Source organism: Bacillus rossius, chromosome 2, assembly GCF_032445375.1.
Source record: "Bacillus rossius redtenbacheri isolate Brsri chromosome 2, Brsri_v3, whole genome shotgun sequence".
Classification (NCBI taxonomy): Eukaryota; Metazoa; Arthropoda; class Insecta; order Phasmatodea; family Bacillidae; genus Bacillus; species Bacillus rossius.
In genome coordinates, this window is record NC_086331.1 from 124,038,642 (window position 1) to 124,326,999 (window position 288,358).

The 288,358-nt window shown below is 37.3% G+C and overlaps 4 protein-coding genes and 1 long non-coding RNA gene across 14 annotated transcripts; 3 read left to right on the forward strand and 2 right to left on the reverse strand.

The window, feature by feature from the left end:
* The first annotated feature begins 17,663 nt into the window (after positions 1 to 17,663).
* Positions 17,664 to 59,609, forward strand: LOC134529762 (Na(+)/H(+) exchange regulatory cofactor NHE-RF1). The gene is made up of 3 exons (XM_063364176.1): positions 17,664 to 18,272; positions 27,344 to 27,430; positions 45,199 to 59,609. The coding sequence occupies exons 1-3, from the start codon at positions 17,796 to 17,798 to the stop codon at positions 45,376 to 45,378; spliced, it is 744 nt and encodes a 247-aa protein (XP_063220246.1). The 5' UTR covers positions 17,664 to 17,795; the 3' UTR covers positions 45,379 to 59,609.
* A 1,993-nt stretch (positions 59,610 to 61,602) lies between these two features.
* On the reverse strand, positions 61,603 to 116,976 carry LOC134529761 (leucine-zipper-like transcriptional regulator 1). Of its 5 annotated transcripts, none has more exons than XM_063364172.1 (15): positions 116,625 to 116,976; positions 106,725 to 106,912; positions 104,091 to 104,246; positions 99,163 to 99,334; positions 97,962 to 98,098; positions 94,693 to 94,807; positions 90,693 to 90,856; positions 88,791 to 89,103; positions 87,673 to 87,864; positions 85,477 to 85,612; positions 85,307 to 85,371; positions 79,976 to 80,252; positions 75,620 to 75,798; positions 66,826 to 67,110; positions 61,603 to 61,896 (listed from the first exon to the last, which is right to left on the reverse strand). In XM_063364172.1, exons 3-15 carry the CDS (start codon positions 104,225 to 104,227, stop codon positions 61,762 to 61,764), a joined length of 2,307 nt encoding a protein of 768 aa, XP_063220242.1. In that variant the 5' UTR covers positions 104,228 to 104,246; positions 106,725 to 106,912; positions 116,625 to 116,976; the 3' UTR covers positions 61,603 to 61,761. The 5 variants fall into 5 exon arrangements, with proteins under 5 accessions (XP_063220242.1, XP_063220244.1, XP_063220240.1 ...); XM_063364174.1 differs by having other exon boundaries at positions 85,477 to 85,609; positions 116,684 to 116,969; XM_063364170.1 differs by having other exon boundaries at positions 116,684 to 116,969.
* Positions 116,977 to 124,970: 7,994 nt separating this feature from the next.
* Positions 124,971 to 214,874, forward strand: LOC134529754 (arfGAP with SH3 domain, ANK repeat and PH domain-containing protein). 6 transcript variants are annotated; one of them, XM_063364152.1, is made up of 16 exons: positions 124,971 to 125,380; positions 136,981 to 137,053; positions 143,371 to 143,519; positions 145,392 to 145,646; positions 154,246 to 154,331; positions 157,099 to 157,258; positions 161,918 to 162,197; positions 162,335 to 162,562; positions 163,311 to 163,533; positions 179,412 to 179,592; positions 181,171 to 181,470; positions 186,649 to 186,768; positions 191,028 to 191,211; positions 204,563 to 204,787; positions 213,109 to 213,350; positions 214,201 to 214,874. In XM_063364152.1, the coding sequence occupies exons 1-16, from the start codon at positions 125,255 to 125,257 to the stop codon at positions 214,432 to 214,434; spliced, it is 3,066 nt and encodes a 1,021-aa protein (XP_063220222.1). In that variant the 5' UTR covers positions 124,971 to 125,254; the 3' UTR covers positions 214,435 to 214,874. The 6 variants fall into 6 exon arrangements, 5 of the variants coding, with proteins under 5 accessions (XP_063220222.1, XP_063220226.1, XP_063220223.1 ...); XM_063364153.1 differs by lacking the exon at positions 204,563 to 204,787 and having other exon boundaries at positions 125,001 to 125,380; XR_010074695.1 differs by lacking the exons at positions 181,171 to 181,470; positions 186,649 to 186,768; positions 191,028 to 191,211; ... (1 more) ...; positions 213,109 to 213,350; positions 214,201 to 214,874 and adding an exon at positions 176,020 to 176,179 and having other exon boundaries at positions 125,001 to 125,380; positions 179,412 to 179,494.
* A 29,879-nt stretch (positions 214,875 to 244,753) lies between these two features.
* LOC134529755 (malate dehydrogenase, mitochondrial) lies at positions 244,754 to 283,545 on the forward strand. Its single transcript, XM_063364157.1, has 7 exons — positions 244,754 to 244,910; positions 253,972 to 254,166; positions 269,372 to 269,539; positions 273,438 to 273,563; positions 279,841 to 279,978; positions 281,401 to 281,592; positions 282,692 to 283,545. The coding sequence occupies exons 1-7, from the start codon at positions 244,833 to 244,835 to the stop codon at positions 282,818 to 282,820; spliced, it is 1,026 nt and encodes a 341-aa protein (XP_063220227.1). The 5' UTR covers positions 244,754 to 244,832; the 3' UTR covers positions 282,821 to 283,545.
* Positions 257,094 to 264,175, reverse strand: LOC134529756 (uncharacterized). Its single transcript, XR_010074696.1, has 2 exons — positions 262,290 to 264,175; positions 257,094 to 260,050 (listed from the first exon to the last, which is right to left on the reverse strand). It is a non-coding gene; the product is annotated as an uncharacterized LOC134529756 (long non-coding RNA).
* Positions 283,546 to 288,358: the final 4,813 nt, after the last annotated feature.

The window sequence follows — 288,358 nt, forward strand, 5'->3', positions numbered from 1 at the left end:
GTTTTGGCCTGCCTTCATTAGTCCGAGGCGTGTTATGTCTAAGACTAAAGGTTGATAGGATTGCCAGTCATGCCCACCAGGTTTGGTGCTACTGACTGTAAAAAGTGTTGGGGAAATCCTTTATTAATTCATTGGGGCCATTTTTCATTGATTCCAGTGTTCAGCCTTTTTTAGAAGGCATGGTTGTACACTAACATTCCTGTGTATCAGGTGTCTTGATGATTGGGAAAAACCGGAGGTCCCGGAGTAAAAAACCCACTGATGTCATGCCGAGTTCTGGAAGGCGTGTTGAGCGCCAATCTTCTAGTCGTGGAGTTGAACCTGGTAATCTTCTTGGAGGTGGTCTGCTGTAAACGAATCAATAATACTTCCGGGTATAGGTACGGCTAAAGCCCGGATGAGGGCATTGTGGTGGGCAGGAAGTCGGAGGGCGAAGCGGCCAATTTGACGAAGGTAGTAGGGGAGGCACTGGACGTTCGCCTCTTCTAACAAACTGCGCCGAGGAGTGCGCCGGGGCAGTCCAAGGAGAAGCCGAAGTGCCAGGTAGAAAGCAACGTAGAGAGGGCGAAAGGCAGTTCGCCTGGCGGTAGTCCAAATTGGGGCAGCATAAGTGAGAAGCAGCACAAAGTACAGCAGAAGAAGGTTCACATGTAGTGGCAACGGTAGTGGTGTGCCAGGCTTGAGTACCGGGGCGAGGGCATGGAGGGCGCCCTTCGCCTTACCACTTGCGATCCTGATGTGGGTGTGGTAGAGTAGGTGGGAGTCCAGCGTGACTCCTAAGCATGTTCCATAAGATGTCACTGACTGTCCTGATCATATGTTAATTTAAAAATCTCGGGATGCTCCCAACACGAGTGGAAGCTTGCTCCTTCCCTGAGTAATGACACAATGAATCCCACTTATTTGCATTCTGCAGCAGGCGCCATCTATCGGCGCCAGGTGCATCACCATCTTACAGGATACGAGCGTAGTCATAGAGATTTAGGTAAAAAATATTCTACTGTGTCCGGGCAGCCATGTTTGTTTCAGGGATGAACATGTAGCACTCGCACAAGGTGGCCGAGGCCAAATGCAGGACACGACATGTTTTAACGAATTATAATGTTACCAGAATGCCGAATCAGAAACACAAAATGTTGAAGTCACCCCGCGGGATCGCACATCCGCCCTGGCCCGTTAGTAAAACTCTACTGCTGCTTTGTGCTGGTTTGGGATGGGACGAAGTGTCATGACGCTCCAAATTTTCTAATGTACCGTTACTCCAATTTTATAATCATGATTAGTCATTATTAATTATAGAAAACTTATCTCTTAATGACATCTGTCTGAATTAGTTGGCGGAAAGCCTATAAAAATAATACATAACCAAATTTAGATTAATTATATTTGAAATAAAAAGTCAAGCTGGAGACTGTCTGTCACTTGTTGACTACTCCAGTGGCTATTTGCAAGTAAAAACATGGAGGTAAATTAGGTTGGTTATCACTGTGGTTAATTATTGGCGGAAGGCCGCAAGGGACGTTCCGGACGTTTATTAATTATGGTTTCCCACGGGGGAAACCGCTGCACCCCTATGACGCACTTTAACTATAAAGTGTTGTTATGCTAATTAAAAATCACTTAATTAATCACAGCAATTTATGATGTGTGAGAACTGTTTAGTGGTGTTGACATAAGATGTATCTGCGAAGCCACTCACCGGTGTCGGCGGCTCGCTTGACTCACGTGAAATGTGATAGGGGTGAGTTACGTGATCGGGGTTTAATACTGGCAAGTTTTGAGGATCTCTCCTCCATTTTTGATAACCCAGCCTTCATATCCTATAAGGACGTCCAGGCTGGGGCCCCCATGGGCATGGATGCGGATACGCCGCATACGCAACCAGGAAGAGCGTTAGAGCTTTTAGCTATACACAGAGGCTGAGGCTACCCATCCCAGCTTATGCACCACCTGCGGCCCCCAACTCAACTCAGCTCACCAGCAAGTTGGATGCTCCCTTAGCCCTCTGGAGTTGTCATCACTTCTGGCGCCTACCCCAGTCTCCCACCTCACACTGGGACTCCTCAATCACCCAGCGAACCCACGGTCTGTTGGAGGCCTACCGAACCTCTTCCAGCTGTCTAGGCTGGTAACCGGAACTGTCCTCGTCATTCACAACGTCAGCACGTCAAAGGGCTAGGGAACACTGATACCTGCCCCTAAAGCACTCGGGGCACCACTCCCAAGTACGAGTCCTTCCCAACAAGAATCCTATGCCTTAGAGGAAACCTAAGCGGGGCACCATTCAAACATGGTGGATTCTCCCCGTACTACTACCAACTTTTGGTCTACTCGGCAGACTGTTCGCCAGAAGCTAGACCAGACCGTAACACTTAAGAGTGCAGCCACTGGCAGGTGGAGGCCAGGCTTTATGGCCTTCGGAGGGTCGACGACAACCCCCCCCCCCCCTCTGAACCCGTCTGAAAAGGCTGGCCTAGCCCGCGATAGACCCCGTCGCAGTTTGACACCCCTAGCTTCGGCAGCTGGTGTGTGCAGGCATCCCTTCGTTACAGCGGTGGCAGTATGACCGATGGGCGGCATCGTGGTGTCTCCTCGGCTGCTGCTGTGGCAGGCTGGCCGAGTGGCAGCATCGTGGCGACTGTGGAGGCTAGAGTGCGCTCCTCCTATCTCTGGCAACAGGGCAACTCGGGTGGTGCTCGTGGTTGGTAGGCCTGGCCCCTTGTTCTTGGGTCGTCCTACGTCGAGCACCCGGGGGTCGGGTTGTCTACCTGCCCCCGCAGGAAGTTTCCCAGGTTGTAATCGGCCAGGTACTTCGGGAGTTGAAGGGCTTGTCGGGGGTGCATGTTGGGGGCATATTCCAGGTTGTAGGTCCCGCATAGCTTGGATCTGTGAGGGCCTCTCCTTCTGTAGTTGGTTGGCGGGTTATTGATTGGTAGGGCCTCCTTTCCCGTTCCGGAATGCCGGGTGGGTCGTGCATCTCCGCCCCCTTGCTGTCCAGTGAGCTCTCAATGTATGGATCCTCTCCCCCTGTTGTTGATTTGTGTGACGTGGACTGGTACGACCTCCTATCTCGCTCTGGGATGCTGGGTGGGTTGTGCGTCTCTGCCCCTCCATCTTCCGTAGGCTCCCTATGTATGGGTCCTCGGATCGGTGAGACCGGTTTGGTCGTTGCCATAAACTTTTCCGTGACTTCTCCCCGGGCAGATCGATGCACACACGGAAGGTGGTATCGGCGAGCGAGGTGATGTGCCACATGCGCCATGTGTTGGGGCCTCGGGTGTCGTCAAATCCTCCTCTTCCGGTTCCGAGATAATTGGGGTTGGGCTTGAGCCATCCTCCACCTCGGGCCTCTTCAAGATGTGTGAGACTTCTGTTATTGTCAGTGTCCCTGACCATCTTCGGCGAAGACGCCGTCGGGTTGGTGTGGGTTCCAGGGCATATTCCCCTAAGTGCTGTGGTTTGCATCAGGAACAGGCGGGCGTGGACTGGGCCCCTCCTCAGGATTCTCTCTATGGTTCTGGTTGGTGGTGCTGGCCGGCGGGTTGTGGTGGCTCTCATTTTCGTCCACCGGGTACCTGGTAGCCTCCGCACTCACCTCTCGGGGCTCTACTTCCATTGTTGTGGTTCTTGTGGTCCTATCGGTACCAGGCTCCACCACAGTGGGCGTGGCCGTCCCTGTCCGCGGCGGGGTGTCTGGTATTAATCTGCCTTCTCTTCCTCGCACGATGTGTCATGCTTCGGTTGTGGGTGGTGTCCCTTCATCCGAGAGCCCTTCTCTTGGCCGACCGGCGAGTCGAAGGTAGTACCGGTGTACCTTCTTCACATTCGGCTGTGCCGGAAATTAGGTATTTCGGCCCGTTTTTTATAAATTCTTATAATTTTAAATTATTTTTGGAAATTTTATTTTCTATTTAATTTGTTTACAATTAAGTGATTTACACTTTGTTAGGCTGGTGTACTCTACTTAGTTAAACTTTACTACAGTGGCCTCAGGCACCTTTTTTCAGGGGCCAATCTGATCTTTTGCAAATCTAAGACGACAATAGCACCCCGGTTGACATTTCTCCCGGTTGCAGTCACGCCCGCAGACCAGTAACATTATTTCCCTGCATGACTAAATTTGCATACAAAAGCTCTGGACGAATTGTTACCACTTTTCAGAGACGAGGTCACAATTGCTCTTACCGTCACGCATACGCCTTAGGTTCACTCATAGAAAGTCATGTTAGGACGCTCTTTCCAAGCCTTGTTGCGTTTTTTGTCCACCCTCACCTCCTAGTCCCCTCCCTTTGGTTCTCAGAATTTAGCTCAGGATCATTGCACTGACGATAATCCGGCAGGCAGTGGCCGACTTCAAGGACGATTTGCCACAGAAAAAATATGTGCAAATATGGACCACACACGACATGTAGCAGCAGAAATAGTAAATTATTCTCTTGTTGCCAGCTAGTGGAGCAAATGTCCGCGACATCTGGTGGTGACATTGCTAACCTTCCTCTTTCTTTCCGCTGTAGGCCGTCAGAGAGCAGCACCGACTGTGCCTTTAGCCCCAGGCTGTAGCAAACGTCTCGGGCGAGTCGATACCTATTTGTTTCAGACACCCTCAACAGGTAGCGCTAAATTCGGCCAGTGCTACTAACTTAGAGAAATCGAAGTCAGAGTTTTTTGTGATTTCCACTCGGAGAACTTCGGAACCTTTCGGTCCGGATGCCCTAGTCCCCCCCCCCCCTTTTGTTTGAGCATTACCTTTTAATTACGAGACGCGGCCCTTCCGCGGACACTTCGTGTCGAAATTCCAAACAGACAGTTTTATATTATCGGCGGATCGGCGAGACGTATCACTAGACTTCTGTCCGGCCGAAACCGACGATGTAGTCTATTAGACAAGGGATGCTATCCCTATTAATTCTTTAAGTAGTTTAGTCTATCTGTACAGTACTCAGCATAGTTGTTATATTTTTAAAATAATTTTTTTTGAGATGATGGAAAAGTTCGTGCCTCCCGCGTTTCCGCGATCTTCAGATCCGGACGTGCTACGCTTCAGACCCTAGAAGCCAACGAGTCTGGGAAAGAGGGTCCATGAGATACTTGTTCGTTCCGAGACTCGCTGGGCTCAGCGAGGCCTCTAATAAATAGAGTTTGCAAGCCAGAAGCTGCTCAATGCAAATTTATTTATGTAGAGAGTTAATATTATAGACCACGAACGTGACTGCAAGCGGTAGAATTGTCATCCGGGCTGCTAACGATGTCTTTAGACTTGCAAAAGATCAGATTGTACTCTGACAAAAGTTGCCTCGGGCCACTGCAGCAAAGTTTAACTAAGTAGAGTACACCATCATAAAAAAGTGAAAATCACCCTTTAGTTACCAAATTATATGAAAAATAAAATTTCCAAAAATTATTTAAAATTATAATAAAAAATCAAAAAAGAACGTGCCGAAATACCTAATTTCCGGCACAATATGCATTACATAATATAAAAAGGTCAATAATTTACTGTTTTTAAATGTAGGTACCTAATATAACTTAGAAATTCATATTATTTTACAAAATTTAAATGTAGCTATCATAACTTAACCCCATCCACACTATTTTTAATTATTTCAGAACCAAAATGGAATCTCCATTTTCAACATATATAAGTTCTGAAGAACAAAAAAACTCTCACAACACTTGCGGGATTGCGATTCTGCCATCAAAGGAAGTGGCGGAATAATTCCGACAGTTTGTGACGTCAGTCCGATACATAATTACTCTAGCGATTAATCAAGAATAGGGTTTAGCAAATCTATACCTGACTTCAGTCATTCTGCTAGTTTAACTATTCCTACAGCGTCAAAAATAAGGTCCCTGTGGCACTATTTTTGTTACTGTCGGAATAATTCCGCTATAGGAATGATACAATAGTTTCAATACGGCAGAGAGCTAAAAGCCTATTCTTGAAACTTCTATAGCAGGCATCGGTATCTAAACTCTCGGGTTAACGAAAAGTCTCTATAAAAGTGTGGCAACGTTGCTATTAGTGTTGACATCATTGGTAGAAAGTCTATCACAATGAGATAAGCAGTGTTTCTCATGTAATTTTGCTAATGTTTTCTTTATGTTCATCTGTTGAAAATAATTAAATCAACGAGAATATGTGAACTCAGAAGTTGGTAGTATTTTTTTTTATATATGGTATTTTTTTTGGTAGTGTTTACTGTTGTCGAGGCTGTATCTGTGAGTAATCTAAAATGTATTTACATATTGTCCTTTGTGGTAAATCTGGTTGAGAATAAAAAGGAAGTGGGCCAAAAGTGTTTATTTACAACATCATCTCTTTTCTCTAGTTGATGGGCATGGAAGGTATGTGTATAAATATATAAGTAATAAATTTAAACTAGTGGTAAATTTATGTCCAAGAAACGGAAAATTCTTTGATTTATGGGAAAAAATTTTTTGCAGGAAAATATATTGCATAATGCAAATAAAAGCTGTATTTCAAAACATAATTTGGTCATCTCGTTTTACTAAGCATATTTTCAAAGGCAAGCCAAGTAGCACAAGTTCCATAAATCTCTCAAAATTTGCAGAAACATTAAATAACCCAAATTGTAACAAAGTTAAGTGGAACGGCCGCCTTCCTGTTAGGAAAGCAATCTTCTCTTTATCCTTGTGGTTCAGCTCCACTTGCCAGTAACCAATCTTAGGTCCTGTGTAGAGAACCATCTGGTTCCAGAGTGTGTATCAAGGCTGTCATCAATATGTGGGAGGGGGTAGATGTCCTTTTTGGTGATGTCATTCAGCTTTCGGTAGTCCACACAGAACCTCAGTTGGCCATCCTTTCTTGCTAATAAATGCATGGGGAAACCCAACAGTTTGCTGATGGGTCTATTACACTGGCTTCCATCATACCCATAATTAACTTCTCTACTTCTTCCTGTTTTACTAAAGGCAGCCACTGTTGTGCTTGTTGGATTGGTTCTGCATCACCTGTATTGATGTGTTGGTAGACCAGGCCTTTTCTCCTAAGGATATTGTCTCCCAAGGAAAATATATCCTGGTTGCTTACCATAAAATAAGACAATTTTTCTATTTCTTAATCTGTGAGGTTATTTGGACATCGCCTTAATAACTGTTCTAGATTTGGGTTCAGTGTCTGCTCTGTATGTCTAATAGGTGAATAAGACTCTCACTGACCTAACCAAAATACTAGTTCAAAGTCCTTGCTTCAGAACCCTTCTTCGCGAATCGAGGTTGGTCACCCTGACTGATACAACCTCGCCAACCTTTGCAATACTTTGAATGACCGGAGCTTCTTCATTCCTAATGTCATGTCTGGTTCAATCAGGTAGCTTTTGTTTCTATTAGGTTTTCCCATTAGCCTATCCCCTCTTATATGCAGTAGGCACCTGTCCTTTCATATCAATAATGATTCCATATTTATTTATTATGTCCACTCTTAGGATTATATAATCAGTGATATCGGTAAAAAGAAAGGTCTGTAACAGAGTCCCAAGTTATAATCTTTACCAATTGTCCATGCACAGGTAAAGTGTCTCCAGTGGCTGTTTTGAGTCAGTATAGTATGGATGTTCTCATGGGCTCTTTCCTACTTACCATGTCTGTGCGAACTATAAATGTCGATGCTCCCGTGTCAACAGTTATGAAACACTGTCGACCATTGATCTATCATCATTTAGTCCACAATTTATTATGATCTCTAGGGAAATCCCTAGGGGTTATCATTTCCCATAGAGTTAGCATGCACCCCCTCGAACCAGCTACTGTTTTTTTTTTCCTTTTGATCTTCCTGCTATTTTTCTTGCTGCAATGTCTTCTTGAATATCTTGCAGTCCTACTGATTGTGTCCTAGTTTTGGGCAGACGAAGCACAGCGAGCATCCTTATCCTCTTTTTATCTGGGTTCCTGGAATATAATTCAGTAGCTTCTTCAATTCCCTGATAATGTCCCCTTCTATATTTCTCACATTTACTCCATGGTAGGACTCTAGTCCAAGTCTTATTGTCCTAATGCTTTGTTTTTTGAAGCACTGTGTGCTGCTTAGATTTCCAAGGCATGGACTAAGGCATCGCAGCTCTTCTTGTTCTAGGCCAAAAGGACAGTCTGCTGAATTTTCACATCTTTGAATCAATATAGAAATGCACTATTAGCTAGCTGCTGTCGTAACTCTGCAGGAGCTTCTGCGTAGCCGAGGGGCACAATATGCTCAATGTCAACTTTGAATTCCTGAAGTGTTTCTGAAGACCACTGTTGACATGCCTTCAGGGATGTTCTACACACGCGACCTTGTTTCGGTTGCCATACCTCAGCTCAAGGGTTTCTACTAGTACTCGATAGACTTTCTGATCTGAAATTGTATGGTTTGCAGAAGCTCGAGTGGGATCCTTGCAGTCCCAGGACTTGTGCTATAGAATACTCTTCCTCGTCCCAGGCATTCACTTCAGTAGCTGCTTCAAACTGTCGCTGTAGACAGCCCACGAAGATTAGCCATCAAAAGTGGGTTGCTTGAGTTTTGGGTGGCCATTTGTAGTACCTTATACCTTCATTTCCTCATACTAATGTCTTAATTTCGTAGCAGCTGTAGCTTCCTTGATCATCTGTAGGCAGTCTTACAGTGTATGTTATAAGGCCGTACGCACCGTAACTTCGAAATGAATCGTCGAGGTTAGGCAAGTATGATGTTTTTGTACTGAGAAAAGAAGGCCATGTCATGCATGAGCATTGAAACTTTGGTAGCTCGAAAAAAAAAATTACAATTTGATGACTAAAAAGTGCATATCGTGCCAACAGCGTGGGACCCACTCTGTCATCATTCCGTTTCATTTTCTGGTATAGAAGATCGACTAGAACGCCTGACCCTTCAAACTACGCATTACTTCCAATGGCGGAGATGATGACCAAACCGTTTCTTCCTTTTGCTTCTTTTCATAATTCTGTAGCCGTGATTACTGCACACGCTGCATAGGTTCTAATCAATCGTGATGGATGGACAATGCAACTCTGTACGATGTACGAGCAGCTGTTTGCTGACACCGTGTGACTATAACGCACAAGACAACCTCTTGTGACATGCTTGAAAAGCAAACCAGGCGTCAAGTGCGGCCAGCAACGTCTAGCTCATACGTAGATGCATGGGTCACAATGCACTGCCTGTGAGCGCAGCTTGAGTTGCCTCCGCGAACGTGCTTTGATCGTGCTTTGACCAACACCACAAGTATATTCTACTCATACGAGTCGACGAGGTTCGATGTTCGTCTATGATCCGTAGACCTGTATAGCTCCGTGGTTATGTCCACCGTGATAGGGTCTGTCACGAATGAAAGCCACGATCTAGACGCTAAAGTGAGAAATATGAGTTTTACTTATGCTAGAGCATTCTTATCACACCTCGTGCCATGATGTGAAGACATGCTGGATGTTGGCATCGAATGGTCATGAGGGCGCCGACAGTGCGACTGTGACACGTAGTTGCACATTACTACGAATTAATGAAGTTGCATGGATGCATTGCAATGTTGCAGTAGCGTTGTGCAGTTGTTTATTCTGATTATAAGCCTTGAAATATGATTCAGGTATTCGGGTGATGACGCAAATTTCAAGCAACATGTCCTCGACTATTTTATGACAGTCGTTCAATGGGACGAATTGTTGCCCAATATTTTAATTAAGCCCTAAGTAGATATGTCATAGGCTATTTGTAATGTTTTTATTGCTATTTAATTATATATTCCCATGACCATGCGTCATTGTAGCCTATATAATGTCTAACCAGACATTCGTGACTTCGGGCCGTAAAATATCGCCTCTGTAGGGGGTTAACACTGTTTAAACAGTGGAGATGTATTCATTGTCTGATCGTGCTAAGCCGCACCCACAGGTGGTTTTTTTGGCATTGTTCAGGTGTTTGTGCCAGTGACCACACGTTAATTGTGTTAGCATAATTAGGTAAGTTGATTTGTTTATTCTGTCAAGTTCTTTCGGTTCGTGCTCCGTGGTTTTCCTACCACGTCTTCGTCTGTTCTGTTGCTTATATCTTTAGTGTTTATCAGCTTCCAAATGAATGTTTTTTAATTATGTTCCAGTGCTGCTCTGGCGAGCTCATAGCTGATCAGCAGTTACGTTCAGCAGTGATTACATCTCCATAAACATATATGGCAGAATACAATTCCATGGTGAGTGTCCCATGAAAGAAACAAAGCTTTATGTAAAGTCAAGTTCGATCGTTGCCATGTTTATGAGCAAGCTCACAAGTTCCAGAAGTTTGTTCCGGTCAAGGAGCATCTATGACAATTAATAAGGCCAGTTTTCTCCGTATTTCAGTCCGCCAGCTCGCGGGAGTCATTTGATTCTCGCGACAGACCGTGGTGGTTGATACTCTTCATATCAGCTGCTGATAAAGTGCGAGAAGAGCGACGGTGGATACGACTCGCGACCTATCGACTCTGGCGCGATGACGACATCTCGAGAAAATACGATGAGACGTTCCCCGACGACGCACCGGGTGACATCTTGGGGCTAAGGAAGCTCTTCGACATGCCTTCGTTCCCGGGCCCTGTCGAGGAAACAAATTGTGATTTCATCTGGGAATGCTTTGCTTTGTCGCCCATATCGGTGTTGTACATGTTGGCGTATAACGCATGGACCCACGAGTCTCGAACACCTCTCGTGAGATCAAATTCTCTGCCATAAAACTCTTTATTCTTAACGATATTGAATTGCACAAATTTTTGCACACGATGCTTGCTATATTAGAAAAACCCAGCGATTATTGATTTACGATTTAGTTATGTACTTTCTGCAAGATTATTTTTTTAGTAAATGGCATTATTGACATTATAAATGTAACATTTTTAAGTGCTCTACAATGTTTATGTGTATAGGAACTCGCTATTGTTTTTCTTGTACGATTTCAATTATTTCAGACAACTGATCGATCAATCAATTGTTTACAATTTATTTCTTCCTCCCGAACAGTTCCCGGTTGACAGTCAGTTCATCAGCTTTCTTCCTCGACAACGGACGTGAATCCGTCAGGCCATCTCATGATTTAACCAAAGCATTCGGCAAATTCTAGCAGTGACGATGGCAGTCCCAGTACCTCCGGAGGTTGGATTAACTTGCAACGACATCCAACGCATCGGCAAATATCTGGACTTCAAGCTATACTCTAAATTGATCAACGCCATATGGGTGAACGGTGGACAATACCCTGAAATTCGTGAGGAGCTGCAAAAACTATCTACTGGCAAATTGTTTCTCCGATTCTGGGATCAGAGGTATATTGAAGTTTTGTATCATTTTAACCCGGCAAGACCGAAAAAAGATCTTCTGTGGATCAAAGTTGAGAGTCTGGTGCCCATCATCGGCACAATCGTTCCTCGCAAGTTGCAAAACTACAGCACTCCGACAAATATAGCAAAATATGTAAGACGTCACGTGAAATACAACGAATGCAGTCAACAGCCCCGTTGCACTCATGAACGCTTTACCCATGTGTCCACGCAAGATATCGTTGCATGGATACGCGATGTGGTCACCCCGGGTATAGTGTTTCACGAATTGAAAAAAACTTTATGGTAATGTCGTTACCTATCAATTGTCCTCCATCCCAGGGGAATCTGTTCTTTATGATTCATCATTATCCCACATCAACAATTTCATGCGGGATTATTATCCACATTTAAATGTATATTTGAACTGATAATTCTACTTTGTGTCGATATTGTGTGCATTCGCAGTGTGTGCATCGCTGTCGGGTTCGAATCATGTTTTGCGATAGATGGTTCGGTTGCATCGTTAAGCAACCAAAACTCAGCAGAGTTAGAACCGCAACAGCATAGCATAGCAGAACGTGCGGTTGCAGTGATTTCGTGTTAACGACGAAAATAAATCCGCCAGCGTGCACACACGACCGAAAATAAAAATAATGAGCTTCACTTTAACAGCAATCACAGAATTACAGTTTTCTCTAACAGTCGTCTAAACACTAATATAGTACTAAATAATATGTAATAATAAAATACTCATGTTTGAATGTCATTTTATGCAAACTTATTGTACCTAAAAAGTTTTACTTACGTTTACTTGTTGTAAACGTATTAGTTTATGTAAACTTATTGTGACTCCAATGTTTTACTTGCTTACGTTTACTTATTGTAAACGTATTAGTTTATGTAAACTTATTGTAACGAAAATGTTTTACTTACATACGTTTACCTACTGTAAACTCATTAGTTTATGTAAACATTTTTGAAATTTTCTTCTTTGATTGCCCGCTTATTTGTATGTTCATATTATATGTTGTTGTATGATTGTATATTTTTCTTACTGATTAAATTTGTCGTTATTCCTATTAGAATTAATAAATTATGTGATTCACTTTATTCTGTAACCCTATCCTTATGCCCGTGGGGCAAACAGGCTAGACTTATATCTCTACTGAATGAATTTAGTTCTAATGTCTCCTCATTGCACTTTTATAACACGAGGCCAGCCTCGTGGCGCATACATGCGCATATGAACAATTCAACTCAATTAATGCGATGTCATGTCTATTGGTGTCCAAACAGGCTAGACTTATATCTCTACTGAATGAATTTAGTTCTAATGTCTTCTCATTGCACTTTTATGACGCGAAGCAAGCCTCATGGCGTATACATGCGCTTATGGGCATGTGCCAGAGGGAAACATGTAGGCAATTCCTAAGGAAAATGGTCCGGCGTCTTTACAGTCAATGCCAGATTAACGTACGGTCTGGAACTTGCAAGTTGTGCATCCAGGCGTGGAGAGAGTTAGGTTTTTGAATTCAGGGATAAAGATTACCCGGTGCATCAACGTTGCACTGTTTTCCAAAATTTTCAAATTGTATTGTGTATGAACGTAGGATAGCTTAGCTTTACGAGGTCGTAAATAGGACTCTGAGCAAAGGTAAACACCGACTGCACTCGGCGTTGCACGTCCAACTATGTTACGAAGCCCGTCAGGTGCAAATGTCACTTTACAGGAACATAGTTCGTAAAAGTCTATAACAAACTTTTGCAACGATCGTGTATCTTAATAAGCATGTCATACTAGCTACGGCTGAGTTGTTGGAACTCTAGATCTCATGCTCTCACAGAGCAAGAGTAAGCAAGCCTGTAGCAAACATACTACTCGTGGCATTATCACGTTCGGTCAAACGCAGCGGTCCGCGCGCGTTTCGCACGCCTTATCACTCTTGCAATATGCGAGCATGACGTTCGACTGCAGCACAGCATATACAGCGAGCAGCCATAAGAGCCACGGCTGCGGGAATTAACTTCAACAACCTTTCGAGCAACTCTCGACGTTACAATTGTTGAGCTACGCTTTTATCGGGCACACAAGCCGTATGTGCTTGATAATTATTATTTATCCGTAATTGTAATAAGGAATGAACTGGTTTTACCCACGAGTGCCCAGCGGCACGATAGTGCGCTTACAATAAATCGTTATTACAAGGCCAAGTAGTGAAGGATGGTGGTCCGCTTTCATACAAGGACTTAACGACTTAATTCCGAAAAGGGATACGATATCCATCATCGCATTGTTAACCTACATTTCATACAGTATACATCACAAGATCAAAGTGAATAAACACATATTCAATTGGTTATTATTAGAGCAATAAAAGATTACTGATGAGGTCAAACGATACTTTATCATATAGGTATCCATTATACGGCTCGCTTGTTGATTCAAGAGGAACCCGATAACCTGTGACAGTGGGGAAACCCAAATCGTTGCCATATGTTCGTATCTTCATGTAATTTGATGGGATCACAGGAACACTATAAATACTTTTGTGGGTGGATAGCTGAGCTCATTTGCTTTTTGACCGCCACGTGGTGAAGATCAACATTTTAAAACCGCAACAGTCGTGTGACATCAAAGGCTCATCAACATGTCTACGGAAGAAAGATTACTAACGTTCCCGGTGGATACCTTTACCCTGCGCGGACCTGCTATCCCGAACGGGGCCCCTTTCACCGTGAGTGAGTTTGCGCAATTTTCAACTGCATATAAAAAGTTTCTCAATGGGATACATAAAATCGAGGTAACTTTTCTCAACGGAGAAACATATCCAGTGGAGTACAACTTTGATGCCACGAGGATGGAAAACGACCGCCTGCTTATCAACTGGGACTGGCTAGCTCACCTATTCGGAAAGAGGCCACCTGGTGAAAGGAATTTCGTGAGGGTTCCCAAGATACTGAACTTCATCAAGAAGCGGGTTCACCTGAACAAGTGCTGGGCCGCCGGTGATGACACCTGCTCGTGTGGCAGGAAGGAGGATGCAGCAGAACTTCCTAAACGCGAGTGTTAGCACAATCATGTACATCATAACTGTGCCCTGCACGTAAGTTGGTGGGTGTCCGATTACCTGGTACCAGCGATTCTGATGAAGCAATCGAGAGAACTCTTCAAGGAGATCATCGCCAAAGTACACCGAAACAATCCAGACGTCTTGGATTATTATGCCACGGATGATCACACGGGTACGGAAGTTTTGTTAGAGAGTGTTCGCAAAATTAGTGTTCCCGGACCTCAAGAACCAGGTAAAGCGTTATCGAACAATAAGGCATTGTTAAATTTTCCGCAACCGTTAAAATATATTAATAAACCCAAGCAATAGGAAAAATGATCGATTATAGTCATGCTCTTGATATAGTCATTAAAACAGACTAAAATTAAACTTTTTCCTTGTTAATCATTTTGACAATTATAACGTTATCGCTGTGACTATTACGCTTTATCATGTTTATATTTGTACCTAAAACATTTGTACTGGTCCAAGATCGTACTTGTACCTTAGCTGTAAACATTCTTCGTCTTGATGACCTAGGTTCGAATCTTGTCTTCATATATAGGCTAAAAACAAGAACACTTCCAACTGAACACTTTTAATAACTTGTCTATCATTGCATCATGTACGGCCCTCATCTACACACTCCAACATCACGCTACCAGTCCACTGATGCTTAACTTTTCGATTATAGCCCGTATGTTCTTGTGGTTCTAACTGTAAGGTGCAGCTGCCCCTCATGGTTGGGTGGCCTGCTTAACTTGAACTAGCTGTTGTGCCATCAGTTCTTCATGTTCTAGTAGATATTGCTCCTGTTGGGCAGGATTCTGTTCCAAACACTGAATTTTCCTATCTAACTGAATACTGTTTTCTTCGATGTTCTTTTTTAATTCCTCTTGAGCAGCTACCAATTTGCTTTGCATTTCTTCCTGACCCCTCTTTATTTCTTCTTGAGCTGCCACAAGTTCATTATTCATATCTTCCTGATCCCTGTTCATGTCATTGATTTTAGCCATCAGGGCATTCTGTATTTCTTTTTGGCAGTTCTTTATTTCACTTTTCATTTCATTCTATAGCTTTTACTGGCCAAATTTCAGTTCTGCCAAGAATGCCATTATGTTCTTAAGTTCGTCGGCAGCCATATTCATTGTCCAAATATACTATTAAACTTTTACTAGCAGTACTGTTTTGTTACTACACTATAGTTTCACCTACAGACTAACATAAACTTCAACTCAAAACTAAACTAACATTTCTAAATTTTCAGTAAAAACTACCTTTAGTTCCTTACAGTAATTTCAATCTCAAAAAAAAATTCTAATGTTTTGATGCCGACCGCCAATGCTCCTCCATGTCGCATAGACCGCTATGCCTCATCAACGTCTCACAAAGGCATGTGCACCGAACGTGCTCGTGCGCGCACTAAAGTGTAGAGCATGCAATGAGGCGAACGCCAGGCAACAAGTGCTACGTCGGTGGAAGGATCCGGCTGGGTGTGGCATATCCCTCCGCCGAACTACAACAAATGTAATGTATGTATTTTTTCCACAGGATTTTATTAGACATTATTTTAATCATTTAATATTTTATTTCTTTCAAAATTATGTTTCACTGTTTGCCTTGTCCCGAACCTTGCCGGTTCAGTTTCCCGCGAAAATCACACGTTTCTGTGGGTGGGATGGCGGGGAAGGGGGGTCGCGCACGGTGAGAGCGGCAGTATCATTCCGGAGCTCAGAGGGGCCGGCACCCTCTGCGCAACACGGGACCAGCAATTTGTTTTTCACCGATATGTAGTTTCGATAGTTATAATCTTCGCAATCCTTTTCGTACAGTTCCATGGTCGGCCTCGACTTACCATGTGGTATTTCACTTAAATAATTCAGTGCTCCAAGACGAGCGTTCATCGTAATACGTAAGTACTGTGGGTGATCTACGAGAAGTTACGTCGGCGCTTCACGCAATAACCTAGCCAACCGGCTAACTAGTTTCAGCCCGCACGGGGCAGCCAGTAGGTGACACGTGCAACCAAACTTACTAACGAGTCAATATCTGGGACAAGTCTAAGAGTCAGGTAGAGTCGCCGGAGTTACGGGCCTTCGTGCTATTAGCCCAGTGTAATACGTAACGTGTAATTGTGAAGTGTTTTATTAGTCAGGGTATAGTATGTCATGTTAGGGTTTATTCTGTAACAGTCGCATCATGAGCAAGTGTACGATATTCCCGCGTAATAAAATCGTGAGCCGCCACTGACAAAGTGGCCGCGCGTGTGACGATTCAATTCGGGACAACCGTTACGGCCAGGATGGGCAGCACTATGTATAGGGCTGTGCCGTAATAAATTCATCAGACATCAATCATAAATTTTGTGTTCTCTTTCAGGTGTCCCGAGTGGCCATAACAGCTCGGAGGGCCCTACTGCGTTGAACCGCAACCTCTAGCCATAAGGCCGAACCTACCCTAAGATCCCGAACAATACTAAAATCTCGTAAAATTCAATGGAGGCAGTGGGGACGGTAATTAAATCACCACAATTAATTTCTGTTCATAAATCACTCGTATTAAAAAATGTATTTTCACAATTATTCCCTAAATATCTGTCAAATGCAAATTTCACACTCTTCACTGGAGCTAGGCGTAGTTCGCCACTTACCCCACACTGGTCCTCACACAGAGTTTTGCACCACTTGGTCACATAAGCACATTCCCAGATGCGGTTTAGCCAACTGGAAGTAACCAACGAAAAGGTGAGTTCTATGCATGTGTGGAATTTTTGGCAACTGATCTGTAAAGTTTAAGACACAAAATTCGTGCCCAAAAAAAAAATGGGAAAGAGATTTACCATGTTCTATTGTGCGCATATAATACTATTAGGGAACTGGTGTAGCATATTAAAAACCTATACCCTTATTTTTGTAGCTTGGAATATTTTTAATATAGTCTTATGTTAAGTGCCTCAGTAATTCATAATTTTTAATTTTAAATTGTAATATTATCTTAACTTTATAGCAGACCGTAGATAACAAAGTATTAATATATCTTTATTACACATTTTATTTAATATTTGTATATATTTCTTTGGGTTTCTGGAGGCTCCTTTGGTTGTGAATATTTTGGAATAAAATGTAATGATAATCAACATCCCCTGTTTTTAATTAATTGAATGCAGTATTATTTACAATCCTCGAAAAAAAAACATTCATTTAATTGTAAAAATAGAACTTGTTATGCCTTTAAAGTTTGTTTAGTTAATTTTAAAAACTTAAAAACTATTCTGGTAGAGTTTATGCATGGAGTACATAATGTATGAGTTAATTTTCTGGAAAGTGCTTTTTGATTTCTACTTTCTCTACGCACCTGTTGTCCTCGTTCTAGGCCTATCATGTGAGTTACGTTTACGCCATGTTAAAAATTTTGGCTTGGTAGAGTAGGAACGTCTTGGTTTTGTGGTAGTTTTAAATATTTTTAGTTAATGATGTCAAATGGAGCATTGTCTGGTAGCCTTCCTGTGGCAAGGTTTTGCCATATAATTCAAGTGAAAACATTTGATGGGTACGGTTTTAATTTACATGCTGAAAAAAACAAACCCGGTCAGTTTATTGGAAAAGTTGATGAAGGTTCACCTGCAGAAGCAGCGGGATTGAAAGAGGGTGATAGAATAATTGAAGTTAATGGTGTGAGTATTGTTAATGAAAATCATAAGCAAGTTGTACAGAGAATCAAATCTATTCCCAATGAGACAAAATTATTGGTCGTTGATGCTGAGGCTGATTCATATTATAAGACGAACGATATTCCCATCAACGGCAACCTCTCCAATATTCTATACTTGAAGACGCCAGTACCAAATGATAGTGATCCGGAAAATGCAGATGAAGATAGAGACAAGAATTTAGAGGACGTGCAGTCTCAGAAATCTGGCGAATTGGGGATTTCAGGAGATCAAGACGTAAGTAAACATTTCAGGGCGTGGAGTTCTTAAAAGTCTTGGTAAAAAAATTAAGGTTTTATTTCACTTACAAGTTGAATTATAGTAGCAACAGTTATGTAATTGTATAAGTAGTTTTACTAGTTAAAAATACTAGCTTTGATGTATTATTTTTTGGTGATATAACGGTAGTGGGCGTACACCATATTAATAGGGCTTGTGCTAAAAAAAAAATTCTAATCATTTGCCGATAAATATTCCTAAAATGGGAATTGTAATAAAGCAAGTATTTTTCTGTTTGTGCATATATATTGTTTTTAAATATTACAATAAATACAGGAGTTGATTGTGTTTGTGATGCAGAGTTTTGTTAACAAAATATATTCTTTAATTTTGATAATACACATGTATAAAACTTTGAGGAACATTGCTCTAGGAGCACTTATTCTGTGTAACATATTCAATTTTATTTTAACGCAAAAAATTAAAACTAAGCAGGCAGTTGAATGTTTTTGTGAAGTGATACTGTACCACGAAAAGGTATATTTTATTGTGAAAATATGAAAGATAAAACCTTGATATAAACCAAATATGCAATAAAGAGTGGTTAGGTGTGTCAAAAGCAGGGTAGAATCATGAGTGGTTGGTTAGGTTAGGTTAACTAAATAAAAAAAAACCTAATTTTCAAGTTTAGTTTTTCCAATAAAAAAAATTTGAACAAAAATTTTTTTAAGCATTCTATCTTGAAAACAACATTTTGCATTTTGTAATTCCTGCTGCATTCTGAGTAACTCGCTAGAGGGCAGGGTAATATATTAACATTGTGGTTTTTACATAAATAAAATTATAAAATCCAGTAGGCTACATTGTGTTTTTCAGTACTACAGATGTACCTGTATTTAACCTGAAAACAGTTTATAAAACCCTACTAATTTCTGAGGAATTACCGATTATAGGTTACATTATGTAGCCTGTGCATTGACGTTACCGCTGACATTTCGTGCTTTAATTGCCTAGGGATTCTGTGGTTCCCCATACATAAGATAATGTTTATTTTGTATTCTGAATTTGTGACACAGTGGAAGGCCACTAAGGTATATGAGTGACAACTGTGCATTCAGACCCAAGCGTCAAACTTGACAGGGATGCTTTTAGTAGTATGGAGCTGCGGAGCGCCTACTTGTGAAGTTTGATAGCACCTAATACTATTTTCTTTATTAATGTAATTCCTCTTCGTAATTTTGAAGGAAAGCCACATTTCTGAAAATTAAAAAAAATTAAAAATTGCCAAATGTTAGTAGTTTACCATTTAATGGTTTGGTGCAAATATTACAAATTTGTGATATTGTGAGAATGATCAGTTAGGTTATGCTAGCCAAATTAATTATACTTTAAAACATTGTGGATGGTTGGTTAAGTGGTAATTATCTTACGTCGTGGCTTTTCCGCAAAGTAAAAATAAAATTGAGAAAATGGGTACCATTTTGCAACACTAGAGACATTCCAGTGCTAGTAAATTTCTGAGAAATTACAGTTTTTAGCTTACATTTAAATATCTGTGCATTGCCACTGTTGCTGCTGCCATAAATTGTTTACCCTTGTTGGGTTTTTTTGTTTCGATGAACTTTATTCAAATATTGTGAATGTTCGATTTGGTAAGGTTAGCTACATTAAAAATACTTTCAAACATTGTGGATGGTTGATTGGATTAGTAAAGCTGGAATAAAAATGCAATAAAATATTTCTTATGGTTGCTTAGGAATTTCCAATTTAAGTTTTAGCTATCCTGACCTAACCATCCGTTTACATGATTTCACAAGATTTTTAATGTAGCTATACTAACTCAACCAACCGTCCACAACATTTTAAAGTATTTTTTTTACATCGGTAACATAATTTTAACCTATGAATCGTTGGTTACTACGTGATTCAAAACACCACTTTAATTGAAATGTAAAAAAAAAAAAAAAAAAACTTCGAAAACATTTGGACAAACAACCAACAGAAAATATACACAATATTTTCATGCAACTGCAATGCGCTGCCATATTAACTACTTTTATTATAAATAATACATATTTTGATTAAAGATCTAGAAAATACCAGACCTGCCAACTCTCACTATTTTGGTGTGAGGCTCACAATTTTAAGGTCCATCTCACGCCCTCACGCCAAAATAGTGTTTCCTCACGATTTTTCGGGGCCCCAAGATTTTGTTAGTAAAAGTTACAAAACAAGTTTTATGAAAGCTTACAGTAACGAGTTTCCATCAATACTCGAGTCACGTAAAGGAAGCAATTTTGCATTTTGTAGTGTGTGCCGTGCTGATTTTTCTATCTCGCATAGTGGAAGAGGAGACATTGTGAAACATTTTGCTACAAAAAAACACAGCGAACACGTGAAGTGTATCGCTTCCAATAAAAAAATTAATTTTGCTGTGAACAGTGATAATAGTGTTACACGAGCAGAATGTTATTTTACATCTTTTTTAGTTGCGGCCCTGCATGATCACTACACGACAGCGCTAAATTATGTTCAACTAAATTAAATCTGCAACCTATAATTTCTTGAAATAAATTTTGAAACAGAGACCATGTAACATATGTACAGGTATGTCACTTAAATTTAAAGATTGTTTTTATATCTAACCTGTATTTATGGGCCTGAAAATTTTTATCAAGGACCTCATGATTTTTTTAATTTGAATGTTGGCAGGTCTGAAATACACAGAAACCCGTATGGTTAAACAATAAATGGCGGCAGCACCGTCAATGCATAGGTATTGTGTAATTTCTCAAACTATTAGTATTTATTAATTGTGGTTGAGTAAATGCAGGAACATCTCTAGTGTTGGAAGATGGTAGTGTCTTAATTTTATTTTTACTTTGAGGAAAAGCTGCGACGTAAGTTTTTACAAAAAAGTTGAAATTAGTGAATGGTTTCCACAAAACAGCATTTCAAATTCCTACTGAATTCTGAAAAACCTACAAGTTGACAGGGCCCTAAAGTTGAAGAAAATTGTGGGGTAAAGGCCACTGTAAACAAGAAAATTATTGAGTATAAAATTTAGCTCACTGGACTAAATATTAGTCACCCTAGTGCACACGCAAAGATGTATTGTTAAGCTTGTACAGGTGGTGCAGTTAATGAGTCCCATGCTCAACTGCATGTGCATTGCCTCTACGTGAGCATAAGGCAGTAGTGATCAGCGAGACATTGATGTTTCAAGTGGACAGTGTAAGTCAACATGAGTAGATGTAAGGATGTGACAGAGTGGGAAAAGGTGCAATCATGTTTGGCTCTGCTCATAGCCATACAGCATGTGAAGTTGCTGGAACTGTTGGTGTTTCGCAGCGGACTATTCATTGTATCTACACGCAGTGGTGTACTACACGTGGCCACGAAACAAGATGCCAGAATTGTGGTCGTAAAAATATCCTGACTGAGGGACTGGAGACGTGTTTCACGGCTTGTCAATCAAAATTGCTTTAAAACCCACAGGAATTGCAGTCAGTGAATGAAGGTCTATCCCAACCTGTTAGCGAGAGAACATTTGCGACGGGAACTGCATGCTTTGAACGTGGACATTAGCCGACATGGTGTGGTCTGAATAATCAAGTTTTTGCCTGTATTCCAATGACCCACGTCGTTAGTGCACCAAAGGACAACTGAAGCATTTCATTCTGGATGTGTGCAAGGTCAGGTTCAAGCCGGAGGTGGGTCTGTGATGTTTTGGGGGTGTTTTTTTGTCTTATGGATTGTGCCAGCTCACTGTGGTGACCACTAACATGAATCAGCATGTTCATTTAAACATTCTGGATGAACAGTTGGTTGCTTTCTGTCAACATCTGCATGATGAGTATACCCCGATTTTCCAAGATGACAACAGCAAAGTTCATCGGGCTGGAAGCAAATGTGACATGTTTTATGAACACTCCCCCACCCTATACATCTCTATTTGTCTTCAAAATCTCCTGACTTGAACCCCACTGAAAATCTGTGGAACATGTTGTAACAGCGGGTAAAACGCCAACATCAACATCCCGGCAATTTGATGGAATTGCACGATCTAATCCGCAGCAAGTGGCTTAATCTGGATGCAACGTACCTGCACCTGTATCTATTACTTGTAATGATTTTTCCAGGGGTGACCATTTTTTGTCTGGTGAGCTTATTAAAATTGCTGTAACAAAAATATTACAGTGAATGTATTAATTTTACATCAATATTTACCAATTTTCAAATTGCTGAAACACACAATTTTTCCAGACTTAAGGCAGTTTTTTACTACCATGTTTTTAAAGATATCATGCAATCTGATAAAGTACACAGGATTTTCAATGTATAAAATTAAAACAGCAAGCATCATTTACATCAGGAACACTGTATATAAGATCATGCCATCAGAATTAAATGCACAGGAAATGGTTATTATCTATAACTATTAAAGTACAACAATTGTTGAACACTCATATGTGTCAGATGGGTAGGTACATGCTATTCATTGTCGAGAAGTTTGCGATTGTCTAGAACGTCCTACTAAACACGAATTCCGTACAGGGGCGTAACCAGGGGGGGTTTTAGGGGTTCTAACCCCCCCCCTCCCCCTTTAGCTACCATTTTTTTTCTTATCTGAAAGCAGGTTAGCTAAAAGCCTGGGTGTCTTACTGCTATCACCGGCCACTGCACTGGAGGGGAAGAGTAAGCGAGCCCTACCGATTCTCCTTCCCTTCCCCTACCCTTGTCGTGAGCAGAAGCTATAAGGTTGTGACGCAGTGGTGGATCTCAAGCTTTCAAATATCTTACACCTATTGTATTTAACCAGCGCGGTAATTATAAGCAGGTGGTGACTGGGTAATTCTTCAAGCTAAAGCTAATCGTTTCCAGGAATAGACCAGTTCTGCCGAAACCCAACCATTTTTATTCCTTTTTTTTTTTGTATTGTCGTGCTTCGAGCATGATTTATGATTTTGAGTGGACGTGGACAAGGCACTTGGATTGATTAAAATATCTTTAATTAATTTCTTTCTTCATCACTCAAACATTTTTTTATTAAAAATTAATATTTTTACCATTACAATATTTAAACTTAACTACCGAAAACTGCTAAAATAGCACTATTTTACACTTTAAAACTAAATTTTTCCGGGGGAGGACCCTCGGACCCCCCACTTTAATAGGGGGGGGGGGAACCATGCTTCTTAACCCCCTCCATACACAAATCCTGGCTACGCTACTGATTCCTTAAGGTACCCAACTTAAAGAGAAAATTGCAGACCATACCAAACTTAAATTCTACCTTTTATCAGAAAATAGACTGGTAAATAACTGACATATCCTCTTAAGAAAAACCATAAATTTCTACTCCTAACTATTTGTACATTATATATATATATATATATATATGCAGTAAGTCCTCTATTTACGTCGTACCGATTTACGTCGTTTCGGATTAACGTCGCTAATGTTTGAGTACTCATGTTTCAATTTAAGTTGTCGCCGATTCACAATAACGTCGTTTACAATGACCGTAAATCTTTATTTTAACCAAAACACCGTATATAATTCGTTTATAATTCTTTGTTTCCTTCGGTAGTTAATTTATGCTATGTAGCGTAAGCTACACGTTCACCGCCTTATCTTATCATACATCATGAGGGACGCTTCCTGCTCTCCGCTGCTCTCCGCGCGGTGATGCAATACTACCAGCCCGCCCGCTCGGCCACCCACGTATCTCGCACGTAGAAGTGTTATCTACTTCTCGCAACGACACAGCATTTTCTCCTACCCCTTTTCATCCAACTCCTTGGCACTTCAGTAGAGGTGTAAAAGTAACTAAAAAAAAGTGTACCCGTATGTATTCGTTACTATAACAATTAGTACTCGTTACTATCGTATCGTTACTCGTTACTTCTGATACCGCATAACATGCTATGTTATGTAACAGCAACGAATCGAGTCGTATTTCGTACGCGTACAGTATGACGTCGCGTTAATAAATTGAATATAAACAATTAAAAGTATTTGATAATTAACAGCTTTTGTTAACCAAGAAACAATAAAATCTCATTAGAGCAGCTTTATTATAATATCTCTTTTAAGATAAGAACAAAAAACGTGAAAATACGCGATAATAAAAAACAAAAACATACATATTTATAATTTGTAAAATATACTTTCTTACGTTGTTTCTGTTCCAATCTCAAACTTTGTCTACACACACAATACCTTTAATAAACAGTAAAAAACTTGGACGACGAATTTCCAAATTATACTTTTCTTAATAAACAAACATCGTTCTTTGTAACGAATAAGTGCGCGCATGCGTAAAACATACGAAAAATGCGAGTAACGAAATGCATTCGTGTGTAACGTTTCGTTACTCGTTACTAGATGCCGCACCCGTTACTCAGTAACGAATACATACGGTTTGCTACAGCTCTACACTTGAGTCGCTATATCATTGAGTTGACCGGAGTTTTAAACGTGCCGTTGTTAACTTTATCGTGATTAAATGCGTTTGTAGTAGGCCGACAGTATCAGCTCACTGCAATTTATGATTTTTTCTTCATAAGATGTCTTCCAAACGACTATATATCTGTTTTTTATATTTCAATCAATAAAGGTAATAAAGCAGCTGGTTAAATAACCATTCTATAAAGCTGAGAAGTACTAGTTGGACTTGTTTCCCACGCTGTCGGTTGTAATTTGCTGATAAAATTGCCCGTTGTCACGTCTGTATGCCAGCGCTTCCGGCCGACCTTGGGCCGTGGTCGGCCGGTGGCATGAAACATGGCTCATTTTGCGTCGTCTCTATTTACGTCGCGGTTTTCAGGAATGTAACCCCGACGTAAACCGAGGACTTACTGTAGTATATTTTTTTGTAGTTAAACTAACATAACAAAACAAACCGTAAAAAACTAAATTACTTGAAGTATCATAGGCCTAATGCCTTACACAGGTTAGTTACTGGTAACTATACAAAGTGAGTAATAAATAACCTTTTCAAATTTTGGTAATTATTTTTAGCATGAAACCGAATTTCTGTGTCAAAAAAATGTTAAAAGTGTAATGTCAAGCAAATAGTGACTATTGTGGAAATCAAAATCTATATTGACATTGTTTTGTCACTTTGTATTTATAGTCCTACCCCTAAACTTAGGTATTGGTTTAATTTAAAGAGCACTCACTCTTAATTATGCTCTAGCATTATTTTGCAAGAAAACTTTTTTAACATGCGAAAGACTGGAGGATCACAATTGCAGGATAAAATGTAAATAAAAATGTTGAACATGAAAGAAACTAGACTTGCAAATGGTGCCATCATTTTATTTGGTAATAGTTCAATATCACATATCCAAAATTCATTTATTGATTCTGAAGGCAAGATAGTGTAGGTAAATATTTATCCTTTGGTAAATGATGCTTGCTGTTTTAATTTAGTCGTCTAAATATCCTGCATGTAACAACTTTTGATATAACAATGAATAAATATCTTATTTTAATAACAAATATATTTTGTGTTCAACTTACGGTCATAATTCATTGCTATATCACAAGTTTCTGTTATGCCCAGGATCTTTCGATGTACTAAATTAAAACAGCAAGTTTCATGTACCACAGGATCATGCTGTCAGGATAGTAAAAAGGATTGGATACGTGATAACATAACTTCAACCTTTCATTTCTCTCTTTTTTTTTGCAGCACATAGCTATATCAATACAGCACAGCCAATTAAGAACATATGTATATCCGTTTATAAATATTTACAATTAGGTTATAAATATATTTGTGTTACAGCAAGTATTAAGTAATTTTGTGATGGTAAATAGTAAAAAAAAAGTATAAGTAGGGAGGTACTTCTACAACTCGACAATTTATAGTGTGTATATTGCTGTGATTGAATGTATGGAAAATTTAAAGCTAGGAACATGTTTTATCAACCACAGCCAACAAATATTCTGGTGAGAATTTTAATTGTTTGTTAATATTATTATTATTATGTGTAAACTGTTTTCATAGTTGGCAGCTGTTGAAGTAATTTTAGTTGTGCTCTTATGCTTTGCTGTTGATTGCCCCAATTATAGAACAACATGCAAGATCTAAGTACTAAATTATTTAAAGAAAAACTCTTTCATCACACAAGTAATATGGTCCTACAGGAATACTTAATTTTATTATTAAATGGTCTCTATTTAATAATAAATGATGTTTTGGTGTTATTAGCTCTGATTTGACCAAAAGGTTAGCTATGTTTTTATTGCCACAGCAAAATTTCATTAATATTCCTAGAAAATCTTAAAAATCCCGGGGGAAAAACCTGGAATTAGGTTTTTCAAAAGTGGCCACCCTTCTGAACATTTTCCAATTCCTACTGTGTTCTGAAATACTTAACATTTGGGAGGGCAATAGGCCAAGGAATTATGGGGTATACGGTAGCAGATGTGCAAGCCAGCCACTCCGAACTCTGCTGCTAGTGGTGTTGTTGACATCTCAGCTACAGCAGGATGGTACTACACGTCATGTCTTGTTTGATTTCTCGCTAAGTAATTTTTGTAAATATTATAAAATACAACAGTGTGTTGATTTTTATTAATTAAGAATTTACACAACCTTACATTATTACATATTACTAGTTCAAAAAGTCCACCTAAGCCTTTGATAGCATTTAATAGTTTCATACTGCTATGGCATTTATGGTTTTAATGTTACTTCCCCATCTTTCCAGTCCATCTTTTAGTCATGATTTCACATAATGTTTAGACCCTAAACATGTTGCTAACTCTTAGGCCATCTTGCACAGTTGTGACTTGAGGCAAAGTAAAGTATTGCTCTCTTTGATTGACTTGCAAAGATTTACTTTGATTTTACTTACCTGACTCTGCAAGCTGCCAGTAAACTGTCACATTATTTACAGTACTGATCCACTTCTGCCTAGGTCACAATTTGCTATTTCTAGAATGTCTGCAATAAAATACTTATGGTAGGAAAATAAGATCATATTTTTGTTGGTTTTGCTATGATCATTATTTTTCACAACATTTAATTCAAGTTACCCAATTTCAATGTAAAAATTGTGTAATTTTTATAGGTATCTGGATTTGATGATAGTGCAGCTACTACGCCATTTAGTGAACGTAAAATAAGTCAAGACTTCCATGGAGATTCAGCAAATATGGCAAGTATTATATTAATCTAGTATATTATATAGAATTAAGGTAAATCTGTATTGTACGGATTAGCGCCAAAAAAAATTGTACAAATATGAAATAACTTTCATTATATGCTATCTTGCGTCCTCTTTTCAAAACCGCCTGCGGAGATAAAAAAATTCCAATTACTTTTGGAGATATCGAATTTTTTAATATTCATTTTTTGGCGATTTTTTTAAAAAAAAATTTTAAAAATCCGAAAATACCTTTATTCTGTGCTCTTTAACTTCCTCTTTTCATTAAACCAGGCGGAGATCAGAAATTCCAAATACTTTAGGAGATATGGAATTTTTTAATTTTCATGATGTGCACTGATGCGGCGTTGAGCGGGAAGCCTACGATTCACACATCCTTCTGGACATACCCGAATACTCACGTTGGCAAGCCTTCTTTTCTTAAAATTAGCAAGAAGTAATTAAAAATACTTTAAAACACTGTGGATGGTTGGTTATATTAGGTAAGTATAGCTACATTAAAAAAACTGTAAAATCATTTTATGGTTGCTTAGCAAATAACTTTTTAATATGTAGCTATCCAGCGCTAGGAAACCGTTTACATGATTTCACAGTATTTTTAATGTAGCTATCCTAACCAAATCAACCATCCACATTGTTTTGAAGTATTTATAATGTAGCTAACATAACCTAATTGACCATTAGTTTTCATGAGTTGCATATTTATTTACAATAAACAAAAAAAAAAAAACCGAAGATGCACGATCGGGCGTTTGCCTCTCGTCTGTTGAAAGAAGGCTTGCCAACGTGAGTATTCGGGTATGTCCAGAAAGATGAGTGAATCGTAGGCTTCCCGCGTTCACCATTGTTGCTTGTTTACAAGTATGATTTTTTTTTTTTTCGCGACGTAGTTAGCGACTACATCACGTAAAATGAAAATTACGTGAGTTCCTACTGTTCATCCTTTTTCCCGGTTTGTTAGGTCAGGTCAGCTACATTATAAATACTTTAAAACTAAACAACCATTAAAATTAATTTTTATTATTTTTAATGTCCGTTCAGTTTCAAAGTATTTATACTGTAGCTGACCTGACCTAATCTACCTTTGTCCCGTTTTGTTAGGTCAGGTCAGTTATATTATAAATACTTAAAACTATACAAGTAAAATTAATTGATATTATTTTTAATTTCCGTTTATTTTGAAGTATTTATCATGTAACTAACCTTACTTAATGGAAAATTTCTGTTATTTAGGCATTCACGGACACACGGCAAAATATAAAATGGCGTCTGTTGAATGATTACATAGGGCTTTTATTGCAAAATAAGAACGGCAATATCTCCAAAAGTAATTGGAATTTTTAATCTCCGCAGGCGGTTTTGAAAAGAGGACGTAAAAGAGCATATAATGAAAGTTATTTCATATTTGTACGATTTTTTTTGGCGCTAATCCGTACAATACAGATTTACCAGAATTAATTTACTTAGTGTATTTTGTACTGGGAAATTATCTTTGTCTTAATACAAAAGCAGGTTATCCATGGCCAAACATTAAGTGTACATTATATTTATATATATATATATATATATATATATATATATATATATATACATACATACATACATACAGTAAGTCCTCTATTTACGTCGTACCGATTTACGTCGTTTCGGATTAACGTCGCTAATGTTTGAGTACTCATGTTTCAATTTAAGTTGTCGCCGATTCACAATAACGTCGTTTACAATGACCGTAAATCTTTATTTTAACCAAAACACTGTATATAATTTGTTTATAATTCTTTGTTTCCTTCGGTAGTTAATTTATGCTATGTAGCGTAAGCTACACGTTCACCGCCTTATCTTATCATACATCATGAGGGACGCTTCCTGCTCTCCGCTGCTCTCCGCGCGGTGATGCAAAACTACCAGCCCGCCCGCTCGGCCACCCACGTATCTCGCACGTAGAAGTGTTATCTACTTCTCGCAACGACACAGCATTTTCTCCTACCCCTTTTCGTCCAACTCCTTGGCACTTCAGTAGAGGTGTAAAAGTAACTAAAAAAAGTGTACCCGTATGTATTCGTTACTATAACAATTAGTACTCGTTACTATCGTATCGTTACTCGTTACTTCTGATACCGCATAACATGCTATGTTATGTAACAGCAACGAATCGAGTCGTATTTCGTACGCGTACAGTATGACGTCGCGTAAATAAATCGAATATAAACAATTAAAAGTATTTGATAGTTAACAGCTTTTGTTAACCAAGAAACAATAAAATCTGATTAGAGCAGCTTTATTATAATATCTCTTTTAAGATAAGAACAAAAAACGTGAAAATACGCGATAATAAAAAACAAAAACATACATATTTATAATTTGTAAAAAATACTTTCTTACGTTGTTTCTGTTCCAATCTCAAACTTTGTCTACACACACAATACCTTTAATAAACAGTAAAAAACTTGGACGACGAATTTCCAAATTATACTTTTCTTAATAAACAAACATCGTTCTTTGTAACGAATAAGTGCGCGCATGCGTAAAACTTACGAAAAATGCGAGTAACGAAATGCATTCGTGTGTAACGTTTCGTTACTCGTTACTAGATGCCGCACCCGTTACTCAGTAACGAATACATACGGTTTGCTACAGCTCTACACTTAAGTCGCTATATCATTGAGTTGACCGGAGTTTTAAACGTGCCGTTGTTAACTTTATCGTGATTAAATGCGTTTGTAGTAGGCCGACAGTATCAGCTCACTGCAATTTATGATTTTTTCTTCATAAGATGTCTTCCAAACGACTATATATCTGTTTTTTATATTTCAATCAATAAAGGTAATAAAGCAGCTGGTTAAATAACCATTCTATAAAGCTGAGAAGTACTAGTTGGACTTGTTTCCCACGCTGTCGGTTGTAATTTGCTGATAAAATTGCCCGTTGTCACGTCTGTATGCCAGCGCTTCCGGCCGACCTTGGGCCGTGGTCGGCCGGTGGCATGAAACATGGCTCATTTTGCGTCGTTTCTATTTACGTCGCGGTTTTCAGGAACGTAACCCCGACGTAAACCGAGGTCTTACTGTATATATATGTGTATATATATATGTATGTATATGTATGTATGTGTATATATATATATATATATATATATATATATATATATATATATATATATATATATATATATATATGGGTGGTCCTAATTTATAGGGGTGGGAAAAAAACTTTGTAATTCCGGGTTGACCACCCCTCATTTTTTTTCCTTTCCTTTTAAAATGACACTATAAATAAGATCTTTGTGCTGCATCGCCATTGAATATGGCGATGTAGGGTTAAAAATTAAAAATTGCTAAATAAAATTCTGTTATATTTTTTTTATTATTTTTCAATTAATATTTTTAGTATAATAAATACAGATGTGAAAGGTTTTTAAAAAACGTCTTAATTCAAACTTAAATTTACGTCTTAATGATTTTTTTTCTTGCATTCCAGGAATTTCTTCCTATAATCTTCGACACAGCCTTTGGGGGGAAATAAATAACTTCGTAATTCTAGGTTCCCCACCCCTTATTTTTTTCCCCTTTTCCATTAAATGACAATATTTAAAATTCCTTTAGTAATTTTAAATTTAGCCCGTGCAACATCGACCTTGAATATGGGAAAAAAAAGGGTAACAAATTAAAACATGCAAATAAATTAAAGATGCTAATAGATACCCATTTTATTTTCAAAATACATTTTTTTTAAATGAACATTTAGGTGCTTAATAAAATAATAATTCCAACTTAAACAAATTTTTGTTTTAATTTTTTTTTTTGCAATCCGGGAATTGTTTCCTGTGGTCTTCAACACTGTGAAAAAGTAATTGTCTGGTTCTTCATTAGCTGTGAATAGTCCATTAAAATCTTACATTAATTTCACGCCCCTCTCTGCCGTTTCATTTAACCTTTTAAATTACTAATTATTTTTTGATTCTCTAAATAGTCATCGTCTGCGTCCCAAAAGTCTGGGCTATTATTCAAAAAGTAAGTGTTGATTTCTAATTTTTTCAGGAAATTAAAAATTTTTTGAGAATTGAAGTCTTCAGTATTTTTATCTAAAACAAAAAGGAAAAAAAATCCCTAACTATTTTTATTATACTCTAAAATAAAAATATATTATATATATGCCATATAAAAGTTGTTTTTGAGCCAAGCATGGTTAATAATGACAGATGTACAATATTTTCATAAATTTCATAAGCAAAAATAAATACAGAAATGTTATTACCTGTAAGGTGAAAAGTATCGCTTGGAGAAACTGAATACTTTCTTTCTGTGTTGAGATTTTCCCATTTTAAGTTTTCAACCATTTTTATTTTTGATACAGCAACATTTTTATCAAAAAGTGCTAAAATAGCCAAATCTTCTGATAAATACCATAAGTGACTGCAAAATTTCTTCAGTGCAGCAGACAAATTACCTTTATTTATGGTTTCATATTTTTTCAATTGTTTTATAATTAGTAAGTCATTCAATGGTCCCTGTACAGCTAACGAACACTCCAGCCAGGCTTTTACATAAAGTTTCACTAAGAAAACACACATACAGTAAACTCCCGGTATACCGCGCCCCGATAGATCGCGGAATCGGGTATATCGCGGGTCAAACCATGTCCCCCAATCATAAATGAATAATAATAATAATAATAATAATAATAATAATAATAATAATAACACAGTAGAACCTCGTTAATTCGTGATGGTCGGGACCGAGATAATCACGGATTACCGAATTTCACGGACTAACGATTAAAAGCCCGGAAGGTCTTGTCAAGCTTCTCAGACACCGGCGTGCAGCTGGGTTAAGGCCAAGGTCATGTGACGTATCATCTACCGAGGCTTACTGCGCCTTGGCAGCAGATGGATAAAAAATAGTAAACTCTCCATTATTCGTGTTAATTGGGACCCGCCGATGCCCGGATAATTAAAATCCTGTAAAAAAAAAAGTAATAAACCCGGATAATCCGTTCACGGTAAGGGCCGCCTTCGAATTAGTCTCGGCTTAAAATAATACGGCACTGCGTAGCCATTAGTTCAGGGTCATTTACAACAGCCAAAGAGAGAAAGATAAGATTGTGCTGAACTTGCACACATAAATTTTGGGTAAACCCCCCCCCCCCCCCCCTTCCCAACCTATCCCCCTTCGTCCAGCCGAATGCCAGCCAGACACGTCACTCACCAGGCGCCTGCCGTGAGTTGGCGGGTGGAAACAACCAAAGGGAGACGGGAAGCAGAAGTCAGGACATCCCCCTCAAGTTTAAAGAGTGACAAATGTGACAGCTGAAAGGTGGACGACACAAAGGGTCGGTACAAACAGCGTTGCAGAGTTTGGCGGCCCATGCGAAGGCTTGCAGTGTTTGCCGGCGGCCGGCCCGCGTGACGTTAATTTTAAGCGCTGACAATTTTTACTTCTCTTTTTTTTCTGCACTTTTAAATCGTCCCGGATTATCCGATTCCCGAATTAGCGCGTCACGGATTAACGAGGTTCTACTGTAATAATAATGGAATAAATGGTTGACAGCCGATTAGGATAATTTTGCGTTGTAACTCACAAACTAAGCATCGGGCAGAAAAAAGCCTAGTCGTAGAAAATGTCCGCAGTGAAATTCTAAACAAGATATCTCCGTACATTATTCCTCTATCTTGTAGTGTTTTCAAATTATGGTCCAATCCAGCCCAGTGTTATTTTCTGAAACACTAGTTCTTAACATTTTTTTTAACCCACAAATAAAGCATCGGACAGGGGACCCGATAAAGCCCACCGTCCAGCGACATTATCCAGCATGACTCGGCTGGGGATTGATTTTGGATAGGTTTGGTTGACAGCAAGCGCTGGGAGGGGAGAGGCGAGCCGAGAATATGCGACCAAGACACCCGGGTAGACGGGAGGAGTGGAATATACGCGCCAGTGATGAGAGGGGCGATTAAGCCGAAAGGGGGGAAGTCTGGTGACCTTGAGTAGTTCACTCATTTCCGTCTGCACACTTCTCGTGGTCACGTGTTTTGACAAGCGGAGACATATAAATGTTTTGTTACAACTTGAACCTACAGACGTAATATTATTCGTTGTATTATACACGTTCATCTTTTTACTTTGGTATAATGTTTTTTAACATTAAATAGTAAAGTAAATCAGCTAGCGTATTTTTAATCTTTAATCTTTGCCGAGGAATTCCCAGTGGTCCAATACTTACGTGAACCATACTGTACCACTTTTGCCGTGAGGTAGTAAACAAGCCCCGGAAATGTTTATGTGTAGCGGCCTCCCGACCTTTAACCAGAGGCTGGGGAATATAACACTTGCCTATCCGAGCCACACACACTCGGCAAATCGACACAGCGTTTGATGGAATAAGTAAAGACAACGTTTAACAGACTTTTTAATACGGCGCCACTGATTGTGCTAAAATTATTTTGGCGCAATTTTTGTATCCCACATGTGACCATTTATAATTTACTGTAAGCATGGATAACAAAGTTTAACCACTTTACACGATAGACGATTCTTTATTTTATATTGTACGAATGCTAGAATCGTTTTTCACGTATCTGCTGCATACTTCTGCAAAAGACACGCTATCTGTAAGTACGTAAATCTAGAATTTTTATTTTGTCAATCAAACTCGGTACTTTGCGATTCATATTCGGTTTGAAGTATTACTATGGCCTTTCTATTTAGAAGACTTTGACCACAGAATCGTGTGTAACCGCACACACTGCACTTACTTTGTTACGGACACTGACGAAGCAGATACTGTGGCTAACACCACGAGACTGGCAGCAGCAGCTTGTGTGCCGTACGTGTGTATGGCGGCGTGTGGCGCGCTCGTAGGCCGTGCGACAAACTGTGCGCGGCATGCGGAAAAAAAAAAAATTCAACATTTAATATTTATCTTTAAAATTTATTATTTTTATTTTTTCACCCGCGTTTAGTGAAAACTGCGGATGCAAAGTCCGCACAAAGACGGGCCGTCTATACTGTGCGTGCTTGCCGACCTATTAGAACACAGGCGGTGTTTTATGCCTTTTGACCTTGGTCACATCAAAACATCGCGGTTATGCAACAACGCGGGTAAAAGTTATGTCCCCCGACAACCGCGTTAAATAGGGAGTGTACTGTATTTCTTAAACTGTTAACTTCAGACACATTCAAGGCTAACTGACAACTAAAAAAATTTTTTTTAAAGGAAATCAAAGCTTTCGCCATCCATCGGGCATGATGGAGAGCTCCTGGAGGTTTAATTTTGTAGTTCTGTTCCGGATCCTTTCCAATAAAAACTATGCACAATTCAGTCCACGGTAATCATGTTTTAAATTTTGGTTTTGCAGTGCATCATACAAATAATTTGTGATGTTCGCATGTTCTTGTTCATCCAATATTTATTTTAGGTAAGTTTGCCCTGTGATATAATTTTCGTGATCCAATGTATTCCATTGTTCTCTACTTTTTTTGAAATAAACTATATCTGGACTAAACAAAGCTTTGAAAACTCTGTTCGAAGACACTCCGCAAAACTAGCTCGTACTTGTGATGTCTACAGGGGAAGTATATTAGCTCTCTTTCGGCATATTACTCTAAATACGTTACAGAACCACTGAAACGTCCTGTATTAGACGCAGTAGTGTTGGAGCACAAAATTTGAACTTTTTCTTGCAGTCCCCAGTCTCCCAGAACAGTCCAAACAGCTGAGGCTTGCTCTCTTCCTGAACTATTTTCTAATTTTGGTACCCCCAACAATTTTTCTTTGTTACCATCATATGAAACTATAACTGACAGTAGCCTTTCTTGCTTTGGATCTCGCACATTCAATGCTGGAAGTGGCTTACCGTCCCAATGCACAGTTACAAACTTAGGCACATCCTCTTGAAATAGTTGTTTAATTTTCAGATAGTTATTTTTCCTAAACATTTCTCTATATCTTTGTAGAGAAGTTTAAGATTGAGAGCCATATCTGTTATGTTAAGGCTGCTTCTAAAATGAATACTGCATTCCATTGACTTATTTGACTACGATCCAAGGCTGCCATTAACTTCGGTGTGAAAATGCATTCCCGCTCACGCATTACTTCATCCGATTCATCAGAATTTTCTTAAGCGGCTATTATTATTTGGTTGGGACAAACTAGATGAAGGTATGTCGGATGAATCACTCTTCATAACTACTTTCTGCGTCAAAGTGAAATTTAATATTACCCTTGCGGTGTGCCTGTTCTTTGGCCCTACTTTCATCAAATTTAATGGCTCTCTTGATTGACCGTTATTCCCGTTTTGTCGTCTTATTGTCAATCCTGGCAAGACACCCTTTCCATCCAGGTTCTCTTTGGGTCATTCCATGCCATTTCACACACCTGTTGACATAACCATCACTGAATTCAATGAAACTTAGGGCTTTAACAGTACAGCTGCAGGAAAGAGAATTCTCAAAGTTACAGCCCTCTGTGAATAATACTTTTTATACAGCAGGGTTGCCAACTTATGGAAAAAGTGGAAATTTTGCTGCGCAAGGTCCAATAAAAATATTTGTAACTTCCTTTGTAGTTGAGTGAGAACCTTGATGTAGGGCTCAATAGAAAGCTAGAAAAGTGTACTTTGAGATAAAAATAAGTTTTATGAATTTTAAGAGCAATTTGTTTCAAGGTCATGTTCATGTAAACTGTGGCCTTGAAAATTTTGAAAAGTGTATTTTTGAAAAATGTGAAAAAATATATGTTATGAAGTGCATTATTGGCTATAAGTGACATAAGTTTCATTTTGAGATGGATCTGGGATCAAACACTAGAACATTGTGAATTAGGCCATGTTCACTAAAACTACTCTAGTAAGGCATAACTACTCTAGTACACACACAATTAAAAAAAATGGTGTAGCTTTAAGTCATTCGTGGATTTAACACTGAATTAATTCCTATATATGATTCATTTATTCATTACCAATACTGCAGGTTACTGTTGCTTCCTTTCCCATAGTTGGCTTTCCGAGGTCTTTGTGTCAAAAGCTGTTAAAACGTATGTCCTTCCAGTTGCTGTTCTTAGATCTACAGTTGTGAGCACATCTTCAATTGAAATCTTCATAACATCTGGATGCTGGGGATATACATAAGATGGGGAGGGACCTTGTGGATGCAGGAAACTAATAAGAACTTCACGAGAACTTTCTTCTACTTTCAGAACACATCCCAACCACCACCCACTTCTGTACATGCATGTCACAAAACCTTTAACTTCATTCACAGACAATGTACATTTAATTTTATTCATGTAGTGAGTTTCACCTTCAGTTTCACCTTCAGTTTCACTAGAAAATCTCTTCACAATTATTTCCTCAGATGAAACAGGCAGGAAGGCATGATGCTTCTGAGTTCCAGGTATTGGTTTAGCATTTGCACATCTTTCAGACAACACCTTTCTTTCATTCATTACCTCTTCCTGAGTGACATAAGCAAAATTCATGTTATGCAAACTACTTACAGCCCATTCAAACAGTTGCAGTGGGGTCATAATTTGGTCTGTGTAAGGACGTTGCAGACTTGCCCTGGCTGCCAGTCGCTTCAGTGTTCCCCCTAGACCAGTGGTTCCCAAACTTTTTGGTTCCACGACCCCCTTTTGGATACTAATTTTTGCTGCGACCCCCTTAAACATTTTTGGTACAGTGATAAAATTAAAACATATAAATATTGTGCTACATTTTTTTATAAATTAAAAAAAAAATAAAAAAATGTGTATAACAAATATTTTTTTAGTCACCGAGCCATCGGAGCTGAAATATGTGAAGAAGTAGTTCAAACTGTCCCCAAAAGATGGCACACAAAGCCGTGATGGAAAACGGAGATAAACAAAGCACTGGAGGGTGCAGTGGCTTGAGCGAACTGTCGTTTGGTGCGTTAAGTGTTTTGTTCGGTCACATATTGTTTGCGTTTATTCTGTCATGGATAAATTTGTTAAACATGCGGGGCCTTCAGTTTCTCACGATAAGAACGAAACAAAAAAGGCTAAGATGAGAAAGTACAATGACTGTTATATTAAGTACGGATTTACAGTGCTCGGGAATCGGCCACAATGTGTTGTGTGCAGTGAGTTGTTATCCGCCGAGAGTATGAAACCATCCAAGATGATTCGTCACTTGGAAACTAAACATTCAAGTTTGAAAGACAAGCCAGTGGACTTTTTTGAGCGAAAATTAACTGTTCTAGTCGGTCAGAAAAACTCGGTGTCTCAGTTGAGTAGCAATAATGTGAGTAAAAATGCTTTGCTAGCATCGTATCAAGTAGCTTTAGGAATAGCGAAGAAAGGCAAGCCACACACGATTGCTGAAGATCTCATTCTACCGGCCGCTCAAGACATGCTTTCAACAATGGTTGGTCCGGAGGCAGCTAGCAAACTGTCCAATGTTCCATTGTCAAATAATTCAGTGGGGAGGCGTATTACTGAAATGGCTGAAGACTGCAAGAACCAGTTGAAAGAAAAATTGCAGAAAAGTGAATTTCTTTCTATTCAAGTAGACGAGTCTACGGATGTATCTAATTTGACAGAGTTTATGTGTTTTGTTTGCTACGAAAATGATGACGGTGTGGAGGAGGACATATTATTTTGCAAACCTTTGCCTGACCACGCAACAGGTGAGGAAATGTCTAAACTGTTTATTTCTGCCACCGCTTCCCTTAACATTGACTGGAAAAAGTGTGTTTCGATCTGTAGTGATAGTGCCAAAGCACTGACAGGTAAAAAAAGTGGTTTCGTGAAACTTCTAATGGCTATTATGCCTAAGGCTGTCTGGGTACATTGCTTTCTACATCGTCAGGCATTAGCTTCAAAGAACATGCCCATCGAACTGAAAGAAGTTTTGAACGATGTCGTTAAATCGGTAAATTTTATAAAAAGCAGGCCATTACAGTGTCGATTGTTCTCACAGTTGTGCGAAGAAATGGGGGCGGAATACAAATGCCTCTTACTGCACACAGAAGTTAGGTGGTTGTCACGTGGGAAGGTGTTCTCTCGAGTGTTAGCTCTGCGCACTGAGCTTAAAGCATTTTTTCAAGTTATAAACAAAGACTTTGTTGGTTTGTTTGACAAGAAGGAGTGGCTATTAAAGCTTGCGGACATATTTCAACATCTTAACGATCTGAATATTACCTTGCAAGGTAGAGACAAAACTATCATTTTTGCCCAAGACAGAGTGAATGCGTTTGTAAAAAAATTGGCAGTGTGGGCATCCAGGGTTGAGAAAAAAAATTTAGAAAACTTCGAATTGGCACATGAATTTCTTACGTCCCTTGATGAACGCGATGAAGATTTTCCTGACGTCAGCGAGCTGTCCAAACTGATTGTTACACATTTGACGGGTCTACGAGAGCAGATCATCGACTACATTCCCGAAGATGAACATACCGATTTGAGGTGGGTGCTGAACCCTTTTAACGAGCATTCTGTTAACCAAGCGGACCTAAGCCCACATATCCACGACAAACTTATTGAGTTGTCTTGTGACAAGACTTTGCAGCTGTCTTTCAGCACCAAAGATGTGGACAAGTTCTGGCTGGATAGAAGAACCGAATATCCGAGTTTGACTACGGCAGCCCTCAGAATTATTATGCCCTTTGCAACGTCTTACCTCTGCGAGGTGGGGTTTTCAACACTGATTAATATAAAAACCAAGGCGAGAAATCGGCTGGATGTGGAAGATGATCTTTTTTTGTGTATCTCAAAAATTAAGCCAAACCTAGAAAAACTTGTTAACGAGAAGCAGGCACATGTGTCGCACTGAAGCCACATCAGTTCCTTTTTTTTACATATTTGCTATTTTTTTTATTTAAAAACTTTATATCTGTAGCCGATTTAACATACATCGCAGGCCCAGAAGCCAAGAATTATGTAGCTGATTTATTTTGTATTAATCTATAATTAATAAATAGATATATTGAAAGTTTGAGAAGATATTTCATTTTTAATTCACCACAATCGTCTTTAGTGTTTAGTAATTAGTTTAATGGTAAATTAGTATTTATTTACTTTTAAAGTAAATTAATTTGTTTTAGGCAGAACTTCATTTTTTCTTTCGTTACTCTATTCGAGAGTATTTTTCGACTTTTTAAAATTATTTTGGAAACCTTTCGCGACCCCTCTCGAAACGATCCGCGACCCCCAGTTTGGGAACCACTGCCTTAGACCATCACTTGTATTCTTGCCGTGAGAGGTGGCAATAAAGTGCCACTCAGCTCCAACTCCAAAATCATTTACATGATACATCAAATTTGAGAAGTTACTTTTATTCTTGTATTGAGCAGCACAACCATAAAAAAAGTAATATATTTTACATAAAGTGACTTTTTCTTTCAAAAATGGAATAAGATGTGTAAGAAAAGTATGTACTGCAATGACATGTTGGAGACAATCAGAAATGATTGTTAGGTTGGTAGAAATTATTTCCTCTGTTGACTCATCACGGTAGTATATTGCAAATGGATGAACTGTAGCCTGTGCATTGTTCCAACGGAATCCCTGAACTTCATCTTGCATAATGAAAGAATAATTTTCTCTTTCCATGAGTTTGGCCAAATTACAGCCATCTATTAACAACTTCATATTTTGGTGTGTTACACAGACACATACAGTGTGTGTTCCACTATATCCTGCCAAACCACATATTTAGTCCGTAGAGATGCAAATTTGGAGAAACAAATTTTGACACTTGGATGCTCCTGTTTGAACAAGGCATATACTTCTCTCAGATTGTTTAGTAGGAGCCTCTTTTGTTTGTGTTATTTGGTATCGCCAATTTGAATAGTTACAAAGTCTTTTTTACTAGGCATCATTCTGCTTACATTGTCGTTTGAATAAAACATCTGAACAATATTGACGACACTGCAGTCTAGATTTCTCCCTGGTTTTGGATTAGGTGATGTCATTATTCCACTTTCCTACACTAACATCTTTGATGTTCATATCATGTAGTTCATTTAAAGTTGGGAATTCCTTCTGTATTCTGCTAATACTCCAATCTATACTAATATTATAAAGCTGAAGAGTTTGATTGTTTGTTTGTTTGAACACGCTAATCTCAGGAACCACTGGTCCGATTTGAAAAATTCTTTCAGTGTTGGATAGTACATTTATCGAGGAAGGCTATAGGCTATATTATATTATCAATGACATTAGGGATCCTTACTAAAAGTCCAATTTAGAATCAAATGCATTGGAGGGGGTTAGATACAACATGCAGTACACGTACAAAGTGTGTGTTGACAATGCCGCAGGTGCTAGAAGTTTATTTCCTATTGCCTATTAACATTTTTGCCACGCACTAGATGCATTATCATTCTTAATTTTCCCATACAAGTAAAAAACACCTGTGTGATATTAACAACGAAGCAATCAGTACCCTCATAAGAGTTCAATTAGTATTTAAATACTTTTTATCACTTTAAATCGCAAACCTAAACTATTGTTTTTTTCCCTCTCTCTGTGTTTAATATGTTTTTTTATTGCCCTTTTGTTTAAGTATATATATTTTACAGACTTGAAACTTCACAGTAATGTTCCTTATATTACGCAGGATGACATTTTCCAAAAATTAGATCCCATGGGTGGTTAAAACCAGGCAACAGTGGGTACTTTGTCTGCATGAGAACAGGATTTTGCATTGTTCATGCCTTCTGCGTCTCCATGGCAACGGGCATCGCGCGGCAGTGGCGTACCCACGAGGAGGGGCATGTATAATGAGCGGTGCAAGAGTGATCTGCCTGTAGACTGCCGTAGCGAAGTACGGGTACATCAGTTGTACGTTGTGTGCACGAGTCGGGAAACCATCGGTGCTATTCATTTTCTCTCTGGTACATTATACAGCATTGTAATAAATTTTAACTGAATTTTTTTTATTTACCATTACTGTAAATGGGAGATGTGGCTTAATTTTTTTCCATTAGTATAGCCGTGCGAAGCCGGGTTGGGCAGCTAGTCTTTAGGTAAAATAGTTAAACTTTGCACCTTCCTACTTCTTTCTGTACACACTTCAAACTTTTCCTTCAATTGTTCTAATATATTTTCATCACAACTTTTTTCCTGTGATACTCCTACTTCTGGTACAGGGATTTGAAATATACACGGCTAAACTTAAGAAATTCACACCATATGTATAGCACTGTTGTCAATGACAAAGCTGCACTAAGACTGACCTTGCTTTGTGAGACTGACGTGATTATATAGCTACACTTGTCTGAACTTGCTCCAAGAAAATTGGGTGCAAAAGTGGCTCAATTCCACTGCATCCCTAGTCAGTATTTGAGATGTAGCTTATGTTCTCAGATCCATCCCAAAATGAAACTTATGTCACTTATAGCCAATAATGCACTTCATAACATATAATTTTTTCACATTTTTCAAAAATACACTTTTCAAAATTTTCAAGGTCACAGGTTACATGAACATGACCTTGAAACAAATTTCTTTTAAAATTCGTAATACTTATTTTTATCTCAAATTACACTTTTCTAGCTTTCTATTGAGCCCTACATCAAGGTTCTCACTCAATTACAAAGGAAGTTACAAATATTTTTATTGGACCTTGCGCAGCAAAAATTCCACGTTTTCCACAAGTTGGCAACCCTGCTGTGTAAAAAGTAGCATTCACAGGGGGCTGTAACTTTGCTAATGCACTTTTCTGCACACCTACTGATAATTTGCCAAGTTTTTTTTAATTCGGAGATGGTGATTCAAAAAATTATTATTTTCTGTTTGATTTGGCATGGAATGACCCCTTTGGTGCTGCAAAAATATTTTATCTTCTATTTTAACTAACTCTAAAGCATTTTCATGCGCAATATCAAATAAATTATCTGAATCTAATATGATTTCATTCTCACTCTGAGTTTCCCATGACCGATGAGAACTCCTTTGTAGGTTACGCCAATGAGAATGTAATTTAATGAGTTTTTCCTTACAATGTTGCAGTGATCTCATAGGGATCCTTGCCTTCTCCCAAAAAATGAAACACTCCCTTATCACTAAATTAGCAGTTTCGGCAAGAGACATCTTCACTTCCCGTAAATTATAAATTAAAACTGAAAGTACTTGCTTGTTTGAGGGTAGCTTGCAATCACAAATTTGGTGAGACACTGAACCCACTGAATAAACGTTTTTAGGGCACTTCTCTTATTGGAACAGCTACTTGCTTCATAGCGGGGACTTGTAACACGCACAACAGCTCGAGACAAACTGAGAAATAGATCTGAGAAGTGCAGGAGGACCTAGGCTCGGACATGTCGAGGCTCGCGCCGGGAAGCGCTTCGTCCTCCCAACTTCAGGCTCGACCTCTGATCTTAATGAGTGAGGGCTCGTTTTTTATCTTTTATCAAGGAAAAAAATTGGGGGGGTGGGCGATTTGAAATTAAGAATTTGTAAAATAAGGACCACCCTAATATATATATATATATATATATATATATATATATATATATATATATATATATATATATATATAATGGTTAAAATATTATGGCTTTTTTTTCTGAAATCTGTCCAGATTAAATTATGGTTGTATTTATATATAACTTGTCAATAGCATATCCTTTAGGATAGTCAAAATTAAAAACATAGTATTATTCTGTTACTCATTTTATTGGTACCAACCAAACTATAATTATTTAATTTATGTGAACAAAATCAAAGTGGATTAATGATTGTTGCAAATAATGGTTTTCTTGTAGTTTTGTCACACACACCTTGTTTTTTATATTGTAAATAATTGGAAGTGTTAATGGTTTCCAAAAAGTTTGCTCAAAATTTAATTTTAATGAAGTAAGATCAGCCAAATAATATTATGCATTGTGATTAATAATAATAGAATGAGCTTGTGTTTACAGAGTGGCAGTTATAAGTAACTGCCCCGGTTATAAATTTGTTGTAAAAAATGTGTTATTTTACATTTATTAGTGCTTACTGTTTAATTTAACTGGGTTAACATTAATATTGTTGCGAGATAAATTCGGAGCACTAATTGTAGCAGCTCAAAACGTATCTCGGACAGAGTACTGGGAATGAAGTACGTGGATGATATGGAATAGTTGAATGAAAATGGTATCATGGTATGAAAAGCAATGTGTGTCCTGTTAAACATCACACTAAAATCTGACTGGCAAGGAAATAAAAAATAATGGGGGCAATCCATCACCCCCAGTATTAGTTTAGTACATAAACCAAACAGGATCTTGAGGTAACAGAAAGCCCAATTAAAAATAAACATAAGATAATATCCAAAATATTAAAACTATTGCAGACAATAGAGACAGTGCTATTATAGAGAAGTACCTACTAGGATCATTTTCAGATACTAAGTGTAGAACTAAAAATCAAGAGCCTTAGGAAAAAATAGCTATTTTTTGGAGCATACTTTTAATATTATTTTTAAGATATTGGAGTTAGATATGGGTAACCACCAGGTTAATATTAATAGTTAGCTTTTGTAAAAGTTTGAGACTACATTTTATCATCATTGTAGTTAATGTTGTGATATTTTAATGTCATACATTTTTTGTTTATAAAGCTTTTTTTATAGTAATCCTCCATTTAAATTCTAGTTAATATAATTCTTGAGTTTTTTATCTTTGGTTATCTTAGTCATGTGGAAATGATTATATAGGTAAAGCCATTTATACCTTTTGGTATCAATAAATCAGCTTTTTTCATTTTAGTACTTTTAAGTTAGTACATAGTATTTATTGGTAGCAGTATTTCTTATACCCAATTCTGTTTCTCCTCATGTATAGATGGCTGTTCTTGCCCTCATTTGAAACCACCTATGTCATGTTTTCTTGTGTATCATCACTGTCAGGAGTTAACCTTTTTTGATATTTTGAATATTTTTGTATCTGTTTAAAAAGATTTGCTTTTGACTATGTGGAACTCCAACCAGGTTGTTGTGTGTCACCTGCTAGTGCTGAAACACTAACAGGGGTGGCCACAACATTTAATTTTCAAATATGTTCACGCAATCAATGGTCAACTTCAGAATACTTCAAGAAATTTCGTAATTCTAATTAGAAACAACCCTGATTGTATACTTTGTTTTGAACAAGACTTCAAGATCACAACTCATATTACATATCACTTAATTCTAGAGCAAAATGGCTACCATGTGCAGAGTGAGTTCAGTTATGTGTAGAGATGGTTTCGTAGACACACATCAGTTTTCTATTCTGTGGTAACCATAAACAATGGCAAAAGATAAACAAGCTGTGACTAAGTGCTTGGTGGTCTTTTATTTCATGAAATTAATATTTCACTGTTTTAATATATTTTGGTTGCAAAAATGGAAAATTTATGTTACTACAAACATTTTACATGTACTAAATAATAGAAAAGACTAATTTTCATATAGTTAATATATAGTTCCTTAACTTTTTATATCGAAAATAACCTATTCACTAATTGAAATTTTAAGAAATCTAATATATTTTATTTTGTTTGTGTTCTACTTTACATTGGTATTGTCCAGATCCTTATAGCCCACAAAAAATTTGTGGATTAAATTATGTTAAAAAAAAGGTTGAAATTGCTGGTGCATGTTACTGCTGTTGATACTCTACCAGCAAACCTTTTTAAAGGCTACTGCTAGTAGTTAATGTATTATAAACTGTTAGTGTCAAATGGTTTTCACAGAAAATATTTAACCTATTAAGAATCTTACTTGTTGGGTGTAGTAGATTTAATGGTTGTAATAACTTTGTATTTTTTTTTTATCATAGGGTGATTCTTCTTTAGAATCAAATGCAAGTGAAGACAAAACTTTGGAACACAACAATAGCCTGAACCTAAGCATGACTGCTAAGGAGTTGAGAGCACAGTTGGCCTCTCGCAAAAAGTATGACCCAAAAAAGGAATCAATGGACTTCAAGAAAAAGTTTGATATTGTACAAAAGTTATAAATCTGGGTAATGGAAATTCATGGGCTTTATTACACTATGGTATTAAGAAATAGTATTGATTGCTGTATGTTTAAACATGTGTATGCATATTATGCTGAAAATTAAAGGTATGCATGTGTGTTTGTGAAATATAGTTATGTATTTGTAAATTGTGTAAGTATGTTTTCATGCATGTAAAATATGTCCTTCGTGACTGGGACGTGGTGTTGGCTTTTGGGACATCATGGCTCTTCATATAAAGAAGTACCAGTTTTTAATGATGCATCTGTCTACGTTTTGATGCAGCATATTTGTATAAAATGGTTACATATTTTAGTTATAAATAGGTTCTAGCATTGCAATGGTAAGAATTTATTTGTAGGGTTGTTAATATTTTCATTGCAGTATTAGTTAGGTAGCTCTGGTTAGTTTTGAAAATGATAATTATGTATTGATGGTTAGAGGACCAAAACAAAATAATTGTAAAAATGTTATGTTCCAAAAAAATTACTATATTCAAATTCAGGCTGTGTGAAGCATTGATCTAATGGCCTAATGTGAGTTTGATTGTTGGGTATGGAATACAACTTTCGATGTGTACGAAAAATGAGATGTGCCACATTTGGTATGTATACATTTGTAACATTTCATTCTGCTAAATAATTAATTTAAGGGTTTTCATTTTAATGCAATACATTTTTTTCCTCATTACTTTGAAAACTTTTGATAACAAGCACAAATATTTGTCATAGTCCTGGGTAACTCATTTCATCTTACTAAAGTCACTCAATTTCCCTATATTAAAAAAATTACTTTTATTTCAAAATGCAGCAAACTACTGAATATTATGGGCAGCTGTGTAAATATAAATGAACATAAATTGTTATACAAATTGCGGTGTTTATGTAGCAAGTTCATATGGTGACAAATGATATCTAATATTCATTAACAGTTACAAACTATATAACTGTCTACTAAATAAAGTGTAAAATATGAAGACTAGCTTGCCCATAGCAATTATACTGGTATATAGTATGAGACACTTGTAATACACTCACATTAGTTTAAGTATAATCAAATTTAATTGATGCGACTGAGAAATAAATTTTCAATTAAAAAAAAAAATGTTAACTATGGTATATTTTCAGAACCATACATATTTTCTGTCTACCTACTAAAAGTGTTGTAAATCCTTATTAAGCTTACTGACACTGCAGCATTCATTCTTGAAAGTAATTCAGATTTTTGTCGAGAGTAAATTTAAAAATCGGTACCATTGTGTTGTAACTATAAAAAGCCAAATAATGGAAATGAGTGTGATGTCACAGAAACCCAGAAACACAAAACTAGGATGACATTCACACCGCTGCACAATTGATGGCTGGGCAAGGGAAGAAACTAGGGAACAGACATGAAAAATCCATTACGCCTTGTGTTCAGTCAGGTCAATCACATGGTACGTTAGGTTTGCATTTGTGCAAAATGGCAGTGCTAAACTCGTAATTCAGACAGCATTTTTAGTTTTGTGGTCTGACTGCTGGGCAGTGACATCAACTTGCGTGATGAGGTAGCGTGGAGGTTCTCTCGTCTGCTGTCAGCACTCATTTGGACTCTTTTGGCCTTAGCTTGGGCTGATGCGACTTGTTTGTGTTGACTCTAGGTGCTCACCCCTGCCACCTGTGGCAACTCAGGGCGACACACTGGGTTTTGGTGTACAATAGGTTAGCTGTTTAAATTGTTTCCTTAAATTTCACTTAGTATTATTATCTTGAATGTGTGAACAGTCTCTTTTCCTCCTCTGTTGAAAAGAGAGTTGCTCCCGCAGATTTCTACTCCGTTTTGCTAGACGTCATGAACATTTTACTTTGTACCAACCAAATAAAATGCTAAATAAACACAATTTTTTAATTTTGACAAAATAGGAAGTTCAAGGGACCAGCAAAAATTTTTGAACTATCTACTACTTTGCAATACAGAAGTCTGAATTTGGTTCAACTGTATGGCAAGAAATAGCATACATAAAGAATAAAAATGCAGCAAGAAGCTATTCCAATTTCTGACATGTGTTTACAGGCAAAATTTTAGTATGTTCCAGCATACAATTACTATTAGTAAAAATGTAACCTTTACCTTGCAAATACCAGAGCAGTTCCCAGTAAATAAATAACTTCAAATTGTGTTCATGTTATTCTTAACTTATTTTTTGTTAGCCTAATTTTGACATATGTAATTCAGATAAACCTCTTTTACTATTCACTCTACTGATTCACATAACAGATTTTGTTGCTGCTGCTGCTATTAAAAAATAGGATTGTATATTTTGTTTCAGAGCTTGGTGATGAATACATAGCTTTTCAAAATGTTGATGTAGTATGTGCAAAATTTGTGATTGTAATTAGCTGCATGTCGCAGGAATTTTAAACTATCATGTAGAATGAGTATGCATCAGTTTATTAAAGTCCCTCAACTTGGTTAGCTTTTAAGTTCAATGGACAACACTTTTGTCAATAGAATCTTTGAAACAAGGGAGAAACTGCGAGCAAATAAGAGACCTTTTTAATGTAAGAGAGAAAAGGCTGGAGGACCCAGTGCATCATATTTCACAACCTACTTAGGCTTGAAAACAAAAAAATTGTCAGTTTTGGATTTTGCTTCTGTCACTAGGTAGATTCATGTATAGATGGCTGTTCTTGCCCTCATTTGAAACCACCTATGTGCACTCAGTGCAATCTAATCTTCCCTTAATTATTTCAATAACATTATTTGAAAATGGAGACCGAATGCTGTGCATGGAGAGAAATTATTTCCTTGGAAGAGAATATTCTTTTATCAATGCCAGCTATGTAAAAAAAAATTTTTTATTGACATATTTGAACCTATTTTTGGTCTAAACTAAATGATACTACTGAATCACCTCCTAAATTGTGGTTCATTAAACAAATAGTGCTAGGCTATACAAATACAATCTAACCTAGGGTCACGTGTGTATATCTGTCGGTTGGAGGGTGACATGTAGAAAAAAAGATTTGGCTGGTGAATGGCACAAATATGAGATTGTCGCAAATTAAAATGTTCTTATATGGCTTTAAATTAGATAAAATAAGAATCATAATTCTTTTTTAGATCATGAAACTCATGGTACATACTTTTTTTTTATGTATATAGGTAAGCACACAAAATCAGATAAGGGTAGAATTTTGTGGTAAACATTAATTTATATTTTCTGTAATTGATGTGCCAGTGGCGTAGATTCCTCTTGTGAGCCACATGCAGCTGTGGGCCGCCTATTGGACAGCTCTGATACATGATTGGCACTTTAGACAAGTATTTTGTTCACGTGAACAACTTTCCTACAGTAATTTTTAAACTTAAATAGGTACTCTGCAATATTTTCTACAGTTTAGTGGAAAATCATCCCAACAATATTGTTAGTATATCTCTGTATTGCTAGTCTGGACTACACAGATCTGTCAGTATAAATTATATACACCCTTATTAAGTGAACCGTGATAATCATCTTCACTAGTTCATATCATTGATTTATTCTAATTTTGTAGATATTTACAAACTTAAACTTTTATATGTGCTTATATTGGATACAATGTTTTATCTATTGTACCTTTGTAGTTTGACTTACATTAAGTGCTGGAATTTCTCTACACATTTTAACCAAATATAAATTTGTTAGACAAATACCATAAAATACTTACCTGTTCAGTTTCATTTATGGTTCAGCAGTTACTTTACTTATAAAGAATTGCATGTGTTCTTATCTTCCCAAAGAAGGCATTAACATTGTGTAAATAATTTGATTCAGTTATGGTTTAAATTATTAACAAAATATGCTGGTTTTGTGTTCCTTTTTATGCATTGTAGTACTAGGTATGTAATGATATTTTTTCCACAAATTTCAGGGTGCCAGTGTTATGATAAGTTAATTTTTGCCATAGTAGGTGTAACTGATAATCGCAAACCTTCTATATAACAAATTTTGAGAACAAAATGACCTGTTAGCTTTCCTCACTGTTTACATGCAATGTGTTCTCATTAATTCTAGCATACATTAATTATGAAGAAATCTTGACTATTTAAAAAAAAAAGTGATACACCCATAGACTAAGTTTAATGCACTTGATATCCATCTCACAAGTAAATTATATTTAAAAAAAAAAATATTTTGGTTTGCATGCAGTGCTATTTAGGAAGATTTGGTACCATCATCACATTTACAGTTTTATATGTGTGTGTTGATAGTTTGTGTGTGTGTGTGTCCTGCTAATACAGTAAACTCTCGCCAGTCCGTGGCCCGAGAATCCGAAGTTCTCAGAAATCCGGGGTATTTCCGAAGTGACATGATCGTTACTGTTTAGATGTATGTATCACTATTCTCAGTGGATGATAAGAGCGACGCTCACTGATATTTATAGCGCGGTAAAAGGCTGGCGCGCAGTCATCTCGTTCCCGTCAGATAACTGTGAAATTTGAGCGGTGACCGTAACATTATATGGCGGGAAAATAAAGATAAAGGTGTAATGCCTTTTCCTCTGGTGCTTTCAAGAAATTTTTTAACGGTTTTTTACACCTAAAACTTCAAAACCATGCCTTTTAGCCATTTTAACTCCTCTTAATCCGATATAAAAAAAACAGTTGGGCATTAGCAAATTCTTAAATGCTTTTCGTAAACAGACTCCAGTCGGATATTTAGAGTAGGTTGGAAATCGCGTAGGTTTTCCTGAAGCTCTGGGCACCGTGTGTCAGTGTGTGAAACATGTTGCCAGTGACAAGTTTCCTAGCTGTGCGCGGCACACGACTGTAGTTGTCATGCGTCACACGCCGGGAATGCTGGCCGGAGGGAAGGTGAGTATAGTTCATTTGCGGTAAAAATAAATACTCTAACCGCCCTGCTAAATTTTTCCATTAAAGAAATTTTGAAGTTTCAGAGATTTTCCAGCAGAAATAATGTTCTGTAACTAACAAACAAATTGTATAAAAAAATTAACGGTAAATGGCTGCCGTGGGGGGCCTTAAAAAAATGTTCATTTTACCGGGAATGGACTATACAACCTGGCTTTCGTCGCATGCAGTGTGGAGTAGGGGAGGAAGGATGTTGACAGTTTCACACGCAGAAAATGGCTAGAGGGCTGGAGAGAGGGAGAGAGATGGTTTGTTGTCTGGGAGGGAGAGGTAAGCCGTATGACGTCATGCATCCGCTGCCTTTGCAGCCGCCAGCCTGTCTAGACGAGATTCTCGCACTCCCACTTACGTCGCACAAGCTACTGCTGCCGTGTTTTTAAACGGACTGTCCAATTTTTTTTCTCTTCTTATACGAACATTAGTAAGTGCACTATAAACCAACACAAAATATATGCTGCATGTTAAATAATAGCTTTGTATAAGCTTTTATTGTGAGTTTTACCATTTTTTCCCCGATTATTTTTGTTTTGTGCCAAAATTTCAGATTTTTTGATGGTTCTAGTGTACAATTAACTAATGATTTTTTTTTTTATTTCTCCCGTTTCTCTTTAGTTTAACTGGACTGGCCGTGTGTCTGTGAGGGAGTGGCCTTGAGTCTCTTGCCAGCTACGTATCGCTTCTCTCAACCGCCCCTCCTAAATTCACTTCCCCTTATCAAGGGGCTTCCCGTTTCAGCGCACGCCACATTGCTACGCCTAGCTCTTTCACATCAAAGTGCGACTTCGGGTGCCATTAATTTAATTTAAGATGACTTTAAATTACTTTTTACACAATTTACTACCAACTTGAACAAATGGGTGTGTTAAATTTAATCAGGCCAGGCTGTAAATTTTCAGGAAAAAAAATTTCTCGGGTGCTTCATTTACTATGAATGGACTATACTGGTATTGCTTACGTACCATTCTGTTAACTTCTCAAGTGTCTTGTTTATTATGACGTCCTGTGGTAGTATTACATGTTCATTGACTACCATCTTATCTTTTAGAATTTTTTTTTGTATTTTAATGAAAATTTTTCAAAAATCCGAAGTTTTCAAAAATCCGAAGGTCATAAATCCCCGACACCCACGGATTTGCGAGAGTTTACTGTATTATAAATTTGACAGATTGGATGTTTGAATGTTACTCAATCATGGTCAAACCGCTGAATGGATTTGGATGAAATTTGGCACACAGCTGGCTCATATCCTGGATTAACACATAGGTTATATATAGTTATGAAATTCCATCCCTCAGGGAGTGAAAACTGTGTAAATTCAGTTTTAAAATAGAAAATCATAGGACTACAGTGAGTGTAATTTCTCCGTTTGTCACATGGTCATATTGTCAGATCTGGTAACTTCCTATCCTTGTGGAGAGACATGTCCGCTTAGTGAAGCTTTTGGTGACTAGCAAACTAACGGCACTAATAACAGTTTAGTTTTAAACTTTGTCAATAGATGGCAGTGCCTTTAATTTGTTTGGCTTCATTCGTAAATAAAATAAACAGAATTTAGACGTGGTAGTCTGCAAATTTAAGATATACACATTGATCGACGCTGTAATGAAATCAGATACTTAATCTGTACTAAAAATTAAAAAAAGGTGCAGGTGTAATGACTTTTGTAAATATTATTCTTAAATGGTTTTGTAATGAATTGAATCTTTAATCACATAATTTATTATTTCTGTAGTAAAAATGTTTGGAATAAATCACATAATTTTCTACAATGGTAAAGTATCAGCGATACCCTGAAATAGTGCGAGCTAAGCCATGTGTTCTTAAATAATATAGACGCATGCACATACGAGTGAGCACACACACTCTCTCTCACTCACTCATTCATACTTGCCATCCCTTCTACCTGCTCTTCACGTGTACACACACGCAATTATTTGCTTTTTATACTGCATACAATATTTTTTGGCTTTGTTCTGGTATGTAACTATTATTCTTGCATTATTTTTGTTCCTAATAACTAGACTACCAGATTCTTACAAAATAGCTTCTCGGATTAGACGTCTGTTATCGAGGTTCTACAGTACATGAATAATATTGACAAATGGTAAAATATTTTTTAAAAACTAGGTACTGGACCTATTAAAAACAAAAACTGAAAAAAAAAAAAAAATAATAATTTCTTGTATGTATTGTTAAATAAAATCTTAACAAAAATACAATTAAGGTTGTGATTGAAAACATTTCTGATAAAGCATTTACACTTAAAACAAACTCTAAATTTGTGTTTAAACCCACTTTTAGTTGACACCATACTACTGGTAAATAAATATTATGAAACAAAAATATATTTTTCGAAAAAACTGACCCAAACACGAGAAGAAACTAATTTAGCATCCTGATAATTTTAGTCGTTACAGTACACACTATCCACGAAAGTGAGTTATCAAATGTAGTTTAGTTGGCACAAGATGGAGTGTGTGTGTTTTATGCAATTTGTGAGCAATCAATATTTGTCTACGTACGTTAACTCTATTCAGACACCAACGTAACAAAACATGATGCCAACCAGTGCTGGCTACAATTTTATATGCACTACCCAGGGACAGTGGAACAGATAGGTTGAAAAGTTTGAAGACATGTCAAAAGAGAATTTACACATCACACAACTTCATATTGCTGTTTATTAAATAAGTTAACTGTAATTTCCTAATGAATAATGGATTACAACTTTAAAAAAAATTGTTTTAAACTGGAAGCAAAGTTTTTGGCCTACTTCTTGAATGGATGATGATAATAATAATGGTCCTCATGTGGAGGAAATGATGAGACCGCACTGCCAGAGTGCAACTTGATAACTGATTGCTGTTGCGGTGTTTCGTCCTGTGATCTTTGGCAAGGTCACGTTTTTACCTACACAAAGCACGACCAAAAACATCACGCAAATTTTATGCAAGAAATTTATTTTCCCTAATTTTTGACGCCTAAAATAACAGTGCGACAATTATAAAATAAAACACTGTTTATGTTAGCATAATTATCTGAGGCAGTACACATTATTTAGTTGTTATATACCTCATTTATTATTTTAAATACTTCAGACACTTGCAAAACCGAACTACCTTTGAATGTGATTCAAATAAACTTTGATATCAACCTGACGGTGTTAGATTTCCTGATTTGCATCTTTTTTTAAAAAACATTCGTTAAATGGTTTCCACGACTCTAAAATGTTGTACAAGTCAAGTTAATCAGTTTTAGAAAGTAACATTATAGTTTGCTTACAAATCATATTAAAAAAAAATAATACAGCAGCTTTTAATGTGAATAAAATAACACTCTGATGTTGGTATAAAGGGAATCATTAGTTTACAAGAGCATTGCAGGCCCTATGTAGTGACAGCCCTCTGCTACCACCTTTCTACTGGTATTTATTCATATAGTTAGTTTTTATCTTCACATTACATTGCTCTGCTATGTAACTGAATACACCCTGAAAAACAGGACGCTCAAAATTGAGAGCTAATTATTTTGTCCACAAGATAAACAAATACTTGCGTAGCAATATACATAATGTGTTGGATCTCTATTGTTTCTCATGAAGATGTTAAAATTTTGGTTAGTAGTACTTGCAGATCACACAATATGCACCAGCCATTTTATTTTAAAATCAAACAGTCAGCTACATAACATATTTTAAAAAAGTAACAACAGTTTATTATCATCAATATATTATGTTTGAGGTTGTAGAATTATTTTAAAGTGCTTGATTCATTCTGTAAATACAAGCTGTAAACTCAAATGGCAACATGTATTAGGTGTACAGATATCACAGTCTTGCTGTTCTGGGGTTTGTGAAGTGGCAGATATTTTAATTTCATCATCACATATTCAGTATTAGCTAGTGTCTGAAATAAACTAAACTTGAAAACAAATATACTCACCCATTCTCCCAGGGTATTCTTATATTGTATAGCATTAAAGGAATGTAGGAAAATAGATATGCAAATTTGATCTTGAATATTACAAAATAATGCAGGAACTATTTTATGATGTGATGAAATGAACTTACTAGCCTGCCAGTGGCTTTGGATTTGTCAGTAGCAAGTTCTGCTTCCTTGGAATGGACAATGTATTTAGCACCTCTTTTACCAATATCAAGAGCTGCTTGCAAAGTCAGGTAAGCAAAATCTAAGCAACATCTTTGCAAGTTAATCAATGTAGTACTTCCCTTTGCCTCGAGTCACAATTGTGCAAGCTGGCCCAAATCTCTTGCATGTCTGTAAATAGATTTTTTCCCCCTAGGTTAAGTGGTTCTTATGTGTATATTTTCAATTCCTGCTTATCAGTTTTTGGCATGTAGGAAAATATATTGAATAAAGTTGAAAATAATGAAAAGTCAAGTTAATGAAGGATATATATTATTTGTATTTCAATGTGACATATTTGTGTCTAAGTGTAGTATTAAATGATCTGAGTTAACCAAACTGCAAACTTTTGTAATTATTTTACATGTTATATATAGCTAGTTCTGATAGGTGAAGGTTTTAGTTTTTGAACTTTCAGAAGATGGTAGTCTTTTTTTCCTTACATTTTGATATCTTAGAATTCTTTAAATAAGATTCCAAATATTTCTCAGGACAAAGTTTTACTATGAATATTAATTTTTTTGTAGTTAGCAAGTTATGATTTTCATGTATTTTGTAAGTAGTGCCATTTTTTCAGTAGCATAAACTATGGATGTAACAATGCCTCTCTATCTATGATCTCTGATGAACACTTATATAAAAAAATATACTAGTAATGCTTGATACTCAAATTGCCCTCAACATTATTACTACTGGATCAGTGATGGACCCAAGAAGTTTTGAGGGGCTGATTTCTTGATTTTGAGCATAAACTCTGCACCCTTGTACTTAATTACCTGTAGTTTAAGATGATCCTTGTAATGAAAATTTTTGAAGTAGGTATTAAGATAAATTTTTATAATAACTTTTTAAATCTTGATATGAAACAATACTGTATTTTTTTATAAGTAGTCTATCACTGCCCTGTGCTTTTTCCAATATAAATTGCAGTGAAATAAATTTTAGCAAAATGCAGGAGGGAAAATAATTGTAAATCCATTAGCAGACATCCCAAATTTATAATTTTTCTAGTAAAATTTTTACTATGTATCAGGCTTGAGGATATAATAGAAATTTGTGGGTGACATTGGAGGAAGACTAAAAAATTTCATTTATTAACTATTAAAATTATTTGAAAGGAAAACGAGCAGTTCTGAATTAAGGTAAATATGGTATTGTATAGTAATAAAAATTTTGAGATCAGCTTGTACATAAAAAAATATTTAATAAAAAGTTAATTTTAGGATTGGTAATGGATATATTACTGGTACAAACATTGACTATTGAGGTATATTGCCTGTATAGACATGCTATTTTAGTTTTAAAAATTTTATTTTACTGGTACCTATGTTTTTTTTTTTCCATTTTCCTACATTGTTTTTTTTTTACAAAAAAAGTTATTGCCGAGTCATAATTATCTGTTAAATTTATTATTTTTTAATTGTTTTGTTACAAATTATTGCTAGTTTTACTACAGTAAAGTTACATGTGTGTTTTAAGTTCCACAAATGAGTTCACCAAACTTGACAGTTCAGAAAATGTTTGAGTTAGTTTTCTGTGTAAACACAAGCACATTAGTTTTCGAAACGTGTTACTTTCACGTGAAATACAACACCATCTCAAAATTGAAATAGTAGTGCCCCTGGCAGTTTTTTTGTCAAATTATATAAAGATGCATATAAATAATATAAATACATATATAAACACTTGCAGGGGTGGACCTAGGGTTGACTTCTGGGTGGGCTCCGGTGGTGTAGACCTAGTATAATACAAGTTTATTACTTCATAAGTTGTATTATCCAGCTCATATTTACCCTTCTGGGGGAGAGGGCATGTGCCCCTGAACACATGGAACATTTAATAGTTCTGTAATAAATTTTCACAGAAGTTGCAGATGAATTGAATTTTACTAAATTTTCAATAACTAATTTTGGTACCAATATAGAATTATTATTACCTGTTAGTAAAAGCTAAAGCTAGCGTCATGTAGCTTGGTGGCCATGAATGCCCCTGGAATATTTGGGTTCATTCTTATGATTTGGGACTCATTTATTATAGTTCAGCTAATGCTTCCCTCAGCTGATTCTGCAGCTCTTCTAATCAGCCAATGCATTTTTGAAGTATTTATGCATGACGTGCATTGTTGCCTGCTCAATTTAGAGGAATACATTGTATTATATTGTCTGCAATAGTCTTGTGTTACCGAACTGCATTCAAAGAAGTGCGTTAGCAGCAAATAAGACATAACACAGTCTTAAGACTATTTAAACCCTAGAAAAAGTTTTTGGAAATACTTTTATTTGCTGTTTGGTATGAATATCCTACAATGTTAGAATATTAATTAGAAATTATTGAAATGTGATGATTTATGGAATTGCATTAATTTGTATAACAGGAATTTGTGCAATACAATTGCAATGAATGTTATTTATATTTTCTGAGGGCCAATTGTTTGGACAGCCAAATATATTATCATTGTCATGGTGAAAACTGGTCAAACTCAAGTACTTCATAAGATTAACTTTTTCGTGAGAAAATCAAGTTTAAGTGTGTGGTGGAACACTGAGATACAACTACTTAAACTAGGATGGAGAAGCCAAGCTGGTTACACAGTAAAAGTTGCTTCAGTAGCTCGTAAGTTCACATTTATTTATGTTAGCTAAAGTATGGCTTTTTTGCCTGCTGTGTACATTCTCCACGATCCATTGTACATTTCCAACGGTTGGTTATAAACTGGCATGGCTGGGGCAGCAGCAGATACAGATACAGTATTGTAATTGAAACTTGCTTGATGTTACTACTCACTGGCTGTCAGAAAAGTGCTCTGTCATTTATGGTACACAGTATATTAAACTTTGGCTGCATAAACAAACGTGAAAAAACGTATTTTTAGAAACATTTTTGGTATATCAAAGTGGATCAAGCAACAAAAAAAGTGATATAAAAATGTGATGTTGCAGGTTAAGTTTGGTTAACACATTGGGACATTTTACATCTGTTAAATACATAGTCTGTGAAAAATGTTCAGGTATATATTAAACATATTAGTATTTGTAATGACTGGTGCTGGATACATTTTCTTATTGTATATATGGGCCTTTACAATGTGATGCAGCTATACAGAAGTTCATGTAGTTTTTTGTATATAAATTGTTCACATTTTTAAGAATTTATAATGTAAAGAGGGAAATATCTTGCCTGTTGGGTTGCCAAATTCCAAAAGAATAATAATCATTAATGTATTTTTTATTTTTTGTGATTAATAATTTAGGTAGGTATGTAAAAAATGAGAGCATGGTTCTTAAACAATAGGATTATGCCATGAAAATGTTAACTAACACTGAACATAAAATGCATGATTTTTTTTTTTTATGAAAATTTGTCATTAATTTTTCAAAACATGTGTATGTATATAATTGTTAAATTCCTTTATTACCTTAAATTAGTGTTTAAAATTATTAGCATGCCTTTAATTTTTTTCTCCTGAATCAAAACAATCTCTAGAAACATAGGACATAATGAAAAAAATAAGCATTGGTAGTTCACCAATTTGTATCGTTTAGTCAGTTTTGACCCTCTTTCAAAAATTACACTTGTATTGCTTTGCATTTAAAGAGAAGACAATAACTGTGAAGAAAACCAGCAAACAGGTTAATTACACAGTACTTTGTGATACATATGCATTACTAAATCAAAACATTCCTTGGTGTTGGTAAAATTTTTGGTATTAAGGAATTTTATCCAAGATTTAATATATCATTTAAGATGATGATGATATCAGACTTTCAACTATTATTTATTTCTGTACCTTGCTGCATTTTCAACTATGGCCAATGATAATTAATTGAGTATTTGATTGAATTTTATTCTGTCGAAAAAGGTAAAAACTGGATCATTGATTAATTTTATGTCTCATGGTTTGTTCTAATCATTGTTTCCCTAGATATTCAGTTATGAAAGATACATATTCTGGTGATTCACATTTGTTGCTTTAGGGTGAATAAGAATGGACATGGAGGACTTTCACTAAAATTATTTACTACACTTTAAACCAGGGCTAACCTTTTAACAGTTAGAATGTTTGGACTATGCTTCCTGTTCATTCTTTCAAGATGATGCGTGGTTGTTACTCGTGCATCCCCAATAAATAATGTATATTCTTATTTTTCTAAACATGCACTTGATTCACAACTACATATTTATATCATACTTGCCCTGTTAGCAAAATAAATTTTCTAACTAGATACTATAATGTTAGCTTTCTGCTGTAATTTGTTTTGCATATCAAATACTTTTTGTAGATCAATACTGGCCTTTTGGCAACCCTGTACAAGAGTGGGTTTATGCTTAGTTTAAGTTAAGTTCATCAGCGATTTGTGTTATTTTTCTATTAAACATTTGACTTGTGTCTCCACACTTGCCTTACAGTACCATTTTGATTGGTAAATACATTCATATTTTTGTTCTGGATTATTTTTAGATGCTTCATACATACTAAACTGTACCTAGCTGTTGTGATAGTATGTGCCTAACTGGTGCATTCAAAAAATTTATTTTTGTAAGAACATTTTTGTCTTCCAGCATTTGTACAGATGTGATAGACGCACATGATGATGGTGAAATATGTGTTGTGATAAAACAATAGTATATGTAGCACAGTTTCAATCATTTGTATTACAGACTGACACCAGTGTGTCAATGTTATGAACAGTTATGTAGCAGAAATATGTTAAGTAGTTATAACTATGTTTGCATTGCAAGTGTATTGTGTACAAGAACTGTAGAACTAAAAATAGCTCATTAAAACAAGCAAATCCTGTAATTGGTTTGGATATTGGCGTACATCTATATTTTTGTAATTAAGTATACAGTCTTTCTGATTGCAATTATAATTGTTATGCTTGATAAGTTTGTATGGTTCTGTTGGTTGCCCCAAGTGGCAGACTAGTCAAAGGGAATCATAAACAACATTAAAATATTAGTCGTGGGAAGTTAATATATTTTTTAATATGTGTAAAAATATATTCTCTTGAAATTTGTGAATAGTGAAACAGTTAACATTATTAAAAACCTTGCAATAGGGTTCAAATATGTGTACAGTGTTTAAAAAATTTACTTTTTAAGTTCGCAGTATCTAAAAAGTTTTGCATTGTAGTTCAAACAATCTGTACAGTGTTAAAATGTACTTTTGAATAAAGTATATCTAAGTTAAAATACTTACTGGTAATCTTTTGATTTCTCTTAACTCATGAAAAAGATAAAGGTTGGCTTCAACTGCAGCATGGGTGCTGCAAAACAATTTTTATATTGGGGTCGGGAAAAGGGTGGAACAAACACAAACATTTTTCTCAGTATTTGAGTACATAATTTTTGTTATCTTGCAATGGCGTATGTCCAAAAACTTACATCAAGTTACATAATTTTTCTCAGTATTTGAGTAAATAACTATTTTTAGACTTTTCAAATATTTGTCACTTTTACAAAAAAAGAGTTACTTGTAACTGTCTTCAAATCATAGGTTTTTCTTTTATATATTTAAATAAGACATAAAATGATTCACTGTAAACTAAAAAATGACCTGAGTTAAAGCCTAAAGTAAAAACAGATGAACAGCCACCATGGACAACACAGCAACAAACATACAAATCCAATGGTGATAGAAAATGTTAGTCTATTAGTATCATTGGATTCATCTGTTTGCTATTGTGTTGTCAAGGTGGTGGTTTGGTTTTACTGTTTTTGTTGAAACACACTCATCAGCTTACTGTGTTCATTTGTGCTGTAATATTTTTCTGACTAAATTCCTTCCACGAAACTCTGTTCTGTTTTGGCATTTAAAATTTCACATCAGCTGAATTCATCTTGTTCTCAATGTGTTTATGAATTATCTTTGTTCATTTTTAAAGTTTTTCTATGACATATTGTGTAATACAGCAGAGGCATAAGTCCATAAAATTGTTTTAAATCACTTCTCCATTGCAAGAATCATCCAAAGAAGTTTTTTTTTATTTGTGCTATGCATAGACGTACTATTTTGTGATACTTTTCCCAGTGTTAGCACTCATATTTGTTGAAACAATGTGAGAAATATCCAAACCCATGCAAATGATTCAATTGTGGCTTATCTTAAATTAAAAAGTTTTTGCCCGCATTACATGTAATGAAGTTACTACCAACAGCATTACTAGAAAATGGAAATGCATACAAATAAATTAAGTAATGACATTTAAGTCATTTGACCACATCCCTGTGGACCCTGTTCAAATGAAGTCCAAGACCTCGGCAACTAAAATAATGCTACAGATCAAGCAAACTGTATAAGCTCACACAGGCTTCCAAACTCACTGGGCCAAATGCGATAATGGCGTTAAAGAGGTGAAGCAAAGGGAGTCAACAAGGGTCTTAACGCCTAATCGTTCCAAGCAGCCACTTGGGCAGCCCACATAACAAAACTTGCTTGTTGCCCGGGAGTCTTGGCAATCAGAAACAGAGCAGGCAGAGTTAACATAAGTGCGAGCCAAAATACAAAACTCGTCTACAAAGTCATGCTTGTAACAGGAGCAAATGAATCAAGGCTAAGTGAAAATGGTAAGACTAAATCAAAAATACAACTATATCGAACATAAATTTCCAAGACAGCAGGGCTGAAAGAAAATTGAGTAAATCACAGCTCAAACTAAAGGAATCATTTCACACGCTGCCCTCGTGCTACAACAGCCTACGTAAACTCAAATATGCTGCATATTGCCAGGTCGAAGTCTCTTGAAGAAGGTAGCTTATACAACAAAACTCTTAATTCCAGCTTAAAATAAACAGTGTGTGCAGTTGCAAAGGGAAAGCAGGTTACCCTGCCAAACTAAAAGGAAGGAATAAGGAGAGGATGTGTTGACCAGGCCAAGTTTGCCGAGGCCCACTGGCTCAGTTGCATTTTAAAGGGGTTAAACAGATGAAGACCTAATTATAAGATATTTTTTAGGGGTAGTTTCTGTTAATTGCTACAAAATATAAAAATATTGTGTGTTTTAATGCATAGGCTATAAAAGATTAATTAAAAAATAAAGGCCAAAAGAAAATTTGGTACCAACTTCTTTTAGAAAAACATAACTCAATACACTGCTTTTTACACACAAACACACACCTCTCATACTTACATATTATCCTGTATGAATTGATTAATGTAAAAAAAAAAGTCATACCTTTACCAAAATTTCTATGAACAAGAGTGATTTATTTTTCAGATTCTCAGTTTTAACATAATATACATTATAATAAATTATAAATGTATCTATAGATAAACTGCCACACTAGACATTACTGTATTTCGGCTCTTAATACTTGTGCGTTCACAACTAGGAAATGTTTAATTTTAGCAGTCACTGCTTAAACTAATGCATGATATATCTTGACACATTTTTGAATCACTTCGGTCATCTGCTAGAGCATCCATTATGTCAAGAAGAAGGGCACGACTTAAGCTTCGAAATTTTGGTAATCTAGCAACCTGCAACCAATAACACAAAATCAGATTTATAAAATGTTAAATAATACAACATTGTTTTTTAGTTTACCAACTCTGACTTCTTACTATAATGTCCTTTTATTAATAATGCAAAATAAAATCATATAACAGTATAAACTTCCCACCCTCCTACCAAAAAAAATACAGATCACTTAAAAGAAAAAGTCCATTAAACAGCTAAAGTTATTGGGATGTCACTTGACTTGTAAAGGTAATAAAGTGGTGTGGGTGGACCATGGCTCCCCACACCCCTTTGTTGGCGAGACCCTGGAAGAATAATGCTGATACACTATGTCACGGAACTGGTAGTGGTGTGAATAAAATAAAGTACACCAGGATACTACACTTACCACAGCATGTTCCACCTAGCAACTAAGTCAAAGTCTGAACCCACTTCTTGTTAGTATTTATTTAGTTAGTTTTGTGGCACTACATATACCTTTGAATTGATGACGGCTTAGTGTTGTTCTAGCAATATGATCCCACATTCATGTTTTGAAATTTTGATTTGGTTTTAGTATTCTTTGGGGTTTTCTACCTACTCTAGTGGTCTGTGGGCCCCAAAAACGGTCTTAGTTCCCCACAGCCCCACCGGGCTTAACCCCACTTCATTTTCTATCACATGCATGTTCAGCCTTTCCTTCCACGCTAGCCCACGCCAGTTATCATCTGCTGCACACAGCCGTAGAGCCCGGTTGCATGTCCGTATCGTCACGCCTTAAACTACAGTGTACCGTGTCTTTTGCACGTGGCATGCTCGGGTTCCTCCCTGTGGAAATGCCACGGCAACCTTGCTCCCACGCCGGGTACCTTTCCTAACTACCCCCTTACTAACCAGTACTCGGCAGCACCGCAGGATGGCCCACTTGTATACCTCTGCGAACTACCTAATGAAACCTGGCTTCCCCTCCCTGCTGGCCCTTATACCACTAGAATGTATGATCCGCCCTCCGGTACTACTTTCACCTTTCGCCGTCCAGCAGACAGATAAAATTAAGCTCCCTAGATCTTTGGCTCTTAATGAGACGTCGTAGCACGAGAAATATATGGACCAGCATAGTGTCTAGACGTGAGCTCCTTGTTTTCGTCCGGTTTGTTTTTTGGTTAGAGTTTTAAGTGCCGACCTCTTCACCAGAATGTAGTTGCCTACACTTAGGAGAGTTTCCCAAAGGTTTTTCCCACATTATGTAGCATTTGCTGTGATTTTTCACCTCTTTCTTTTCCATCTCAAGTGTGTGCCATGCATCTGGATTATGGATTCTCCGGCGCTCCAGCTCCTCGTCGGATGTCCTATGGACATTGTTTATACCCACATAATTGGTAAGTGGAACTTGATGTCCTATGACCTCCCCCCTGTTTGCATTTGATGTTAATTATACTGCATTATTTTGTGCAGTGGGTCCCAGTTTCCCCGTGGTTCTACGCCCTCTCCTGTATTTGCTTCCGATGATTAACTGCACCTTCCCATCGTCAGTGGAGAGGATGTCTGCCACACTGTTTCCAGAACATCTATCCAGCTACTGGTTTGAAGGAACGCAAATAATATTAACTGCACTGAAAAATTCTGATATGATACCTATTTCAAAGTTGACAATCTAGTCACTAATTTCTTACAGTAAACAAATGATGAACAAGGTACCTTTTTTATGTTTCACTACTTTTTTGGATAATGTTGTCTGATCTATGTCTTTCTACACACACAAACACATACGCATGCGCAGAACAAAAGAAAGAGGAATTTATGTGAAAGAATAGTTCATAAATCTTAAAGTCAATTTAGTTTAAATTTCTATCTTTTATTCCTGGTCATTATAAAGACTTTGATCCACTTAACTAAATTACATTTGTAACTGGTCCCTCAACCTCTTTCTTAGAACTCAACATGCCTCCAAGATACTATTAAACCATTATCAATAACAGAGGGACGTTACATTCAGACATGGATTTTTCACAAGTGGGAAACATAGAGATGTTGCCAGGAGCCAATGGATTTTTTCAGGGAACTCCTGTTTTTCTACCCACCCAATCATTCTGTTGACACCCCTCATAATTGCTAATGACCTTGATGTCATCCATCCATCCATCCATCCATCCATCTACCCTTGGTGGTGTGCACATTATGCAGCTGTAGTTGGAGCAGACAACAGAACTAGTGCAGCTGTCCAGTTGCAAAGTCAGGTGGAACCACTACCTACTTGCGACTGGCTGAATGCCCCCAGAATAGTTCCCACTCCAGTCTAGCGCCAACAGCCATGAAGCAGTGTTTGCCAAGCAGCATCAGCTCAACAAACAGTGAAGTTTCACATGGAAATACAGTAAAACCTTTTTGTTGCGACCCCATTTATTGTGACCACCTCTCTATTACAACCCGATTTCGAGGAACCGTGAAAAATTTGCCCAAAATCTGAAGAAAATCGGACAGAAAATAAGTTTCTTGTGGTGAGTAACGTGTAACTGCGTTTCTCTTGCCGAGTGCTTCCTGTCGACCGCTGTCAGCGCTTAACAACCCCCATTCCACGTCCCTTTGACGGCAGGGTGCAGATAAAGGTTTTTGTGCCAACGTGTTTACGTTTAGCTTTTTGCGAGTTTCTAGTGTGGTACGCAGTTAAGGCAAAGCTACCTGCTGGATTTCTCTTGATTTTTATTACTATCGGTTGACAATACACAGCGACCGACTGGATGCACACCCGCCTCGACTTGTTTTAACTGCCGCAGCGATGTTTATTTTGACAGCTCAAGCAATTATCTTTTCCCGTGGGTTGATAGAAAAAGGTCGCTTCACCCAGCATAAAAAAAAAGGCTACGCCACTTATTCCCCGCGCAGGAAACACACTGGCTGCCGTCTGTCTACCCCGCATTTATCTTTCTTCTAACATTCCACATCTCGCCTCTCGCGCGAGCAATAACTAGGGCCACGATTATACGGTGAATCGCGAAATCGTGAAATTTTCCGCGAATTTATATGGAAAATGTGGAAAAAAGCGATTTTTATGAAACACCGCTAAATAACACCGAAATTACACAATACAAGTCTCTTATATTTTAATGTGAAAAGCTTGATAGTCAAGATTTGCCCGGGTCCTGGTTGATAAGCTGGAAAAATTTCCTGCCTTGCATTTCTACATGCTTCCTATAATCAGCTTTAGGGCGCCGTCTGGTCAGCGTGTGTGTTAGTGAAGCGGCATGATAAGAGCGACGCTCAATGGTAGTTCTAGCGCTGTAAAACCTCTAAGGGCAAGGCTCTGAACTGGCGCGCAGTCATCTCGTTCCCGTCAGATAACTGTGAAATTTGAGCGGTGACCGTAACATATGGCGGAAAAATAAAGATAAAGGTGTAATGCATTTCCCTATGATACTTTCAAGAAATTTGTAACTGGTTTTTTACAACTAAAACTTCGAAAACAAGAGACACGATGGTTTGTATGCCTGGGAGGGATGAACCTTGAAGTCTGGGCAAGGGGAGGTGAGGTAAGCTGTATGACGTCATGCATCCGCCGCCTGTGCTGCTGCCAGCCTGTCTAGACGATATTCCCGCGCTCCCACTTACGTTGCACAAGCTACTGCTGCCGTATTTTTAAAGGAAATGTCCCATTATTTTTTTGTTATTCTTACATGAACATTATAGGAAGTATTAAAGCCGACACAAAAATATGCTGTGTGTTAAAATGAACAGATTTTAATGATCTTTCATTTCATTTTTTTTTTAAATTTTTTTTCTTCTGATTTTCACATTTTGGTCAAAATGTCCAATTTTTTGATGGTTCCCGAGAATGTATTCGTAAAATCCGGGGTTTGTGACATCGGGGTTCTAGTGTATTTAACTACGGCAAGCAGAAAATGTACATGTATACTAACCAGTAAAAATAAACTGTCTATTGACATATTTTCTTTAGAGGTGGCCTGTAGGGTGACGGACTTGTCATGAAGGTTGAAGTGGGTTTAAAACAAAGCCGTCTAGCATTGTGAGTGACAGCATCCTGCCATTGTACGGCTGGTTTCTTAGCGAGTAGTGGTTTGGGAAAAGGAGGGGGGGGGGGGGGGGGTTGAAATCAACTGAAAATTTCAGAAAACATCTATTACGACCCCCCCTCTATTACAACCCTATTCCTGGGAACCGTGAGGGGTCGTTTTAGATAGGTTTGACTGTATACATATATTTGCTTGATACAACCCATATTTTAATAATAAGAGCTGTTAAAATGTAAAATCAAATATATTACTGTTGATTAAATTATATATTTTTAAATAAATTATTGAAACCGATCCAAAAGCCTACATAAGAAACAATTTCAGTAATTCCATGTATTTGCTTATACATATTGCTAACCACATGAACAACAAAAAAAATTAAATATAACACTTAAATTAAAAATTTTTCAAAGTCATTTAAATACAAACCTTACCATCTTAAAATCTGGTTTATAGCTATTACAAATTAAATGTTAGAAAATTTAAAGTAAACCACTCTGGGATGTAAGGCATGATTTTGGATGAAACGGCACAGTCAGGCAATGTGATTATCTTATGAAGCTCATGGCAGTGGCAGTTAAGAGTCAAACAAAAATACTGAAAAGGTGGTTCATTGCTACTCTGATGGTAATTGGCAGTTGCACTGAAAGTGTGACATGATACCTTAATGTAGCTCTAATCCTAATTCCTGGCTGGTCCAGACTACAAGCAAATATAATATGCATAATTTAGTGAAACATTTAATTAAGCAGATTTACCTATTCATCCTTCCTTACTGAAATACCAACACCACTACATTATAGGTGTTATCTCTGTTCCTATTATTTTTTCACATTTCCTCAAAATTTGAAATAAACAACTCTATAACTAAATAATAAAGAAATTCTTAAAGTTAAATTTTTAAAACAGGGAAGTGATACTCTACCATCACCTGTTTCTTACCTTGCAAAAATGGTGCACAATAAGGTTAAGGGCATACTTCTTCATATCAGAAGCCTGCATCCGATCAGCTGCTTCAAGTATTTGAATCACATTCTCAAAAGTAACATTCATTTCAAGGTTTTGCTTACAGAAAGCTTGCAGCCTGTTATTGGTAAAACCATAAAAGTATGGAGCACTGAAGAGGTAGAGAGAATCTTCAGGGGGCATGTTAACTTCCGCATAGTAAATATAATTCAACAGAGATTGAAATGACTGATGGGATGGAATTGTCTCTCCAATTTGAATCTGAAATTAGAATGATCTTATTACAACTCATATTTGCCCGGCTAAAAGACAATCTGACTTGCAACATTCATGAAACACTTTAAAAATAATACATAAAAAGAATGTTCTCCGAAAAATATTTGTTGATGTTTTTAATGTAGAGGTTAAGTCCGAATTTGGTTATGCTGCAGTTTTTACTGAAGGAAAAAGTTAGCAGAACTTTTACGCATATTAATTTTTTACACCTGCATAAAAACAAAACACAGTCTGCCATTAAATTATGTTTACAACAGGTCCTCACAGTTTTTGTTAACACACAAACAAAATTTCCCCACTTGAAGGAAACATGAATTTGTATTAATTTTGATGTTTTCCAATAATTTCTTAATACTCACTTCAACCTTTTACATCTCGCAAATAAGTTCCGAAGTCACTTTGCATCTATGGTACAGGCCAAGGGCAAAGGTGTCAAGATGGTGGCTAAAATCACTAAATCCCCATCGTGGGCTGATTGCAGACGACTGTGGTCACTGAAATCCAAATTAAATGTCCGAAAAGAGTTTGAATAAAGAGTTTGAATAACGGCACAGCCGTTATTCAAACTCATTTCGGACATTTAATTTGAATTTCAGTGACCACAGACCCCGGACCACAGCCGTAAAGTTTGTTCCTTAGTACATTTGAGCCCCTGCGAAACGTGACTTATTCCGACGACATTGAGCAGAGAACTGGCGGGATCGCACAACTGCCTCCTGTCACACTGGACAGAAGTAGTCACGTGACCACCACCCAATCTCAACACATATTTCATAAAGCAACTAATCACAACATATTTCACAACAGAAAAACTTACAGAAGCCTGTACATGTTTTACTATCTCTCTTTCTCTAGTCACATGATAAGTGCCATGGGAAATGCAGAAGTTCCACTTTCCCACCATAAGAATACATACAGAAATTGCCAGAAAGCCTCGGCAGCTGGGATACCTGAAAAAACCATGGTGCCACCGAGTCGTGCACTTGTCTCTCATCCTGTCTTTCACTCGAACAATAGCAAATGTTTAAGAATCATTATGAAAGCTTCTGAATAGCTCCAAATGTAAAATATAGTCATTAAAACAAAATTTAAATTAAATAACATACTGAACAAATGCATTTCCACACACAATAACATGAGCACCAGTAAAAATATATTTAAATGGATTTTCTAAATAAAGAATCTAATTATTAACAAGATTATTAAGAACGATAAAATAAAAGTATCAAAACTAGTCCATTGAAACCCTGAAACCATATAATTCTTCTGAATCACAAAGAATAATATTTATTTCTCAAAAATTCTTTTAAAAGTTGGGAAGGGCAGGGTTCACAAGGGAGTGCGCACGGCCCGAGAATTTTGCACGCGGGGTTAACTGACACAAGTCATCTTTGGACAGGATGCTTGTATGTTGTATACTGCCCATATTTTGGCCTGCATGCATGCAATAAGCAGAAAACTGTTTTAAGATGTGACTCAACAAAATCAATGTGATGACTATCCATGATTGTGGCTACTGTGGAATATTGGAAGAAAAAAATTGTTGAATGTGTTTGTCAGGATAGCAAATTTAGGAGGCAATGCTGAATAATTGCTCTTCATGTAATCTTTAGTAGTGCTAAGCTAAATGTGGATATATTGAACACTACTAGACATAATGTACTTCTTTCTATTGAAAAAACATACAATATTAAACATTTATAATGCTATGTGGCACCATGTAGCTTATAAATAATTTTTTCCTGGCCAAATTCTCCACTTACACCACTGTGAAAATAGATATGTTGCTGTAAAGTGATTGTTATTAGGCTTCCACTCATTTTTGACATACCCTGTTATGTTAAATTTATTTTGGTTACCTCTTCCAGACCATCCTGGGTAATCTGAAAAGTTTCTGCTACTTCCCAGCTACTTCAGCTAGGTGATAAACATCCAGGCCTGTCTCGACAATACTTTGTATAAAGTTCAGCAGGTTGTGGCCACTCTATACCTCTAACAAACTGATCCCACAGAGCTTTAGTTCAATATATGCCAAAATTATGTGATGATTCCAAGTTCTTAGCAGCAAAAGAGAACTTAGCTTTTGACTGTCCTTTTCTGCATCCAAACATGCAATATCAACACCTTTCTGTAACTACCAAAAGTCTTAGAGCTTTGATGGCTTTTAAGAATGTCTTAAAGCTTTACAAAGGATTTGGAACCTTATTCATCTCAAACCCCAAAAATGCCCATAACACCAAATGCACGCTTTTCAATCATGGACAAAACTAGAAAGTTTGCTTTTATTCAGTTGTCAAAGTGGCCTCAAATTATGCTGTAACCACGTCAGATAAAAAAAACATTTCATTAGTACTTTCATCCAACTTGACTATTCAACTAAACAATGCCATTGTGGCACTGATCGCGGCAAGGTTGGTAAGTTGTTACGTTTCAGGTTGGCCTGGCAAAGCAATCCAAAATAGTACAAATTACTTGAAAACTTGATGTTTTGAGGCCACTTGCTGGGCCTCAGTCTTCATGCACCCTTTTTATATCATTTCTTTAATATTTTATTTTTTGTTTTTTAACACTTAGAAGGCTTGCTCTTAATCAATGGTTCTGACCCAATGGACGTAGCATAATTGAACATTTTTGTTACTTTTAATAATGTTATTTAAATTTTATTGTTTTAGTTATATTTTATGTGCATATATCATTTTTTAGATCTAATATTCCTCTATACAGTGAAATAAAAAGAAATAAAATTACATAGTTTATAAAATCTGTGTATATTTTATTATAAATGTTGAATTTTTAATCAAGTAAAATCCAAAATTTCCTTTAAAACCTCATTTGAAGGCAACAAATTACAAGAAAATGATGTAAAATAATATATATTTGCAAAATTTAGTTATAATCATAATAGCACAACTTCTACTAAGTATGATATGTACATAATTGTTTACAAGTCATGTAGAACTTGGGTTCTGTACATTTTTCACAAGATCCAATTCACAAATCAACATCATACTCTGACCATTGGTAGGTACTTTATGTCCTTTCCTCTTGATATTATACTGTAATAACAATTTCTAGAGCTAAACTTCCTCTTCATACTAAAATAAAAATATAATCAATATTTTTTATATATAATTTTTATATAAAATCGAAAAATATTTGTCAAAAAAACATTTTGAATGCAATAAATCACAAAAACACTGATGTAGAGTTATCCATGAAAATGCATAATTCAATTCTAAGTCTGAAGACAATGAATTCTCTTACTAATTATGTGTGTAAAACGTTATTTACAGGTCATATCAAACTTTAGTGTGGTAAATTTTGAAGCAAGGTGTGATGCACAAGCCAACATCACAGTCTGAACATTGGTACTGTGTGTTTTTCCTTTGCTTGAACACACATGACACCTCCGTTGTGCTTTCTTCTGACCTTCCTTGCGGTGTACCAGTTCTGGAAAATGCCTCTGTCTTAGTCTTGCAAGTTTGCCTCCTCCAACTGCTGAAGTGCATACTTCTTCACTTTGTACAAGATGGTTGCAAACTTTCGATATGAAGTCAGTGGTTGTGATATTTTTTCCTTTTATTTTCCGGAACAGGACACAACTGTTTACCACAACCATCATAATAAAATGTATTGTCAACTTTCGCCACCACTTGACTGATCGATGGTCAAATGAACCATATGACATACGTTGATCTACTAAATCAACTCCAGCTTTATGGTGATTGTAGTCTATCACTACTGAGGGTTTTTGTACACACTGTCCTCGTTTGTTTGTCAGTGGCACCATGGTAGGCTTGTGTCTCGTGCTTATCATCCAAACATCTCGCTTATCATGCCATCTTTGAACAAGTGTATTTCCTCTGCGACTGTGAATAGTCTCCCCCTTCCGCAACCGCTTCTCTTTCATCACAGCAGGAATTTGTTTTCTTGACTTCATGATTGTTCCTACTAAACCAGTCTTAGCTTCAGCTAAGTCGTCGGCAAGCTGTATACTTGCAAAGAACCGATCCAGGTAAACTGTATGCCCAACACCAGTAAGCTCTTTGAGTAGGCGTTTGACAATCCCTGAAGCACTGTTGTCTTTCCCTTCAATTCTACCAGTGTACACTTCAAAATTGCAAATGTAACCTGATTTACTATCAGCCACCATGAAAATTTTGATGCCATACTTGTTCGGTTTTTGAGGCATGTACACCCTAAATCCTACTCTGCCTCTGAAAGGGCATATCCCTTCATCAACTGTGATTGCTTCTCCAGGAGTGAAACTGCTTTGAAATTTTTCAAGGAGTGCATCTAACAATGGCCTAACTTTGTGAAGGGGGTCAAACTCAGGATCATCCTTTCCTTTTGCTGTAGCATTATCGTTTATGTGAAACATTGACAAGATGAGCAGAAATCGATCTCTCTGCATTACGTTGGGGCAAAATGAGCATTGCATTACCAAATTTGTGGTCCAATGATTTCTCAAGCTTGGCCTTGAACTCACCGACATGTGCAAAAGTATGGCAAGAAAAATTTTTATTTCCAAGAGTGTGACAGTTGTCCAGTTTTGAAAACGTGATTTTGGAGACAGTTTGTTTTCCGCTCTAAGTTTGGCCAATCTTCTACGTGCAAATAAATTAGTTTGTTCCTTCATATTTTTTATTACACTGTCGTCAAAAAAGTACTTGAAATCTATTTCTTCGCAAGTATCATCTAAAAGAATACCTGGATTAGGTCTTCCTATGCCTCCAAAAACTTCAATATCTGGGACGTCAACGAGATCAGTTGTCCATTGTTGAACAGTATCTGCTCTGTTTGTCCGGACTCTCTTCCGGGCTGGACTTGGTTCATTATGATGACTGGGTCCTGGCAATACCTCTTCAGAAATGTCTTCTTCTGATTCTTCTGAATCAGATTCATCTATAAATGAAAAAAAAAAAATCAAGTATGGTACACAGATATAAATATAAAAAAATATATAACAGCAAGTTTCATTTTATTTATGAATTCAGTAGGTCTATGCTAAATATTGTACAGAATAGTATGTAAATAAGGTACTAAAATTATGTGTAAATAAATATAACAATGGATAGTAAATAAATAATCCAAATAATTTGTAATTTTATCAAAATTTATTTATTATTTTGTAGAAAAGACATACCTACCACATTGAGAATTGGATTGAATATGAATGGTGTGTGAATGAGGGACCCCAGTAGTATAAATATAATTTTTTCTATTGTTGGAATAAATAATTCCATGATTTTATAGTCAATTATTTTTTCTTTATCGTAAAATATAAACATTACCACATTGAAAACATGATAAAGCAGTATGTGAACCACTCAAGGAGTGTAAAAATAAATATAACTTCGCATAAATAATTACTATATTTTGTAGTTTTACCAAAAAAATATTTCCTTTGTTGTAAAAATCAAATACGTCTGCCACATTGAAAATTGTGCTAGCATGTTTTTTAATGCTACCTGGAAGCTGTCATAACAAATAATCATAGAAGGGAAATACTGTAATAATAAATATATGGAAATGAGAGGTTTTTTTCTTACCATTTTGTAGCAGAAAATTACGTTATTCATAAATAAATCGCGGCTAAATAAAAGCATGAAATATTTACCTTCATTTGTAGATAATACAAAGTCAGGATCACAATCGGAATTATCTCCGAGTCCATCAGATGACGAATAATTGTCTTCACTGTCTTGGGTATTCATTTTACGAAACATTGATGTATTCCATTAGCATATACTATATTTCTAAGGCGCCAAAAAATACTCCGCAAATGTAATTCCGTGTGGTGTCCAGCACAGTAAGGAATGGTGCAAGCTGCGCTATCGGGCGCCGCACTTCCGAACTAAACTCGAAGCCGCGATAAAATAGTAAGCAAATGCTGCTACCTGACGTATATAAAGTGAACTACATGGACAGATGATGCCGCTAGAACAACCAGACGCCATAAATATACGTTACGCACGGTAAAAATACACGGCACATGTTGCGCAGTAATATTGCGTCATTCACATTTTTACCAAAACACACAATTACGTAATATTACGTCGGTAGCCTTCAAAGTGTTAAATATTGTTCAGATATTTTGCCGTATTTATTTAAGCCAGTCATTATTTATTTAAATATTTTAATGTGTGTAGTTCATTTATTTAGTATTTTTGTTTTGGGTTTGATTCAGTTTTCTTTAATACTTAATATCGATACTGTTTCCATGGACGGCTACTGGGCGCGGTGTCGTCTGCTGCTAACTTGACGTCACGATCGCCGGACGGAGGGAGCAGGGGTTGTCGACTGCTGGCGGTGGGGGAGAAAACGTGGCGGGACTGCTCCGCGCGCACGCGGGGGGTCTCGCCGGGCAGACGAGCCATATGCCTCGGGACATGGAGAGGCACTTTGTGCATTGTGCACGGACTGGGTACTAATTTTGTTGGGCACAAATGGGAGTGCCTTTGCTACGGATCGCTGACACCTGCAAGGTAAAGAGGCGACATGTAGATTTGGATTTGGCCCCCGCCAACAGTGTTGCACATTTTGGAGTTTGACTGCAATTCATAAAAATTTGGTGACTTAAACATTCGTGCACGAATTCCATCTTGAAGACGTCTGTTTTACGTGCCTTTAAAGTAAAATGAATAGGCCTACGCTTCGCCCGTTTTATGACTGTTTATAAAGAAAACTGGAGAAAGTTTATTGGGCTTTTTGAGAATATTTTAAGGAAGTGAAATTTATAGCTAAGCCCTTATGATAACGGATTTTTCTTTTATGAGACCTGGCATGTAGCAACTTCTACTGTAATGCAGTGGTTCGTCTCGCATACTGTGTTTTGTGCAGACGCTTTTGACCTCGCTGTGCTGTTGCGTAGGTCAGGAAACAGCTGATTACTTACGACTCTTAAGAAAAACGTATAAGTTTAAGACTTTGAACTTTATTAATTTCTTATTTAATATTTTACGTAATTATATAGTTGTATTTATTTTATATACGCTTTTATTGTAACTTGGCCTTGTTTGTATAGGATTTTTGCTACTGGCTTATATTACTAGCTACATGGTAGCTGAAATAATTAAATCTATAATTTATGGAGGTTTTAAAGGTATAATTATATATTGTATATTTAACTATCTATAGGTTCGGTATGAGACGTACTGGTAATTGCCATATATGCAAAATTGTAAATTCATTGCCATACTTTGTATTATGATGAAGGCTTTTCAAGTAAATCGCTCTATTTGCGTTTATTCTTTTTTTTGTATTTAGTTACCAAAGGCTAGCCCTTAGTTTGTTGGCTACTTCTTCATGTTTACACCCGGCTACTTGGGTAAATAGTGATTTTGACATTTATTATAATTTAAAGTGTTTGTGGGACAGTATAAAATTTACCCAGAGTATGTCGGGGACGCAACCCCCCTTTCTTCGGGGAAGGAAGGCGGGTTACAGTTTGTACGCAAAAACTTCAAGATTATTTTTAAGTTACGTCTTTTAACCAAATTTGGTTATTTGGAAAAGTTTTTATTTTGAAAAATTAGAGTTTTTTTAATTCCTTAATTCATTACTTTCTTTAAAAAAATTTAAAAAAAAAACACAACTTACACAAGGTACAAATTACAGTTTAGTCTTATGATCAAAATTTGTTAATCGGAAAAGTTTTTATTTTTTAAAGTAAGAAAGTTCTTAAACTTGTCTGGATACTTTCCTACAAAACAATTTTACAATACATACCAATCACAGTTCTAGCTGAACTTCATGTCACTCGATATATAAAAATTTAAATCCCTCAGTTAAGATTACTTAACTAGGTACTTTCACCCGCGGAATTATCCTGGGGAGTGGCGATGGTTACCCTGGGTTGATGCTGATGCCTAGGGTCAAATTTCTAAATAAATTATATTAAATTAATTTCTAAATTCAACAAAAAAAAAGGTGTAAATTTAGCCTGGCCCAGATCAGCAGCTGTTATATTGTCACTTGAATTCTTATCATAATTTCACAAGTTGCCTACGCGCTGGGTTTTCCCATCAACGCACTAACTTGAGGTGTGAAAAATAACTTCTTGGCAACAGAGTGTCACGCCCGTGTCTGCCTTTCTTTTTAAACCTTCTGGAACTTGAGTTTGCCCAAATGCAAGTGACACGTGTGTAACAGACCAGAACAAAGACACAGAATAAAATAATTTAAAAAAATACCCCAAAATGAATGTGAAACCTAACCAAAATGAAAATTGATTAATTAATACTTATTTTAGCACAATCAAAATGTAAAATGTAAAATGGAAGACATATGATTACAAATTAATCAGAAACTACAAAAAAAACTACACAAAATGAATTATTATTAGCAGCTGACAGAAGTCATGCTATGTTACAAAGTATTATGTTGAGTTTGGTAAATTTATGATACCAACTTCATGTGAAATACTTATCAACCTTAGCACTAAAATTTTAATGAATATTATAAAAATAAAAAAAAAACTGTTAAAGCATACCTGTACAATATTATCTTCTGGCATAAAAGAACGAAACATGCCTTCAAAGTAGCTACATCTTGCTGCCAAAATAGCCTTATGTGCAGGGACAGGCGTACCATCCAGCATCAAAATGATGTCAGTAAAATCTTTACCAACACTCTTAAGAAAATTTTCCATATCTTCTTCCAAGGTTGAACCTTTAAAATTTAACAAGAAACTCATAATAATAATAATAATAACAAAGAACTGAGGTCAATATAAAAGTCATTCACTTATAAAAATAAACATACACACATTCATCAAAACACTACATAATTTCAACAACACGAATTGATGACAAGTAATTCATTAGTCAAAATATGGGAGAAAATTTACATTCAGCTCCAAAACACTTTTATATTGACAAGGTATTATATTGGAAGTTGCTTAAGAACCATCATCAGTTTACTCTCCTAACAACATAAGTAACACCTAGGCCACCACAACCATATGATGACTTTAATTGGGTTTTGGTGTCTGGCAACTTGCTATAAATTTATTAAAAAGTAACAAAAAATAAATTATTACATGGAATACATCACAATACCTGAAATGGCATTATAAATTACTAAATAACATAAAACATGATCAAAATAAAAAAAATTGAATGAAATTTTAACTTAATTGATATAAAAAATACAAATGCAGGACTCAAACAGTAACATACCAAAAACTTAAAAAACTTTCTTAGAAATTTGATGAACAGACAAAATGATGTGATGAAGGGATGTCGACCTGTGAGCCCGATGTGACCCTCCAACACAACTCACCTTCCCTGCCTTCAGCAGCAGTGCTTGGAACCTCTCTGCATGAGCACAGTACCAGGCCAAGACAAGGAGGTGAAGCACAGTAAATGCAGTGCCATGCTACCTTATATGATCACAAATCAGTAATTGTGATTTTTGTTTATTATTCCCCAGAGTCCCTTGTTCCCCTTTACGCAGACAATCAATCACTTATTTTTTTATTAACATAAAAACTTCAAGATGCACGTAAGTGCACCTGACGGGAAGTGAAGGACAGCCAAAGCTTGGCGTTTTTAAATAATGATATTTGTTTGATCAATAATTTCTTAAGAAATTAAATTGTACAAGAGTCATGTAAAATTTTTCTGAGAGTGTTTTTATGTTAATTCTTTTTTGATGATGGTACAATTTCGCTTAAGAGTTAACAGCATTCAACTTTTGCATGGCTACTGATCGTTGTCATTCTGGTCTTATTTCGTGCCGCAACGATTTCCTCTGTTTTAATAGTATTTTACTTAATTATGTATCGCCTCATGTAAAAAAATGTTCTGCTCAACCAAGTGTACATAATTCTGATCATGTGGTAGTTATCCTTGGAGAGTCAGGCATGAAGGATGCCTGAGGAACCCATGAGTTATACAATCTGCATTTGTAGCCCGCCCAATGCTCGGAACAGACCGTATCTCTTGTGGAATGTTAAGATATAGGGGTTTTGAGTCTAGTCCCCGCATGGGCAACATCCCTCCTCAAGAGAGAGCGAGTCTCTGTTGGGTCCATGTGTCTTTCCACGTGGTGGCACACTTAACATTATGACCAACATCTTTATACACATACTGTACACCTGTTAACGACAACAAAATAAATAAGGCATACAGTAAAACTTCTATTTTACAATTTTTAGGACAGAGAAAAAAGTTGTATAAATTAGGGGTGAGTGTACAAAAAAAGAAACACAAAATTTAATGTCATTTACTATCTCACAGTATCTTATACCTATGTCCATATGTTTCATTTTATAAAAACAATAGTCACTGTCATTCATAAATAAATGAATATAAACAAACACATTAATATAAATATATAAAAGTACTCAATAATAAACATGCCTGCAGTAAACAACTAATTGCAGTAAATTAAGAAACTTTTGACCAAAGCAAAACTATCGCTTTAGTGCGTTGAAGATACAAAAACATACATTAAGTTTGAGCCGTAACATTAAACATGCAATAAACTGTTTTTCAATGTGAAAAAATGAAATGTTTCCCCCTCAATACAGGCAAAGGATGATTTTCTTAGCATCAGAAACATATACCAAAAGCAGGCAAAAGAAAAGTATAAATCTGGAGAAGTCACATTGTTATGCCCTTAGGGCGCCATTCAGAAAGTCTGTGGAGTAGGCAACCCGTGATGCGGCTGAGAAAACATTGTCCCTTTGAGGAAAAAAAAGACTCCAGTGTCAACACCGGCTGTGATGTCATCAGAAAGCAGCCATTGTAGTGAGGCTGTAGAAGATTTTGATAGAACCTTCTAGGTTGCCTTAATGGCCATCCAATGAGTATATAAACCCTCTATTTAGGCTTCTGGAGTTAGTCGCCCACTGAAGAAGAACGTGATTATGCCGCCCCAACGCTTCGACTTACCGCACCTTGTTATGCTGCCCGATCGCCGTTGGAACACCCAGTATTGGTATAATGCAGAGTTTCTACATTGTGTTTGGTAATAGAATTATTTTGAATGTGATGCAGCTGATAAAAAAGTATAGAGGTGAATCACTGTAGCAGGTATTGGAGGTATTCTAAGTCTGAGTGGGACTTTGCGATTCTGTCACAGCAGAGTATACGACATGACGACTTAACGCATACTGTTGGATATAAGGACGTACAGGGCATAACTGAGGTTTGGTAGCGCCTTATGTCATTTGAGATTGTCCGTGTTTAGCAGTAGGTGGTGGCTGCATTGTTATACATGATTTTAAGCAAGCAAGTACTATAGCCCAAAGTGACTTACGCAGAGTTACGTAAGTTACGTAAGTTCAGTTATACTTATGTATTGTGATAATGACTATGCTGATTTGGAATTAAAACATAAGGGGGTTTATGAAAATAACAGCCATTTTGTGATTTGCGAGTTTATGCAACTCGTGTTGATGTTTGGTTATGTTGCTAAGTGAAGTAGTTGTCTGACGAGACAGAATGGATGCAAGTGGCAAACCCTGGCACTGTTGTACCTTATTAAGGGTACAGGCATATTAAATTTTGCAGCAGAAGCAGTTCGTTGAAGTGATTGTTCTTGTGTACCCGTCTGTGTAGACTAATTGTTGCGGACTTGTGTTCACGGACTTAGTCGCAGTATGTGACGCAGAATGTGGAAGCCTGGGACCTCTGAATGCTGCCGTCAACATGTCAAGTTAATATTTACTGACAGATGTATTCATTAACTTAAACAGCTTTAATTCTCCTGGGAGCAAAGACTAGTAAATATCCAGCTATAGTACTATCAACTGTATGAGAAAGATGTTATGTTGGGATTTTATATACACTCTAACTCCACATTAAGAAATGTTGTACTTTCTCAACAAATATGCTAGTACATCAAATTATTTAAGACCTTTCAGAAAATTCTAAAGGCCTGGTCTCATATGCAGTGTTGGTTAACTAATTACTTGCTATTATTTTATAAAAGGTAGTTTCCTGTAAATTTGACATTATAGCTCTTTTGCAGTCTATGTTTCGTTGAAATTCCCTGAAAAGACATTTACTAATTGTTATCTCATAGCGGTAAAAAGTCATGCAAGAGTCTATAATTATGTTTACTCATGTGACCTTTCACAGCTCAAAAATAACATTTAGTAAATATCTGTTGAGAAAATTTGTGACCCAAAAATAAACACAAGAGAGATATCGGAATAATTTAGAGGAAAGTCCCATAATTTCTAGTAATGACAATAAAATAAAATAAGCAACTTTGCATGTAAGGCAGAGCCTTAACAAATTTTAACTGTCAGGCCATTTAGTCCAATGGCAAAGATGCCTGCATGATGGACCTAAGGTCCCATGTTAGATTGTCTATCATGTCTATACTCTTTTAGAAATTAAAAATGTTCTTTCCGGGGTTTAGATAGGGTGCTGTGGCAGGAAATGAAAACCAAATCCTGTTGAAAGTGGCCTGGTCATGCTAGAATCATCTCCAAGCGACAGTTAAACTCTTTATCAGCCAATGTGCTGATCACCCAATGACTATCGTACTTACAGACAGTAATTTATTGCAAAATATTTTAGTACAAGATTATTGTCACAACATTTTATCTTCTGACTTATATGATAGGATAAAATATATTTGACTTGGATTAGGTGTACCATAAAGTAATTCAATTATCACTGGCCTATTCATAAGAGTAATGTTTTTTAACAAAATAAAAACCTGATATGTTCAAATAATACAATGAAACTTAACAAGCATTTAGTTAGCAAAGAAAAAAATCAAATGTACAAATACTGCAAAAAATACTCTTTATATAACATTGCAAAGTTCTTAAATATCATAACTTACATAAGAAAGTAATATGTGAAACAAAATGTAAAATACTCACCCCATCCATCAAACTTTGGTTCAGTATGGGCACGACTTTGTGGCATTTGCCTACGGCGAATTATTTCCACCATTAGGGGCTGTTCTAGTGTCTCAAACTCCTTGCTCATAACAATGTCATTATAATTTGTCTCTTTTACAATGAACTTCATGCAGTACTCCTTAATCTGGAGCAGTTGCAGCCGCACAGCATTGCGAAGAGCTTCCAGAACATTGGAATGGCTGATGGTTGCAGCAAGGTATTGCATACATAGCTGCTCAAGGCGCTGCATGTGAAACTAAACAGAACACATTTGGGGGAAAAAAATTAACTAAAAATAAATTAGTTCAAAAACTTACATTTCAAAAAATTAATATATTTAGCAATTAGAATGATTTATAGGGCAGGACTCACTGCTAAAATATTAAGCCAGCATGTATTGAAAAAATTAAAAATATTTTGTTTTGCAGATATCTACGACTATATATCATTGAATTTGATCACTTTTTTCTTTGAAATATTCCTATCTAAAAAACCAAAGGGACAAAGAAAATAAATAATGCTTATGGAAAAACTTAACATTAATGACTTCAATGTTGCAAATTAAAGATTTATTTCAAAACTAACTCAAAACCCGCGGCTTCGCTTGCATATTTCAGAGTACAGTGAACTCTCGATATCTCGGACTAAAAGGGGTGAGAGGTGGTCCGAGTTACCGTTTGTCCGAGATACCGAAGGGAAATAAAGGGAGAGAAGACAGCCATATGTTTTAACTAACGGGACAGACTGTACTGTTAGTACACATGGCACGAGGGAAGTGGCAACACAGCAAGTTATATCAGGGCTACGGTTGGCTGTGGTATTACATTGCGCATCTTAAATACAAAAAACGTAAGGGACGTGGTGATAAGATAAGCCTGTGCTATATGCTGAATAATGAATCCATTGTTTGCCTGCTGCGGAGACTCGTGTTGTTAACGGAATGGTCTAGGGGAGGAGATGAAAGAGAGAGACAGAGAGAGGCGAGGTCAGCTGTCTGTTTCTCAACGTCTCTTACGGAATGGAGGGGGCGGACGGTAAACGTGGGAGATAATGATACAAAATATATACCGATAAAAAATATGTACCGATAAAGGTTTTTATGATCGTATGTAATGTAAATTTATAACTGAAACAGTTTGTTTAGCAATCACAAATTCTACGCACAAACTAGCCTCAGACACGCCAGACTCTAGCCTTTCAATCAATTTTAACTTTTGCGTGATACTTAAAGATACACATTTTTGTTTAGGCGCCATTATAATGGGCAAAGAATTAACTGATCATAAACAAAAAAGATACTGCTACGTGTCCATTTATTTTTTCCAACTACCCATTAGTTCACAAGTGCATCAATAACTGCAGTTGTTACCGCCGGCGTGACGGGCTGGTGACTAATAACAATAGCCACCTCGGCGCGCCACGCACCGTTGCCACGTCTCCCAATCCGCCCACCACGCACTGTTGCCAAGTCTCTCGCACCTTGCGCCAGCAAATACCCACGTATGACGCGCACCCCACTTTTGCAAATGTCCGAGTTATCCGATGTCCGGGATATCGAAGTCCGAGATATCGAGAGTTCACTGTATTGCTAAAATCTTACCATTTAAAGAAAAGTATGTGATTGTTCCAAACATTTTTTTCTAAATAAATAGATACGTAGTACTCTAGGATTAATTATTTACATTTTTTATGCTAAGGTTTTTACATCCAGCTTTGTATGCTATGGAGATATTTTGTTATGATAAAACATAAATTACACCCTTGTCACACCATTAAAAAATAGAAATCTGGAAAACTTAAAAAAATACTATTTGTAAATACATAAACATAATGCTCATTCTTAATTTCTAACCTTAGATCTAGTAGATTCGGAAATATCAATTTTTTTTTTTTTTACTTCAATCCGCTTTACACTCCTTAGGTGTGGAATCTTGCAATTAAGTTAAATTATTTAAGAGTTTATTATTTGTATCATTAATTGACATATTACTTATTTTCCGAAATATGATTATTTAATAAGAGAAGACTTACCCCGTTTTCAATCCCACTAAAAGAAAAAAAAACTAATAAGCAAAAAATTAAGCAATATGTAATTCTAGATGCAAGTATTTTTTAGTTTATAACTTTTTATTCTAACTGAATTTGAAGTGTAAGTTTTTTGTTTTAAAAACACACCTAACCCTTTTACAAACCTTTGGGTTTGAATTTAGCAAACTGGTAAATTTACTATTGGTACCCAAAATAATATATCATGCTAAATTTATTTCAAAGATATAATTATTAATACTAAAAACCATCATTATATATTTTTAACCCCTAATGGTTGCATTTTGCAAAATGGTAAAATTGTGGTTCGTAGATTTTGTATGTTTATTAATGGTCCCTTGTATCTTTTGTTATACTTGGTTAGCTTAAGGAGATATAATTTCAATTCATATTTATCTGTTTTTCACACCTAAGAGGTTGTTTTTCACAAAATGGTAAAATTGTGGTTAGTAGTTTTTTTATGTTTATTACTGGTCCCAAAATTATTTACAATGCTTAATTTTATTTGAAGATATAACTATTAATTTTAAAACCATATTTATCTTTTTAACACTATGGGTTTGCATTTCGCAAAATATAAATATTGTGGTTAGTAATTTTCATATGTTTATTATCGGTATCCTATATAGTTTATCACCTTTATTAAATTCAAAGATATAATTATTTATCTTAACATCATACCTACCCCTTTTTTACACCTTAGGATTATAATTCAGAAAAATATAAAAAATTGTGGTTGGTAGTTTTCATATGTTTATTATTGTTACCCAAAATCATTTATTATACTTAATTAAATTAAGAGATAATTATTATTCTTAAAAACCAACTTCCCCTTTTTTCACCAATTAGGGTTAGAATTTTGCAGAATATAAAAATTTTGGTTGCTTGTATTCCTATGTTTATTATTGGTACCCAATATCATTTATTATGCTTAATTAAATTTGCTGTATTATTATTAATCTTAAAAACATGCCTACCCCTTAGAGATTGAATTTTGCAAAATATAAAAATTGTTATTGGTAGTTTTCGTATGTTTATTATTCATACCCAATATAATTTATAACCTTAATTAAATTTGGAGAAATATAACTATTAATCTTAAAAACAGACTTACTCCTTTTTCACCCCTTAGAGGTTGACTTTCGCAAAATATAAAAATTGTGGTTGTTAGTATTGTTTTGTTTATTATCGGTACTCAGTATAATTTATTACGCTTGATTAAATTCAGAGATATTATTATTTTACCACTTTTTCACCCCTTAGGGGTGGTTTATTGCAAAATTTAAATTTTTTGGTAAGATGTTCTTGTATGTTTATTATTGGTATTGAATACATTCTCTTTAGCTTGATTAGTTTCAGAGATACGATTAATTATCTTAAAAACATATTTCCCCCTTTTCCATCCCCTTAGGGGTGGAATTCTGTAATTATATATAGCCTAGTTTTTAAGTTAGTCAAAAAATTTTGTCACAAAAAAGTTCATCATAATCCCTTAAGTAGTTTTCAATTGATGCTTGAACAAACAGACAAAAATTAAAAAAAAAAACTATATTTTGAATTCTCAATAAAGTAAATAGCCATTTACAATAGTTTTAACTTGATTTTATCCAAAGTATAGACGTTTTGCCTCAAACAATGTTATTATTAGTATAGATACCATTACACACACTTGGAAAAGGGTGTTAGGTAACTGTTGATCAAACCATTTTAATATCTTAAGGGGATTGGTGCAAGGTAAATAACAGTCATACATCAGTATAAGCTGAAAATTGGCTGAACTGTTTAATACATGCTTGCTTATTAATAATACATAGTCAGCCGGATTGCATAAGCCAGCGGTCAGTTATAAAAAGGTTAGTGGCAAGACAGCTCCCGCGAGGGCAGGTTGTCGAAGGTGGCAGCTCTCAGGCCTGCCATCTAGCGGGCATCGCTGGAAGGTCTTACGAAACTCTCTCAGTCTCTCTCTCCACAGTTTCCCCTGGGAGCGGACAGAGGGAAGCAAGCCCCACCCCCTGTTCGTAATCCTCGCAGCCTGCAGCCTAGATACGATAACCGGTCCAAGCCAGGCTTTCTTGCGCTCGGCCCACAAAGGAAACGGAAGACCTAAAATTGTAAAACTTGTGAAAAACTGTTTTCAGCTGAATTTTTTCACTGTGGTAGAAATGACATGTTTGACATGACGTGTTTGAACTTCAAATTTTTTTTCCTGGAAATATCTTTGTTATCACACATGGCCATGAAGAGAAACTAAAGTTTGGGGACAAATAATTTTGTCAGTCCCTCCCCCTTTGACTCAGTGTACAGCTTTTTAAACCCAAAATACAAAAAAAATAAAATAAAGACAGTAAACATTACCGTGGCTATAAATGTAAACGTGATCTGCACGTATCACATAACTTAAAAGGTTTCTTAAGAATTAAATTAGAATGGACTTGTAATTTTCATCCTATCAAAGTAAACCCAAGCATTAAAATTATCTCAACACTCAACTGGTTCCCTACTGGTGTCCGGCACTTGGGGATCCTTCCCCTCTCCCCCTTCCAAGGCCACTCGATGGGCCTTTTCTCTCTTCTTCCCTTATAGTCAACAAAGTGCTGGCAGTGAGCGAAGGTGGAGAGAGAGAGAACATGCGTTGAAAAAGTTCAGAAAACAGTCGAAAGGTGTTGCTAATGTCCAGCGCGCTTGGTAATTCTTTGTATTTGAGACTGCACACTACTAAAACTTTAGTGGTTACTTTTGAACCTTAGCTCAAATTGTAATAAACTTAAGAATAAAATAAAGTTAATCCTTCAGACGACAGATTGTAACACGTTTGAATTATAAATTAAATGTGAATGCCATTAAACTCACAAATGAATATCATGTTATTTCGTAAAAGTTCATATATTAACTTTAAAATTGTAACTACATTAAATTAATAGTTATTAAAGATAAAATTATGGTGTTAATCATATCTCTCGTGTCTGAAGAGTTATCTACGAAAGTTTACCACAAAATTCTTTATAGTTTTTGACTAAAGCTTGAATATTAAAAATTCCATAAAAATAATAATAACTTTGGTTAAAAATTTTAAAAATAAATAAATTATTTTTTATACCAAAATGCTTCAAATTTTCTCTAGCAGTGAAATACTAACAAATATATTGTTTTGTTGACTAGGTTGCTGGTGAACCATATCCTTAACATTCTTGGCTAAACTTTTTTGTTAACATGACTTACAATACGAAACATCAAGTCAAGTTTAGGTATACTAATTTAAGTTACCTGTTCTGCTAGGCGGTACACGTCCATCATGAGCAGAACAATACGAATACAAACAGGATGATCTACTAAAAAAATAGAACAAATTATTAGATTACAATAATGCAGACTGGTATGCTAACAATTCAAAATTCAACTACCATGACAAAAAATATCCAAATTTTCAAACTTACATTTTTCTGTTGGATCTATGTGGTCTGTGTATATATAATTTAAAACCATTTCAAATGCTTCTGGAACAGCATCAGGTAACTCAACATTCAGCACAGGCAAATTTCTGGATTGTAGTTGATTTGAACCAAACACCTGCTACACACAAAAAATCAAGTTAAATATAAGATATTAGTTAATTGCTAATAAAGCATTGGTACCATGGTAATTCAAAATGTATCATTAATTTTATCAGTATTATGTAAATATATATTCTTCAGTAGATCATTAGTCATACAAATGTTTTTGAAGAAAAAAAATTGTAGTAGTAATAGTTGACAAAAAAAGTTAAACAGAATGCCAACTGTAAAGTTTCTTGCACAAAAGAAAGCAAGTAGTGTTCCTTTTATGGTTGTCAGCAGACAGCCCATACAGCCAGCTGGTTTTGACTGACATAGTCCTACCGACAAAAAGGATTTTCAACGTGTTATCCACTAACCCTGGGATCTTTTCCTTCCGGTGAGTTACATCCAGTCAAACATGGCTTGCATGTATTTTTGTTAACACATTTTGTTCCTTTACGTTGTAGGGACCATCAATGTAATTCCTCTCTAGTGGATAACTTAACATGTGCTTAAAAATGCATAAATTAGATCTATTTTATTTTGTGATGGCTAAATGATTCAGTGAAAAATTAAAATTCTTCTTATCTTCAGTGTTTTTCATTTTAATGTTTTACATGATGCTCACATATCAGACAGGCAAAGAGTTAAGTAGAGTTTTCGCACAAATTAAATGAAACCTCTTCTTGCATAGAGTACTGCACAGAACCACTAAAAATATAATTAAATAGAAACCTTGAGGTAATAATACATAATGAACTGGTGCAGACACAAACTCATGGCAGTTCATACACCTATTTTCAGTATTTGAATTGTCTGAAATGATTTACTGCTATCACTCGGCTTTTTTTTTTTTTCATCCTTGCCCTTTAAGAAATGGGGTTACCAGCATCACAATTGTTTACTACACAATTTTCTCCATGGCATTATTTAAACACTTTTATAATGTACAGTATGTCCATTACGAATGTCCCAGCTAAAAATTTAAATTGCATCAACTGTAAGTGTTGTAAAGTTATGGTTAAAGGTCACATTAAAGAGTAACTCAAACAGTTTTAGATAAGTGCATGCAAGAGTACTGCTTTGTACCTTACTTTCTTGCAGCGCCACCTATGCAAAATGGTGACTCCTGAGCATAAAATGTTTCGTGCTCTGCAATTTGCTAAGAGTGAATCTGTAATTTGAGCCCTTCCCATTGGAATATCTTTGTACAAGAGTGGTTAAATGTCGAAGTCCCTGTCCGTTGGATTGGTCGTAATGGTCGAGACAACAGAGCTCTTCACCTGACATAATGCCATGCAATTTTTTTCTTCTTTATAAATGATCGTGTCTATGTTCCACCGCTACCTAATGATTTTCCAGAGTTGAGACCCAGAATTGAAGAGGCTATTGCTTCCATTACTCTGGACGTGTTAACCAAAGTGTGGGAAGAATTGGACTTTAGGTTGGATGTATGCCATATAATTAAAGGTGTACATGTTGAACATTTGTAAGAAAAACTAGGTTAGTTTATCTTCAATTTGATGTATGATTTATTGTAAATACTCTAAATTAAGTTGTTATAATATACCATTGAAGTTGGGACATTATTTAATGGACACCCTGTATAATACTTCAGCAAGACAGTGTTATTTCTACAGCCTGTATAATACTTCAGCAAGACAGTGTTATTTCTACAGCCTGTATAATACTTCAGCAAGACAGTGTTATTCCTACAAAGAAGGCTGAAAGAATGTAATATAAAATAAATATCTTACCATTGGCTGTTTGGAAGCACAAAGTTTTAGAAACACATTATAGCTGAAGAGAGCAAGTTCTAGAAATATATCCAAATCGATAGAAATTAAGAAATTTTAATGATTATTTTTCTTTTCATTAGTTTTCTATGTAAAAACTAACCAAATGCTGCAACTGATTTTTTAAAATGGAGTTAGCAGGTTCTGGGATGAAGGCTCATACAATAATGAACCTTTATTAACACATTATATTTATTCTTCCATAAGACTAAATTTACATACTTTTATTTATAACTAAAACAGCAAAGCCATAAAAATGTCATTGCAAGATAAAACAACTAGGCGTGTATATAATAATTACCTTTTCAAGAAGCTTGTCTCGTGCTTGTTGAATTTTCGTACGCAACCACTGAGAGCGTGCAGAAACCATTGCTGTATGTGCTGAAATCGTAACCTCATCAGGTCCAATGACAAATGCAACATCACAAAACTGTCTGCTTTCCAAAAGCTTGCCAAAATCTTCATGAAGAGTGCATTTAGGATAGCATGAAAACTACAAAAAAAAAACATGATTATTAAAAATATGTACTTTGATAATATAACATTATTAACTGCAATAACTTGAGTAGTACCAAAAGAAATATCAGCTTTGATGAATAATCACTAGCTACTTCGAACAAAGAAATGATACCCTAGGAAGAATTTTTATCACACAGATCACAATTCATTTAGTTTTTAGTTACAACAAGTAAATGTTTAAATGTGTGTTGTTTAAATTATGCATCAATATCATTAACCTGCATATTTATGATTATAAATATAAGAATCATAAAATAAATAAATACAAATAACCATCAATGTAATTTTTAAAGTGAATTAATAAAAGTCAACTAATCTGCACCGATTATCGATCAAATGAACCATGTTGGTCTATAAATTAGTTTCAATCTCATTTAATCAGTTTATATTACAATTAATGTATCTACTCAGCACAATATGAAAAAAAATTTAGCATACAGAAAATTTGGCTAGTTAATTATAGCAATGTAACTTTTTTATACATCTTAAAATATGAATATGAGACAAGGATTAAACATAGAGATTACCATACATAAGCTAAATTAATCTTAGTTTAACCCTTTCATTCCCAAATTATTGTAAATAGAAAAAATATTCTTAGGTAAAATACGGATAAATATATATCTAGAATTACAATTATATTAAAAAAATAATTTTAATAAAATATATATACATTTTGAGGATATGGCCATATGGCAACCATTGGAAAACAGAATTTAATTTATATTTATATTTATATTTGCATTCACAAGAGAGGTTAAAAATTTATGTTGCCATATGGTATCAATGGGAATGAAAGGGTTAACAAATTTTTTTTTCAATTTTAAATTGTAAAAATTCAGTGAAGTTTAAATAGGTTTTTTTTTTTGCCACTAGATCTGTAAGATACCAAAAATTTACCTGAAACCTATACATTTCTCCACTTCGAACATTGTTATCTACAGTGCCACCAAAAAAATACATGGCATCCCCTATGACAGCAGCTGCGTGAAACAATCGCCCAGATGGCATCTGTGAATCAGGGGCTGGCACTATAATCGACCATGTTTGTGTATCAAGGTCATAGCAATGCAAATCATTCGGGAGAGTGCTGTCTGCGGCGCCTCCGAACACGTACAAGTGGCGATCGAAAGCCACCATGGAATGGCCATAGCGACGCGCTGGAGGCGGTGGGGCTCCTCGAAGAATGTGTTCCGTAGAGATCCGCGTCCACCTAAAACAAACAGAAACTTCATCATTTGAATAAAGTTATTTATATTACAGTAGAGCACCCCTCAACCGTAATTCCCACAAACGGAACTCCCGATATCCGGAACTAATTTTCCAAAAAAAAAATTAAAACATTACAAAACATCTCCAAAACATTTCCACACTGGAACGAGGCATTTTTGCTTTTGCCTGACTGTACATGTCTTGTAGGCGCGCGCGCGCGCACGTCTGTCAGAGAGCTAATTATAGCCAGTCTTTCCCCCGCATTGCGTAAATACACAGCTGTTTTTCGCGTCGGATGTGAATTACTATAAAGATGTTTATCCAATGAGTAGTTTTATTGTTTCACTATGTCAAGTAAACGGAAAATTCCGGCCGGCCCGAGAGTACACACGCTGACACACGTGATAGCTAGTAACATTTACTTCCAACGTGTGATGCTTTCAGTTTGTAGACAATAATTTAGTGTACAAATATGTATTATGTACATATTTATACGTTAATATATGGTTAAACAGTCTACATTTACCTGTATTTCTCTATCTCTGTGTTTTTAAACGAGATGCTTGAAGTGTTATTTTTGTGTATGTGAAATGTAAACTTTGCAACTGTGCGTGGCAGTGACTATACACTCTCCAGGAAGTGTGAATCACTAGCACGTCAACACAGAAGTAACACAACACTGCAGCTGTAGTCCTACTAGCTACCCTGAACCCTCTTCTTCATCCTATTCGCTCACGCACGCACCCACCCACAGAGATAAGAAACACGTGCCTGCCAGCTTGCTTGAATGAAGGTCATTCAACCGGCCCGGAGGCCGGCCCTACCGCAACTCCCCTTACCCGGAATTTTCCCATAACCGGAATAGACCTCCCCCCAATGATTCCGGTTGAGGGGTGCTCTACTGTACAACTGCAAGTTGAAGAAATACATTACAGTGATGGTGACAACAATTTACCAAACGGCCTAATGACCAAACCAAAAACCTATGTGGTTCAAGAACTTTTTTATATAACAGGGGAGGAGTGTTGTGTATGAGATATGATTTTTTTTGTATATTTTTAAGTAAGAGGATTGGCAAGCATACTAAATACAGTAAACACACAGTGTACATGGTGTGTGATGATAGGGTACAAACAGTCCTGACCTCAAGCTTACAGTCAGAAATTGGCTTAAACAAAAACATATATTAAAAATTTTAATGACTATAACTTACTCTAATTTTGATAATAATTTTTCCTCTATTAAGGATTTTATCTAAACCAGTACTGCATTTTAAAAAGCTAGGTAAAGTATTTCAACCAAATAATAATCCTATATTTTTATTCATAATACTGGTAAATTACTATTGAATAGTTATTTAATATGTATGTTTTTTTTTTGCTTTTGTGTAGTATCTATTGTTATAGTTATGTTTGTTGTGTTTTTAATTTCTTATTATCATATACTGTTAAACTGTATTTATTCCATTTGTGTTTTCAGTATTTCATGCAATCATTCATATGTGTTTATGTACAGCACTAGCCAGTTCAAGTCTGATTGTTTAACAGGCACTTAAAATTCATAATAAACAAAATATATAAATATACTCACCGTTTGTCACTAAAATGAAACTGAAAAAGACTATTTGTGATCTTGGCCCCACTCTGCCCACTAAACACGAACATAGACTCTCGAGCAACAGCAACAGGAAAATTGCAACAGGTAGGTGGTCGATCATCAATTTGTGTTATTTCTTCCCAAGTTCGATTATCTCCCTGAAATAAATAACAAATAAAACTTATAACAAATATTACTGTACAACATAAAGTAAAATTTTTAAAAACCACGCCTCCTTTTATAATAAAATCAAGGTTGAAGTTATAAGCTTTGAATACACTTAATGACAAAATAAATACTAACATTTCCTATTAATCAAATAAAAGTGCTAGCTGTGGCTAGTTAGGGCACAAGTTACAACAGTAACAAAATAGGACAACACAAAATAAAAACCACCAGACAATATACACAGACCTACGAAGAAATGGTGTGTATGTATATGTGTATGTATATGTGTGTGTATATGTGTGTGTATGTGTGTGTGTATGTGTGTGTGTATGTGTGTGTGTATGTATGTGTGTGTGTGTGTATGTATGCACCATTTATACAATTTAATACCAGGATAACACAGCGCAGGTTTTTTGGCTTTCATTTTTTTTTAAGTTTTTGTATTTATTAGAAAGTTAATTAAAATAGAAATAAATAAATAAACATGAATTATAAAATTATTACTCTCTTTAAACTAACAGCTCAGGATATAAATAATTATTGATCAATCAATATTAATTGACAATAAGTATTGCTCCCTGTTGAAATACACCATAAAAAAAATTTTGTTTAGTAAACATCAAAGCTAGGATTGAGTATAATCAACTAGTTATTAATTTAATTTTATATTATGTATATGTTAGACGCGTATTCTAAGACTGGTTTTGTAGCTCCACAGATATCATCTTACCATTGAGTTATAGTGCAACAGAATCTGCCAATAGGCTACATAGACATACTGCAATGTATTAATAGGCATTGATAATGTTCTGCCGTGGAATGAATAAACAATGAATAACATGTCTGCAGCTGCACGACCGGAAAACTAAATGGCACGGACCTACCTCACTGTAATTCTTTACATTAGAACCATATTGCCACAAAGTGAAAATAAAAACAATTAATATTCCACACACTGGATTTGTCCGAAATTTTTTTAGTTGGACTTAACATATTTACACGCTCGTGGGCTCATTTGTGATTTAGTTAATCAAATAATAATTTGTGACAAATAATTTCCCTGTCAAACAAAAGCATGAAGGGCATTATACCAGTGAAAAATATTTAGTCACACAGCTGAAACAATACTGATTTACACCAGTAATTAAATAATACGTACTTGAAAAAACACAATTCTCTTGCAAATATGGCCCATGGCACAGTGCAAAACAATAAGTTCAAACCCCGTTGTGTTGCCCTCCACTCAAACACTCCCTTACTAGATGCCAGCAAGTCGGGTGGCGTCAGGCGCAGGCGGGTCCCTACCGCTGCGACCCGCCTATCCCTGCAGCATGGCGGGGTTCAACCTGAGTCACACGCTACCACGTGGAGCTGGCTCAAGGCATCGGGGTCCGACACGTTCTCTGCACCGTCTGCAACCTTTTAGCGTCAGAAATAGTTTCAGAAAAATGTTTCATGAAAACGTTGCATTTAAATTTGTCCTTGGAATTTTACTCCCATCATGTCCAAAAAAGTTTCAATTCAAAAATACAACATAAAATTACGTATGAATAAAAAAAAAACACCTGAAAGCACATAAAAACGTAAGTACACAAATAAAAAAATAGGTAAAAAAAAAAGTAGGTGGCTTATGCACCATAAAGAAAGCTAATCATCAGAAAAGCATGAAACAGTGTAAATTATGATCATAAAAGATGTTGTAAACGCACGAATACTTCTTTAACCAAATAAAAAGCTGGTAATTAAATTATATCAGAAAACCTAACCGCAGTACTGAATATGATTAGACAACACAATAAATCGTTAACAAAACTTATGACGTCAAACGGGGCTACGCTCTCCCTAAGCCCGATGTGCCTCACATCTCGCCTCCCATCACCCGCCGTAGTGTATGTATGTGTGTGTGTATGTGTGTGTGTGTCGGCCCACGCCCACCGGTGTGACGTCAGTGCTTCGCTGCCGAACGATGCCGAGCGAGGACGAACATTCCCGAGGCAGGCTTTGTTTTAATATTAAATTAGTTATATAATTTTATTGTTTTCAGCCAGTAGGCTAATTTAATTAAGGGTTTATGTATGTTCATTCCTTCTCCGGTGGCACGCTTTATTTAAATACCGTATTCACTCGCGTAATGTCCGCCCTCGCATAATGTCCGCACCCTTTATTTATATATCCTTAAAAGAAAAAATTAAAAATTCGCATAATGTCCGCACCAGTCGTCTACGGCGGGCAACACAACTTTGGCCACCCCTAAAGGACGCAGTACGAATGGAAAGTTGACGGCTCTGTAAACAAAGCCGTGACCTTGAGCTGTCCTTTCTCTCCTGTTCTGAAAGGGTGGGGAAATTCGTTGAACTGAACAAAGCACGGTCAAAGGCCCCGCCCGCGTATAAGCCCCCCTCGTTTTGTAAACATTTTTGAGAAAAATTTAAAAACGTGTTTTTCTGGGTTTATCTGAGGGTAGGGCAGCTTGGCATGCATCAAACAACAAGCCATGTATTGTGAGCGGTGGGAGGTGATTTTGTAAGTGTCCGTTCTCAGTAGGACCGTCGTGAGGCATGCCAGACGTAAGCAGTTAGTCCTATCTCAAACGACATAAAGATAAAGAAAGCTGGTCTAGCGCGCTGCCGCTGTGTTGATGTGGAGTGTTGTCGGAGAAGAAGAGGGGAAGTGAAGGAGGAAGGGAAGTGGGTCAAGGATTCTAACACTCCTTTGTCTGGTTGGCTGGCTAGCTGGCAGGAGGGAGGTTAAGCCACGCCTCTGCCTCTCTCCCCTCCTGCCACAGCGCTGCCTCTGCCTCTCTCCCCCCCCATCATAGCACTGCCTCTCCCCCCTGCAGAGTCGTTGCCTCTCTCTTCCTCTTGCCGCGTCGCTGCCTCCCCTGCCTTCCTCATTAGAACAAAGACGCACGACTTGAATAGAACACAAAATTTTGTATTTTTGTATTTTTCCTCGCATAATGTCCGCACCCCATTTTTTGGGCCAAAAATGTGGTCAAATTACTGCGGACATTACGCGAGCGATTACGGTACTTGTTAACAGCCGTTGGCCGGATGTGAGTGGTGGACCCGCCTCGAGGGCACCGGATGGCAGCCGGTCGCAGTCGCTGCCTGAGGCAAGGAGTTCCACGCGCCCGTCGTCTGCAACACTCCACTATTACTGATCCGCGTCCATCCAGCCATTTCATTTATATAAATCATTTTCTTTAACTTCAGGACTTACCTCGGGCAGTAGACTGTTTTATTTAAATTTTATTTAATTAACACATCAGTGTCTATTGTGCGCGTGGCCACGCGGGGAAAAGACTCAGGCCTGTGGGCCGCCTTCGAGAGCCCACCTTATTGTGTGTTTTAATAAATAGCGTGACCCCCCGCTGAGAGGGGATGTAATTACGTGGAAACGGATCACGCTGCACACGGGCGACGTCACGGCCTTGAGAATAGAGTCGTCGGGTCCACATGCCCGTAACACATGTGGTGGCGCCCTAGGCATAAAGCCAAGTACATATATCCGAAAATCTGAACCCCCTTTGCGACAGCACTTATTTGGACGTTGGGGAGGGCAGTAGTCTGGGTTGCTACAGGGTAGTTAGGGTGGTCCAGAAGCTCTGTCAACAAACCTAAGCATTTCCCTCCTCTCGACCTGTCCTATTACTGAGTTGTAGTAGTACTTACTGAGCCCTAGTCGACATTTGGTAGTTCATTAAAAACTTGGTGGAGGTTAAATTGTTTTCCCTAGTTTGGATAATAGATTTAAGTAGCTGATTTGAAGTTTTGGAGATGTTACAGTGAGTCCACAGAGATATATAGTTACTACGAATACTCACGCGTAAAGATATTGTCCACATATCATTTAACCTTGCATTGCCATCATATCCTGCAAATATCCATAATTTTCCATCGTAAACTGCAGCTCCATGTGCTGATCGAGGAACAGGTGTCCTGAAACATTGTACTATTACATTTAAAACAATACACACAGTTTATTTCATTTTGATAGATAAAGTCAAACCTCAATAATACAAACCTGAAGGGAGCAAAATTTTGTCACTTTGCAATAATGAGGTTTGTATGAACAAAACTACATTACTAACTGTAAGTATACAAATCAAAACATCAATACATTACTAAAAATGAATAACTTTTTTCTTAAAACAAAGGAACCAAATATAAATGTTTTGTCAAGATATGGCTGGTGAACCATTGGCTGAAATGCACATTCTTTTTTGCCTGCCCCACACTAATGTGAGAAACAATAGCACCACCTATACAGATTATTCCGACCTTACGGCCGGCGTACTCGTGTTCCCCTCCCACATATGCGCCCTATTAGAGTAGGGTGGGAGTTGCTTCCAGTTCTCTTGATTAGACATTCCAGAGCTTTTAGTAAACAGAACTGTGAGGGATCACTCCCTGTTGTTGATCGGGAGGGTATTGGAGCTTCGGCACCGACCAGCGGCTAGGGTCACCAACCCAGCATAGACGCCGCCTCAACCCCTTTACCGCACTCAGCTAACCAGACAGTTGGCTGTGTCCTGTGCCCTCAGACTTTATCAGCACTGCTGGCGCCTTCCACGACCTCCCACATCACACTTGGACTCCTCAAAACAGCCAGTGAACCCGTGGTCCGGTGGAGGCCTATCCAACCTCTGTAGCTGTCCAGGCTAGTACCGGAGCTGTGTCATCGCTCACCACGTCGACTCTGCATCGGGTTAGGGAACCCTTGGAGCCTGCTTCAAGCGATCGGAGCATCACTACTAAGTACGAGTCCTACCCAATCAGAATCCAGGGCTTTGTAGGAAACCTCAGCGGGACACCGTTCAATCTTTCATGGATTCCTACCATACTACTACCAACTTGGCGTCGATTCGGCAGACTGTTTGCCAGCAGCTAACCAACTGCCACTCTTCAGAGTTACTCAGCTGGATGTCCTCGTCTCCTCGGATTACCCTCCGACCTGCCGTACCTCGGCCCGGCAGATTTACAGCGGATTAAGGCCCGGAAGTGCCTGAACTCATCCGGCGGCGATCGCAGGAAGCTCTGACTATAAATGACAGACCAACAGTGATTATGCTGGCGGGCCTCGGGGTTGCCTCTGTACCTCCCCCGACCACTGGACTAGGGGAACGTATCACATCTAGTCGAGCGGTATACAGCTCTTTTTTAAGCCCGGGTGCACCTGAACACAGCAGCGCCTTTCATGGTAAATCCATTACCAGGCCTGATCCATTCACTATGGGGCCCTTTGGGGCATAAACGCCGGGGCTCGGCAGTCGAACCCCCCAGAAAGGTTTCAAACGCATCTGCTGTTTCCCGCAGATTCAGCCAATCCACCATTTCTGGTCCCATACATGCAATTGAGGATGCACTGCGGCAGGGTTACGCCCGGCATTGTCCTCTTCAGTTAAGGCGAAGCTATGACCAGAGGTTGAGGCTACCCATCCCAACATGGTTACCACGATTCGCCCCCAGTAGCGGTGCCCACGTGGAGGCAGAGGATTGCCACTTGCACCCATTCCGTGAACCTGTTGGATCATGTCTCAGATACTAGAGCCGGCAACAGCTCCGACACCTCAAGGGACAATCACCTTCCCCGCAGGGTCAGGTCCACTCCCGCCTGCACCAGCTATACAGTATGATTTGAACTGAACGTGAAAATTAGAAGCAGTCACAAGGTTGTAGCACTCACTGTGGGGACAGGTAAAAGAAAATCCAGCCATTTCAAAATACTTACACAGTCTCATCCAAAACTCTAAGTTGTGCATTTCTATTCTAAGTCATGTGTTTCTAAGTTTTGATAGTTCTAAGTTATGGTTTTATAAGTTACGATGATTCTAAGTTAGGATTTTTTTTGTGAATTCTAACATATGATTGTTCAAAAGTTATGTGTGGATCCCAGAAGTCAGCAGCATCTCTGGTGAAAAAGGCCAGACCCAGGGCATGTTTACCTACTATCTACCATGCTGCACTAACAGCAAGACTTTGGTTAGTGGTTCAAGTGTTTTAGTTGGCAGACATGCACTTAGTGAACAGCAGTGACATACAATTTTGGTGTCTAAAATGAAACAAAGGTTCTGTATTAAAAATATATTTACTTAGTACCTATCTCAGAAATGTTGTTAGCAGTATGAAATAAAGAAATATTAAGCACAATCCAGCCTGTAAAATTTTTACACTTTTTTTTTAAGGATTGAATTCTGAAACTGTAATTTAAATTTTTATATAACTGTATTCGAAACATATTTAGACATATTATAAATACTCAAAATGTGTTTTAATGGGAGCAGAATCTTGATTGAAAGATAGTCAAGACACATATTTCAATGGTTGAACAGAGTAATTTTGATTAACAGACATTCTAAAAGTAAAAACGTATTTGATTAATGCTGTTTTCCTGGAATGAATTAGGGCTTTACTTTGACCAGTGTGTGTACTAAATGTTTTACATGTATTAATATTTTACCCTTTAATTTGGGAAATTAACACTGTAATTGTATTTACATTTTATACTGATAACTACTAGACTGATTCTATACCAACTTCTAATAGCAGAGGATGGGGCCATAGTGGTCAAGTGGTCATATCAATTGCATCCCAAAAAAGGAAGAATCGCCTGTTTTGATATCCAACAGGGTCACACCCAACCCAAATTTCTTGCACAAGTGTGAAACGTAGTGAGCTTTTCCCTGAGCCAGTGTACCCCGTTCCCCCCCATCAATTCAATCTGCCAAAAAAGCATTCTCATCTCATCATAACCAGTGCAATGTTTGTACGACCTCTAAGATGGTGCACCCTGGTCCAGGACTGCAACAGCAGGTCACCAGAAAATCTATAAAATGAACGGCCGGATTAGAGCTCAGATCTCTCCCAGCCATCTCTGCCATAGGATAAAAAAAAAGCAGAAGATATCATCAATAGAGAAAAAATTTCAACAAATTGAACTAAAAAAAAACATATTTTATACAACAATATGTGAAAAAACTATTTTTTTTTGAGAACTACTCAATGTATGATGTCAATATTAGATGAAAAATTTTGTCACTAACATTATGGGTAAAAAAAATTTTTTAATGGAAATATTAACTTTGTACTTCACCTGCCAACAAACTTCCATTCAATCCACTGGCCAGTTTGAAATTTATATTCAAATAAATCATTCTTGTTGGAAAGGTTTGAGTTAGAATGAATATCTCCTGTGTAACCACCAAACACAAACATTGATGTCTCGTGCACCTGTTGACAACAAATTGTTAATTATGAGAAATCAATACTACAGTACTGCTTACCAATAAAGCTCCTTTACCAATACGCACAATATTGTATAACATCATGGTTGGGTGACAAGGTGCAGTAGTGTAGTGAAGTACGTGCCAAGACGAATTATAATTAACACAATTTGAAAACAAAAATAAAACTTTATTTCACATAAAACACAGGTTTAATACTTAGGGATGTGTGGATGTGTCATACCTCTACCAGTAATCAAAGATGACTGGGGCAAGGCTAGTTAGTGTACTTGGGCATCACATTAATAAGCAAGCACAAGTGTACAGATAGTCACATGAAAGATAAATAACAAATACAGTTTACATAAGAGTTGAGTAAAAAACAACAGGACTAAAATGGTGAAAATGGTGTGTATGTGTGTATTAAAACACTTCCTGATATAAAGAGTTTCAACCCATTGTTGTGGCTTTAACAGGGCAATGTTAGCAAACTACTAATTTGATACTAATCACTCATGATCTCTCATGGATATTTATGGTATTGTTAAAGGTGTGGTGCTAAACAGCAAAGGTGCCAACTTGGTTTTCACAATGGAGAATATGGTGCAGTTTCAAATCGTGCCACTGAAAAAATTTTTATTTTTGCACACCACCCGAATGGAGTAAGTGGATACAATGATTTGAAATATCCCTACAAGAATAATCAAAAGAGGCACAAGTGAAAATGTTGCTTTATTGCGTGAAATTTGAGGTGGGTGTCACGCTGAAGTCATTCACTTTAAAATATGAGTGAATAAAAAATTAAGCAAATGTAAAAGATAGGTTTCACTCATTCTTTTCTGTAAATAAAAACCTTATTTATGAATGAGCACAATGAATGAGCACAATATAAGAAAGAATTAATTTTTTAAGCATTCAAACTTTTTAGTCTTACTTGAATTCATTTCACTATGATAAATACCAATGCTGTGCTAGGCAGAAACCTTCATCCTCTTACATACAAGACTATAAATGTGCACTAACTTGACGTGAAACAACACTGGGACCTAAAGTACAGAAAAGGCAACTTACTACTGCAGAGTGATGGTATCTCGGAGCTGGTGGAGTGCCAGTAGCAAAAGCTCTTCCCCATGATTTTTCTTTCACATCAAAGCGCAACAAATCATTTAACATACTTTTCCCATTGTCTCCACCAAAAACATAGATGGCATCATTATATGCAACAACTGTATGTTTACTGCGTCTGTAACACATCATCACACAAACAATTTTACTTGCTTTATAGCTACAATTTTGCTTTATAGCAAACTTGAAATCAAACAACCTATAAATGTGTACCTTATGGGGAAAAACATACTAGGTCCTTAATGGATAGCCTGTGTGTGATATGTTTGTTTCAGCAATTATTTCATGCCCAGCACTATAAAAAGACACAAGGCAATAAAACCTGCATAGACCCCAATTTTACCAGCTGGTCACATGATGAGCATGTCAAAAAGGGAAGGGGGTTAGTCTGGCAGCTGCCTCCTAGCTGATAACATTGTTCGTGCACTGATGTCTGGCAATTCAAGTTGAATGATCTGATTTACGTAATGGCTTATACGTCAGGATTTAAATCACGTATTAAATTGGGTGCACCAGTGCGCAGACAAGCACAGGATATAATGTACAATGGTGCTACATATTTCAATGAAAAAAAATTGTATAAATTGACATATAATGTTGTTGAAACCGCAAGTGATGCAACAGGTGTCTCAGTATCAACAGTTAAAAAATTCTAGCAAAAGGTAAGGCAAAGATCAAAACCAGTTGAACTTTTTCAACATCTACACGTAAGAAAACAGACCATAGACAAATAATAAAAGTGGACCATTTTACACATGGTGCTATGCGGATAAACATTCACGAGTTTTAAACTGCACCAGGGAATACTTCAGAAATTTAGTGAAGAAGCTAGGGTTCAAATGGAAAAAGTGCCAATCAAAAAAAAAATTAGACAGGGCACTATCTTGAACAAATACGTGAATTTCAAAAGGCTGGCAAAAACATTGTGCTGTGCAACTTTAAGAAGACATTGTGGATCTTCGATCATTGCCTCTCCTTCCACTCCTTTCCCCCTACCCCCTACCTACCCCTCCAGCCACACTTAGACTTACCTTGTTTCCCCTCTATTCCTCCATGAGATTTGTGCATGCCCGCTTGTGTAATTTTCTGCTGTAAAAGTTTACGGCGTAACTGCCTCAACCTGACCTGCATTTGGCCATCTTCAACCAGGTCTCGATACGTCGGCGAGTGTCCCAACAAGGCTTCGGGTGAGTCATGGCAAAGTAACTTTGTAGTGTTTGTTTTTGGTGAGAAGTGGCCGCACCTTAACTATGTAAGTTGAACTTAGTATTTTTTCTCCAAAAAATAGTTTTCGGCTGCCACTATCAAAATTTAGTTCCGGTTAACTTGCGGGTTCGGCTGCGTGCTGTTGTTTGAGTTGCCATGATGTTCCCCGAAGCTGCTCCTGGATGCATTCAAGAAACTTTGTATATTTCATAGGAATGCTATGCCTTGTCATGCTCCTGATCCATTTTAAAATTTGTGTCTAGTTTTTGTGGTTGATGCAAATCTTTAGTGATACTTGAAACTCTCCATCCTGTTTGTGACATTTCACCTTGAGTGCTCAGGCATACTGTATAATTTTTTTTTAATATTCACACCATTAAATTGTTAACATTTAAGATTTGCGTACTACTTAATCATGTTTAATTGATTTCCTTGTGATAAATAACACCTCATTTACACTTTCTCATAAAAAGCACCTAAAAATGAACAACAAAGTGCCTGCTTACTGCAAAACATTTACTTTCTGAAGCAAAGTTTTGTTCAGAAAACACTTAAGTATAGAAAAATTTTATATTTTGAAAGTAAAACTTATTTTGTAACAAGACGCCACTAACATTATAGTTGAAAAATGGACTAGTTTGTCACATTATTCCAAATTAGCCTGACTAGGCAACTCAGAATACCAACAACTTGTTACACACTTGAAGATTTGATACCTCTGATATGCAATAAATATATTTTACTGAAATTCTGAAGATACTTTTTAGTAATGGTTTTCGTTGAGTCATTAAATAAAAGAAATTTGTTGCATGTTCTTTTGAAATTTATTCTTGTAACCAACACTTGAAGACTTGAACAAATACATATACTTATACAATCCAAAACAATTGCAGTTCATTTGATTACATTTAGTTCAATTTATGAGAATTTACTGCCTGACAAATTTTCTGATGATGATAAAACATTGAACATCCTATAAAACATCCAACTACATTTGTGGTGGGGACAATCCAGGGCACAAGGCCACTGGGAGGATTACTCATGAAAATTTGCGGTCGCCATGGGTCAATGCTGATGCTTGCGGTCGATAAATTTCTAAATATATTTGTTACCAAAAAAGGTTTATTTGCGGCCGGCCCAGACCAGCGAGCGATAAATTCTCTCTCCCTTAATTTTCCATTGTTTTTGGCCAAGTCGCAGTGACTTGGACAACGTAGCTACCTTCCTTTTCTAAAGTGGAACATGGGGACGCAGCCCAGTGGGTGAACTAGCCAATCACAACAAACACAACCTTAAAAGGAAATACAAAAGACTCTTCAGCTTCAAGGCCAGCTCCGCAAGGTTAACAAATACAATCATTGTTGCCTGAAGTTCTGGAGCAACTCATCACGCCAAGGCATGGTGTGTGTAATTGGCTGTTGAAAATAGAGTGCTGCTCATCACAATTTTCTAGCTGCGCAGCCATGCACATACATGCAGAATTTTTTCCATTAACAATAACAAGAAAATAACTACGTCTCTCGAGCAGGCGCCATATTGTCATGCTCCCTGTCTTTCTGATTGGAAAACTGTCAAAATGCACTAGAATAAATACTAACTGATGTTAACGTGTAACTTATAAAATTAATAGCATATCCATATACCATAATCAAACACTGAACATTTTTAAGCACTACCTAAATTTGGTTACTAAATTCAAAACATGTAAAATGTTACCTAAATTGCTTTCTCTAAAATTAAATGTTCAAACATCCCCAAGAAATAAACCAAAACCTTTGCAAATTAAATATTTACTATTAAACTAGGGTATTGCAACTTTGAATGATAGAATCAGCTGCTTTACTGTAATTGTAGAAACACATTCTATCTCCAAAATACTAAGGAAAGTGTAGAAGAATGTTACAAATTGTTGCTAAAGCATTTTTATTCATTCTTGAAGCAAAACAAGCCAACATTTTTGCACATATATTATAAAATTTTATTAAATAGATGTCTATCTACTGAAATAAATTCATTTCTCAATAAAAAGGGTATATTTTTTCGTAAGTAGTTACTGAAAATGAACTATGCATACGAATTTCACCAACTGTATACATCATTCAGTGTTTCATTTTTTAAAGCAACAACACTTTAAATTAGTTCTTCTGTGGTATCAGTCATTTTTAAGGCCATGTGACAAATTTAAAAAGATAATAATTAAACATTAAAATTACTAATTTTCTTACAAAAAAAAATTTAAATGGACTTTGTGCTGGCAGCTCGTCTACAGTTAGCAAAAATAAGTGGTTTAGCTTTCTTTGGTGTTAATTTTATTTGAATGACATCAAGTTATAAAATAAAATTCTCAATTACAAATTGTGCATTTATGTAAGAAACCTATAAAAGACTAATAAAAGTTGATTATCAGCAACTTTGAATCATCAACAACTTCAAACAATCAGTAGTATTTAATTAGTGTCTGCCATTTTTATTATCAATGGCATCACGCCCTTTGATTAGCACAGATAGTAGTGAGAATTGAAGTCTTGTAGATATAGAAGTTATTAGAAATGATGAGTGGTGCAGTTATGTGAATGGAGCAGTAACGGAATGCATTGGTGAAAAAAAAAAGCACCGGCTCATTGTAAATCGGCCACATTTTGCACTTGCAGAAAATTCTGAGTCAATCCCTACTATGTACATCTTAATAATATGTAAAGCTTACTCAAGTCTCTACCACTGACCAGATTTGGTTAAAATTTTAAACAGAGATAGCAGATACATTGGATAAATATATCCAATACTACTTATATTAAAACAAAAAGATTTTTAAATCTGGATGTTTGTTATTCAATAACTTCTTTACTATTGAAATAACTTTGATTAATTTTAATATGGAGGTTCAGTAGTTGATATATTATATTAAAACATACAGTACTTTTTATCCCATAAAGATAATGTGCAGCGAAACCGTCTGCAGAAGCAATAGCAATATTAGTTTACTGCCTATTTTTAAATTAGCAATAAACATTATGTTTGAATTTTTATTTGAGTTTTATAATATAACAGATAAATCCAAAATATTTTATTTTCCTACCACTATACTGTGACAATTCTGCAGATAACAGTTATTTTCATAGCCATATAGATATAGATAGGTTAAATGTATCATAAAGCTTTTTGATGAAACAGAGATCAACTTCATACAGCACAGGTACCATAGCTAGAATTTAAGGTTTAAAAACAGGAAATTATGTAAAATGTGTCATCTGTAGAGCCTAACACCCCTTAAGAGTGTGTTTAAAGATAACTAAGTTATTAGATTGCTTTGTCACCTGGTTCCATATATTTAAATATAAAATAAACTTGATTATGTTGATAGTGCCCTTACTGCGAAACACCATAATAAATAAGTAATATGTAACTATTGACTACGACAACTTTATTAACATTTTCAGTATTTGAGATTCAGGCCATGTCTGTATATAATTACTAACACTAGACATTAAATGACATGTTGTAGCCAATGTTTAGGGGTAAGTACATAATCCTATACAGACATGTCCTTAGTCCAGAAGACAATACATGAATGCTGACTTTTGCACCAAAATAACTGTGCAAAATCAATAAGAATTATAAAAAGTTATCAAAACACAACACTAAATGAATTGGTCAAAAACATAAATCACCTTGCACCAACAAATTCATCACATTCTGGCATTCTTTTCCAACGATGAACAGTTTCAAATGGTCCAAAATCAAGTGTCAGACATTCCATTGTTTCGTTCCATGAGTGGTCAACATTTGGAATGTGAGTAGCTGTCATTATCCAGACGTATCACAAACTGAAAAAAAATACATATATTTTTTTATATTTAAAGCAAAATCCAGAAAAAGAAGTTCTAAGAAATTCTGAAATAAAATGCACTGATGAAATACCACAATAGTTCACACCACACTGTATGTGTGGCGGGGGTCTGGTTAGTGAAAGGTTCTAAGCAACTGCGTGGCCGCGACAGTGTCTAGGCGGCACGGAGCCGGTGCAGACTTATTCTCAAGGTGAGACGTCGCCCGTGTGAGGACATGACTCGTTTCCCCCTTCACCTTCATGGGACTACCAGAACCTGGCCCGCTCTAAGCATCGGGCTCCTTGTGCTAGATGCTCACGTGGGCTCTCGCGGCATCCCAGACACTGCTAATTGCTCTCATACACACGTGGTCAGATGCACAACAACAACACAAGGGTTGCAAAACGGTTATTTACTATACGGTTCTCTGTAAACATTTCCCGTACACTAGGTATAAATATAAAAAGTAAAACTGCAAAACGTCATGCCATTCGACTGGCCGGACTAGAGATTCGTGTTACTGACAGAGTCTGCCGAGCGGATATAAACAGCAGTGCGGCAGAGGTAGGCTCTGAGGGAAGTAGCAAACAATTGGGATTACTAATTAAGAAAAAGAATTGTACGGAGAGCGTCCTGCCTCTGGTGGCGATGCGAAGCGACTGGGGAGAGACATGGCCGCCGAGGTAGTTCGTCAGCGCAATGGCACTAAACTGAGAGTACCATTAGGCGAACCAGAGACGTGTCGCTGATATGCGTCAGTTAAACATGCAAAAATTCTCCAAAAATTACAATTAAATCAAACCAAACTTCAAACTCTTTAAAAATCTATGTGAAAAATTATGGTTTGGATTTATAAAATTTAAGATGGCCATCAGCAGTTCGGGTCCATTGCAGTTAAATGTTATTTAAATATAAAAAGTCTGACTTTTTATAAGAGCTGAAAAGACATGAACACTATTGACTTAAAAGAAAAAGTTTACAATACTAGTTATTACATATCACTGGCTTGACTAAGCCTCCTTGCGGACGTTTGCAGACGTTTGCGGCGCACACACACATGCATGTCACTGGCAGGGCATTCAAATGCCAGGAGGATAGTGGTGAGGAGGGGTGGTGACATATCGGGCTCTGTGGGGCGCAGCCCCGGATGACTTCAACATAAGAGAAACTCTTCTCAAAGCTTCCTAAACTTATTCTTGTTTGTCCATTGCACAACTCAGACTAAAGCCCTTTTCCTTAAGCCTTGGTTTCACCTACATAGTTGTTAATTTCATTTTTTTTCTTGGGTAAATTGATCATGATAATTATCTTGCATTTGTGTTTGAGTTACAAATTTTCTCACCCAATATTTACTAAACGTTATTTTTGAACTGTATAAGGTCATGAAAATTATCATAATTATAAACACTTGTGTGACTTTTTACCACTATTAGATAATACTGAGTAAATATCTAATGAGAAAATTTGAGATAAAACACAAAATTCAAGAGAGCTATTATGAAAAAATATACAGGAAAAGCACTCAAATAGTAGTAATTCAAAGAAAAGAAAATTGCCAACTAACTTGGTGAGTGATACTGAGCCTTAAGGCGATGCCTACCGGCTTAAACACTGTCACAAGTATTTTATGTGGTAATTCCCTCAAGAAAATTGTAGGGAGTACTGATATTCATCAAGAAAAATAGTAATTATTTAACACCATATTATACATCTTCCTAAAATTTATGAAGTAATATTAATAAAATTTTTGCATAAAAGTTAATAATTTTCAATAAATTATTTGTATATTTGTACTGATTACATTTTATTTATTGCTCTTTTACAGTTAAAAAGTTAAAAATATAAACACAATAAAGCAAGAACCCTTCGTGAATAATTTTACTTCTCCCAAATTACTTACGTAGTCTTGCCTACTATCAATCATTTGTTGTTGTTGGTGCATGATCTCGTTCATTAAAAATATTATGCTGCTTACGTGTAGAACTACAAACAATTTTTATTTTTTGCTAACTGAAATGTTGCTTATTTTACTCGCAAGTTTTGTTATTGGTTCCTGATATGACTTGACAGCAGCTGAAGTTATCACCATACTTCTACACTAAGCCAAAATTACATTTTGCTGTTTTGTGAAACAACTTAAAAGCATTAAAAATAAAGATAAAATATGGGCAAAACACAACTGAACACCCAACATTTCTCTTTTCAAAGCATATTTTGGCTTTGTATATCATTATATAAACTCTCCTCCAACAGCTTAAAATTTATAACTTTTTAAGTCTTTAATTCCAGACAAATGAAATACTAACAAAATAATGTTTCTTAAATATTAAAGCACTTATGAAAAGGCTTAATTCATTTCACATTGTAAATTGAGCACTGCATAATATTAAGTCATAAATTATGTTTGCCTTTTAGGTACCCACTATGATTTTGGAACAAAAACTAAGACAAAATTAATAAATAAATGGTACTTACTTTTAATCAACATTTTATTGAAATGATGAGTTTCATTGGTACAATCCTCCAGACCATTTCAAAACATCATGGTATGAATTAATGTGGTTAACACAAACCAAGTGAAATTCTTTAACTGTGTCATGATCATCCCAAAATATTTATTAGACAAATTTGCTATTTATGATTGTATAATTGCAGCATGAAACCTGTAAAATAATATTAAAATTACAAAAAGACAAGAAAGTAAAAAGCATCAAATAAAAAAGCAAGACCAACTAAAAATGCATGCCAATAGCACAGGGTTTCCCAATCTTTTTCAGTCCGCGGCGCACATACATGTTTACTATTTTGTCTCGGCGCCCTAACCTATTTGGCTCGTCGAAATAGAGAGGTACAATGATACTAGTTAGGTAGATAAGCGCAAAAATTAAAATATCCACGATATGAATCTGAACTGTATATTTATATTTATAAGAATATAAAATTAACACAAAAACATTCAAGAGAGACTTAAAGAACAAAAATAAAATACAATAGCTACCTAGCTAGTCAATGTAATGGGCGAGCTTGGTGATCTTCACACATTTTTTCAAAACATGGAATAAGGTTTCACACTGCTACTCGCATTTCTTGCCCCACATTGATCTTTGAGCGATATTTGCTTTTGAGTACAGCTACAGCTGAAAATCCAGCTTCGCATAAATAATATGTTGCAAAAGGAATGAAAATTCTTATAGCTTTTGAAGCTAAAGTGGGATATTCATTTTGAACCGATATCCAAAACTCCACCAAATCGGAACATGTGAGAATCTAGTACTAAGGCTGCTGTCGCAAGAGAGTTCAATGAGACTTTCTTCTTCTTCCGATGTATATTCTGGCGGAGCTTTTGCATGTCATGGGTCTTGGATCCACGCATATTTATCGACATCGTCTTCGGCAAAGTATTTTGAAAACCATTCAATGAGCTTCGAAAGGTGTTCTTTGAAAAGGGTCAACAGGTCTTGTGAGACAACAAGCTCATCTTAAGGTGAGGTTTCGGAGAATGGTAAAGAGAATCGCTGCACGGCGTCCTTCTAAACTTTCTACGGCGCACCAGGACGCCGCGGCGCACACTTTGGGAACCCCTGCAATAGCACATCTATCTACATGTGCAACTTAAAAAAAATACACACACACATGCATTAATACTCAAAACACTTTGTTTTGAACTACACAACTTAGAAAATTTCTTAACAAATATTCCCTACTTTACAATTTAACTTTATTCTACTTTTAATGGTTTAACACTTTTATTTTTCTAAAATAAAATTATGTAAAATAAAATAAAATTGGATTTAAAATTACTTCCTTTCTGCATGTCCACCTCTTTAAGTCTGTTATTAACGATCTGAGGTCCCCACCAAGGGCCACACTTGTTATCACTTTAATATTTTTAGTTTGCTTTTTCACATCTTTTCCCAGCATAAAGTTGTAGTCTATGACGGATTGATTTTCACCGTCCCAACTGTACCTCGTTATCTTGTGCGTGTGTCTCATTTTCCTGTGCACGCTGTTCCCAACCTTCATTCCATTTCTTGCACATAGTCTGGGCTTCATCTTGTACAACCATTCTGTAGTTTTCTGAAAAGTCGAGTGTGATGGCAAATTCAGATTCTTTTAAATTTTACTTTAAGTGATTCATGAAAGAGGTCTGTTGTTTTGCAATAAAGTCATGGCGGACTAAGAGCGACAGCTTGTCACAGAGTAAATCTATGAAATCTGCTGATGATTTCTGCAGTGTCTCTAAATTGCATCGGTCAACTGAAATCCACTGCCGAAATGTGATCTTTCGTAACAGGTGCTCTTCAAATGACTTCTCAAGGACGGTCCATATTGCTGCAGTACCAGGACAATATGTACAATGTCCAATATTGCAATCTATTGTTGGTGGATTGCATACCATTTTTGGTAGGCAATGTTTGTAGGTTTTGAATTCTCCATTTGTTAAATCACATAATCTTGCATTTTCAATCATCAATTTGACATTTTGATGGATTGTACATACACACACTGCATGTGTCCCACTAGAACCCGCTAAAATACAATGCTTTGGACGAAGCTCCACAAATTTTGAAAAACCTATTTTAATATTTGGAAATTTCTCCTTGAATAAAGTGTATCCCTCTTTCAGATTGCACAAAATAAGTCTTTTTGATATTTTTGATTTATTTTTATTAGGTTCTGTGACTGTTATGCAGTCTTTAACACCAGGCATTGTTCTACTGACTTCATATTCATAAAATAAATGGCCAGCTTCAACTACATCTTCTGAGAGGTGTTTGCCTGGTTTGGGGTTAGGACTTTCTAACATTCCTTTTTCAGCCAAGAGTTTTTTTGATTGTCGTACCATGTAGTTTGGCGCATCAAACTCTCGCATTATTTTTCTAACTCCCCAATTTGGTGGTAAACAGGTTAATAACATTAACTTCTTGCTCCTACTAGTAGAACTCAAGAAATTGGCTTTGAGGTTTTGCAAAACTGATTCCTCTAAATCTTCACCATCATCCTCAGAGAAATTATCTGGCAACTCAAAAAGATTCCTTTTGATTGTGGAGTCAATTGTTTTAATTTTTCTGGTTGCATAACTTTTTGATTTGAATTTTTTCCTATTAATAGGAGATTCTCCTAACCCTTGTAATGAAATATTTAATGAACCAATCACCTCTGAGGATGCAGAAATCTCAGATATCAGAATCTGAACTTGATTTGTTATCCTGGTGAGTAGAAGAAGAAGAAGCAGCCGCAGTTTGTAATGTTGTAATTTCTATTCTACAACTATGACAAATTTTTGCTCCCTTTGGCAATCCAGAAAACAAACTGCACATCCAACTAGTAACATTCCTTAATTTTCTTTTTTCCCTAATGTTGTGATTGCTTTTTTTTAATGGATTAAAACACTGTTACTTCAAAAATGATTCACTGAGGGCCATTTCTTAATGTAAACTGCCCACCTTTTCATAGGGTTTCAGTCACTATCATGATGATCACATTACCTTTTTAAAAATAAATATCAACATTCTCAATTCAGAATGCATAAACTCCACTAATAATATAAATCAAATGGCATAGGCGTGCGCAGGACTCCAGTAGTGGTGGTGCCAGATTACACAACAGCCCTATCATTCACTGACCCCGAACCTAAAGTGGGGGGTCCGGGGGTCCTCCCCCGGAAAAATTTGGATTTGAAAGCGCAAAATGGTGCTATTTAAGGTGTTTCCGAACAAAAACATTAAATACACAAAATTAAAAATTTTAACATTGTTTATGACAAATTATGGTTTTGTACGTTATAATCTCCAGGAAAACTAGTAAAATATTTACAGTTTTAAGCTTTCTTGAGCCATTAAGTAAATTGCACAAATTGTTTGCACGGAATTCATGCTGGTGGCTTTGAAAAACCGTACTTACATGTTTTCTGAAGACACCAAATAAATGCTAGAAAAAACATTCTCAAATGTTAAGTTTTAAAATCAACAAATCAATGGAGTTTTCGTAACATAACTCAAATATGTAAAATATTAAAATAATAAAAATACACAAATAAGAGTGGGCGAAAGTTTTAACTTTTGGAATACAAAAAAAATGTTTTGTCGGCGACTGCATATAAGTCATCGAGTAAGCCTATCCGATTAGTATAATGTATGTTAAGTAGTAGTATATGTTTGGTACAATATTGTTCAAAATTTCTTTTGAAAACAAGTTTACAAGTCCAGAACTAAAAATAAAAAACCTTAGGGAAATCTGCTGAACATAATACTCTGTATTACTAAAGGGCCATTCGTCGATGAAACGGAACAATGTTTTTAAATAAGTCAATGATAGCGTTTGTGTTTGCACAAGCAACCAGTTTTTGCTCCACAAATGGAATCATCAGTTTTTTCCAGCTTTTGGTTTCTGCGTAAAAGGCAGTAGAAAAGCACGAACTGACAATGCCTTCTAAGATAACTGAGACTTTTCTTTTACGAACTGTAGAGATATGAACATCCAGTAAGTTACACATTTCGGCCCGCGTGTACAACACAAGTAATTGCACCTGGCTTGTTTCCGTGTGTATAGTTGGTTCGATTGATAATAGATTTACTGATAGTGTTATGAGCACATATCTGTAACTTGACACGATTGGAAAACATATTTTTTTGGAAATAATACGGTTTTTTGTAAGGATGTATTATTTCTGCTTGTAAAAAGCAAAATAACGTTAACCCTAATGGTGGTGCCAAGGCACCTGTGGCACCTACCGTGCGCACGCCTATGTCAAATGGTCACTTTTTATATAGGCGCAGCACTGATACTTGTACTAACAACTTTGATACTACATCAGAACAATACAGACTCCTAGCATAAACTAGCTTAAACCACTACTGTACAGTACTCTGAAAGAGCTAGGGGGGAATCCCAGGGCAAAGCAAGGGTATCACAGAGCTAAGGGAATCCCAAGGCAATGCAAGGAGAATACCAAAGTAAGGGGAATCCCAAAGCTAGGGAAATCCCAAGGCTAGGGAAATCCCAAAGCAAATTGAGGGGAATCCCCAGTAGCTGGATGCTTGTCTGAACTAATCTTTGAAATCCTGTATCAGAGACAAGCAAAGTGTAGCACTAGAATTAATTACAATTGTGTTATTAGTGATTTTTAATCAATTTTATGTGTTTATACTTTCAACATAACTTATTATAATTATAAAAATGGTTAAATATCATAATTGGGTAAAGTAAAGTATAAATATGGTTACAATTAGGTACCAATTAATTTTACTATGAACCCATTAACTCTCCACTTTGAAACTTTGTAGACAATTTAATATTTGTACAAAAAATTTTATAGAATTTTTTGAAAAAAAATTTATAGAATTTTTTGAAAAAAATTTTAAAATGCACTTTTTCCAAAATTTTAAATTTAAATTTAAAAAATTATTTTAAAAATTATTTTTTTTTCTAGACATTATTGTGTTACATATCACATGAAAGGCCATACCAAATGCTGCAAAATGACACCTGTCTCACCTTTCTAACTTAATTTGCAGAAGAGTTATGGTAATTTTAAATTATGCCTGTCATGCGTTTTTGAGTGTTTTTTCGAAAATTTACAAAGCAATATTTTCAAAACGAATGGATATATCATTCTAAAATTTTATATTTTTGTTAGTCTGTATGGAGATAACATCTGTGCAAAGTTTCATCAAAATCTGAGATGTTGAGGTAAAAATTTAATTAAAAGTGTGTTGATTTGACATGGAATGACCCAACATCTTCCTTGTGTCCTTCCACTCCCGAACCCGATATCAACACACTCGACCGAACGACTTCACAACACCAACTAGCCGACCCTCGGAGGGCCACAAACCTCTCCACTACACACGTCCTATACCATCTTGCCGACCCCCGCAGGGCCACCAACCTCTCCACTACACGTCCTATACCATCTTGCCGACCCCCGCAGGGCCACCAACCTCTCCACTACACACGTCCTATACCATCTTGCCGACCCCCGCAGGGCCACCAACCTCTCCACTACACACGTCCTATACCATCTTGCCGACCCCCGCAGGACCACCAACCTCTCCACTACACACGTCCTATACCATCTTGCCGACCCCCGCAGGACCACCAACCTCTCCGCTACACACGTCCTATACCATCTTGCCGACCCCCGCAGGGCCACCAACCTCTCCGCTACACACGTCCTATACCATCTTGCCGACCCCCGCAGGGCCACCAACCTCTCCGCTACACACGTCCTATACCATCTTGCCGACCCCCGCAGGGCCACCAACCTCTCCACTACACACGTCCTATACCATCTTGCCGACCCCCGCAGGGCCACCAACCTCTCCACTACACACGTCCTATACCATCTTGCCGACCCCCGCAGGGCCACCAACCTCTCCACTACACACGTCCTATACCATCTTGCCGACCCCCGCAGGGCCACCAACCTCTCCACTACACACGTCCTATACCATCTTGCCGACCCCCGCAGGGCCACCAACCTCTCCACTACACACGTCCTATACCATCTTGCCGACCCCCGCAGGACCACCAACCTCTCCACTACACACGTCCTATACCATCTTGCCGACCCCCGCAGGGCCACCAACCTCTCCACTACACGTCCTATACCATCTTGCCGACCCCCGCAGGGCCACCAACCTCTCCACTACACACGTCCTATACCATCTTGCCGACCCTCGCAGGGCCACCAACCTCTCCACTACACAGGTCCTATACCATCTTGCCGACCCCCGCAGGACCACCAACCTCTCCACTACACACGTCCTATACCATCTTGCCGAACCCCGCAGGGCCACCAACCTCTCCACTACACACGTCCTATACCATCTTGCCGACCCCCGCAGGACCACCAACCTCTCCACTACACACGTCCTATACCATCTTGCCGACCCCCGCAGGACCACCAACCTCTCCACTACACACGTCCTATACCATCTTGCCGACCCCCGCAGGACCACCAACCTCTCCACTACACACGTCCTATACCATCTTGCCGACCCCCGCAGGGCCACCAACCTCTCCACTACACACGTCCTATACCATCTTGCCGAACCCCGCAGGGCCACCAACCTCTCCACTACACAGGTCCTATACCATCATGCCGACACCCGCAGGACCACCAACCTCTCCACTACACACGTCCTATACCATCTTGCCGACCCCCGCAGGGCCACCAACCTCTCCACTACACAGGTCCTATACCATCTTGCCGACCCCCGCAGGACCACCAACCTCTCCACTACACACGTCCTATACCATCTTGCCGAACCCCCGCATGACCACCAACCTCTCCACTACACACGTCCTATACCATCTTGCCGACCCCCGCAGGACCACCAACCTCTCCACTACACACGTCCTATACCATCTTGCCGACCCCCGCAGGGCCACCAACCTCTCCACTACACACGTCCTATACCATCTTGCCGACCCCCGCAGGGCCACCAACCTCTCCACTACACAGGTCCTATACCATCTTGCCGACCCCCGCAGGACCACCAACCTCTCCACTACACACGTCCTATACCATCTTGCCGACCCCCGCAGGGCCACCAACCTCTCCACTACACAGGTCCTATACCATCTTGCCGACCCCCGCAGGGCCACCAACCTCTCCACTACACACGTCCTATACCATCTTGCCGACCCCCGCAGGGCCACCAACCTCTCCACTACACAGGTCCTATACCATCTTGCCGACCCCCGCAGGACCACCAACCTCTCCACTACACACGTCCTATACCATCTTGCCGACCCCCGCAGGGCCACCAACCTCTCCGCTACACACGTCCTATACCATCTTGCCGACCCCCGCAGGGCCACCAACCTCTCCACTACACACGTCCTATACCATCTTGCCGACCCCCGCAGGACCACCAACCTCTCCACTACACACGTCCTATACCATCTTGCCGACCCCCGCAGGACCACCAACCTCTCCACTACACACGTCCTATACCATCTTGCCGACCCCCGCAGGGCCACCAACCTCTCCACTACAGACGTCCTATACCATCTTGCCGACCCCCGCAGGGCCACCAACCTCTCCACTACACACGTCCTATACCATCTTGCCGACCCCCGCACGGCCACCAACCTCTCCACTACACACGTCCTATACCATCTTGCCGACCCCCGCACGGCCACCAACCTCTCCACTACACACGTCCTATACCATCTTGCCGACCCCCGCAGGACCACCAACCTCTCCACTACACACGTCCTATACCATCTTGCCGACCCCCGCAGGGCCACCAACCTCTCCACTACACACGTCCTATACCATCTTGCCGACCCCCGCAGGGCCACCAACCTCTCCACTACACAAGTCCTACACGACATTCAGTACGTCAAAGATTTTGGACATAACAAAAGCTTGTGATATACATAACCATAAATTATGATAGTAAGTTGAATACAACAGAAAGATTCTACAAGACTTACATATTTGTTTGTATTATATTTTTTTCTTTTGGCCGGAATTATTCAACATACTAAATTAAAAAAGCAATCATCTTGTACAACACGATCATGCCATAACAATCAATTCAGAAACTTGTATTCATGGCATGAAAAAATTACCAGAATCAGGTTAAGTACATAAGAAAAGGCATTTTAAAATTTTTGTTTGCCTGTGTTTCGATGCACCCTTGTGCCCAATATTTAGAAAAGTATTGAAATGGAAAACTACTGAAAGAATCACAACACCCTCTTAGAGAATGATTCACAACCATTTCAGGAAGAAAATAAAAATTATTCTGGATTTTTTTGTAAAGAGGCTTTCCTTTATAATTATAGAAATTACATTAAACTTGTTGGTAATAGTTCCGTATCAAGAATCCAAGTTTATCCCTTGATACTGATGGCATGAACGGGTAAGATTGATCCAGTAATACAACATGCTTGCTGTTTTAATTTAGTACGTCAAAGATCTTGGACATGTGGTTGTGGTGACGGAGGTGACAGAGTTGGAGAAGTTGCAGCACGGGCAGCGAGATGGGTCATGGTTCATGGGTATGTGGAGAAGAAAACAAAGAGAGGGGGAGATGCCTAGGTCACCGAAGACACACTGCAGGGGAGGTGGATAGGCTGGTGAGGTTGTTTAAGGTGATCAGAGCGGAGGGGACGGGGGAAGGCTGGGAGATAGATCGTACAGAGGTGGGTTCATATGGAGAGACCATGCGTGGAACACTGAGGGTGTGGAGGCGAACAGAAAGAGGGAGACATTAATTCCTGGTGAGGACAGGGCAGGAATGGAATGGCATGAAGGAAAAGGGGTTGGTGGTGAGAGGTGTGAAGGGTCTATGGAGAATGATTTAAAAAAGAGTTGGGGGGGGGGGGAGGTTGAAGTAGTGGGAGGACTCCTTGCCATTGGGTGGAAGCCCAATTGCAGGTGAAATTTCGACTCAACACACACATAAACAAAACTATTACAATACAATGTTAGGAAGTAAAAAAATTCATTTTCGATTTTTAATGGATCTAATAATACGATCATTATTCATTGTTACATCACAATTTTTGTTGTATCCAGGCCCTTTCGATAAACTAAATTGAAACAGCAAGCACCATGTACCACAGAATTGATGTAATCACGATCATTCCATTAGGATCAGGGCTGCCACTCTGATATTCATGAAAAACCTAGATAACCTACAAAAAAACCCCAGACACATGGGTAAAAAACCCAGATGCGTCTAAAATGCTATCGTTGAAAATGTTTGCGTACTAATTCAAAAATATAAACATAACTGGTTTTAATATAAAACAATTAATTACCTTACAAGACTGAAAACGGTTAAATACAACCAATACAAGAAAATTACACTGCAGCAAAATGGCTGTATAAATAATTCTTGGACCAGCACATATCATAAAAAAACCTACAAATATATACATGACAAAACAAACACCATCACTGCATTCTTTAAACCGTTAATTGTTTTTATAAAACTGCATCATGTACGTTAGTCTTTATTCAGAGTCTGATTCTACAAGATCGGTTTGAAGGTTAATTGTTGCATTGGTTTTGTGTTCTGCAAGCCTCTTTGAAGAATGTGTCTAATTTAATATTCGACTTAGCTTCTTGAAAGCTAGTTTTGTGTTTATATGTATTTTTGTGTGTGAAACACATAGACTTGTTTGCATTTATCAAACAGATATTGCAACAGATACAGTAGCTACTACCTTTATTATTGTTTTAGGTATTAAACTAATTAAAATTATAAAAAACCTAGAATTGTTGGAATTCATTATTTAAAAACCCAGAAAACCAAACACCATCGGAAAAACCCAGATCTGGGTGGAAAAACCCATGAGTGGCAGCCCTGATTAGGATCAAGGAAAAGACATGGATAAGCAATACGAAACTTTTAGCAACTTGTTTTCTTGAAGAACACGGTCCCTAATGTTGATCTTGGAGTACACACTTTTCAGAAATACATAGATGATTTCCAGGGTAATATACATTTCTTCAAGCACAGTCTAATGAAACCAAGCATCCAGCGTTAAATAAAGAAAAAAATATCCGAAAAATAAGCCTAAAATATATTAAGCATGTAAACTAAGAAACTCGTTAGCATGTTTGTCATAATTTTATAAAACATTGAATAACACAATATGTGTATTGTTTTTGTTTTTGTTTTTTTCCTCAAAATCAATCAACAGTTTATTGAATTTTTTTAACCTATTTCGCTTTTCAAATGTCTTTCAATTCTAAAGCAATAGAGCTATGGATAGTCAGAAGATGGTATGCTATTACGTAATGAAATCACTTGCTAAGTAATCATCGCCAAATTGTTACGCCCAACAGATTGCTTGATTACTGCTAAACATGGTTATGTATGCTACGATTGGATAAAAAAAAAATTGACCAGGTAAAAAAAAGATGTGACTTATCATAGTTAAGTACAATTTGACGACAGTCGTCGTGCCCTCCTAGGCTTAGAGGCTGTTTCTGCCCATGACCGAGTACCTGAGAGGGGCACGCCCTGTTCCCCCCCTCCCCGCAAACCAAAGGAGTGCAGTGCAGTGCTGTGCGACGTATTAGGGACGCACCCGCGTGCTACATAACGGCTATGATAAGGACCGCTCAAAGACGGACAATTTTGTATATATTATAAATTTTAATTAATAATAATAATTTGACGACAGTCGTCGTACCCTCCTAGATGCAGAGGCTGTACCTGTCCTCCGACGTGGGCCTAGGGGAGATATGTTTCCCCCCAGTGCACCGACTGTGAAGTGCTACGAGCAGGGACGCACCCGCGTGCGCCCTGATACGTCAGCGGACGTCAGGAGTGTTGTGAATAGTTATGTTTGTATACACATTTTAAATAACCACGAGCCTCCACAATTATAAATAACTCTCACGTCTGAAATAGTGTATGTAAATGTTGTGTAAATACTTAGTCTCTAAACTGTAACTTATTAATTGATTCCTTTGTGTTTGCATTTCATTAACTAATTACTTTTTTATATCGTTGTAATAATACTTTAATTCATTCTAGTGTTATGTTAGTCGTGTAATCGCAGCCTGGCGCACCGCGAGGTGGGCCTCTCCCATGCCGGCCGATTTCCCCTCCCCTCCTCTGCGGCCCACGGGCCACGGCTTGCTAGTGGGCGGAGGAGGGCAGTTGCGAACCAGACGCGGAGATGAGCAGACGTGCGCTCCGCTCCGCTCGGGAGACACGTTTTTTAGCTCTGAGTTCGCAGTCAGTGAAAACATAAAGGGGCTGCCTCAGCAGTCGAGCTGCTCTATATCAGTATTTGTTGTACCGTTTGACTTTTCTCAGACATTACGTATCGTTTCGGGACTTTAGTTGCATACGCCATAGGCCGTGGATGTGGCTCTTCGAACCACCGAACTCTCTCGGTCAGTGCGTGTATTTACTGGACCTTTCCCCGCTTCCGCAACGGGTCACGTACGTGCTTTGTAGCACTGCTGAACTTCGTAACCGGTACGATTCACTACGGAGTTACCCTCTCTGTCGTTTCGGGTCGCATCTTGAGGCCAAGACTTATTTCCGGGAGTCCGGGTCGCGGCGGGGAGGACGCCCATTCCGCGACGTGCCTGTCAGGCTGTAGCAGGATTTCTTTACGGAATAAAAGGGGCTCGTGAAAACGGACATCATCGCATTAGCCTTGGTACTACCTACCGTTCCTCCTACCCACGTAATGTTCCCTCCATGTCCCGTATTTTTCCGGTCCCGGCCACGTTGGCCTGAACTCACTTTCTCACCTACGAGAGCTACATGGGAAAATCAGGACATTTCGCAGACAGGAATATAGGGACCATAGGCCGAGGGACGTCAAATTATATGTTCAATTGGGTTTCACCCCACCTCAAGCCACTTCAGCACCGGACATTGTTGCCGGGACATGTCAGAGTATGCCAAAGAATTCCTTCCTACTTGACTAGAACTGATAAGGCCCACACTATAACCATTCTTAAGTCACCTGCCTCCACAAGACAGATCAGAGCTGCACCTCCAAGCTACAGTGGTTCAACATGTTTACCAGGAGACCCGAGGCACCAATAACAACAGAACAAGTGCCCCCCGACTCGAGAGAAGAAGAAATCAAACACTCACAAGGATATCCCGAAGTGCTTGCACTGACCCAAGAAACACTTTAATGAAGACTGCCCAGTCCGATGCCAAGAGTAGTAACTCCAGGACAAGAAAGCCCAGAATGAAAACTCATATGGGGAAAAGAATCCCGCCTTTGTACCCTTTCCCAATAAAATGGAAGAATCTCGGGTCACAATGATAACCCCGGGAGGAACAGAAGAACCTGTACAACTGACTAACATCTGACATGATTAATTACGAGTTATTCCATGCCTTTCAGTACAGCTGGCCAACGACCAAATCTAAACCTTGTTAGAATCTGCTGCCACCACCAGCTACATAAAAGCCAGCTGGGTCAAAAAGATCAGGGCAATCATGACACCCCAAGTTCAATACACACAACTAGTACAACAAGGTACTTGCCACATGCTCCAAGGCAAGACCTCATTAAGATGTAAAAAAAACAACAGAGAAATGACAATATTCTGCCTAGTAGCAGATGATCTCCAAGAAAACTTGATACTGGGATAGAATTGGCTCATAGAACAACTGGCCAGCTCAGATGTTAGGTATGCTTTGAGTGAGCACCCCACCAAACCTTCTACTGGGTTACCAGATTGACGTCGTACCGACCATGGCCGTTAAGCCCGTGCTCCGCACCGCCAGTACCGTATCCCGTTTTCGGAGCTCGCCCCTCGCCCAGCCGGATGGAGTCAGGCGAGCGCCTCGGGCGTGACCCCAATAGACGTAATGAAACTTAAAGGTACGGAACCCCGGAGGCTCGAACCCATAATTCAATTAAAGGAAAAGACATTAGTACGAAATTACTAATCACCCGACATGTAATAAGTGCGTCGTAGCCACTCCGGGCGAGTACACCACGCACGGAGCAGACAACAAACCTCATTAACAGTCACCGCGGCCACTGGCCTTAATTAAAATGCCAGTGACTATGATCAAGTCAGACTAGGAGAAATCCCTCTAAAACAATTCGCAGTGGGACAATATGTTAGTAAATTTACAGTCGCCAACTTGATGTCACAATTTGAATAATTAAATACTGACGTCGACCCAAGTGTCTCCTCGGCTCCTTCAGGCCGTTATGCCTCGTCAAAGTCCTGCCTTGTTTCCCCAGTGCATCATCAGTGTAGTGCATCGGCCAGGGACGCACCCGCGTGCGCCCTAGCATGCCAGTGAGCCATTATTAGTGTAAATGATTCTGTGTTGTATATATTTTTTCCAAGTGACCGTGACTTTTTAATAATTGTGTAAATAATGTACCGTAATGTATTTATTAGTGTGTAAATAATCTTGTAATTCTCGCAAATGTGTCGCAGTGTTAATATGTAATCGCGGCCTGGTGCTCGTCCGCGTCGCGAGGGGTGGCGCTCTCCCACGCCGGCCGATTTCTCCTCCCCTCCCCCGCAGCCCGCGCGCGACGGCCCGCGGGCGGGCGGGGAAGGGCAGTAGTACTCAGGACTCGTTCAGCGGCGGACGTGCGCGCCGCTCCGCGCTGATCGCGAGACGTGTCTACCAAGCTCGCGGTCCGGCGACAAAGCCACTGTACGGGCTTTTGCAGCAGCTGAGCTGCCTTCGCTGTGCTGCTCACGCGATTGGGCGTACGAGTTACGAGTTACGAGTTATGTCACGAGTCGGTCATTATAGGACGCGTAAGCATAGTTACGCACCGCCGAACTATCGCCGTCGTTACGAGTCTGTACGTAAAGAACAGCGCATGCATCACGCGCCTTTGTGGGGCAATTAGCAATCAGGAACTTTGTTACGTGGGAGGATTTCTAGTTCGTGTCGAGACGAGTGGGTTGCACGAGATGGTCTTCGGGAGTCCGGGTCTTCGTGGGAAGGGCGCACACCCCGCGACGGATCTGCCAGGCCGCGGCAAGCTCTCAGGATACAATAAAGGGGCTTGTGGAACGGTTAACATCGAGTGGTCCTTTAAATCTACCTATCATTCTTCTTCACCCCCTCGCCATCACTCCAGGTCCCGTATTTCCCGGTCCCGGCCACGTCGGCCTGGACCCACACCTCTCCGACACGAGCAGTACGGGCACAACAGGAATTTCTAGTCAACGGGGAAATAGGGACCAGAAGCCAATACATTAAAACCATTGTTAAGCCTTAAGCACCCAATTACCAGGTGCTACATTTTAATTGGGCACCTGGAACATGTTTTAACTGGTAACAGAGTAAATTTAATTAATATAAGTTTTTTGACGCCGACTCACAAAGAAGAGAAAGTTTCTCTTCCTTGCGAGGCGGCCATGTTCGGCAGTCTCCAACCACTCCGCGCCAGGATCAGACGTGTGTCCGTGGGCAGCATTTAAGTTTTCTTTCTTTGATTTTTTTATTCTGTACTAAATATTTAAATTTAAACCTCTTATTAATTCATAGCTGCCCACGTCGACTCGGCGCGTATTTTACGGAACCGGGCCTATCCCGACCGTCTTCATCGTGATACCGCGCTGCGTATCGTATCACTCACGTAAGTGTTTCGCCGAACTTAGGAGCCCGCTCATCGAACCCCCACCCCCCTGCACCCGTTAACTTTCGGCGCTGGCCGTCTCCAGCGAGCATCGACCCACGTCCCGCGAGACTGCCGCGGTAACCATTGTCACGTAGTGTTGTGTTTAGTGTTGGTGAGAATTTTTGTAGCGGGATTGAACCGCGGAGCGGACTTGTAGAGTGTACCGTGTACTCACATGGACCCCCGGTGAAACTCCCAAATTAAATGTATTCTCACCAACTCGTATACAATCATTTTCCGTAATCTCCCGTCCTCCACACGGCCGAGCGGCCTTCACAACCAAGGGAGAACGATTCAGGTTACATTCAAGCCGTGTACCTGGCGGGGCACGCGGGGGCAGAGTACCCACGACCCAACATCAACGGCCTAGCAACCCGCTAGCCTGGCGCCCCTCCGAACAAGAGCATCGCGATGCCCGTAGCGCCCTTCAGGTACCCCCCGGACCTTTCACAGAGGTCGGGTGACGGCAAGATGAGTAGCTGAGACAACAACCCCGATACTGTTCCTGGGAGACCTAGAACAGGTATTCCCAAACACCTTTAGCAGCAACCCCTGGACACCCTTTAACCTTTCGGTGTTGTATTTATACCCAATGGAAACCTGCCATGAATCTCAGGCACATGAGATAAGATAGCCTTGAAGGAAGACCGCCCCATTTATACACATCCGATCGAAAACTCTATCCTACCTCAAACAAAAGTTTGACGCCGTCCCCGCTACCTCCTATGATTTTTAAGTGATTTTTGCTTGGGTTCGAGATCTCAGAGAAGGTTCGGCATTGTGGCTAGAGGTAGGGGTTAACGCAGTAGGGCCCCCCGAGCTGTTATGACCACTTGGGATGCCTGAAGAAGCCCACAAAGTTTCTGGAGGATATTTGATGAATTTATTACGGCACAGCCCTATACATAGTGCTGCCCGTTCTGGCCGTAACGGTTTTCCCGATGCGACTAGTCACACGCGCAGCTCACTTCATCAGTGGCGGCTCACGATTTTAATGCGCGTGAGGGGCGGACTTGTACACGTGATGCGGCGGTTACAAAAACGCACTCTAACATGACGAATTATATCTTGACGAACAACACACTTTACTATTGACGTCGTCTGGCCGACGACCACCCCAGAGCCCGACCTGCACCCGCCAGTATACGCTCCCGCTAACGGAACACACCCCTGGCCATGGCCCACCCGAGTCAGGCGACCCGAACAGCAATCAAAGACAAAGCCGCGGAAACCTGAGTAGACAAGAGAAGAACCGTACCCATTCCTCCTAAAACATTAAATTAGGATTTTAGCGACAATAAAATCTCTTCCAGACACACCCGTTTGGAGTCTAGAGTAATGAGGTCACGCCTGGCGCGAGAGAGGCCGAGCCTCCCTCAGACGCCATGCCAGTTCGGCAGTTCAGCGCAGCTCACGGACCGGGGCGGACCTACGTCCCACGGAGAGGCAACATCCTTTGTCTACACTGAAAGTAACGTCCGGTAAATATAGTCACTAATTAACAAAACCCCTTTTATTGCTTAACCTCTCCGTGAGTACCCGGTCCCTTTTTTCGGTCCCGGACCTAATCCGGCCGCATCAACTTAAGGACACCCCGCACCACACTTGGTCAACGGGGCTGCTCTTCAGCATACGGCACGGGCCGTCTCCCGCAACGTACAGAGCTTTGTTTAAGGTCACGCGCACGGCGCTGACCACAAACCCGCAAGGGAACTTGGACAAACTTAATTGCGGTGCGTGTTTCACCACAGTGGGCACAACACCCGCGCCGAGACATTTGCATACGGGATTGGCCGTCTCCAATCGCCCGCCTCTTAATTCAGTGTATTTTTGTATCCCGTATTTTGTACTGCTAACTTACGTTACCCGAGTAACGAGTGCCACGTAACTTGTGCGCGCCCCCTTAATCCAGTGTATTTTTGTATCCCGTGTTTTGTATTGCTAACGTACGTTACCCGAATAACGAGTGCCACGTAACTTGTGCGCACCACCTTAATTCAGTGTATTTTTGTATCCCGTATTTTGTATTGCTAACTTACGTTACCCGAGTAACGAGTGCCACGTAACCTGTACGCGCCCCCTTAATTCAGTGTATTTTGTGTCCCGCCTTTGTGTTACGAAATTACGTTACCTACGTACCCAGTGAGACGTCTGAGACATAACAGCATCCGAGGCCACGTAACGCGGAACACAAACAATAAGGCGCCACGGAATAACAAGTAAAAATTCCCCGGGGACCTCTGTAGAGTGTTGTATCGTGTACGACTCGTTCCTATGAATAAAAGGTACGACACCACCACCTCAACTCCACGCCTCTTATTTAAAATCATCTCACGCAACACCGCCGCCGGCCCTAGTGGGCCACGCAGGGACACATACATCCACGACCCCAAATTCACGACTAGAAACGAGCTAGTCTGGCGCCCACCCGGACAACACAGATCAAGAACCGCCTTTTCCCACTAGGAGCCACACCGGGACTCGAGCCCGAGACCCCGGACGACGGCACTATTACATAACACTTCTTATACTGGGCTAGTGGCACGTAGGCCCGTGTCTCCGGCGACTCTACGTGATACCTAGATGTGTCCCAGGGATTGATTCGTTAGTACGTTCGGTGGCACGTGTCGCCTTTTGGCTGCCCCGTGCGGGTCAAAACTAAGTAGCCGGTAAGCTAAGTTGGGGCGTGAAGCGCCGACGTAAAGTCTCGTTGACTCCCCACAGTACTCACGTATTATGTAGAACACTCATCTTGGAGCATTGATTTATTTAAGTGAAATACCTCATGGCAGATTGAGAGCGACCGCGGAACTCTACTTAAAAGATTAAGAAGATATTATACTACTGAAAATACATGTCGGTGAAAGCAAAGGTTGATGGTTCCGCGTTGCCCGCAGGCTGCCGGCCTCTCGGAGCTCCTGAAGGACACTGGCTGTGTCGCCGCGTGCGACCCCCCTCCCCCGCCACCCCTCCCGTGGAAACGTGTGAATTTCGTGGGAAACTGAACCGGCCAGGTTCGGGACAAAACACACAGTGAAACATGATTTTGAAAGGACTGAAATATTAATATATGAAAAATAATGTTTAATAAAAACCTGTGGAAAAATATAAATAAATTATTTGTTGTAGTGCGGCGGAGGGATATGCCACACCCGGCCGGATCCTTCCGCCGGCGCAGCACTCGTTGCATGGCGTTCGCCTCGTCGCACGAACTACACTTTGCTGCGCGCACGAGCGCGTTCGGTGCACACGCCTTTGCGAGACGTTGATGAGGCATAGCGGTCTATGCGACATAGATGAGCATTGGCGGTCGGCGTCAAGTTAATCGCAGAAAAAGTGGAATGAATGATAGCAGTGGATATTATAGAGCCCAGAAAGTCATTATACAATTCCTAAATTGTCATAGTAGAGAAAAAGAGCAAAGCAAAACACCCGCTTCTGTATTTACTTTCAGTCTTTAAATCATGCCTTTTAAAATTGTTCCATCGTATTCTACCTGCTTGATATCACACCATTTATTTTATTGGCCAAAAATTAATATTCTTAATTAATATTTTAATAACCAGAAATTTATTCCATCAAGTGTCCGTGACCGTTCTAATCACATTGTTGTAGTACATCTTCGTGTAGTATGTATTGCTTTGCTAGTTTGCCTTTTAAAAGGAAGCTTTTCAAAATAAATAACAAATAACTTAGTCCACCGTTCAATTGCCTGTGTACTGACTATCATGTATTTTAAAAAGATATTAATTTGGATTGGTGTAATGCGTGTGTTTTATAAATGTAGTAATTTTGTAAAGATTCAAACATAAACTTTTTTTAAATGCATATTTTGAAATGTAGCATGTGTTAAATATTTTGACTTTGCGTTTGATACAATCTTAAAGATGCCTGGTCTAATACGCGTACATGAATTTATTGATGAGGCTCGTTATGATTACAACTCGCCTACAACGTCAACTTTCGTGTCTCGGATGCCTCAATGTAGGCAAACAATTGCGACACTGGAGGAGGTGAGAATTGAAATCTTCGTTGTATATTGTTGTTTACATAATTAATTGTTTTTTGATTTCATTTTAAATTACAATAAGGTAGGTAACCTTATCGTTGTTAACTATAGTAGAATTAAATAATGATTTTCTTCTAGAGAACAATGTAATTATCTAGGTTAATGACTTGTGTAAAAAAAAATTTTTTTTTATATATATATTACAAATCCAAATTCATCCCTTAATCCTGATGGTTAGTAAATGTTAAAAATCGCAATCAACATAAAGAGTTTTAATTTCTTTCCTTCATACCCTTGTGCTAACCCACCCAGTCGAAAAGATCAAGGGGTCATTCCATGCCATTTCACACACCTGTTGACATCACCATCACCGAATTCAATGAAACTTAGGGCTTTAACAGTACAGGTGCAGGGAATTGAATTCTCGAAGTTACAGCTCTCTGTGAATAATACGTTTTATACAGCAGGGTTGCCAACTTGTGGAATATGTGGAAATTTTGCTGCGCAAGGTCCAATAAAAATATTTGTAACTTCTTTTGTAGTTGAATGAGAACCTTGATGTAGGGCTCAATAGAAAGCTAGAAAAATGTACTTTGAAATAAAAATAAGTTTTGCAAATTTTAAAAGCAATTTGTTTCAAGGTCATGTTCATGTAACCTGTGACCTTGAAATTTTGAAGAGTGTATTTTTGAAAAATGTGAAAAAATTACATATATGTTATGAAGTGCATTATTGGCTATAAGTGACATAAGTTTCATTTTGGGATGGATCTGGGATCAAACACTAGAACATTGTGAATTAGGCCATGTTCACTAAAACTACTCTAGTAAGGCATTAACACAATTAAAAAAATGGCGTAGCTTTAAGTCATTCGTGGATTTAACACTGAATTATTCCTATATATGATTCATTTACTCATTACCAATACTGCAGGTTACTGTTGCTTCCTTATCCTGTAGTTGGCTTTCCGAAGTCTTTGTGTCAAAAGCTGTTAAAACGTATGTCCTTCCAGTTGCTGTTCTTGGATCTACAGTTGTGAGCACATCTTCAATTGAAATCTTCATAACATCTGGTTGCTGGGGATATACATAAGATGGGGAGGGACCTTGTGGATGCAGGAAACTAATAAGAACTTCATGAGAAGTTTCTTCTACTTTCAGAACACATCCCAACCACCACCCACTTCCGTACATGCATGTCACAAAACCTTTAACTTCATTCACAGACAATGTACATTTAATTTTATTCATGTAGTGAGTTTCACCTTCAGTTTCACTAGAAAATCTCTTCACAATTATTTCCTCAGATGAAACAGGCAGGAAGGCATGATGCTTCTGAGTTCCAGGTATTGGTTTAGCATTTGCACATCTTTCAGACAACACCTTTCTTTCATTCATTACCTCTTCCTGAGTGACATAAGCAAAATTCATGTTATGCAAACTACTTTCAGCCCATTCAAACAGTTGCAGTGGGGTCATAATTTGGTCTGTGTAAGGACGTTGCAGACTTGCCCTGGCTGCCAGTCGCTTCAGTGTTCCCCCTAGACCATCACTTGTATTCTTGCCGTGAGAGGTGGCAAAAAAGTGCCACTCAGCTCCAACTCCAATATCATTTACATGATACATCAAATTTGAGAAGTTACTTTTATTATTGTATTCAGCAGCACAACCATCAGAGAAGTAATATATTTTAAATAAAGTGACTTTTTCTTTCAAAAATGGAATAAGATGTGTAAGAAAAGTATGTACTGCAATGACATCATGTTGGAGACAATCAGAAATGATTGTTAGGTTGGTAGAAATTATTTCCTCTGTTGACTCATCACGGCAGTATTTTGCAAATGGATGAACTGTAGCCTGTGCATTGTTCCAATGGAATCCCTGAACTTCATCCTGCATAATGAAAGAATAATTTTCTGCAAAGTCACATACAACAACTACCTCACCAACATCTATTTTTTTTTTTCAGAACCTTTAGGTAGTTCCCATGCTGGAATGCGATGAATGAGTGATTTTGTAATATTAATAATTTAGAAATGAACAATTCTATGAAATCATCAGATGACTTCACAAGAACTTCAAGTGTGTAAACTTTTGATGCAACCCACTGCTTGAATGTTACAGTTTCAATTGAATTCTGCTCCAATGTAGTCTCCAGTGATTTTCGTATGTTATCAGAGTCTGGACATTCTGCACACTCATGGAAAAAACATTTAATTTGGGGAGGATTGCACATCATTTGAGCCACATAGTGGTGATATATGTTAACAGATTTGCTCTTTACTTGAGTTTGGCCAAATTACAGCCATCTATTAACAACTTCATATTTTGGTGTGTTAGACAGACACATACAGTGTGTGTCCCACTAGATCCTGCCAAAACCACATATTTAGGCCGTAGAGATGCACATTTGGAGAAACCAATTTTGACACTTGGATGCTCCTGTTTGAACAAGGCATATACTTCTCTCAGATTGTTTAGTAGGAGCCTCTTTTGTTTGTGTTCTTTGGTATCGCCAATTCGAATAGTTACAAAGTCCTTTTTACCAGGCATCATTCTGCTTACATTGTAGTTTTAATAAAACATCTGAACAATATTGATGACACTGCAGTCTAGATTTCTCCCTGGTTTTGGATTAGGTGATGTCATTATTCCACTTTCCTTCACTAACTTCTTTGATGTTTGTATCATGTAGTTAGTTGCAGTTGGGAATTCCTTCTGTATTCTGCTAATACTCCAATCTTTAGGTAAAATAGTCAAAATTTCACCTTCATACTTCTTTCTGTACACCCTTCAAACTTTTCCTTCAATTGTTATAATATATTTCCATCACAACTTTTTTCCTGTGATACTCCTACTTCTGGTACAGGGATTTGAAATATTCTTTCTTGAATTGCAGACAATATTTTCATTACTTTTTTCCTTGCATATTTTGCTGTTCACACTTTTCTTTTCTTTATGGGTGATTCCCCAATACTTGGTAGACTGTTATTAAATTTGTGCAACACTACATCCATGCTTGGTTCCTCTTCATCACTGTCAGTTGAGCTTTCCTCCTGTGTAGTACTTGCACTTGCTATTGATGAGATTTGTTTCCGACATGAATCACATACCTTCTGTCCAGTCTGCAGGTGTGGTTGTTTCTGTATCATCCACTGAAGAACATTTCTCAACTGTTTTCTACTGCTTTTGTGAACCTGAATGTTAAACGGATTACAGCACTGTGTATTTATGTAATTCTTTTCCATTGTTGCAAAGTATTTATCAATACGGCTAAACTTAAGAAATTCACACCAAATGTATAGCGTTGTTGGCAATGACAAAGCTGCACTAAGACTGACCTTGCTTTGTGAGACTGACGTGATTATATACACTTGTCTGAACTTGCTCTAAGAACAGTGAGTGCAAAAGTGGCTCAATTCCACTGCATCCCTAGTCAGTATTTGAGATGTAGCTTATGATCCCAGATCCATCCCAAAATGAAACTTATTTCACTTATAGCCAATAATGCACTTCATAACATATATGTAATTTTTTCACATTTTTCAAAAATACACTTTTCAAAATTTTCAAGGTCACAGGTTACATGAACATGACCTTGAAACAAGTTTCTTTTGAAATTCGTAAATCTTATTTTTATCTCAAAGTACACTTTTCTAGCTTTCTATTGAGCCGTACATCAAGGTTCTCACTCAACTACAAAGGAAGTTACAAATATTTTTATTGGACCTTGCGCAGCAAAAATTCCACTTTTTCCACAAGTTGGCAACCCTGCTGTATAAGAAGTATTATTCACAGGGGGCTGTAACTTTGCTAATGCACTTTTATGCATACCTACTGCTAATTCGCCAAGTTTTTTTTAATTCGGAGATGGTGATGCCAAAAATTATTATTTTCTGGTTGATTTGGCATGGAATGACCCTAAAGTCTGCGGTTACTTCATATTAAGGCGATTGGTGCACGGTAAAAAACGGTCACAGGCCCGAAAACAATGAATTTTGTATCATATGATCATTAAAGAGTCTAGATGCCTATGTGGGTGACTGTTACTATGTAGGGAGGTCAGGAGCTTAGTTCCAGCTCGTCAGTGGCGAGATGGCCTTCAAACGGGAAGGGTGTCGCTGGCGGTCGCTCTGCGGCCTGCCATCTAGGAGGAATTAACAGAACCTCGAAGGTTTTATCTCCCTCTCCCTCTAACACACAGCCGATACGTTTCTATCGTGCCCGGAAGAGGGGAAGGTTTAGCAGGTTTCTCTTTCACTCATCCTTCGCCATGGGGAGGCGGAATGGATTATTTATTTGTTCGCAACTGCGCACGTCATGTGGCTGAGAGCGCACATCTTCTCACTCAACTCGCTTGTTTTCTCACACTATTTCAATAAATCTTTTCAAATCTTCAACATCAATACTTTAAAACATTGCGCTTCCTACAGATTAATTATATTTCATGCATGTGCCCGAATTCAGCTGCAAAAAAATAAAACAGGTCAATTTTTTTCTTCAAAAACCTTCCGAAACACTGTTTGTTAAAAAACATTCTGAAAGCCCATTTTTCTAGATAAATGGAAATTCTAAATCACCTACGCCACAAGGAAACATTGTGCTTTAATATTATGTAAAGAAAACACCTCTTAGTTTTATAGTTATGTAAAGGTGGTGTGATATGTTTCAGATGTCGCACCATCTTATCATCCATGTAGAAGAGTTACCCGAAAAGCTAACAAGACTATTGCCATGGAAATGGAAATATGGTTAAGGAAATATTTTTCAAATGTTTGTAAACAGTAAACAACATATAAAAAATCTTATAACCGTAAAATTAAAATACAAACAACCCTATAGCAAATTTAATTTCAATATGAAAAAGTCTACAATAATGTTTACAAGAAACGAAATTGCAATAGCAATACAAAAATATCGCAATTTTGTTACATTGTTAACATATATATTATTTTTAATAAAGGCAATAAAAATGACATACTCAATATTTGGAATACAATAAATACCTTAAGCCCTACATAATTGCTGTGATATTCACAATAAATGCTTTTCTTAAATATAGTAATTAAAAAACATCGTAAATAAATTATGAACATATTATGGTGAAGGAAAGTGGACACTATCACACTGAAAAATCTTAGAGGGTAGTTTTCCTCATCTTATTTCTTTCTTTGCGTTTTTAGTCTTGTTCGTTAAAATATTTCATGTTCAAATACTTGATACGCATATACGTTCTTGTCCTGACAAAACAGTATATAACTTCTGGATATTTATTTTCAGTAGTTCCGCAAATAATTTTAGTCAGTGATTCAAAAATCCGCTCTTTTTTGCACAAATTGTTGCCATGAACATTATCAAAACACATTTCAGCTATCTTTATTAATTCAAAAAATTTATTAGTGGGACATTTTAAGTTACCCTTTGATTGTACATGTATCCAGCTATCGTCCTCCGAATTGAAATCCGTAGTGCCAAGTTCAGGATATTTATTTCTGAAACGGTGAGCTATATAGCCAGAAACATATTTCAGCCCTTCAAAAGAAATTTCGTCACTTGAAAGAGACCTGGCCTCTAAATCTAAGTCTATTTCTTCCATGTCAGCAAGATCTATTTCATTTAAAGATGATTTCTCTTGAAATGTCTTTGTAAAATACATTTCCTTGCACAAAAGTAGTTCTGTAATTTCATTCTGATAAGCACTGTCCTGTTCCATTTCATTTGACGAAAAATCACTTACCAAACACATTTCGTCTGTCTTCTCATCCGTGTTTTTCCGTTCAGCAAAAACTGCTGCAGAATGTTTTCACAATATGTAGTTTATAATTCTGTATTTAAAGTAAATGGGCGACAGATGCGTATTTTGATGTCCCATACTTCTAATATACGGAGAGAGAAAAAACCACTCTAACACATCTTAGTTCAGTTTAACTGTTAACAAATATTTAGGTTAACAGGTCCTATACATATTTCCGAATGTTTTACTGACTGAGTTATACTGGACATTAATTACATTGATCGCTGATATTTATACTTTCAAACGAAATTTTGGATTTATCATTTTATGTAAACTCTAATGCGTTAAAAAGTGTAACGCAACACTACACACAGGTAGTGATGTCTAGTGCACTGCCCTATGCACATTAGTTAACAAAAAAATAAAATGAAATATTAATTACTGATAAATAATACCTTGATGTCGTGATACAAGTAACACATGCTTATCTGATATTTATCTCAATTAGAATACGAAATAGGAAGACAAAATAATTAACTGATTTTAAGACTGATTTATTACTTACACAGTACAGTGCATTTTGAAGACAAATGGGTCTTAAGAAGCAAAAATCATACTCGATTAAAGGATGGTATGGTGTTCGGTATATTAAGGTTTCCCTCAAAGTAACGGTTTCACAATGCTTTTAAGATATTAGTTACATCTCAACATAAGTTTAAAACATTTCTCTTAAGAGTGTGCTTCGTACCATTAAAAGATGTGCCTTAATTATTTTGCAAATTTATCATTGTTATGGTGACGATGTCAGGGGTTTTCGTAATTTTTTTTAGAAATATAGTCCAGTATTAGCAACTACGTTAAGAACTGTTATTTTATTCACACAGAGAAAAGAAATACAAAATGCTAAAATTTGGTTTGTCTTTTTATATACTATATAGGTTTGTTATTATATGTTTGTTGTAACATGTATAAAAATTTTAAATATATTCAACAATATTTGGTAATTATATATATTAAAAAACTGTTATGTACGCGACTTGAAACTACGTGAAAGGTTTTCAGTCTATAAAGGCCTATTCTATGATTTTTTTTAAATTATTAATTCTTATGCAAACAATTAATAAAATTGAAAGTTTCTTACATTGTCAGTATATGCATAGCATTACAGTTATTCCAAACAATTCTCTACCAGTGTTTACATAAGGTTTGCATGTTACGTTGGTTCTTCTACTAATACACGTATATTACAAGAGGTTTGTAATAGATTAAATGAGGTAAGTAAGAATTCGTTTTTATAAACGTTGTGTATGAAATTATAAATTTTGAGACGTATAATAACAAAAAGAAGTGCGTTCCGAAGACATATGTCGGTAGTGTTACCCACTGAAACATTATTCCCACTTCAACTCTCTGTAAAAATAAAAGTATGCAGTTGAATGCGTCAAAAGGGGTATATAAAAAAAATTTGAGGCTTCTTCCTTATCCCCCACTTATAATTGCAAACAAAAATTTTTCCTCGATGTTGTAATTTACTCTGCGTATTCACAAAATTTTTTGGCAGTAAATATGTATTAAACTTTTAAAAATGAAAGCATTCATGTTTCGAAAAAAATATTAAAGCGATGTGGGGAAAAATGTTTACAGATACTCCAGTAAAATTTTCAGTTTGATTGTTTTGATAGTTTCGGAGCTGTTGCGAGTTTAGTTTGGAGGATTTTTCGGCCGCGCGAGGCAAGTTTGGCTCTTTTTCGTTTTCTTCCAGCGTAGGAAGCAGGGAACAAACGCCGATACCCGGCTTCACCTCGCATCCTCTGCTGGTCTTCCCTTGTCCTCTACAGATGTATTACTGTATATTAGCTCCATGAGCGCAACCTTGACAGACCCTTCGTTTCTTCGGCCTCCTCTCTCGTCCTCCCTCTACACCCCATTCTTCCCCCTACCCACCCGCAGGCTGCGGCCAGCCGGCCGGAGCTCCACCCGACTACCTGGTTTCGACAAGCGCCGCCCTCAGCGCCATGTCGCAGGGACATTCTTCCCGGCGGCGAGAGTTTTACACGCAGCACTAGAACTGTCACTCCAGAGGGCGTGTTTTGAGTCTGATCGTATCAAAAACAAAAGGATATGAAAATATATACATAACTCAATAGTGTTCTGCCAATTATGTTTTCATTTTCATTTAAATTTATTCTTTAAATCGCTCCTGAAGTAGTCCAGCAGTGATCAATGGAAATTGTCAACATTAAACTCTAATTTTGACGATGAAATTTTTTTTTCTTACTTTTATAGGTGCAGAAACCTATTCGTACACTCGTTTCTTGAACTATACTTAAGTTTAACATAATTATGTGTTTTCTAAATAATTCTGGCTTGGAATAAAAATAAATGCATTTAAAATGACATAACTCAGTAAAAAAAAAGTTTATTAAAAATATCCTAGGTATATTATGACTTAAAAAGAAGCATCAAAAATAAATATGTACAGTTAAATTAGTTTTGTTGTAATATTTTCCATGCACCAATCGCCTTAAAGACTTTGTGAGCCACCACCCAAAAGGCAACCGTCTCGATCAACTTCCAAGCGATGGCAAAAAAATGGCAACCAACGTGTTGACTTCCTTTCCACTGAAAGGAGCTGTACTTGTGCTCCAATCATAGAGCACTTTTCAAATATGACCAAACACAAAGCACTTTACAAAAGTATCTCTCAAAATTCTTTAAATTATCTTGCCTCGTGGAATTTCTTGTGTCTGTCTCTCTCTCTCTCAAAGCCTGATATTTCTTGAGCACCAACAATAATTATCATTCCCATGGCATCACGGCTTTGTGCATGTGGTATGACCAGGGCTGCCACTCATGGGTTTTTCCACCCAGATCTGGGTTTTTCCGATGGTGTTTGGTTTTCTGGGTTTTTAAATAATGAATTCCAACAATTCTAGGTTTTTTATAATTTTAATTAGTTTTATACCTAAAACAATAATAAAGGTAGTAGCTACTGTATCTGTTGCAATATCTGTTTGATAAATGCAAACAAGTCTATGTGTTTCACACACAAAAATACATATAAACACAAAACTAGCTTTCAAGAAGCTAAGTCGAATATTAAATTAGACACATTCTTCAAAGAGGCTTGCAGAACACAAAACCAATGCAACAATTAACCTTCAAACCGATCTTGTAGAATCAGACTCTGAATAAAGACTAACGTACATGATGCAGTTTTATAAAAACAATTAACGGTTTAAAGAATGCAGTGATGGTGTTTGTTTTGTCATGTATATATTTGTAGGTTTTTTTATGATATGTGCTGGTCCAAGAATTATTTATACAGCCATTTTGCTGCAGTGTAATTTTCTTGTATTGGTTGTATTTAACCGTTTTCAGTCTTGTAAGGTAATTAATTGTTTTATATTAAAACCAGTTATGTTTATATTTTTGAATTAGTACGCAAACATTTTCAACGATAGCATTTTAGATGCATCTGGGTTTTTTACCCATGTGTCTGGGGTTTTTTTTGTAGGTTATCTAGGTTTTTCATGAATATCAGAGTGGCAGCCCTGGGTATGACCAACAAAGAAGTACAGACAAAGAACCGTGGCAAATGATGATTTAAAAATATGTGATCATGAAATAAAACCTGCCAGCTGGTGAAAGTATATAAAATTGAAAATTAATAAATAAATTAATCACAGTAACAACTAAGTGTAAATATTAACTTATGAAGAACATCATCATAAAACACATTGCTAAAACAATAATCCCTCTGCCAATAAACAGTTATCTATATTATACCAAAAATCTGACCCAGATCTGATTCTAAAGCATAATAAAACTTAAACATGTTTTTTTTAAGTCAGGAGGGTAAGGACGTGTTCTGCTTGCTACACCTAGTACTATAAAAATGTTTATTAAATTTACCCATCTGTTTTATATGTAATTCTCTGGCGGTATGATTAAAGGTATCACATTGTTGTGCTTAACATGCCAGCCTCTTGATTTACTGAAATCTGTAAACCATGTAGTAAGTTTGACTACTGAAATCTGGAGGCTGCTCAAGGTTCAGAAATGTAAGCATCCATGTTTCAATCTTCTTGGATCTCTTCAGGTAAGTGTAGACTACAGATTTCAGTAGTCAGACTAACTACCGGGAAAAAATGTGAATCATGCTTAAATGTTGCGCGCACTTATGAACGCATGTGTATACTCCTTGCTTCCACAGCTAACGGTATTCCCCTACTGCCAACCCCTCCTCAATCCCCACCCCTCTCTCACTGCGACACTAGCGCTCCCGTCACTCCCCTCCTCGGGACCACAGTTGGCTTGGGCGTGTAGTACATGGTTTATAGATTTCAGTAAATCAAGAGGCTGGCGTGTTAGGCTTAAAAATTTGATACCTGTTTGATAATAGTTTTTTGCAATAATTCTAAATCATAGTTAATAATTTGAAGTTAACATGGTTTAAAGAGTGGTTTAATTCTAAAAACTATTTGAAGTTTTAACGATTATATTTAGTCAATCTTTTAGTAGTTCATCCAAAGTCTGAAACAAACAAATTAAATACCAGCATCCAAAGGAAAAATGGTAGTGTTAAAGTTGCTCAGTCATGTAGAGTCTTGACAATGGGATTTGCGAGGTTATAGTAGGCTCCGAACCACTTGGATTCCAGTACAAACTGATCCACTTGGGAGGAGAGACAGTTTGCCTTGCATTATTACCTATGAATTTGTGATACTTGTGTATGTTAGCACACAACATTTTATGGTATTTATTCTGTATGATCAGAAAATTTTAAGAACGTAATTTTTTTCCAATTATATAATAATTAGTTAACACCCTTGATAGAAATCTATGTGTCTATTGGGCCCAAATACACACACACACATTTAATTTTGCATTGTGTGCATGAATAACAGAAATCAACTATTTTTTTACTCTGTGTTGCTTCAGTTGCACTTTTAGTATGCAATAGTGTTTGAACAAAGGTTTCTTTCATGTTTTAATGTCATTGTTTTTAGTATGTGTGTGAGAATAAAAATACACTGTAAAATATTTTGCATTAAATTTAATCTGACATTAGAACATCTGCATTTATTTAGCTTAGACTTTTTCAGGCATGGTTATTGGTATAGGACTGCAGCCCTCCCTGAAACATTTACAAATTACAGAGTTCTAATTTCTAGATAATGGTTATTTTTTATTTGCTAATTATCTCACAATTATCTGTGGCAGTCCACTGCTGGATTCTGGGCCGATTCCTCCCTCTTGCCCAATAATAACGTAAAAATAAAATTTCACTTTGCAGCCCTGCAAGACTTAACATCCACTATCTGCAATTGGACTGTTTAGTTAGATAATTGTTACTTTTATTTGTGCAAGTTTTTTAACAGTTAGTTGTTAAATTTTATGTTTTTAGTTTATAAATTATTAAATATTACTGATGCCATAGCTGTCTTTTGTGAGACTTGGTGGCACAAGTCATATGTTATCTGTGGGCTTGGAAATGTAAATTTTAAATTATTTGTTAATATTTAAAACCATGGTGGCTTGTGTAATCTCAAATTCTAATTAGAGAACATGAAACATTAGATTGCTGAGGAACCTGGTCTGCATATTTAATAAGTGATGAAAGTTACATGTTTTTCATTGACTGCTTTTAAAGTTTGAACAACATTGAGCAATTAAACAAGTGTGTTTGGTCATGCAGTAGCATGCATGGCTTGAAATGTAGAGGTTGTGGGTTAAATCCTGGTTATCTGCACTGAGATGGTTACCCTTCATGGTGCTGGCCAGGTTTATTCCCTTTTGTTTCTCTGATAACTACTATAGTTGCCTACTTGCTGTACTTGCTGATAATAGTAATGATTTTCATTTCAGACTTTAGATTTTGATCGAGATGGCCTAATGAAAATGAAGAAAGCTATAAAAGCTGTACATAATTCTGGGAACTGTGAGTATTTATATTATTCTTGTAAGTGAAAGCTTGTTTTAGCTGTTTAAATAGAGGGTAGGATTTTAGCCTTTTTAATGATTAATAATGAATTTTATTCAACTTTTCTTCAAACAAGTTTTGATTTCTGTTATTTAATCATTTTAACATACATGGTTGTTATGAAAACAGGAATTACATTTTTTTTTTATAAATAACTTATTAGGGTTTTGAATGTAGTAAATGTGACAATAAAAATAAATTTTAAGATGGTGTCCATGGTTAGCCAAACACGTTTGTACCGAAGTCTGGAAGCTATGTTGCAAGTAATTTTTTTTTTACTTTTTGGACAGTGTAGTATTTCTTTCTTTATTAGTGATTTGCAGTTTCCTTTCAGATTGTTACATTCCAGGTTGGCCCGGCTAAGCAACCCAGAATAATAACAAGACACTTTTGAACACTTGAAAAGTTTATGTTGATATACAATGATAAAAGTTTTTAAGGTTATCTAGTTGCCAACATCGAAGATAAATTGTTCCCTTTGGATAAAAGTTTATTATATAGTTGCATTAAAAATAAAAGAGTTCAAGTCATTCTTTTATTACTGTTCCTCAAAAACAAACACAAATTACATCTTACATGTCCAAATGATTTTTCACACATTCACTGTAGGCTTAGCTCGTCACTCGATAACAAAGAAAAATTATTAAAGTCATTTTGTTTACTGTGGAACAAAGGTACCAATGTTCAATGGGAAACATCCCGGAAGGGTGACGACGGTCATCGTGGGCCAATACAGACGCCTGGGATCGTAATTTTTAATCAGAACATAAAAAAAAGTTAACTTCGGCTTGCCCTGACCAGCAGGTGTGAAATTCTCTTCTCATAACTTTACTTCATTTTGGCGAACTGCCGACGACATGGCCGCCTGCAGCGACAATCGAGCGACAATTAACTGAACAACAAAGTGGTCTTCCCTTACAAAGGTGACAATAAAGGGGAGGCAACCCCGTGTCCACTTACCAATCACAATACAGAATGAGGAAAATGACCTTATATGGAGAAATACAGGAAAAACATTTTTCTCTGAAAGTCTGGGAAGACACATCACACCACCTCAAGGCTTGTTCTGATTGGCTGACGAGGCAGTGCCCAGCAAAAGTTCTAGTTCATCACAGTCGTGCACTCACGCACTGGGTTTTCCCACTATTGAGGCATGAAAAATAACTTTCCGGCAACAGAGTGGTACGCCTGTGTCTTCCTTTCTTTTTAAAACTTCTAGAATGTTCTAAAATTTTACAATATTACTGCCCAGAATATCCTTTATAATTGTAAAAAATAATTTATACACATGTTAATTTTAAATGATTAAGAAAATTACATAAAAAATACTACATTAAGATTTGTTTAAAACCTAACCCAAATTCATATTTAATATTTAAGCACAAACAAAATGACTTAAATGCCTTATACATAATAGAAGAAACGTAAGTATGAATTAATTATGAAACATTATGGAAACAATATTAAACATTCTCAAAGTGTTAATAGAGGAAAATATTTGGTCGAAGACTTGGCTTTTGTCATTCCACCTAATATTTGTAAATAATTTTTTTTTTTTTTTTTCACATTTACACAATGATAGTAGAGGTGTGAAATAAATGTTATCAGATGCAACTTTATGTGTACCTCTATAAACAAATAATATATATCTAATATTTTAATTTAAAATTTTTGGGCTATGTAACATCTTAGGTCTATGTTGAAACAAAACAAGGACAGAACCAACAATAAAATTTGTATATTGGAAAAAAAAAAAAAAAAAGTAAATGCAGGCAGGGTATCTGTTGACAGGGAAAATAGGTAATTGTTCAGCAATTTTTCTGTCTGAGAAAAGTAAGGAAACTTGTACATGATTTTATTTTAATTAATTTATTATTGTAATATATTTTTTTATTAATTTTTTAATCTGGTGCAGTTTTTCTTTTTCCAGTACTCTTCACTGTTTGTTTTCAGTTATCTTTTTTCTTTCCCCTTTTTATAACATGGTGGAGAATAAGCCGCTCCTCTCTTTAAGGGTGACTGTTTGGTTTTTATTTTAGTTAAGAAAGAAGGGGTGCAGAATTTTATCAAAGGGCTGCTAATGGAAATCTGGCAGTCAAGATTAAAATAAGGGGGATGATTTGGACTCAGAACTGCTTTTTGAAAATGTATGCTACTCTATTGGTTTTGAGCATCTTACCTTCTAGTGGCTCTAAGGGAGAGAAAGACACAGGTACCTTGCCAAAGAGTTGAATGTTATGTTTACATGGCAACACAATGGTAGTAGAAAATTGACAATTTCTAGTTTAAATTCTACCACAAAGTTACCTAGATAAACAAGAACTACAAATGCACATAGACACAAGAATTAGGTGCCTCTTTGTTGTAAGATCTGATTTTATTACCATGAAACCATAAAATAACAATGCCTCATTTTCTTGCATTAGCTTGGACAAATAATCTTCAGCCAGCCTGAAGAAACAACATTAATGGTAAATGGGGAATGTGCTATTCGTTTTGTAGCTACAGTACTTTGTGCTATAACATGAAGAAAATCTATCTTTCCAGTTATCTTACAACTGATTATACTTCACTGAATTTAATTACATACTACAGCTATTAAAATGACTAAAATCTATAGGCACATAACATTCTAAATCAGGGTCTATCACAGTTGAATCACATGAAGGCCAATGGTTTAATCATTACTTTAAATAATTATATTTCATTTCAGTGTGGGAAGTGTTTTTAATTTTAATGTTGTACCACACTTTTGTTTAGTTTTATTGTGTATATGCACATTTTAGTTGTTTGTTTTCTATTTTACTCTTTTTATCTTGCCCTTTTGTACTTTTAAATGTGTGTTGGTAATTTTTTTTAAACTCCTTTTTAGCATTTCTATCCTGTAGCACAGTTTTGTACTCTTGTGACACTTTGAAATTTTAAGTCAATTTTATTCTGCTGTAGGCACTAAAACTTTTCGTTGAAGCGCCCCTACAAAAACAAATTTCTTCATTCACTACTGGCTTATTAGGAAACTGCAGCCCAGAGAGAGTTGTTTAATGTCTGTTCAAGCCGACAATTGGTTTTTGTCCTGAATGTTTGTGACTATCTATTATTAGATTTTTTAGTGGTTTTTATTTTGAGTCAAGATGTTATATATATTATTTTTTGCCTGCGTCATTTTTTTTTTAGCTTTAATTTATGAGATTTACTGTGAGCTTTAAATGTTTGCTTTAGGTACCTATCACTATCTTAAGATAGGCTTAAATGAAATGTTGTAAAAAAAAGAATATACAGAAAGATTTATGGAAATTAACAAACAACTTTGAATGTCAAATAAATATTTGTGAACATACTGTTATGGACATTGAAAAAACAGTGTTTAAAAGGATATCCCAATTAATAAAGTGTGTCTATTTATTCACCAAACAAAAATTTTCAATTACAGCCAACTGTAATTATTGACCGGGCCCCAAATTTCTGGTTTTCAGGTTATCCTTGCTAATATTTAGTTTAATTATTAGTTTCATGCATTCTGAAGCTGTAGAATATATATATGTGGCATCGGTCTGGGGCACTTCTTCGCTTGACAGTTCTATATTTTAAAAACACCCTGTTACCTTTTTAGAAAGCTGTTTACTCTGACCCTTCCTGCTGCTCACCCCTCAGCTGTCACATTTGTCACACTTTAAATCCAAGCGGGGATGCCCTGACTGCTGCTTCGTGTCTCCAGTCTCCATCTGGTTGGTATCACGTGTGCGTGCCATTATGCTTCTTTCTGCCCGCCCAATGGCTCGGCAGATAAGTGTCGTGACTGTTTGGCATTCTTTAAAAACAACCAGCCATAATTTGTGTGCCCAGTTTGTGCAATCTTATTTTCAACAGTGCTTAGATAACTTTCCCTCTTCGGCTGTTGTAAATGACCATGAACTAGCAATTTACATGAAGGCAATCTTCACGTGTGTATCACGACAAGTTTTCATGATGCCAGCAATATTGTTGATTAATATCCCATGCTTGTAACTGCAACATTAGTGACGGACACTGGAGCCCTGGCTACACACGATGTGCACGTATTACAACATCAATCCTTGATATATGGAAACTTTCCTGTGTTATGCCTGTGAAATACATGCCTCAGAGAATTGGTGTATCGAAGGTCTTCATATATATTCCTCTAGCGTGGCACAAGTTCCTCTGCGTGCTAGTTTTATTAAAACACAAGGAACTGAAAAGAAATTATAACTTGCTGCTGAGAGTTAAAAAATTGAATACATGGAAAGAGGGGGGTGGGAGGAGTGAGGTACTACTGACTCCTGTAGATGGAGAAAGACCGCATGGTGACACAGTGCTATATTGTTTATGGTCCAATAAGCTGAGACACAGTACATAAAGACTTCACTTGTGCTCAGAATTATACTGAAGACAAATATACAAATTCAAAGGCTTACAGTGAAACAGCTTATCTGGATTTTTTTTACAGGATTTCAATTATCCAGGCATTGGTAGGTCCCAATTGACAATTAAATTTTCAAACAGTCTAATATTCATCTAATTAATCAAATAAATACACACACCTCTTGTGGTCCGTGTCTGCTCCACCACTGTACCAATTCTCATATGCGCCACAACCTTCCTTTGCCTTGCTGATTTCTCCTTGGGTCCTTGAAGTTGCTGGTCGCCAGAGAACTTACCTGTTTGCTGCTGTTGCCCTGGAACTTGCTGGTATCACCACCAGCAACAACTGCTTCAACTCCAACCCTCTGTTTGCATCTTCACACCCAGTGGCGTAGCCAGGATTTGTGTATGGGGGGTGTTAAGAAGCATGCCCCTCCTCCCCCCCCCCCCCCCCCCCCCGTATTAAAGCGGTGGGTCGGAGGGGCCTCCCCCGGAAGATTTGGATTTTAATGTGTAAAATAGTGCTATTTTAGCAGTTTTCGGTACTTAAATTTAAATATTGTAATGGTAAAAAATTTATTAATTTTAATATGAAATTTGTTTGATCGATGAATAAGAAATTAATTAAAGATTAGTGCTAAGGGGGGGGGGATTTGAACCCCTAAACCCCCCCCCTCCCCCCCTGGTTACGCCCCTGTTCACACCGCTGGGCTTTATGTGTCTCGTGGCCCTCCGACTGTGTTGTGCAACTCCTGAGGCTGCTAGAAGCAGTTGTGCAGGAGGTATTCATACATGGCAGTGCCTGACGGGGAAATAGAGGAGGTTGAGAGGTGGCAGGCACATGTCACGCGGTGATGTCGCTCCTTATGTGCGCTGGTGGAAGGGGCAGGTGGACTGCCTGCTTCCTAACTAGGCATCACGAAACTTCTAGTTAAAATAAAAATCTGTTCAAATATTTTTTATGATGAATAATTAAAAAAAAATTAAATGCATAATTAATGCTACATGTGCAAATTTAAGCTTTTAGAGTAAAAATAAAGTTTTAATCTCAGAAACATAAAACTTATTATTTTTATTTGTGGTGAAATACATTTGAATTATTATACACAGTTTTGGTTTGTATATGTATAACAATATCAGAATTGTGTAGATGAACCATATCTGCTCAGAACCAATGTTAATATTTCATGAAAAATATTTTTAACCTTTTTTATAATAACTCTCTCTCTCTCTCTCTCTCTCTCTCTATATATGTATGTATATATATATATATATATATATATATATATATATATATATATATATATATATATAATTGCACGCTTAACATTGAATGTGTTATTGTAGTACTAAAAAATAAGGAAGGTACAGTACCAAAATATGATATTTGAGCAAACTGTATGGGAATTGTACTGGAATTTTTGTGGATCATTGCACTAAGACACACTGACATGCCTCTTATAATTCTTACTGCAAACTAGAAGTTAAGAGCTTTGTAGAATATTCTTAACAGGACTTATTGCTACTATAAATATAAAGAATTAATTTAATGTATATCAATAATTGTAAATAGTTCTGCCATCCAGAAAATATGTGGTGATCATAATTTTTGGTTCGCATGAGAGAAAAAATTCATAGACTGTTGTAAAGCAAATTTTTCAAACTTTGTGAAATGCTAAAAGGCAATATGAATTTTATTTAAATGGGATATATGCTACAGTTTTTATATTATTATTAGGTCATTACTGAGCAATTGTCTAAATATAGATATATACTTTCTGAAGCCTTTACATATAGTATTTGAAAAGTTGTACAGGTTTTTTTTTAGATTAGTTGTCTCAAATAAGTGCCATTGTGAGTCTTATGTGAACTTTGATTTCATTACTTTGTTGTAGCTCATGTGGATAATGAAATGTATTTGTCAAGAGCATTGGAAAAATTAGGAAGTAACGCACTCAGCAAAGACCAAGAGCCAGATATTGGTGCTGCATTTATTAAGTTTGCTGTTGTTACCAAAGAATTGTCAGCACTAATGAAAACCCTGGTAAGTTCTTGTACATATTTTTTCTTTGTAATTAAATAAACTAGAGTTTGACTAATTGGTGGGCGATGTGTTGGAGTTTCACATAAGATGGTTGATTTTAGGTAGCACAGTTCTGCATAAAGGCTTAAGACAGTGGAAGCTCTAGATAATTGTGGGTTGTGAATCACTTGATTATAAACTCAATGCTCATACTTTTTCCATGTGAATTTGATGTAGTTGTAATCATAGCTACAAAGGATATCCTAGGGAAACACAAATTCTCCACATGGTGATATATAATTGAATTGGACTCTTAATACAAAAGAAAGAAAAAAATTACTATTGTTATTTTCAATTCAACTTTGTAATTATTTTTCCATTGTTTTTTAACTTATGTATTACGTTTCATAGTTGTCTTAGAAGAGGTAGACCATGTTGTTAAACTTGTGTGTATAACATTGTCAGGAAAAATAAATGCTGTTATTAAAGACGTACAAAACAAACTGAAAATAAATTTTAAATCACAGAGGAATTTGAAAATTCACCACAATGTCCATTTACCTAAAGAAAAAATATAAATTTTGAACACTGTAAATTTAAGTGGGAAAGATAGGAGGGGGAAAAAAAAGAAAATACAATATCCAGGAGTGGACAAATGTAGGTAAAATGTGGTAAAAAAAAATCCATACAAGGAAACGTGAAAAGTGTATGAAAGAAAGGGAACATGCTGAGAGCAAGAAGAGAATTCATACCATCCACAAAGAAATAATAGTTTGATGGTTCAGAGGGAACCAAGTTGTAAAGGGGAAAAAAAAAACTTAATTTGCTGCCCAAATTAAGAGAAAATTTCATATTGCCTTGTTACATAAATGTGAACCAAATGTGGTCGTCTGATTGGCTTGACAGAAAGCAAAGGAGAGTTGGACGGAATGAGTTAGATGTTTTTACTTCTGTTTCTAGGTTTTTACCATCGTCCAGCCTTTATTATGCAGCTGTGTGACTGTCAACCCAGTTTTTTTTCTCTGGGAGTTGTTTCCATGATATTTTGTTCTTATTCCTCGGTCGCTATTATCTCATATGCTTTGGTACTGTTTTTAAAGTGTACTCCAGACAAAATTCTGACTTTCAAGAATGAACACTGCAGTCTCTATAAGCTTAGTAATACTCAAGTAATACAGTTGGTATGTGGGAATATGGTTGGTTAAAAAAATACCTTATTTGGTGACAAATTTTTTTTTTTTGTTTTTCAAAATATTTATTAATTAAAAATTGTTTCTCAGTCCCTTCAGGATGAAACCAAATAAGTTCTTTTGTTTAATTAATTGGAAATTTTAAATGAAGGAAGTGTGAAATTAAGGTTTTTATCCATCCTGCATCTATTTTATTAGGGAAACTCTAATTGGAAAAATGTTGTTTAGTTTCCAAACAAGGTGTGAGAGTATTCTTTGTGTGTGTATAGTTATATAATGGAAGCTGTAGTAGTTTGATTTTCACTTGGAAATGCCAGTATGTGTTTTATTGGTTGTAATTAATAAATTAAATAGTATAAGCTATTAAAATACAAAAATTTAAAAGTTCCTTTGTTTCTCTTTTATGAAACATACAATATCACACACACATTGTTTATGTACGAGTAGTAAGCAGCAATAGAAATGTTGCAAATTTTTATAGATTACGTTATGTTCACATTACCATTTTGAGTTAAGGTTATGTCATACATAATGTTTTTTTTTAAAAACCAAATAGTTCAAATAAATCTTGGTTTTTGTAACAAATAAAGAAGCAAGTGTAAGAAAACTATGCAATAGCAAAAAATACATTTTTTATTCTTTTTAGGGAATGTAAAATATTATTTGAAAATAAATTTGTTTCATGTGACCTATGTTTAAGCAGATGCAGAATATCAACAATATTGTTATGTTTCCCTTGGAAAACTTGCTGAAAGGAGATTTGCGTGGAGTGAAAGGTGATTTGAAGAGGCCCTTTGATAAAGCTTGGAAAGATTATGAAGCAAAGTATGCCAAAATTGAAAAGGAAAAAAAGCAGCAAGCCAAAGAAGCTGGGCTTATTAGGTCAGAAGTAACACCTGCTGAAATAGCAGATGAAATGGAAAAGGAGAGGAGGGTGTTCCAATTACAAATGTGTGAGGTGAGTATAGGTATTTTTATATATCAAGTTACATTTTTTCATTTAAAATTAATTAAGAAAATATCAGAACTTGTTATAAATTCACTAGGGATGTACAGTGCCTCAATTTTCAGTTCAGTTTATGTCTGAGTCAAATTTGTGTCAACAAGTTGACATTCAATTTTGTTTCTTAATTCTCTTTGTTTGTACTATGAATAAAGTATAATAAATCTTTTATACAGTTTAACTATAACCCTACAGATTGCTGTGAATTAAGCCTTTGTCTGTGTATTTAATTATTAGGTACTTAATAATTCCTGTTTAGACAAAAATATATTTCTTTTATTTTAGCCTCACAGTAGGCAGGTTTCACTGATTGCCATGTTTATGCATAGTGCTTAAACCTTACTAAACATGCTACTAATTGTCTGTCTTGAAACAAATAAAACTATATTACATACATAGGTACACAAAAAATTTTTATTAGCCACTATAAAAATCTTTGAAATTTAGATGCATGGAAAGTGGAATGTTTTGTCTAATGCTCATCCAAGATGTGTCTTGCATGTGAAATAATAAATTAATAGCAGGCAACTTTTGTCTGAACAAGGGCTAGTTAAGGTAAAAAAAAAATCACAAATGGTCACCGACGGTAACAATCCAATACAAGGATTGGGTGAACTCTGTCTTTGTCCCAAAGGACTGAGTCCTTGGGCTGTACCATCAGTTTGTGTGCAACCACGGGACATACGTGCAAACTGTCTTTTAAATTAATAGTTATCCATCTGTGCCTGCGAACAGTCGCCGTTATGTGTTGTTTTGAGTCGGTGAAGAGATCATGTGTGAAAAAATGTATAATGTACATGTACTGTTGTTTGTGGTTGCAAGATGGCTGCCACAGTGACTGTGAATTTTCTAAGAGTATTAATAAAAATATTTTAATATTAGTTTTGTCTGAGAGACATTATTTCAATAACTGATCAATAACAGGAACATTTTCTTCTGGAACTTAAATAATTTTCAGCGCCTAACTTATTCATGCAAGTGTTTATGAATGTCCACTTCAGGCCAAATTTTGAGCTAAACAGGGAGATCTGTAATGATATAACATGAACAATATAAATGATCATACCTTGTTTTTCTACATCCCAGTAATGTGCTGTAAACAAATATGACATAGTATAATATCTGCTGTTGTAAAATATATGTTTTAACCAAAATCATACACATTTTCAAATAGTTAATTTAATCTTCAGTGTCTAAGTGTGCGTTATTTAATCCTTAGTAAATTTCAATCTGGCACTCTCCGAATTGGTATCCAAAGTGGAACAGTTTTACCCCCTCTTTACCCTCTCAGGACTAAGGTGGTTGAGTGGCCAGAGCAGGAAATCCAGTTTTATTTCTGGCAGGGCTTATCTCAGATTTTTTCGAAGTGGGAAATGTGGCGGACGTTGCTGTGTTGGTGGGTTTTCTTGGTGTTATCCTTTTTCCCCTCCACCCACTCATTCCTTCAGTGCTCCATTAACATCTCATCACAAGTTTCAATGTCTTTGATGACCTCAGTGTGTCGCGTACCCGTCTCCGTAGAATGCGTGGAGACGTGGCGGACGTCGCTCGGCCGTTTTCTAGTGTTGCCCGGCGCCAGCTCTCTCGCGTAGAGCAGCCTCCTGCGGGGAGGCAGGGGTGGACCGTCCGGCCCGTGTAGCTGCCGAGGGACGTCTCGCGCGCTGGAGAAATGTGCGGTGCAGGCTAGTTGTGTTAGTCCACGTGTTTTGGCCCGCGGACACGCCAGATACAAAACAACACTCACGCACACGGTAAAGAAAACGATAAAAAAGAGATTATACACACTATAGAACAGAATCCACAAGCGATAATAGCGGCGAGTTATTGGAGCGTCTCGCGGCCGCGTCTAGCCTCGAAGGTGGCTCGCACAGGACTGGAGACCAGGACGCCGGCGCACTGCTCTCGCGCGCACGGAGCGGAAGTGACGTCATTCCCAAAGCCGCGGCGCGCTGCGGACAGGGCTGTGATCCGGGCTTTAACCCAGAGGCACGGAGGTACGACGTCAGATGCCCCCCCCGGATAAGCCCGGGTCAATGCTGTCCGTGCTTCCACCCGAGGCAGCAGGATCGGGACGCCCTCTCCCACGGCGGTCGTTGGAGTTAGGGCCGCCTTTCTCGCCCTGTACTCGCCGGGTAGTCGTACACAAAAGCGTCCAGCTCCGAGCCTGTGACATAGTCTGCCAAGTAACGTGGGGCTCGCCGACGTCGCCGGTTGCGTCTCGGGGTTGTCTCAGCCGGCTCCTCGACTGTGACTCTGAACTCTGCATCGGCGAGGGAGGCACCATGTCCCCATCCACCTCGGGTGGGGGAGAGTGGCTCAGCTGCCTCCTCCTCGTCCGGTTCGGTCACCAGAGGTTGTTCGCCCGCCGCATCGGCGCCCGCCTCGGGCATCCCGGTGACGTCATCGATCTGTGTCCGCGTCATGCGTCTCCGACGGCGTCGCCTCGGACTTGTGGCCGAGCTTCCTGCTGTTACCAGGGTCGCTGTTTCGGGGCTGGGGGTGGCATGGAACAGGCCCCGCATGCCTCGGGGTGTGATCGAGTCGTCGGAAGTAGGCGTTTCGTCCACTTCTACCAGGGTGACATCTTCAGAGACCAAATTTTCTCCTGGGACTGATGTTCTCCGTATGGTGTCTCGGTGCACTTTTCGCGCCCGCCGTCCATTAAGGCGGACTAGGTAGGTGCTCCTACTTAGCCGTTTAAGGATCGGGATTGGTCCCGACCATCTGGGGCTCAACCCGGCACTGTAGTTCTTCGGCGCGCTGGACAGAGGCTGCGTGCGCACGTATACCAGTTCTCCAGGTTGGAGTTCCGGTGGCATTCGGGTCGTCTGCGGTGTTATATGGCGAGTATAGGCCCTCTGGTGTTCGAGCGCTGTTGTCATTTCTGCCTCTCGCCATTGACGGCGCTCCTCTGGATCTTCTTCTTCATCGGCTACCCCGTGGGCTGTCCATTCTCCTGGCAAGGGCAAATTGTGGCCTTGGACCATTTCCGCCGGGGTCATTCCTGTGGCTGCATTGGTTCTGCGACGGATACAAAACAGAGCCTCTGCAAGATGGTTGTCCCACTTAGTATGGTCGCTACCCAGCCTTATGCGCATCTGGACTTTCAACTCTTGGTTTCGCCTTTCCGTCGGGTTGGCTCTGGGGTGGTAGGCAGGTGTGGTCCGGTGTTCGACGTGCCACGAGTTGCACATCTCCCGCCACTGCCTCCCGACGAATTGGCTGGCATTGTCCGTCAGCAGGTCTCTCGGGTAGCCCCAACGTGGGAAGAATTCCGTTTGCAATATTGTCCCAATGGTGTTGGCCCGTACATTGCTGGTGGGGTAAGCTTCTACCCAACGGGTAAAGAGATCGGTCACTACCACCAGGAATCTCTTGCCCCAGGCTGTGCGGGGATATGGCCCCATGACATCCAGCGCGACGGACTGGAAAGGGGTAGTGGGAATGCGAGGCTGTTGTTGCTCCATCCCGTCGCTCCGCCGCGCTTTCCGCTCTTGGCACATCTCACAAGTCCTCACGTACTCCCGCACGTCCCGGGCCATGCCGGGCCAGTGGTAGTGCTGACCGACCGCCCGCCGTGTTTGGTCTGCCCCAGGGTGTCCGGCCAGGTCGTGATCATGCATAAAGCGCAGCACCGCTTCACGTGCCTCCGGTGGGACATAGGTGCGCCACTCCTGATCGGGTCCCAGTCCTCGTATGTAGAGCACACCGTCCCTCGTAGTCCAGGTCTCACATGGTTCCGCTATTTGCTTCGCGCGTCTGCGCTCAGCATCCTGAGAGGTGCGTTGGGCATCGTGCACCCGACGTTTCAGCTCGACCATGTCCGCAGGAGGCGGGTCGTCGTCTACACCTAGAGCAAGCAGGCGGCAGGTTGGGTCCCTTGGGTGGTGGTGATCCGTCTCACGGCCAGGTGGCAGTATCTCGTCCCAAGATACCTCGTCCTTCAGGCACGATCCCTCCTCAGGGTCCCGTGACAGGGCATCCGGCAGCTCGTTTTCTACTCCTGGAACGTGCTCCATAACGAAGTCGAACGACTGTAGAAACAGCGCCCACCTCACGAGTTTGCTTTTCCGCCCCTGGAGGGTCCGCAACCATGTGAGGCATTGGTTGTCCGTGCGCAATACAAATTGCCTACCCTCGAGGTGGGGACGGTATTTCTTCAGTGCCCATACCACAGCCAGGCACTCCTGTTCATTGCTGTGGTAATTCCGTTCCGCGCGGCCGAACTTGGCACTGGCGTAGTCGATTATGCACCTGTCCCCATTTTCGTCTCGTTGATATAGCACCGCGCCCACCCCCTCGGCGCTCGCATCCGTCTGCACGTACAACGTCCTCTCGGGGTTTATCCGTGACAGAGTGTGGCATCGGAGAAAAGCCGCCTTCAAGCTGTCCAGCGCCTGCTGTGCAGCCGGTGTCCAGTGGTATCGCTGTCGTGGTGACAAAAGATCTGTCAGAGGGGCAGTGAGCGTGGGGAACTGCGGGATATAGTTCCGCAGCCAGTTGGCGAGGCCCAAGAGCTTCTGCAACTGCTTGCGGGTTCTAGGGGGTTCAGCTTCTGCAATTTTCGCCAGGTGCATCGGGTGCGGACGATTTCCCTCAGCATCCACCACATGCCCCAAAAACTCCACCTCTCTCCGTCCAATGTGACACTTCTGTGTGGCACAGGTCAAGTGGTGCATCTGGAGCCGCTCCAGGACCAGGGACAAGTGCTGCACATGGTCCTCCCAGGTCTTGGAGTACACAATCACGTCGTCGAGGTAGGCTGTCACGAACTGGCCAATGTACCCTTCCAGTACGCGGGCCATCATAGCTTGAAATGTGGCCGGCGCGCACTTGAGCCCGAAGGGCATGGCACAGAACTGAAATCGTCTACCATCGGGCACCGTGAACGCAGTCTTTTCTCTGTCACCTGGGTGTATTGGCACCTGCCAATACCCCGAACGTAAGTCAAGGGTCGTGAACACTCGTGCATTGCCCAGGCCTGCCAAGGCCTCGTCCACACTGATCTGCGGTGGTGGAGAACTAACGGTGACACTATTCAGGGGACGGAAGTCCACACAGAAGCGCATGGTCCCATCCTTCTTGGCAGCAAGGACGATGCGTGAGTTGTATGCGCTGTTGGAGGGTTCAATGACACCATCTCGCAACATTTCGTGCACTTGCTCACGTATCACCCGTTGCTCGCGGAAACCATATCCCCTGGGGGCCTCATACACTGGTTGGTCGTGCATAGTGGGGATTCGGTGTTCTGTCACCGTTGTGCGCCTGAGTGGGTCGGCAGTGGCGAAGATGCTCTGCCTTTCCCTTATGAGCCGCCTGAATGCATCCTGATACTCTGGGGGTACATCATTGTCCACATCTTCTAACTTCGTGGGCTCTCTCGGGGGAGGTGGTGCTCTACCTAGTGCATACACTGCCAGGCGCTCATGTTTGCCAACATTCACTAGCCCAGAGGCCGGCGCTATCACTGTGTCATGCTCTACCAACCAAGGCTGTCCCAGCACTAGGTCCTCCCTGAGTCCCTCTACTACAACTGCTGCCGTTTGGGTAACCAGCTCCCTCACACTCACCGTTATGATGGCGTCCCCGATGGCTGTCCCGACTCCGGTGCTCGTGGCCAGACGCAGTGCACAGCGTCTCGGTGTGACGTCCGCTGGCGGCACCAAGTGTTGGGCCACGAACACGTGGCTCGCACCTGTATCTACGAGAGCAGCCGTCGGTCTCCCGTTCAGAGTGACGGGTACCCGCATCAGCCGGTCGTCAGGGGTGGTGAGCTGTCCCAGTGTTATGTGTGTCTCGGCCTTGGCTTCGGGAAGGAGGTTAGGTGGTGTGGGGGGCAGAACTGTTGGTCCTACACCCCCTGCTGCCCGTTTCCCGCCAGTTGTTGTTGTTGTTGTTGTTGTCTTGGGCAGTCCTGGTGCCAATGGAACGTGTCCTGCGGGCATCCAAGGCGACACTGGGGTGGTCGGCCTCCGTCCCGCCGATTCCCCGCGTTCCGCCACTCTGGTGCGGTGGTCTGTCGTCTGCCACTCGGTGGGCCTTCGATTGCCCGTGCTACCATCTGCCGTGGACGTTCGAGCTGCATGTCTCCCTCTGGGAGAGCGGGCGCTCTGTACTCGTGTCTGGGCTCTCGTCCGGGAGTGGTCATAGTTGTCCGTCGCCCCAGAAGGCGCTGCAGGTTGCCCTCCGTGGCTACGGCCTGTCGCACATATTCTTCAACAGACCCGTTGCAATACGGCCTGAGGAAGGGTTGTAATTCTTCCCGCACTAACGCGGTCACGTCCGGCAACGCTTGCTCCGGCGTTTCCCCTGGGGCTATGCGACGATATAGCTGCAACTTGCCCGCCAGGAATCTCTCCACCGATTCCGTGTCCCTCTGCGCCTCGCCGTAGAAACGGGCCTTGCAGCTCAAGACTGCCTGGCGGTCATCAAATCGCTGCATGAGACGCGTGGAGAACTCCCGCCACTGCATATCGTATCGCCCCCATAGAGTCCACCACTCACGAGCTCGACCACGCAACTGTTCGCTTGTGCGCTGAGTCCACTCCTCTACCGGCACACTGCACTGTAACATGCGCCTCTCACACCACCGCACAAACTCCCGTGGGTCTTCGTGCACGAGCCCGCTAAACTCTGGCAGCACTATACGCCCAGCCCCTGTGGCAACCCGCACAGCGTACGCGACTGGCGGCGCTGCCGAGTTCGTAGGTGTGTCCCAGTCAATTAGGTTCGGCGACGGTGGATTCTGGTTCGGTAACATCGACCCGACGCGGTTGCCCGAGCAGCCTCTACACTCGTCACATCCCCCTTTTTCCCGGTACACGGCACTCGCTGTGTTCGGGGCTACCCTATGCATCTGCTCTGATGATGTATCCCTGTCCCATAACAACACACCCTCAGCAGTTTCTGTCTTCACCTCACTGCGCCTCAGTGGCGCGCACGTACACGTGTTCCGACACTGCCACTCTCCTGTCACAAGGTCCATTCCTTTCGGTAGCTGACACGTCGCGCACGTAACTGTCAACCCGCGCGGCAGCATTGTTTACAAACACGGGGTCCACGTGGCCGCTCCGTCTGCGCAGCCTGCCCGCGCAGGCTATCACCGCGCCCGCCCGAACACCGCCGGCGCGCCCCGAAGATCACCGATGGCAGAACGGCGAAAGGGTGAAAAAGGAGGGGGTACCACGGTGCGTTATCCCGTTGGAGGGGGGTGGTGGTGAATCGACGGGAAATATAATCCGGTTGCGGGACGGGAGACGGCGATGCGTTATCAGCTGAACCGTGAAACTGATAGGTGTTGAAAACGTGGGAAAGGAATGGTTGCGTCCTCGCGTTGATGAGATCAGAAGTACTGTCTAGGTGAATAAGTGAATCCATTCATTGTCCCAGGTGGATTTTCACGCTGTCTGATCACTCACTGCACACTCTTTTCCCGCACTGCACGCGCTCTCCTGTGGACTTGCAGTTCGCCCCACGTTGGGCGCCAAATGTCGCGTACCCGTCTCCGTAGAATGCGTGGAGACGTGGCGGACGTCGCTCGGCCGTTTTCTAGTGTTGCCCGGCGCCAGCTCTCTCGCGTAGAGCAGCCTCCTGCGGGGAGGCAGGGGTGGACCGTCCGGCCCGTGTAGCTGCCGAGGGACGTCTCGCGCGCTGGAGAAATGTGCGGTGCAGGCTAGTTGTGTTAGTCCACGTGTTTTGGCCCGCGGACACGCCAGATACAAAACAACACTCACGCACACGGTAAAGAAAACGATAAAAAAGAGATTATACACACTATAGAACAGAATCCAAAAGCGATAATAGCGGCGAGTTTATGGAGCGTCTCGCGGCCGCGTCTAGCCTCGAAGGTGGCTCGCACGGGACTGGAGACCAGGACGCCGGCGCACTGCTCTCGCGCGCACGGAGCGGAAGTGACGTCATTCCCAAAGCCGCGGCGCGCTGCGGACAGGGCTGTGATCCGGGCTTTAACCCAGAGGCACGGAGGTACGACGTCAAGTGTTGATGGGATATTTCCATTTTCATCCCCCCTCACCTACTCCCTTACTCTATACCCTCTCTCCCTTCCTCCTCTTCCCCTCCTTCCTCCTCTTCCCCTCCTTCCTCTCTTCTCCTTTCCTTCCCTACATCACCTCTACACTCTATCACTCTTTATTTTTCTCCCTCTCCTTCCTGCACCACCATCTTCTCTTCATGTGCTACTGTTGGTTCTAAAGAGGAGACACAAACATTCATACGTAAACCTTTTAGATGAGTATTAGTAATTATTTGTATTACTTGGTATGTCTACAAAGTCAGCGTAAACAAGGTGGTGTGTATATGTACTGTTAAATTGCAAGGTGTTAGTTAAGCAGAACAGGATGTCGATTTATTTTTAGTTTAGATGTAAAATTTATTTTCTGTCTGTGTATTTTATTTCTTCTTCCTTATTTGAAATATATTTTTGTTAATGTGTAATTTTACTCTTTTTGTGAAGAGTCTTGTAAAATTTGAAATGCCTTTATGCCGTTGCTTTATGAAGTGAATTTTAATATGCTTGAATTATTTGCACTTTCAGTACCTGATAAAAGTTAATGAAATCAAAACAAAAAAGGGAATTGAATTGCTCCAACACCTAGTGGAATATTATCACGCACAAACCAAGTAAGTATTACAATCATGCAACAAAAATTTTTATACTTTGGCAGTTTCTTATCTTCCATCCACCTAAATTAATTTGTTTTAATTTTTTTAATTTAGTAAATTCTGAAATAGAGTGAAGATTGTTGCAACAGAGCTGTAACAGTCAAGACCGTGCCTGGATAGCTACTAACAACAACCTGCAACTGTTACTGAGTACTGTTCAGTTTCATTAAAAGTTACTCTCCATGATTTGCCAACGAATAAAATTATTCTCTTGAAAAAAAAAATAATTTAAAAAAAAGTAGTTTATTTATTCTTTTCACCAAACAATAAACATGGTCACTTTTTTACGAGGAAACATTTACATGACAAATACCAAACAACTTAATTTGATCTAACAAACCAGTTCATTGCACCAAAACAATCTTTGCTGACTGCCCATTGTTATTTCTGATGGCCATGTTAAAATGGCATGGTTGCTGGTAATGCACGGTATGAAAGCTGAAAGAACAATTGCTTTCTCAGTTGGCCACCAATTATTCAAAAACGGCTCCACTTAGGCATATGCTGCCGCCAGTGGTTTGAATATTCTAATTTAAAACAGTGGCCGAAAGAATGTTTAAGAGCACGATCTGGACCACAGGCATGAAATTCTCCGCAACTCAAATTAAAAATTATTTGGTGCAACACTGCAACACCCGTTCCTCTAAGTATCAGAGTAACACCCTAATTCGTTCTAGTAAAAATGAGCACTAATCAAACAGCGCTAGTCACATATGTTTTTTTTTTCCATAAGAGAGTATTTTAATCAAGAGACTACTCCCGTTAAAATTTGTTTGCACTACTAATACATATCTAAATACATTTTAAGTACTTAAGTAAATGTTGAATAACATTTAGAGATTTAACAACCTAAAATTAAAAATTTCTAATACTGCATTGTTTACATAATTGGGCTTGGGCATGACATTTTTTTTTCTATGTGGGCGCTACCAACATTTTTGAGTTACAAAATAATAATGTTATTAATATACTGGAGATTATATTTCAGTTCTAATAAGAATTTAAAAAATACATAAACTTAACGTTTAATATTATTAGAAAGATTATTTAACCTGTTAATGTAATTCTCTACTCTGTTGTTTACTAAATGCGTGTCTGCTATGATTTGCCACTAGCGCATCGTAGTAGCTCAAGGTAAACTAGCCCAGAAATCTTCTGGCTTTTCTCTCTAGAGCTGTTGTTGACATACAGGATGGCGGAATATAAACATTTGCCGAACAGTTGGGCATCGTCAGAACTAATTATACAATGAAGGAAGCGATCAGGTATTGAGGAAAAGCATAATATTGTTTGTTGATTGGTCACATTATTAATTCATTGCATTACTAATTTGTTGCATTACTAATTCATTGCATTGTATTTAATGCTACACAAGTGCTGTAGCCATTGTGCGCACACGGAAATAAAAAGTCAAAAATTATTTTTGTTTTAATGGTTTATGAAAGTGAAATATGGCACTGTTAATCCGCAAACCGGATCATTCGCACCCGGATAATCGGGAGTCTACTCAATATATTCTCTATTTATGTTACTTTTTGAGGCCAGCACACTCTTTCGTGTATTTTTTGTAGTTGTGTAAATGTATAAACTAAGAGGAGTTAAGGCCAAATGTGTCAGTATAAATAACCACAGATGTTTCTAATGTAATCCTGTATGTTTCTCCTTCAAAACTTTGTGGTGTATATTAAATAAATTCTTAAAACAGATAATTTGTTCTTTTAGTAATAAACATGATATACTTCATAATCTGTTTATAAACTATAATCACAGTGTCCATGAGCTAAAATTTACTTAACAGTCCCAAGACAAAATATTCAAAAAGCTTATGTTCTGTGGCCAGATTAAAGTTTAAATGATGTACAGCCATACCAGGAATATGTAGCTGCAGGTGTGTATCTACAAGAAGTTACATATCACCAGGGGACTACATCAGTCACATGGTTTGCTAGACTGTTAACTTAGGAGTGGTGAATTGGAAGAATCAATCTGGTTTCCTTAATCAGTGCCATATGAGCATGATTGACCTAGCTAGGACTTGGATGCCAGCTGAAAATTCACACCTGCAATAGCTGTGATGTTTGCCACATACTAATGTTATATATCTGTCTGTTTAGAGAATGAGACACATCCCATGGTGGTTACACATAGACAATAAAACAAACATCACAAAGAACTTGTAATTGAGTTGTGTTTGTAGGCTTTTGAAATCTGTGCAAAGGACTTGATTAAAACTTTCCCTTATTTTTAAAATAAACAAAAAATAGCTTCCTTGCATACATTATGACTCAGAGTTACTACGTGGTGATACACATACTGTACCAGACACATTCGACACTATTGATGTAGTTTGGCTAGCGATATTATCTTTTTTTATATATACAGAAACTTGCAACTGTGTATTCCTGGCATTGTTGCATTTAATGTTGACTTTAATTTGGTAACTGTAGTTGAACTTTCCTGACATTTTGTCTCAGGGCTGTTCTGCTTCTTTTAGCTGAAAGAAGTTATAGTTACACTGTCTACACAGAATTCTAAGACAGCCTGAACATACATTTATTATGAAATGACACTTTAGGCAATTAATTCTTTGAGATAATAAAACCATGAAAATAGCAAAGCTCCAATTTTTTCCCCCCATGATTGTTTCTGGCCTGTGTTTTTAATTGCTTATGTTTATGTATGTTCTTGAAGATTATGTTAATGTATGTAAATATATTTTTTACAGTTATTTTCAAGATGGACTGAAAACAATCCAGCATTTTGGTAGTTATGTGGCTGATCTTTCAATCAAACTTCAAAAAATTAGACAAAAGCAGGATGAAGAAAGGCGAAAACTCACTGAACTGAGGACTCTTTTAAGAAGTGCTCCTGGCCTAGACAAAGAAGTATGTATTTTTTGGTAATGGGGGTATGTGTGTGTTTGGCATGAATGTCAAGAAAATGTCAATATTTGAACACTGTTACTATTCATATTCAATTTAAACTAATGTCATTATTACATATATCTGAAATTTGAGATTGTCAAGTGATGTAACAATATATTTTTTTCTTTTGCAGTTTCTTATGTTTGACTATACCAGCTTACATAAAATCGAGGTTTAGGAAGTATTCCTAGTTTAGGTGCTAAAGATGTCCTTTGACCGTTATATATGTATATGTATAATTCTTTGCTTCAATCAATTTTATTATACTTGTATTTACATAGCTTGTGACAGCTGTTTGGCAAGATCATTAGGTTAATTACTACTTGTTCTGTATACGTGTAAAACTTTGAGAGTATTTATCCAGTTTTATGTACAGCTGCTTCCTCTTTGATCCTTCCAAACCAAGAGTTTCTCTATCATATTTGTAACCAGTGTATTCCACTGATTGTTTGAATGCCTTCAGAAGGGTATAACTTTGTTCTTTAAATTTATTTTTCCACCCTTCAGTACCTTTGTTGGTTTGCTGCCTGCTATCTCCACAGTACCAGTCATTGGCAGGAATATTTGGATTTTGCAACCATTGATGTATAAAGTAGTCAAAGACTGTTAAATGTGTGCCATGCATATTTATTGACGTGGAAATAGCACCACTTTATGGTACAACGTGGGAAGTTCGAAAGATGTGAGGAAATCAATAACTCTTTCTGATTCCATCCCAGTAAACATTACAAAAAGTAGGTTGTACATTTCCCTGTATTTTGTTGGGCAGAGCAAACGATACTGGGGCGATGTTCGTCTGGTCTTCTGTACTGTCAAGGTCTGTATGAATTGTGTAGAGCTAGGGGAGCTGCTTGCTGCACTAGTGATCGGTTGTATTGACAATTTAGTACCCTTTTGCATTTGACTGTCCTCTACATTTCTCTCTCTTTCTTAAATGCAAAGCCAACTAGTTTTCTCATTTGTATTCTTATTAATTTTATATGGATGTTTATTGAGCACACCATACTGTTTCCTTTATCTGTCTTGGTTATGGCCAATTGATCCATCTCAAAGTATATTTAATTCAATGTAATCAGCACCCATAGTAATGAGGATAACAGAAGCATATGGTTGAAGGCCTGGAGGAGTGAGTGAAACAGGGTAAAACCAACTACATCTGTGGGTGCAACTTTCCAACCCATTCCATGGAGGGTGCTACCAGCCTACTCTTTGTACCGGGGTGCAATTTTCATTGCTCGGTCTAAAATGACTTTTTTTTCCACCGTAAAAATCAATTCTCTTTTGTATTTTGATGAATTGGTTTTATTTTTTATTTGTTTTAATCATAGTGTAGTAAACAGTTAATGGTTGTCATGTTTCTTCCATTTTATATTTGATTTATTTATTGTGTATTTTGTTTGTGAGGTAAACAGTCAGTGGACATATTATAAACACAAACTATTGTCACATTACAAAACAACTGCCAAACACTCATATAAAATGCTAAGAGACACATGCAGATATAAGGACATACATTTAGTCTATAGAGAGAAAAAAAAATTAAGTTTTGTCAATATTATGTTGTAACAATTTGAATTAATTATTATGATAAAGTTTTTGTCTCATGTCCTTGACTAGGAGATGTTTACTTTCATAATTAAAACACATGTTCTAAAGTCGTTAAATTTTGATCAACCTGTCATTTAATTTGTTATGAACAGAGTAAAAGTGAATTTCTGAGAAAAAAGGTTGGGTTTTATTTCATGTCGTGACTGTGAGTTTATCAGTCATTGTTGTGAGCTGATCCATGTCGGACGTGTTTTGCACACGGTCTGAGGTGTTCATGATCTATCTTAATGTGATCAGTTGTTTGGTGAATTGAATATTAATTCCTCACTTTTAGACCAACCTGACTTCCGTTTTTTTTTTAACACCCCAAAACAATACAATAGTTCTTGATCCAGTTCTAGAATATCAGTTTATCATGTTTAAATCACCGCCAAAGAAGACAGGAGGTAATTATGCTTGTTATTTTAAACCATATAATACAGATGTTGGTAAATTTGAAGTGCATAAATTAGATAATCAAATAACAACTGTTGAATTGTTGTGTACTAAGGTCAATGACCTTCAAAGTGAAAATATGATTTTAAATATTTTGCTTGTAGACTCATACAAAGAAACTGCCGCAATCAGACAAGAACTGCTTCACTTAAGGCAAAGCTTATTATGTAAAAAGTTTGGTGAAAATACAAATAGTCAGACGTTAAAGAAACCCATGAGCTTGAAGAAGGATGTAGGTTCTGAAACATCCTGTGGCGCTGGTAACGGTACTTTGTCTCGTGACCGACATTCAATGCAGCTTAAAAAACATGTCATGAGCAGCTTGAGTAACTGCCAGCACATTGATGATGATAATGGCGGCTTCACAATTGTGCAATATGCATGGAAGCCTAGAACAAAGACCAACACTGAAGCCAAAAACAATCAGGAATGAAAGAAAGTGGGGAAAAGGAACATCCCTACACTAAAAACTGTTAGTCAACCTGGTCCAAAAAAAATCAACGCTCTGTTTGTTACAAGATTCGATCCCTCAGTCCAAGATCATAAAATTGTAGAGTATATTTCCAGTAAACTCAATTTGCTCCATGTTAAAGTATCCAAACTCAAGACCAAATTTGATTTCTGTGCTTCCTTCCACATTTCAGTTCTTGAAGAAGATTTTAATAGAATAATCAACATAGTATTTTGGCCCAGCAGATGCTTATCAGCTCCTTTTACTGGACTCTTCACCCCGATAAAATAATTAACAACAATTCTTCCCCTGACAATACTGTCAACACAGGCAGGGCTAGTCCTAAACCATTACTAACCAACGGCTCCTTTTTGACCCAATCTCAGATGCCTGGAGGAGAATCTTGATAAATTTCTGTGTAGTCTAACATAAAGGAGTTTGTTCTTTATCAAAACTTAAGAGGTCTAAGAACCAAGGTCATTGAATTTGTCAATAATCTATTGCATATTGATAATGCCTCATTTTTAGAATTGATAGAAACCCTGCACTAACTTCGTTGGAAAGAGGAGAAGGGTTTTGATCACAGTAAACAAACAAAAATTCAATAATGTAATATCTACTCATGAATTTGACCACCTTGGAATTGAAGCGGTCTGGATAACATTAAAAACCCATCAAGATAAATTTTTATCCGTTGGGGATATATTTATAATCTCCTTTAAACAACACCTTCAACATATACAGCTTATTTTGAAGAAATTGAAGATAAGTTTGTGAATTAGTAATATAATCTATTAATAATCAGTGATTTTAATGTGCCAGGTTTCGACTGGACTCAAATGCACGCTCAAATTATACTACAGTCCAATATCAAATCTAAAGCCTGTGATTTATTTAACTTTATTTCAGCAAGGGGTTTATCTCAGATAAACTCCTTTTAGCCTTCCATTCAACAACTAGATCTATGCTTTACTAAGATTGACCTCTGTTCGGTTAGTAAACCTCTGAATGCCCTGGTAAAAGAAGACAAGTTACATCCTGCTATTGAGGTCAACATTAAATTCAACGTAGTGTCAAAAAATTAAAATACATCTTCATTTATAAACTACAAGACTGGAGACTATCTAGGACTATACAATGCTCTCAGATACCATGACTCGGTCATCTATAATACTAGTGATATTAATACTATGGTTGATCATTTAACATCTACAATGAATAAGCTCATAAAATTATATATACCTATTACTGTAAAGAAAAGATTGAATATCCACAATGGTATTCCAAACATCTTATTAAGTCTCTAAAGTTGAAAAGATATTGTCATAAATTATACATACACAATATGAATCCTTACTACTATTCCTCATTTTCTCAATACTACAAAGAAGCTAAGTCACTGTTATTTAGAGATAAAAATAATTGGCTTTCCTATGTATGTTAACAACAAAATTAAGCAAAACCAAAAAAAAAAATTGTGGAACTTCATTAAAATATGAGAAAGGTTTATGATCAACAAATTTCTCTTGAAGTCAATGACTCGGTAACAAATAACCATTTACTATTTATTTGTTGAGTGAGCGACTGTGTAACTGGTACTCTGCACATATCTACATAGTAATAATATCACATTACTATAATCATGGTGGTTCCACTAATGAACTCTGGTAGTAGTTATAGACATTGCAGATCATTGCACGTGCATCCAATTCTAAGACTTGGACTTCTTTCTCTATACTGAACTTTGCCAGTAAGTGTGTATTTATTTTAAAATGTTCAAGTTCATAGAATCTGTTGATGGTGCTAGGATGGCCATGGCTTTTTTTTTAATGTTTTTCTGTTAGTGGCTCTTTTACATATATAAATTACTGTATTTTCTTGGAAGTGAAATACTAAGGAACTTTTAGAAGAGAATTTATTTTTAGCTTATATGAAGGTAATTTTTCTGTAGTATCCTATATATTTTTCTAGGAAACTTAGATTGGTATGTGCCTTGACAGTATAATGACTGTGATATCTGCTTTGATTATAAAACAGTTAAGACATTCATAATTTTTGCATTCAACTATTTGCTGTCATAGCTGAAACATTTTTAAAGGCATTATTCTGCTTGTATTTCATTACAGGCAATGAACGTTAGTGGGTCATCAGAAAAGGGTGCTGGATATTCTCTTCATCAGCTGCAAGGAGACAAGCAACATGGGGTAACTCGCTCTGGACACCTACTTAAAAAATCTGAAGGAAAGATGAGGAGAGTATGGCAGAAACGAAGGTGTAGAGTTCAGGCTGAGGGATTTCTTGACATATGTCATGCTGATGAATCAAAGCCTCCTACAAGAGTCAACTTGCTAACCTGCCAAATAAAACTTGTTCCAGAAGATAAACGTTGTTTTGACCTTATATCATGTAAGTATGTGTATAGACTGCAATTATAAATCATAGATAAAAAATGATTAACAATTTTAACCCTAAAATGTCTTGTCTTGAAATTTGTTTTGAAGTTCATACTGTGCTATTGTTTGGTAAGGATATTTTTGTTTTAGATAATAGAACGTATCACTTCCAAGCAGAAGATGAAAATGATCAACGTGCATGGATGTCTGTAATAGTAAACTGCAAAGAAGGAGCACTTATGAGAGCATTTGATGACAGTGGAAAGTCAGGTGGAAATAAAGTTAACCCAAGTTTTTTAGAGCTTCAACAAGCTATTATACGCTACGTTCAAAGGATACCTGGAAATGATAGATGTTGTGACTGCAATTCTCTAAATGGTAACTATTTGTGAGTGTTGAAATATATTATTTTGCTAAAATTACTTTGTGATAATTTTTAATTTTTATTTACAAATAAAAATAAATAAATGTTGTTCACTTTTAAATAATGTTAAGAACAATTTAATACCACCATTGATACAAACATTTTTAAAGATATTTCTGTGTCCTAAAATGCTACCAACAATATAATTTCTAAAAAGGTTATTAGTACACAACTTTTTGAATTGAACTCATTTGCAGAAATCAATCTACTTTTTCTTCCTCTTTAAAATCTTCAACACAGTCTTTTATTTTAAGTTGTGTTTAGACAGTATTTTCATTGCTGGTGTAGCTATAATCACATACATAAATACATAACTAGGCAACTAATTTTTTTGTTTTCTTTGAGGTAACTCTTCAGATAAAGGTATATGTACTTCAGTAACTTTGGATGTGCTAACAGTATTTTTGTAGATTGAGGCAAAATCTTCATAGCAAAATTTTAGCTGGTTATCTGGATGATAAATCAAAACCTTCAGAAACCAAATCATCCTTTGCATTCTTTGATGTGCTGTTATATGTTTTCACTCTCAAAACTAAAGTGTTTATAATTGGAAAATAATTTAGATTTTATATATTATTAAAGTGCCCAGGTTTGTGTTTTTGTAGTGTGTTTAGTGTCAGCCATTCTAAGTCCCAGATCTGATTGGCTGGTACTAAAATTATATTAATAATTTAAATATATTAATGTTTGTTTTGTTTGTAGATGCAACATGGCTGTCAACAAATTTTGGAATAATAGTGTGCATTGAGTGCTCTGGTATTCACAGAGACCTAGGAGTGCATATATCCCGTATACAGTCATTGACATTGGATAATGTGGGCACTTCTCAGTTGCTTTTGGCACGTTTCATGACAAACAACTTGTTTAATGAAGTGATGGAGGCTACGCTTCAGCCCAGCTTAAAACTGTCCCCGTCTAGCACAATGTGAGTACCTATGTAATTAATACTAGTCAAAAAAATTGGGGCATGATAGATCTGGTGGGAGATAGTAAGTGGTTTCACTAATTTCCGATAATATTATTAATATAATAATATTATCGAAATCTTTCATACTGATATGAAACCAGATATAATATGTTTTTACTGGATGTAATTTGTTAGAGATTGGGAGCTCTTGTAAGTCTTAAGAAGGTAGCTAATAAGATGTAATGAGTTGAGGTGGTACAGTGGTAATTCATTTGGCTCGAAGACCCAAGTTCGAATCCCAATCTGGCGAGCCTGATTTCGGTTTGAAAGGTTTCCTGAAATCACTCCAAGAAAAATGCTGTGATGGTTCCTGTATAGAGGCTTTGGCAGATTCTTTCCTCAATATCCCTGATTTGAATTGTGTATTGTAGTACCATCTGTAATGATCTTGTTGACAAGTCATTGTGTCCAAATAAAAATAAATTTAACAGACCTAAATAATACGCACCTATGCCTATTTATAATCTTAATCCAACATCGAGGTCGCAATCTCTTTCATCGATATGAACTCGCAACCCTGTTCCTCAAGTTCGTGAAAGTGGGTGGTATTTTCTTGCAAAATACCAGAGAGCTAGAATGTTCTATCATTTGTCTAACCTAAACTGACTGAAAGAGCTGAACACATATCAATTTTTCCAATAACTATGTGATGTTTCGAGTTGACTCAAGACTTAGAAATAGTCGTGAATAGAGGTGCAGAGATGCCAAGTACTACGGATTTTCCATAGTTTCTACAATTTTCGTTACTTGACTACGGAAATACGGATGGTAGGTTAAAACTACGGATTTAATGCATTTTATGGTTTTTCGGTTTGTTTAAATCACGTCGCAGCAATTTGCGGTATTGTGTTCGTGGTTCCATAGATATATGCATGTGTGATGTCACACTTGTTAAACAAAATGCCCTAGACTCACGTTTTGTAACATTTTATTTTCAAGTGTCCAGTAATGACTCAATATATCTATGCCGTTTCGTTTTGCTTTGTTATTTTCCGGTGTGTCGGTTAGGTTATGTGTGTATTGATTCCGTGTGTATGCTACACTACATTTGGCGTGTTATTTGCGATATAATGACAGAAAATGTTGAAACTTAAAAGTTCTCTCACTGAAAATATGTGCGAGCCTTCAAGTTCAAAGAAATCTAGCGGGCTACCGAATCAGTAGTATCGGAGATCTTACACAGATGAATATCCATACCTACAACCTTCAAAAACGTCTACAAAGTGTTTTGTGAGACGTGCAAGTGTGATTTTTCTGTAAAACACGATGGACGCGATGATTGTAGGCGTCATGTCGCATCCAAAAAACATGAAGAAAATGGTCGCCTTAGAGGTCAGTGTAAACCACTTAACTCTTTTTTCACATCTGCTGAAGACACGAGTGTTATTCATGTAGAGTGTTATTTCACACGATTTCTCATTGAACACAATTTGCTGTTATCAGCAGCTGATCATGCAAAACCGTTATTTAAAGCAATGTTTACTGACTCAAAGATAGCAGACAAATATTCGTGTGGGAGAACAAAAACCACTGCAATTGTGAAGAGCATGTCTGATGAAACGGTCACAGGTATTTTAAATAGGATTCAGAACACATTCTTTTCTTTGGCAACAGACGGAAGCAATGACAATAATGATTGTAAATTGTATCCTTTTGTGGTTACATATTATTGTGAAGTAATGGAACAGGTTATGACACTTCAGCTTTCACTCGTTGAGCGTTTTGACAACACAGGGGAAGGAATATTTAAGATATTAGACGAGTTGAAAATTATGTCATTGAAGTGGGAAAATTGTGTGTCATTTGGATGTGATAATGCCAACACCATGATTGGCAAGAATAAGGGTGTTCTTTCATTTCTGAAGCAGCAGCATCCTGCAATGATAATACGGGGCTGTGTGTGTCATATGCTTCATTTGGCATCAAAGAAAGCAACAAAAACATTGGAATTTGCTTTCAATGTTGAATCATTCTTGGTAGATGTATATTTTTATCTTGAAAAGAGCTCTAAAAGAAAAATGCATTTGAAAGTTTGCAAGAGATGTGTGAACCTGAACTTAAAAGCCATAAGATACTGAAGCATGTTAGCACTAGGTGGTTATTTTATCTAAATTGCAAGTTTACTTTAATTTAAGGCTGTGTTTTGATTGTTTTATGTGTTTAACAGACATTATTTGTTCAAATACGGTATCAACTCTCCCCAGTTTCCTATTTCAGAAAATGTTTCATAAAATAATATTGGTATTTCTACCAGGAAAATCGTTTCAATGGCACCATTTTACACTTACTAAACAAAATTTTCCTGGGGGAGGTTCCCCGGCCCCCCCTTCCTTTTCACTCTTTATTATGCCATACTGACAGGCACTCCACAAGGTTGGCATCTCTGGAGGTGGGAGATTTCTAATTGCAGTTAATAAATTGAATGTAAGTTAATGTTACAATTTTAACCTTGTGGGTTGAATAAAATTTCTTGTTAGGGAATTCATTTCTGAGCAACATTTACAACCCTCAGAATGTTCTTTTTAAATATTTTAATTTAATATTATTAAACAGTGGCTAGGTGCTACCCTTACAGGTTAACTTAACAGACCATAACCAGAATAAACTGATAAATATACACCATAATTGTTGTGTAACACTAAAAGAACACCTAAGTAATGCTATAATTTGTTTGTAAAAATTTTTGATAATATAAACAGGTTGGGTACTGTTATTTTTAGGTTTAAACTGCTCTTAAAAAAATATTGTATTCAATACTCATGAGGTTTTATTGTGGTCAGAAAACAGCTTAACACAAAACTCTGTAGTTAAACATTTTCAGAGTCAATATGAATGAAGTAAGATATTTAATGTGTAGCAGTTTTTTGATATCCTTGCATAAATAAAGTTATACTGGTAGTTCTACATTTATTTTAACATAAACTAGTATGTACTGAGTCAAACCAATTGATTCGCAAGGTATGTATAGGGCAATATATATATATCGTAATATTTAGTTGAACTAGATTAGATAATACATCAATTACTTGTTTGCACTTAATCAAGCTTATTAGCTTAGTGACACTCGGTAACTCGTTCAGTCTCTCTCTCTCTCACTCTCTCTCACTCTCTCTCACACTCTCACTCTCTCTCACTCTCTCACTCACTCTCACTCTCTCTCTCTCTCTCTCTCTCTCACTCTCTCACACTCTCTCACACACTCACTCTCTCACTCACTCTCTCACTCACTCACTCTCACTCTCTTTCTCACTCACAAACTTCATGTACCTACTTAAATTATTGTAGAAGTAGCCATTTTATTTTGTCATATAGCTTTATAGCCATTTTTGAAGGAACCAATGAATTTTATTTTTCTAAACATTTGTTTAGTGTAAAGAAACAGCTATGTTAAAAACTGTGTAACTAATGTTTTGTGTAGTGAGGGAACTAAACTTTATTGCTGAACAGCAAATTATTTGTCATTTTTCTCTATGTATCATATACAGTATTTATCTTATAAAGTCAGTCTTATGTAAGCTTTTACTAAGGAAGATCGCAGGCTTTCGCGGCCATTGTCTGAAGTAGCTTGGCTTCTGGGTTGTAGCAGCGTCCAAGGCGAATATATCACCTTTGTGATATATTTGCCTTGGACACGGCTACAACCCAGAAGCTAAGCTAATTCTTTTACTAAGGAATTAAGATTTGTAATATATTTAGTTTTTAGTTAGGTTAGAAGAAAAAGGAAAAAAAATCAAATTTAAAAAAAAAAGAAAACATTTAATAAATGCCCTTTCAGAAGAACAACAAAAGGAAATGATGAGCATGGTGGATATTTTATTTTCTCATGATAAATTCCTACATTGCACTGACTGGCACTGAATGGAGTGGTTTCCATGTTAAAGTTGCAAATTGCATTTAAATTTCACACTAATTTCTATAATAATCTACAAAGTTAATTTTGCTTCTCTTCTACTGGAATTATCTGGATATGATTTCACATATTGAAAAGAACTGACAACATGTGCTATAAAAGAATACAAAATGCAGGGAGAAAAAACTAAATAATGAATGTACTGATAATTATGTAGTATGTCAAAGTCCTTCTACATACATGGGGGGGGGAGGGGCAAAAAAAAAGACTGAGAGTGTGCTGCCATTTGTAGACGTAGTAGAGAGTTTTCCCGCTAGATGGGGTTAGTAGATATCTTCACTAAACAGCTGTTCAGACTGCGCTAGTTCGTAGGTTTACATTTGATTGTAGTATTGTTTTTTTCTTGCGGTTCTCGTGTTCCGCCTGTGAAATCATTGTGGCAGATTTAATAGAACAAAGAGTGTATTTGAAATTTTTTTTCCTGCTTGGAAAATCGGCAACAGAAGCTTACCAAATGCTTCAACAGGCTTTCAAGGAGGATGCTATGAGCCGCACACAAGTTTTCGAGTGCTTTGGGCACTTTAAACATGGCGAGATAAGAGTTGGAGACCATGCTTGTTCTGGGCGCCCTTCAACATCTCAAAACGATGAAAACATTGAAAAAATCTGCCAAAAATTCAAGGATTATTGTTTCATGATCGACGAAATTTCAGAAGAGATAGGAGTGAGTTGGAGCTCGTGCCAGCAGATATTGACTGAGGATTTGCTATTAAGACGTGTTGCTGCTAAATTTGTTTCAGGCCTTCTCAAACAGGATCAAAAAAGTTTTGATTGAATTTGAGCCAGGACTTGAAAAAGACCAAAAAAAAGCAAGACAAGTGAGGTTGAATGTTAAGACGTTGATCGTTGTCTTTTTTGATGTTCGTAGAATTGTTCCCCCAGGCCATACTGTTAACCAGCTCTTTTATTTGGAAGTTTTAAGACGTTTACAAGGGGATGTGCGGAGGAAACGCCCGGAACTTTGGCGATCAGGTGACTGGTTCCTTCATGAGGACAACGCCCCCGCACACATGGCCTTATGAGTGAACCACTATTTGGCCTCTCAGGGGTGGTCTGTTGTTCCCCACCCTCCGTATTCACCAGACCTAGCCCCGTGCGAGTTTTTCCTTTTCTCGAGAATGTAGAAAAAATCTAAAAGGGAAGTGTTTTGATGATGTAGAGGCGGTAAAATCAGCTTTACAAAGGGCACTAGAGAATATCAATGTTGAAGAGTTACATAGGTGCTTCAAACAGTGGGAAAAAAGACTTGACAAATGGATTGCATCTAATGGAAAGTACTTTGAAGGTGACTGAAGGAATGTTGTAAAAAAGGTAACAAATTTTTTATGACAAAAACATTTTTTTGGGTCCCCCATCGTATACTGTATAAATCCGGTTACTTGTACGCATAGAACCTGACAGAGAACCTTAGGTGGTCTATCACTGGTTGACTCACCATTTTAAAATTTTATATTTTGTATCCTTTTAAACTTATATTTTGACAGTTCATAACCACTATTATTTAATTTTTATGCACATATATTAATAATGGTGGCCATTTTGAACTCGCCTATGGTAAGTTTTATATATAAGAATGGGACAGAATATGAGATGTTAAGCATATCATAAGGTACAGTTTTATGTTCTTTAATTCTAAAATATATCCTTCAACAATATGGTCATAGTATATGTATGTTACAATTGCTAAAAAATGCATTTTTCCATAATTTTTGATTGGTAAAGAAGTTTATTTAAGATTTCAAACTATTTTTGCAAGTTCTGTGTACAAATAGCTGTATCAAAATCGTTTTATGTTTGAGACTCGTGTACTTTTTCCTACAAAGTCATAATAATTAAGTTTTTAATTTTTTTTTTCAAATTCAGAGTTGGATATCTATTGTGGGCAGGTATATATAAATCTAAATTTAGATTCAATCAAGTACTCTGTGGTAGGAAACTTCATTGTGTTCGAGATAAAAATGGTAAAGAGATATGGCCATGCCAAACTCATGAATGATTGAGAACAATGTATTTAATGAGGCATGTGTGATTCCATAATTTTATACCATATTTTTTTATTGGATGCAGTTATACTGGTAGTCAAAATGTAAAAAAGCTTTATTAACAACTTAAAGAAGTATGACCATTATTATTCTAAGTAGTATATTAAAGACAGGGTACATAGGTTTTAACAGTGACAATTAGTTTACACCATATTATAATATAATCACAAATTTTTACAGTTTGTGATTTACAATAAATTGATTTTGTAAAAGCTTTTTTATTTTCTTATGATTGTTTAACATTTTATTTTTGTATTATTGTTTCATCACATAATGATCCTGAAATGATGTGTGACTGTCCAATGTATATGATTATTTCTGAGATGCTGAGGTTTTTCAGCATTTTCATGAGTGACATTTGTACTCTGCCTGTACATGACATCTTGATTGATATTCTAGGTACAACTGATTTGTAGAATTTCACATAGTCTTTTTTTTTTTTCGGTAAATTAATATCTTCAATGACTGCTAAGCATCTATGCCATTATACATGCAGGCTACGTTTGGGACAGCTTTGGTTACTTGAGATTCTCATATTCTTATGACTTAAATGTTAAGTAGATTCTCATCCTATTTTCTGAAAGTGAAATGCACTGGTGAAATGCCTGTGTCTCAGGAAGTTGCTAGCAGCTGTCGAACCTACATGCCATCTCCTCTGATTGAGAAATAATTCTCTCTCATTAACAAATACGCAATGCTGGGTGAAGTTTGAAAATTTTGAAGTGAACCATAATTATGGGTTCAGTTTTTGGTATAATGTTCACATATTGTAATGGTAATAAATAGAGTTTTACGAATTTTGAACTTATGAAATATTTACGCCAATTCATCAAATTTGATACAGTAGATTCGCTTATCCAACATAAACAGACTGGCAGAAAGTCCGATAAGGGAAATCGTCAGATATTGGGGAGGTGTTAAGTGAAAGCCTATAAAACAGCAAACTATGTTATAACTTTACAACAAAACAACAGAAAAAATAACTGAAAAAATTAACCTACATTTACAGAACTGTATGAAGTTAAATACAGTACTTAAAAACTTTATGCCTGTGATGGTTTAAAGAAGTTTTTGATCATAGTCAGAACGTCATATAACACAGAATGTTGGATAAGTTAAGGCCACATAAATGAGATGCTACTATATATGTTAAAAGTAGAATATTTGTTGAAATGAGACTGTTATACGAAGAGTCAAATAGCATCCCAATAATTGAGTCTATTCAATTATTTTTTATGTGTACATTACATCCATGTGAAGCTACCTTCCACAAGCTCAAATTTAAAATATGTATTTTCATGGAAAAGTAATTCAAGAAGTGTATATTTGTGTAGTAAATCAATAAAAATATTAATTTGAATAATTTCACTTGTTTGTGGATTTACACTAACAATACATACAATATATTCCTAATGTCAAAATAAAACGTAGATGCAGAAAAGACCATGGCATTGGTTTCCTATTACTTATGTTTAATTTGAAGAAGAAGAAAATGGTATGATGTTTGTTGAAGTATGGTTGAGAAAACTGGCTACTGTCCTATCTGTGGCATACAAACAAATTTCATTGGTTCATTTTTCCAAAAAAAAAAAAAAAATATCCATGGGTTCTGTTCGTTTGAAGATTTTTTTCTCCGGGTTCAGTTCATTTGGTTCAATTCAGAGTTCTTCCTCACAATCCTCTTTTGCTGTTTGGATGGCACCATGGAGAGGTCTCCTCTGGCTGTGATTTTGGTTCAGGAGAGGAAGAAGAAAACAGAAAAGACTTCACTCGATACACCAGGAAAGCAAGTGGGACTGGGCTGATCATTCCAAACCTTCTAAACGTCCATCGACAAACGTGAATCCTCTTCTGTAGGGGTGTTAGATGACCTGCCCAAGGCACAATTTGAGTGCCAAGCACTCTTCACTGGGATCACGTCCCTTCGTACACACAAAACTATGCAAGGAAGTCTGTTACTTATTCCTTCTACTCTTTCTCACCTGCAGTGTCTGACGTCTATAGCACAAGGGTTGGAAGGTTGACATCCCAGAGCTGCCAACCATTACGGATTTTCCGTAATTATTACGGATTTTAACCCCGAATTACGGAATTACGGAACATCGCTAGTTTATTACGGAAACGAGGCTTTGTGCTGCATGGTAACGGAAAAATTTACGTTTCTGCTGTGCGTGTTTCGTGAACGCTGTTTGAATACTTCGCTTGGTTGCTCAAATAACGGAACTAGTAAGTGTGCGCATGTACGATGTACTGTCGAAATAAGTAAATTAATTCTCGTGTTTTCAAATAATAATGGGATGGTATTACGTCCGTTGTACGATACAACTAGTACATATCCTCGGACTTATCGTTTGAAGGCTACTTACATCACGATAATTTTTGTACGGTACTTTGGCTAACCTGTGTTGTGTTATTTTATTTCTTGAAAGCCATTTTTTTCATCCTAGTGTTTTTGTCCGGTTTTTGTCGTGTCTACAGACGTGAAATTTTTTTATGTTTTTCGATAGTGTTGTGTTCTTCAGTGCCGGTTGTAGAAATGAAGCGTGTGACAGAATAATGTGTATCTGGAAAGAAAAAAAAAAACACGCAAGTCTTCAGAACTTTCGACTTAAATATTCAAAAGAATGGCCATGCTTGTCGTTTTCAAATGTTTGGAACGCCACGGTTTTGTAATGTATGCACGTGTGACTTTTCGATTGCACATGGTGAAAGGGATGACTGTAGACGGCATATTGAATCAAAGAAACATGCAGAACATTTTAAAGCCGTGACTAGCAATAAATCTATATCTTCGTTTTTTCGCTACATCTGAAGAAACGAAAGTAACGAACGCAGTTATTGTTTACAAGTCCTTGTGTTTGTCTTGTTTGTTTACATGACATTTCTTATCGAACCAGGATAAAAGAAGCAAATAAAAAGACAGTTGTTTTAAAGTTTAACTTTGAATACATTGAATTGAAGATTCAAAATATCCAGTAAAATTATTAATATTTCTTACATATTCAGATGATTGTATTGTTCAAATAGATTTTTTTATGTATTAATTTGCATTGTATTCATATTTTTCTTTTTCTTTTGCATATTATTGTCGTTGTTTTATCTTGTGAGTGTGTTATAATGCCCCAGGAAAAATTTATCGTGCATGATTTACACGTACTTTTTTCATATACCTAATTGCCATTACTGATGGGTGTGATTTGAGGTTGGCAGCTCTGACATCCATATTCATACCCTTCAAATACTTAACTATCATCTTAACTCTTAACTAACTTAAAGTCTTCAAAATAATTATTTACTGCTTACTTATTTACATATCCTTGTAATTAATCAAATCTTGGCCTTACTTAAAAACAGGGGTACAGATTTTTTTTGTTTACCTAAAATTATTCCTTTATTTTATCTGTTACAGAGTATTTATTAACATGAATATATTAGATATAATACACATAATATATAAAAGAGATAATAATATTGCAACAACAATAAAGGAAACTACTGAAAAATTTAATGAACAAGCAATAAAACAATGAAATAGTGAGACAATCGACAACGAATTATGGATGACTAAATATATGATGATATGTAATGCTAAATAGGTTACAGGCTTTATAAGGGTAATGATAATTTATTATAATTTTAACGAAAAATTAAAATCAAATTTGTTTGAGTTTGAAATTAATCTAAAGAGTAAATAGTAATTTCTTTGGACTCTACACAAGGTTGATACTAAGCGGCTGTTGAATTGGGGCATTCTATAAGTCCTGTATTATATAAAATATAAGTACACTTGATTTTATTATAACAATTGCAAACAAAGAGTGTGTCTAAATATGCTCTATATTCAGAAAGAGAAGTTAATGAAGGTTTAGAAAAAAAAATTTTAAGTTATCAATATAATAATTTTATTTTAAATATTTTCAAGTTTATTACTGTGGGAGTTTTAATATTATTCCAAATTAAGGAACAATATTTTAATTTAGTTCTGATTAAAGCAAAATAAATATTAAAGAATAGAATCAGAGTTGGTAGCATGATAAGTGATGTATTTAATTAGAGCAAGGGTTCTACGGGAACTGGAGATTAAATAATCACTATATTGGTGAAAGTATAGTTTCAAATCTAAAATGAGGCCAAGGTCGTTTATATTAGTTCTAAAAATTAAATCTTTATCTAATTTATAGTGATGAAAAGAGAGGTTTATATTTCCTTGTAAAATAAATTATTATAGTTTTTTTTATTATTAAGGTTAACGAAATTCTGTTGGCACAACAAATAGATTTTATTTATATCATTTTGAATTGTCTTGGAGTGTTGCGATTATTCTATGAATTTTTAGATATTCAGCAAAAAGGACACCTGTATTGTGGTTCAAAACTTGTGAAATATAATCTTTAAACATGTTAAAGAGTAATGGTGACAAGGTACCACTCTAAGGGACACCTGATCTAGCCTTCAACAGAGAAGAAATATTGTTATTAATTGATACATAAGGATCTGTTATTTAAGTAGCTGGAGAACCATTTGATTAAATTCTCACTAATACCCAAGTTTGATAATTTAACAAGAAGATTTGAGTGATTAACTGTGTCAAAGGCTTTGGCAAGATCAAAATAGCAGGCATCAGCCTGCCCCCTGTTAGTTACTTCATTATAAATATGATTACGAAAAGTGATTTAAGTTGGTAGAAGTAGTCATTCCAGCTCTGAATCCATGTTGATTATCGGACAATTTATTATTAATTTGAAAATTTAAAGTTTAAAAATATTTTTTTCAAAAATTTTAGGTAAACCACTCAGTAAGGGAATGGGACTGTAATTATAAACATTTAATTTTGAGACTTTTGTGAACGGGGATTATTGTGACTATTTTCCACTGATTTGGAAAAACTTGGAATTTTAACTAGAGTTAAATAAATGTTTCAAAAGAGGTATTAGTGTGTTAGAGCAACCTTTTAGTAGAAATTGGGGATGCCATCTGAACCTGTTGATCTTAAATATTTTAGGGCTTTGATACACCAGAGATTAAGGCTTTCAAAAATGAAAGGTACTGATATTGTGCCAATATTATATTTGTTGAAGAGTACATGGTGATAGTTATTGGATTTCTTATAAACACTGGAAAATTACGGAGCAAAAACATTGGCTAATTCAAAGCTGGATGGTATGTATAATCTTTTTTAAGTATATCAACTGCAGGAGGTATTATACATTGAGATAAATTAGTAAAGCAAAAATCAAGGAGGTTTTTATAAGGCTGGGTTTTGTTATACTCTATTAAACCAAGATTAGAAGTAAAACTAATCAAATGTAGACCCTTGTTTTTAACGTATGTATGCAAGATATGAGAGGTATTGTTGAGAGACCAATCAACACCAGAAACATTAAAATCTCCTAGTAACACAATGCCATCTTGGCAGGTGACAAGTTTTTTCCTAATGATTCAAAATAGGAAGAAAATAGTTTAGGTTATGTGTCTGAGAGTAAGTAAATGTTACCAAGAGTTAAAAATTTAGTCTGAAATAATTTGATTTTCACTCAAAGAGCTTCTAGACCAGAATAGTTATGTTTACTTATTTGTTGAACTGAAATTAATTTTCTTTTGTTAGAAGCTACCAAAACACTGCCACCTCTTTTTTTTCTATGACAGTAAAGTATTTCTGTCGTTCCTGAAAATTGAAAATTGGTTGGTGAAATATTAACACTTTTGATCGCTGAACCATGTTTCTGTGAGGCAGATAATGTCATATTGAGAATTTACAAGATTTTCATAGAATTCCTTAGATTTTGTTTGCAAACCTCTAACATTTTGGTATGCAATGGAACACTAATTGGAGGCGGGATGCTTCTCCGGGAACCTCTGTGGTCATTTAAAAGCATAATGTAAGTATTTAAAGAGGGAAAATTTATTTTGGCTTGAAGAAACTGGCTCAAAAGGTACCTTAACAGCAGCATATTGAATAAATACACACTCAGATTGTCACCTTTTCATTAATTATTATATCTTACTGGAGTTATATTTATTAGTTATATTTTATTGTGTTGACACACTCAGAGGACCTAGAATGGTAATTGGTTTTTAGTGTGTTTATCTAGTAGTCAGTGGCCATAAACTAGCAACCTTGTTCTAAGTATAATTTTAGTCAAGAACAAACACAGACTGGAGTGAACTAAGACTAAATAAGACATAGATTTCACTTGTTTTATTTACTCTCAAAGCCTGGGCTAAAATGTAAACCAACAGCTGTGCAGAGTGGAGTTGGACTGAAAAAAGATAAAAAGCTTCTCTTTTGTGGAAGCTGGTGCCACAAAATAAATAACTCAAAAAATTAAAATTCTCAGTTTAATCTAGAGCTTGTAACTTTCTGATAAGTTTTTTCTTGAGTCAAAGATTTATTTAGTTACAAATTATTTATATTTCGTATGAACACTTGTGTAATGTTAACAAAAACAATTCAATATGGTGATTTCTTCTTATTGAATTTTTTGATTTCAGTCCAGTCGGATGTTTAGAATCATTTTTCCTCTGGATTCGACACTCCAGTCCACATTGTCAACTGGACTAAATTATCTCATTCCACTCCTGTTTCAGTCCAGTCCAAGTGCATTTAGGGATTCTTCAGACCACTCCATATTGGTATTTCACTCAAACCGGGGTAAGTGCATGTCGTATGTCCATAAAACATCCCTATAAGATGCTCAAGGACCAATGGACATTATGATTGGCAGTGCTAGGAACCTCTTTAAAAGTACTACGCAATGGAAAGGAACAAATTTTCTGTCTTGGAAGAATGCTGTACAGACACACACCAGCCCTATGTTACCCCACAATTAAAGTACATGTAATAACTCGCATGTTTAGAAAGTAGGTACCATGGGGATGTTGAAAATTTAATATATTTTCTTTTGAACATGTATATATGTATCTGAAAAATTGTTTCAATAAAGGCACTTGGCATAATATTGAGCCACAAAGTTTTGTATTCCCTTTTCACAGAATAATGCTGCCTTTGAATTTTACCATTGCTGCTGCTCATAAATTTATTCAAAACAGTACTAAGAAATACTTCTCATGTTTTTTGAGGAGATTCTCAAAAAAGTGACAGTCATAAATTATCAGTTCTTGTGAATTATTTTACCAACTTGGCACCAATTCACCATTGATAACGAAGACCACGCACTCCGTGTCTTATCACGTACATTTTTTCATCCTTCAATAAACTGTGTCATCCAATTTCTTTATTCTATAAGTCATTACATTTTGACTGTTATTGTAAATAATTTGCTACTGGACTTCAGTTGTAATTTCTCTTTTTTTGAACTTGCAGCATTTACACTTACACTGACTTCATTTTTTTGTATTTTTCATTGTACTTCATGAAGTATGTATTTAATTTATTTACACAAGTAAGAAGGGTGTGTGTACTTATGTACACATGTTAAGTTATACTTAAATGGCATTACAAAAAAATTAACTTTCAATCTTTAAATATCATCTATAAAAGATCTTGGCACCATTTTAGATTCTAAACTATACTTTCATCAGCACAGAGATTATTGAATTTCCAGTTCTCGAAGAACCGTTTCCCTAATCAAGTACATTTTTTTATGCTGCTGATTCAGATTCTCTCACTTTATTTGGCTTTAATTAGATCAAAATTAGAATACTGTTCATTAATTTGGAATAGAATCAACACATCTGATAGTGAAAAATAGAAGACATTCGAAACAAAATTATCAAACTTATAATTGTAAAGAATTTTCCTCAACCTAATTTTACTTCTCTTTCAGATTGCAGAGCTTATTTAGACTCCTTTTTTTGTTTATAACTGTTATAATTCCAAAATCAATTACAAATATATTTTTGATAATACTGGCCTTGGAGTGCCCCAATTCAATAGTCATTATTATCAGCTGTGTGTTCAGCCCACAAAAAAAAAAATTTCTGTAGGCTAATTTCAAAGGCTAACAAATTTAATTTAAATTTTCGATAATTAAAATTTATATATTAACATATTTTTACCTTCAAGTTATTGTTTCTTTTGTTCTATTATCGTTATCTTTATCTTTAGTTCCTGTTGTCATGTAATGTAATTATATTATGTTCCTTAATAAGTGTCCATGTGCCTGTTTTTTTTTGTTTGTTCTTTTTCGATTATCCTTTTCTTTGGTTACTTGTGATAGTGTGTGTGCCTGTTATAGTCCCTGCATCTGTGTGGTTCAGGCTGCTTATGCTGGTTGCCTAATTGTGGTAGTCCCAACTTGTTGGGGTATTCCCTTTCATGTGGTGTCTGCCTGCTTGGTGCCTACCAGTTGGCAGTGCCCACGCACTTGCAGTGACTACATTTTGTTCATTTTTTGTATTTGTTGTGCCTACTGCTAAAGTACTGGTATTGGGTATGTAACAAAAATTAAATAAATACATAAATAAATAAACAAATAAAACTTCCACAACAGTGATGAGCAAAACTTAAGTTGAAATATGGTTTTGACAACTTCTATGACTGTAGGCTAAAAGCTTGTACCGAGACTTCACAAGCAAGTGTTTGGATAGTGGCGGAAACTATGTCGAAAACTAAGGCATGTACCCGTAAGTGATTTGAAATGGAAATTTTATCGATTTAAATTTTTTGAATGACCATGCAGAATTGTATCTTTTCTATTTAAAACACCCTTTCACATAGACAGGGTTTATACCAAATTAATTATCTGTTTGTTTAGTATTTAATGAAACTGCAGAAATAAAATATTAGTTAATGTCTATATAGTTGTGCCTTAATTTAATTTTGGCACAGTTATGGCGTTTGTTTTAGTTTTTCCAATACAAGGTGTCTGTGGAACTTGCTTGGCATAAGTTTAAGGCGATTGGTGGCAAAGAATACCAAAACAAGCAATTTTTGGTTAGTAAACATGTGTCCAGAAATGCAACCCTGCAAAGTTATGCACAAATAGTAGCGTGAAAATTGGAATTTTACAGGCATTCGACGTCACTCCACTGGCTGAGAGGACATGTGATCGCAGCAGGAAGCAGGCAACAAGCCTGGTGTAGACTTTTAGAACTAGCCATAGGCAGTAGCAACCAGCGGTCTGGTGTGCGGAACAGTGGATGGTTGGTTGTGATTACGTTTACACGTTTGGCTTTGGACGAGTAGTGCAGTGGTGACAGTTTAGTTAGTACGATGCTGTAATAACAAAATTTATGAACATCAGCTTGCAGACTGTACATTCACACAGATAGTCGATATGCACATGGTTCAGGGAGAGATGAGAGGAATCGTATCGGGAGCAGGCCACATTTACCCGGAATGCTTTCCGAACAGGCATGTACGAATAGGAAAACCTTCATTTGTCTTAAACAGCGACTGTGTGAAACTAAGAGTTTCACACCACGAAGGGTGATTTACACCAGACTGTTAGCACATTTGATTAACTCCAAAAGTCTGCATCCAGCTTGTCGCATGCTTCCCGCAAAGCATTTTGACATCACGGTCCTGGGATGGCATATCCTCTCAGCCAGTGGAGTGGTGCCTAATGTGCGCAAAATTCAAATTTTGCATGCTACTGTTTGCATCTGTAACTTTGCAGGGTTGCATTTTCAGACACATTTTTCATTTAAAAAAATTGCTTGTTTTGGCATTCCCTGCCAACCGTTAAATTTATGCCCAGAAATTTCAGAACTTGCTTTTTAAAAATTCATTTTAAAAGTATTGTATTTTACAACAAGGGTTCATGTCTCCAAACTAGATTATAATTTTCAGGTTGGAGTCCAGTAGTAAAAGGTAAACATAAGCTATGTAAAATTAATTTTGTTTGGTATTTTAACATATTTTTTTATTTATTTTTAATCCATGAATATGTTTAGTTTTTGATAGCAGGTTTTATTTTCAGGGATGAAAGGTATGATTTTATTCGTGCCAAGTACGTACAGAAGAGGTTTGTTCAACAGACTTGTGAAGATGAACATGATCTACTTAGTGACTTGGAGCATGCAGTGAACAATAAAGACCTTCATCAACTGCTTCAAGTGTTTGCAGAAGGTGTGAATTTGGACCTACCTTTGCCAACAAGTGTAAGTTATTTCATAGATTGTTTGCGCAGTTGTTTTTTTTTTTACTCAGAGATGTAATAACTCTCAAAACTTTGAAATGCTTTCTTATAATTTAATGTTAACATACAAGGCATAAACTGTCTCCTTTAAATCATTAATATATTCATAAATTCTTAGTTAATATTTTATAATTAAATTATGTCACCCATTTGGCCCTATGACTATTAATGTTCTTACTGCAGCCTCAATGTTCTAAAGAAATGTTCATTGGCAGAGGGTTGTTTGATTAGCTTTTTGGAGTTTGCTCTGAAAAACATGTGAGAAAATTGTTTTCATTGAATATTTATTACATTTCCGTGCAAATTATTGCTGCAATATTTAAAATAAAATTGTATCAAATTTTATGTTCATGTTTTGTCAAATATAAATATTTGTATGACTTATCTAGTACAAATGTTGAAACATTAATATTTTTGCACTTTCTTCCAACTCAAGATTTTTGTATTAAAATATAACAATTTAATTACGAGTCTACAATTTTGTACACCATGTTTTTCCTATTGGTCATGGTATGTTATAGCCATGTTTATAAAATTACCAATCGCTTAGTAACAAAGATGTTTTAAAACTGTGAAATAATCCTTTGCTAATGGCTAATTTTTGTGGGCACAATTAATATTTATATTGTTTTTAAGAACAATTAATTTAATCATAAATATGGGTTTTACCAACAAGTTTCTCAGGATTAAGATACAGCTATCCACATTGTTACTCGAAACAACTTATTCAGTCATTGAAATAAAAATAAACATAACCATAAATTATACAAATGTAAAATGAACCATTACTATTATTCTTTGTTTTCTCAGTATCATAAAGAATCTAAGTTTCTCATCTCTAGAGATTGAAAATATTTGCTCCAAAATAAAGTGGAATCTTAAACAATTTTAAAGCTAAGTACGTGTTATGAAAAATGGCTGTAAACAAAAACTCTCTGAAGGTTAATGGTTCTGTTACAAATGACCTAGTACTTATAGCTAACTGCTGTGCCAATTATTTTTCTAGTGTTTTTGTAATCCCAACACACAAAAATAATTCACATATTTCTATTGATACAAAATATTTTATTGTTAGGGCCAATATCACCGAGAGTCTGGTCATATGGGGTATAAAGACCTAAAATGAACTCTTGTCAACAGGTCCTGATGGCATTCCTAATTTAATTATAAAAGGATGCTCTCAACTGTTTCTTCTTCTAAAGTATATCTTTAATAAAAGTATTGATAGCAGTGTCTATGGTTGAAATGGAAGCTTGCTAAGGTCATCCCCATGAAAGAATAGTATTCACACAACCCTATTGTTTTATGTGTATTTTAAGTATTCATTTATCTTGTTGGTTTTTATTTTACTAATGTTAAACATGTGTGTGTCTATTATGCCTCTCATAATTTTTTTTAAATAAATTAATCTTCTTTTAAATAATAAGTATTTTGTAACACTTCTGTGTTTCATAAACATGATACTTGTTATCACAGATGCATGTAATATGCTTAGTTAGTAATTTCATATATTCAGTGCAATTTTTTTAATGTCTTACAGGATATTGGCGAGACAGCTTTACATTTGGCAGTAACCCGTGAAATGGGGAACTCATTGCATTTAGTAGATTTTCTGGTCCAAAACATGCCAACGCATTCAATAGACAAAGCAACTCTAGCTGTGTGTAATACACCTGGTTCGGGTTACAATACTGCACTTCATCTTTGTGCTATACATGATAAGCCTGAGTGTATGAAGTTGTTACTGCGAAGTGGAGCTGATGTGACATTGCGCAATTCGCTTGATAAAACACCATTAGACATTGCTGAAGAACTGGAGCATACTGTGTGTGTGGACCTGGTAAGTCTTAAAATGTATTACTGGTTTGCTTATTATAACATTTACATGTACTGTATACACCACTCTATTCAGTATATATCCTTATTGGTTTGTTTTTCATAAGGTAAAAACATTTTACTTCATGGGGTTATGCTCCAAAGAGTGCTTGTATTATGGTACACTAGAGGTTGAGCACAGACTTTCACCCTTTGCATTATCACATATGTTTCAACATTGCACACGACCAGTGGAAACCCTTAAATATTCTTGGGTATTGTTATTGTGACATCACTGACAAACTAACAAATTTGGGAGAGTCTGTATTACTGTCTCACTCAAGTTCTTGTTTCTAGCCTATAGCTGCTTGGGTGTTTTGGTAACTCCAGTAAAAATCTTAAATGCTTGTAATTCTGTGTTTGATGCTTTACTGGTTACTTTGTTAACTGACTATTCCGTTCTTTTATAATAGCGGACTTTACTCTTTTTGCTACAGTACTTTCAGTGGTTAAAAATATTTATGGTTTCATTATCTATATCACCTTTAAAAGTCTGAAACATTTCATTCCAGTTTTTATTTATTCTTTTTACACTTAGTTATGAGAAAATTAATTTGTAGGTTAGGGACTTAAGTTCCCATTTGGCAGCCAATATTTTAACGATCCTGAAACGCGACTTGGAGGAAATTTTCCAGCTCACCTTTCTAATTACTGTACCATCTAGCTTATTTTCATCAAATATAGAATTCCGAACAACCAGAATGTTGTTTCTCTTGTTTACTTGAAAATCCTTTAGCTCTTGCCATTAAATATAACTTAAGGCTGGCACAGATATATTTAGAGGTATGTGGCACTGTCTAACTGTTGTGGGGAATGCGTTTAATTTAGATTTGGGGTTTTTGTTTTTAACTGCAAACTGGATGCCATATTTTAATTTTTTTATTGGCGTTATACTTCTTTAGGTGCGTTATGAAAAAATGATGAGAGTGAAATTTTAAGATGCGCGCGCATCACTGTAACAGAAAATTAACAGGTTGAAGCTGTCCGCTAAACCGCTCATTAAGTCTCGAAAAAAAGCTACCAACAAAATAGAAATAGAATCTCTATTAGTCGCGCATGTTGGCACGCTCGTCGCCTCTGATCACTGTTTTCATATTTATAATATTTATCCACATGTTTCTAGTTTCTACATTCACAACACGTGTTTTAGTTTCATACAAGTGCAAATTATATGTGCTAATAAATTATATTCAGTAGTGATTTAAATTGAATATTTTCATTAATATTATTTACTATTTATAAATATTAGTAAAAAAATTGTGCCTTTATACTTTTTCAAGTGCTCCAATATAATTGAGGTTAACTATCCGTATGTATTATTTATTGATATAAATTAAAATATTATTTAATACTTACAAAATAAAGAAATAAATTTAATAAAACATTTAATAAAAAATTTCAGATAAAAATTTAAATTGAACATCAAATTAAAATTAAAATTTTTAATATTTATTATTAAAATGAATAAATAATAAATATTTATAAAAATAAATGAACAAATTTAATGAAAACTTTTTGATAAAAATGAAATGTGAATATTAAATTAAGAAAATAATATACATTTAAAAAAATGAATAATCTTAAATTAAATATTTGAATTTATTATTAAATTTATTTTCTTTTAAAATATTAAATAATCAATAATAAATATTTAAAATTAAGAATCTTATAATATTTAGTACAAATTATGTCATATATATTTTTTATTCTCTAAATTTAATTTAATTAATTTTTCAAATATAAACTGAACTTTAGTGACTGTGTTTACTATCTTTTTCCAGCCCTTTTATTATTTTATTGTAATTAATTATTTGCATGCAATTAAAAACTATTTTTTAATGATGCCAAAGAAGTAATAATTCTCAAGCGCGTACATAAGTACACACACTTATTTTTTTTTGTTTTATAGCATTCCATTTTCATTCATTTTATATATTTAATGATATCTAACTAATTACAACAAAATTTTTCTTAGCATGTATTGAAGGTAGGTAATTGTTAATTAAGGACAACTTCTTGAAGTTTCATACATGCTGTTTTGTTATTGAGAAGTATTTAATATGTACATCAATATTTTTTAAACTCAAACTGAAATATTATTGGTTAAAAAAAAATAGTACAACTGATATAGAAAGAGAGTCGGCTAAAGTTAGTAGAAGAAAGTGGCTTTCTGCTGACCTCTCTCACTTGGTTAGGTTAGGCAAAAGGGAAAGGTCAACGGTCAAGGCTACAAATTAAACAGTATAAAATGGCCACCACTTAATAAAAAAATCTTATACTGCCTTCACTTTATGTAAAACAATATTTTTGAGCAAACTATGTTCCCTTATTACTTTTAACAATATATTTAGAGCTTTGATAAAATGTTATAATAAATATGTATACCTGTATTTTTTTTAACAAATAGTTTTTAGTTTAAATTTTTAAATTCTTATGTACATACAAAATAATTCTCAATAACAGAATATCATGTATGAAATCATGTATTGAAATTTTTTTTAAATTATGGTTAAATGTTGAGAGAGTATTTTTTTTTGTTTTTGGCCTTATGGTTTACCAGTGAAACAGGAAGACGATAGAAACTGAGTATAATCCAAATTAATAGTGTAGACAACACCATGAAAATTAGCGCCCTTTTATTTTGGTTTTGGGGGGGGGCGGGGGGAAGTCATTACAATTTATTACTTCAAGTGTTACCTTTCGCTTTAAAATTATTTAGACAGTCAGTAATGGTACATAATGCCAAGAAATTTCTTTGGAAAATGGGTATAGTTTATTAATTCTCTCATCGCAAAGACATTTATTTTTATTAATTATTATTATTTCTAATGACCTGGGGGTAATTGAAGGGAATATCATCCAAAAATAAATGAATGTGCAAAATGAATGCAGAAAATTTCTCTCCGAGGGTACCAAAACGAGCAAAATCAAACAACACTGCCGGCGGCTGCTGTTAGCATTTAACTATCTGTTGCTGGAAAATTTAATACGTCTCCTGAACAGAGTGAGATTAAAACATATTGCATGATTTTAACTTCCAAAATGGTGTCATAATTTGACAGTTACAATAATATTAGAGGTTCAGCTTGCAGTTTAAGAAATTTTGATGAAAGCAGATCGAGGATTGTTTGAAGTGCCTACAGACAATTATCGCCAAGCTCAACTATTTCATTTCAGTGCACCCGACAACTCTTTCCATCGAATATATATGCAACAACCAGCTTCCCATTTATCAGCTCTTATCAGTTTCTCTTTCTGCACGAAAACAACATAATCAACATCTGTCGCCTGTCGCAATCTTCTCCAGCTGGTCATTGCCTGACACAACTAACTCCACATGCACAAGTTACTATGCTGTCATCTGTTTCTGCTTGAGACATACAATCAGATGCAAATCACACTATTTCACCGTTGGAGTCAATGCACAGTCTTTATCTCATTCATCTCAGTGTTCTGACTATACGGAGATTTCCTTCAAATTTGTTTATCTGTTGTTTTATGTGAACTGTTATGATTTATTTTCATTTTGTGTTGGATTCAGATGTTCAGTGTTACTTTTGTTAACATCATTCATATATTGTATTTTTATAAATACCTTTCTCCAAACACATTTTAAAAAATTAAGAAGTGAGAAGTATTATTTGTACTTTGGTTCATCGGACCTTGATATTTTCCTTTAACACTTCAATCAATGCTGAGCAGATTTCTGCAAATATTCCTCCAATAGACTGCTGTGAAATTCAGAAAAGATGTTGCAAGCTTAAGTATGAATCTCGTTTCACTAAAAACCACAACATCACTGCTAACCTAGAATATTAATATTAATTTTAAAAGTATTAACAATGTTACATTCCAGAGTTGGCCCGGCAAAGCAACCCGGAATAATAACAAATACAAAAGTTTCGTTTACATTTTTAAAAAAATTTCTATTTGCGAGTTAAATTTTTTTATTGTGAGTTGCCGCAGCCGGACGTCGCACCGGTCCGACGACGATACGACAACTGAAAAAATACGAGCAACGACTGTCGACTGCCGGCCGCTGCCGGCCGTAGACGACAACTGACGACTACTGAACTCCTACACCATGCAGTTACCGTCCCTTTACAAGAACAAAACAAAGGGAGGCAACCCGTGAGTCAACTGACCAATCACATTATTTGCTGAAAAATACCGGCATGGGGAGACACATCACGCCACCTCAAGGGTTGCCCTGATTGGCTGGCGAGACTGCGCCCAGCGAAAGTTCCAGTTTCTTGGTGCGCAGTTACACGTCCGCATGCTGGGATTTTCCAACGACGCACTATCTGGAGGCGTGACAAATGACATGCTGGCGACAGTGTGTCGCGCCCATGTCCTTTCTTTCTATTCACTCCTTCTAGTATGTTCTCGAAATTTACCGTCTAACTATTCATACTGTGCTTTCAAATATATAAAAAACGTTAATAATACACTTGTTAATTTTCAATTAAGTAAACAAATATTAAAACACTACTAAACATAATCTAAATTAATAATAATTATAAAAACACCAACAAAACATTTAAAATTAAAACAATTATAAATAGTAGGGGGCGGGAATTCTGCAATGTTACAACAATGAAATGAAACCAAACATTTTTTGTTATACTGTCATGAAATTAATTAGTATGCTTTTTACCAATATTGAATAGTGATCGGTTCTCGCAAATATATTTCATTCTTGCAAATTTTTAGCCCAAAATTTAATGTTTGTCTTCCGTGTCACACACGGCCAAGTGGACTGCAGTGTTGGTCAGTTCCAGATGGTTCGCCTCGGGTAGCACGTGCTCGAGGCACGCTGTGCTTCTCTGCGCATCGCGTGTAGCGCGGGTTCCGGGTTGCATTGCAACCGCGGCACGCATATGTGTACACGCCTTTACATTTTGATAATAGATACCGCACTCTGTAGGATTAAACCTCACGGAGAAGTAGTTAAGCAGCCCCCTCAGGCACCAAAGTAGAGCAAAAGGCTGTTACACTAGAAACTGAAGGAATTGTGTCCAACCCACTACCGAAGTTGGATTCGTCAGAGATCGAATTACCAGATGGAGGTATCTGGTTCCTATATTATGTATACCTTCCTTTACTTACATGTGGCTAAACCAAACTAAATGATGTGTTTCAGTTGCATCATGCCCTTCAAAGACAGAAGAGCCACTTTGATAATGTAAATATTGATTGGAACCTGTCTCATGATGAAGGTTCTACAGATTTCTCTGATGATGAAACTGTAATTGAAGATAGGGTAAGTTTTAATATGTTATTTTAATTTTTTCGAGTTATGATCTTTTTGTTAATCTATGGATGTGTGGATGTTTAGAGTTAATTCAAAGGCATAATACGAGGTTTGAATAGAAACCAAGACTGCTTGTAATTTTGTAATTTTAAAATGGCAGTAATTATAGGCTATTGTGATGGATCTCTTTCGGAGTTGTCCTTTTCTTACTAAACACCCAGTCTCCAACAGTGTTTCCAATTTTTGAAGCATTCTTGAATTTTTTTTTTTTTTTTTTTTGAAAGTGTTAATGACTCTCCACATATTTTCCTGGATGCGTTTCACTCAAATTGATTCTCATTCAACATCACTTTCAATTGCTGTGCAGAAGTGCAAGAATTTTGAATTTAGCCAAACATTCAATGATCAAGAATGCTTGATGAGCCAGGGAGTTATCATGGTTAGAAGAACTAATTCTTGTCTCACCAGAGTGCAGGCCTTCTCTTCTGCACTTTTTGGCACATGAGCTGAAGGACATTATTGTAATATTCCTGGTTGACTGTCTGCGCCCCTAAGGTAGGGTGACCGAACGTCCCGTAAAAACGGGATTGTCCCGTTTTTTAACGATCGTACACGGGGTCCCGAAAAAGTCTCCCGGGACGCCTAAATGTCCCGTATTTACGTTGGGTTGATGATACACTTTTGTCGCGCCTCTCCTCGGACCGTCTTCCCCTCTCCTCGACAGTTGAATTTTTGAAGATATGCCAGTATGTGTTTGCGATCCCTGCCCATAATGGTAATACTAAAAGAATCTTTTCGCTTATGAACATTCAATGGACGGATGAAAGGAACAAGATGGGAGTGGATACCCTTTCTGTAATCTTGCAAGTACTCTGCAATTTAAAAATGGACTGTTCTAGTTTTTAAAACTTTATATTGGAAAAGAAAGAGGTTTTAAAATTGGCTGGAACGAAAGAAAAATATCCCCAATTTAAATACTAAAGATTTTTAACATAACTTTGACTAACAATTTTAGTTATCTTGTTTAATTATGTTTTGAAGTATGTCATAATACTTATAATAAATAAGTATTCACTGCAAAATTGTTGTTTTTATTTATTATACGCCTCACAATTTAAATTAAATTACATATTCATAGGTAAATTAAAAATGATTTATAGGTCTCTAATTAGCAAAAAAGAGCATGTTTCAATGATTACGTCTCGATGGAGGCCCCTCGGACTGGAGGGTATCGCCCCCAAACCCTCCTTGGATGTGTCCCGTTTTTTCAAGTTTATGATTTGGTCACCCTACCCTAAGGGCAAATTCGTGATGCACAAACACCCGTAGAATTGAATTAACCATACATATTGTATTCAAATTCGACCAACTTTATTGTATGCTTATTGTGTGGTCAATTTGGACAGTTCCTGTGTGATGATGGTGCCTTTGTTTCTGGTCATCCACATAAACCCATGATTTTTTGCCTGTAACTACCCTATTTAACAAATCAGGTATAGTTTTGGCTCGCTGTATCAGTTCGTGGGACACTTCAAAACAGTTCTTCTGCTTGTCTGACAACAATTTCAGAATGAATTTTTCAGACACTTGACACATTAAAATTTTCAGTTAAAATTTAACTTCATAGAAACTTAAATTCAATTCGTCAGTCATTTCCCTAAGAGTTCATAAGTCTCCCAAGCCTACTTCCCAGTTCTGAAATATAACTGCGAGTTTATTCCTTATTTTTCATTCATTTTTCAAAATCAATAATCCGCCGAGAATCGAAAACACTTTTTAACTCCCCAGAATGCTACTTTCTACCGAACAAAGATGCTGCTGTAGTTTTATCAGAACTGGTCAAGGACAAAACAAGCTTCCCCTTCCACATCCATAGGCAAACCAAGAAAACCAAGACTCTCCTTTTGAGCTGTGATGGCACTTGTCTTCAAATTTTCCAATCCACCTTGTTAATATGCATTGTCTCACTATCTATTATACTAGTAGTGTGTAAATAATACATAAAATCTAAACATTATTATTATAAATCACGATCAGTGTTTTTAATTCTTTTGCTGAATATTTCAATTCGCTCTACCCAAAACGCATATTCCAGAGTCCAGAGTGATCTTATCCAAAATATATTAGTTAAGATCACATATAAGTTTGATAATGGTGGAGTTGAAGTTTAAAAAAATGAAATATTCCTGTCTAAAACTCCTCTTGTGAAGATTCGTGCTTGGAAGAGCCTTGGATCAAAGCTAAACTTCAGCCACATTGACTACCATAAAACAAGTTAGTAAACTGCAGATCCTGACTATGCCAGAGCTAACAATATACTTAAGAAAATTTAATTTTTAGAATTAATTTTATCAAGCAAAGTTATTAAGTAGTTTTCAACTAACTTCTCTTAGTTTTTTACCAGGCCAAAATTGTTTTGAAATATCAGTTATGTAGTATATGGGTTCATATGACTAAATAATATGTTTTCAGAATAAATTCTGAGAAAGACTTTTTAAATGTTCAGTCCACAGCAATATTTCTGGACTTCTTATATACTAATATTGTTTATAAACTATTTAATTTAACATGTTAAAATAAAAAAAGTCCATGTGTAGTATGTAAGTTTTTAGTAGGGGTTTCTTTTTAAACTATTGTTTGACAAAGGATGCAACAGAGTTAATAAGGATTTTGTTTCATTGTAATTGTATTTTTTCCTTCATAATGCTTTGAAAACATTTTAAAACCCTCTTTGTAATATCCCAGATTGTACCTGGCTAAGACAACAATCCAATACTGTTACATATTTCTAAACACTTGCAAATTTTGTTGGGTGCTTTTTTCTTAATGCTTGCAAGTTCAGAATATTGATGTTGACTACTTAACTGGAAAATGACTATGATTTTCATGCATAAATAAAGAGTATTTCATTACAGTTTCTCTATTTATTTTTCCGTTTATCGAATTCTCAACATGGTCGCCAATGCATGGCGAAAAAATTTATAGTACAAAAATAAATAGTTTCATACCAAAACTTATTTTCTTGGTTAGAGGTGAGAAGTAGATCCAAGCATTTAGGTGATCTGGCTGTGAGTTATGTAGCAATAAGAGGACAAATAGACTTATTACAAGAATTAACAATTTTTATAACTTACTTACTTTGGGAAAGTTTAACAGCATATTAGTAATTAAATTACGCATAGCAATTTTTACTGTTATTGCTAGTAAGATTCACCAGGTATGTTTCAAAATGACTGTTTCTTACAGTTATATCTATAGTGAGGACTGAATAGGATATGTTACAATTTTTAGCATTAAAATCCTTCCGGGTGTACATTGCAATGCCTCATTCATTCATGATCATTCTGAATTAATGTATACATGCCTCGTTAGTGTAAACGCTGACAGAGGTAGGGTAAATTTTGACCAGGTCTCAGGTATAGAATAGCATGGAGGCTTTTATCACAAAAAATAACTGCTCAGTCAAAATGGGGTCAGGTATTGACTAATCATTAATGTGTTAATTAAATTACTCAGTGATGACGTTAATTTTTAATGAAAGTTTATACTTGGATTACACCCAATGCACATTTAAATTTGCTGTAAACACCATGGTTATGGGGCGGAGGGCATCCCGTAGAAAAAAGCCATTGGAGAGGTGTTCAGGGATTAGCAAGTGGTTGGGTAAGAAGGGTATGCATTCTTCTGTGGCCAGTAGCAGGCTGCACAATTCCTGGAAATATATGGCTTCTTGGCTCAGTACTGACAACCGTTAATAATTACCACCCATGCTTAAAACATTATAAATCAGAAATTATAAATTTAGTATTCACCTTGTAACACAGATGTTTATGTGGTTTTACACTTAATCTTTCCAAACTATGTTTAACTATAACACTTCATAATTTGTTTTACACATTCCCTCTAAAATTAAACACTAATGTACCTCTTGTATGTCACTGTGTCTGTATCTGCCCACCATCGATGGATGTGGTTGACTAACCTTCGTAAAGTTCACTTAGTGTTAAGTAAATGGCTTACCTTCTGTGATAGAGGCATGAAAAATTAAACTTACGCCACACTGTTAATAAAATAGCAAAAAACTTGAAAATAGGTAAGCAAAAATATTAAAATTAAAAATAATACACAGTTATTGTTAAGTTAATGGTTGATTGTCGCTGATGATTTTATATTTTGTATTGTACAATTTGTGCAGTTTGAAAAGTAGATAAATTTTACATACATATAAACAAATATTAAAGTATTGTTTTATTTTTTTTTGTTGGCAGAATGGCTCAATAACTCCAGAAAAGAAGACACACTCAAGACCACCAAGTTTTGCTGGAGAATCACCAGTTAATCCTAGATCCCGTTCTTCTACTTCAGATAGCCTAAAATCTGGTTCTAGTCCCAACAGTAGTTACCGTCCTATACCACCCCCACCCCCACCGCAGAGCAAGAAACCTTCTGCAGGTAATCTACATATTACTATTGTGTTACTTTCAGTTTTTAAGGACAGTTTATATTTCTAAAGTTTCATTAGCTCACATTTTCTTTTTAAGGGAATGTGTGTGTGTGTGTGTGTGAGAGAGAGAGAGAGAGAGAGAGAGAGAGAGAGAGAGAGTATAGGAAAGAGGGTGTGTGTATATACATACGTATACAGTCAAACCTCTATCTATCGTTTTTCAGGGGACCAACAAAAAAATTCAGTAGATGCGGACATTCAATAGATGTGGACTTCACTCTAAGAATTTTTAAAAAATATTTCAACCTCAAAATTAGTGTCAGAAATATATCAGTTACTTGTCATTAAAGTTAAATCAGTTGAAAAATAAATAAAAATGGAAGTATTTTACTTAATTCAATTTACACTTGCAAAAAAAAAACATACGCACAATAAATCTACATGGAAATTAAAGTCTTTTTCAATATCCTGAAGTCTGAAATATGTTTACTCATGTCATCAAATGTAGAGCTGTACTGAAGAAGCCGATTTTGCCAATATTTAGTTGAATCGGCATTTCTGCCGACTTCCGATACGCTTGTTAATTTTCGGCCGATATTACTGAAAAACGAGAGAGACTGCCATAACCTAAAAATCCACGATTACCCTTTTCGCTTTTCGTAGTAGTACTGCATTTTTTCAGATCGCATTATTTCTTCGCAACATGTGCCAAACGTACATATAAAAATTTAACATCCTATTTTTCAATAATGTTCTTTATTTTTAATATATCATAAATAAATACATTACCGTCACGGTAAATATACATCTCGGTTGTTACGGTAACTGTAGTGCAAATGTGGTAGCTATCGTGCTTCTGTAGTAATTATGGTATCGACAAAGAATCTTTAGTTCTTTTTATGGTAATTATCTTAGGATAATAATTGGGTTTGTACTGTAGTTATGGTACATCATCCATATTTCTTCGTAAGTTGTTGTTCATTTGTCTTTTCTTCATATTTACGTGCTCCATTACTTGGCTGCAGATTTAAGTTGATTTTTACTACTGTATACTATCGTTACTGTTTTTATGACGGTTTCTTTCTAAGAAATGGTTATTTCAGCAAAATCTTTATGGTTAAACGATCATCTATTATAATTTATAGTGACGGGACCACATATTTTGTACGATCAATGCGGACAAAACGATAATTCGAACATCGGTACAAGCGGACTTTTTTAACCTTAGTTGTATGGCAATTTTGCCGGGACCGTAGTAAGTATACGATAAACACGGACAATCGATACATGCGAGTTCGATAGATAGAGGTTTGACTGTATATGTATACACACACGCAGGGTGTCTACCAACCATGAAAACCAGAACAATGGGAAACCAGAAAACCAGGAAAATGGCAGGGATTTGACGTGACCGGTAACCAGGAAAAAGCCATGAATTTTTAGATGATTCGCAAGTTGCTGGAATCTCAGTAGTGTGATGGTGACGTATAGGATATGATGCAACAGAAAAATATCCCGAGCATACCCACGACCTGTCCTTCCACCTTTGCATTTTAAAAGCCACTGACGATAGTTATCTTGACAGCTAAAGCTTTTACACTTGACAGCACAAAAAAAATGTTCGCCATGATAGCACACACTGCACAGAGTACACCCTTCTTAGCATTCCACGTCTTATCCGTTCGTGTGAGCAATAACAAAGCGATGTCATGGTTCTTAACCATCTTGACCTCTTTTTTTTTATGAAATCAGTGTCAAATGGACTTAGGGTTCCTTAAAAGATACAGTTGCACAGTACATTGCACTGTGTTTATGATCATTTTGGTGAATGCTGGTTGTCCAATCAATATACTTTTCTTGGATATGTTTCCCTTTCAAAAGACGTCTAATATTAAAATAAATTTATATTTGATCTTGAAAACTTGTCGACTTTGTACCAGAGACAACTAAATGTTGCTTGTGGCTCGAACCTTTTTGACATAACAAAGCTTAATGTTTCACACACTTTCGCAACATACATCCTAACTCAGTGATGACGTTAATTTTTAATGATGCACATTTAAATTTGTGTCATTTTAATTTCATAGATCCAGATAATCATAAATAAGTGTACATTTGCATGCAAGAAATAGTTTTGTTGCCTTTATTTGTGCCGTGCTGAATAGTTTTTCTTTCATACATTTTTCCACATGGAATTCCTTTTTTTATGTAGCTTCAGGAAAGAAAATACAAGATAAAAATTGTGTTTTGCAATGAAATTTAACTTGACATAGGGTAATATTTACATAAGGTGTGTATCAACTGCAACATTTCGTTGGTTTACGCAACACATACCTCAAGTTTTCCTCAGCTGTCAGCTAAGTTTCCACCTCCTCAGTGGAGGAAACTATCCTTTTTTCCAAGGTCGTAGTAGTATTGGGCTTCATATCTTCAGCAATTGGCAGACAAAACAACCCTCCATCTGCTTGTGCGGAAATACGGCCTGAGCACAATATAGTATCTGCAGCATAGAGTAATCGCCGCTTACTGATATTACATGTAGAATACACTGTTACACCCTTGTAAGGAATGTAACAGTCTTAAATAATAGCAAAGTGTGGATTATAGCCAACGGTTTACTAACAATGCTCAAAACACAATATCAATACAGGATTCAAAAATGACAGACACATGATGAGAGCATTGTAACTTTGGTTAGTCTTGAGCAAATATCTTATCAATGCAAACATTTTGTAAAAAGAATATTACGGGCTGATAATTAAAACAACTGAGCCTTGATAAAACATTAGGGGTTCCAAATACAATTAAAATTGAATTACCAGCTCGTTAGGAAAACAGAGTGAAGCTGACATTAAAACTTTATAGCCCCAAAGAATTATGGAGAAGCTCCAGCATAATTAATAAAACTTGGACATTACTTTTATTTAACGAGCAGCTAAAAAAAGTGCCAATAGGCAGGCATATATAATACGACAATAATTTACAATGCTAATTACAAGGCTTAATATTGTAGCAATATAAAGGGCAGACTCTACAATAGCTTTTTATCATGAAGGTTTTAACAAAAACCACCGCGGCAAATGTGGTTGTTAATCGCCTTGTAGCGTTCTCGTGCCGTCCCACATTACGAGTACAATGACATTTTGATGTCAGCAAAACAAGATGCATCAGGAATCATGGAAACATTCAAAACTAAAACAAGTTTGAGAGTAAACTGCATGATGGGCTATGAAGTGTGACATGACTATGATCAGCAAATTTGCAAGGGCGTCGGGATAAAGTGAGTGACTCGTAAAACTATCCTTCAGTATCAGGAAACCTCAATTTGTGAAACTGATAACATCAAGTATTGAAAAAATTGATGATTATAGTTTAATATTGTTTGTAATCTTATTACATTACAAATTTTGTATAACTTGTTATGCTAATAATATGCAAATAATGCGACAAGAAACAAAAGAGCCTTCTTGGATCATGCTGTGCCTTCCCCTCCCACTGCGAGCCAGGAGAGGGTGGAAACCGACTGTTACGCTTGAGTCAGTCTGACACAAGCGGCAATGTTGTAACTCAAAAACTTATTTGATCACTAGTTTGGTTACCTAGTCACGTGTGAGCATTTTCAGATTGCTGTCGAACCAGTACTATGTCCCATGGGGTTTCATGTAGTTTTCTATTTTAATGTTTTGTATAATGATGTGCTTTGAAACTAAATATGTATTTCAGTTCATTGTTTAACCCACAAATATATACACAAACTTCTTTTAGACATTCATAAATTGTTAATTCCTTGCAGTGACATGGCTGAAGAAACTATAATGAAAAAAGTATAATTAATGGCATAGCTAAAAAAAATGAACTCCACATATATTTTACTGAAGTGCTTAAGTATCCACTTTTAACACATATATGCCACTTTAGAACATTTAATCAGTAGAAAAAATTTACCACTGTGCGTAAACAAGAAGAAATTATAATATATTCATTTTTTGTTGGTACACGTTGAGGGCGTACCGGTGTTGAGGTGGTGTTTATCGGAAGGAATTAATGGGCGCCACCACGTGAGTGGGCACGTGGACCCGGCTGAAGACTCTACCCCAGGGCGTTACGTGGCCCGTGTGCGGCGAGATATTAGCCCTCCAGATGTTACACGCAGCTCATGTCCCTACCTAAGCCCGCTCTCAGCGTCGGGCACGCTTCTAATCCGCAGTGGGCTCTCAGGGCGTCCCACACGCCGCTGGCCAGGTTAGGAACCCACGTGGCCCCCCGAACACAAAAACACGTAACACAGTTAATTGGTTTTTATTCTACTCACGGTATACGTCCTTACACGCTCCTCCTCTGATACAACTGCAAAACGCCCGAGGCACGAATCAGATTAGGTGAGGAGGCGAACCACGCACGTGGTCGCCTCAAGGTACCGACACGTCCGCCCTCGGCCGGCGGGAGAGATAGACTGGGATGAGCTCATGGCTTGCGGGTGGCAACATGGCGCCCTTCGCGCCGAACACAATTACCGTTACAACTTTGCTGTAGCGTGCCCCGGGTTACTCTTAGAAAATACATAACTAATTTTACAATAATTATTAAATTACTTCCATGTCCCGACCGTCTGTAATAATTACTTATAAACATAAAACATGGTTCAAATAAGTTGCACGCTAGTTCCTCCTTCGCCCGCTAGGGAGCGTCCGTGTTCGTGCTTGGACTTATAAAAAATAACAACAGATCATGAAGTTATTAATTAAAAACACATACATGCATAATCATCGTTACACTGTTTTGGGGCGGAAAGAAAAAGGGTTACAATATTAATTAACATATTTAGGGGTGCGGCGCACTGCATCTAAGCGCCCTCTTGCCGGGCTAGAAACACACGCACACACGCACGCACGAGCGGGAGGTTTGAACAGAGACGGTGGTTGGGCGGTTTCATATCGGGCTCAAAGGGGCCGCAGGCCCGGGTGACGTCAACGTGTTACTAAAAACAAAAGATTGTCATTGTTGGTGGTCAAACAGTTTTGAATGAGTTGTTTGGGTATGATTCTGTAGATTTTTGTTCAACTGAACACAATGTATTTTTTTTTTAATTTGGCAGTGCTTTACATTAAATAATTTTCAAAATTAATGTCATGTTTTTCTCTCCAGACTTATGCTGTGACTTATAAATAAGCAAATATCCAAACATTCACATTTATAGTGTTATGATGTAGGACCGCGGGACAGGCCACTGGGTCTCCTAGGGGTCAGCCGGCCCGGCCCCCGTTTGGGGCGTGGTCCATTGACGCAGCGCATACCTTGGGAGATTAGTGGCCCAGCCTCGCTGCCCCCTCCCTCCCTGCTCCCCTCTCCCTCGGCGCTTTGTCATTGACCCTGAGCCATCCATCTGGAGGATTCTGCGGGCTCCCAGAGGCCACCACATGGAGTGGCGTAAATGGGACGCCACTGTTCTGGGAGCTTTGGGCGTTGGGTCGACCATGATGACATGACACGTCAAAGGGGTGCGAGACCATTCCAGAAGGAGGGGCTGAGGCGTTTAAAAGTGGCAATGCCAGCCTCCGAACCAATGGAGTGTAGAGTGAAGTGAAGAGAGCAAGTGACCCTTTGATGGGCAATAACCTAATGACAAGCAATGGGCTTTGTGTGCGGTAACTGATGTATCTATGACTGTGTCGCAGTGCGGATGAGTGAGTATTACGAGTCAGTGTGTCGGGACAGAGGTGTGGGGTAAAAGACGAGCGGAAGGGAGAGCCACTGTCAAGCCTAGCTACAGTGAGGAGAGTGAACTGTGGACTGAAGGAAGGAGTAATTGATTTGTGAATAGAATTTTTTAAGTGTTGTATATTAATTAATTGGACTATCCTTTACAAACCTTTCTTCCCACTCCTAACATTTGGTGTCAGAAGTGGGGATAGCCCTAATTAATAAACTTAGCTTTCAAATTAAAATAAAATAAAAATAGAATTTAGACTTTTAAGAATAAAGCCAGTGTTAGGAACTGTAGTTAGTTTTAATGTAATAAAGTTAGTTTTAATTTTGAGTAGAAGTTTAGGCTAGCAAATGGGTGAAGCTAGAGTGTAGTGATAGTGACAGCCTGATAGTGTATGTAGACACAAAAGATGGCTTCCAAAAAAATTAAAAACATAATGGCTTTCTTGTCCGAAATGAATAATAAAATGGAGATTAACCAGGAGGAAATGAAAAATAAAATGGATAGGTGCCAATAAGGGATGAAGAATGAAATTTAGAGTGAAATAAGGAACAGCCTAGAAGAGGTGAAGAATGCCATGAAGAGCAAAATTTAAGAAATGAAGAAGGGCCAAGAGGAAATGAAACATGCACAAGAAGATATGCGGAACGAGATGGTGGCGGCACAAGAAGACTTGCGAAATGAGCTAGTGGCTGCTCAAGAGGAAATGGAGAAGAAGATGAAAAAATCCAGTATTCAACTCGAAGGTAAGGTGCAGTGTTTAGAGCAACATCTAGCCGAACTTGAAGGGCAAGTAGCACAACAACTAATTCAGATTGAACAGGCAGCCAAACAGCATGAATAAGCTGTAACTGAAGAGTGCTGATGGATGATTAAGGAAGCTATAGCTGATATGAAATGAAAGAAAGAGTTTCTCAAAGGAGGTCAATGTGCATCTCATAATTCAAGTCACCTACCTTCGATGGCCAATCATCCTGGGCAGTTTACAGGCTACAGTTTGAGGTCACTGCGGAAGCAAATGGCCGCATTGAGGAAGAGAATGCTACAGCACTCGTCTTGGCTGGTATGAGGGGGCGTATGCCAGCTCTACAGGAAGTGGTAGCCCCTAGGGTTTTTCCTGTATCCTTACTTCATAGAGGCCATGACAGTCTGTTGCTTAATGGATGGATCATTGACAGACAGAGTTTACTTACTGTTAACATGGGGGGGGGGGGGGCAATATGCATCTATAATTCACACAGACATGGTAAGTAGGGAACAGCTAAGGAGAACACCCATCCCATACAGCCTCAAAACAGCCACTGGAGAGACATTTCACCTGTGCATGGACAGCTGGATTTGGAGGTAAGGATTGGTACTTAGACACAATCACAGACTTTTCTTTTTACTGATATCACTGGCAAGTTAATTCTAGGAATGGACATTATGAATCAGTATGGATTCGTTCTTGACAATGAAGGACAGTACTGCATATTAGAGGAGAAGCAATAACTTTATTTACTCCCAACCAATTGGACGTGCTTCTAATTCAAGTGGTTGTTAGCGAATCTGTTTCAATTAAATCAAACAATGAGCAGATAATAGCAGCTAGGATGATGAGAGACCTCAAGGCAGCATGAATCAAAAATAAGGATTTTTTGAAACAGGTAGAGCAAATAGCTAGCTGTGAACCAGTCTCTTGGTTAACCATTACCATGGTTTATTGCACTTGTTAGGGTTAGCACCTCATGTTAAACTGCTTCATTGTTTGCTTTTTTTTTTCTGATTTATATTACTTGGTATTTTTGTCTGCACTTTGAAGTTTCATTTCAGCTGGAACACACCAACCCTGTTCAAATATTAATGTTTTATTACTAACCATTGTCATATTTTCAATTATTTCAATGGTGAAAACTGTCTTGTCTGGCACATGTGTTTGGGTCAAAATTGTTTAAAATTTCATATTGTACCAACTTAAGCAAATTTAGAAGGGCATTATGACTAAAAAGGTAAAATGTACATAACTCTACAAATAAAAAGTGCAATGGAGCAAAAAATTTGTGTTGCCTCTCAAGGTGATTAGATTTCTCTCAAATCCTCTTCTCCCGATTTTGACATCTTTTGTGCTCACTCAGAGGTAAGGTGATGCTGTTGGCTACAAGAGACACTGTGCGTCTTAATACATGAACACACTTGTACATAGTCTTTGTAGGATTAATAAAACAAAAAGGAAATGATGCTGCCATACACACACAGATCACCCAGTAGTTTCCACAACAGTAGTTCAAAAAGCAAAATTAGTATGTAATATTATTTAATTTTAAGAACAAAGATTTAATTGCAAAAGAAATAATAAATATTTTTAAAAAAATAACACTTTGTTCCAATTTTTTTAGTACACCTATCCCCCACTTAGCACGTCTTCAGATTGCGCGGATTCATTTAGCGTGATGTGAACTTTACTGCCCCAGTCTTAAATAGCACGTCTGTAAATTTCAGTTCGGCACGCAAAAAAAAAAAAGTTGGCACGACGCCACGAAGTTTGTTTCAACTTCAGTAAACAACAGATGTGCCGTGGGATACAGTTAGCCAAACAAGGGGGGAAGAGATGCGCGCGCAGGTCTGTCTACGCTATCGGCTGTTGTACAAACATCAGCTATGGCAAGTTAAATTGCAGCTATGGAGTATAAAGGTCCAAATGTTTTTACGTCCGCGCGTATGCCGCCGTGCCGTACCGTTGTCGCCTGGCCACAGACCGGGCCGTAAACTCAGTCTAGCCAGTGGCAGGGAATTCACTCAAACAAAAACGTCTGCCCATTCAGCTGCCGGTAACTGTACATGCTTGATCACTCATAATGCATCATGTTCCAGTATTTGAGACAAAACTGGAAGTATTACGGCGTGCAGGTTGTCTTGAAGGTGACGCTTATGTTGGTCACACTTTAGTTTTAAGCAAGTCAACTGTGCGCATAATCGTACGAAATGACTCTTACCAAAAGTTTATATACATAAGTCTGATGCTGTTGGTTGTACTAGCGGGAATACATTTGACATTAGATACCGGAAAGAAATGAACAGATGATTCACGTGGAAAAGGTTGTTAAATGAATGTTGCAATGAAAAAAATAATCACTGGCCTGATAGGATTGATGTAAACCAGGTGGTGATACGCGAATAAGCACTTTAATTTTTGAAAAATTAAAATGTATTATCCGGACAGTAATATCGGTTTCACTGTCAGTAAAGGATTATTTGGAAAGGTACATGACATAAGTTGAAGGTCACGCCCGGGCGGGCAAGTCGGCCAACCGACTAACGATAAAGTACATAACCACGTATATCCCGTTAGCGGTGTCATATTTGTCATACAAAGTGCGATGGGAGGCATATAAAGATAAATGGTGTGACATATTTATAGTTGAGTGTTATTCAATGCATTTATATTACATAAAGTATATTTTCCTACACAATTTTGGAAAACATTAAATAAATTAGCCTTGCTATTTATGGAAACTAATGCTTCAGAATACGCGATTTCGAATAACACGAGCATTTTAAGGAATGAATTAGTCGTGCTAAGTGAGGGATAGGTGTAATGATTTTAGGTATTTTTTTGTGAAGTACACTTTACCTTGGACTTCAATTTCTAGTTCTTGTACTGAGAACTGTGACATTACTGATGGGAATGAGTTTGATTATATGATACCACCTTCAGGAAACAGTGAATAAGCCCAACTCCACACACTATGTGTACACCAAAGTATCGGTGTTCGAAGTTCACTTTTATAGTCTAAGTCAAAATTGAATTCTGGATTTTCTTAAACTCCTGAAGTTCAAAGTCAAAATTAGTAACACACTGGTTTATTAAAAAATGTATGTTCCACAACTATATATTTTTTTGTTTCAAACATGAACAGTATTTTCAAGGTATCAAACATTGCAGTTTGATATTGCTAACTTGAAGGTACTGCTCATTCAATGTCCCTGGATTTTTAAAAATTCTTGAGTTGTGACTAAAATAGTACATGTTTGTAAATTTATGCCTTCTTTTAAAGAATAAACATAACTGACTTGTTTTCAGAACCTTTCCGCAAATTTTGCAGATACCAAATTTTTTTTATACTCAGGCCTGTCAGAAAATGTATGTATTTTATTCACCAGTGTACTTTGAGACTACTTAAGGGGACTGGGAGTATCATGATCATCTTCCTTACAATCATGATTCCGTGCAACTGGTAGTAAGTCCATTGAAACGAGTTATTCACTCGCATATAATAAGACTAATACTCCTGAGTGTATGGAGTGATGTATTGTATAGCAGAAGCTACACTGTCTCTCATGTACATACGGAATTAACCGTCTGCCATCCGACGAGTTTTGATTTTAAACACATGCCAACAGCCAAATATGTTGGAAATGTTCATCAGCGTACACTGCAATTAGTTTGGTGCTGTTTACGTGCTAATTTCAACATATGTGCAAGAAAATCACATTTTGGAAGATTTTGTTTGAGTTGTTCAATGGACCTCCAACTTTGCATAAAAGAACTAACTAAAGCAGGTATTCCCTACTTCCATAACCTAAATTTAATATATTAATTTTTGGACTACATTAACCTTTTTCTTTTTAACACCATTAATACAGCGCTATCATCTTTAATTATTCAAAATATGTTTTATGTTGAAACTTAAATTTATGTTTACGAAATAAAAGTTTATTAATAAATTTGGATACGATAATAAAATACAAATGCTCCTCCAAAATAACCTGTTATGCTACTAGGATAGCCAACTGCTGTTATCAGAAGTACTTAATAGGTATCTGTAGTTAAACTATAGGTAAATAATTCACACTAAACATACTCCTTGACTATTGTAAATAATGCTAGCTTTACTGTTTTTGTGTGTATGATTAAATAGATATTTCTCTATTAGACCAGTGTTACTATGAATGGTAGGAACTTGTAGTCTGGAGGAGCTCACACAGTTCCAAGAAGCAAAGCAGCGAGTTCAACTTGAAGGTGTAAAAAGTTAAACTAACATGATGGTGTGAAAACAAATTCAAAAATTTATAGGAAAAATTAAGTTTGATATTTCTTATCAACCACTATAAAGAGGAGAAGTCCGTATGGCTACGTCATAGAGGTGCATCAAAGAAAATCCAAAAAAGGTGAAAGAAACAAATGGAAAAAACTATGGTACAAAAAGATCAACCAAGCAAGAGCAAAAAAAGTTGAGAATACTTCCCCAGATACGGGACTCCATACCATAAAGTTTACTACAGTTCTCTTTCGAAGCACTAAGAGGTTGATCAGTCACAAACAATCACCACTACATTACTGCTAAGGAGGGGTGGAAGGCAAACACGGGCGAAAAATAGTTTTTGGGGAGAAGTTAGAACTTAGTTTGCAAGAAAGTCTGAAGACGGTGCGGATAGTGTGAAATAGAGGCACTAAGAGCATTATTTTTTTGCCTAAGGGGCTGAGAGATGGTATACAGGGTGCAAAAGTAGGCATAGAGCAGGGCCACGTAGTTCATACTTTGGCAGACAGAGGGTGTGTGGTGGTACACTACTTTGGAGAAGGAAGGGGTGTTGACAAAATGCCACAGGAATGGTTCTACGCCGCCACGCCGTCGTCAGTTTGTGCGTGCTCGAGAGTGTTGTGCAGAATGCAGCAGTGCAACGCGAGGCGGTGTCAAAATGCAGTGCCGCTATCAAATGGGACGAGCCTAATGCATGGGGCACCGGAGATGGCTACTTTGCTGCGCTTGTGGAACCAAGTACCACAGCCGTGTACAACGAAAGATAAGTTAGAGACTGCAGCCAACACAGCATCTGGTCAGGGAATGGGCGAGCTAGGGTATCGTAAAAACCAGAGGACTTACTGAGCCAAGTAGCCTGTAGAAGACCAAAATTAAAAATGCCCCAGGAAAAATTTTACCAAGAAAGGAAATTTAAATTAGGATGTTAGGAACACTTAATAATTAAAGAATCTACATAATAAAATTCCAAAAAAAGGTTCTATTGTGCCCAAACATTTACTAATTAGCAGCACATGGTTCAGTCATCATTAATACAGAATTGACTATTTTCCAACTCTCACTTTTAACTAAGCCTTTATTAATCTACTAAACATTTAACTTACCTCATGTAAGACTAACCAAACTACTTTTTCTAATACAAATGTGACCAAACGTGCTCAAATGTGCATTTAAGCCTCTTTTTACACTTTTGAAGAGCTGTAAAATGTAAATAGAGGGATAAGTACTATTATAAAGGGGCTAACATTATTATTTCTAGTAGGTACTCCTTTTATGAAAGATCTTGGTATCATTTTGGATTCTAAATTATATTATCATCAACATGTAGGCCTACATTATTCTCTAGTTCCCTTTAACACTAGCTTTAATTTAATACATAAAATTTTATGCTACAAATTCAGATTTCATTCTTTTACTTAGCATTAGTTACATCTTAATTAGAATATTGTTCAGTAATTTGGAACAATATCAAATACATCTATTAGGGATAAAATTCAAAGCATACAAAACAAAGTAATCAAACTTATTACTCAAAAACATATTTCTCAACCTATTTTAACTTCCCTTTCTGAATGCAGAGCATATTTAAATTCACTTTTTGTTTATAATTGTTGTAGTTCTAAAATAAATTGTAAATATTTTCTGGATAATTCTGGACTTATAGTTCCCCAATCCAATGGTTGATTATTGCCCTCATTGTGCACAACCATAACAAAAATTATATTACTTATACACTTATCTCCAGTTTTAATAAACTTGATATTTTTTGTTCTTTAATTCAGTTATATTTCGTAAGTAACCATCAATATATTATTTTTAAGTAATAAAACTTATTTCCAAATAATTGTAACCTTATCTATAAATAATAAAACCACTCATTATGTATATCCTTTTATTATCCATGTATAATGTAAATTTTATGTTATATGGTTATGTGTTTCTTTCGTGTTACATTAAGAATTATTGGCACTTTTATTTGTAATTATGTTTGTCGGCTCTTTGTATTACCGTCTTGGGTATTTTAGTGTTTGTATTGTCTATTGTAGTCCCAGCAAGTATGTGTAATTGCTGCTTGCGTATGTTGACTATTTGCGGCCAGTGCCTACGTGACATGGTGCTTCCCTTCAGTTGGTGCCCGCGTACTCGCAGTGATTACATTGTCCTATGTATTTTATGTGTTGTGCCCACCATAAAAGTTCTCCAACTTTTGGTGGGCATATAAAAAATAAACTAATAAATAATTACTAGCTATGCTAGCTGTTTTGTAGTATTATTATAAGTAAAATTTGCTATATAAATTGCTGGTTAGCATCCAATTAATTTTATGTGCATGCTTGTATACTTTGTAATGTTCCAAAGTTTTATGTTGTATTCTTATATTGTTTCAAATCAGTTCTTCGCTTAGTTATGCTATAATATTTAGCTGCTGCTTTATATTATGACAGTTAATTAAAACAATGTATAAAAATAGACATATGCAGTGTAAACAATCATGTGAAGATAAGTTATTACATTTTTTTAACACACCTTTTTGAAGCACTTAAAATAATATATTGTATAAGTTATGTACATGTGTTGGTACTTGTTAGATTATGTACGTATGTAATGTTTACTCAATACTGTATTTTGTAGTGACAGGGATGAGCAGTAACAAGAAGCGTACTGCCCCCCCTCCACCGGGCACAAACATTTATGGGACTCTTCCCAACAGTCACAGTCGAACCCCTTCGGACCCTGTTGTGCCAAATAATCATGGTTATCACACTCTCAGCCACCCAAACCACAGGCGTTCACCATCTAGTGATTCAGGGGTGGCCAGCACTTGCAGAATGAATCTTTCATCTTCAGTAAACTTACGTGAGTTTATTGGTCAAAATTATTGTTTGTACTGCATGTCTGTACATTAGCATTCACTTATTTTAGTCTTAATAATATGAACACACTGTATTTTCCACAAGATAATGTTAACAAATAATCAACAATGATTCCTTATTTAGAACAAAAAAATTGCTTACGTATAATTTTTTTATGCAAGTCTGTTGTTAAAGTATTTATGAAATATATTGCGTAAGTAGTCTCATTTAATTTTTGATAAATGATTAATGTGTTGTGCAACGTTCGGGTAAAAATAACTAGGCTCATTGTTTAAGAACATTCCATCAGTGTTGAGTAATGAAGGAAAAAAGAGCTTAAATAAACTAATTTAGTGGATTTTTTGTAGTGATAAACATGTAGCCTGTTTTTTATTTCGTTATGAAATATCTTTGGTCTGTTGAACATTTAACTAGTTTTAAATTCTTTGGCCCTGTGAATAGAAGAAGGCAGACTTTTAATTATTAGAGTACTGGCTTGTTTCAAATTAACATGCACAGCAAGGAATGTTATATCATTTGTTATTTTCCATAGTTTGAAGTCATTATTCTTATGCTAGATTCATTTTTAATGTCAAAACCACACAATTTTTTAAGGTGGATGATTATTTTTAGTGATTTTGCCTATGCATACAACTGTTAGGTGATGAAATTTTTACAATAAAACTGCCTTATTAAACTGAAAAAATAAAGATATTTATATGCAATATGAAATCTACTTTTTTTACCTTTAATTAGAAGGGGGGGAAAATTAGCTTTAGCTTTGTAGCACTTACATATTTTATACTGCAACAGCCAAAGTGTAAATATGTAAATAAATCTAAACAAAAGGAATTCGAAAGAAGCCTGCTGAGTATTTGTAACATTCCTAACCTCTCTTTTAAACTGCACCATATTTCAGACACACAACATTCTCTAGAAATGTTGCTCTTACTGTATTCTTTAGTGTACTTTACAAATTAATTTGAATTAATATCCTTGAAAATATGAAAGCTTCTTCTTAGACACTTCTAAGCAGTTGTTTATTTTCTTTAGCATTTTGGTACTGTCATGTGTATGAGGCGAGATTGACTATACTTCTCCATAAAATAACTCCAATAGATAAGCTGTAAAAAGCACTACATGTATTGTTATATACTTTATATACAATTTTTGCATCTTTCCTGTGTTTATTAATGTTATTTTAAACAATACAGACATGTAATTTGTTACCGGTTATGTGTGTTGTTAATGTAGTAGAGTCTCGCTTATCCGACATAAACAAGCAGCAGAACGTCAACTAAGCAAAAATGTTGGATAATAGGGAGGTGTAATAAAAAATCATTTTCTAATAATATTAAACATTACAAACCTAATAAACATGTTTTAAAACAAAACAGGAAATAAAATTACTGAAAAACAGTTGGGATAACTAATTAGCTGTAGTAGATTCTGGAGCAGCCAAACATATACTACATTCATGATCACACTCATGCTCGCAACTTGCAGTTCATGTTACTTACTACTGCTTTTTTTTTTGCGGTCGTATGTCAGATAATAGGGAATGTCAAGCCGGATAAATGAGACTCTCCTTATTTGAGTATCCACGTATTTAATTGTATTTCATTGCATGTAAAGTTTGCTTTATTTAATTATACTGCAGTTAATTATTATCACAGAAATCAGTTGTGCTTAAAGTAGCTTAACATTAACTTATGTAGCAAGCATAAAACAATTATCAACCCATTGGAATTTTGTTGTTGACTTGTAACTTCTGGGTCCTCTGTTACCTTAGAGGCCATTTCACTTAATCTGCAAGTGTTGTGCATGGAACGTATGTCGTACAACAGTGTTGCAAGACAGGAATGCCTGCCCACCTTCTCGCAAAGCTTACCTGTTCTGCATGTCACATCAAATGCTTTATTGCTCATGGCATTTCCGTTCCTTGTTTTGTAACTAATATACTGTAAAATTCATACTTTCTTTGTAATAATTAATCAGTGATGCCTTTTGAAAGTTGTATAAAACGTACATATTTATGCAGATGCGTATGTGTATGTGTGTGTGTGTGTGTGTGTGTGTGTGTATATATATATATGTGTGTGTGTGTGTGTGTGTGTGTGTGTGCGTGCGTGTGTGTGTGTGTGTGCGTGTGTGTGTGTGTGTGCAAATGTTGATATATGTGCATATGAACATATATGTGTATTTGCATATATATGTGTGTGTGTATTTTACTTTATCTGCAGTATCTTCCAACTTCCTTCCATCTTAATTATACATTTAATGCACAACGTAATTTCACAAATAAATAATATCTTTAATAAAATACAGATTGTGAAGCAATAAACATTAAGATGAAATTGATATAATAAAATTTGTTATGTTGAGGTGTAAAGATAGCATTGAACAATGGATTACATAAAATTTCAAACAACCCAGACTTTTCAGATTACTCAAATTATTACAAGTTTTTATATAAGTACAATAATGTGCAAAAGATTTCCTAAAACTCAAGATTATACTCTGAATAAAATACCCAGAAACATGTGAATTCACCCGTAAAAATTTATATATCTATATATTTTTTAAACTTTACATTGGCTACAAGTATAACTTACAATACAACTGGTTACTAGTTATGTTCTTTCTAGCTTATTGTTGAACCATAATAATAAACATATCACCAAAATGATTTATGATTACCTAAACACAAAAAATGTGGAAAGAAAGAAACTGACAGTTACGTTATTAATTGTGAAATTACTGTGAGGACCCCCTATGGACTCAAGTTCCCATTTTTCTTGCTGCAGCCATTTCTGAGTGCCTTTAACAACCTTAGCAATCTTGAATACCTACTGTACTTCAGGCTCATTAATTTTTCATGCACTTTGCCTCAACCCAAAAGCCAAAATGTAGTTAGTGACTATGACCATGAAAACATACGGTCTAGAATTTGTTTTGCCACTGGCAAAATAATTAACTGTCTTATGTATATCTACAACATATAAATTACCAAAGTTTGCTTTTTTAGTACGGTAGTACCTGTCTCATTCAAACTTTGTGTTTTGAAATTGTGAATTATTCAAGAATTTTCACTGCTTCCTTGATTTTCTTATTTTATCAGTGTAAAAAAAATTTTTTTTTTGTAGGATTCAATTTATTATTTGGATGCTTTGAAGTATAATGCCCAGATCTATTTTCTAACATGCTGAATTTCTGCAGGGACAACATTTTAGAGGGAAGCAAGTGACGAGCGGGGTTAAGCTTAGGTGCCACAGAGAGTGGACTAGAGTTGACTTGATCTGATTTAAGTCCAGTAAGAAATTCCACTTGCTTGTCCTCTGTGGGCGCAGCACTGCTGCAACCAGTCAGGACTCGACACAACTGAGTGGAGCGGCAGGACTCAGGCCGGCTCCGGACTCGGGAGGAAACAAATCTGACTCGGGTCCATCCACTCCATTCACTCTGCAGGTTTCCTAGTTGCTGGCAGGATACGTGTGTGGCGAGATGGAAGGAACATCAATAGCAGAACTTCTGATTGAAGCTGTGCATGTTAACAAAGTGCTGTATGATACTGTTTGTAACACAAAACTAAAAGTCAAAATTTTGGGCAAAAATAGCTGTGAAATGTGGAACTAAATCAGATGGGCATCATTGTTTTCATTATTACAGAGCCATTTATAGTTATTTTAATTTTTTTAGTTTAGGTTTACATTTTTTATTCTTAGTCATATTAATGCATTGAGGCATGAAAATATTGCGGATTTATTTGACTTCAAGTTAGAAATTACTGTAAGACATTTTTATTTCTGTGTTACTGTCACGATTGAATCAAAAATTAATTGTCATGCCTTTGATGACTGTGAGACAGCAATAAACAGTTTTCAGAAAGGCAACAGCCAATAATAATTACAGAGCATCTCAAGTCTACAAACAACTTCAATGTTAAACCTGATGCTCAATGAATCTGCAAAATTTCTGGGCCTTCAATAATACCTACATATGTTATAACGTTATAAGTAATGTAATATTTATTGCAGGTGATACGGCCAAAACAATGTGGATGAAGTTGCGTGATGCATACCAAAGTAGTGTAAAGCCTTTGGAAGCTAATTTTAAAAATAGGAACAAGCTGCTATTTCCAAACTTTTTAAATATTCACAACAAATGGCATTTCTACAGACTATATGAAAGATAGGCCCAGATGTACAAACAAGAAAACATATAAGAAGACATATAAAATGAAGTTGAAAACAGTATGCAACCACGATCTGATGCTATATCTTCGTCAAACGAAGCTTCACAGAATGAGCAAAAAGTAAAAAGAGCTAAGGTTTCCAAATCGACCATTGATTTTCTTCGAGAACAAGTAATAATTAGAAAGGCAAGGACTCGAGAAAGAGACACATGGTGAAATCAATTAACGCAACCTTCTGATGATCTAAAACTGTTTTTTGACTCTTATGTATGCAGCAACAAAAACACACCAAACCTTCAGAGTGTTATTAAGAATAAGTTATTTGCTGCTGTCTCCGAAGCTGAAGACCAGCATGTCTTCATCTACAGCTCCACAAGATGTAACATCCCAATGTACACGTAGCTGTACAGAATTTGTAAATGTCACTCCTGAAAGTGTCACCAGTGAAAGTATGAGTGGACTACCAATAAGTGACATTTTTAGAAATTACATAGAAACTGTACACAGTAATGTTTAGTTTATAGGTCTTCCTTACCTCGAAATATATTATGATTACTTTGGGTTAGTTACAAAGGTTTTTAATGTTGTGTCATTTCAGTAGCTATCTATTTCAACAATGCATGTTGTCATTTTAATTTTTATTATTACAGAGCCATTTATTTTATTATATCTTATTCTCTTAGTTTAGGTTATATCTTGATAGTTTTTGTACTATTCAATTTTAGGTGCAACACAGTTCTCACTCACAGTTCTGCAGATACGGTACTTTCTAAATACAAAATATTTTCATCTGTATACACACTCATGTTAGCATGAAACTAAATTTTAATGGTAAGCCAAGCAGTAATCTGTTTTAAAGGAAGTACGCAAGTTTAAACAAGTGCAAGTGTGACAATTTATTACAAGCGGATGAGAGGCATCTCTGTTAAAACTAGAGTCGGAGTGGGTGGTGCCAGGAGTGCATCTTCAGGCTTGTAGGTGGCGGCGACGAACAGCGATTTTCTCGGACAGCCAGCAGGGAAGTGGCTTTCGGATGCCCGAACACCAGTATAAATGTACCTCAAAAGGGGTGGGAGAGACAGATTAGTATCACTGTCAGATGTCACTGACTTAGTGCGTTGGCTAAGGAGTCACAAGGCATGGGCACGTTGCACGTTACACGACGTGACCTAGCAACAGTGAACTGACATGGGCCTCCCAGTGGGGCTATTGGCCGCACATGTCCAGGGCCAGTTGCCGAATGTGGCAAGGCAATAAGGGATACGGCTCGTGCAATGCACAGAAGTCGTCGGCACAAGGTTCCGTGCAGGCGACTTGGCAAAAGTATACACAGCAAGCAGTATGATTATAAAACCTCCCAAATATGAGTGGGAGGCCAGCCATACCACTTCAAAATAATAATAATAATGTGATATTTTAATGTTGTTACATGACAAGAAATTATAATAAATAAAATTATTATGAGAACAGTAATAATCAAAGTGCGTATTATAAACATCTTTAATCTACATTCTACTGCCACAGTACTTTAGCATGTTGCGAATTGAAATAACGCATGAAGGAATCCCTCACTACGAATGATTCTTTCGTACTTCTGGTGGGCACCGCTCTGAGTTGTATCACGTTGTCCGCCTGAACTTCATTTAGATGAACCATGTTGTCACTTACATCTCTGGTAAATATTTATTGCGGAGTGTACAAGTGGCCTTCACTGACTTATTTAACTAATTCCACTGATATTTCAAACAGTTTGTGGATGACTTCATCGAGCAGCCAGTATGCCAAACGCATTTTCCTCAACACATGACAACTGTAAATATATATGTAATGTTTTCTACTTAGGGTCTTTCCTGGGTTAGGATGCATAACTTGTTTTAACAGAGGAAATTCCTCATCTGCAACTGGTACGTAAGGCATTGATTCCCCTCTATCATATAATGCATCATCAAGAGGTGTATTCTGTCCTGTCTTTAAGCGCTCTCCTATAAAGCTACTGGAGAAAATTCCGCCATCACCGAAGCGTCCTTTAGCACCACCATTCACCATGGTAACTGCATAGTTGATGTTTACTTAAGGCCAACAATGCAATTGAAAATGTTTTCTTGTAGTTAAAATTCGATGAACCTGAATTGGGAGGAGCTTTAATTTGTATATGCTTGCCATCTAACGCACCAATACAGTGATCAACGTTCCACATCTTCTTGAACCCTTCACCTATTAATTTCAGTTCTGTTGTAGGTTCAGGCATTTCAATCGGTTACAAATGAAGCCAAATTGCATTCCAATGATTTCCCTGTACCTGTCCAACAGAGACAACACATTAAAAAATAATAATAATAATAATAACACTTGACATATAATGTAAAAATCTTTAAATAACATTTTGTAGTATACGTATTTTTGTTTTCAAACCTAAACAGCAAGTTTTTCTTGAGAACATATTGGTTTGCACCAGTTTGTACTCATCTTAACTTATATCAGCAGCAATAATATTGTGAATATCTTCAAACTGAGACCTGCGTAGCCTAAAATAGTTTTTAAACTGCTTATCAGTTCGATCCCGGCACTAATGTGTGGATCCCCCCAAAAGATTCTCCTTGTTTTACATATGCACTTAACCAAATCCTTCCTGTTATTCGCTAGTAACACACTAACTGCAAATTCTACATTTCCTGTTTTGGATTATTGACTCTGATCCAGAGCACATGTCTTTCACACATCGTCACAGTTTGCACCCCCTAGCTCAGAATGAAGTGCGATCTCCTGTCACTTGTTCACTCAGGTCTGCATAGCCACCGTAGTGCGGTCAAGTCAACTCCAGTCTCTTCTCTGTGTGCCTTAGATTTAGAGGTACTCAAATAAATGCAGTATCAACCAACAGTCTGCTGTGGTGGTGGTTGTGGTACGTTTACACATTTGGCTTTACTCGATTAGCACAGTGTCTACTGTTAGTGAGTACGGTACAGCTGTACAGCAGTACAGCAGTACAGCAATACACGGCAGACTTTACACTCTCTAAGATGGCTGATATGTGGATGGTGCACGGGGTGGGGAGTTTGGCAAATTGCAGCAGAAACAGACTAAGGGCGCTTTCACAACAGAAATGTACAGGGTAGGAAGACCTTCGTATGACTTAACCAGCAAATGCCTAAAACTGAAGAGTTTCATAGTACGTAGAGTAATGTACACCAAACTACTGGTTGCTAATGTGTACGGCTAACTCTAAACATCTGTGCTCGCTAGTTCTCTCAGCCAGTGGTGTAGTGCTCTCATGCCCTAAAAATTTCTGTACATTGTTCCTTAACAAAAATTGCTTGTTTTGACATTTCCCACCACCACCCATTAAATTTATGCCCCGCAACTTCAGAACAGTCTGTACATCTTTGCGTATTGTTTTAACAGGAACACACTTTACTGTATAAATATTAATTTTTTTAAAAAACATCATCTTATTTTCCTGTTAACTTGGCCTTGTTATGCAATATTATGCCACACTGCCAATAATTATTTTGGTAATTATGAGTTACTTAATGGTTGTAACTTCAAAGTTGGGTATTATTTTACTTACAAAGTCATCCTGTATAGTAAAATAGTATTTCAGAAATTAAATGTCTAATTATTTGCACATGTAACATATAAACATGAGCCTGTTGATAAAATGAGCAAATTTAAACTAATCTTACAGAATTTCTTTTTTGTTTAGGAGTCCAAATGGTTCAAATTAAGGTCTTAGTTTGACTTATAAGAAAATCTATTCACAAAACTGCATGAATTAATTTATTTTTTAAGTATTGTGTTAACTGTACTAATTTGAAATAAATTTTTGACTTTAACCTTGTTTTGTTTGGATTTTTGTTCATAAATGTTTTTAAACTTGATGAATTCTACTTTAAATTCTTTACTAAAAGTTACAGTTATAATCTAGATCAAAAACTTTTTTTTTTTCAGGATTATTGTATATTTTTATTATTAAATTGATTATATGGTGGATATTAATCTATTGAATAGAAATGGTTACTTCTCGTCATAAAATCTGTGTTGTTTCCAACTAATTTGTTTCATATTATGTATGTTGTGTTATTTTGGTATAATGATATTTGTATACATGTTTATGTTTGTTTTTGTTATAGTGGGTGCTAAACTTGTGATCCCGCCGGCTGACAAAGCATCTATGAAGCCTTCAGCAGTTTGTGATAAATCTAGTAGTGGTTGCAGTAGTGTTCCGAGGCCCCGCGGGCCTCCTCCTCCAACTCCAAGTCCCGTAACAAGTATTCGACTATCTAATGGAAAATCAACAGAGAGTATTTCTTCAATAGTGTCTGAAGTGGAACAAACACGATGCTTTCACAATCCTGTACCACCACCGAGGAAGGTAAAATTGATTTTATGCTTGATATACCCTGGATTTGTGTGTGCTGCAGAACTAACAGTGTCCCTATTTCCCGTGGTGGAAGTTTTTATTTGCTGAGGTAGGAAGTGAAGACATGTGATACTTTGCTATCTTGCATATTTGCAAGGATTCTGTAAGGTTGTGCAGTGGTAAAACACTGGACTTTTAAGAGAAAGTGTTCTCAGTGGCTGTGATCGCTAACACATCACACTATTATAGTGAAGGTCATGGCTTCAATACCAACAAGTGTAAAAAAAGTTGTTTACCTTGTAATGTTAAATCAGATGCATATTTGAACAACTGACATTAACTCCTTTCATAAACATTATTTTTCCTTTTAGTAGAAGGTCATTGATGGCCATGATTGCCAATGCATTACATTGCAAGTTTGATCCCAACCTGCCAGCTTGATTCAAATTTATGAGAACTTATTCAGAACCCTAATGGTGTGGAACCTATTATAATCTTGGTTGTCAATAATTGCTCTGCTATAGCCTATAACTATCTGGTGATATAAATTGTACCTGTGCATTGAGTTACTTGTAATAAAATCATTGTTATTAAAATATATTGTTAGATCAGGCTTTAGTTTTAGTTTTGCTTCATCTAAGTGTTTGTGGCTGCAATTCAAGGTAGTTTACCACTGATAAATACTTGGTATTCTAGGTTTGGGACAGTAAAAATTTTGGTTCGTTATTAGCAGTGTACACAAACTGTAAAGTTGCTTAGGAAAGTGCAACAGTGCTTATATTACCTCATTGATACTATTTGTTACTGTTGCTTTTGGTTGTGCATTCTTCATATTTTATAAATAGGTTTTTCCTTTTTGCAGACTCAGCCTCTACCATGCTTGACAAAGCTTGCAGTTACTGGATTGCGAAGGTGTCGTGCTCTTTATGACTGTGATGCTGATAACCCGGATGAACTGTCATTTAGGGAAGGTGAAGTGATAATTGTGACAAATGAACAAACAGAAGATGAGAATTGGAAAGATGGTTATGTAGAAAGTGATCCTTCTAGACATGGCATGTTTCCCATCAGTTTTGTTCATATGCTAGCAGATTGATGTATTTATTTAATAGTAATTTTCAGTTCATTTGCTAACAGCTTTAATGCCTTAATGCCGTGTTAGTACCCCAAGAACATGAGAGATGTTTATTGTTACTGGTACACAATACCTATGTAATATAGTTTTTGGAGTCAAGAATTATTGTAGAATTGTATTTAAAAATCATCCTTGTGCAATTTTGTGAAAATAATTTTATTAGAAATATAGTGTTCTCTAGATTGTTAGTTGGCAATGTAGTTCTTTAGTGTGCACTTACACATTGTGCATGCAAATGTGCATTGATTTTGTATGTAAACATTTGTGTGTAACTTACCATTTAAAGAGATAAAATCAATTCATGGCAAATACCTACTTGCCTTTAGGACCCAGAGTGTTACATGTATGCTACTGCATAAATTTATTTGTAGAGTAAATAAAGTTACCATATTTTGCTAGAATTTTGTGTACATAACCTGTTTATAGCAGTAGCTTATTATTAAAAATATCACTGTACCCTTCCTGAAAACCAAAATATTGTATGTTCTAGTTCTAATTTATTTAAAATGAAAACAATTTTTTTTAGAGTGCCTTAGAACAGTTTTTTCCATATTTGTATGCAGCACTCACCTGGGGGTTTATTTTAAGTTACTTGAAAAGTAGTTAGTTCCTGAATGTTAAATGACTTTTCTCGGAAGATTTATAAGGTTTGGTTTTCTTAGTTCCGAGTGACATCTCTATACTCATTGGCCACTGATCGGTATTACCCAACTGCTACTCTGTTGTCGAAATTAGACTTTACAATCAGCAATTCTATTTAAATGATTTTGGATTGGAAGCATGGTGTAAACAATTACTTATGAGCTGTATATTTATGCATTAACTGTTCAGATGCTATTTACGTAATTTTCACAGTGAATTTAAATATATTTACACATCTTTGTCTAACTGTTATTCTTTTATATGCAACAATGATAATTCAATTTCCTCACTTGCTATGAGTGGTTAAGGCCTCAGCATGTTAATTTTCTGGGTGGAGAAGCTTTATGAGTTAAGTCCTCCACCAAATTGTTTTTTTTTTTTAAAGTCTCATTAGAATTTGGATTTTCTTCAATCAAATTAAAGCTTGAAAAATTTTTAAGCTGTCTAGCTTGTGTTTTCTTATTTTATCAGCTGTCTTTGGTATTTTTGCATGACAATACATAGCCTTTAAACATTTTTTTGGGGGAATTTTGAATAAAAATAAAGTCTATAAATTACAGTGTGAAAAACAAAAATAAATATTTGTAAATTGTAATTTTGAACTCATTGTCTCATTCTAAAATGATATTTAATTATGTAATTTATACTTTTAAAACTTATATGTTTTTTACCATGATATTTATTTTTGCTGAATACCTACTGGTGATCACTGAATAATTGGTTAGGCACGACAAGATGAACATTTTATTCTCATACAGCCTTCAATTTTTGAAGAGTTTATGTGCGTGGATGGAAATGAAACCTAAATCACTGTGAAGACTACAAATAATTCAATTTGTTGGAGAATCAAACTCAAAATTATTTTCACCCAAAAGTTCAACAGTCCACACCATCAACCAAACCACTCAGCTATATCTGTTAACAGTTTAATACTATTTTAATATTATTAATGATGTAGCCATATTTGAAAAGGCAGAGTAGGCTTGAGCGTAATGCATAACCTTTTGAATATCTGTATTTATTATTTTATTTTTTAACTTATTATTTTTAAGTTTCACAAATTAGTAACAAGTATATGTCTAGTAACCTAAATGACACTGAACTGTATTGTAATAAATAAGCAATATATTTTTTTGCAAAGTCATCATTTTCTGTAGCTCCTCTCACCTTTAACCTACATGCATACATGTAGTTAAAGTAATTTTTTACACATAGCAATGTTTTCCTCTAAATTTTCCTTGTTATGTTTTAAATAAATGGTGTAAGCCCTATTTCTTAAAACTACAAATCTTATAATCATAAGTAAATTCCTTGTAGCTATGAAAAAAATCAAGGAAGTTGGTTCATAAAAATAAAAGTAAACTCTCACAAGTGCAGATTTACAAGTTACAAGCTGTTTCTACAAGTAGTATTACACGTTTCATACATTTTCTTGTAACCTACATGGACTTGTAATGTGTGTCATAAGTTCCATTAGTCTTGCTTATCACAAAATAAAATATTTTATAGTTATGATTTGTATGATTGGTATGGAAGTATAATGGCTATAATATTCACGAACACTGTTGAATTTAATATTTATTTTACTGAGGTTAGTACACCATGCAATTTCAGACCTATGATTATTATGGATTTTGTGACAATTTTTGAAGATGGTAATAGTCTTTTTTATTAATACTCATGTCCACCTTAGTAGGCTTATATATATATTTTATTCAATTTTTTGTGGTACATATGATGTATGTATATTATGTCTATAATGTAATGAGCACTCAATATGAGCAAATAAATATACAAGAAAAAGATAATAAAGTTATGGTACTCATATCTTAATCTCTACAAACAAGAATAATTTACATTGCTCATTAGTGTACTTTTTTTTCACTTTTGCGTAAGAATGTCTCTAATATATGTCCTTTTTTTTTTGGGGACAAGTTTTAAGGACAAAGCAAAATTATAAATTTAAGTTCATAAATTCATTTGGTCCCTTTTTTGATTTTACATGAGGATGTTCTTTAAATTTTCTTTAGCACTAGCAGTTTGCTATGCATTTTCGGGTTCTTCAAGCATATATTTCACTTTTTACATAAAACTTTCTGTCTCAATATGAAGTTACATGTTAACATAAACAATCTGAGCCGACTAGTAGACTTCAATTGACTTGTATTAGTGTGCCAACTTTTACAAGTAAAATAATTTTCTTTATGAAAGAATTGAGTTTTACAGTTATAAAACTTTCACTTGTAACTAATAACTTGTATTTTGTAGACTTGTAGTTTTATGAAATATGGCCCTGATGTTTTGTGCATATACAACAGAGTATTAGTAATAAAATATTTTTGCTCTTGCACATTTGTACAATAAACAACCATTTTGTAAGGGTGTTAATAGAAATTACTACAATTTGGTGATAAATTATGTAGAGACAACAGTGTTTTAGTGTTTCCATGATGTCTATCTGGAACACCCGGAAGGGAAGGGCAGGAGATTTGTGGTAAGAAATGTTTGAACCCAAACATTTTTGTAATGATCGAGCGCTTAGAAAAGCATTTCAAATATTCAGACTAGTTGATTTCTTTCAGCTAGCAATTTGTCTGTTGGTGTCAACATCAAAACGTTATGATAGAGTAGAAGAAACTTTGAATAAACTCTCAGGTTCTAATGAATCAGTTTCTTAGGAATGACTATTTTCATATTTTTATGGACACAGTCACTGAAGTACAGAATTTTTATTTTCGCCCTACAGTGATATTCTCTACTTGTTTAGCTATTGGTCTAGATTGTACTGCATAGTAATTTTGTCTATTGTGCTTTACTAAAATGTGTACTTTGTATGATAAAACAGCTTAATAATATTTTTGTGAGACTATTAAATTCTTTTAAAAGGAGGGAATTGCTGAATGTTGGAAATGTTTCAGCATATGAACTGCCACTAATTCATTGTATATTTAAAGAAATGTTTTAAAATAGTATTACTTATTTATAATTAAAAATAATACTGTGCCATGATAAAGTGAATTATAAGGCCCACAATTCAATATTAATGATGTGTAGAGTCTTCAATAAAGCAAAATACATACAAAATTGATGACCATTTAATTCAATAACAGTTGTAAATACATATCCTACTTAAAAACTTGGCCCTTAGAATTTTAGCTAAAAGTTTTATTATTTTAAAATGGAACTCACTTTAAAAAGAACACCACAATCAGCAATAAGTTTTATTAGCTTTTTGAATTTTAGAATTTTCAAAACAAAGGCTGATTGATATATAAGAGTAATGTTCACAAAAGTGTTTCATTGTTTACAGTTTATATTTATTTTCAGCTGGGAAAAAGAAAAATGTAAATTTTTGTTTGTTTCAATCGCAACTGATGAACCCTTGACTTTCTCTCCAATTTCCCATTGTTAAACAAGTTGGTTTGACAGTCCAGTCCATAATAGTTTCTGAGAACTAAAATTGTTTCCAAAAATGAGATACCTACAAACTTCTTCCTCTTCAATCACAAATCCAACATCTTCAGTATCTTAACTTTTCATGACATGGGTACTGACAATTTTACCAATATAGTATTCATATTTTCTTTCAAGTAATATGAGAAACTAACACAGATGAAACAATTCATGATTGTTATTTGTGTCACTTGTTTTCATTCTTTGGAACCATCATGCACTACATCCAAAATACTTGTTTTCCTGTGTATTTTTGCAGTTAGCCAAACAGAGAAAATTGTCAAGTGCTCTTTTTTTTTTAGTACTCAGATTTTACAGCGTGGATAGTTCCAAGTTCAAGGGTAGCAGTTCACTTCTTCAGTTAAGGAGTAGAACTTATATGCTTACAGCTGAAAGCTCACCTTTTCTGGTTGTATATCCTGTTACAGCATTAAGGGCATAATAAGTATGTTGCTCACATATGTTGGATGTCTTCCAAGCCTTTGTAGTTTGTAATGTGGTTATTATTAAAAAAAAAATTTTTTAACTACTAGCTTTCCTACTTAACTTCCCACAGTGCTATGGTTCACTTTAAAAAATAATTTTTTCTAGGTGTTACATATAATCTTGGACAATTTAAACATCATACATACTGCCTTGCATATTATTTTAGTAAACTTATTCAGTCAACTTTTTACATCTCTAACTTATTTCCTGATTTGAAGAAACTGTGGTAAAGAAGTGTTTTAATTATTGTTTAGCCTATTACAGATGCTAACGTGTAAATTTGTCTACAGAGCTACTATGGCCTTTATCTATTTTTGTGGCCTGGATCAGTTGTCTCTAAACAGTTTTTTCAGCAAGAATGGCCTGCATACACATGCTTGTGTGCTGCAAATTAGTGATTTTCTCAGCACCATCTCATGTTTTTATTTAGTCGTACTTTTGATCAGTGTTCAGGGGCATACATTCAATCTTTTTATTTTTTTTTTCATTCAATGGGATTCTTATTATTTAAGCATTATACAGTCTGTCCGTCCACTCCTAGTGCTACCGTGCTATGCTGCCGATAGTGCCACGTTAGCAGCGGGTTGGATTCTGCCCGTCTGCCATCACGTACGACTTCAAGCACGCGCCGTTACATCCTGGCTCCTGTTCCTGTCGTGCCAGATACACATGGTACCTTGCATCCAGCCCCATAAGCACTGTTCCCAGCATCGCATGGCATTTTCGTCCCCTCCACTAGGTCTCGCCACTAAGTCAGCATGATTTCCCTCTCCTCTCCCCGTCCTAGTCTTACCTGCCATCTTGTCGCAAGTCCCCCCCTTTTTTGCCTTACTGACAGGACTGGGCAACCACTACCCCTGCAGAGGACCCCGTGCGACACCTGTTGGACTGTCCTCGAACTAAATTAAAGCCTCTGGTAGTCGTGGTTTTTGCTACCTCTGAGCATTTCCTTTAACTTTACTCTAACCCCTCCCCCCTCCCCGTTGTAGCTATTGTAAGCCGCATTGCGCCACACTCAAGCGCAACGCTCTCGCTATCGGCCAAAGGGGAAACTATTAAACCCCACCTCCTTCCAGGGAGTCTCTGTGTAACCTCACGGGAGGTCGGATCTGCATTTCTTGTTTGCAGTTTTTTTTTGCGTCGGAAGTCTCTTTGAAGAGAACAAGGGAGCTAATTTCCCTTTTATTTTATTTCATATGAAGATGTGTTTTAGAGTAATTTTCTGTTGTTGTGTCTTTCACCTTGTTGTCTACGGTACGGTGCTTTCTCGGCCTACCAGGGATGTAGCTTCTGGATTTTCCCCACAGCAGTAAGTGGAACTTTAACTGTCGTCTGTGCCAGAAATACTGCCAATATCATTTCAATTACTTTTTTGAAACAGTGCCAATAATTCCTCATTCGTGTATTTTTTCTGTATCATTGCATAGTGGCGATTACAGAGAGTCAATCAGCTCGACAATGACGCACAAAACTAGAACTTTCCATTAGAAAGTTTCTCAAACCACGGTAAGAAACGATCAAAATAAAACAAAGTATAACAATAAAATAAATCTAAACAAATCAAAATAATATAAATAGCAATTCACAGATGTCACAAATAAAAATCTGTGCTAACTCAGTGATGACTAGTCTTATAGAACAGCAAGTAGAATGTCAACAAAGTGAATGGTAAAATACCACAAAAAGTGTACAGTAGGCTAGATACAAATGTATGTCAACTCAATATGTAAGGAAGGATACAATATAATGTCTTAGATTGATAGAAAAAGTCGAGAAATATTCACTATTGATAGTGTGTAGTCATGCTCATAAATGCATCACTAGTAATAACAATGCTGCTGGCAATAAAAAATGCTATTGTGTGCAACAGAAACACCTACACACACTATTATAAATGTGATACACTTGTGTAGTAACAGAAACAACTACAGTAAAACCCTGTTCAGACGTTTTTCAAGGGACTGGATAGTAAAAACTTATTAACAGGGAAAATTTCTTAAAAGGGAAATAGTACAGATCAGTTACTACATTAAAAAAAATCATTAAAATGACATATTTAGGTTATGCGCTGTTGGTTCAGCTTTCTCTTTTAAAATTAGGCCATTTGTGGGATTCCATTACCACAAATATTTGTTGTTAGTTAAAAGCCTTGCAGTACTTTAAAATGTTTATTATTGAATTAAGTAATTATTCAAAATATTGAATTACCTTTTAAGTTACCATGAAAACCACACATTGGAGACCCTCAGAGATTCTGGTGCAAACTTTAGTGTTTGCCTCTCTAATTTTATTTTTTAATGGTGTAGACACCTATAGGAAGGCCCTTATGTATTAGCTCTATCATTACCAATGGCCAAAGTGGATGGGGGAAAATTAATGTTTGAAAATCACACATCGGAGGCACTCAGAGAAATTGATGCTACCTGTTCTTAAGTTTTATTTTTAATGTAGTAGACACCTGTAGGATAGTCATTTGGTCTATCAGCATCATTGCACATTTTGAATTAAAAAAATTAAAACGTGACAGAATTTGCCTTAGTTGCATGGAATCATGTAGGCTGTTGTCCCAAGCTCTATACAATGACACACTGGGCGGTAAATAGATCCAGCGGATAGAGCTAACTTCAGCACAGTTAGCAATCTTAGTACTGGTGTTAACCTCTGCGGTTGTTTTTGCAGCATTCTTTAATTTTGCTTAAAGGGTATTACAAAAATTTTAAATATTTTCAGTACAATTCATTGTCGTAAATACATGTATCTAAATATACCAAGTAATAGATATTTTATTTATGGATTAACTCTGAATAATATGTTTTCCGTGATGTACCGGTAAAAAAAGTCTTCAATGTAATGGCTACCGATCGCAGCTGTTTTTTTGTACATCAATGAAGCGCCATAAACATCTCAGGTCACGGACAACCAAAATCAATACCATGTTAGAAAGATTATAAACAAAATATATTGAAAATTGCTTAGGTAGCACATGCTATAAGTTCTTACCTTTTAATTAAACTTTTTATTGCAATAACACCATCACTCAGAACCAATTCTCCCCCCCCCCCCCCCCCCCCACAACTGCGTATACGATTTCCCGAAACATTTTTTCCACCCAAGGCACAAGTTATCATATCCTGAGCTTTTATTTAAATCATTTTAGGTTTTTTTTTAGTAGGCATAGATGATCGCTATCATAAACCTTCAGCAATCATTGCAACGTCTTCTTCTTACATAAAAACAAAATCACAAAGCATAATCAACATTCAAGATGTCCGTCGTTCCTTTAAGCAGTAGCAGGTTAACCAACCTTGGAGCTTGAAGAAACCTGTCCATAATACAGCATTGCCATGCGGCGTTGTCAAGTTTTGAGTAAGCCTCGTGCTATGATTTTTTAACACACGTTTTACGAAAAATTGTGCGCAATTTACGGGTTAATACAGTATAAGTCCAGCCAAAAATGGAAATTGTAGCAAGATGAGTAAACTAAAATGTTAATCATTACGTTCACCATATAAAATTTTTACCACAGTGTTCAACAAACGATTAAACTGAATTAGTTCCTCATATTGTTGTACCAGTTGTGTCACGTGTCACGCAATCAGGTCAACGAATGGGTAGTGGTTTATTTTTGTTTTGTATTTGTAAGATGTTATGCCTCAAATGAGGGAAATTGTGTACAGATTGAACAGCCTCACAAAGGATACGAATGCAAGCAGATGATTGGTTGAAAAATATATCATAACATGGTGCTGCGTGTGGCAAAGGTATGATGGTCGTGTTTGTTATTGTTTTGGAAAAATTGTCTAAAAGTTTAACTTTAATTAAAGTTTAAAAGTGTAAAGATAAAATTTATTACATTATTTTATTCCTGAAATGAACGTTATATGCGGGAAGCATTTATGAATGCAAACGTTTTAAATGGGAAAAATTAACATAGGGATATATGTAAGTGATCAAGGGAATAATTATTTTAACTTTATAAACGGGAAAACGTATAATGCGGGAATGTCTTAAGCGAGTTTTACTGTACTAGGTTGTATTTGCTTACGAGCAAATAAAACAGTCTGTAGCAGCGAATGCGTAAGATGCATAGATGGCTATATTTGTCTTTCGCACAAGCAGTTTTATGCATGTCTGATGACACCCATAGATTTCAAACGAATATATCTATGGCCATAGCAATTAAAAGGTTAATATAACAAACAAATTTTAAAAATGTGTGCTCATGAATATATTTTTAATATTTAACTATTAACTATAAGTATAATAACCTAAACCAGCTAACAGTGTCTGTAATTTGGTTTTCATCAGGTTTATTTACAACTTATTAACCAAGAAAGTTCTGTTTGAACATACATGTCATCAATGATATTTACTACTGTGTTGGGTCCATTTAATTTGACAAACTCTGTGCTATCTGTCAAGTTTGATGTTTGCATTTATGCTGTAGTTTATTTGTCAAACCAACGGTTGCTGTCTAAAGTTCATGCATATTGTGCTACCTCGTTCTTGTGATTTGTAATAATAAAGACCAGTTTTATGTATTTGTATTATCTTTTGTTGCCAGGAAAGAAAGTCAATGTAACACAAAGTATTCCTGTGTAACTTACAAGATATTTTTTATTTTGTTATCCAATCGTGCCAAAGAAGTATAACTTCTAATGTGCATTCATACATAAGTATATGCCCGAAGTATCCCATATATGTACACATTCTCAGATAGTTGTTGTGTTTATCGGCCAATCTGGCCATATCATCTTGTGTAATAAAGATAATTCTGTGCTAACCAAAATGTTTCTGTCAGTTTTTGATACTTTGTGATGACGTAGGAATTGAATGTTGTTATACTCCAGACCTCCAGCTAGCTCAACATTGGTCATGTACACTTGAAGAAATGTTTTGGGTGCTGAAATAATACTTAAGTTCTAAAATAACTGTTACTGTCGATGATTGATTACTGAAATAACATATCTTGGGCACAAACTGATTTTGACTGTTTTTGTGTATACTTAACACGAAAATTAACAAGTCAGTGTATCCGCCATCTTCCGACCAAGAAAACAAATATTTGTCAAAAATACAAACTGTCCACACAAAAACAACTTCACTGACTCAAAACGAATTTAATGTCCATTGGTAGGTACCGAAAAATGGAAATTATATTGTTTGTAATAAAGTCCCGGGTTTGCTTGCAACTCACGGTATAAGCCGAAGGAATCCATCCATGGTGTAACGGCAAAGTTACTCACTCAATGTTTTGGACTGTTTCCAACGACTGTGGTCTAAGGAATTCTAATTGAAGAATACCAAAAGTTTTCAAGTTCAGCTGCGAAGAATCTCTCGTCACCACATTATTATGTTGTATCTTAGCCACCGCCCGACATGCAACCTATCGGTACCTCGAACCGCTCAATCAACCTCTGTCTCTCTCCAATGCTTATGTTAACTGGCAAGCTATTGCATCAGCCAGCTTTCAAACAAAGAACCATGGCAAAGAAAATTATATGAACACACTAAAACTTAACTAAAAAAAAAAGGTAAAAATAACTTTTAAGTAGCTGTGCACCATAAAGCAACCAAATCATCAGATACACTTAAAAAGCATGAAAAAAAAGCATGAAATAATGTAAATTATGATCATACAACACATTGCACATGCACAAATACCTCTCAAAAGAATAAATACCTAGTATTTAAATCATACGAGTAAACAACCAAGTATTATATAGGATCAGACAACATAACAAATCATCAATCAAACTGTTTAACAAGTGGGGAGGGCGGTAACCTGGGTCATTACAATGTGTATGTCAGAGGGTGGCTGGTGCTAATGTTCAGGTTCACATGATTGTAACAGTTATGACTTAAGGTATCAGCTTCATACGAGCTCTGATTGTTTCCAGTAAATGATAGCTGGGTTGAAGTGAAGTATTTCAATTATATTTTTTTAACCGACTTCAAAAAAGGAGGAGGTTCTCAATTCAACAGTTTTTTTTTTAAATATTTTTGTTACCTCAGAACTTTCGACTGGGTGAACCAATTTTGATGATTCTTTTTTTATTTGAAAGCTGGTGCTTCCCGTGTGGTCTCATTTCAATTTGGTCCAGTTCTGACAATGGCATCCATTATAAAACCATATAAGTCTTAAATTTGCACTAAGTATGTGCGCGACAAATGGACGAATAACTCAATATCACGCCAACCGATTTTGATGATTTTTTTTTTATTGGAAAGGATGTACTTCAAGGGTAGTTTGATGAAAGTTTGGTTAGGTTCTGATTATGGGATCCATGACAAAGTAACGGAACTCTTCAATTCTTAGGGGCAAATTAACGATACTCGGGCGAATCTTTTATAGGCTATCCGGATATTTTTGTTACCTACCGTAACGTGGATCAAGCTGGGATGGTTTGCACGTTGCTCTTATGTCTCTTTGGATAGACAATCGTGTATCACACTGAGTCGGTGGGCACGTTGCTCCTCCGTCTCATTCGATAGACGATTGTTGATCAAGCCGAGACGGTGACTACGTTTTTCGATATTTTCCCTGTTCAAAACTTTTTCATGCTAAGCCGCATTTTCGAACGTCTATTTTTGCGCTCTTCGCAAGTCTCTTTTGAAATTGTCCTGGAGGTAGATTTCCTCTGTTGAGATAGGCGTTTCTCCCTGACTTCGTTTGATTCATTTAAACGGCACAGTCTCATATGAGCAGCACGTTTAGTAGGTCTACCCATATTCAGACAAATTAGTTAGTGTACTTCATATTCACTAAAAATCAAAAAATAAACACAAATATTAACCCAAAAAAAACCAACTTAAAAAAAACTATTCCAAAACAAATTAATATGCACTAAAAAGTAAAAAAAATAATTGCGTATTCTTCTACAACTTATTAATCAACTTACTTTTTCTACTCATCAATATGTAGGTACTATCTATGTGTTTACCACGCAAGAAGGTAGGTATATGTAGTTACAATTATTGTTATTTTTGGAGTCGGTGTCAGCCAAGGAAACACTACAATATACCTAGCAATAATAATACGAGAATACTTTAAGAAATATTTTTTTTACAAATTAACTTTTATACGAACGACAATATACTGTGAGTACTGTGACAGAATACTAATACCTAATTAAACCCATTTACAAATTAACCTTTATATGACAATATACTGTGACAATATCTGCGACCTTGAAACGACATAAATAATACTTAATTAAACCAAACAAACTAACTTTAATATGACACTATGCTGAGACATAATGTAGCAAACGGTGATACGAAAATATAGCCAATATTAAACACAAGAACTTACCGTAAGAAGGACGGTGTAGGTATGTGTTGATTTGAAGTGTCCCCCCCCAAATAAATGCTTTGTGGCACCTATGAGTAGTTGATCCTACCAAGATTTTGTCCATGATGGTCTTCATTCACTTCAAGCTCTTTGGTGTGTGCTGAGCTAAAACAAACTATTGGGTGAAAAGTAGATTTATTCTGCTTACTGTTATTGTTGCTACTCATGCTACAAAATAGAAAAAAAAACATGTGGGGAAGTGGTGGAATTATTCTGCTTACTGTTATTGTTGTTAGTCTTGCTATGAAAGTTCAAAAATTTTAGGACACTTTTCTAAATATATTTTGTGAATGCAAAAATTTTACTATAATCTATCAAGCTGCTGGTACCAGATCTTTTTTTATTCTGCATTCATTTCATTTTAAGATTACCCTGAATTTTGTTTGCCAGATTCGACAAAAGTACTGAGAAAATGTCCCTATTTTAGTAGTGTTGTCAACGTATTAGAAATAAGTGTTTGTTTGATTGGATTAGTCATTATTTGATGTTTTCATTCTGAAACTTTTTTTTACACCTATCCCTCACTTAGCACGACTAATTCGTTCCTAAAAATGCTAGTGTTATTCGAAATCGCGTATTCTGAAGCATTAGTAAATATGTCACACCATTAATCTTTATATGCCTCCCATTGAAATTTGTATGACAAATACGACACCGCGTAATGAGAGATATGTGGTTATGTACTTTATCGTCAGTTGGCTGGCAGACTTGCCCGTCCGGGCGTAACCTTCAACTCACGTCACGTATCTTTCTAAACCATCCTTTACTGACAGTGAAACCGATATTACTGTCCGAATAATTACATTTTAATTTTTCAAAAATTAAAGTGCTTACCGTGTTTCATTGCATAATCGTCGCAAAATTTATACTTAAAATCAAGTTTCAAAATTAGGGGTGCGATTTTTATGCAAAAAAAATTGTTAGGTAAAGTTATTCATAAAAACCATACCCATTCATGGAAAGTACGTTTATTTAAAAAGTATAATATAAAAAAGCACGCCAAACAATTTAAATTAATAAGTCATGCAACAAAAACCTTTCTTTAACTTTAAATAGAATAACAAAATCTGTGACCCGAATGCGAGCCTGAACTAACGCATAACTATCGTCATAGTACACACTACGAAAGAGTGTGGGCTATCAAATGTAGTAAACTCGGCACAAGACAGAGAGCGCGCGATGCATGCAATCGGCGAGATATCAATATCGATATTCGACTCTGTGTGCGCGCTCTATACGGGAAGCAACATAGCCAAACATGAATGATGCCAACTAGCGCTGGTTACATTTTTATAAACGGTACACCGTGGCAACGCAGACTAACAGATAAAGGTTATGTTTAAAAAGTCTTTAAAAGAAAATTGTGAACATAGTTGACTTGCTTAAAACTAAAGTGCAACCAACATAAGCTTGGCCTTCATGTCAATCTGCGCGCCGTAATACTTCTAGTTTTGTCTCAAATACTTGAACATGATGCATTATGAGTGATCAAGCATGTACAGTTACTGGCAACTGAATGGGCAGACGTTGCTTTTGTTTGAGTGAATTCCCTGCCACTGGCTAGACTGAGTTCACGGTCCGGGTTGTGGCCAGGCGACAACGGTACGGCACGGCGGCATACACCCGAACATAAAATTTTTTGGTCCTTTGCACTCCATAGTCGCAATTTAACTTGCCATAGCTGATGTTTGTACAACAGCCGATAGCGTAGACAGACCTGCGCGTGCATCTCTTCCCCCCTTGTTTGGCTAACTGTATCCCACGACACATCTGTTGTTTACAGAAGTTGAAACAGACTTTGTGGCGTCGTGCCCGACTATTTTTTTTTTTGCCTGCAGCGATTTCGCACTAAATGAATCCGTGCAATCTGAAGACGTGCTAAGTGAGGGATAGGTGTACTGATGTGTGTAGCCATGACCATCCTGCATGTGTATTTGTACTCAAAAGTCTCCTGCAATAAAGTCACTATATATTTTGAAACATTAGTCTTATATTTCATAGTCTCTGGTGTACAATTCTGAAATATTTTTTTTTATTGAAATACAATATGCATATTTGTCTGTAGGTTATTATGGTATTTTAACATCTGCTAGTAGTTAGCAAAATTTTAACTTTAAATATTCATAACCGAAGAAGGTAAGTTCTTTTTAATATATGTAGTTTTTTTTTAACTGAATTGATTTCTTATCTCAGGAGTTCCATTTTGTTTAATGTCTCACAAAAATCTTTGTGCATGATGGACAACTACATGTTTATGCACTTATGTACTCAGAAAAATTGTTGAATGACTTAAATGTGTGCAGAAAAAGCCAAGTGGTTTTCAAATGCTTATACCTAGTTCTCACATACCATCATCACTCCCATTTTAATTGAATATTTTGCTTGTTACTTCAGCCATGTACAAGTTTCTGATAAAATACACACAATTCTAATTTAACATTCATATGATTACTATTATGTAAACAAAATTAAAAATTATGTTAAGACAGTATTTTGCTGATTTTAAATATAATATGAATTGAAAGCAGCCTTTCTGTGAATATCTGGGACTTGTTTATGCATCTCTGCCTCAACATATGCTCATTTGTGATGAGTGCAGTAGTACTATATCAAAACTTTTGCTAAGGAAAAATTTGGCTTTAGTGTGAAATGTATAGTAAAATATGTAACAATTGTTTGTCTGTAGTTTTAGGAGTTTTATCAGATGTCTGGATGTTAGCGCTATTGTGGACAAAGTATGAATGATTACCAAACAAAAAGCTCTTTAGCTGTAGCAATGTGGTTAGTTATCATCTATTTGTAGGTGTATTGTGTTCTAGTCAAGATTGATTTTCTAGTGATGATTTATAATCATATTTTCATGTACAGAAGATCACTAAATAATTTATTACTAATGAATTTGGCATTTATAAATATTTAACCATAACCAAAAAGTATCAAACTTTTATGGGCATTAATTAACTAAATATTTGGCCACACCCCTGTGGGTGATACTCCTGCAACATTCCACTCTTCATCAACAATAACTCTATATCAGTGTTTGTTGTTGTTATTGTTGTTGTTGTATTGTTTTTGTTATTATTTTTATTTATTTATTTTTATTATCATACTGTATAATCTGCATAGTCTTTACAACTAATTTTCCCCATGGATGTTATATATAAGAGGTGTCAAAAATATGGCCTATGGTCACTATGCAACCCATAATAGCTTATAGTATGGCCCAATGTATTAAGTTTCAAGTTTATACTTTTCACTATTGAAGTAAATAAAATAATATTTTTTTTTTCCCTTTAGCACAGTCTAATACAGAACATACACTCGTCAAAAATTTAAAGAAATCTGCTATGTCATCCAAGGCAGTAAGCTACCTTCGCTCTTCGAAAATTTAGGTTTTCTACGCATATTTCACCCTGCAGCCAACATATAGGTATGCCTATGCAGAAGGAATGTGCTTTGTTGAACATCATATGTGTGGTGTACCACTTGCTCTGCCTCTCAGTCTGCAGTAACACTACTTGTTCACACTTAAAAAGCTAAATAAAATTTGAATCTGAGTTGAAAAATGTGTCATAGCAAATGTTGTGTAAAGAAATAAATTTTAAAAGAAGTATGTATGTTGATCAAAGCATGGGAAAGTGCATATTTTTAGTGATAACATTAATCCTACAAATCTTATTTGTAAAGCAGTTTTTCTTGTAGTAAAATAATATGTGTGACATCATTACGGCAGTAAATATCTTGAATTGTATGCAAAATTTTCTGGTGGATCACATGTGAACAAGGTAGATTAAAAAGGGAATTGTCAAAGTAGCAGATCTTGTTTAAAGATGGCAATAAAGTTTCAGATTCTGGCATTAGAGCATTTTATGTACTATCTTATAAAATAGCATGTAAATCAAAATCCTTCAATGAGGAAAGGTTCTTTTTTTTTTTTTGTATATGTACTGCTAATAGAATTTGTGTGTCCTGAAAAATATTAGCCTCTCAAGGAATTCAGTTACTGTGTACTTCACAGATTCTGCAGGAAGTATAGAAGAGCTACTAATAAAACAGGCAACCAATTGTATTGTGTTTTCTGTAGCAATTGATGAGAGCAATGATATAAGATATGGTACAGCTGTGTTTATTCAAGGAGTAGAAAAGGACTTTATTGTAACTGAGGGACTTCCAGAAATATTTTGAAACTCAGATCCACAGCAAATTACATTTTCTCTGCTTTCAAAGTAGTTATGAAGTGCATGTCTTTATTGGGTGAAAATTTGTCTATGTCACCACTAAGGGTGCTCTTCTATAGTAGGTTCAAAAAATGGTGTTGCTGCTGAAGTTAGAGAGAATTAAGTAGGTTTGAAGGTGCTAGCTATAGATTTTATAGCTCTAGAAGGCTGTAAAGTATTTTTAGCTGAAGATATTAGAATAAATTAATTGTATGATAAGTCCTGGGTAACTGGTTTAAATTTTTGGTTGCCATTACACATCACCTTAATTTACTAAATTTGCTACCACAGGAAAAAAAACCACATTGTCAAGCAGTTTTATAATCATGATCAAGACTTTCAAGCCAAGCTTATGCTGTGGGAAAAGTAACTTTGTTTACTTTCCATCATAAAAAAACTGTCTCTGAAAACAGTGGGAACATGTCACATACATACTATTAGATCTTCAAATTTATTACAAGGGTGATTGAAGAATGTCCAACATGTGACATCATTTTTTCTGTTCAGTGAACCTATCAGTTGATGTTGAAACCATTGAAGAAGAAATACAGCATGAAATTGTAGATTTTCAGTGTGATTCAGTCATTTTAGGGACATTAAGAATGTACCCGTACCAGAATTTTACTCAAAATACTTAAATGTTAAATATCCCGTGATAAAAAAAAAATACCTTCAAGATAACCATAACAGAGTGGTGAAAGTATAACATTTTGCAGCTTTGAGTTTCACCTCTAACATAAAAATTATTATTTCGTATGCAAACTCAAATCTGCAAAATTCTTGATTCACACAACTTTTTCTGGAGCCTCTCGTTTGTGACCTTTCCACTGAGGGCGTACCGGTGTTAAGGTTTGAATACTGGTGGAAAATATTGGGCGCCACCACGTGAGTGGGCACGTGGACCCGGCTTGAAACTCTAACTGAGGGCGTTACGTGGCCCGTGTGCGGCGAGATATTAGCCCTCCTGATTTTTAATGCACACCTGTTCCTAACCAAGCCCACTCTCAGCGTCGGGCACGCTTCTAATTACCGCAGTGGGCTCTCAGACTGGTTAAGGACCCACGTGGCCCCCCCAAACACAAAGACACGTGACTCAATTAAGTTGGTTTTTATTTACTCACGTTACACGCCCTTACACAATCCTTCCTTGATACTGTTATAAAACGCCCGAGGCACGAATCGAATTAGTTGAGGAGGCGAACCACGCACGTGGTCGCCTCAAGTTCTTACTTCTTACACGGATGACTAAAAACTCCGGAGAGCAAATCATTATTAATTAAGCAGTCTCTCCGACCGAGAGAGGCCCCGAGGATATAAAGAAAACGATTTGGATAAATTACTTAACAGAACTATGACGTCCCTCGGCTTCTGGTCCCTATTTCCCTGTTTACTAGAAATTCCTGTTATGCCCGTACTGCTCTCGTCGGAGAGGTGTGGGTCCAGGCCGACGTGGCCGGGACTGGGAAATGCGGGACCTGGAGGGATGGTGAGGTAGAATGACAGGTAGATCGAAAGGACCACTCGATGTTGATCGTTCCACGAGCTCTTTTATTGCAGTCAGAGAGCTTGCCGCGGCCTGGCGGTTCCGTCGCGGGGTGCGCGCCCTTCCCACGAAGACCCGGGCCCCCGAAGACCGTCTCGTACGGCCCACTCGTCCCGACGCGTACTGGCAGTTCTCCCACGTAACAAAGTTCCTGATATCCAACTGCTTCGCAAAGGCACGTGACGCATGCGCGGTTCTTACGTACAAACTCGTAACGTCGGCGATGGTGCAGAAAAGAGTAACTATGTCCCTCACAAAGACACGTGATGCGTGCGCGGTGCTTACGTACTGACTCGTAATGTCGGCGAAAGTTCAGCGATGCGTAACTATACTTACGCGTCCTATAATGACCGACTCGTGTCGTAACTCGTAACTCGGACACCCAATCGCGTGGGCGGCACAACGTAGGCAGCGCGGCTGCTGCGAAAGCTCGTACTGTGACGGTGTCGCCGGACCGTGAGCTCGATAGACCCGTCTCGCGATCAGCGCGGAGCGGAGCGCACGTCCGCCGCTGCCCGAGTCCTGAGTTCCACGAGCTCTTTTATTGCAATCAGAGAGCTTGCCGCGGCCTGGCGGATCCGTCGCGGGGTGCGCGCCCTTCCCACGAAGACCCGGACTCCCGAAGACCGTCTCGTACGGCCCACTCGTCCCGACGCGTAAGGGCAGTTCCCCCACGTAACAAAGTTCCTGATATCCAACTGCTTCGCAAAGGCACGTGACGCGTGCGCGGTTCTTACGTACAAACTCGTAACGTCGGCGATGGTGCAGCAAAGAGTAACTATGTCCCTCACAAAGACACGTGAGACGTGCGCGGTGCTTACGTACTGACTCGTTATGTCGGCGAAAGTTCAGCGATGCGTAACTATGCTTACGCGTCCTATAATGACGACTCGTGACGTAACTCGTAACTCGTAACTCGGACACCCAATCGCGTGGGCGGCACAACGTAGGCAGCGCGGCTGCTGCGAATGCTCGTACTGTGGCGGTGTCGCCGGGCCGTGAGCTCGATAGACCCGTCTCGCGATCAGCGCGGAGCGGAGCGCGCGTCCGCCGCTGCTCGAGTCCTGAGTTCAACTGCTCTCCCCCGCCCGTCCGCGGGCCGTCGCGCGCGGGCAGCGGGGGAGGGGAGGGGGAATCGGCCGGCGTGGGAGAGCGCCACCCCTCGCGACGCGGATGAGCGCCAGGCCGCGCTTACATATAGACACTGCGACACGTTTACGAGAATTACAAGATTATTACAGGATAGTTAATACATTACAGTTACATTATTTACACACTTAAAAAGTCACGGTCATTTGGAAAGAAATATATACAACACAGAAACATTTACATTAACACTGGCTCACTGGCGTGCTAGGGCGCACGCGGGTGCGTCCCTGGCCGATGCACAACACTGAGGGTTCACTGGGGAAACAAGGGAGGACGTTGACGAGGCATAACGGCCTGAAGGAGCCGAGGAGACACTTGGGTCGACGTCAACTACTTCTTGGTGAAACAACGGTGATGTCCTCGGGGTGTCTGCAGAGACGTCCGCTCTCGGCCGGCTGTAGAAGGAGACTGGGGAGAGACAAGGGCTTGCGGATGGCAACATGGCGCCCTTCGCGTCGAACACAATTACCGTTAACATCCTAGCTATTGCGTGCCCCAGGTTATTATGGAAAATAACATAAACTCTTTATAAAAATTAGCACATCACACCCATGACCAGACCGTCTGTAATTATTACTTATGTAGGTAAAAACAGTTTAAATCAAGTTGCATGTTAGTTCTGCCGTGGCCCGCTAGGAAGCGTCCTTGTCCGTGCTTGCACGTATTTTACTACAAAAACATCATAATTTAATTAAACAAAAGACACTCGCATACATATCCGTCGTGACACTATTTTGGGGCGAAAAGAAAAGGATTACAATAATTATTAAGACTTATAGGGGTGCAGCGCACTGCAGCTAAGCGCCCTCTTGCTGTAGTTCGTGGCGCGCAGTTTGAATCTCACACGGCTACGTACGTCACGATACAAATGCCGGGTAGGAAAGGTGGTGGGAAGGGGAACGGAGGATGATCAGGCTCGTGGGGCGAAGCCCCGGCTGACGTCACCACTCTAAAAGTTAAATACATCAATCCAGACTCGGAAGTCAGCTTACAGACAAAATCATTTAAAAAGTGCAATGATAGTTTTGTCAAGCCACTGTATTTTATCAGATTTTGACTATTTGGTAGGCTAAAAGCAATGCCAGACTGCCATTTATGCTACACTGCATGCCAATGCAAGTTGTTTGAATCCCATGATTGCATAGTGAATGCTTGTTCTCATCACCTGTGTCATTTAATATATTAATAGTGTACGACATTTCTTTATTAAGTTCCCAACAGAATCACATTTATGTATTAATTTTAATAAAACTAATTGTTGAAATATTTTGTTTTGATTGGTGCCCAACCATGCTCTCTTGAATAGTTTCTATAGCCCACACACCAGTTTCAGTTTTGTTGTATATGAACAAAATTACAAATAAAACATTTTGTTAATGCTTAATTTTGTGTGTCTGAATGAAAACTAGGATGACCAGACATATTTTAATGGGATTTTCATTTTCTTTTCCTCAGCTTTGTGTATGGTGTCATGGGAAAAATGTGAGCAAAAGTTATCATTGTCAACTTTTTATTGTGTAAGATAACTATTTTCTCTGTTACTTTTATGAAATAGCACTATAATAAACTAATAATTTCTGATTGCCAATATGCAGAATCTTGTTCAGGTCTATGGCAGGTCAATATCAGTAATCAACCATTTTCATGAAGATTCACCATGTAGCACTTATGTATTCTTCTGGTTGCTGCTTCTCATGTAAAATGTTTTCCATTTGTTTATGTTTGTTCGCACATGAGTAGTATTTCTGCGTGCTCTGAAATGTGGTTTATCTTTTATATTGTCGCGGTTCGGGTTTCGAGAGGGTCGCTACGGTGTTGATTGGTAATGAGCGCCACCACGTGTAAGGGGCGTGGTCCCGGCTAAGATCCGTCTGAGGGCGTGACGTCGCCCGTGTGAGGCAAGACTGGACCCTCGGTTAACTCCCGTAGTACGCTCAGACCTGGCCCGCTCTCAGCGGCGGGCATGCTTATGTTATAACAAGTAATAGTGGGCTCTCCAGGCATACCACACGCCTGCTCACTAGCTATAGGTCGCCACGTGGTTGGTGCAGAAACACCAAGGCCAGATGGTGTGCGTGTTCCTGCCATGATCAGATGATCGCATCGTCCAGGTAGGCTTGGGCAAACTTGCCGATGTAGCCATCCAGGACACGAACCATCATGATCTGGAAGGTCGCAGGAGCATCCATCAGGTCGAACGGCATCGCGCAGAACTGGAAACGCCTGCCTTCTGGGGCATTAAAGGCTGTTTTGGGGCGGTCGGCGGGGCATACTGGCACTTGCCAGTACCCCGACTTGAGGTCAAGCTTGGAGAATATGGTGGCATTCCCCAAGCCAGCGAGGGCATCCGTGATGTTGATTAATGGTGGTGGTGCCGGAATGGTGAGGTGATTTTGACATCATACGGCCGAAGGCCACCCCAAAGCCCGACCTGCACCCGCCAGTACTCGGCTCCGCTAACGGAAAGCACCCCTAGCCATGGCCCACCTGAGTCAAGTGAGCGGACCGCAGCCCAAGGTAGAGAATAGCGAACCATTTTAATTACACATGCAACGCACTCCCTGTGCCTACAAAATTCCCCACACAATAATAAAGTAAACAGAAACAAACAAAAGCCCCTAATTAAGAGTGTGACGTAGGAGTGCCCGGGTCACTCACGTGTAGCTTTCTACTAAAACAGCTGTGAGTGCAACCCTTGCGGTCTTCAGCCTAAATTCAGTAGTGAAACGTGTGACGTAACGCAAACCGCCCCAAATTAGTATTATCATTCGCCACTGGAGTAGTTATCAAGAAACAGACAGTCTCCAGCTTGACTCTAATATTCAAACTTATTTTAGACAAACTTATTAAATGTCAATTCTAAACTTATATAGATATTAAGTTAATCATTAAGTTTTATTGTATGAATTTAGAGCCACTTGCTTTTTATTATTAATGTAATTTTTTACGAATAACGGAACTTTAGAAACTCTGGCGCGACAGGGAGCTCACCCCTCCCCTCGCGCCAGGGCCAGACGCCAGTACAGCGCGACTCGCAGACCGGGACGGACGCACGTCCCACGGGGAGCCAGCATTTCTTTGTTTCACCGAACGTCCATCTGGTAATTATAGTCACAACCAAAACCTTTTTTTAAATACTCCCCGTTTGCGCCCGGTCCTTTTCCGGTGTAGGGCCTAACCCAGCCGCGTCAATTTAACACGCCCCACACAAAGCATTACGTGGGGCCGTGCAGGATGCGGTACGGGCCGTCTCCCGCCACCCCAGAACTTTAGTTAATCGCCCAGTGCACAGGCACAGGCTACATCCAAGCTTAAACGTGTTTTTAATTTAGTAGCGTGCCGCAGTCCACACAGGTGGGCCCGCGCATCGCAATTTACCGATTACGAGATTAGCCGACGCTAATCGAACACTCTCCCTCAACTGCGACTGGCATGAGGGCTTAATAGTAAACACACGTAGAGGCACGCAGGTGTCCCTCTCAGATAACATGTGGAGTGTAATCGTGTACGTAAGAGCACCACAGGGTGCCGTTTTGTCAAGTGTAATTGTAATAATAGTGTAATCAAAACTTCTACGTGTTCCGACGCCTCACTGGCAGGCATGTACCGCCGAGTAGACCTCGCGCCCAATGTAATGAACCAGTGTAAATCGTGAACAATAAAACGTCCACCCCGCACCTCCCGTGCGCGACGTGCGACCCGTAGAACAACCAGAACAGTGTATGTAAATTAACCTAAACAACCCAACCTAAACAGGAAACAAATTCCATCACCGCCGACGGTTCTAGCGGGCCACGCTGGGGCAACGAACCCACGACCATCACACGGTTAGACACCGAGCTAGCCTGGCGCCCTCCCGGAACAGAAATCTCTAAGAAAGCCAGCCACCTAGCTAGGACCTGCGCCCGACCTCGAACAAGAGACGGCAGCGGACGGCAATTTATTGCTTTGAAATTTACGCAAAATCTCAGCATTCAATCTTTCTTGGTGGCCATTACGATATGACTATTATAAGGTGAATTACTAGGTTCTATGACGTCACTCGCCACCATCTCCTCGATTTGCGCCTGTATGGCATCCTGTTCACGGGGTCCGAACCCGAACACTTTCTGGAACGGAGCGGTATGGGGCACCAGGGGTATGCAATGCTCTATAATTGTAGTCCTCCGTAACTGGTTCGCAGCTGCAAACATTTGCGAGTGAGCCCTTATCACCTCGTCGATGTCGACGTGGTGCTCGGCTGGAACTCCGTGGTGCAGCTCATCCAAACCTACTACTGTGCTAGGTGGGGATAGAATAGGCCGGTGGATACCAAGGTGCAAGCGCCTGGCACGGACTTCGATTGTAGCATCAACCTGGGCCAGCCAGGGGGCTCCCAGGAACAGCTCCTCTCGTAGCTCATGCAGCACTATGGCGTCCGTTGGGCTAACATGGTCCCTTATGTGGATTTTTACCCAGACGTGGGTGCGCAAGCTCCCCTGGTAGCCAGCAGGACTGTCCCCGCCTCAGCCGTCACGTCAGCACCAGCGACGAGGTGGGTGGCAATATAGCTATGGCTGGCGGCGGTGTCCACCAGCGCCTCCAGTTCCCGGCCGTCCACCCGGACTGGTATGCGCAGCAGACTATCTTCCTCGGGACCCATGCGCCCGAGCCGGGACAGCGTATCCTCTATCCCAGCAGCTACTGTCGAGGCCCCCAGTGATGTAGGCCGAGCGGCAGAGCATGCTGGATACTTGGGGCACGGCCCATTGGGCCGGCGCGGACTGCCCCCGCCGACATCAGGTGGGCAGGGCAGTAGATCACTGGCGCCCGCAGCTGCTGGCGGGGACGCCGACGACGTAGGGCGAGCGGCAGAGCTCGCCGGAGACTCGGTGCACAGCCCGTTGGGCCTGCGCTGACTGCCCCTGCCAACGTCAGGTAGGCGGGGCGGCATGGCTGGTTAGAGTATCGGAGAGCGGGGCCCAGCTGTCTCATCGCCCTCACCTAGGTGTTTCCCGAAGGTGTTGTCACCTCCGCTTCCCCTTTCTCCGGCGGCCTTGACGGGGCATTCACGGTGCCAGTGGTACATTTCTGTTGGACAGTACCTGCAGCGGGGAAGCCGCTCTTCGCGGGCTGTCTGGCCTCCGCATGGTCCCCCTCGGTCTGCCTGCCGCCTGGTCAGCCGCGACTAGCCCTGTGGCTCAAGGTTGCGTCCCCGCGACCCCTGTGACTGGGTGAATCTTTCCTGCAGTGCTGGCGGGCCAGTGTACCGCACCACCGCTCCAGCATCTTCTGGTGACAGCACCGCCGGGGTGGGGTTGGGCCTCCACCGCATCGTGGTCTCCGTTGCACTTTGTATGGCCTGGATGTCTCTCTCTGTTTCCCTTGCCACGGCTAGGAAATCGTTCACACTTCTCCCCGCGGTGTTACGAATGAAAGGTCATAATTTCGGTGACAGTAGCTCCACGATCACTGGGAGTATCTCGGCGACGGAGCCGCTTGTCGTCAGACGTCGGTGGAGGCATAGATTTTGATTAATAAAACCTTCTACGCTTTCCCTGGCCCGCTGTGTTTGACAGTACAGCTGGTACCGACAGCTGGCACGGGAACGAGCGTTATAAAAACGATATTCGAACTGGGTAACGAATTCTGTCCAGGACATCCGGTATTCGCTTGCCATCGCCCACCAGGCTTGGGCACTGCCCCGAAGCTGTCCACTAACTCTGTCCGTGAACTCGTTCTTGGGCACCACGTGTCTTGATAGACTGTCCCAGCATGCTTGCAGAAATGCATGCGAATCTTCATGCGCTCGCCACATGAATATAGGCAGCGACACCGCCACGCTTGCATTTCACGGTACCAGTTCCGGTTGTGCCTCACCATAGCACAGCACACCGTCATTACATGCTGCGCATAGGAATAGTCCGTCCCTGAAATTACCGAATTCGCGTGCAGTCGTGCAAATCTTGTGTCTGACAAGTGCCGCACACATAGCACCGTGCCATCTCGCCTGGTCGCCCGGGACAGCCTACCATCGCGCACGTCACGCGCTCCCTTATCACGGCCCCCTCAGTGTCAAGGTTATATATTTCCTTTTTTACAGTCTTTTCATTAGGGGTACATGAGCACCATAGCGTAATGCCCTCCCCTCGCAAGCTGCCCGCCCCATGTGGCTTATGACACACCTGGCAGACCCCGTCCATATTCACGCGCTCAGGTGTGTAGATTTTCACGTCCTGCACGGCTGACCGGCCCGAGCGGCGGACCGGGACATCGGGTGGCGGGGAACAGACAGGCAGGGGGGGCCGTCTCCCCTCCCCTACGACCGGAGGTCCCGTTTCCGCATGCTCTTCGAACCGCGGAAGTTGACCCGGCGGCGCGGTGATCTTAAATGGTCCGACTCGGCTGTACCCGTCGTCGCTCGGCTGGACTCGGCTCCCGCTCGACCCGAAGGGCGCAATTCGCCCGCGCTCATCCGGCACTATCCCTTGAAGGGGAAAAGGGGAAGAGCGAACTCACTCGTGCGGCCGAATGAAACCCGATACCTGTGTGAAGCACTCTTATCACTTGACGGCGCAATCTCACACCATTTTGGCGCGTCGGCTTCTGCTCCCGCGCCGCTCTTGTCCCCGCTCGACTCCCTGCAGCATCCTCGCGGCTCCCGAAAGTTTTGAAAATCCGCACTTTTCATGTCCATTTCTATGTAATAGCTCATGGTCAGCCACACTAGTTAGGTGCCATTCTGTCGACGTTAGGGCTGTTCCCGTGGTTCGTAGTCGCTGCCCAGCTGCTCCGACAGAGAAGGTTCGTGCTACGTGGCAAGGGAACTAGCCTAACTCGGGTGAAATAAAAGGGTTTATGACATTAAGTTGTGTTTACTGCACACATCACACACTGCACACTGGCTGTCACGGCCCCCATCTGTGACAGTCCAACAGGGCGAGGCCCGGCTCCACGCACTTTGAGCGCGACACGACACTAGCAGTGACCTGACTGGCAGTGACACAACAGTGACGCGATTGACAGTGGTGTGAATGATGGTGATGTGACTGACAGTGACGTGAATGATTACACGAAAGACTGTGACGTGACTGCCGATGCGAACGACGGTAACGTGACTGACAGTGACGTGACTGACAAAGACACGAATGACTGTGACATAACTGACGATGCGAATGATGGTGACGTGACCGACGAAGATGCGAATGACGGGAAAGTGACAACAGTGACGCGACTGACAGTGTCTGTTCTGCTCTCACAACTCCGCGACCGCACTCTCTCATCCCACTCAGGTGACTAACTCGACCCGCGCTCCGCGACGTCTCAGCGGCCTCCCCCCTTGCCGCACGGACATGAATCCCCTCCTTCCCATCGTGTGCGAGTGTGTGGAGCCCAACATGGTCACAAGCGGGGAGATGCGACTGAGTCGCCCGGGAAACATATCTACAGGTACACAACAACACAAGTAGATATTTACACACTCACATAATTACATTTACAAAACCCTTATGAAAATACACATCACTGTTAGGGTGGCGCCTCTGCAGGGCGTTCCCCTCTCGGCCAAGGCCGTTTGTTACACTTTCGCGCACGGGCGCATTCGTCGCACACGCAAGCCTGAAGCAGCACCGGGCAATAATGGCCTCAGCAAGCCAGAGGAGCAATTGGGACGATGTCACATTGTGTATTTCCCCAAGATGATGTTTCCCACCAAAAACATTTCGCCATTGCAATGTGACAATTGTTACGAGTATCATGGTATTGACGCCGTCCCCGCTGCCTGATTCCTGAATTAATTGATTTTAGAATTTTAACTCGAGGGCGGAGTTCTTTGCCTCCTGGCTGCAGGCAGGGACGCGTCGAGAAAGGACCCTGACGTCGTCCCCGCTGCCTGTCTTGAAATTACTGAATTTAAATAATGAAAACTAAGATTTTGACTCGAGGGCGGTGTTCTTTGCCTCGTGGCTGCAGGCAGGGACGCGTCGACAAAGGCCCCCTCCCCCCATAGGGCTGTTTTGGCTACCCAGGACGCAGTAGTGATTAAAAGCACACTTAAACGTAACTGGATTTATTAACACACAACACTATACAGTACTTCACCTGGTACAGTACATCGTCACGTAACTGGCCGTACCATTGTCAACCTTCTCATCTCCGCACACACGGCCCTCGAATGGCGGTACTGAATCACGGTTAGCAGAATTCCTTAGAGATACCCCACCGAGGGTTACAGGCTATCCTGAGATGGCTAGTGGTAGCGATGAAGGCGCGCGGCGTACCTAGCGACCACGGAAAGTGAAAGTCCGGACCATGAAACAGAATAACAATTAGCTAATCACTTAATAAATGCCCTAGATATAACACTGAAATTATACACTACACATGGCTGATGGCTGGAACTAATACTAACATTTAAACGATAGAAATTATGTAGTACTCAAATGACTTGTAGTCGAGTCACACACATTTAATTAAGAACCGCGCGACACATCGTACGGTGTATTTAGGGCCGGCCGAGGAGCGGATGAAAAACGATTTAGGAAGTTACCTATTAAAGCTACGTGCTTGATTTGGCGCGAAGATTGCAGGCTCCCCGTGCGCGGAGCTGCCGGCCCTGGTGAGTGCTGGATGGCGACTGACTTCTCTCCCTGGCAACCCGGCCAGGGAGGGCTCGATTTTCCGCGGAAAGTGACGGAGCGCGGGAAGATGATGCCGGCCAGTTTTGTGAACCAAAAGCATTTACATTTACTTTAATTAATTATTAAGGAATATTAGCTACATAAAAAGTTTTAGTTAATTCTTTTAATCATATATGCATGTGCACTATGTCTTAGCTGCACATTGCCACACCCGGCCAAGTGCTTCGTTCAACATAGCCGGCCGTGACTTACGTCACGCCGTTCGATGCACTGCCCTTCCTACTCTACTCTGCACGCGCGGGCGTGTTCGTAGCACAGGTTCTAATTCAGGTGTTGAGGACACATAACAGCCTGTGCTCTCAGAGGGAGCACTGACAAGCGGCATCAAACCTCCGGGCTGTTTAGGCCACCCAGGATGCCGTGACGATTAAAAGGAAACACTTAGGTACAACTGAATTTATTAACACGTCACATGGTACATGGCGCTGTCATGCAACTGGCCATATCATCGTCTACCTTTTAATCTCCGCACACGCAGCCCTTGAATGGCATCACTGATTAACGTCTTTCGAAAAGTATCGAAATACCCAACAAGGATGGTGCAGGCTGTCCTGAGACTAGTGATACGAAAGATGGCGGCGCGTAACGCGTCGGGAGGCTAATGTTAAGAACTCGCCGGATGGCAGAGCAGATGAATACACAAGACTAAATAATTAAAAATGCCTATAAGTTAATCTAGAGAGTTATGAAGTTGCAAAGTACAAGTTGCGGATGCTTCCACACTAACAAGCCCTTGACACAGGCAGACAACACATGTGGCTGATGGCCGAAACTTACACTAGAATGACCACCATATGACTAAAGCCTGATATGGAAGCATTCTGAGGAGCGAAGTGAATCCATTACAGAAGTACAGTTCAGGTTGGATTGGAAATAGTTACCAGAGTCCCGTCCTCGCTGTGGCGTAGCGGACACGAATGCTGGGCACAGACGCTGCGGTACTGGAGGCACGGAGAACTCACACGTGACCGCTGCACATCCCAGAAATGGAGTAGTTAATACATGTCATTGAATGTGTTTAGCTACTAAGCAGCCCCGCGTGGGCAAAGTCTAAACTCCTAATTGATTTACTAAGGCATGAAGCACGGGTCCATTGGCATGGTAGGTACCCTTTGACGCCATCGTCGGTGCTCCCTCTGAGAGCACAGGCCGTTATGTGTCCTCAACACCTGATCAGTGCCGTGCCTCGAACACGCCCGTGCGTGCAACATAGTGCAGTGCCCGAACGGCGTGACGTCAGTCACGGCCTCCTACGTGTGCAAAGCGCCCGGCCGGGTGTAGCACTGCGCAACTAAATAATTTGTTCATGCATTCGATAAAACAAACAAAAACTAATACTTGTAAAATAACTAATAATTAATGTTAATTCAATAATCATTTTGTAAACTAGTATCATTCACAAAACTGGCCGAAATCATCTTCCTGCGCTCCGCTGTTTCCCGCGGAATTTCCCCCCTCCCTGGCCCTGGTGGCCAGGGAGGCTAGTCAGTCGTCATCGGTGACTCGCCAGGGCCGGCAGCCCCGCGCACGGGAAGCTCTCATCTCTCGCGCCAATTCATCATTAACTACAATAGGTAATTATAGTCAAACCATTTCAACAGCTTCCCGGTCGGCCCTTACCAGCTGTATGAGATTTCGTACGGTCTTTAAATATAATGTGTGGCTCGCCACCGAGCCTTTCTTGTGATACGTAAGTTAAATAGGCGACCTGCCATGGCGCCTGCGCCTCACGCTATCAAAATCCCCACGGGGAATTAGTTCATCGCCCACGCGGGGCGGCACTGCGCCAAACGCGAGAATAAGTTTACGGACGATTCATCAACTGGGACGTGCGACGATCACGAACGTGATATCCCACCGGATTCCGCCGTGCCCGTGCCCAGCATAACGTGGCCCTCGCCACCACGCGGAGTAGCCGCCATTGTGTATCCACCTGTGTGGGACACCCGGACCTGGTCCGAATCCGGGGCTAGCCCTAGTGACTTTAGCGTATTGTTTCTGTGTTAGTAACTTTGTGTAACCCGCCGTAAGCGTACTTCATATCACGCCCCGCCCAGACTCTCTCGGGCGCAGAACCAGGCTTGCCGCTCACCTGAGCATTCATCTCGCCTCTCGCCGGGTAACTACCCCTCTTAATGTACTAGCCGCCGGACCACTGAGCGGCCGTAACGAGTACCGCCAAGAGAGGGTGGTGTAGGTGGAGCATTGGTCGACGATGAAGCGGCCAGTCGCGTGAGCGTGTCAAGTGTAACGTGTGCAACGGAATAAATCAGTTAAAAGTACGTGTGTGTTTTTATTAATACGGCGTCCTGGGAGGCCATAACAGCCCGGGGAGCCCTTTGCCGACGCGTCCCTGCCTGCAGCCACGAGGCCAGGAACCCCGCCCTTGAGATCAAAATTAATCAAAACATTTCTAATTCACATAAATTCAAATCAGGCAGCGGGGACGGCGTCAATTTTATGTTAAACATTATTTTTACTTTATTGTATTTTAATTGGCCTTAAATTTATTTTAATTTTGCATTTCAATCTCGAAAACGAATCCTATTTATTTCTAAGTGATTAAAAGATTTGTTTTTGTTACGAAAGGAATTAATTTGTATATTATATTATAATTGTGGAATTAATTCTCTCTTTTCCCTGACGTTAGTTTTTTCACCAATTGATTATAGTTTATTCCATTCTTTCCGATCACATGTTTAGTTGTAATTTAATATATATTGTTTTGATTTCATACTCTACCTGTGTTTCGTCTATGGCCTGGAAACGACCTTCTGCTTTATCGTCGGTGTCGTGTAGGAAGTCATAAGGAATAAGTAGTTTTGGCGACCTGTAAAATGTTCTCTCGATTGGTTAAGCCTGCGAAAACGTCTTTTATTAAAAGTTGTGCTAAGAATTTCCGTACATCTTCTTATGTAAGTACTTCAGAATTGTTCTAGTTAAAATATTTTATTCTCGACATAGTATGTTGAATTGTAATTTGAAACCTGTGCTGCTGTTGACACAAACTGGTGGCGATCCTTATTATGTCCAACGAGTTTTCCTTTTTCCTCTAAAAACTTTTCTTGCGTTCTCCCTGTTGGTTATAGTTTTCCCTAGCATCCCACCGAAGCCGCAAGGCAGCGAGATGGGTGACAAATATGTGGTGGAGAAGGGAAGGCGAAGGCAGGATGGGGGAAACACAGACCATCTGTGATGATGAAGGAGCTGGGGTGGGACACGCTACAAAAAAGGAGGAAAGTAGGTAAATATGTAGTTGGGCGGTATTTGCGAAAAAAAATGTTAAAAATCTAAAAATACTTTTATTCTATGCTCTTTAACTTCCTCTTTTCATTAAAAGCGGCGGAGGTAAGAAATTCCAAATACTTTTGGAGATATCAAATTTTTAAATTTCATCATATCGTCGGTCTAATTAGCAAACCTCGTAACTCCCTGAAGACAAATTTTACAAGAGAAGCAAAAAACTGAATAACTTTTTTGTTTGTACTAAATATGTGTTTAATTCATCACATAAAAGTTAAAACACCCTCTGACGTTGGTCAACAAACTCTGTGTCAGTTTTTAATTATTAAACCTTTTTTTAATGGAGTTACGAGGTTTAACAATCATAAATTCAAACTAAATATGGAGATACGAGGTTTGATAAGATATAAATCTTCTTATTGGCGTAAACTTAATGTTGATATTAGAACAATTTTGAGATGAATAGTTATAGCACTAAATTTATTCGTGTATTATAAAAAAGTATCTCTAACAATACAAGGGTTATTTCCGATATTGAACAGTAAGGACAGTATACAATACACAACAGCAATATTGTATAGTACATAAAATCAACATTGACTATGAATTCGTTTGAAAGAACATCAAGATAAAACTAGCTTTTAAATACTGATAACTGAGGCAATAAATATTACTCCAATAAATTTTAAAAAAAAATTACCCCTCAGAAATCAATGCTTCAGTTTTGAAAAGGAAGGCTATCATAAAATAAGTGATAGTCTGACTCCATAGTTGTTTTCAGGGACTGCAAATGGTCGTATTTAGTTTTCTTTATCTTCAGCCTCTCAGTGTACAGTGCTGGCAAACGATTAAATGGCTTATCAGTAATGTTCTTTTTGAGAATAGGCAAGTTCTTCCACTCTTCTGTGAAACCCAACTTGTAGGAAATAACCCCATCTGGAGTGTACTTCAAGGCTCTGATGTCGGTAACACATGGATCCCCAGTTATTCTGCCTGGTCTGATAGAGCTATACACTTGAGCATGATCAAATTTAAAAAAAAAAACTGTGAGTCAAATAATGAACTTCATATGGACGTGGATTTCTGTGTGCTTCCCTGAAAGTTGCAATGTAGTCAGCTGGAACATTAATTTTCTTGTTTTTCAGCTTTTTTTTTTCTTCGAGTGCATGGAGTCTGCCTCCATTTGTGTGTGTCCGACCTCCAGAAACTTTTTCTTTATCGTTACACACTTTGTCACCGATATCTGTAAGAGTGCATTGGCGATAGTCACATTTCTGTTCTGATAGCAGCAACCATCACTATACAGTATCAATTTGTCGGCATCGTTCCTCAAAGGTAGTTGCGACAAGATGAAGTTGCAATTTATTGTAGCAAACTCATTTTAACCAAGGCCCATCTCAGTCTCGTTCCACAGATAACAGAAGCCATCTTTGGCTTTCAAATCGAAAACAGTAAAAGAAAACAATGAAAGTGCCAATATCGTAAAGAATGTATGATGTTCTACAAGGAATACTCATGAGATCCATGCCGAAATCATTATTGGCTCTTGACATTCTGAAATGAAGAATGGATAGCTAAATTGTATAAAATAGTTTAGACATTACCTCCAAAAACATTTGATATTATGGCCTGTATTACAAAAGTTTGAAAAGTATAATTTATTGCAATAAGTGTTTTGCACGCATAAATAACCGATGGACAATAGTTAAAGTGTGAGATAATAATAAAATGTACCTGCTCCATACGTTCAAACAATATCGAAACAATTAGAATAATATTTTAAAAAAATTAATAGACAGTGCAACAATAACACTGTGTTTGTTTACTAACAAAATGGAGTTACGAGGTATGCTAATATGCAGAAAATCGACAGCTGGAGATAAGAGGTTTTCTGAAAATAGGATTGTAGCCCATAGGGATTGTTTATTGTTATGATCTTTGGAATGGTAATAGAACACATAACTGAGTATATAATAGTACCAAAAAACAATTTTTGACAAAAAGTGGAGTTACGAGGTTTGCTAATTAGACCGACGATATGTAGTTGAGCGGTATTTGCGGGAAAAAAAATGTTAAAAATCCGAAAATACCTTTAGTAGATGCTCTTCAACTTCTTTTTTTCATTAAAAGCGGCGGAGATAAGAAATTCCAAATACTTTAGGAGATATCGAATTCTGCATTGTCTCTTGTTTACGAGTATATATTTTTTTATATGATAATGATGTCACGTGATTGATCGTGATAGGCCAGAATTCAAATGAATCAATACGTGATTATTTAGTTCATTTATTTTTTTAAAACTGTGTTTAGTTACCGCCTCCAACTTAGGCGAGTTTTTAACGTTTCTAATTTTAAAGTCTTATTTTTTATTGTTGCGCAAGTTATAAGTAACAAAAAAATTTTACGTGAGTTGTTACTGTTCATCCTTTGTCCCGGTTTGTTAGGTCAGGTCAGTTACATTATAAATACTTTAAAACTAAAGAACTATTGAAATAATTTCATATTATTTCTAATGTACTCTTAGTTTCAAAGTATTTATAATGTAACTTACCTGACCTAATCAACCATTTTCATTAATTAGGCATTCACAAACACACGGCAAAATAAAGTGGCGACTGTCGAATGATAAACACAGGTCTTGTATGCAAAATAAGAACGGCGATATCTCCTAAAGTATTTGGAATTTCTTACCTCCGCCGCTTTTAATGAAAAGAGGAAGTTGAAGAGCGTCTAATAAAGGTATTTTCGAATTTTTAACTTTTTTTTTCGCAAATACCGCTCAACTACATATTTACCGGAAAGTAGAAAGGCTAGTGGGAATGCATGAAGTAATTCGCGGGGGGGGGCCTGGGGAAAGCTGGGAGCTAGGTTTAACATAGGGCTGTATCGAGGAAGGAGGGATCATGAGTGGAAGATTCAGAGGGAATGGAGACGGACAGAGAGAGGAAGGCAGGTATTCCTAGTGAGAACGGGGCGAGAGTGGAACGAGCTTGAGGGGAGGACACTGGATGTGGGAGGAGGGAAGGACTTACGAAGGAGGCTCCAGAAGGGGGAGGATTGAGGGTAGTTGGGGGGTGGGAACTCCTTGCCACCAGGCAAATGCCCAATTGCAGGGGTAATATTATTATTATTATTTTTATATCGGGTTAATCTTAAGTAACCTATGTGTTGTCCTACCTTTTAGATTCTCCTAAGCATAAATTCCTACGTGCAGATTTTCCGAAGATTAATCATTCAATTCTGAAATTACTTTTTTCGAAAACTAGAGACGTTACTGTATTTACTCGGAAAACAGTGTCTTTATATTCCTATTGGTTTCTGAGAAATCACAGTTTATAACTTACAAAATATATAAATTTACGCAGCCATCGACCAACTTTTTTTAAACCTTATATCTGGTGAATCACAGGATCGGCAGTAAATATGTAGTGTAGCGGTATTTGTGAAAAAAATGTTAAAAATCCGAAAATACTTTTATTATATGCTCTTTCACTTCCTCTTTTCATTAAACCCGGCGGAGATAAGAAATTCCAAATACTTTAGGAGATATCGCCGTTTTTATTTTGCAATACAAGACTGTGCTATAATTCGACCGCTGCAATTTTTTTATTTTGCTGTGTGTTCGTGAATGCCTAATTAATTAAAATGGTCGATTAGGTCAGGTCAGTTACATGATAAATACTTTCAAACTAAGCGGATTTAAAATAATATGAATTAATTTTAATGGTTGTTTAGTTTTGAAGTATTTATAATGTAACTGACCTGACATAACAAACCGGGACAACGGATGAACAGTAGGAACTCTTGTAATTTTTTTTACTTATTACTTGCGCAACAGTATCCAAATAACAAATAAAACAATAAAATTTGAAACGTTAAAAACTCACCTAAGTTAGAGGCCGGTAAACAATGGTGAATGCCGCAAGAAAAAAATTTCATACTCGTAAACAAGAAACAATGGTCAATGCCTCATGAATGCACAAGTATTGTGATGATAATTAAAAAATTTGATATCTTCTAAAGTATTTGGAATATCTTATCTCCGCCGGGTTTAATGAAAAAAGGAAGTTAAAGAGCATAGAATAAAAGTATTTTCAGAATTTTTAAGTTTTTTTTTTAAACAAATATCGCCCAACTATGAAAATTAAAAAATTCGATATCTCCTAAAGTATTTGGAATTTCTTATCTCCGCCGGGTTTAGTGAAAAGAGGAAGTGAAAGAGCATATAATGAAAGTATTTTCGGATTTTAATATTTTTTTTCGCAAATACCGCTACTCTACTTATTTACCATAAAACCTAACATTCACCAGAGACACTTTCGAGGACACGTACATTTGTGCATGTTCGGTTTAAATATTACAGATTTGTTAAATAATGAGAATGGTCGGTTAGATTAGGTTAGCTCCATTAAAAGTACTTACAAATATTGTGAACAGTTTGTTAGGTTAGTATAGCAACATCAAAAATACTGTAAAATATTTCTAATGGTTGCTTAGAAATTGCAACTAGCATAGCAACCAGTTTAAACATGTCCATTCCGAGGCCCAAACAGTTCTGAAGTTCACCGAAGGTACTGAAGTTCGTAGCTCGCACTAGCAAATTTAGTAGCATATAAAAAGGCACATAAAATGTGTCTATAACGGCTTTCATATAATTAGAAACTAAGAAATTGGAGAACATTCGAGCTATATTTAAAACATGTGGACGGTTGATTAGGTTAGGTTAGCTGTGTTAAATTTACTGTGAAATCATGTGAACATTTGGTTAGGTTAGCATAGCTACATCTTAATTACAGCAGTTGTGAGTTAAAGTCCATTAAAAATGAGAAAAAATATTGATATAAAATTTGCAGCAAGTATCTTTGTTATGCCGCTTGATATCTGTCGCAACAGGTTCTGATTTTTAGGTTCCTCTCATTATTTAGGGAAGATGGTTGCAACCACACTAGGTACTCGCATATGGTGGTACCCATGTCACTGGGCAAGCGAAAGTTATAACTGTTAATTGAGAAATTAACATGTCTTTTGAGTACACTCGACTGAACCCCTTTTAGCCGCTAGTCTGCTTGGCTAACCGATACAATCATACCAACTCCTGTCTACAGAACTTACACTTACATAAGCTTAGATTTTAAAACTAATCTCTCTATATGTAAATTTACATTTTACCATCTAAATATTACTTCATTTTTCCTTGTTTTCAATAAGGATATATGCCAATTTTGATCATTTACCTTATGTACTTTATGGCCTGCTACAGATTAACTGCAAATTGTCCCATCTTACAACTTAAATATAAGTATTGTTACGAACGCAAGAGACAAGACTGTGATGCACGCAAGGTTCAGAGCGTGCTGGTGGGCAATGACGTCGCATGCTTTCCATTTGCATAAGGCATGCCACACGTGCCTGGCCGGATTACAAGGGTCATTGCTATCCACCCCCCTCCGTTCCCTGTGCACCGTCCCGTCGCGAGGAGAGTTACTGTTCTGGGTGCTTCGGGTGTCAGGTCAGCCCGGGATGACGCGATACGTCACAGGTGCTCTCGTCCCATCAAGGACGCCGCCATGGGTATATAAGCGATGACGCTAGCCTCCACGGAAGTTCCGAGGGTTCAAAGAGTTCTGAGAGTAGGGGAGGAGTCTTCGAGTCTTCCCCTCGGGTAGTGATATTGGTGATACCTGTGCGATCAGTGAGAGGTGAAGAGGGCAAGTGGCCTTTGCTGAGCGAACCGGATCTGTTGGGAGGCGATACCTGGGAGAAGGCCTGGCAAGCCAGTCTGGTGCGATGAGTAATAGTTGGGGATTGTGCTGCAGTGCGGCGTGGGTGAGTGTGCGAAGGAAGCGAACAGAGGCGGGCAAAAGAGCGAGCCACTGTCGAGCCAAGCTCCAGTGGAAAATATTCATGTTTCAATGATCAGTGTAAGACTAATTGTTGACAGAAATCCTGAGTGCAGTGATTAAATTTATATTGTAGACATTAGTAATTAATAAAACTGTACTAATTAATTGGGCTATCACTTACAAACCCAGTAGTTCTCCCCACATAAATCGTAAAAGTATGTAATTTTTTTATCCACAAGAGAAGATAGTTTGTGTGACTAACACCATCACCTTCCTTGAAACAATATTGGTTTTATGCACTTATCAAACCTACCCTTTCTTAGCTTTGCTCTTGCAATAAGTCTTTCCAACATGTCCTTAAGCTCTATAACAGCACTGTCTGGAAAATAAACTAAATTCTGCAACTTAGTAGTTGGTATATTTAGTTTCATTAACTCCACAGGTGTAAACCATGCTAAATTAACATACTAAGACTCTGCACCATCATCTACCAAAGTAATATTATGAAGATGGAGAAGATGGAAAAGGGCGGCGGGTACTGTAGTTTAAGGGCAGGGGAGTTGTAGCGATTTGAACTGTGCGCGCCGCATCGGCCTCCGGCACTCCGCTCCCCTTCTCCTTCTACCTCCTTTCCCCCCCCCCCCCCCCCCCCCTCCTAGTGATTCTATGTCTACTCGTTTCCCCCACCCTTTCAATATGCGCATGCGCGCGCTGCGGCGCGAGTTTATAAAATATGCGGCAGACATTTTGAGGGTCTTCTTCTACTGGTAGCCTTTGTGAGGCTTGGTTGTCAGCAGTAGCTGACCAGTTGTTAATTTCACTAGCATGTAGTCCGAGAGCTTCGGCTTAGTCTTCGTGCGTGTGCGACCTCAGGGGAGAAATGTAAGTTGAATCGAGTCGTCAGTGAGGCGGTGGCCCTCACCCTAATGTAGAATCAGTTGTGTTTAAATTTGTTCTGTCTAAATTCCTTTTCGGCCGCCACCATCAAAAATTGTTTGGATTTCTGCTTTAAATTTAAATTTAAATTTAACTTAACTTGCGTTTTTCTGTTTGTAACAGTCTCCCCCTGAGACGTCGTCACACGTATTTGTTTGGTAATGCTTTTTAAAGAATAATGTAACTTCTTTCTTTCGTGTACCTGCACTTTGCAGTAGTTTTGTAAATGTAACAATTTTTGTGATATAACTTCGGACAAGGAAATTATGTCCCTTTTTGACGATCGTTGATTGGATCGTTCACTGTGTAGCCGGCTTACCCATTCAAATTATAATTGTCAACTAACTCGTTTTGTCAGAAATGTTAACGTAATATTTATTGTGTATTAATTTTGAATTTGTTCTTGCTTTTTGTATTTAACTTTGCATTGGTTAAACGTAACTGTATCTGAATATTAACGTAATATTAATTATGAATTAATATTGAAATTGTTCATGCTTTTTGTATTCAACATTGTCAGAAATGTTGACGTTATATTAATTTTGAATTAATATTGAATTTGAATAAAATGTCTGTGTACCTGAAACCTTTTACCTTGATTACCCAACTGCTCCAATCACGTAATCCGCAGTCCTAGCCAGGCTCTGGTCTTCCTTCAATCCCTAATAGGCCCCCACCTATTACAAACGTTTGCGACACCAAAAACTGTGAAGGGGGAATCAGCTCCTAAAAAAAGGCAATGACTGTTCCTTTGGCTGGGAAAGTGGTGGTGACTGTTTTCTAGGATAGTCGTGGAATCATCTTAAATCATCTTGAAAAAGGAAAAAAAACGTGGTAGAAGCATACTATGCATCAATATTTGACAAGATGATGACAGAAATTGCAGAAAAAGGTCACATTTGCAGAAATCGAAAAATTTGTTTCACCAAGACAATGCACCAGCTCACACCTCAGCAGTTGCTATGGAAAAAAATCTACGAATTACTGTCTGAACTGCTTGACCACCCTCCTTACCAGATATAATCCCAATTAACTTTTTTTTTCCCTTAGGCTTTAAATTGCGCTCGGAGGACAGATTTCTGTCGGACGTATGTTCCAAAGCATGAGCAAGCACATTTCCCAATTCTTTTTGTTGATGAGTGCTGCCATCTTAATGTTGAGTTCAGAATCTTTTCAGACAACCCTCGTATTGAGTATAGTTACATTTGAAAAAAACAGGACACCCATATGATGTGGCAGTGACATTAGAGGACATGTTTGCATTTAAGTCTAATACAATTAACTGTTTTTTTTTTTTTTTTTTTTTTGCGCTGTAAAGTCATTCAGTTCTCTAATTTTGTCGGTGCATTGTTTTAGATGATATTCTTGCATATATAAATATTGTACAGTTGTGAAAAATTGTCAAAACCATTTACTGTCAATAGCAAATTCTAGAAAGCAATTTTCAACACTACAATTAACTGTGGGAATCACTTTGATTGACATGAATACTGTAGAAGATAGAAAAATGTTTATAATCTAACCCGAAAGTTCATATTACTTGAAAAATGACAATCCATTTATGAAACAATCTATTTTTATAACTTATTTTTGCACAAGAGACTTGTGAACATAACTTAGGTAATGCAACAAAGTAACTAGTAACTAAAAAAGAGAAATCTTTATACAATTTGGAATTTAAGGTCCCCGATATTTATAATGTGCTTTTACATAATAATTTACTTGTAAAGCATTCATTAAAATCAAATACTTTCTAATTCTTGTCTATGTGTTAGCAATAAACGTGTATATTTGTAGAATAATTTTTTTTTTTTTGTTTTAAGGTATATTTTAATATGTACTTCTTTCTAGTGATATTTTTACATTTAGAATATCTTAACCTTTGTGACGTAAGTGTGTAGTTTTTATAAGTTATAATTTACTACCCTTACATATTTGTCATCTTTATTTGCAGGAAAATGCAAAGGTTGCAGTGTGTGGAGCAAGTGGTGGTATTGGACAACCACTTTCATTGCTGCTGAAAGAGAGTTCTTTAGTGACGGAGTTATCGCTTTATGATATTGTTCATACCCCTGGCGTTGCAGCTGACCTGAGTCATATAAACACAGTTGCTCGTGTGAAAGGGTTTGTTGGACCTGACCAAATTCGGGTAAGGTGGAAATTTTTTTGATTTTGAGTTTTTACTTATTGGTAAAATTATTGTTCAAATAATATACTGTTAGTGTATGGTAAAAATTACTCTTTATAGATATTTAAATACCTACTATAAATGTTGAATATTTTATTAAGAGATCAAAGTGTGCCTGAAAATATTCAAAGAGAAATTCATGTTAAAAGTACAGGTTGATCTAGAATGGTTGCCAGAATTCTGAACTATTATAAACATTAATTGTAAACTGTAAAATTATTATTACTAAAATAAGTTTTTACAAGGAACACGTGTGTGGGATCTTAAAATGTTTAGAAAATTTTAGTTTTAGAAAAACAACAAATTCTACATGTTTTTGTCTGTCATTTGGTTTAATTTAATAAAAATGTGTGGACACAATTCAGAAAATGTGAATACTATCTGATCATCACAAAAGCTAAAAATTACACCATATCAAGTGTACTAAACTAAAACTTTTTAATTTCTGAACATTTTAAGATGCCACACGTAAATATCTTTCAAATAATTATTTTACAGTAACAGTTTAGAATGTGGGCAATCATTATTGATGATCCTGTATTTGAAACACAACACAAGGAGGTAGCGATGCATGCATTACTGCATTAATACTGTGTGATTTGGTTCTGGCCAGCTGATGGACATCTAAAACATTGGGTGAAGTGTAGTGTTATTAGGTTGGAAGCCATTTTGTTGCCAAACATTTTGAAGAGTTCTCCCTAGTCCTTGGCTTTCACCTCTCTTTCTGCACGGCATGACGAACCATCCCATTGGGCGATTCGTGTCCCTGCACAGTCGCAGGCCAGCAGAATACCAGCCATCCTGCAAACATTCAGCTGCCAACTACTAACTAAAATAGTCTTAAGTGACCTGATGTGATGGACCTTATGTATGGGTCATTTACATTACACAAGTTCGATTGTTTTCTTCGAACCGGATTAAAATATTGTTAATTTTGATTGATAGAAGATTTGCTTACAACCGTTTATTTTACAGCTCTCTGTTACCCTGCTTACTTGTAAACCTCTCGTTGCAAGTATTTAGTAGATTTCTAATAACTACTTCCTCCTTAATGTTTATAACCTTATTATAAACTTGTGTGCAAAATTAAAAAAAATATATGTGTGTAGATGGCAGGCCATGCATATGACTATGCAACACATGTGCAAAATTTGTTCAAAATTGAATTCTAATGCATAAATTTAACATGTTGAAAATTTTTGAATCTAACATTAATTGGTAGTGTTAATGGGTTTTTTAAAAGTATTATTCTACTGTGACAACTGACCAGCTTTATATTTTTTTATTACAGCTATTACGTAATCAAAGTAAGCTAATATCTCAACATTTTCATACCACTTTATGATAGATGAATGTAAACAGTTCCCAACTCCCAAATATGCCAACCTACTTTGGTCTCATCGGCTGTTGCACCATGCATCTGTAACAGAAATAAATTGTATTAATTTCCCTGCTATGCTCACGACCTCGCTCCCATGCACACAAACATGCTATTAGTAGTTGTGAATATGTATTTTCCAAATTTTTTTGGGCAAATATTGTGACTATTTTCTATGTTACTTTTGTTTATAATGAATCCAACTTCATGCTTTTGACATTTGGCACTCTCCGTTATAAATGACCTTATTCTGCAAAACCAAACCAAATGTTTTAAAATGACAAACCAGTTTTCTTCCCCTTCTCTTTAACTCCTCTCTAGATGGGATACCACACTTCGGCAAGAATAACCATTTTGACTTGTGGCGACAACAGTACCATCAGGCGTGGCCAAGCACCATTTGAGCCATATTTTTAATGTTGAAAGTGGCTGTAACTTTATCGCAGAATGCTAGATCACAAAAATTGCTAACCCCCATACATAATAACAAAAAGAGTTTTGAAAAGATAATCAAAACAAATTTAGAATGAGAAAATTTTATACACCAGAAATCTAAACCTCCATATGCATAACACAGTTTACACTAATGGAACTGGTTCAAATTGAGTGAGACAGTACTGTTAGCCACTAAACGTTACCTGGAAGGGAATCCACGGAAATGACGAATATCCCAAGATGGCTGAAGTTTCAGACAAAGTGACAATGCAAGAGGCTCACAACTGACACCTGCCTGAATATGTTACGAGGGCACCAGGCTGAGAACAATGAGCGGTATGAGAGTAGAAGCCAAAGAAGTAAGGAGGGTACTCGTACTGTTTTTAAAAGAATAAAAAATGCTCGTAGCAGTTTAGTACAATGCTGCATTTACGTGCTAAACTTGTTCAAATGGTATAATTTCTTGCTGCCCACCAGATAATTCTGGTACATAAGCTACTTTGTTGCCAAAACTTGTGTTCGGGGAAATTTCAGTTAGACGGTTAACAATCCAAAAGGTAACCTAATACAAAGGGACATAAATCGGCACGGTTTTTAAGTAAGTACAGTGTAACCTCCATCCATTTTTTGAGAGGAGTGGGGACCAGCACAAAATAAGTACATGCAGACAAACCATAGATATTGACCTTGCTTTATGTTCAAAATAACCATCAAAAGTTGTTGGATCAGAAATTAAAATTCCTAACCTTAAAAACTTGTTGGTAATATATGTATGAGAGTAGACAACAGTTTTTTAATTATTGAAGACAGTTTATTATTTTCTTACTATTCTGTATTTAGTAGGTTACAATTATATTGTCACGTGCACCTAGCCGGTGCCACCGCCATTTCTGTCACGATCCACTTTCAGAGGGGGGAGAGAATCGTAGCTCTTTACATAGAAACAACTCGCTTGGCATCAACTAGTCTTAACTTCATAAAATACTTTACTGTACCTAGGATCATAGGTTCGTCATCCCGTACAGGATGTCTGGTGAGAGCTGAACTAAGGAGATTTTGCAAAATAACATAATACTTAATTAAAATTATTTTATTCTTAAAGTCAAATACTCAACATCATTTTAAAGAACATTTAAATAGCGGGATTACAATTTAAAACAATAATCTCTTTACTTCCTTAACGATTGAACGACCTTACAAGAGAGAGAATGAGAGAACTTCACTAAACACTTCCCTAGTCCTTCCGAATACCTCAAATCATAATTAATACTTAAAATTAAAACAAAGATAAGTCCATACTCACATTTTCCGAAAAGCCTTTCTTGATCGATTACTTTAAAAAAATAACGTAGGGGCCTCTCCTGCCCTTAAAATCCGAACGAACATTACATTTTAAAAATTATAACTAAACGACTAGTGACAAGGGCCATAGCCTCCGCCCGAAAGCTTGAATTCCTACATCACGAACGAACTAACAACTCGTGACCACAGGTGAGACGCATAGCCTCCGCCTGAGTGAGCCCCGAGTCACCACTCACTTGCGCTTAAATTCGCGCGCCCTGCCGCGCCTACCATAACAAAAGCTCGTTATTGAAGTCAAATTTACTAAACAACTAACTAGAACATCTGGGAAGACTACCCCCCCTCTACCCCAATGTGCAGGCCACACCGCGCGGCTTGTTACGACAGCGCGCCCCAGTAACTGCGGCCCGTGGCTGCGCCAGCGCGCGGCCAAACAAACAAACAAAATTCTGCAAGCCCGCAGCGCGCCGCGCCGGCCCCGTGCCCCAATTACATGGTCACGCCACTTGCGCTGACGAGTGAACAGAGCAGCCAGCCCAGAGTCCCGTCAGTAAAGTCCCTAAATTTGATTTCAACAACCCTGCAAAATTTCAACCCGCGACATAACCCTCCCCTCACAGAGCTCGAGCCCCATCGAGCTACCTCAAAATTACAAATTGTCTTTTTCCATTAAACCATAACTATAAATTCCTCATTTCACAAAAATAATAATTTTCTTAGTTCCTTGCTGTCTGAACATACATCTAGATTCTGCATAAGATTTATTTTAAAACAACAAGTATTCATAAAATTAAATGTAAAACTTTTATCTGGTTTGTTCTCACAGGAACCTTCAGAGGCTCGAGTTCTCAATTCTAAAAAAATTGTTCTGTTAGTGAAGCTCTCTTTACAAATTAAATTACTGTTCTTAGTTTCTCAGTATTCGTTAAACAATGTGCAAATTCTTGATAATTATTATTATTTTTTTTTTTTTCGGTTTCCGTTTATTACCATACTTCTTTCGTTCTTCAAAAAAAATTAAGTGTCCTTACAGTGTTTCAATTAATTAAACTCTTATCTCGTGAAGGTTGGTGCAACTCCTCGAAGTCAGTGTTGTCGAGAAGAGTAGCTCCCTGGGCTGGCCATCAGCAAACACCACTCAACTCCAACAGCTACTGGACTGGCTTCCAGGGCAGCTCACAACTTCTCCCCACATCTGCTTCGGAGTTGTGCCATCCTCATCACGAACAGATTACAATTCTGAAACATCATCAACAGGCATTACCATCACGCCTGACAAATACAAAACTAACTACTAAACTGCAATCGATGGGCAAGGATGCAAACACACAAAAAAATAAAATTAATTAATTCAACTGCTAACATAAAGTATCCCACCCTTAGCATAATCTAATCAGGCAAATAATTTGATAGGAAAAACTTAAGGAAGGGAAACATGACCTCCAATAATTTTCCCTAACTCTTGAGTCTTGATCTTCTCTATACAGCAAATAGTCCCCACGAAGTAACTGGGTTGAAGGTCAGTTCACATGACCCACCCATAACCTCTTCTACTCTTCTTTTCTTCTGGGGGCAACCACAATGCCCACCAATCTCTCTCCATGGTGCCGAACCAGCTATCCCATGAGAGTAAACAACGTAGTCAATAGAAGCGCAGAGGGGAAACACCAATCTCTGGCTTGTCGAGTCATAAAACTGCTTTATCTTCTTCTTCTTCTGAGTAAAAATATCTGACTAACCTTGCTTCTATTCTTCCAAACAGTAAAAGTTCATCAGGTATCTTCATGAAAGAAACATTCTAACTAATAATTCTTCATTTTTCTTCTTCTTTATTTCTGTTAGTTGTAATAGAAGGCCATGTTAGGGAGGTTATAGGGAAAAAGAGTGGCCAATTCCCACCCCATCACCCACCTAGATCATGACTAATTAACTTTTAAACTTTCTATTTCAAACAAATAAAAAAAAACATTTTTTTTTATTCAAACTTTTAAACTATAATTACTTTTACTTCATAACCTCAAAAGCTAATCAATAATTCTAAATGAAATTGTGATTTACTGCATCCTTGTTCCATCCGATCTGTTTGTTTATAACCTTTCTTGTAAAGTATAAAATTTTCAAACATTACTAATTCAAAAAAAAATTAAATTCTGGTGTCCTTTGAGTTACAATTAACTTTACTATTTCTTAGCTTGAAATAATTTAAGTTTTCAGAACTATTTCATTGTCTAATTCACAACACTTAAAAATCAACTCAAAACAACAAATCATCAAAATCAATAAGATCATCTGACCTACCTATCAGTACTGTGAACTTGAACTGTTCGTACACATTTATAATAAGCTATTGTATTTAAATTCCAACCTAAATAAGGTTTAAAAAAAACTACTAATCCCTCTGTAAATTAAGAAAATTAACTTTAAAAATTAAACTTAAGGTATTAGTTCTTTTTGACAGCTACCACAACTCACTAGTTCCATTACATTACTATAACCTAAAAAGTTCTGTAAATAATGTTTATAACAAAAAAAAACTCCAGTTACTGTCTTCCATAAAAAAAAATAAAACTTTACATGACCTTATTAATCTCCACTTGTAAGTCCATGGCTGCCAGCTTTCTCTTCTCTTGAATCTTCAGTCTTGGCTCTTGTTTCAGTGACCTTGTATCTTGTCTCTCGAACTCTTGTCATCTTGTAAACTGGACTGCTGCTCAGCTCATCTTAAGGAATCTGTAACAGTTTCAAAAATACATGTTAATTTAAATTACATAATTCCTGTTCTTTGGTCCTAAAAAAAAATTGTATTATTAGTACACATTACCCTGAAACAACATTATTATTCATTGTTTATTACTTAAAAAAAATGCTTTACCATAAAATCCTTTTTTGTTCTTTTCATTAGGCCTATTTATTTTCCTTCTTCTTAATTAAATTCTGCTTCAAATGTTAATCCTAACTTAAGACCTACCATCTATTTATTATTCATTACCTACATTATTTATGTTACCCTAAAATTCCCATAAGTTTCTAATACTTCCTATCAAAGACATTCTCTCTAAAAAAAAATTTACTTGTGACTCTTAACTTAACAAACTAAAAAAAAACTTTTACACTAGACTTAACTTATTATTCATTCTTAGTTACTAAATTTCTATATGTAAACTTTAGTACTTACAAACAAAAACTGCCTATTTCTCTCTACCTCTTAATCTCTTTCAATTATTACAATAATAATGTTACCTTGCATCTTTAAACTTTCTTCTTTTCAATTAAATTAGACATCTCATAACAATAAAAATTCTGCCTATACTCTTCTTATGGGTGTACAAACCAACAACAAAATTTCAAATTCTCAAGTTTCCTTATATTTAAATTATGCAATACAAATAACCTCTGTGGTGCCTGTACCCTTTTAGGCCTACCACCTTCTCCTCTCACATCATGACAACTCTTATTCCTCGGGGTCTGTATTCACTGTTACAAATCAAATATCTCAAAAAAATTAAAAACAAATTTATTATTTTAAGAAAACAAAAATTTACATTGACTTTACTATGGAGCCTGGAAATCTCAATGTCCCACAGCAGCTAACATGACTAAATCCCATGGAACCCCAGGTTTACATAACCTGTGCCCAAAAATTTAAGCATACCAGGCTTTCCCTGCACTGGTTTTACAGCATCACACACTATTTAGGGCCCCTGATCTGCCATCAGTCCCAAGGAGTTTTCCCACAACCCCTCTCTACACAAGCGCCTACCGCATTCCTCTCAATTGGCTATCGGTTTTACGGCATTCTTTTGGGATCCGACCATCAAGTTAGGGCTAATCGAACACTAAACCTCCATACTTCCAAACTAATGTAAATCAATTAAATTTTCTCTGTAAATTCTAAAAATCAAAAAAAATTATTCCAACATGCCAAAGAAACTTCCAAAAAAAATTCATAATCTTATCTTCAAACCATTAAAATAAAAATAAATAGATTACTCTGTTTTCTCCTTAATAACTGTAAACTGTCAACAAATATCATGTCGTAAATTTTAACTATGCTTACTGACTCTTAATCAAAAAATCTCATTTGTCCTAATTAATAAACAACCGATTTCCTTAAAATCTCACTGTATCTCTCACACTCAAACTTCACTGGCTGAATATCTCAATAAATTCAAAAACAATTATCTAAACTCTTAAAGAAACTCCTCCCCAATTATTCAAATTACTTCACCTTATTTTATTTCATTACTTAAAACACCTTACTCAAAAAAAATTAATTAATTATCTAGCTATCTTCCATTATTATTTATTTACCGAACAAAACTTTCTCCTAAATTAATTTAGTAAAATTCAATTTCACATTAGGCAAGTACACTAACTCTCTACAGCAATGTTTCTCATTTCCCTCCTTCCTAACTGAATCCAATCTTACTTAACCTCCAGGGAATTTACCTCACAAAATAACCAAAAATTTCACTGTAGTGCCTATCTGCTATAGGCCCACTACACAGGGGGCTCTAACCCCACCAACAAACTTCATTGAAATGGTACCCTATCCCATACAGGATAGCCACTTCGGTACTACCATGGGGAACTCCTGCCCCAAACTACTCACAACTCTCAGGATTCTCCTGACCCTTAATTCCGTAGTCAGCCCATCTCCTATGGTCTGCGCTACAATTCCCTTTCTTCCCAGGGACACAACGCCTCACCTTAGGGTCCCTCGCCCTAATGAAAACATTAATTTTGTCTCTCTGTTCTTTTGGAGTAAATTCCCTCTACACACAAAATCTAGCCTTCCCAGTTTTCTCAATGCTTATCGATTTTATAGTGTACCTCCTTAATAATGTTTACAAATCCCAAAAAAATATTTTTAAAACCGAGGTAGAATTTAACTAACAAAAACATAAACAACTTACAACGAAACACTTCTAGCCTATACATCATACACTTCTTAAATTAAATTACTTACATACTGAAAGTTCCTCTTCTTCTAAAACACACTTAAATTTAAATTTATTTAACCAATAGTCTATTTTCTTATCGCTAAGTTACCGTACAGCTGATCAAAACAAGGTCACGGCCTGTCCACGTCTCCGTATGAGCCCGTGACGTCACCGAATTCCATCAGGTGCGCCAACCCTCGCTTGCGGTTCCTCCGTTCTCCGCTAGGTCTCAGCACCTCCCCGTCACGTGTTCACTCTGCCACGTCCACTGACGTGTCGTTCTGAAACAACTCTCAACATTTTTCTAATTAAAACAAAACATCACTATAAATTCTATAACTCTCTTTTACATAAACTCTCGTTTTCTCTTTAATTCCTTTCTAACGTTTATCCTTCCCTCGACTGATTTAATTCGTACGTCTCGTCTCCTACGCGCACGACAGCAAAACAAACTTCACTTGAAAATAATTCCTATTTACGAAAAAAACTTTATTTTAAATTTTAACTCTCTTAACCTACAATCTTAAAATTAATTTCAATTAAATTAAACCACTTGCATTATCTCTATTAATCATTTAAATTATAACGTATTCTCCTCACGTAAAAATCCCTGATAAACTCAACGACTTAAAACAACTTATCACTATAAACTTTATCCTTACAAGTATACTCAAATAAACATCTGTTACGTCAAAAAAAAATCTCAAAGACTTCCTCCACTTAGATTAAATTCCGTAATCCTCTCCTCAAGTAAACTCTTAATAACCTGCTATCAGAAGCTGAAACTAACTTAATAATAAACATAAAAATCTACCTCTCTCTCTCTCCAGAAATAGAACCTATCCGGCGAACTCTACCATTTCTGTCACGTGCACCTAGCCGGTGCCACCGCCATTTCTGTCACGATCCACTTTCAGAGGGGGGAGAGAATCGTAGCTCTTTACATAGAAACAACTCGCTTGGCATCAACTAGTCTTAACTTCATAAAATACTTTACTGTACCTAGGATCATAGGTTCGTCATCCCGTACAGGATGTCTGGTGAGAGCTGAACTAAGGAGATTTTGCAAAATAACATAATACTTAATTAAAATTATTTTATTCTTAAAGTCAAATACTCAACATCATTTTAAAGAACATTTAAATAGCGGGATTACAATTTAAAACAATAATCTCTTTACTTCCTTAACGATTGAACGACCTTACAAGAGAGAGAATGAGAGAACTTCACTAAACACTTCCCTAGTCCTTCCGAATACCTCAAATCATAATTAATACTTAAAATTAAAACAAAGATAAGTCCATACTCACATTTTCCGAAAAGCCTTTCTTGATCGATTACTTTAAAAAAATAACGTAGGGGCCTCTCCTGCCCTTAAAATCCGAACGAACATTACATTTTAAAAAGTATAACTAAACGACTAGTGACAAGGGCCATAGCCTCCGCCCGAAAGCTTGAATTCCTACATCACGAACGAACTAACAACTCGTGACCACAGGTGAGACGCATAGCCTCCGCCTGAGTGAGCCCCGAGTCACCACTCACTTGCGCTTAAATTCGCGCGCCCTGCCGCGCCTACCATAACAAAAGCTCGTTATTGAAGTCAAATTTACTAAACAACTAACTAGAACATCTGGGAAGACTACCCCCCCTCTACCCCAATGTGCAGGCCACACCGCGCGGCTTGTTACGACAGCGCGCCCCAGTAACTGCGGCCCGTGGCTGCGCCAGCGCGCGGCCAAACAAACAAACAAAATTCTGCAAGCCCGCAGCGCGCCGCGCCGGCCCCGTGCCCCAATTACATGGTCACGCCACTTGCGCTGACGAGTGAACAGAGCAGCCAGCCCAGAGTCCCGTCAGTAAAGTCCCTAAATTTGATTTCAACAACCCTGCAAAATTTCAACCCGCGACAATATTCTTTCTTGGGCAGAAGAAGCAAGAATCCAGAGATGATTTTAAGCATTCAGTTGTTTTTCTGCAGTATGTTTCTCCACTTTCAACAAACACTGGGGTTTGAAACTAAGTTATTTAATATATACTAGTTAGAAAGGGGGTAAATTTGCGTTAGGCGGCTGTGTGCAGCTCCACAGTCGTTAGAGCAAGATGAAGTGGGGAAAGTGCAGAACAGCAAGGGTATGGGGCTGGAGCAAGGAACGCTGCATTGCACAGGGTGCGTGGGTTGCTGCAGTGTAGGTGGGTAGTTCGTTAGGAGATGTGCACTCAAAATGACCACTTATTCAGATACAACTTATAAAATTAAAACCATCCAACTACCCTAGGTGGGCAAGAAAGCATGGTCCCCAGGTTCAGGGAGTAACGCGTGACTAAACCTGAGGCGGCTCTCTAGCAACACTGAGCTGCTGGTGTCGGCCATCAGCCGAAGGGTTTTGTGTGGCAAAAGAGTGTAGTTCTATCCTTGCTGTGTGGAACATGTGATAAATGATAAACATATAACATTAAAAGGACCTTATAAGTTTTCAATTTAAAAAGAGAAAACATTCTTGGATAATCTCTGGGTAAGAAAACATTAAACACAGAATTTACTTGGGTGCATTTTTTAACTACACTTACCACTACAAATACCACATGCTTTGATAACACTGATGTACGAGTCACATACTGTATGGTTGGAGAGGGCCGGCTCGTGACGGCCTGAGATTGGCTTCATAATAAAACTAGTTGTAGTGTGCACCATATATTAAATTATGTATGTAGTAACTATCTTACAATTCCCCTGCCATGTTGGATTTTTTTGAACTATTATTTATGAGGAAAAACTAATTTGAAAATGAGGTTCTAGAAACAATTTTCTATATGTTACTCAGCTGTGGGGATCCAGAAAATTTCTTTCAGTGAATAACCACTAAACAATTAGTCAGGTATAAATTATAATGGTGATAATTTGCCTGACTTTACAAATAGCAGGTAAAATGTAGCATTTATTATGTGAAAACATTTGCTGCAGAACACAATGCAATGCATATATAGTGTAACAGCCAAAGAAATTCTCCTAGATAAAAATAAATGGTGTGAAAATGGAATAACCCATGTGGTGGGTGAAGCAAAGACTTGATGTTGAACTAGTAGCTATTAACAAGACATGCATGTAAACAAGCAAAATGGTTAGATCTTTCTATACAATAACAATCAGGTCATATGCTAGATAGTAGCGGCAGTGAGTTCAGTAGCAGTCATGGGTTTCAGTTGCGGCCGTGAATTCTACTGTGGCAGACATGTTCTGCGCCCTCCGTAGTGTAAATGTTCTTACATGATCTATAGGCTGGTGATTGAACATGAATTCCTCAATCTTAGACTAACCTGATTCCCGGGGGTTTCTATTGCCTGAAAAGAATGCAATAGTTTCAGATCCAGTTCTAGATAATCAATTAAACGTGTTCAAATCACCACAGAAGAAGACTGGAATAGTAATGTTTGTATTTTTGAGCATTAAAATGCAGAGGCATGTAGGTTGGCTGTACAAAAAAATAGATCTAATAAAAACTGTTGAATTGTTGTGCATTAAGGACAACAATCTTAAAAGTAAAAATCTAGTTTTGTAGTCATTACTCATTGATTCACATGAAGAAACTGCTGTAATAAAGCAGGAATTCATTCAATTAAGAGAAAGTTTGTACTCAAAAAATGATCATTCATATAGCCATATATTAAAGAAATCCACAAGAGAGAAAAAAAACAGCTAGTTTGGTAACACCTGGTGTCACTAGTAACTGTGTGACCTGCTTACAATGCAGTTAGAAAATCAGGATGTCATGAGCAGCTCTAATTCCAACCAGTGTGCTGTTGACGACGACTGCATTACTATTGTGCAACGTACGCGGAAGCTGAGAACAAATCCTAAGCAAATGACTTTCAAGAACGCAAGAAAATGCCCATGCAAGTGGGTATAAGAAACATCTCATCTCTTAAAACCATTTGTAAACCGGCTGAAGAATTAACATAGACTGTTTATAACAAGATTTCACCCTTCAATTGAAGACCATAAGATTGTTGACTATATCTCTAGAGAACTCAACCTGTCACACGTTAAAGTTTCTAAACTAAAGACCAGGTTTGATACTTATGCATCCTTCCATATTTCTGTTCTAGAGGAAGACTAACAGAATCAACAATATAGTTTTTTTGGCGGAGTGGTTGCCTAATCAGCCCCTTCTTTGGGAAACTTCATCCTGACATAATCATTAACAATGAGTCTTTCTCTTCTCTCGTTAGTCGTTGACTCAGGTATGGCTTCGGCTAGCCCTAAACAACAATTGTCCAAAGGCTCTGCATTGAACTCGTCTCAGGTGCCTGGAGGAGCACTTTGAATAAGCTGTGTGAATTTAAAAAAACAAGCTGTGCAAATTTTTATATCAAAATGTACGTGGTCTTAGAAGGAAATTTATCAGTATAACTACCTGGTGAATCGACTAAATTCCTGTGTTTTTTCACCAGCATCGAAGATTAAATTCCGGTGACAACCAAAAAAGTATCAAACTATCCTCATTGTTTTTCAAAAGAAGCAAATGAAGCCTTGAAATTAAAAAAAAACACTTTCACAAACTATATATAAGAAATAAAAATACCCTTTATTATAACTTTTCTATCTGAAAAAAGTCAAATATTTACTTAAGCGTGATAAAATTAATTAGACTAGATCAATAAACATGAACATCAAGACGAACCCCAAAATGTTTTGGCGTTATAAAAATATTGAAAAATAGCTATAATAAACAATTCTCTCCTCTAGATATGTGTGGTTCTGTATCCAGAGATCCAACTTTGTCAAATGTCTTTGCCCAATACTTTGCACTAATTGGTTCCTCTACTTAAAAATCTGTTTAACTTGTCTCAAACCCCACATTTTTCCTGAAAAATGGAAAATTTCTGAAGTTATACATATTCACAAAGGTGGTATCAAATTAAAGGTTTCAAACTATAGACCCATATCGTTTAACGGCTTTTCAAAAATCTTTGAAAAAATATTATTCATATTCCAAATAAATAATTATCCATCAATCATTGTGGCTTTATACCAGGAATGTTCACTGTTCTGCTAATAATTTCACTGGAAATGGGATTTAAGAAAGTGATTAAATTGGTCTTGTACTTGGTGTTTTTTTTTTTTAAAGAAATTATTGGGAACAAAGGGTTGATATTATTACACAAACACTAGCTAGCTGATTAACTAAAAAGTCAACATCGGATCTATCATAAAATTTAGACCAGTCTTGGTTTTTTTTTATAGAATTATAAAATCCAAGGAAGTTGCTATCTTTATAGTTCACGAACACATAAGATGTAGTGTTTGGAGATTCACTATCCAGTGTTGAAATTGTTAGTAGTGCCGGATGATAAGTATCTTCTTTAACTAGTGCTTCATCAGCAAAAACCACTTGACACTGAGATATGGTAGTAAAACTAAGGTCAAGTAGGTTAATCGATGCTTGTGTAATTTACACTGGTGTAGACCCAAACTTAAAGAAAAATTAAGTAGGCACTGAACTTTGTTGATGGGTTGCATAAATACATTATTGTTAGATAGATTATTACACCAATCAAAGCCTGGAGCTTTGAATTTACAGAGTATAATAGTCATCTTGATAGGATGAGAGTTTTTCTTTAAGAGGATTAAAGTAGGCTTGATATGTATTTATAGTGATTTGTAGGAGTAAGTAAATATTGCCAAGAATTGCATTTTTAGTTGAGGTTAATTTGAGTTTTACCCAAACTGCTTCAATACCAGGAAAATCAAAAGCATTAGTTATTTGATTTGAACAGAGAGAAATTTTGAATTATTGTCTGCTGTCAACACACCACCACCGCATTCTTTCATCTTTCCTGTTCAAAACATCTCTATAATTTCTAAAGATCAGATAATTGTCCGTAAAATAATGAGAGTTGACACTGAGGTCGTCAAACCATGTTTCTGTTACACATATAATATTGTGACTGGAATTGAGCAGGTTATCGAAAAATTCTACTGATTTAGATCTAAGGTTAGGTTTCCATCAGGCAAGTAACGTCAAAGTGAGAGTTGACAAAATTTTCATAGAAATCAACAAATATTGTTCTTAATCCTCGGGCATTTTGATAATAGAAAACCCACTCCTTGGAATAATTCATAGAATAATATTAAGGTGCTCCTACAGACACCTAAGCAGAGGTAGAAGTGGTCATATTGACAGTAAGAGGCGTAGGGCTATCCCTACCAGAATTGACAGGCTCTTGTTATAGTAAAAACATTGAGTTCACTGGAAATATAGTCAATGATTTCCTGTCCTTGAACAGAAGCCTCAAATCTAAAAAAAAAAGTTGCTTTTGTCTTTTGAAAGGCTGACTTGGTGATGGTGTTGAGAGTAGATATGTTTCTGATCCAACTTTCATGTGTGATTTTTTCTTTTCTTTGAATCTTAGTTAGAAATAATGATATGTTATATAGACTAATAACCAATTTTAATAAACTTGAGATTTTCGAAACCAACAATTAATCAATTATACCAAAAAAGTTACTCGTGGGAACTTTAATAATCAATTATAAACACTAATATAACAATTTATTGTTTCAAGAAACGTTCCTTGCAGATGATCATATATAATCCTTTCAATACTTTTAGTTATACTGTTAATGTCATTTTGTTTGTCCTATGTGGTTTGTACTTCTTTTTATACTTTAATCTTATTTGTTGTTGTCTGTTGTGCACATATATGAAACTCAATCTGTGTTGATGTGCATATAACAATGCATGAATAAATACTAAAGTAAATAATAACCTAAAACAAAGTAAAACAAAGTTTTCATTAATTTTTTCTAATATCTTGCAATTTGAATTTACATGTGTTTGTATTTTTCAAAGGTTTGATTCTTCTACTTTTGAAGACAGTTGGTTTTTTTTTAACTGTGGATACTGAAAAAAACTATTCGAATAACTGTGCATCTGGACAATTTTAGTACTTTTTTTTTGTGAGACCAAATGAAATAATTTAGATAAATGATGCATGTGAAAATGATAAATGGGAGGTGCAATATGCCTAGCTTGGCTACTAAACATTGTTACACTTAGTTTGTTACAGTATGTCATTTTTAATTTCTTGGTTTCGTGTGTTTAAGGATGCACTTAAAGGTGCTGAAGTAATAATCATACCTGCTGGAGTGCCAAGGAAACCTGGCATGACACGAGATGATCTTTTCAATACCAATGCATCCATAGTTCGTGATATTGCTCAAGCTGCAGCGGAAGTGGCTCCTAAGGCCCTTGTTGGAATAATATCGAATCCAGTGAGTCTTAATACTTTTTGGTGCAATTTGCCTTTAGATATTTTAAAAACTTAATTGTAAAAATATTATTAGCATAAATGTATAAAGTGTATTTACCTTCACAACATTTAATTTGGAAAGACATTGTGGCCATCTAAACAGTATGCAAACAAGTTAATAAAAGTAAGCTGTAAAAGTAACCAGTTTCCGTCGGATCTCTTTCTGAAACATTATCTGAGGCCAGATCAGGCTCCATAAATCATGCCTGATCTAGTGATGGTCTGTGCACGACCTCACCGACTTGGCAGGCAGGTCTAGGTGTGGAACCCATCCATGTAAATGTACGCCCATGCAGCATCAAGTGTCATCCTGGAAGGAGTATGTATGGTGGAATAGCTAATTGATGCTTCCGACCCATTAAGGCAATGTTACCCCTGTACAAAGGCAGCCGGTGTAATCAACCACAAGTCCACTGGCATCACTTAGTTTTCTCTAGATTGTGAAGCCTGAGATACTTTCCCAGGAAGATGGATAAAGCTGGTCTCGTTCAGAATGTATGACCGGCCAGTGGTTTGTCCTGGTTGTACAATTCAGGTTACTGCTGGGGCAGTAATTCTGAGTAAATTGCTGTGGAGTCTAGCCATTCTAATGTATTGACTAGGTATGTGGGAGGTTGGCAGGTGTTCAATTTGATGGTTTCTATGCTTTCCTCTCCCATCTTAAACGGCAGGCTATAACCAAGTCCCACAAGGGACTATCCATAAATTCCAATCTGAAAGCTCTTGCAAGGGTGACTTTCTCAACAGCCAAACAAAACAACCCCATATGACAAGGTCTGTGATTATAATTCAAACAACAATATTCTAAAAAGGACAAGTACAGTTAAACCTTATTATTACAAACCGGAATGGACCATAATTTTAGCACTTTTGTGTATTGAGGTTTGTATTAACCAAACTATTGGAAAATCATTATGACATAAATATATTACCTTCTAATTCTTATAATTACAAGCATAAATAATATTATATGCACTGTATTATATAAACTGTTGTAGCCAATCATTGCCAAACTTAAATTCCAAAATCCTTAACCTCAATGCTAAGTAATCTGCCTTCTTGTGCATCATAGGTCCTGAAATTGGCAAATTTTGTGCACATATTTCTTCATGTTATAGACTACTCATTCTTTTTATATTTGATAACACACAAGAACTTGCAAAATCTGATTTAATCTTTTTGCAATTTTTTTTTTAACATTGACAAGGACAGTTGCAGGATGTTAAATCTCTAGTGATTGCAGTTTTTTTTTCTCCATTGTCAACTTCTTTGATAATTTTAGTTTTAATTTTCTATGTATATCGTTACGTTTAGGTTTTGCAGTCATTTTACAAAACAACACACTCAAAATTCAGGTTTCCAGCGACTAATATAAATATGGTATAGAGTACCTTCCTTTTAGTTCCAGTTTACAAAATGACATCTTTTCTAGTTTAGTTACTAACATTGCCACTAGTTACACTTTTCATCTTGTTTTTCAACCATTTTGCTCTTTAGGATACATACATCTTTGGAGAAACGTATGTTTACTTGATGGTTATGAAAATTTGATTATTTGTTTCTTATTAAAAGTACTGAATAACATAGGAAAGCATACTTCATTTTCTAGGACTGTGAAAATACTTTGCATAAACGCAAATTTTGTACTAAGCGGATTCGTATTAATTAGGTTTGACTGTAAAGTCTTGAATCCAGCATCGTGCTTCCTTGTGGTTCCAGGTCTGGATGGGAAATATTTTCAAAAGTAGTCTTGTGTTTGGATTCGAAAAGTTAATTAATGGCACCTTTCATTGTTTTGAGTAATTTTGTCGTCTTTGAGTGCTAATGATCTATGTGCCAAAATACTCCATAAAAACTAATCCTCTCTTTTGTGTGGTATCAGTTTTTTCTCTTGTGTATTCTGTATCTGTTTCAATGGTTATAATTGCTGGTTGTACATTTTAAGTGATCAAAGGCTTCATTTTTTTTCTTGTCTATTTATCGTGCCTGAACAAAACCATTGTGCTGAACATTCTATCTTGGTGCTATCAGGCACTCACCTACATTTCAGTACCTTCTGCTGCTTCCAAGAGTACCTAGATGTGCTTCTGTATCATTATATTTAATTTTGCTTATTTTTGTATGAAAATAATGCATATCAAAAAGTCGTAAGATTTATTAAAAAGGCTTGAAAAAGTCCTAAAATTGGTTCACCGCCCTGATATTAATCTTTTCGAACTTTGTAATTTGTCTTAGCAGCCATGTGAGTTATATATGCTCTGTGACAGTTTCTTTTAAATATATAAACTAGCACCTAACACACCTTTAGAATTTTAACACAATTTCTTTTGCTAGAACCTGATGCTAGATTAGAGTTTTGCTTTTCTTTTAAAATAAAATAGTGTTTTATACAATGCATTGCATTGAAAAACATTGTGTGTGTTGCTTGGGAGTTTTAGCATTGCAGGCCCAGGAAAATCAGGGAATTTTAGAAAGTAGGGAAATGTTAGGGAATTTTTGTGCATTGCAGGAAAAATTGTTTTGTTTAGTAATGTGATTTCACTGTTATTCATAACAATTATTACGTTCATGTTGCTTTTAAGGCTTTCGCTAGTCATGTCAGCCTGGAGAACGATTCGAGACAGGAAAAGTTTCAATCTAGCTTCTAAATAAATTTCTTGTCTCTGTAAAATGGTATATAATTATGGGTTTTTTAAACATAGTGCAGGGTGTTGAATACATTTGGTATTTATGGTATATTTGTGCATTCCTGTGTTCATTTCAGCAATTGTTTTTAAACAATAAGTAATAAGTTTGGTGAAATTATTACATAGGTTACTTTGTGTCAGAGTTGTATGCAGTATAGCCATACTCCTCCAAATGTTAAAATTTGATTGGTCAACGACACACGGTATGTTGCTCCTGCTTTCTATGCTGCTTCGTGTTGTGACTACGGCAGAGATAGCCAACTGTTTATCTTTGGAGCTGAAGGAGAATGCGATTCATCTTTTTTTTTTTTTTACATGTGTTTCATTTGGATTCTTCATAAATGTAATAAATATTTACTACAGATGATACAAGTGGTTTGTTTATAACATGGAACAACGTTTGGTTTTATTTCTGTGATTTATTAGTCTGAAAATGCAACAAATGTTTACGATATTTGAGTTAATGATGGCACTAAACACGTTGGGACCAGCATGGTGCCTTCCGACAGAAGTTGGTACGTTCCTATTGCAGCAGGGAATTAAGTTTAAGTAACATTTTGCATGTAAATGTAAATATCTCAGTCGCACATACATAGGATATAATTTGAAGCTACAGATACACGCAAGACAATGCATGGAAAGAGGGGGTGTGGAGGAGTCCAGGCCCCCCTGTAATTAAAAAGTCTTTAACGGTGGATGCAATTTTAACTATAAAATGGGGATGGTTAAGGTAATATTAACTCCAAAGCAGTGTTTTAAGGAAAACCTTTGAATATTTTTAATTTTTCTGCTTATTGTATGCACGTAGGCCTAGACCATCTAGTGAGATGCTTGTGTGTGCCACTCCCAAGCGCAAAACCCTCTAGGCCATAGATTCCACAGGCTACTACGAATCCTACCGATTTGGCTCCTGACACTGTAATTGGAAACATTGCAACTGTTTCCCCCGCATTTACTGCTGTCATAATTTTCAGTTTCAAACATTAAATTTTATTTGGCTATTACATGAAGCAGCTGTTTACCTAAAACAAAGCACTGAATTACACCATTTAGTTTTACTAGCTGTATTTTTTTGTGGATTATTGCTTTCAGAGCATTAACTCACATGGTAAGTAATAACTAGATTCAATTTATGGTGCTGTAAGCAAAGAATTTGATGAAATCTTGTTTCAGGTAAATAGTACGGTTCCTATTGCATCAGAAGTATTTCAAAAAGCTGGCGTTTATGATCCTAATAGGATATTTGGTGTATCCACTCTCGATGTTGTACGTGCCAATGCATTTATTGCCGAAGCCAAGGTAAGATTATTTTGTAATTAACACAAAATATTTGAAATTAGGTTTACAATATTGTTACTGAAGATGCAAAACTTAGTATGTTAAAATCAGTAGGTTTTCTTGAGGTTAAAAAACTTTATCTAAATCCAAATTTTGCAAGAAAATTTTGTTTATTTTGTTTTATTTGGTATTCATACAACATATAGTTGTCATTCATTTTTATCTAATATTTTGGCGGTTTTTGTGTCCTGAAATCAACAATGTTTTGCATCTATGATATATAATGCTTAAAACAGAATGCTAGAGATTTCATACATGCATAACTGTTTTTACAGGATTATTAGTAAGTATTTAATAAATTGTAAATTTTTTTATGGTTTGCTCATGATATATGCTGAGCCCTTTTTTCTTTTAAAAAAAAATGCAAAATGCAAACTTTCTTGTACACCCACCCCTCTAAGTAATGCCCTAATTCGATCCAGGAAAACAGATAGCTAATCAAAACAGCGCTAATCAAATAGGTTTTTTCCATAAGAGTGTATGTTAATCAAAAATTTTTGTCTAATCAGGTAAGTGTGTTTGCTGACAAACATTTTAATCAAGACACTACACCCATTAAAATCAATGTACAGTAATAATATTTCTTAACACATTTGAAGTATATTTAAATAACTTAAATAAATGTTAAGTAACTTCTGAAACTAAACAAACAAAAAATTAAATCTAATAAATTGTTTACATTGACCACATTGCTTACATAATAGGGTGTGGGTATATTCTTAGGAGGATCTAACAACACTTCTGTGTTACAAAATAATAAGGTTATTAATATAGTAGGTGTATTTCAATTCTAATAACATTTAAAAAATTATAAACTAAATTTTTTTCTGTTATTAGAAATGTTATTTTACATGTTAACATTATTCCTAAATCTATTATGTATTAAATATGTCTGTCATGATTTGCCACTAGCACACCCTAATAGGTATGAGGTAAACTGGCCTTGAAAGCTTCTGGCTTTTCTCTCCAGAGATTCTGCTGACATTCGTGATAGTGTAATATTAAGTTGGCTGAACACTTGGGTTGTCATCGGAGGTTTACACTCGATGAAGGAAACGAATAACTATTAAGGAAAAAGTAAAATATTGTCGGTATTCATCACACTATTAATTTTTTACTTTGTATTTAATGCTGCACACGTGCTGTTGCCATTGTACATACACGGAAATAACAATTCACGTAAGAGAAAAAGCGTTATTTCAAGGGGTGGGTGTAATTAAAATTACTATTGTAATTTTAACATTGCAAAATTCCTGCCCCCTAATATAATTAACACTTTTACTGATTTATGTTGATGTTTACTGAATGTTTCATAATTATTTCTTACTCATGTTTTTTCTATTATGTATAGTAATTTGTCATTTTCTTGCTTTAGTAGTGTTTATTATTAATTTGGGTTAGGTTCTATGTCAAGCTGAATGTAGTATGTTTTATTATTATTTGTTTCATTATAATTGACTCAATCACTTAAATTTAACATGTGTATTAATTATGTTTTGTCAAATTTTAAAGCATATTCTGGGTAGTGAGACTGTAACATTCTAGAAGGTTTCAAAGGAAAGGAAAATGGGCGCGACACACTGTCGCCGGCAAGTTATTTTTCATGCGTCGAGTTAGTGTGTTTTTGAAAAACCTAGCACGTGGACGTATGACTGAGCAGCAATAGACTGGAACTTTCACTGGGCGCTGCTTCGTCAGTCAATCAGAGCGAGCCTTGAGGTTTTGTGATGTGTCTTCCCAGAATTTTAGAGAGAGACATTTTTTTCAGTATTTTTTCCTGTATGGTCAGATACTGGATTCTGTGTTGTGATTGGTCGGTTGGCCCACGGGGTTGCCTCCCTTTGTTCCTAGCTTTGTAAAAGTAAAGTAACTGCGTGGTGCAAGATAGTTGTCGCTATGTGCGCCCACGTTGTCGGCAGCTCCTCAGAAACAATCAGCCAACTTAACGCCTGCTGGTCGGGGCCAGGCTCAACTTAAAATGAAAACAAAAGGACTTGAATATTTGTTTTTGCTAATTGAGCAACGTGCTACATGGAATATGTTATAAATTGTCTGGAACTGTAAGTTATCTACTTTTTTCTTATTTTTTAATTTTTTAAGGAATTATAAGAGGCCATTTTGAACTCTTTCATTTTAATGCAAAGACGCTAAGGGAACAATTTATCTTCGACATTGGCAACTAAACAAACTTAAATATCATATATAAACAAACTTTTCAAGTTTTGGAAATGTCTTTGTTATTTTTCTGGGTTGTATTGCTTGGTCAACCTGGAATGTAACAATGCTGCCAAGTATGACAGATTTCCCATTATCATTATTGATTTAGATGTCATTCACTGAATTAGAGTGAATTATTACTGAAACAGAGAAAATTAATGATGTGTCAGAAATATTGGGTGTGTAGCAGCATTTTGTACGATAAATTTTGCACGATAAATGTTGCTCTTATTTCTGGTTCGCTGTGGGTTCCCGTTTGATGTCTTGATTTTGTTTTTCAGCTAAGTTTATCTAAAGTAAGTTCTGAAAGAGGCAAACATTCCATCAGTATCCATCTCTGGAGTATGTATTCTGACACGGACCTTCCGTTTTCAATTCTGTTTTGAGAGTATAGTAGTGCACCCCTCTACCGGAGTTTGTTGGAAAAGTTGGGTTCTAGTCAAGGAATATTACAGTGAAGTAGAGTAGTACAGGATAAAAAATAATGCTGTAAACATATTATATAGCTCGCTCATACAGTATATAACATTAACTTATTGTGTGTTAGTAAACCAAGCCTGACAATGTGTAAACTATAAAGATTAGGATTAATTCCACAGTTGCGAACAACATGCCTTATGAAATGTATTTAACGATGTGGTGGTGTAAACTCTGGTGCTGGCTGAATGACCTTAATTTGCAACAAGATGATAAAGGTGATTACGTGACATGATAAAACAATGTAAACAGATTTCCCAACAATTTTATTTTATCTTCCCACCTGACAAAAATTCTCTCATCTGCACAATATATTAACGAGAAGGACTGGCTGTATAGCTGTGCACTGCACTGACCTGTACATGGCAGGTCTGTGAGGCATGTACAGTCTGGTTCAAGCATTAAACCACTCATGTATGCAAGAATGTGTGTGTGTGAGAGAGAGAGAGAGAGATTTTCAGTTTTTATTTCATTTATAGGTTATCTTTATAGCTTAAATTTTACATATTTGATAGCATCCTGATAGACCTGACGTTAACCAGGACCATGGTAAAGCTCTCTGACTGGGATATTACAGAGTATTAATTAATTGTAAGATAATTATTTGTAGCTAGTAGGAAGGCATTTTTTTTTGGGGAAGTCCCAAGTTGATACTTTTTTGTGTGTGTTTTGTTCTGTTTTGTCAGATTAGTCATCGCTCAGACGTTGCCATTGGTCACATATCTAATATTTTAATGTAGTTGAGAAGCTTTTCATGTCTGTGGTCTGGGTGGTGCTGTTTCCAACCTTCTTTTGGATGATTATTTAGAATATTTTTGACCACAGATGGCAGCATATGCCTTCGGCGAGACTTGGTGTACTTGTTTGTGCACGAGAACAAAGTCGTTCTCGCAATGTACCATAAGTTCAATGCAACTGTGGGATTTAATCAGCATTTTTAAGTCATTATTAAAGAAAACTAGCTGAGAATAGTCAGCAAGTTTGTAACCTATTGTGTCAAACGCAAGAGGAACAAGGGGTTATATGGTAGACAGAGGTGTGCTAAGTGTCAGATATCAACTTTTTTATTCTTCAAATATACATACCCTTCATCACAAACAAATATTAACTTAGAGATATAAACAAATCACATTTGTTTCCAGAATTTTCACGTGTTACACAGCTGGAAAGTCTCTGTGAACAGAAAATACAAAAAAAAATTATTAGGACAGCCCTTACTAAGTGAAAGAGCCTTAACAAAAACACTGCGCTTGGGGGTACTCAACTAGTACATAACGCCCGCGGCAATGCGTCGGGTTACACTGTCAATTCAAATTACGTGAATTTACAACAAAATACATGAAGCAACAATAAACCATACTTTAATGCTGAAGGCAGAACATTGATACACGTTAACGAAATATATTACAAGAATAAGGATATCATGCGACATTTACGCGAGAGGTTTTTTTATCCAAATTTTGATGCCCTAAAATATAGGTGTGGCAATTATGCGCGTGCGACAATTATGCGATAAAACAGGGTACTACTATACACCCACCCCTCGAGGTAATGCTCTAATTCGTTCCAGGAAAATGGAGTGCTAATTAAATATGTTGTTTCCATAAGAGTGAAGGTTAATCAAAATAATTTGTTCTCCAATCATGTAGGTGCACCTGCTGACTACCATTTTAATTAAGAAAATGCTTACAATAATATTAATTTACACCACAAATATATGTCTAAATACATTTGAAGTACATCTAAATAAATTTGATAACATTTTTAGATTAAACAACCTAACATTTAATTTAAAAAGTTCACGTACCACATTGTTTTCATTATATTGCATTTTTAATTAGGAACTAACAATATTTATGAGTTTTAAAAAGCATAAATTTAAAGTTTTCTATTGTAAAGATTATTTAACCTCTTAACGTAATTTCAGACATTGTTGTTTACTAAATGCATGTCTGCCATGATTTTCAACTAGCGTATCCTAGTGGGCATGAGGTAAACTAGCCCTGAAAGCTTTTAGCTTAACTCTCCAGAGCTGCTGCTGACTTGCGGGATGGTGTAAAATAAACATTGGCTGAACACATGGGCGTCGTCGGAGATAAATAAGCAATGAAGGAAGCGAATTTTGCATTTTTTATGGCAATTCTTACTAATAAATTTTATTATTAATAAAATTGCTTTATATTCGTATAATATTATTAATATATTTTAATTAAAAATAATAAATCTTATTGTTAATTAGGGCTAGCCCTACTTTACACAAATGTTATAAGTGGGAAAATGCGGGGCCAGAAAGGATAGCCCAAATTAATTACTTAAGAGTTAATTTACTAACTGCTATGTACAATTTGTCCTAAATTACAACAGTCTATATCACTGGCCACAATTTAATCACACTTTCATAAGTCCACTATTTACTCTCTCCACTTAAGCTTGGCTCAACAATGGCTCTCTCTACTGTTCTCTTACCCTGCACATAGGTCCCAACACACTGCTCTCTTGTCCACCATGCCTGACACGTTATGAATCTTTGCACATGAAGGCTGCCGCTTGTCACCTGCTATTGCTCGCCAAGTCACTCACCCTCTTCACTGCTCTTCACAGGTTGGCCCCTACCTTTTATATCTCTGGGTTTGTCTGTGGAAAGGTCTTGTATTCCTTAGAACTGTTAAGTCATCAAGAAGCTGCGAGAACAATGGCTGTCTATTTACGCCAATTCATGCGACTGGGCTCTGGGAATCTGCCAAACCTTTCGAGAGAGAGGGGGGTGGGGGCACCCGAACTTAAGGGGATGGTGTTGTGGGAGGGGAGGGGGTGAGATTGTTTGTCAGAAAGCAGCCTGGTGCCTGTGTTGTGCCCGTTCCAAGAGTGGGAAAGGTAAGGGGGGGGGGGGGGGTGTGTTTCTATCAATCCTTTGGGGTGGCAGCCTCGTAACAGTATTTTCCATCATATTATATGCTTTATTTTGTGCTTGTTGGTTTTTCTTGGTTTTATTCTGCCAGTTTTTCCAATAGCTGATGAAATCTTTAATTTTTTACCATCTAACTTTTTCATGTATCTTGTCCTGTCTATTGTTTACTTTGTCTGTTGGAATACCTATTATAGTTATATCCATTTACATTTTATTGCAAAAATCTCCTTTTGTATTCTTATATAATTAGTTTCGGGAGTGAAAAATGTAATACGCCAACAGGATCAAGATAAAAATATCAATTTATATTAAAGATGGCTTTTGAATGTGTAATCCATGACCTTGAATCCTTGTTATAAAATATATATTCATAACACCTGTAGGAAACAAATTGTGTCATACTAAAATGTTACAATTTTGTATAAAAAATGTTTATAAAAATTATAGATTGTGTTTTCATAAGGAAATTTACTACACTGTCATGGTAGTGTGATAGGCCTTGTATACTTCTGGTTGATGTAAAGTGTCTCAAAGATTGTATTATTTGAACCTTTATATTGGAATATCACTCAAAGACCTAGTCACATCTGCTTGTAGCTTTTTGATATTTACAATAAAATTGCTTTATTTGAATAGGGTCTTGATCCAGCAAAAGTAAATGTTCCTGTGATTGGTGGTCACTCCGGTGTTACAATAATACCTCTGATCTCTCAAGCTGAACCTAAAGTTGATTTTCCAAAAGATCAACTGAAGGCTCTCACAGAAAGGATTCAGGTAAGTTTATTTACATCGAAGAAATCCTCATTTGGAATATTGCTAATATGAGTATATTTGATGAAATTAAAACTCCATTTACTACATTTTTACCTAAGTTTGTACTTTTTTTTAAATTATATTAGCCCACTGTTACATTTCATACAACTAACATTGAATTCTTAACAAGCAATTCTGATGCGTTTTTGAGCACCTGCTCATATAGCATGCGTGTTTTACTTTTTTCATACCTATCTCTGCTTGGTATCTTATACTGTTATACCTATAGAAAGCTGTACAAACTTATATAAAAAGTTAAAATAACTGTCTTCAGCATGTGGATTGTGCCGTACATTTTCCAGTGGTGTACGTACCACTTGTAATCCATTGCTGATTTATCTGTGCACATCTTTAAGAACTGAGAAAATGTATCTGAGTGGTATATTTACTTGGAAACTGAATAGTATCTTACCACATTTCTATTGCAACCAGTATAAAATTTAAAGTATTTAGTATTTCAGTGTTAGAATAATCAAATTATTATAGTATAAGAGGTTTTAAAAAAAGGCTGTAATTCATATAGTTTGTATTAGAGTAATAAAAATGCTGATGTTTTAGAAAATTATTTGTGTATCTAAGAATTTTTTTTTATTGTTGAGGTATTATTTTAAACTTAACAATGTCTATCTGCTGAAATGTTACTATTTAATATGTTGGCTAACATTTTTGGTGGGTAAAGTAAACATACTTCTGAAAATTTATATAAATATTATAGACGTGAACAGATCGGTCGAGACTAAGGTAAGAAGTTCTGGCCTTTGGGACATACGTCATATTCTTTGAGCCTACTTTGGGCATAAAAAGTATTTTGCTAATTTGATCAGTGTAAAATTTTCTGGTACTATTGTGTTAGTTTGTTTTATTGCATCTATCTTTTAAACTACAATTACACTATATTTCAAGCATGAATTACAAGTTGATAATGAACTGGACACATAGCTGCTTTTAATTGTTTTAATTTTAATGCAACCAAATTCTTTGTTTTGCCATTTAGAATTAAGATCATCAAAACTTTTGGTCTGGAAGTCAGAAAAAAAATTTGTTTTAATGTAGCCACGGTAATAATTTATTTATTGTTTCATAAGTTTAAAAATTAAACATTTTGTTAAAAATTCATTGGCCTGAATTATTTAATATCCTAATTAGCTTCAAGTTAAGGGTCAAAGTTTTATCACAATAGATATAAAGAATGCTAAATATTTTTTTGTTTGATGTAATTTTAATCTGGTGTTTTTATTTGTTTGTGTTTAAATTTTGGAAGTAAGCAGAAGAAATAGGTGGTGGTCCAAAAATTCAGTTAATTTATTTGGTTGCCATTTTAAAATTTGATTTGTTTTGGTTGTCTTACAAGTGAGTAATTGTCACGTACAATCTATTTTGCAGGAAGCAGGTACTGAAGTAGTGAAAGCTAAAGCAGGTGCTGGTTCAGCTACATTGTCTATGGCATATGCTGGTGCCAGGTTTGCATTTGCTCTGTGCCGTGCTCTCAAGGGAGAATCTAATATAGTAGAATGTGCGTATGTTCGCTCCAATGTGACTGAAGCCAAGTATTTCTCAACACCTCTTCTCCTTGGGGTAGGTATAAATGTGTTAAATATTATAATACTTGTTCAAGTCATCACCTTTCTTACATTGTAATGATGCAAATACTATAGGCTTCTGCAACTATTCAGTGAACAAGTCATACTTCTAGCAGCTAGCGAGTAGCAACATTCCAGAAGCAAACTCAAATGTTGGAAGCCCTGTAAATCCTAGTGAGTGCTAGCACAGCCCTGAACTAGGTGTGTGGTGGAAATGTTTGCTTCTACCTGTTAGAGGTTGTGTTTTATGTTAATAGAAGTGAAAATTTTATGTTCTCATTGAATGAAAAATGTTATCTTTTATTCTAATCAAATCTTTGCGAATGATTGTATCTTGTCCTTGCTAATCTCTAATTTCACTGCCAACAATCCTAGTCTGTCACCATTGTGCTAGCTTTCTCAATCAAGATCAGATGGTCTGTTTGTTGATGACCAATCTGAAAGTTGTTCATCCTAAGTCGTTTCCTTCCCATCACAAATGAATGATTTTCTTAATTTATTTTTGGTAATATATTGTTTTAAGAAATTTAATAGTATTTAAAAAAACATAAAGGTTTTGAATATTAAATAAGTATAGTCTGTCATGTGACTTTCATGATAATCTGCAGATGATCTTTTGAAGATAAACGTCCATCTCAATGCTAGAGGCAGGAATGTTGATTGCTAGACCATGATTCTGTAACTGTTAACTGTGACTGTTGTTAATTGACTTTTCAGAGGATTTGGTTCTGTTTTTAAGGGGGGAGATATTATTGACATGTATAGTGTATATATATATATATATATATATATATATATATATATATATATATATATATTTGACTGCTTTAGTTATTCTGCCCTTAAAATCACTGAGGATAACAAATTATAATAATATTAACAGTACCCACCGTAACCATCTCAGAAAAACTATGTTCTTTACCAGTGCATAATTTTATTGAATTATCTCTCTCTGTTAGCTATTTGTTATGCAAGGCAGATGTTAAATTGAAATTAATATAAATAATAACTAATTGTAATATCGTGAAAAGTAGTTGATTTTTTGAAAATTTTTTAGAACTTTAAAACTTTATCCTGTTTTTTCCATTTTCCAGCCAAATGGAATACAGAAGAACTTAGGCCTTGGAAAATTGTCGGACTATGAGACTGAACTGTTGAAAGCTGCTATTCCAGAACTGAAGAAAAACATTGCCAAAGGAGAAGAATTTGTAAATAAAAAGTGAAATTTTAAAGTTTAAGTTCTAAAGCTGTAGGGTGCTAAAAGATACTTGATTTTACCAAAGTGTACACAAGTGTAATTATAGTTAATGTTTAAGTCTTTAAATATATAGATACAGGCATGTACAGTACATTTGTTTACAGTGGAAGTTTTTTTTCTTATATCTGTCTGCAACTTAATTTTCTATTGTAAATTTAGAAAAAAATTCTAACATTTGAGGACTTTTCAGTGCAGTATTTAAAATTAGTTTCCTTGGGCGAGCTACCCAAGCATTGACATGCGATGTAATTATAATGGTTTTTTTTCCCAGTGTAGCAATTTCTAACTATAAAATATCTTTGAAAGATTTTTAAATTTAATTGTTTAAATATAAACCTGTTACAGTCAACTCTCTATTATCCATTAGCAGATTATACACTTTTTGGCCCTAAAGAACTATATAAGCTTATTTAAGTCCCCAGATAGCCCAGCAAAAAAAAATGAAAATTATTAAAATATTTTTAGAAGTTCACAGGTATTGAATATAAATGCATGTGGATGATAGAGAGTTGGCTACTTCAATAGGTCTTTAATTGGCTTCTGACATTTGATTTATGCATTATTTGTGAAAAGACACACTCAAGGTGCCATTTGTGATTACATGTACACTAGCTGTATTGCAACTTTGGTATAAAAAAATGTTTAAAATTTCTAGCAAGTATCTAATAAAAACTCTATATTGTGTCTTTATTATGTTTAAAATATTATTTCATTTTCTGGAAAGTATTGTTACCTATATACTACAAATTAGTTATACATTTAAAAAAACTAATATGTCTTACATTAAATACCAAGTAATTTGTTAGTGCAGAGATGGGTTTTTATGTAAATTATTCTTGTGTGACATTTTTTAGTTTTGTGTGTCTTGACAAATGAAGTGATTTTAGTTTAAAATTCCTCAACTGCTGTTGGAGTTGAAAATGGGCTGGCCTGATTTTAGGCCATCCAGTACTTAAAGTTGACTGTCTCAGCAGCCATTACAGAACAAACAAATCAATCAAAATGGGTGCCCTGCATGAAGCTCATGTCATCTAATATGACATGTTGTAGAAGCCACTTAACTGAATAATTAAGAAAGAGAGAAATTAAATTTCACCTACCTTGAAAAGTTTTAAGTTCTTCAAAAGTAGGTTTTCTGATAAAACAAATTTGCTCCAACGCACGTGGGTCAAAGGCCACTGTCATTTGCTCAGTGCTCTTCTCCCACTTCTTGTTCCGTTTGGTGCCATTCTCACGCCTGTGCACAACCCCTTCCCCCACTTTCAGCAAGTAGCTTACATCCAGACCCTTTCCTCTTAATTGTCTAGCTATAAATTATGGGAAAAATTCTAAGTCGTAAAAAACACACATTAATTTACTGATTGATTAAATCAATTTCTGTCCTTGGTTCCTACCTGGACGATGCATAAAGGGCAATTTTAGGTGAAAAACTCTTATTTAATAAAACATGATTAAAAATCCTAATAGCTGCTTAAATTCTGCATCCACCAGATGAGGATACACAATTTCGAGAAGCAAGCATTCCACATAAAATACAAAAGGATTATTAGTCATTTTACTTTCCACAGCATTGTGCCATTTATTGGAGTGTTTGGCACAGATTTTAAATTTTAAGTTTAAATATTTCATTTTTAAAATGTATGCATTTTTATTCTTATTTCATTTTTGTCAGACTTCTGTATACTATCAAACCTTTTTCATCCTAGTTCTCTTTCCTTTGTGTTCGGCACACATTAGTGGCCGTGTCCTTAAGTGTCTCCCTTGCTCTCTTCTTTGGCCGCCAGAGCGCACTCTTGTCCCCCCCCCCTTTAGCCCCATGCTGGTTGCAAGTCACCTAGTGCCAGATTAGTGAGTCGAAGTTAAACTTAGTTCGACTGCGCCTCCATAGAGCGCTCGGCGCTCGACGGCTATAGAGGTTTTTACCAAGCAACAGACCTTTGTTTTACCTTGCCTCGGACGTCTTCGGCTCTGAGCCATATCTCCCCCCCCCCCCCCCCCCCCCCCCTTGTTCGGTCTTCTGGGTCCCAGCATCCTTTTTTTTAGACGATTTAGCCGCCATGATGGAATTAATTCGCGGGCTGTTGAGCTGCACCTCGACTAATAAATCGCGTGTAGATCTGCCTTCTACTGCGCTATAGGATGTTATCGTCTCGGCCGAGGGAATTTTTCCCTAAACTTTTCTTTATCTTCTGTTAGTTTGTCAGCCAACCCGAATAGCTACGTTTTAGTATTTTTTTTTAAATTTATTTTCTTTGTGCTTCCGCGACATCTCCACGTCGCGCGTCCTAACTGGCGATCGTGCAACATGAGTGGAATCATCTGTCATCACCCTGCTTCTGTGAGTCTTTTGCTGCCAATATTTTCCCCAATTCGCTCCTTTTTAGCGGGCGGTTGCCCGATTGATGGTCTATCTGCAACCTGGTCTAATCTCTGCCGATATTGGACCTTGTAGCAGGCAGGGTGCAAGAGATACCCACCGATTGAAGAAACACCCCGTCATCCGAGATTCATCCCTGCAGAAATGGTCGTGTTTGAAAGTCAATTGAGTGAACCCCAACAAAATTTATTCTGCTCTTCCCGCCGAATTTTGCCTGGTCGTGAATTCTGAACGACAAAATTTCATAAGTCTTGGTGTGCCAGTGGACAGGGGAGAATTTTTTGTTAACGATGTAAAGTTATATCTTCAGTAATTGTGACTCAAGAAGAATCAACCCTTATCGGACATGGTGATAATGTATTTTTTTTGCGTAAAATTCAAAACCAAGGCAATATATTCTAACTATTTTTGTAAACATTTCATAATGGCTAGAACCTTGTTAAATTTTTGCTAGATTCGCGGTCCAGACTCGCTAGCACTATAAATTGTGTTCATGTTTTCTTCATTAATGATTGCTAAGATGTTAAAATGCTAATTTGTTGATAGATGGTTAATCTGCCTTGATCTTTTCTGGTAAAATCTATTTAAATAAAGGTTATGCACTACATAAAAGAATATTAATATAAATAAACCAGGAAGCCCATAGATCACATGGCTTATTTTGTTTTTATTTGAGTACCTATATATATCTACCGATCTAACTCCCAAATGGATTGTATGCAAATGCAGGGAGTTTCTAAATTGTTTTGTTCCCCGCCTCGTGCCACCTCTGGTGGTGATAGAATTTTATGTCAGTTTTGTAGCTTGTTGCTCAGCTGTTTCCTAGGACTTTTAAGAGGAGCTATAACACTAAAAATCAAGGGCATGAGGGGCGTTACAGCATGCTGTCTTTTTTTAAATTTTCCACATTAAATAAACACATTTAAATACATTTAAAACTAAATTGTTGAATTAGTATGATATTTTTATAGCATTCCATATCACAATAGATAAGCCTATTTTTTACTCATATCATTCAGAAAAAAAAATTGAGTAATAGACTATTTTTAAGCTGGATATGGTATATGTAAGTTATATATTTATTAGATTGAAATATCTGTAGCAATATGATGTTCCCATCCATCATAAATCACTATACCATTTTTTTTTTTTTTTTTTTTGCAATTGATAACATGGTTATAAGTCCTTGTTACTCATGTCCGAGAAAAGTAACCCCAGGTAACACGGGTGGTGGAAGCCATGATGCACGAAAGATTTTACTGCAGACTGATACTGCGGGGGTTTGCAATGCCTTCCGCATGTTGGAGATGATGGGACAATAATTGTCTTAGACCTGGAAAGTAAATTTTGTACCAGTGAAAAATTCCCGACCCAATAACTACCTTGAGCTCTGTGTTCAGACAATAATAATATGGATAAGTCTTTTTTTAAAGCAAGTTTTTTTTGATAATGGTGGAAAGAAAAAGCTTCTTCCAGTGCGTCTTTGATTGCCGAAGTAACACACATTACTTCGACTGTATTTTCATCGTTCACTAATCCATTAGGACGGACACCAAGAAACTCACTTTCTAAACCTGTGAAGAGATAACTTTTATTTTTGATAGTCTTTCAATTGCTTCATAGTGAAGCATACATTTTTTTTTTCATATTCAGCTGCTGCTGTTGAAATATTTAACATGCAAAACAATTTTTTTAACCAAGGTTCTATACAAAGCTCTCTTTGTGATTGAGGTATGCTCCATTCTTAGTACACTAAAATTAATTTTTGACTACTATGTTGTACTGATAAGATGTGAACCAATTTACGTTAAGTTTATTCCGTAGGTTATTCCCGGATGCCGCTAGTTCCTTGGTGACACGTGTGACATAGTTAGGAGGGCTGGGAGCAAACTGGGTCATTGCCAGGACTGAAACGAGTGTGTACAAATTACGTTACTGTTTATCACAACAAAGGATGGATTTACAATAAAAAAATTAAAAACTAGTTTTGTTACATTACAGTCACCTATAAAATAAATTATTATTGTGGCTGCCTGCATGTCAAACTGTATGCAGAGCTTGAGCAGAGAATATGTATTTTAAAAACCAAAAATTACTTAAAAACAAAATATTAAAGTCCTTTTAAAGCCTTTTACAATTTTATTCAGTTTCTTTTGCTACACAAACAATATTGTGAACATGAAGTGCTTTTACAAAATTTCAAATAAAAAATTTGTATTTTTATATTAATACCTCTGCCATTGTACTATTGAAATTTTAAGATTATTAAAGGTGTCCTGTGTCGATAAAAAGAATAGTACATGAAAGTTGTGGCCTGCACATACAGGTGAATAATCTTGTATGAGTTACTATCGGTCTTGGCAAACAAGTAAAAAGAACTAAATGAATGCTGGAAGAATGAAGCGGACTGCGAGATGAGAAGAATCAACAGAGAACTACCCGACCACGAGCGAGCTCAGACTGGTCTGTGGGCTGGCGAGGGTGCGGCGGAGCGGTGCGGCATGTTCTGCGTGCTACCGACAGTTGGTGCGCAGGGCTCGCCATCTGCAGACAGTCTGTGGAGTTGCTGCAGGGACTACCATGGAGGAATGGCCAAAGGTAATGCTAAACTGCAAGGGATCCCATCATGCCTCGTGCAGACTGGACGAACTGTAGCTTAAACTGTTGGGCCTATATGCAAGTTGACCTTCAGCCACTTAATGCCCAGTCGCCTTAAATTCGCACAATGCCTGCCATGCACTACAAGCATTCTGGGTTGCTACATTCATCTACAGTTGCTGCGGCCCAGATGCTGTAGGCTCAAACCTACCTATCACCACTCCCTGCCTTCCCTCGGGCGAGTCTATATCTTAAATTCAGGCAGTAGGTTTTTCTCCAGTGCCATCACTTGTTTTACTCCTGTATCCCCACCTTGCCACTTCCCTGCGGCTGCTGGGGTGCTAAATGCTGTGTATCTGCAGTTTTTGCTAAGCGCACACTCGTGGGTCAGGGTGCCTCCTCCACCCGAAAAGGGAGGGGGGGGAGGGGCTCAAGACCAGAATTTACTTCATTACGAGATGTGTATAGTCTCCGACCTGGAACGCACTAAGGTACTCCCTCTAGTATCATCCCATTGGTGCAAGCCCA

Coding starts and splice junctions, on each gene's coding strand:
- LOC134529754 (XM_063364152.1), top strand. CDS start 125,255: ATGCCTGGTCTAATACGCGTACATGAATTTATTGATGAGGCTCGTTAT. Junction 157,259..161,917: donor CTCCTGGCCTAGACAAAGAA/GTATGTATTTTT, acceptor ATTTCATTACAG/GCAATGAACGTTAGTGGGTC. Junction 179,593..181,170: donor ACCTACCTTTGCCAACAAGT/GTAAGTTATTTC, acceptor AATGTCTTACAG/GATATTGGCGAGACAGCTTT.
- LOC134529755 (XM_063364157.1), top strand. CDS start 244,833: ATGTTCTCTCGATTGGTTAAGCCTGCGAAAACGTCTTTTATTAAAAGT. Junction 269,540..273,437: donor TTGGAATAATATCGAATCCA/GTGAGTCTTAAT, acceptor ATCTTGTTTCAG/GTAAATAGTACGGTTCCTAT. Junction 273,564..279,840: donor CATTTATTGCCGAAGCCAAG/GTAAGATTATTT, acceptor TTATTTGAATAG/GGTCTTGATCCAGCAAAAGT.
- LOC134529761 (XM_063364172.1), bottom strand. CDS start 104,227: ATGACAGCTACTCACATTCCAAATGTTGACCACTCATGGAACGAAACA. Junction 85,613..87,672: donor GAGACAAGCTTCTTGAAAAG/GTAATTATTATA, acceptor TTTTGTGTGTAG/CAGGTGTTTGGTTCAAATCA. Junction 80,253..85,306: donor TGTACCGCCTAGCAGAACAG/GTAACTTAAATT, acceptor TGTTCTGTTTAG/TTTCACATGCAGCGCCTTGA.
- LOC134529762 (XM_063364176.1), top strand. CDS start 17,796: ATGATGTCAAATGGAGCATTGTCTGGTAGCCTTCCTGTGGCAAGGTTT. Junction 18,273..27,343: donor GGATTTCAGGAGATCAAGAC/GTAAGTAAACAT, acceptor TAATTTTTATAG/GTATCTGGATTTGATGATAG. Junction 27,431..45,198: donor ATGGAGATTCAGCAAATATG/GCAAGTATTATA, acceptor TTTTTATCATAG/GGTGATTCTTCTTTAGAATC.